This window comes from Prosopis cineraria, unplaced genomic scaffold, assembly GCF_029017545.1.
Source record: "Prosopis cineraria cultivar Desert tree isolate PC_DT_omini unplaced genomic scaffold, ASM2901754v1 PC10, whole genome shotgun sequence".
Classification (NCBI taxonomy): domain Eukaryota; kingdom Viridiplantae; phylum Streptophyta; class Magnoliopsida; order Fabales; family Fabaceae; genus Prosopis; species Prosopis cineraria.
Genome location: NW_026555341.1, coordinates 6,595,641 through 6,833,227, shown reverse-complemented (window position 1 = coordinate 6,833,227; position 237,587 = coordinate 6,595,641). Strand labels below are relative to the sequence as shown.

The 237,587-nt window shown below is 33.6% G+C and overlaps 23 protein-coding genes, 2 long non-coding RNA genes, 2 other non-coding genes and 1 pseudogene across 49 annotated transcripts; 15 read left to right on the top strand and 13 right to left on the bottom strand.

The window, feature by feature from the left end:
• Nucleotides 1-6,996: 6,996 nt before the first annotated feature.
• LOC129321260 (protein LURP-one-related 4-like) lies at nucleotides 6,997-11,172 on the top strand. Of its 2 annotated transcripts, XM_054966975.1 has the most exons (5): nucleotides 6,997-7,061; nucleotides 10,057-10,346; nucleotides 10,432-10,650; nucleotides 10,761-10,900; nucleotides 11,051-11,123. In XM_054966975.1, the coding sequence occupies exons 2-4, from the start codon at nucleotides 10,104-10,106 to the stop codon at nucleotides 10,893-10,895; spliced, it is 597 nt and encodes a 198-aa protein (XP_054822950.1). In that variant the 5' UTR covers nucleotides 6,997-7,061; nucleotides 10,057-10,103; the 3' UTR covers nucleotides 10,896-10,900; nucleotides 11,051-11,123. The 2 variants fall into 2 exon arrangements, with proteins under 2 accessions (XP_054822950.1, XP_054822949.1); XM_054966974.1 differs by having other exon boundaries at nucleotides 10,761-11,172.
• Nucleotides 11,173-14,260: 3,088 nt separating this feature from the next.
• On the bottom strand, nucleotides 14,261-19,588 carry LOC129323114 (uncharacterized). Its single transcript, XM_054969681.1, has 9 exons — nucleotides 19,103-19,588; nucleotides 18,477-18,677; nucleotides 18,252-18,374; nucleotides 18,050-18,093; nucleotides 17,833-17,941; nucleotides 15,451-17,652; nucleotides 15,210-15,347; nucleotides 14,919-15,013; nucleotides 14,261-14,775 (listed from the first exon to the last, which is right to left on the bottom strand). Exons 1-9 carry the CDS (start codon nucleotides 19,178-19,180, stop codon nucleotides 14,532-14,534), a joined length of 3,234 nt encoding a protein of 1,077 aa, XP_054825656.1. The 5' UTR covers nucleotides 19,181-19,588; the 3' UTR covers nucleotides 14,261-14,531.
• A 16,802-nt stretch (nucleotides 19,589-36,390) lies between these two features.
• Nucleotides 36,391-38,617, top strand: LOC129323075 (remorin-like). Its single transcript, XM_054969625.1, has 5 exons — nucleotides 36,391-36,745; nucleotides 37,098-37,148; nucleotides 37,242-37,329; nucleotides 38,027-38,108; nucleotides 38,214-38,617. The coding sequence occupies exons 1-5, from the start codon at nucleotides 36,448-36,450 to the stop codon at nucleotides 38,412-38,414; spliced, it is 720 nt and encodes a 239-aa protein (XP_054825600.1). The 5' UTR covers nucleotides 36,391-36,447; the 3' UTR covers nucleotides 38,415-38,617.
• Nucleotides 38,618-42,876: 4,259 nt separating this feature from the next.
• LOC129284459 (probable DEAD-box ATP-dependent RNA helicase 48) lies at nucleotides 42,877-48,051 on the top strand. 2 transcript variants are annotated; one of them, XM_054919951.1, is made up of 11 exons: nucleotides 42,877-43,982; nucleotides 44,339-44,445; nucleotides 44,809-44,864; nucleotides 44,947-45,171; nucleotides 45,281-45,487; nucleotides 45,602-45,688; nucleotides 45,924-46,019; nucleotides 46,095-46,310; nucleotides 46,660-46,842; nucleotides 46,984-47,053; nucleotides 47,222-47,356. In XM_054919951.1, exons 1-10 carry the CDS (start codon nucleotides 42,985-42,987, stop codon nucleotides 47,011-47,013), a joined length of 2,205 nt encoding a protein of 734 aa, XP_054775926.1. In that variant the 5' UTR covers nucleotides 42,877-42,984; the 3' UTR covers nucleotides 47,014-47,053; nucleotides 47,222-47,356. The 2 variants fall into 2 exon arrangements, with proteins under 2 accessions (XP_054775926.1, XP_054775924.1); XM_054919949.1 differs by lacking the exon at nucleotides 46,984-47,053 and having other exon boundaries at nucleotides 42,880-43,982; nucleotides 47,222-48,051.
• A 3,331-nt stretch (nucleotides 48,052-51,382) lies between these two features.
• Nucleotides 51,383-54,808, bottom strand: LOC129322275 (uncharacterized). Of its 4 annotated transcripts, XR_008596240.1 has the most exons (11): nucleotides 54,180-54,792; nucleotides 53,935-54,091; nucleotides 53,550-53,677; nucleotides 53,243-53,382; nucleotides 53,045-53,113; nucleotides 52,783-52,921; nucleotides 52,547-52,609; nucleotides 52,421-52,464; nucleotides 51,882-51,978; nucleotides 51,740-51,796; nucleotides 51,383-51,634 (listed from the first exon to the last, which is right to left on the bottom strand). XR_008596240.1 is itself a non-coding variant. In XM_054968500.1 (10 exons), the coding sequence occupies exons 1-9, from the start codon at nucleotides 54,241-54,243 to the stop codon at nucleotides 51,892-51,894; spliced, it is 891 nt and encodes a 296-aa protein (XP_054824475.1). In that variant the 5' UTR covers nucleotides 54,244-54,789; the 3' UTR covers nucleotides 51,383-51,796; nucleotides 51,882-51,891. The 4 variants fall into 4 exon arrangements, 3 of the variants coding, with proteins under 3 accessions (XP_054824475.1, XP_054824476.1, XP_054824477.1); XM_054968500.1 differs by having other exon boundaries at nucleotides 51,383-51,796; nucleotides 54,180-54,789; XM_054968501.1 differs by having other exon boundaries at nucleotides 51,383-51,796; nucleotides 53,935-54,046; nucleotides 54,167-54,774.
• Nucleotides 54,809-55,335: 527 nt separating this feature from the next.
• On the top strand, nucleotides 55,336-62,375 carry LOC129322274 (uncharacterized). 5 transcript variants are annotated; one of them, XM_054968496.1, is made up of 8 exons: nucleotides 55,336-55,451; nucleotides 55,557-55,724; nucleotides 57,119-57,351; nucleotides 57,450-57,551; nucleotides 58,176-58,304; nucleotides 59,015-59,078; nucleotides 59,208-59,393; nucleotides 59,480-62,375. In XM_054968496.1, the coding sequence occupies exons 3-8, from the start codon at nucleotides 57,250-57,252 to the stop codon at nucleotides 62,206-62,208; spliced, it is 3,312 nt and encodes a 1,103-aa protein (XP_054824471.1). In that variant the 5' UTR covers nucleotides 55,336-55,451; nucleotides 55,557-55,724; nucleotides 57,119-57,249; the 3' UTR covers nucleotides 62,209-62,375. The 5 variants fall into 5 exon arrangements, with proteins under 5 accessions (XP_054824471.1, XP_054824472.1, XP_054824473.1 ...); XM_054968497.1 differs by having other exon boundaries at nucleotides 55,363-55,718; XM_054968498.1 differs by having other exon boundaries at nucleotides 55,363-55,724; nucleotides 59,244-59,393.
• A 445-nt stretch (nucleotides 62,376-62,820) lies between these two features.
• LOC129322276 (elicitor-responsive protein 3) lies at nucleotides 62,821-65,049 on the bottom strand. Its single transcript, XM_054968504.1, has 5 exons — nucleotides 64,869-65,049; nucleotides 64,688-64,753; nucleotides 64,319-64,445; nucleotides 63,290-63,404; nucleotides 62,821-63,097 (listed from the first exon to the last, which is right to left on the bottom strand). The coding sequence occupies exons 1-5, from the start codon at nucleotides 64,933-64,935 to the stop codon at nucleotides 63,029-63,031; spliced, it is 444 nt and encodes a 147-aa protein (XP_054824479.1). The 5' UTR covers nucleotides 64,936-65,049; the 3' UTR covers nucleotides 62,821-63,028.
• Nucleotides 65,050-70,005: 4,956 nt separating this feature from the next.
• Nucleotides 70,006-70,881, bottom strand: LOC129321860 (protein P21). Its single transcript, XM_054967791.1, has one exon. It carries the CDS (start codon nucleotides 70,796-70,798, stop codon nucleotides 70,124-70,126), a length of 675 nt encoding a protein of 224 aa, XP_054823766.1. The 5' UTR covers nucleotides 70,799-70,881; the 3' UTR covers nucleotides 70,006-70,123.
• Nucleotides 70,882-74,429: 3,548 nt separating this feature from the next.
• LOC129323010 (bifunctional UDP-glucose 4-epimerase and UDP-xylose 4-epimerase 1-like) lies at nucleotides 74,430-77,096 on the top strand. The gene is made up of 9 exons (XM_054969513.1): nucleotides 74,430-74,738; nucleotides 74,847-74,896; nucleotides 75,039-75,174; nucleotides 75,541-75,642; nucleotides 75,734-75,961; nucleotides 76,040-76,121; nucleotides 76,222-76,304; nucleotides 76,407-76,498; nucleotides 76,655-77,096. Exons 1-9 carry the CDS (start codon nucleotides 74,544-74,546, stop codon nucleotides 76,737-76,739), a joined length of 1,053 nt encoding a protein of 350 aa, XP_054825488.1. The 5' UTR covers nucleotides 74,430-74,543; the 3' UTR covers nucleotides 76,740-77,096.
• Nucleotides 77,097-83,087: 5,991 nt separating this feature from the next.
• Nucleotides 83,088-86,595, top strand: LOC129322960 (heat stress transcription factor B-2b). 5 transcript variants are annotated; one of them, XR_008596322.1, is made up of 4 exons: nucleotides 83,088-83,462; nucleotides 83,727-84,033; nucleotides 84,150-85,200; nucleotides 85,560-86,595. XR_008596322.1 is itself a non-coding variant. In XM_054969428.1 (3 exons), the coding sequence occupies exons 2-3, from the start codon at nucleotides 83,785-83,787 to the stop codon at nucleotides 84,864-84,866; spliced, it is 966 nt and encodes a 321-aa protein (XP_054825403.1). In that variant the 5' UTR covers nucleotides 83,088-83,462; nucleotides 83,727-83,784; the 3' UTR covers nucleotides 84,867-85,389. The 5 variants fall into 5 exon arrangements, 2 of the variants coding, with proteins under 2 accessions (XP_054825403.1, XP_054825404.1); XR_008596321.1 differs by having other exon boundaries at nucleotides 85,517-86,595; XR_008596323.1 differs by having other exon boundaries at nucleotides 85,514-86,595.
• A 2,960-nt stretch (nucleotides 86,596-89,555) lies between these two features.
• On the top strand, nucleotides 89,556-97,156 carry LOC129321936 (uncharacterized). 4 transcript variants are annotated; one of them, XM_054967933.1, is made up of 2 exons: nucleotides 89,556-90,220; nucleotides 96,084-97,156. In XM_054967933.1, the coding sequence occupies exon 1, from the start codon at nucleotides 89,668-89,670 to the stop codon at nucleotides 90,214-90,216; it is 549 nt and encodes a 182-aa protein (XP_054823908.1). In that variant the 5' UTR covers nucleotides 89,556-89,667; the 3' UTR covers nucleotides 90,217-90,220; nucleotides 96,084-97,156. The 4 variants fall into 4 exon arrangements, with proteins under 4 accessions (XP_054823908.1, XP_054823910.1, XP_054823911.1 ...); XM_054967935.1 differs by having other exon boundaries at nucleotides 96,784-97,153; XM_054967936.1 differs by lacking the exon at nucleotides 96,084-97,156 and adding an exon at nucleotides 95,908-96,066.
• A 2,604-nt stretch (nucleotides 97,157-99,760) lies between these two features.
• LOC129322322 (E3 ubiquitin-protein ligase At1g12760-like) lies at nucleotides 99,761-104,871 on the bottom strand. The gene is made up of 6 exons (XM_054968595.1): nucleotides 104,673-104,871; nucleotides 103,909-104,577; nucleotides 103,230-103,349; nucleotides 102,958-103,090; nucleotides 100,800-100,964; nucleotides 99,761-100,308 (listed from the first exon to the last, which is right to left on the bottom strand). The coding sequence occupies exons 2-6, from the start codon at nucleotides 104,478-104,480 to the stop codon at nucleotides 100,141-100,143; spliced, it is 1,158 nt and encodes a 385-aa protein (XP_054824570.1). The 5' UTR covers nucleotides 104,481-104,577; nucleotides 104,673-104,871; the 3' UTR covers nucleotides 99,761-100,140.
• Nucleotides 104,872-105,542: 671 nt separating this feature from the next.
• Nucleotides 105,543-105,616, bottom strand: TRNAV-AAC (transfer RNA valine (anticodon AAC)). Its single transcript has one exon. It is a non-coding gene; the product is annotated as a tRNA-Val (tRNA).
• A 4,141-nt stretch (nucleotides 105,617-109,757) lies between these two features.
• On the top strand, nucleotides 109,758-116,426 carry LOC129322025 (protein HAPLESS 2). The gene is made up of 18 exons (XM_054968055.1): nucleotides 109,758-109,946; nucleotides 110,366-110,509; nucleotides 110,647-110,735; nucleotides 110,839-110,878; nucleotides 111,085-111,142; nucleotides 111,230-111,290; nucleotides 111,565-111,643; nucleotides 112,057-112,191; nucleotides 112,298-112,492; nucleotides 112,683-112,763; nucleotides 112,844-112,944; nucleotides 113,240-113,357; nucleotides 113,787-113,819; nucleotides 113,944-114,037; nucleotides 114,141-114,233; nucleotides 115,096-115,216; nucleotides 115,564-115,664; nucleotides 115,763-116,426. Exons 1-18 carry the CDS (start codon nucleotides 109,758-109,760, stop codon nucleotides 116,194-116,196), a joined length of 2,166 nt encoding a protein of 721 aa, XP_054824030.1. The 3' UTR covers nucleotides 116,197-116,426.
• On the bottom strand, nucleotides 116,389-119,848 carry LOC129322986 (cytochrome P450 87A3). 2 transcript variants are annotated; one of them, XM_054969473.1, is made up of 9 exons: nucleotides 119,294-119,848; nucleotides 118,854-119,175; nucleotides 118,620-118,769; nucleotides 118,259-118,510; nucleotides 118,053-118,142; nucleotides 117,885-117,963; nucleotides 117,694-117,800; nucleotides 116,924-117,054; nucleotides 116,389-116,847 (listed from the first exon to the last, which is right to left on the bottom strand). In XM_054969473.1, the coding sequence occupies exons 1-9, from the start codon at nucleotides 119,485-119,487 to the stop codon at nucleotides 116,706-116,708; spliced, it is 1,467 nt and encodes a 488-aa protein (XP_054825448.1). In that variant the 5' UTR covers nucleotides 119,488-119,848; the 3' UTR covers nucleotides 116,389-116,705. The 2 variants fall into 2 exon arrangements, with proteins under 2 accessions (XP_054825448.1, XP_054825449.1); XM_054969474.1 differs by having other exon boundaries at nucleotides 116,924-117,051.
• A 4,197-nt stretch (nucleotides 119,849-124,045) lies between these two features.
• LOC129323221 (uncharacterized) lies at nucleotides 124,046-130,383 on the bottom strand. Of its 2 annotated transcripts, XR_008596386.1 has the most exons (15): nucleotides 130,046-130,383; nucleotides 129,898-129,945; nucleotides 129,746-129,806; nucleotides 129,370-129,402; nucleotides 128,912-129,036; nucleotides 128,268-128,402; nucleotides 127,939-128,015; nucleotides 127,577-127,836; nucleotides 126,774-126,830; nucleotides 126,516-126,684; nucleotides 125,813-125,870; nucleotides 125,651-125,736; nucleotides 125,512-125,568; nucleotides 124,748-124,951; nucleotides 124,046-124,333 (listed from the first exon to the last, which is right to left on the bottom strand). XR_008596386.1 is itself a non-coding variant. In XM_054969830.1 (14 exons), exons 1-14 carry the CDS (start codon nucleotides 130,347-130,349, stop codon nucleotides 124,856-124,858), a joined length of 1,566 nt encoding a protein of 521 aa, XP_054825805.1. In that variant the 5' UTR covers nucleotides 130,350-130,383; the 3' UTR covers nucleotides 124,538-124,855. The 2 variants fall into 2 exon arrangements, 1 of the variants encoding a protein (XP_054825805.1); XM_054969830.1 differs by lacking the exon at nucleotides 124,046-124,333 and having other exon boundaries at nucleotides 124,538-124,951.
• A 791-nt stretch (nucleotides 130,384-131,174) lies between these two features.
• On the top strand, nucleotides 131,175-136,244 carry LOC129321587 (plant UBX domain-containing protein 8-like). Of its 3 annotated transcripts, none has more exons than XM_054967419.1 (12): nucleotides 131,175-131,491; nucleotides 132,475-132,545; nucleotides 132,680-132,972; nucleotides 133,064-133,212; nucleotides 133,295-133,378; nucleotides 133,547-133,659; nucleotides 133,833-134,043; nucleotides 134,170-134,361; nucleotides 134,443-134,574; nucleotides 135,432-135,575; nucleotides 135,668-135,724; nucleotides 135,854-136,244. In XM_054967419.1, exons 1-12 carry the CDS (start codon nucleotides 131,408-131,410, stop codon nucleotides 135,959-135,961), a joined length of 1,638 nt encoding a protein of 545 aa, XP_054823394.1. In that variant the 5' UTR covers nucleotides 131,175-131,407; the 3' UTR covers nucleotides 135,962-136,244. The 3 variants fall into 3 exon arrangements, with proteins under 3 accessions (XP_054823394.1, XP_054823393.1, XP_054823392.1); XM_054967418.1 differs by having other exon boundaries at nucleotides 133,280-133,378; nucleotides 133,833-134,040; XM_054967417.1 differs by having other exon boundaries at nucleotides 133,280-133,378.
• Nucleotides 136,245-145,212: 8,968 nt separating this feature from the next.
• LOC129321581 (F-box protein PP2-A11-like) lies at nucleotides 145,213-148,032 on the top strand. Its single transcript, XM_054967402.1, has 3 exons — nucleotides 145,213-145,704; nucleotides 146,230-146,348; nucleotides 147,333-148,032. Exons 1-3 carry the CDS (start codon nucleotides 145,384-145,386, stop codon nucleotides 147,769-147,771), a joined length of 879 nt encoding a protein of 292 aa, XP_054823377.1. The 5' UTR covers nucleotides 145,213-145,383; the 3' UTR covers nucleotides 147,772-148,032.
• A 2,315-nt stretch (nucleotides 148,033-150,347) lies between these two features.
• Nucleotides 150,348-154,196, top strand: LOC129322326 (lysophospholipid acyltransferase 1-like). 3 transcript variants are annotated; one of them, XM_054968602.1, is made up of 9 exons: nucleotides 150,348-150,774; nucleotides 151,058-151,113; nucleotides 151,221-151,441; nucleotides 151,631-152,033; nucleotides 152,404-152,489; nucleotides 153,223-153,286; nucleotides 153,375-153,484; nucleotides 153,580-153,721; nucleotides 154,047-154,196. In XM_054968602.1, the coding sequence occupies exons 1-8, from the start codon at nucleotides 150,467-150,469 to the stop codon at nucleotides 153,718-153,720; spliced, it is 1,389 nt and encodes a 462-aa protein (XP_054824577.1). In that variant the 5' UTR covers nucleotides 150,348-150,466; the 3' UTR covers nucleotide 153,721; nucleotides 154,047-154,196. The 3 variants fall into 3 exon arrangements, with proteins under 3 accessions (XP_054824577.1, XP_054824579.1, XP_054824580.1); XM_054968604.1 differs by lacking the exon at nucleotides 154,047-154,196 and adding an exon at nucleotides 153,887-154,014; XM_054968605.1 differs by lacking the exon at nucleotides 154,047-154,196 and having other exon boundaries at nucleotides 151,290-151,441; nucleotides 153,580-154,014.
• A 596-nt stretch (nucleotides 154,197-154,792) lies between these two features.
• LOC129322327 (BAG family molecular chaperone regulator 1-like) lies at nucleotides 154,793-157,350 on the top strand. Its single transcript, XM_054968606.1, has 4 exons — nucleotides 154,793-156,114; nucleotides 156,198-156,454; nucleotides 156,535-156,681; nucleotides 156,759-157,350. The coding sequence occupies exons 1-4, from the start codon at nucleotides 155,877-155,879 to the stop codon at nucleotides 156,885-156,887; spliced, it is 771 nt and encodes a 256-aa protein (XP_054824581.1). The 5' UTR covers nucleotides 154,793-155,876; the 3' UTR covers nucleotides 156,888-157,350.
• Nucleotides 157,351-172,063: 14,713 nt separating this feature from the next.
• LOC129321711 (protein DETOXIFICATION 49-like) lies at nucleotides 172,064-174,498 on the bottom strand. Its single transcript, XM_054967597.1, has one exon. It carries the CDS (start codon nucleotides 174,460-174,462, stop codon nucleotides 172,873-172,875), a length of 1,590 nt encoding a protein of 529 aa, XP_054823572.1. The 5' UTR covers nucleotides 174,463-174,498; the 3' UTR covers nucleotides 172,064-172,872.
• Nucleotides 174,499-181,675: 7,177 nt separating this feature from the next.
• Nucleotides 181,676-183,346, bottom strand: LOC129321344 (sugar carrier protein C-like; annotated as a pseudogene).
• Nucleotides 183,347-186,427: 3,081 nt separating this feature from the next.
• On the top strand, nucleotides 186,428-187,993 carry LOC129321326 (ethylene-responsive transcription factor ERF027-like). Its single transcript, XM_054967067.1, has one exon. It carries the CDS (start codon nucleotides 186,822-186,824, stop codon nucleotides 187,365-187,367), a length of 546 nt encoding a protein of 181 aa, XP_054823042.1. The 5' UTR covers nucleotides 186,428-186,821; the 3' UTR covers nucleotides 187,368-187,993.
• Nucleotides 187,994-197,162: 9,169 nt separating this feature from the next.
• Nucleotides 197,163-197,268, bottom strand: LOC129284666 (U6 spliceosomal RNA). Its single transcript, XR_008586912.1, has one exon. It is a non-coding gene; the product is annotated as a U6 spliceosomal RNA (small nuclear RNA).
• Nucleotides 197,269-211,600: 14,332 nt separating this feature from the next.
• Nucleotides 211,601-212,697, top strand: LOC129284556 (dehydration-responsive element-binding protein 1E). The gene has a single exon (XM_054920071.1). It carries the CDS (start codon nucleotides 211,650-211,652, stop codon nucleotides 212,301-212,303), a length of 654 nt encoding a protein of 217 aa, XP_054776046.1. The 5' UTR covers nucleotides 211,601-211,649; the 3' UTR covers nucleotides 212,304-212,697.
• Nucleotides 212,698-217,412: 4,715 nt separating this feature from the next.
• LOC129321422 (uncharacterized) lies at nucleotides 217,413-218,947 on the bottom strand. The gene is made up of 2 exons (XR_008595995.1): nucleotides 218,736-218,947; nucleotides 217,413-217,585 (listed from the first exon to the last, which is right to left on the bottom strand). It is a non-coding gene; the product is annotated as an uncharacterized LOC129321422 (long non-coding RNA).
• A 5,507-nt stretch (nucleotides 218,948-224,454) lies between these two features.
• LOC129321424 (uncharacterized) lies at nucleotides 224,455-225,990 on the bottom strand. Its single transcript, XR_008595997.1, has 2 exons — nucleotides 225,779-225,990; nucleotides 224,455-224,627 (listed from the first exon to the last, which is right to left on the bottom strand). It is a non-coding gene; the product is annotated as an uncharacterized LOC129321424 (long non-coding RNA).
• Nucleotides 225,991-227,304: 1,314 nt separating this feature from the next.
• On the top strand, nucleotides 227,305-230,117 carry LOC129284458 (uncharacterized). Its single transcript, XM_054919948.1, has 2 exons — nucleotides 227,305-228,355; nucleotides 229,215-230,117. Exons 1-2 carry the CDS (start codon nucleotides 227,561-227,563, stop codon nucleotides 229,836-229,838), a joined length of 1,419 nt encoding a protein of 472 aa, XP_054775923.1. The 5' UTR covers nucleotides 227,305-227,560; the 3' UTR covers nucleotides 229,839-230,117.
• The last annotated feature ends 7,470 nt before the right edge of the window (nucleotides 230,118-237,587 follow it).

Sequence of the window (237,587 nt, the reverse complement as noted above, 5' to 3'; positions counted from 1 at the left end):
TTCAAAAACAAACACACTATCATCCATTCAATTAAAGCAGTTTCAACTTTTCATGACCAATACCTAATAAATATCGTACAATGCATCGCAGTCTGAATTTGGACCGGTTTGTTTAGTGAATATGGAAAGGTCTCTTTCAATGTTCGTGGTCATATGTTTTTGTTTCGTGCTCAATTTCCTGACGATAGCTGATATTTAAATAAATAAACAATAAACAAACTTCAAATTCAAATTCAAGCATCAAACAAAAATTAAAATTAAAATGAGGCCATGTTGACTCTTAATTTGTCTGATTAAGTTGGCCTCTTATTATATATGTTAACGTGAGAGCCTTGCGAAACTTCTGGGAAGAGACTTTTACCATCATCAGCCCGGTCAAGTTAAAAATAAAGACTTGAGTGGGGATTAATTAGCATTAATGTATTTGAAAATATGTGAATATTGACTAATTTAATAAAATATTTTTTTATGTTTGATTTGATCATGATTTTAACTGTGCTTTTTTTTTCCTGGATGAATCTGTGTCTAGAGTAGTTGAATGGTGGGGCCAATTTTTAACAGCTCGTTAATTAGAGATAAATTAACAATCAATTAATATTGAAGATGGTGTGGTGGGTCCCTTCAACGCAGTGTAAGAAAACATTAGCAATTTGTGGAGGATTACGTTGTTATTGTGTTAAGCTAACCTTCATGAAAGGTGCAGTCTTGGCCCAAAAGAAAGAAAGAAGAGAAAGGTGCAGTACTGCAGTGGACATCCATGTCGGAATTGCAGAGAGCTTTCGAAAATTCCTCTTTTCGTTGGCACCAAAAAGAGACCCGTCCTCCATGTGCCTTCTTTTTTATAGCCAACCCCACATGTGTGTGCGCTTTCCCTTTTTCATCAAGCAGTCGTGGTTTTTTTTTTTTTTTTAATACAAATCTCAAATACACCGATCAAGAAACAAGCAAGCAAAGTCATATAAAAAATCATAAAGTTTTTGCATCCTAATGAAGGTTTATTGTATATCACAATATCAAAATTATCTTTAAATGTTTTTTGAATAAAAAAATTGACATATTCATTCACTTCTCCAAAAATATTGATCAAATATGATTATTTTATCTTTCAGAGCAAAACCTCCAACTTTTTTATGATTTTAGAGAAAAGGTGAGCCTAATAGAAATTGTGCTGGATAAGTAGCAAAAATTCTAAAAAATTAAAATAAATATTAATTTTGGTGAATTTAATATTTTAACAAAATTAAATTTCTTTTAAGATGTTCAAAAGTTCAACACTTATGCTTAGATAAAACTTGAAATACTTGAAAAAATTCTTAATTCAATTTTTTTTAATTGTTACATATGAGGCCTCCATAAACAGTAATGTTATTTATATTAGTGAACTGTCAAAGTCAAGTGTCTAGTTGTCAAATTCTTAAGTTGACTCTACGAGTTTAATTTTTTTATTTTTAACTTATAAAATCGTGTCAACTCACTCATAAATTCAAACTAAATACAAACTTGGTTAAACTCTCGAATTTACCTTTGAGTTTATCATTTTTATATTTTTAACTTATAAAACCGCCTCAACTAAGTTATAAACTCAAACTAGATGTAAGCTTTATTAAATTTATTAAGCTTGTCATTTTTTTTTTGAATTGAGTGAGTTAAATGTATACTATAAAAAATTCAGTTTGTAAAAGTTATACGACCTAGTTCAAAGAAAAAAACTTGATATGCAAAAACTAATATTAATAAAAAGAAAAAATATTAAAAATAAGTTTCCCTGTTTTAAAATTTTTATTTCTTGTATATAATAATTTATCAATGTAGATAGGTTTAATTTGAATGATTTATATTTTTAATATATTTAAATTAAATTACAATCATATTTTCATAACTATTTATTAATAGAGATAAATTCTTATGAGTTTACGATACGAGTTTACATTTCTCTCATGAGTTTACTTAAATTGATGAGTTTAACAACCTTAATCAAGTGTGATCCAACACTTTTGTATTATATTTTTGATTTTTCTTGCAATCAGCAACTCTCACAGTATATTATACGCTTACTACTCAAAAATCTTCTTGTTCGTTGAATTGGTTCTCAGCCTTCTTCAGTGTCATCATTTTTCATAAAGTTTCGAGCCCCCGTCCGTGAAAAGAAAACGCAAGGTCAACACTGTAGTAAGCGGGCTTCTTCGTTTCTTGTTCACACGTCACAGCAAAGCATAGACACATTTCTTTTTATCTTATTTATGAATTATTTGTAATATTTTTATTAAAATTTAAAAAAATTAAACCTCATTGATTCTGTTTAAAAATTTAATAAATTTTTAACTTTATTTTTATTAAATACATCTACTTTAAAAGAAAGTACTTTAATATTTAATAGGGACAAAATGATAAAAATAAATATAATAATTATTGAGATGCTCTGTAAATAAAATTTAAATAAATATTTTATCTTTACTCTATAAATAGGACTAGAGACGCTTTTAAGATAAATCCTTTTGCTATGAGTCTGAGGGATCACATTCTCTTATATTTGTGTCATAGACAAAACCTAAGAGTAAAGTAACAAAACTCTGCACTGATAATTAATATACAAGCCGCAAAGCAGAACCCAATCCAGTGTTTGATTGGTTGCCTCTTCATGCCTTGCTTGTTTGCACTGTCAAATGATTTCTTACACTATATGAGAACCTGAAGGAGGCTAACGGTACGGGCCAATCCTCTGAGACACGATCATGTCTTCCAGAACAATTCAATCAAGATATGTACAATTTACGCCATAACTTATGATTTGTTGCCCGATCCTTCACCAAATGGCACTAGTTTACTCGTTTTTCACTTTTATGTTTCTTTGTTGGCTAAACACCATTGCCTTCATCCTCATTGCAAGTTTGTTAGGCTGTCTGATTTCGTACTCAAAATTGATTCAAGAGCAAGGAATAATTAATATCCTATAATTAAATTGTCGGTCGAAAACACGAGGAAACAGGAATAGAGAGAGAGAGAGTCATTAGTTAGAGGACAATTAAGCTGATAAGCGGTGAGCAGCTTCACGCGACTCAGTATATATACTAGTTCAAGCAGTACTGAGGGAATCAATTGACAAGTCATGCATGTATTCTGTCTCATGGTCATATGTAGTAAACTTGACTAGTCGTATAAAGCGGAAGTCAAACGAATGTGATTGTGCAGACAAATATTGTAGGAGATGAAATGGTCCCCAAAAGTTTCACAGGTTGCCTCATTCATCAATTAATGATACGGTTCGATCTGCAAATCCCTTTAACTCTATTCGGTGGAGACGTATAGCAACCGACTATAATTGTTTTCTTAAGGTCTCGTTTGATATGATGGAAAAGTTTTTAATAAAATTAGAATTAAAATTGAAATTAAAATTGTAAGAATTGAAATTGAATTGAGTTTTAAAAGTATTTTTGATATGAAAATAGAATCTTGATATAATTTTAATAAGTATATATATTTAAAATTAAAATGACCAAAGTTTCCTTTAAAAAAAACTGAGACTAGCTTCTCCCTCATTCAATTTTGATCCGCAATCTTCTCTCTCACTAACACCTTTTCTACCATCAAGTACGCTCCTTACCATAGACAAAAAGAATGAAGTGGTAGAGGAGATTTCATGGAAGAGGTGCAAGCAATAGCAGGTGATGAAGGTAGAGTAGTGGTTGTGGAGGTTCGACGATAGTTGTTGAGGTGCGGTTCTAACTTTCATTAAGGGCGAAGAGGTCTCAAGGATTGATTCCATGATAATCGATCCGACTCCATCGACTTGAAGATAGAATTAGATTCTAACTTTTTTGATTGAATTATGATTCTTGGGAATCAAAAATCAAGGCTAATAAACATACTCCATCCAAGAATCCTTTTTTAATTCTGATTCTCAATGAAGAATTCTAAGATACCAAACATAGCCAAAGTTTTTCTTTTGTCTCTGTTTTTTTTTTTTTACTTCTTACAATGTTTTATTCAATTGAATTTCTTGATTGTTAGTCCATTATTTTGTCCCTTATTGTGTTATATTTAATATGTCCAACCAATATCGCACTCTTCAAAACTTTTCTTGGTCAATATATTCTACCAACTAGCTTTAAATTAATAACCAAGTTATTATTGTTCACTACTGTACTCTCTTATTATTATTTCCCTTTTTTTTGAGAGTTAGATAATTACTTTTAACATTCTTGTTCGTCTCATTCAACACTTATAGTCTTACCATCAAAATTATTTGTGATTTAAATTCTAAAGTTTAGCTCTAGTTAAATTTACTCATTTCTTTAAAAATACAAATACCAATAATATGGCATATTTGCATATTTTTATTTCCACTTCCCATATCACCCTCACATAGTTAAATGTTGCGTTTATTATAGATAAGCAAGGTTAAAGGACAAATTTACTTAGAAAATTTTCCACTAGGATCAATAATGGTGCCATGTCACCCCACAATAATGTTTTGCCATCATTGACTATTTATTTTGAGTGTTAAATGGCAATTTTGTTCTCAAAATTTGTTCAAAAGAGTAGTTGATATTCTAAACTTTTTAACTTTTAAATTAAAAGAATGATTCACAATTTTATAACATAAAATCAGGAGAAAATTTTAAGTTGAATTACTTTGAACTCCTCTAAATCAAAATTCAAATGAGTTTATGTTGCCTATAAATAAATATGAACATTTTTATATTTAAGCATGTGTAAGTGGAGAGCTTAACACTTGCTCAAGGTAGAGTTAATTTTATATTGAAACAATCTTAAGAAAAGACCTATTGTGAAAATATAAAAATACAAACCATTTTTAATACAGCTAATAAATTGTTAGATTTTGATCTTCTAATTTGAACATTAATACCTCAAAATACATTGTGCTAGTACCACTTGTTTTATAAAAGCATTCAAGGAAAAGTTATTTTTCATCTCTAGTCAAAATTTTCATGTAATGATTAACATTAGTTATACATTATTATAAAGTAAAACTGTACTTTTTTAGCAAGAGTTAATGATATTAGTTCACTTGGTAAAAAGCTTTCAAGACAAATTTTTCATTTAACCTTATATATAAAAAACGACAATTTTTCCAATAAAAATATTACATCGCCATAACACTGACAGGTAAAATTGCCACTTGCATCTGTGAGATGGGGTTTTCTTGGTTCGTCCCAATCAAGGACTTTTTTTTTTTAAAATAAAAGCGACACGAAACAAAATTGTGTGGAAGTACACTAACTCATGTTGGAGAGAAGAATCTCCCTACAGCTCAGGGGAGATAATTAAAGATAGTAACATCAAAATCACACGTTATTTGCAAGATTACACTGCTAAAAGATTGAATTTATTAACGAAAATTTTGTAACGGATCGGATTAAAATAAGTTACAAAACAGTGCATCGGAAGTATAACCTATTGACTATTTTTCACTTATTGACTTTTAAATTTGAAGATAATCAGAGTTATTAATAAAAGAAAGCCTCAACAACCCACACAATGTCCAATGTGAAAATGAAGTTGGTGGTTTCGTGGAAATTTTACTCTTGATTAGCCAATCATAGTTGACATATTTACAAGCCATGTGAAACACCACTACATTCATTTCTCTGATCAACCAATCAAAATATACTAAAGAAAGGATAAAAGGATCCACAACACTCACGTGATTAAGACATCTGATTTAAAGAAAAAAAAATCAAAGGTGAAATTTCGTTCGGATATCAAAATTGCAAAACTGATAAAAAGTATTTCCGGATAATCCAAGTTAGGCCTTGGGCCTGAAAAGTGATCTTTTGTTTTCATGGATAATGGGCCGGGATTCGTAAGGCCCAACCACCCATTCTCGTTCGAGGTTGGCGAAGTGACGTGGCTTGAAATCTGACGTGAAGTGACCTCACTTTCTGTTTGCTTTAGAAAATAAATAATATTTTTTTGGATCGAGTGGGTACCTAATTTCTTTATCGGCCATTAGCATCATGTTCTCATAATTTCAACGAAGAAGCTTACTTTTACGGTCTCGTTCTGTCTGATCCGGCCAAGAACATTTAAAACAAATCTCACAATATACAAATACCACCAGTAATATTATATATATATATATATATAATGAGTGTCTGTGCTTTAATTAGTCCTTGGTTTTTCTAGAAACCGTCAAAAACATTATACAGTACACATACCACGTATACCTGTATTGAATTTACCCATAATTGACGCAAGAAATTCTTGCACAGATTTGGTATACCACATCATCTATGTCCTGTCTAATAAACACATTTCACATTAGATGGATGTAAATATAAATTAATTATACTATAAAAAATTAAATAGGCACTTTATTATAAAAAACATTTTATATTGGTATTGGTATATAAAATTTTATTTAATTGTATTGGTATAATTTTATTAAACAAAGCATAGATGATGAAGTCTGCCATATCATATAAGAATTTCTCTAAATCCTGCATGCGAAGACAAACTAAAAAGGCTGTTAAAACGTGCAAAATAAGGAGTCTTCATGAGCGATATGTAATCATGATCATGATGAAGCACACCGTCCCAACGGGGCTGAGACTTACTAATTAATTAATTAATTTTATTTATATATAGAGGATGACATATATATACACATATTATTCGATTTTAGAAATAAATAGACAGCACGTTTATGTTGTTGGTAATTCATAGATGATGATTTTAGGAGTGTTTGGATTTGTTTTGGTAGCTGATCCTTATCGAGTGACTTGTCATTCATTGTCCTGGTTAGGGTTCCTGACATAGACGATCCATTCCTATGGGCCCTTGGCCTAACGAATGAGAGGGATTCAACTCTCTTTCTCACCAATCCTTTTTATATTATTTAATTAATTTATATGCATGCACGCGTCATGGGCATTGTTTCATTCATTTGTTGTTTCATATCCAACGATGATTCTGATCTCTATATATATATATGATTCAGCAACCCATTATATTTTCAGGAATGTTATTGGGAACTGTTAATCTCCTCTTTTATCTGTTAATCTCTTTGGTGATCTCGGAGGTGTGCACGACCTGGCTAGGTACGTATGAGTGAAGATTCATTTCATTATAAACGTGTCAACAACACACACACACACATGCCACCCTGTAATACACACACACACACACACACACACACACACACACATATACATACTTGGGTTCAAAAAATCCCAAAATATAGATGGAGGATCACAATAGATTCATTTTTTTTAATTTATTGATATTCAGCACAGAACATGCTTAAAATGCATTGTTCAATATAATTGTCGATACTTGCACTCTCTGAGTCTATTACATCGACAGAATATTTATTAGGTGCATAACGCTGGCCGGTGCGTGCGCTTGTATAATTGTTTCTTTTCTTCTTTTTCGCTATGCACGTGCATAGAATATTTAGACATGTGCATGTTGTGATTCTCGTGGATATTTATGTTGGATGCTTGTGCGATATATATCTTGTTAACGCATGCCTACATTAATTGAGACGATTTTAATTAAGAAACGGTAAATTCAGATCAATATATGCATAAATTTTAGGGATATAGAACGTACATTGGAAATAGAAAAATCTGCTATTCTCATGTGGATGTGATTTGTGATGCCGATGTAAGATCGAACGTTTCAAATTAATATAAGGTTTTAAAATAAGAAGTCACAGGTTCAAGAAAGAAATTTTAGCCATGCCATCACATTGTCTTGAATAAGATAACTTTACTGTCTGTCTCTTTAGGAAGTAAATAATTAGTTAATATTTCCCGTATATAGGTCCTTTATATACGAGGTAAATAAGTTTCGTATTTAATTTAGAACCTTTTTTATATTGATTCATGTCGTTTAGGCTAATATTAGGTCGTTGTGTTTGTTAGAAAAGCAAATTATAGTGATCATTGTTTGTTTATGATATATATATATATATATATATATAAACAATGAAGATCTTGAGGAGTAAACGTTGTTTTTAACAATATTACACGTGTGTGTGTGTGTGGAGTATGCGCGTCACCAGCATTGTGTTTCGCGGCTGTCCCACTGACGCGGCCCACGAACAGGAGCATTGATAATTAAACGGTCTTATGAATGCTGATGATTTGAGGAAGACCAAAGATGAGAAGCAGAAAGTGATGCAATGTCTCTGGAGACAAGCACGCTCAATAGTACAATACTAGTCCAATGCCATAAACGTGTTTAATTTAATGGGACATGGCCACTTCGTGCACTTCTTTGCCATATCTCCTAGTAGTTCTATGAATCCGGTTTCCGACATGCTCACCACAAAAGAGGATCTCGGACATTCAAACTTTTAATTTGGATGGTCCAAATTTTTTTAATTTTAATTTTAATTTTATAAAAGAATTTATAATTTTTTTAATAAATATATTCATCAATCTAAACAATACTTATTCAATCCAAGATTTTGAATTGTTCAATTTAATATTATAATTTTCATACACTGAATATTTGGATGTACTCTAGACAAGACAGATTCAATATTAAATTTTTTAATAATTTTTTATTTTAATAAATATAAAATAAAAATTTTAAATCTAGACCTTGCAAATAAAAATTTGATATTGAATTTGAACTATTCAGAGTATATTTAAATAGTTAATTTATAAAAATTATAATATTAAATTAAACCATCCAAATTCAATCAATCCTATCTAGATTGATAATAAATATATTTATCAAAAAAATTTATAAATTTTATTTTTATAAAAGTAAAATTATAATTATAATTAAAATTAAAAATTTGAATGGTCTAAATTTTTTTGGTGATGAACACATTGGTGCTTAGTAGCTTGCCAAGCACTAAAACCGGTTTCATAGTTCTAAACAATACTCCTTCTGACATTATATAATTAGTTACATTTTAGAATTACGTAATTTATTATGATATTTTTTATAAGTCATTTGTATAAAAATGTGGATAATTAATTACTTTTTCTAATCTTACCCTTTCACGCCTTTTAATGAATAGAGACTAGAGAGTAAGATATTTACATACAAGAGAAAAAATATTTTTAAAGATAGTGCATATAATAAAAGTTAATTGAAAAATTTCCTGTTTTTAGATGAAACTAATAATTTAATTATCTCAAATTGGTTTTGGTAAGATAGTTACAAATGATTTGTAAATAAGATATGAGAGAATACCTCATGATATGTATTCCTTTGATCCTATATATTTAAGTATTCATGGGGCAGATAAAAAATATTTATTTTGATCCCCTTTATAAAATAATTCAAATGATTATTGTGCTCATTTTTATATACCCTTTTTTCTTTATTAATTCTTGAAAAGCTATTAAGTGTTAAGGTATTCTATTTTTAAAGTATTTATATTTAATAGAAGTACTCCCTCCATTTCTATTTATAAGAGAAATTATCGTTTTTAATTTTTTTTATATAAGCAAAATTATATTTTTAATAGGTATTTATTGTAAAATTTTTAAATTACCTCTTATAATTTTATCATTCATAATCATAAAAAATAATTAATGAAATCTTGATTGACATAATTAATAAATGGTATTGTAGTCCAATTTTTTTATTTTTAGACACAATTACTATAATTAATTAATTTTGTTAAATTATGTGATTAGTTTTTTTTCTCCGACAAATGAAAATAGAAGAAGTAAAGTTTAAAACTTATTAAATTTAAACAAATTAATGCCCTTTAAAATTTTTCTTGATTGGGTGAGAACAGTGGGATTGAGTAAACCAGTACATGTGTGTTTTGACTGACATTGAACCCGACACCATCATCAGGGTGGACCGCACTTCACCGAATGAGGTGGAGCAGATCAGAGCAAGTTTCCTAGGATAAGTGATAGCTGATACGACACCCAAACTGAACTAGGATTTGAATTAATTAATCATAATTAAGGCAGCAAAGTATTCAACGACTAGTTTAAATAATATTGAATATTCTAAAATGGTGTTCCAAGACATGCAACGCCAAATTAAAGTGGCAGACATATTACTATAAATAAGCTAATCCACTCTTGTCTTCCATCTGATCTATCTCTGCAGAAAACAAATAAGTGGGCAAGGAGTGAGAAGAGAAGCGAGCAATTAACATGGGGAAGATTCACCCGAATGATCATCGGCTTGACGAGGAACCCAATTCGAGTGGCGAGATGAGCAACAAAAGAGAAACATACACAGTATGGATGAAATCGCTGGTGTTCCACTCCAATGGCTGCACCGTCTACAACTCCGACGGCGACATCGTGTATCGGGTCGATAACTATGACACCAAGGGTACCAGAGAAGTCGACCTCATGGATCTCCAGGGCACAGTACTGTGCACCATCCACAAGGTAACTAAATAACTATACTTGTATATTGATCTTCATTATTGCTTTAAACATGCATGATCTCAAGCAGTGGTGAAGGGTGTTGCAGAGAAAACTAGGGTTTGGGTGCTGGGAAGGGTTCAGAAGCAACAGCAGATCAATGAAGGAGGAGAGGTGGTTCCAAGTGAAAAGATATCACAAGATGATGATAAAGGGAAAAGGAGAGTGTGAAATGAGAGTAGGGAAGCAGAAGTACTGGATCGTAGGAATGGGGGGTAAATCTGCAGAGTTTAGGATAATGAACATGGAAGGGCAAATTGTTGCAGAGGTAAGTGTTTGGTTGGTTCTCTTTCCTTCCAATTTCAGAGGATATATAGTGTTTAATTAAGATCAGTGTTGAATATAAGTTGAAATTAATAAGTAATGTGGGATTAACAGGTGAAGCAGAAGGAATCGTGGTCAGGTGTAGTGCTGGGTGATGATGTGGTGACGATGCAAGTGGAGGCCAATACGGATCATTCACTCATTATGGCATTCGTGATGGTGTACGGATTAATCCGCCGCAGAATGTAGACAACGTAATTAATCTCATTCCTTTTGGTTGCATATCAGATCCATCATCATTTTTTAATTCTAATTCTCTGCCAGTTTTGTATAGATTATTGAGGGAAGAAGAAGACTCGCTCTAGTATACTAAATTCTCTCTTTGATGCTTTAAATTTTTCCAGGCGAGGCGCAGCAGCGCAATACATACACATATATGCACACACATATATATATAGGCATATACTATTGGTGAACCAAACACACGAACGTACACTTGATTGTTAGTGGCGTTTAATTCAAAATCTTTATAGGGAATTAATGAAGACTTTAATTTGATATTTCTGCATTTGTTATATGGTGATAGGCATACATTTTTGACTGGTTCCTGTAACAAGTCAATTAGTCAAAACTAATTAAGCATGTCAAAAAAGCCATCTTTCTTCATCTAGTAGAATCTGTTTGGTTTGAGATTAAAAATCAATTATGAAATTTGTTAAAAAATATGATGATGATGATGATGATGATGATGATGGTTTGGAATATAAAAGTTTCATTACCCGCTAAGTGCAACTATTTAAGGCGCTTTAGATAATATTAGAAGACGATTTGTCTTCACTCTACAGTAGGGACAAGCTACTTAAAGAAAAGCGTGAGATTCACATGATGAGTAGTATAGTTGTTATTTCTTCATATTGGCATAAAAAGCATTAACAAGATTAATTTGTTCACTTTTCTTCAAGGTCTTTGTTAGAAAATGATTCAACAATTATTTATCAGCAGCCGCACCTAAAACTCTCCTTGAATTTCTCCCCACTTTTTTGGAAATTAATTAGTTGAGTTATTATCAGAATTGTCATTCCACATATTGCCACTCCCTTGATAGTCAAAGCTCAAAATGTTATACCAGTCCCCTACCTGCAAAAATTATTTTTCCAATTTTATTTTGAATCAATATTATCACAGCGCCAGAAACAAAGGAATGTTAACAACAAAGGACTGTGGACTATTAACATGTAGTCTTTTTTGGGGTTTTAGTTTGGAGATATGGAGGATTTTTATTCCCCTTCCTTTTTCCGTCCCTTTAGTAGACCGGATCCATCTTAGGTGCTCATGACCTACGCTTACCAAGGTGATGCAATTTATACCATTTAACTTTTTAACTTAATAGATGGTTCAAATTTAAAGAATTAATTTAATATTTTTATTTTATATTTTTTTAAAATAAAAATTTATAAAAAAGTTTTGATGAATCTTTTCATAACTAATCTAGTTTATATTTAATTTAGAGAGTCTAATTTAATATTAAAATTTTATATTTTTTATATATTGCTATCCAGATGTATTTTATAAAGTCCATATTTACAAAAGTTATAGTTAAAAGATTATATGTTTTATTTTTTTAATATTGTATTCATCAAAACAAAAATTAAAAACTTTAAAACTAAACCTTGTAGGTAACAATTTAATATTATATCTGGATTGTTCAGAGTACATGTAGATGATCAATTTAAAAAAATTATAATATTAAATTAGATAACATAAATTATACCATTATTATCTAGATTGATGATGAACATATTTATAAAAAAATATAAATTTTTATTTTAATAAATATAAATTTAAAATTAAAATTGATTTTTTTTATTGATGAGCACCTCCAACGGACCCTTAGTAGACTACAGCAGTTTGAACTCGTGCACGCATTTCAGACCAAAACAATAATATAAAAAAAGAAAGAAAGAAAAGAAAACTCATGTACAAACTCACTAATTAAGAAGATATATAATCATATACATATATACATACAAATATATATATATATATATATATCCTTCTGAACTATAATATAAGTTATAGTTAATTAATTCATAATTCACGAACAATATTAATTGAAGCCTTAAATTCATAAAAATATTCATATCTTTTCATTTATACTCTTATCAAATACTCTATATAGAAACCTTCATAAAAATAATCAAAATTTTAATGTATGATTTATGTAAAAAAGTAACAAACAAAGTAGGGGTAAAAGTAGATCTAATCCCCTATATTTTGGATCAAGTAAAGTTTTAGTTTTTAGAAAATGCCTCATGTTGTGATTAGAAGAGTAATCTAAAAAAATAATCATGTGAAATTAACTCAGTCATTGATTATAATTATGATTCTTAATTAATGCATATATTCTCAACAACTCTTGTCTGTAGATCCATCTTTAGTGTTCAACAGCTTGTTGAACATCGAGATGCTCATCACCTAGAAAAAATATGGGCCATCCTGATTAAATCTAGATAGCCCAGATTTTTTCAAATTTAATTTTAATTTTATATTTTATGAAAAAAAATTGTAAATTTTTTTATAAATATTTTCATTATCAATCTGGACAGTACTAATTTAATCTAGGATTTTAGGTGGTTTAATTTAATATTATAATTTTTATAAATTAATTATTTAGATGTACTCTAGACAAAATAGATTCAATATAAATTTTTTTAATAATTTTTATTTTAATAAATATAAAATAAAAATAAAAAATAAAAATTTAAATCTAAACCTTGCAAATAAAAATTTAATATTGAATCTAAACTGTCCAGAATACATATAAATTAAATCGGTATTTGAGAGATTGATAATGAATATATTTATAAAAAAATTAAATTTTTATTTTATAAATAAAAAATTAAAATTAAACAAATCTGGGCCATCCAAATTAAATGTGAATGGCCCAGATTTTTTCCTGATGAGCAGCCGAGCACGAAGACGGATCCCTTTCCCTTGTCTGCTCCGCCCGTGCAACGCATTTCGGCTGAGAATTTGCATAATCTACTATTGAGTAAGTAACTCAATTCGAAATTGAAAGTGGCATCCCCCTTTTTTATTATTATTATTATTATTATTATTATTATTTTATGATTTAGTTAGGCGTAGCAGTCTCATCTGACCAATCAAATTAAATAATTGACAATCTTTTACCATGACCTGCAAAATATTTCTGTTTACAAATTTTATTCTACTTACCATCGCTATCTATTATTTATTTATTTAACATCTTGCTTTTATTTCGTGGGAATTAAAGATCTCCCCTATTATGTACATTAACCTTCTTTGTCCCAGAAAAAGCTTCTTTTTTTTTTTCACACGTCTGCGGTTTATTATGTGCAGTGACTTAAAAAGAAGAAGAAGAAGAAGGAAGCCGGTAAATAGGTAAGCGAACCGTAACTAAACTGAATCTGAATGAGCCACCGCCGGGGAGTTTTTTTCTCCCAAAATACTGTTAATGTGCTTAATCATATTTTGAGGGCATGTTTTTACAATAAAATAATCTGTAAATAAAAGCCAAACGAAAAAAAAAAAGAAGTACATGGCACAAGGTTTCTACCAGAATACACGACACGGAGCACCACAAGAAACTGAGTGACATTTAATCATCACTAATTTCCAAGAAAAATTTGTAAAATTGTACCGAATGGGGCTTTTTTGGCAATTACAAGCAAAAACAAGGCTAAAAAGGGGGAAGAAGAATAGTAAAATACATTTACGTTGCCAGTAGACAGTATAGATATTAATTTATTGATTAACTTGTGATCCACTGCTAGCTGCACCGCGCACTCCTGCTCAAACTATACACTATACACTGCAGACTTCGACATATATATCAGGAATAGTTTATTTGACCTTATATGCAATCCTTAGGTTCCTCACTGTCATAACGAGTTTTTGTCTTTCACCTTCTACTTCCGCAAATCTCAGACTCATTTCTGTGTATCTCTCCTGCATCTCCTTTAATTCACTTTCCATTGATCTGTTTCTTTCCTTCAGTGATGCTAGTTCCGCTAATATTTCAGAAACATTACTGTCCCCTTTATCATCCGTTGAGGCTTTTCCTTCTTTCTCTGACAAATTTACATTGCTGCCATGGAGAAAAAGAAAAATCAATCAACAAATAACTCAATAGCTTAAATTCATAACATGACAAGGTACTATAGCAACGTGGACAAGGGAGGAAAAAAGGCTCATGCATTAAACAACAAACAAAACAAGCCCTAAACTCACCAATTTTCTTGAGATGTACACGTGGCACCATTGAGGTGTTCCGCTGTATCCCCTACTCCAACTGTTGAAGGAGTAATACTTTGATCCTCAGCAACCTGCTTGAAGGATATCCCATTGTAAATATCTTGTATATATACAGTTCTACAGCATCATAAACAAAATTAGAGAAACCAACAGCAAAATAAAATTCGATGGAAGAAAAATGGAATGACACTTTGAGCAAGACAACGGCCAAGGGGCTTAAATCAGTTCACAAATGGTGACGTGCTGCAATATAGAAAGCGGTGTAACCTTTTGCAAAGCACTGCTCTGATTGAATTCTGCCACTCTGCCCTCCAACTCCTCAATTTTGCTTTGAAGTTCCTTTTCCTTCTGCAAAAATGAACTTGTAGAGGCTTCCAATGCCGTTTCCTTCGATTTTATCTGGCCCTGTCAAAAAATACTCCTTTTGTCATCATCCCGTCTCAATATCCATTGGTATTTCGTGTTATCCAAATAAAAAAAAAGAGGGATCAATAATGGTTAAAATTACCTCAAGCATTTTCATTCTTTCCCTCAGAGCTGCAATTTCTTTTGAATTCTGATGAATTGAAGCAGATTTTTTGTTCTTTGCAGTGGCCGAAAGTTGCTGGTGTCCATTAGTATCCTTCAACTTCTTTTCAATGTTGGTCACTGAATCTTCCTTCTTCTTTAGTTCACCCTTCAACTGGAAAATTTGCTTTCTCAGTTTTTGTTTTTCTGCCTCATCCTCGTGAAGAGCATGTTTCAAGTCACTGCACTGATCTCTAACTGCTTCCAACTCTGATTGTAATGTCCTAGCCATTGTCTCTTTTTCATCCTTCACATGTCTCATCCTATTTAGATCTTCAATTGTCTTCTCCACTTCCTTCTTCAGTAAAGCAATTGTACTCACCAGCTCATTTCTTTCTACTCTTCCTCTCTTCAACAGAGTCTCAGATTCCTCTACTGATTTCTTCATAAGTTCCAACTCAGTTCCAAGACTTTCTTTCTGCTCTGCATGCTCAGAGTAGTACATTACCTCCCCCTTCAGCCTTTCATTCTCAAGTTTTAAGGTCTGGATCTCCTGGGAGAAATCCCTATAAATTTGCTCCTCATGATTCTTCTGTTTTTCAAGCTGCTTGGATTTTTCCTCAATTTCCGTTAACATTTGGTGTATCTGGGTGGCCATTGATTCTACTTGATTGGAGAGATCATTCAGTTTTACCTCATAATCACCTTTAACTGACTGAAGCTCTTCCTTTACTTTATGTAGCATTTCATCCAAAAGGTTTTTCTGTGCACGCAGTTCACTTGCCTCTGCATAAGCTGTCATTGTAGCCTTCTCATTTGCATCAAATGTAGAGGCCATTTGCATTGAGAGCCTTTTAAATTCCTCTTGGAGCCTCACAGCAGCATTAGCATTTTTCAATCTGGTCTTTCTCAAAGCTTCCTCCGCTCGGATGGCTCTTTGCTCCTGGTCAACTTTGTCACGTGTCACAGCTTCTAAATCAGCTTCAAATCCTCGTGATTGTTTCTCTAGGTCTTCCTCTAGTCTTCTGATATGGATTTCAAGTTCCTTAACAGTTGCCAGAGAATCTGATAATTCTTGAGACTGTACCTTCAGTTCACTTTCGAGGCCCTCAATATGTGTTTCAAGGTCATTCACAGCATCAGGAAGAGAAGAGCTATCGTATTGCTTCAATTGTTCTTGCAGTTGACTCTGCTCCAACTTACATGCAATCTCATGGTTTTCCTGTTTCAATATTTCGTAGTCAAGTGCAAGCTGCTCCATCTGCATCTCTAACTCATCTTTGTCTCTCTTATGCATATCTATTTCACCATACAGCTCTAAAATTTTTTGCTCAAGTAACTGTGACTCCTTGGAATTGCTTTGCTCTTTAACAATCTCCTCCAATACTTTCTGACCTTCATCGTCATCTGTTACACGTCTGGAGAGTTTGCCCTTTAACTCGTGGGAATTTCTGCTCAGCTCAATCTTATTGGAAAGGTTGTTGATCTCCATATTTTTCTTCTCCAACATTTGATCCAGGTCTTGTACAGCAAGAACCAATTCAGCATTTGATTCCTGCGTCTTCTGCAACTGCAATCGAAGATTGGCATTGAGGTCCTTTTCATAACTCAGTTCTTGTCGAATTTCTTCAACAAGAGTGCGCAGATCACGACCTTCCAATTGTGTTCTGTTCCTCAATTTAGCCTCATCCATACGTTTGTGAAGTGACCTGAGGTTGTCACACTCTGCCTTGAGAGCATCTCTTTCCTCTTTTAAGCTAATAATTTCCTTAGAGAGGTCTTGCCCTCTTTTGCTTTCTTTTACAATTTGCTTCCGAAGAGTCTGTAGTTCCAAGTCAGACATATCGAGCTGCCTAGCCGAAGAGGCAAGTTCAGACTTGAGTCTTTCAATCTCCAAATCCGACGCGTGTTGGGATCTTTCCTTATGAAGGGCATCGTGAGAACCATTTGGCGAACCATCTGTGCTCAAACCATGGTCCCAACTAGCTGACCAGTCCCAATGTGATCTCTCATACATTGATGCTGTTAATGGCGATGCATTGGGGTTGTGGTGGATATTGTTAGTATTTCTCAGTCCAAGTTGTCGGGGAGTATCGAGTCCAGAGCTGCCATCAGAACTGGACAATGTAAGGTCGGATTCGCTGGATGTCCTGCAATCAGCACTCAATTCAGCTCTGTGGATCATTGCTTCGGCAGATACGTCCTGCGAAACACAGAAAGATGAAATTTAATAATTTTAAAATTTTCATCTGCCAGAAAAGAACACTGGAAATTATGAACATCGGATATCATTGCTGATTTTATACATCATGGAAATTTAGACATGTAATGGGACATAAAGGAAGCGGAAGGCAATTTCCAGCTAAAATGAGAGAAACCTTACTTCGGCAGAATTCATCGCAGCGCTTTTATTTGTATCCCCATTGTTGAGATAGGTCCTTAAGCTTCTCTCATGGGATTCAATTTTGACATCTTCACTTACTTCGTCCTCCCTGCCAATGTTATTGGACAATAAAGGTCTCCATCATCAAAACCTGCTGGGTTCGGCGAAGTACAACTATAAACCATTAAAGCAGACATTAACACGATAATTCTTATACCTTTGATCTGCGTCCCCATTTTCATGTAGCCTCTGAATTGACACCTGTCCATTGAGCAACAGATTTAGTTTCATTGGAATTTACATTTCAACAATGCAGCGAATTTTCTGTCTCAAGGATTCGTGAGGTTTCCATTAATTTTCATGCAACACCATCTCTAACAAACAGAAATTCCAAGAGAGGGAGGAAAGTAGGTACTAACATGCAAAACGGTACCACAACGAGAATTCTTGAGAGGAAGAGATACAGAGGAGGGGGTCATGGCTTTAGCAAAATCAGCGAAATTAATAGAAACTTCGCCGATTGAACCAGTTTTTGTTAATCCCTACACGCAGAAAGTAGATCGCATTCACACATTAGCAACCAGTTGAAAAATGTCAGCTGCTTAAATCTTCACAGTTGAAGGGTGAGGAAAGAAATTTCACACCGTTGAAACTACAAAATGATAAATTTTGTCATTGATCTTCCCAGTCTTGGGCTCCTGAATAAATTTGACTGTTTCGTAGACCGGAGTCTCCCATCTACAAATTCCGTCTCGAACTGTTGCGTTCTCTAATCTCGCAGTTGGCTTTCCCACGTCCACCGGAATTAAAGATATTGCCAATGCATCTACCCCAGATTGCAGCACCTGAGATTGTAATACAAGATATCTTAATTCACCATTTAAATTCTCAAATTAATCCGCATTGCACACACCATCGAATCCCACGTGCCGACTTTAGTTGTCGAGAAAATGAAGAAGGTACAACGAACTTGTTTTCCGTTTTTCTATATAATGCTGATCGTAAAAATTCAGGGGAAAAAAACTGATAGTAAAACAAGGCCCTGGTATCTTTGGTCTGCAGCAAAACAGAACCCAGACGGAATCACCAGAAGGGATTGAGCTAAATACTAGTAGTAGTTGCGAGCGATTATGATTAATCTTGAAGAGAACTCAATGTCGGTTCAAACTAAACAGTGGTCAATCCCAACTAACGAGAGGCCCAGAAAAAGGAATGAAAACGAAGTAAGTTCAATTAATCTTGAAGCAAAGGCAATGGAAGCGAAGATAACCTGAGTGGCATGAAAGTGGAGTTTGAAAACAGCTTTGATCTTGAGCTTCTCGCTCCTCCTTCTGGTGGAACGAAACATGTCGGCTCCCTTCACCGCTCCACCGACTCAAGCAAATACGGAGAGAGGCTCAAAAGATGAGGATTCAATGCAGACGAAATCGGTCAAGTCATTCGCGCAAAACAGGGGTAAGAAGCAGAACAGGGAGACAAACATGAGATCACGCAACGGATGAAGAAATCCGGTCAAAACCCAGAGAGATATTTTCAGAGAAAAGACGGTGAAGCCGAGGGAAATAGGATCAGCATAGTAGATCTGAACAGCGTATTTATTTCCCTGTCATGTTTCCTTTGTAATTGTAACAGTCTTGAAGAAACACACGACACATGGTTTCCCATTCCATTATAAAAGTGAAGTAGAAGCTTCTACTTGTACTTAATCCAGAATTAACTTGATTCGAAAAGTAAATAAATAGGTTAATGAAAATTTGAAACAAGGTTTGATCACTTGGAAAAAGTGAATAAAAAATGAATCCAGTAGAGTGAAAAATAGGTGATGATACAGGAGGAAACCAGCGAAGCTGTATTCAGGTAACAAGGAGAGAGCAAGTGGCATTATATTATCAGGTGCAGCGTCATGCATATATAAATGAAAGAGAACCTGGTAGGTTAATACTTAATACATGTAATAAATAAGGATTAAGAAGGGAATTATTAGATTGTTTATGGAGTGATGATAATAATTTGAAGGATGAGTGATATGAATATTGAAGAGGACCCCACAAAATGGGTATGAGATTTTATTTTGTGTATTTTTGTGACGCACATTATGAATGGGCGAACCAGGGCGCTCCATTATCCCTTCCCGCCACATTCACGTGCCTCCATTTCTATCGAGTTTTAGCGTTAAAAAGAAAAGTACAAAAAGAAGACCTCAGATTCTCACACTGTCAATTTTGTTACAAAATCTTATTATTGTATTTTTCCTGTGATTACCACTATTCGTGAAATTGAAGCGCAATAATATGGAACAGTGTGTGTACATGTGCGTACTGGATTTTGACCACAACAAATAATGAAATAGTGTCATGTGATACGATCGAGTATCAATTGGAGGTCTTCCTCCAAAAAAATTGGTTAAGCACAAATCGAATTTCATGTCTCAAGGAAGATTCGTTTTTATTGTCGGACGAATGACAACTTGATATCTAAAAAATAATAAAAAAAGTTCAGAATGGTGAAATTATTTAAGGAAATGTGCACTTGGAAAGTGTTATGGTTTCGTTAATGTGCTAGCTTGATGTACTTCCTTTGTTTCTTAATATAAGTTATAATTTTAATTTTTTGTCTTTAAATAAAACTTTTAAATTGTAATCAATATATTTTTTTAAATATATCTCTTATAAAAAAATTAAATTACCTATCCCATGCCTGATATTTAATAATTCAGTTTCTCTAATGGAAATATCAGTAATATTTTTGCAATTATTTATTTTTTAGTAGCATTTTCTTAATTTGTGTGTTTTTTTAAAATTGGAACTTATATTAGGTAACATCATGAATTGAATGATTTTGATTTTGATTTCATATTTAAAATCTTATATTTTAAATCTCACATTTAAAATTTATATATTTAAATTTTTTTGGATGGTTTAAAATTTCCAAATGAAGAAGATAAATGAACTAATAGTGACAAAAAAAAAATTAAAATTAAAAATAATGAGTTTATCTCTATTTTTAATCAATAAAAAATAAGAAAAGATTTGAGAGTTATAAAAGTATCAATAATAATAATGTGAAGAGAACAAGAAGTTTAAAGTAATTAAAATTTTAAATTATTAGAGTGTAGAGAAAATTTAAAATTACAAAAAAATTGATAATTTAAAATGAATTTGGATTTGAAGTAAATTCAAATTCATAATTTTTTGTGATGGAAGATTTGATCCAAGTTTAAATCCTTATTAATCCAAACACACCATTAAGAAAAATGAGAAAGTACTATATCATATTTGCGGTTAAATGTTAATGCTGCGAAACTCACATGTTAACAAGAAGTTTATGATCTCATGCTTTTTTTTTTTTTGTTGGGGGGGGGGGCCTAAAGATCATTCATTTCGTCATGAAATGAATTTTCACCCTTTGATTAAACAATAAGATCAGCAACCAAATCTAGGTAGAATTTTCAATCATTCATTACCAAGTAGAATGGTTCTTCAATATTTTTAAGTAATTTATTTTTTTAAAGTTGTTCGCGTTCTTAATGTTATTTCTATATTGATATTATAAAACATCAATTTTTTTTAAAAAAAAGGTTGGCATAGCATTATTCAATTTTTCACTTGATCGAAGCAGACTCTTCCATCATAATCTACAAACTTTGCTTATCAAAATTATTATAATATTAAAAATCAGGTCAACCGGTCAATTTAATAAAATGTTTTGTTTATATTTGATATTGTTCAACTATAATTTTATTAATCATTAATCCTTTAACTAGTATCTTGAATGATTTAATTATCCATTTGGTTTTCAATACATTGAAATTGAAATTTAGTGTAAAATGAATGGTTCATCATATATATTTTATGTCAATGGTAAGTGAATAATTGTCATTTGAACCGTAAGAAGGGACGATAATTTAAATTTTTTAATATTAATTCACTCAAAGATTATTTTGACTTGTTATATTCTTGACTGAACTAAGATTAGTCTTCCATCTAATTAAGAGATTAATATCTTTTTAAAATATTAAGAAAATGCTTAGAGTGAAATACAAAGACCACCCCACCTTAAATTATAAAATATTTTGAACAGAATCTTGTATGTTAATAAATCTTATCAAATATATTTAATAATTTTATTTTTTAAAAGGACAAAAATAATTGGTCAGGTCTATTTCTTCTTCACCCGGTAGGACGGGGGAAAAAGTCCGAAGAAGAGGACGTTGTTAATTAGTAGCAGTAGGTCAAACCACATGACACAACTTAAGCGTAAGTTACAAGGTTGACATCGTATTTAAGATTCCCGACAGCTAATTAATTTTCATCAATGATAATTTATAACTCTTGATCAGATAGTACGGTGCAATATGAAAATGTAGCCTCTCAGAAAAAAAATTCTTAATACATCACATCATCCACAATTTATTTAATAAAATTCTATTAATTCAATAAAAAAAGTTTTGTATATCATTGTTGTTCATAACAATATTATTATAATCGAATTTTTATTTAGTTTTTTACATTTTTTATTATTATTAATGTTAGAATTAATTTATATTTAATATTATTTAAATATTATATTTTTTTATGAGATGGATCATATATATAAAATCTATCCAAAAATTTATCCCAATCAACCTGATAATTGAGGTTTGAATAATGGAACAATATGTGATAAAATAACAAGATTGCTTATTTCAGAGATCGAGGAAAGAAATGAATGCACAAGGGGAAATAAGTACTATCCTCAAGTGGAAATGCAGAATATTCAAAGAATAGAGTCAACTGTAACTTAATAAATGGGGAGCATTCAATCAAAATAAATTAACTCATCCCAATGTCCTCATAATTCGGCATTCGTTAGGTAGGTGGATGCATCGTCTTTCAATCTCATCTGCCCCCAACCTATTCCGGTTTTTAAATGCACCAAATTGTTCTCTCTTTATTTATAAATTATATAGCAATTATATTTTTTTTTCAACCTTATTTATAAAGCAGTGAGATAAGAATTTTTTATAATAATATTTTTAAGTTACATCATTAATTTTTTATTATAATTTTTATTTTATTTTACATTAAATATTAATGAGATAAAATATATTATTAATATATATATATATTTAATATATCATCAGAGTTAAAATTTTGTGAAATTTTTAAATAAAGTTAATAAATTTTAAAATTTTTCTTAATTTTAATAAAATATATTAAAAATAATGTATAATAAAAACACAGTATAGGAGCTTAAGGAAGGGCAAGAAGTGAGCAATAAGCATGCTCCTCTTTCAACGTCGGTGGTTCGAACACTTGACACGTAGGAGGATCATTTTCCTCAACACCAACACGACAATCATAGAGTTGAATTAGATGTCTATTTTGGTCCAACTCTAATGTATGTCTCCAAAGCCACTACTTACTAGCTACCGCACCCCATTACTTTACTCTACACTTGTAAATGTATTTCTATTTGGAAATATTGATATTGCGTCGCAATCTATCTCTAAAACACCCTTCAACTTAAGTCTTTCCTCATATCAAGTCTTTTCTATTCTCAATCATTGAAAATTGAACCACTCACTAAACCAGTTAAAATATTAATTGAAGAATTAATAATTACGCTGTGATCAAATTGAAAATTGAAAAGGCATTTTATTGAAAGAATATTTAAATCACTAGTTTAATAATATACCGATTTAACTGAATAAATCAATCCAATTTTTAGAACTATCTCCGTTATATATACCACGTCCTTATTTTCTCCTTTCCCTACTTATTTAGTTCTCTTTCCAATTTCACCCCTCTTCCTTAATCTGATCCCAATATCAGATTCAACCTTTTTCTGTATTTTGTCTCGTTGTGTCTGTATTTGCGTTTTCACACACACACACACACACACAATTGGAACAACAACAACTTCATGGACCTCCCTTGATTGTCTCTTCTGGGATTCTGCCAAAATACTTCATTCTCCATGCATCTTTGTCTGGAACAGCCCTTTTTTGTACAGAATCTCCATTGTAGCTAAGTACCAGATGGAATTTACATCCCATAGACAGACACAGGACCTATGATTAGTTTGACTCCTTTGCCCATCAGCCTCAAACTGTACAATTTAGTTGTCCGCTTCTGAAGCCTGCACGTTTGTAATGGAACAGGAATTGATCCTCTCAAAATAATTGTTAGTATTTTGTGCATGAAACATCAAGTAGACAAGCAATGTATGGTAATATCAGACCATACAACCTTTTTCTATTTTTGCTGTGCGTAATTCAGAAAAAGGGTCATGTTGTGTAGCAATTAGTTTCCTTGTCACATGTTAAGATGTATATTTGTGTGCTGATTCGTCAAAAAGTTGAATTAGGTGCCTAATTGTATAATTCACGAGTTTGAATTAGCAGACTCAAAGTGACAACACTTGTTGTCTGCAGGTTAAGCCATGTCGCTAACCGACCATGAGAAGGTAAGGATTGTGATTAAGAACAGACAAATAATTGATTAATTAATAATTAAACACCATGGATGAACAGTAAAGAAGCATCTATAGGTCCATCTTATCTTATGCGACACAAAAGTTGGAACCATAAAGATGTTGACGCCATGTGATGATGATGATGATCCAAATTTTTTTTGGCAGAGCATCATTTACATTTGAGTGTAGTTGGTCCTCTTCAACACTTTCAACGAGAGGGACCCTCAATCCACTTTCTTCATTATGATTTCCTCTTTTGGACTTTTACCATATCAGAGATTTCGTTGCTTATTCCTTCATTTACACTGATAAGAATTTAGCTCTCCATCAAATTACAACTCAAATTCCTTTTCTGCTTTCATTATTAGTCCATGATCTTTCTTAACTATGATTTTATGGTTCTACCTAACCTAGCAACTTACTTGGACGTGTGAACTAATCGTGCTAAATACCCATAGTCCATAAGTGGCTGTGGGTATTATATCTCAGACTGAGATGCTTTTTTTTTTTTTTTTTCCTGCTTTACAACTCACAAGTCATCATGTGTACATTTATTCGCATTATTTCAGACTCCTTTTATGCTTTTACATCAACAATATATGAAGTAGTATACGAACCGTACTAAAATAAATTCCCCGGCGTGAAGTGCAGATGGCATCGAATTCTCGTACAGGTGGATGTCTAATTTTATCCGATGCTAAAACATGGTCAAGCTGGAAACATTGACTATGTTTTGATCCCTTCCTTCTGCAGTAAAAAACGTTAACAGATTCCAAGGTTGGATCCCCCGAACTCCAAGTCATTTATCATCAACATGCGGTTATTTTTAATACTGATAAATTATTAAAGGGATGTCTTTTGCTGGCTTTATCTCTATATACACAAATTTGAAAAGGAAAAGAGATGGAACACCTGGCATTACACAAGAAACTGACAAAATATCAATGAATGGATACATTTGATGTGGTCCTGGAAAGTAGGTTGCTTCACCCGGATTGTTTTCATTTATTGTTGTTATTACTCACGTGAAGTTGGGTTTATTTAGTTAAGATGATTCACTTTATCGCTTTCAGTAAAGTGAGTGACTTGTGTATCTACAATGAGATTGAGATATGAAAGGTTCTAGTATCTTTAGTCAATTATGATGCAGAATTTAGGAGGGCTCGTTCACGGATTAATGCAATGGAAGCTCAAGGCTCTAATTTTTTTGAAAGCAAAAACTTGAATTTGTTTTCAGTTGGAGAGAAAGAGGAGCCAGCGATACAGTAAGTGACCAAGTGGGTTATCCATGAACTTGTCTTACACACGAGACACAATAGAAGGTGCTCACGTGAAGGTGGTCGACCCCATGCATCCATTTTCTATCACGCCACTGTGTAATTGGGGTCCCTCAACTTTTTCAAATTTCAGTTGTAAAATTATTTTGCAATTGCATTCATGGAAATTTGGAATTGAACTGAATTTCTCGTTTGAATACAGAAAATCTATATATTTAATTCAAATTCAAATATATTTCTTATTATACTTTCTTTAAAATTTCAAACTTTTTTTGTAATCTGATTATTTGAAATTTCAACCACCATAAGTATTTTGTTCTTTTATCATTTTCTCATTTTCACGGTTGATGGCTACTTCTTTCATTATTGTCTTTTGCAAATTGAAGAATGGATATAATATTGTCATTTCCAATCTTTTATTTTTACTGTTGATATCTCTTTTACTCTCATATCTTTCAATCAATTTCAATACATCAATCCAAACATTATCTTAAATTACTTCAAGTTCAATGCTTCATGACTCCGAAGAGATCGTTTAGAAAAGAAAAGAAAATAAAGATGCCAAGAAATGTGCAATTCCAATGTCAGAAAACGAAAGGAATTAAAGAAAAGAAAGCCCAAAAGAAGGAAAGGAGAGAGAGAGAGAAAAATAAAGTTTCACGTGCTAGACAGCCAAAGCCCAAAACAGGTAAGTGTGCACAGGTCATCTCACGTGACGAAAGGAGCCTGCGTCTCTGTTCTCTGTATAACCCAGAATGAGTACGGATAAAGAGTATGGTCCTGTACCATAAGGCAAAGAAAGAATCGATGAATTTCACCGCAGAATGAGACATCGAAGAGTGAACACGAAGACACATCACAAGCATGATTGGTTTAGATATTATATCGCCAAAAAAAAGCATTATGGCAGATCAATGATTTCAGACCCGATCGAATAAAAGTCTTTTCCTATGGTTCAATTTTCAGTTTCCATGAAACATTCATCACATTATGAGACTGTAAAGCTAATATGCTGCTTTAATAAATGATAATCCAACCAAAGAGGACGAAAACAGATCTTGTATTATAGGAAGTACGGGCCTATTGTCGGAGCCCAAACAAAATAACGTAACATTGCGTGCTAATTTGTATTGGACTCGTACGAAGAGCCCATCACTTGTTTTATTAAGATATATCTTCAAAAAATGCGTGTGACTTAGTTTGAAAAAACAAAATCCTGCTTTCGTTGTACTTTCTCGGACTACTGCGAGACTCCTATAATTATTTGACCTCTTGATGCTTTGTCGCCAACAAGACAAAACCAGGCTATCTTGCTGAGACGCAGCAAGCTTTGGACCCATCCTAATGCAGTAATGCACAGTTTCATCGAAACGAGTTATCAACTTATGGTTTCCATCCCGATAAGGAAGGCAAACAAACGTATACGGCTTCTTTATTTCTTACGTTTTTCTTTTTGGCCTGAATACGACTTCTTTATTTCGAGTCAGTGTCAGTCCGTGTTAATCCTCTGTATGTGTCTATGTGATAATAATCATATATTGTTCATGTAATGGGAACATTATCTCGACAAAAATTTATCTATAGTCCTATTTTGTTTAATATAAAGCCGCCAGAAAACTGTGCAAAATAATAACAGATTAAGTATAAAAGATTTCTACGTTTAGACTAGGATATAAAAAATATTAATGTCTGTATTAGTAATAAAAACTTGGTGTTCTGGTTAATTAGTGCAACTATTTGTCTGTCTAGATACCTGTTCAAAGATGATTACCCAATTTCGTGTAAAAAAATAAGATTATATGCTAAGCGTCCCAGCTAAGTTGCTCTGTTTTAAAGATTCAAAGAAATTAATAAAAATGTCATCATTATTAATAACATTTCGCTTATCAAAATTCAAGTTTATGACTTCAAAGAAAAAGAGACAAGGGACAAACGGTTGACCCCAACCTTATATATAAACATTTCTTCTTGTCTTCCTTTAATTCTGTCATTCAAAAGAATGGAAAATTGCACTTGTCATTGTTGATGAGAATTAGCTGAGGGTTGCCTATTACGGAAAGCTCACAACACACGTACGGTTAAACTTGCAGTACTCACAGGCAATTTCGATTTCAAATTTTCAATTAGCAAAACACACGTATTATTATAGATATAGATCCCGTCAGCCTGAATTACGAAACAACCCACGGTATTATATTAGATTATTAGTTAGCTAGCAAAAGCAGGCCGGCCATTGTAATCATGCTAACACTGTCTGAAATAATGTTTTTCAGAACTGGACAAGATATTAATTTAAAAAGGTCAACAATTCATGATTTATATGGTCCAATTAAATTAAACTAATAATCAAATCAGTGACATAATAATTAAATTAAAAAATTATATATATGTCTATAATAATTTAAATATAAAAAATAAATATAAAATTACTACTTAACTTTAAAAAAATCAAATATTTTAGTTTATGATATGTTAACAAGTTATATAATACAACATAATATTAAATGATTAAAAAATTAATCATTTGAAGAAATTAATAAAAAATGAAAAAATAATATTTTTTGAATAGTCTCGTTTTTAAAAAATGAATCCAATTTTTAGTTTAATTTTAGTTTTCAGTTTAACTGCCAGTTCAAAGTAACCTAACCTTTCAAATAGGTTTTTCATTGCAACCAAGCCAAAATCAAAATTGGCCAACAATATGATCGGTTTAATAATTCAATTTAGTCTGATTTTTTAATCATTAATCTGAAACCTAATATATATAGCTAGATAGGCGTAACATTTTTCTGGCAGAAAAGCTCAATACATATAGACACACACGTAGAACAAGTTTGAGCTTGCATGGAGTGAAAAGTGAAGAAGAGATTGAGGAGGGCTTGAGACTGGCAGGAGCATGTTCAGGGTTGTTATGCGGCTGGAAATCGGGGGACCTTAGGGCCTCATTCTTTGTCGTTGGCAAGGATCAAGAGGATAATGAAGCAAGTCCGGTGACGACGTCAAGATGATATCAGCAGACTCCACGCTTGTGTTTGCAAAAGCTTGTGAGCCGTCTGTCAAGGAACTAACAAGAAGGTCATGGACTCATGGACTCATGGACGATCTTACCCGATCCAAGGCAACAGGACGACTCTCCAAAAACACGACGTTGCCTCCTCTTCATGGCCATAAATCTCTTCCACTTCTTGGTCGATTTAGTTTCAAATTCTGTCCGCCCTGCAAACGGCGGCGCTTGTCTCTACAGTTAATAATGTTTCACAAGCCGAACTAATACGTAAGAAACGTTTGCATTAAGCCCCTGAAATTACTGGCTAAGTCGTTCTGGTTTCAGTAAGCAAATATCTGGTATACGAACTCGAATATGGACATGGTTAACTTGTAACTTCTCAGGATCTCAGAATCTTTTTTGGGTTCGAAATGCTTTCGGCTGGCTCCATTCCTTCATATCTGAACACAACTTGGATATACTGCTGGTAGAATTAATCTTCTACAAGAAGGTTCCCAATTCTCTCATAGGTTTAATGCACAAAAATCCAAGTTGGATCAATGATTTGCTACTCGCTGATTTACGAACCCTTTGCTGTAAATTTAATTAAGTCTTTTTCAGTTTTTATTTTATTTTTCCAGTAATTTACAACTCTTTAACAGCTGAACCCTTTATCTAGAATATTGGGTCCTTTTATATTGTGCTTCTCTTTACTTTACCAATAATATTTATCCTACTTAAAAAAAAAAAATACTTGTAACATACTGAATTATATAGCATTAACCATTGCATGAGATTCTTTTATTTTGAGCCATTTACACGGAGAGAAGTCTGTGCGGGAGGGAAATGAGATGGGAGACCTACGGGAATGTATTACTTACTTATTTTCTCCTGTTGCTGATAGATTTTCTCTACTGATCATGAATGTCTAGTGACTTATTACAAGTTACTAATATGTGTGTGTTCTGCAGCCAGCGTATACATTTTTGTCCCGCGGTGCGTTCATCAAAATGAAATTTAAACCGTTTAATTGGCCAACCAAACAAGATACATAGCTGGTACAAAAATAAAAATAAGGACAAAGGACAAAAATAATTAAGAAGTCAACAATGTTGACTATTAAGTTGTGATCTAAAATTTAAAAATTTGGTTACATATGTATCAAAAAAGTAATTTTACAGGTACTCGTACATTTTTTTTTACTTTAAAATAATGAATACTCTTAGATGATGACTTTTCGAATATTGTTATCTCTTTCTCTTAAAATAAAACCTGATACTTTATTTTCTTAATGAATCATATACCAGAGGGATGGCAGCATGTACGAACGACTGGAGGAGGTTCGGGATCGTTTTAGTCCAAATCCAGTCTCGTTCAGACCGAACTTGGCCCAATAAAAAGGCGCTTCAAAAAAATTGGGGTTAATGTTTGCACTTTGGGGTCTAGTGTCTCGCATTTCATGCTGTTTTGGAAGGAAATATCTTCCATAATGTATCAAATTGTGCAAGAGGATCAAAACTCAGATAGGCCTGGCCTGGTAATTCGGTTCAATTTATTGGCCTTGGCAAGTCTTCCATTATTAACACCTGAGCCGATGACAGATGCAGTTCTCCAAGACCCAAAAATAAATAAAACAAGACAAAAACTGGGGAGTAGGAGGATAGGAAAGGAATAAAGTCAATAAACATTTAATTAATAATCGTAGTTCGCTTGTGTTGATCCAGATCTGGCATAGATATTGTTGTTTGCATTGAACCAGACAAGGAACAACAGGTCTAATTAATCTATATTAGAAAGAGTAAGATTAAAATTAGTATGTATGTGAATGATCTAGCTAGTCTGAACCAGAGCGGTACAAAGTTAGAAGAGTTGAAGAGCTTGCTAAGCCGAGAAGCAAGTAAAAACAGTATTCTCAGAGAAGCCTTTAGAGGCGAAGAAGGCATTGTCGGAAGAATGAGCAGAAGACTCGTGCTTCGACTCCACCGTTTCAGGTCTGGCACGAGAATGTGAGTTGATGGAGGACCCTTTTCCGGCGGCCAAGGCAGATGCTTTCTTCTCCATCCTTCGTCTGATCACATATTCCTCCGAAATAAACACATCCATCAATATATGTATAGCAACAGACTGATATTCCTGGGAATCAAAATGTGCAGAGAGAAAGAAGAGAAGTGGGATATGATGGATTGAAAATGCGGGGGATGGAGTAACGAGAGATATTTATAGGGGAGGCCAAACAATTAAAGGTCAAACCAGGGGCGTTGATCCCATGTTTTGGGTTTAAACTGGCAGCTCAGCTCCTAAAAATCCAGCTGACTCAGGTGGACTCTGGTCCAATCCTTCTCCTTTGCATCACAGAAACAGAGCCTCAAGTTTTCAGCTTACCACTCACTCACATTCACATGTTGCCCTTTGTAGCTGAGTTTATAGGAGCCAGAGTGTGAAACCCAACGTACTGTGTGTCCACAACTTTTGTTATTGGGACCAGTACGTGTCACTCTCTCTCTATCTAACATAATCCCACCTGGCCTATTCAAGCACTTGGATGTGACCATTGCCTGTGGAGTTTTACAATTATTCTCCTCCGACCATTCTCAATTATACAGATTTGCCACAAATCATTTCACCTACTTCCAGCTTTGCCCCATTATTTGCTTCCTCCCCATTCCCTGTTTCAGTGACAATAACTAAACCATCAACTGGCGACGCTTGTGCTTGTCTCAGCAACTGTTTCCCATACCCATCATAATAATAACACGAGTCGGGGGCATCGCAATTACAGTCGCTATTACAGACCAAACAAAGCGTCAAATTATGAGGAGCACAATGGCAGGAATGAAAATCGGTGAAGGTCGAGTAATTGTCACCAGTTTTTGAATGAACATAGAAATTAAGTTGAAAATGTTAGCGGCAAGTTTGGTGCCTGGAAGGGCAAAAGTGTCTTTATGTGTAGGGTGGAAATGTGTAGTGGTGTGGGAGGAGGCATGGTTACGGACGAAATAGAAGCATTTGTGAGGTTTGACTTTGGGAGAAGAGGAGAGAATTTAGAGGGGGATCTCAGAGGCAGTGTGTCTGAAACAATGGGTTGGGACCACATCCTTACAATCCCATGTGCGAATGTTAGTTTTTTTTTTTTTTTTTTTGGATGAGAGGAGACAGGCTAGTGTGCTGGAGACGTTATGGCGGTTACCTTTCCGGCCCAATTCCAAGTGCAATGCCCACAGGATTTGCAGTGGTTTGGTTTCAGTTTTTTTGCCCCACGCTACACTAAGGTTGTTGGAAGTAGCTCTGTTTAACGCACGAGCAGATATTAAATGTATTTGAGCTTTGGCTTTTCATGTTAAGTGAAACTAACCTCTTTCGCTGCCCCCAAACTAATTGGTTGGTTTGGTTTCAGTTTTTGTCATCCCATCCATTCATAACAGATATAATTTTCTATTTATTTTCTCCAATTATTAATTATTAATGTAGCAAGTAGTATTTAACTACTTTGCCGATATGGTGGCATTACAAAGTTCCTCTCGGGGTGTCGGTCGAAATCATAATCCATGTTTCTACTGACGCGTTCATTAACGGTCCGATACAGTGCGCGTTCTTCAGGCATCACGCGGATGTACATAGGTGGCAAAAAAATTATAAGCCATTTGATTACTATATTATTTTATTGAATATTAATTATTCATAAAATGACAAGGACAGAAATTACAAATAATTTTAGGAAGCAAAACAGTGAGCTAAATTAACCGAGTCGTGGTGTGGCCTGATTGGACCAAATGGTAGTGGGCCACATGGCAAACCCTTATGAAGAACCAATCGTCCTAAAATCATAAGATTCCTCAAATAAAGAATAGAGAGTTTCAAGCTCGTTATTTTCCCATAGAAGGAAAACAATCCGATACAGAAGCCCCTTGGCTTAAAAATGAAGAAAACATGGCCGAACCACTGTTTTACCTGTCACAGCATACCTTTTATGGGAAAAATTCATTTATAAGTTTTTATAATTTTACTTGATTTTGAATTAAGTTTTTACATTTTATTTTGTTTTAATCAAAAGTTTATAGTTTGATCGATTAAATATGTTCGTCCCTGATTGTTAAAATCCTTTAATTTTATCTTTTAAAACAAGAAATTAAGAACTTCTATGTGTTTAATAAAAGATTATATAATTTCAATTTCACAATTTTTGTAAACCAAATTTATATAATTAGGTCGTGTTATCTAGATAACTTATATATATATATATATAGAGAGAGAGAGAGAGAGCGAGTTTTTGGACAAAATTAATAAAAATGCAATTTGAATTATCCCTTGAATATTGACCCAGGGTGCGTTTTGTTTTCATCTATTTAATATTTGAAATGAATTTTTGAACTTTTTGAATGTTAAAAATTGTTTGGATAATTTTTTAAGGAGCAAAATGACTTTCTAAAAGTGAGCAAAAATGGGTTTGAAATGTAAATTTTAAAACTCTATTTTTGGGTGAATTTTAAAAGTTCATTTCCAATGTTAAATGAGTTGGGAGCAATTATGAGGAGAATAATTGGATACTTAATTTTCTAAATGACCATAATATCCTTTGATCCATATAACTTCATACACTAATGAAGGAAGTATGATTAACACTAATAATGATAATGACGAGTATACTTTTTCATCATCAATTCTAAATATAATTTCAAGCACGACTTCTGATAAAAAGATAAATAGGATTTGAAAATCTATTAAAGATCAAATTATATATTATAGATCAAATCATTAATCAAGTATATTTTTTTCCAATATTAAATTATATCTTTTCTTATTATTTAACATCTTAAATTTCATATTATTTTTTGACATTTTTTAAACAGTTCTATATTATATGTGTATAATAAAAAATTATAAATTATCATAAATCAATATCTTGTTTAGTCATTGCATATTTAGAAATACATTTTAAAAGCATAAATTTTCATCAATTCAGACAATTTTTAGTTTGCCAAATTGACTTTTGAAAAAATATATCCAAATACAAATGTTATTACAACAACTGATTTTCACTCAATTGACTTTTGTCAAATGAACTTTTATTAAACTGACTTATAACAAATTGAAAATCAAGCATACATTTAAAAAACTTTTGTTATTCACACTATTTCTCCAAGGTGGAAATGGCTAAACAACAAATTTTTTCAAGAGAGATTTTAGACACATCTCTTTATAATGATTAGTTAATAGCTATGTGCAACTCTAGTTGTAACTCATTTAATAACGACTGATGAAACAATAGATGTATATTTGGGATTGATTTCATTAGAATCATTCAACATGTAGTAGTTTTCAAACATCTGTTGAATCTCTTCAATCTAATGAACAACATTTCATTCCAAAGGATTCACACATGCTTCATTCATCAACGAGCTTAAAATCTTCAAGGAATTATCTATAGATCATTCCAAAAAATGATTCTACATTAGGAAACTACACTGCTTGTAGTTTTTTATACTTATTAAAATGTTGAAACCTTTCTCTCAAGTTTTCGATCATTCTTGAGAGGAATTTTCATAGCATCTCTTATAGAGTTATGTCTTTTTTTGTTTTTTGCAAATCAATTCAAGCTCCAAGCTCACGGAGTCTATACCTCTATTTACGTGGGTGTATATAATAAAAAATCAACCACAGTCCAAAGGATAGTTTAGAATTGTGAGTATTAGTTCTAGCAAAATCATCTTCCATGAATTCTAGCTCTTCATTAGGATCCTCTACAATTAGCTCAAAAAGGGTTAGTTATACCTTGACAATTTTGGTAACACCAACTAGATATTGATTGTCACTAAATTCTAAAATTTTAGATGAGACATGAAAGTTCAGTCGAAATAACTAAATCTATATCTCTTTTAGTATAGGCCTACATATAAATAGTTTTTTTTTGATAGAAACAACAGTTTTTTTGTGGGTTTACTGATTCTATTGGACTTTTGACTTTTTTGATAGATGAGGGTGGTGTTTGTTTTGGTAAAGGAGTTCACTTTACTTGATTTGAAATTAAGTCCCTGTAATTTATTTTATTTTAATAAAAGCATTATAGTTTGATTGATTAAATATATTAGTCAATGATCATTAAAATCCTTTAATTTTTTTCTTTTAAAAATGAAATCAAGGACTTCTATATGTTCAATAAAAGATTATATAATTTTAGAATTACTTTCACAATTTTTATAAGTCAAAATTTATATAATTAGGTTTTGTTATCTAAATAATTTTTATATACGTAGAGTTTTGATAAAAAAATTATAAAAATATTAAAATTGTTGTAAATCAAATTTTTTATTAAAAGTATTAAATTAAATTTTTCATAAATTTTAAAAGTTTTCTATTTTGAAAAATTTAATCATTCACTAATAATTTTAACTTTCAATATTTAACCGATTAAAATATAAGAACCTGATTAAAAAGAAATAAATTATAAAAACTTAATTTAAAATTGAAGAAAATTAGAAAGACCTCTAAATGAATTTTTCCTATTTTTCGTATCCTTTTTTTCCCGTGGAATGGCCTAATTTCTCTTTTAAAAGTAAAGGGTTGGGGGGGGGGGTGTGGCGAGAAAAAGAAACGCGAGACTTGGATATGAAAACGAAACCAAGTTTCCAAAGCACACGAGCCGAGAGGAAAAAATGGGGATGCTTTTGGAGTTGGAGTGGCGAGATACGCAAGATTCCACGGAATCGTCCATCCGCTCCTGCCTGTGGGGCATCATGTGACGTCGTTTTAGGCGCCGTCTTAGACTGAGCAGGTGATCCTCCAGTCTCAGGCTATCTATGCTCGTGACTTATTCTTCTCGTGGGCCAACCTGGCCCACTTCAAATATCACTTCTTCATCAAGATTCAAATCCAAAGGATTTGTGACGGCCCAAACAAAATCCATTCATTTACTTTGTTGACCTTGCCTCTTCAGCAAGGTCCCTTTTTCGTAAGCGTGGCAAAGAATTAAGCCTCTAATAACATGCTTAAGAAACATAACTATTTGTCAATCGCGTCCGGTCTTGTTAGCAGGGATTTATTATTTATCAACTGTGTTGAATCTATTTTGTCCCGCTGTCATTCAATAAATACAAACTTTATATATTTAAAATATAATATTGAATTGAAAATAATTCAATTTTATGACAAGGATTTAACAGCACTCGTAAAAATTAATTTTATAAAATAAATATCAAATAAGTTTTTTTAATATATTCTTTTTGACGCACTTCTTCTTCTAAATCATTTCAGTGGGTACCAAGACTAATTAAAGGAGGTGATTTAACCTGTCAACTTTCGACGCGACTACCATCACATATCACATATATGGTATAAAAGCCTTACATGGATGAATGATAATTTGAAAAAAAAATACAATCAAAATTCTCGGCCTTCTTTAATCCTAAGCATCGTTTTTATTATTTCAGAGACAAGACACGGTGAATTTCGAATCTAAAATAATAACTTATTTTCTCTCTGGGTATTATTATTCATATTCATGTACCTTGCATGAAAATTGTAACGTTGCCATCACCGAGAAAGTCATAGCCTTACTTTCTTTTCTTTTTTTTTTACTGGGGAAAATTACAATTACATTACAAGAAGTTCTTTTTCTTTTGTATATCATTACTTGATCTGAATCTGACATAGCAACATTCATAAATGCTGTAAATTTACTTCAGTTTCAGACGCCAACATTTTATCTTTGGTAAGAGGGAAAAAAGCTAAGACATCAACTTTTTTGTCGAAATAAAATTTGTGACTGTTAAAAAAGCTTGTCCTGTTTATTGGTACATGAAAAGAGAAAAAGAGAAAACCAGACCAGTGAAGGAGGAGGGAGAGAGAAAAGGACGAAAATAACGGAAAAAACTAAAAAAATAAGCAAAGAGAGGTAGGGTCATGGGTTTCAACCACCAAAGCAGCATCCTTGTACGCATAAAGTACAGAACAGACCATCCATATCCAATCTTCAGTCATCAATTTGGAAGCGAAGAGCTCTTATTCTGGCTCTCTGCTAACAGGATCACAGCCATGGCAGAAGAAGCAGCGTCCAAACTCCAACCACAATCACAGCCTGAGACACAGTCTCTGTCCGAGCCTGTGAACTCCTCACCTGATTCCTCCGTTAAAGAAAGCGATTCCGCCAAGGAAGAACCTCCAAACGGCGTCGTACAAGTTCATCTTTCAACTGTTCAGAGTAAGTCTTCCAAATCCCTCAGTTTCTCATCAGTAATTGGTTTCATTCTGTTTCTTTTTTATCATAGCTAAGATGCTTCTTATACAATTTCGCTCTGTTGTACAGAACCTCTTCTTTTACACTTCGAACTTGCTTCTTAATTTCTTTAGAAACTCTTTTTATTCAGCGTTTATTGCTTTTTGATTGTGAAGGGCTAAAAGGAATGTCAAGTTATCTACTCTTTCTTGGGGAATCTTATTTTTTGTTGGTACATGAAAGGAAATTTCGTTTTCCTACTTGGATGAATTCACTAGCACGTTACTCTTTGTTTATGTTACTATTGCTTATTTGATTTGTCCTGATTTTGATGCAGAGGTTGCAGATCCTCCAGCCAAAAAGGATTCAAAAGATTTGGTGGATAGAGGTTATTATCTTTTTCTTTTTTCTTGTTTGACAATAAGTGTATTGGATGATTGATTTTAAGAGATAGGCAACTCGGAAATTATTATATTTTCAGATTCTGTGCTTGCGAGGGTTGAAACAGAGAAACGACTGGCCTTGATAAAAGCATGGGAAGAAAGTGAGAAGACAAAGGCGGATAACAAGTAAGACGCCATCTGATGACAAATTGAGATTTCCTTTTTATGATGAATCGACACAGCGTGATAATGTTTTAGTAAACGAATATCTGATCATAATGATATATTAATGCTGTGTGTATCATACAAATCACAAAACTTAAAGCATCAAATTCTCTCCCTTAACTTCTTCAGTGACAATTTTCTTCTTGGGAAAATGGTAGTTGGTCATTTTGACAGTGGTCTCGAGTTAATCTGATTTCATCTTTGAACTCTAAATATAAAAACTGCTATTTTAAATGATTAAAACTATCATTAATGAGTTACACCGAGCTAGAATTTAAAATGTGAGTTACGATCAAATCAAAATTATAAAAAATGAATTACAATGTATTAAAATTCAAGAGTTAAATTATAATCAAATTAAAATTATATAAATTAAATGATTAATTTTTCTTTAAAAAGACCTGGTGAGGACTCTTCTCAAATAATCAATATGGTGTGATGAAGACGTTTTAGGTTCGCCCTTGTATACTAAGTTATTAGCTTGTCTTTGTAATTAAAAGAAGTTTGATTTCATAAGCTACTTTGCTCAATGCCATTTTGGAGGAATATAACGAGAATGAATCTGAAGGTATACTTCGAGAAGCTGGCCCTGAGACTTTCTCTGACTACTTATGCTACATTGAATGTTGTGATTGATGAAACTAAAATTGTGAAACAGGGCATACAAGAAACATTCAGCTGTTGGGTTGTGGGAGGATAGCAAGAAAGCATCTGTGGAAGCGCAGCTCAAGAAAATCGAGGTGATCCACTCTAAACTAGATGATCACGACTCAAACACTGTAATTTCCCGTAAATTTATTGGGTACGTTGATTAGTATATTTGAATGGAGTGCTTGGATGGGCAGGAAAAGCCGGAGAAAAAGAAAGCGGCGTATGTGGAGAAAGCGAAGAACAAAATAGCAGAGATTCATCAGTTAGCAGAAGAGAAGAGAGCAATGGTTGAAGCCCAGAGAAGGGAAGAGAATCTCAAGGTTGAAGAGACGGCTTCCAAGTTCCGTGCCAGTGGCTATACCCCGAGAAAATTCCTTGCTTGCTTCAGTGCCTGACTTGTTTCACCAAACTGCCAAATCCACTACTTTACTCCGTCGGATTGCTTTACTCGTTTCATGTTTTGAATTTGCTTCAAAGTCTTCTGTCTCTTACCGTGTAATTTTCAGAAAAAATTGTTTGAGGTTGTTTCGGTTACTTCAAGTGTTTGTCATAAAACATTGTGAATACCGTGGAATAAAGTTACAGACTTTTGATTAAATTCCCTTGTAATTGTGGGTCCTTGTCTTTTGAAATCCGCTCCGTTCTTTTCAATTTGTTACTACATCGGTTAACAAGTGCTGGTTGGTAATGTTGCAACGGGGAAAACGGGCCGTCATTGTTTTAAGTCCGAAAATAACGAGAGCCAAACTATTAATTTAGGGTATACAATGAAACTGCAGGCTTACAACAATTAGTCCTAACAGGCCTAGCAATAAAAAAAGCCGACCCTAGCGCGGGACAAGGCTTGCATGAAAAAATTTGTAAAAATTACTGTTTACTTAAAAAAAAGAGACCTTATAACTTGTTTATTAAAAGGAATTTGTTCGTGTATGTATATATATATGTGATCAGAATTTGTATTTAATTCTAAAGTTGTTAAATTTTTACAAGCAAATGTAATTTAATTTTATAAGTTTCTTTTGTGTTTGTGTTGTTTTTTATTGTTTCTATTGGTAAAATAGAATGGTTCAATATTCAGTGTAACGTTAATTTTGTTTCTCTGTTTTAATTTTGGAAACATTTAAATGGGCTTCACAAAGAAGGGGAACCATATAATGTCTATTGTAAATATCATTGGATAGTTCTCACCTCTTTTTAAATTTTGGAGCTTTTATATACATGACCCATGTTATAAAACTAAATAAAAGAAATAGCCTCTTATTTCTTAATTTTTAAAAATGACCTTTTTAACATTTAGTTGATATATAATTTATAAAATTATCATTTTAAAATTATAATACTCTGCTTTTTGTAAATACCAAAATAAACTCAAAATGCAAGAAATCAAGCGAATGAGAGAGATAAACATGAGCTACAATCATGACATAAGAAAGCAAGGCAATGTGAGCGAACCATAATCATGACAGTGAAGAGCAAGTACGAGGCGAGAGATATCAATGGTAATTGACAAAATAGAGCATGTTGGCTAGAATACAAAGTTATGAAATTTTTTTCAAACTATATTTGATCTTATTTTGAACAAATGATTATGTATTCTTGTGTTATTGATATGTAATACTATATCATTAATCTACGATTGTACATCAATAATAAAAAAGCTTATATCTAGTTGTCTGATTATGTTGATATGTAAGAGTATATCATTAATATAATATCGTAAGTCAAAAACATGAAAATAACATAATCATTTGTCCAAAATAATCAAACTAGATTCTAAAAAGTTATAAACACCTTAACTTATCATAGAAAATCAAATATCTAAAATAATAAAATAAAAATCATGAATAGTGAGGGAATAATATGTGTTTTCTATTGGTAATTCAAACAAAATTCATGATTAATGACAACAAAGAACTGATTATGAACAAATGATTTTATTGATTCAGTAAAGATATTACCTATATAAATGAAGATGATGAAGATTTGATGATAAATAATACTTTTCAACTTTCATAAAATAGAATGCAAGACAACTTTAATTTGGATTTTGAACTACACAATATAAAACGCAGCAGAATCTAATGATGGTGTTTAGTCTTTAACGTCAAATCTCAGCTTTGTAATGTACTAGAATAAAACAAAGATGGAGTAAAAAGAAAAGCATTGACATATGAGACTTTTCTTTTTCGTGATGAAAGAACGATTGAGAACGTACAATTCAATTAGTTAAAAATTAATTATGAGAGACATATTGTGTTGTAATAATATATTTATTTTGAGAATAAAAAAAATCACATCAAATTATTTTTTTGAATGGACCATATTCCAATATATTAAAAAATCCCATCTATAATTTATAAAAATTATATTTTTTGAAACTATTGAGCTAATTTACTCTCAAATTTTTTATAGTAAATAAAAAATAAAAGCTTATCAATATTTTATAATGGAAAAAAGTTAGCTTGGGAGTCAAAAGGAAAATAAGTGGTGAATATGAAAACTAATATGAAAAAATAATTGAATCTAATCATAGTATAAGTTATCTTTTGAAAGTATTATCGAATTTAAAATACACAATGTTGATTATTGTTATAGTGATTTTTCAGTTAAACTCCAACCTTATTTATTACACTTTTCAGAGTAATGATTTTTAAAATTTCAAATGTTATTATTAAGGTACATATATAGAATATTTAATAAGGATACAATTAAAAAAATGATTTTTTTTTAAAAATTAAAATGTCAATTAACCTTTTTGAAAACTACCAAGAGTTAATATGCTGTGCAATGCACGGATATAAAAATATAGTTATGGATATTGCATCGATTTGAAATTTCGAAGCACTGTACGTCGGATTAGGGGTGGAGAAATGAATTTGGAGTTAATAGACATGTTTACGTGTTGGTTGCCCATTGAAGTCACATACCAACGGGCTCGTCCGAAGGCAAGGTTAATATATTTATTGCAACGCTAATTTTTTACATTTAATTTTATGTGTCATAATTTTTTCATTACAAATCTATTTATTAGATTTTAAAATAAAAAATATATATACATATTTGGGTTGAGACTTGCAATGCCAGCCCATTAATTTTGAGAGTCAAAATCAAGCATTAAAAGTAAAACCCTAAAATATAATTAGATTTAAGAGAACTAACCCCTTCAAACGTTATGACATTTTAAGAACCAATCTTAATTTTTATTTTTTTCATAAATATATCTGGAGATTGTGTGTTTTAACTTTTAACTAAAAAATTGACTGTGTGATGCATGATGTTAAAAGAAAAATTTATTTTTTATTAGTTAATGGGTTGAAAGAAAATTAAAGAGAAAGAATATAATTAATAAGAAGGGTAATATTTAAAAAAAATACTAATAAAAATTTATTTTTATTAAAACGTTTTATATTTCAATATATAATAAATCTCCACCAAAATTTTTTATTAAATGGGACTGAAGTGAGTATTTCAGACTCTACACGCAGAATTATAAATTATCACACAATTATGAGTTTTTATGTTATAGTTATAGAAAATATAACAAAATATTAAATAATTTTTCATACTGTAGAAAGAACAGTGATTTTAGTGTAGGTAGAACTGTAATTCGAATGGAATTCACGAAAGGCAAGAAGTTTTTATTTTATTACTGTCACATGCTCGGCTGCTCCTTTTCTTTCTTTCTTTCTTTTTTTTAATTTAAAATAAACAAAATTAGTTGATAATGATTTACTTTCTCCTATTCATATTATAAAATATTTTCAATCATTTTACATATTTAAAAAATTAATTATTTTAATATTATAAAAAATAAAATGTATTTTTATTTTTATTTTAAATTTTAAATAATAATATAATTATATTAAATATTTTTACATTAATTAAGAAGAGGTAAATTAAAACGGTGATTTAATTATTATATTTTTTTATATTTTAAATTAAAAATTATTTAAAAAATATTTTATAAATATGACAAGAGAAAATATATGACAAGGGAAAATAATAGGGCCTCGTTTTGTATGATGGAAGAGTTTTTGATGAAATTGAAATCAAAATCGAAATTGGAATCGAAATTAGAATTGAATTTTAAAAGGTGTTTGGTATAAAGATGGAATTTTGATTTAATTTTAATATATATATGTGTGTGTGTATTTAAAATATGAAAAGACTAATATATCCTTTTAAAAAAATCATCTCTCTCATGTTTGTCTCTCTCATTGGCCATTGTCACCCTACGAAGATCTCTGTAGCTTTCAAAAATATGGGTTGAATCAGAAAAAATTTGAAGCATATTCATAACCCACAAAATCCCCATGAGAGCATCGTCGAACTTGATTCCATGGTCGAGCAACCTCCATGCTATTATCCCACCAGGTTTACCTTTTGTATTTTTCGTTTTTGTAAATCACATGTCCTTTAGCTGGTTCATCGTGGCAACAAAAGCGACAATGATGATTGGAGTTTAACAATGAAGTTGAAGGCAAGTAGTTGGAGGTGGTTAAAGGTGAAGCAAATGATAATAGATGGAGGTGGAGGAGACAGAGAGTGATAAGGGTAGAAGTAGCTTTAAATTTTAATTTCAGAGAATCGAACGAATTTCATGGAGCCTGAGATGAAATTGAATTCTGCATATTTTGTTGAAATTGGAATTTCAATGAATCTAAAATCTATAATACCAAACAAACTTACATCAAGAATCCATTTTCAATTTCATTTTCAGATTTAGAATTCTATGATACTAAACAGAGCCTAGAAGAAGCGAGTAAATACGATAACAAATTAGCACTAGAAGCAATTGATTTTTTCTTTTTAAATTTATTTTTGGGTGGGGTTCCGTATTTTTTTGGCCTGGGAAGAAATAGAAAGCAATTGAATTAAGCGCTGGTTTCCCACTAGTCTCCCATAGACATAAACCCTAAACCCTTCCTTCTCTGCGGATTGATACTGTGTCTACCCCCGGAAGCCATGTACTCGTTAATCGTAACAGAACGATCTAGCACACTGTCGAAAATTCTCTGCAATTTTATTTTGGCCCGAAACATGGGTGGGGGTCCTCGGACTTTCCCGGGCGGCGTCAGCAAGTGGAAATGGAAGCGCATGCACGAGAAGCGAGCCAGAGATAAAGAGAGAAGGCTTCTCGATCAAGAAAAGCAGCTTTACCAGGCTCGTATTCGCTCCCATATTCGAGCGAAACTCGCGGCAAAACCTGACACCTCAAGCGCCACTCACAGCCCTATGGCCCCCGAGGACCACATTAAGGCCTTAGCCAATCGATTTATGAAGGAAGGGGCTGAAGATCTCTGGAACAGAAACGATGGTCCGTTGAAGCCTCCGCCTCCGCGTCTCAGAGAATTTCCGGGATCAAGCAGACGGCGAGGATCAATCGCGTCGCCCGTGGATCTGAGGAAACTGGTACTGGAAGGCCGTCGCATATTTTCTGATCGCCAAAATGACAATCTGATGAATACGAGTAGTAATTATACTCCGACAAGGAATTACTCAACGCAAAGTCGAAGGAAGTTTCAGAAGAAAGAGAGCTCGTCAGATGAAGAAGATTCCACTTTTGGTTTGGAGGGAAATCCTGCAAGATCCATTGCCAGAAATTCATTTAGTGGTCAGAAAACCCTGATCAATGCAAATGCGGGTGAGTTTATAAATGAGAAGAAAAATATCCCCAAAAGGCCGCGAAAATTATGGAGAGATGACAGTTCTTCCGGCGAGAGTGAATCGGACATGGATTCAGACGGTTTAGGGATTGTCAGGGGTGGAAATAAGATAGGTAGTAGTGCTTCTCTGGGGAAGTATGACGTTAAGACGAGGAGGAGGATGCCACCGAAGTCGTATGACGAGGAGAGTGACCTCTCGGAACAGGTTGAACTGATCAGGTATGAACTAAACAAGAGGAAGATGGCCGAATATGAGCAGCATAAAAGTGAGGAAGATGCATTACTTGGTCAGAAAAGGTATTTAAATTATTTGTTTTTCCATTTGGCGTCTATTGGGTTTATGATATGCAGTGTTTGGGTAGCGTAAAATAAAACAAGCCTAAGTCGTGACAATCTTTTCCTCCCAGTTATTCACCACACGAACTGGATTTGAACCAGTGTGCTTCAAAGCCACATCCCTGCACTTCCAGATTAAAAGATTTGGTTTTCTTACTTGGGGTTATTGAGACACTGAGTATTGAAAACTATGAATAACTTTTTCCATGTAAAATTTTGATAATTATATAAAGGCAAATTATTGTTTGGTTAATTTATGTGACTGCAGAGTGCAGTAACTAATTTTGTTATATTGATTGTAACTTTTTTTTTTATAGATTTGATGAGTGTGGTATATCACCATTGACAATCAAAGCACTTTCTTCAGCTGGTTATATTCGCATGACTCGAGTTCAAGAGGCTAGCCTCTCTGTTTGCCTTGAGGGTAGGTTGCCATTTGCTGCTCTATAGATTTCAATTGTTTGTGGATTATATTACCACGAATCACAGCCCCTTCTTGGGTTTTAAGATTTCAAATCACAGCCTTTCTTCTAGGAAGGTCACTTGTTATTGATATTCAAAGAGAAAAGTTCCTGACTTATAATTCCTTTGCATGCTCCGTAGACCAAGTTTGAATCATTTTATTTTCATACCATCAAGTTGTTCCAAGCTACTTGATATGACTATTGAAAACAATTTTGATGCTAAGTTTGAATCATTTTACTTTCTTATCATCAAGTTCCTCCAAGCTACTTGATATGACTATTGGAAGCAATTTGATGATGTTTTAAATTCTGTTCTGATGCAGGCAAGGATGCTTTGGTCAAAGCTAAAACTGGCACTGGGAAAAGTGCAGCATTTTTGGTACACTCTGGTTCTTATACGTGTTTTTAACACGCTGCACGACATTTTGTTTATTTTTATCAATTATGTTGAATGCAAACAGCTTCCTGCTATTGAAACAGTTCTTAAGGCAATGAGTATAAATGCCCCTCAACGTGTGCCTCCAATACGTGTTCTGATCCTCTGTCCTACCCGAGAACTTGCAACTCAAATCACTGCGGAATTAAAAGTTTTACTCAAGTACCATGATGGAATTGGAGTTCAAACTCTAATAGGAGGTATTCGATTTAAAGATGACCAAAAACGTCTTGAATCAGATCCATCCCAGGTTTTCCATTATGTTGCTTAAATTCTTTTGTTTATACCTTGTGGTTACATGTTGCTAATGTTGATGATAAAATTAGTGTTGTTCATGTGTCTTGTATGAAATTTTGCAGATCATTGTTGCTACTCCAGGCAGGTTGCTGGATCATATTGAGTATAAGTCTGGGATATCTCTACGATTGATGGGTTTGCAGATGCTTATACTTGATGAAGCTGATCATTTATTGGACCTGGGTTTTCGAAAGAGTGTAGAAAAACTTGTTGATTGTTTGCCCCGTCAAAGGCAATCCTTGTTATTTTCTGCAACCATACCAAAGGAGGTTGCTTTATGATGTTAATGTTTTATTCATTCAATTTAATATCACGTCCTTATTTGCATTATTATGTTGCTGCAGTATTAATCTATGTTTAAGTTATATTTCATTAACATGCAGGTTCGACGTATATCTCAACTTGTTTTGAAAAGGGATCACACGTATATAGACACAGTGGGGATAAATTGTGTGGAAACTCCGGTTAAAGTAAGCTACTGTAACTATTGTGGAAGTGCAAAACATATTCTCTTGGCTTCTTCTAGCGCCTTAATGCTTATAATTCTTGTTTTCATTGAGCAGCTTGATAGTTTTAGTATATTTCTTTTAACTTGATTGTATCTTATCTCACACTCATAGTGAAGAAGGCATAGAGATCTTCCTGTGTTATAATTATTGTCATTTAGTGGCAAGTATTAATACTTATTTTGGTTTGCTATCGCAGGTAAAGCAGTCTTATCTTGTTGCTCCTCATGAATCTCATTTTCAAATATTGCACCATATTTTGAAGGAGCATATCTTGCAGGCACCTGATTATAAGGTCAATTTCCTTTTGGTCTAGAGTTTTAATTGCTTTGTCATGTAACTTGAGATTAACAGGTGGAGTTGCTTTCAGGTTATTGTTTTCTGTACAACTGGGATGGTGACTTCACTCTTGTATCAACTTCTCCGGGAAATGAAAATGAATGTTAGGGAGATACATTCCCGAAAACCTCAACTTTATCGAACTCGCATGTCGGATGAGTTCAGAGAATCCAAACAATTGATTCTTGTCTCATCTGATGTTTCATCTCGTGGAATGAATTACCCTGATGTTAGTTTAGTCATCCAGGTATTATCTTTCAGTGCATGTTTTCTTTGTCATTTGCTTGATGTGGGATGCCAAACTGAAACACATGTTCATTTTTACCTTGCGTTCTTCAATTTTGCTCAAATGCTCTATTTTTTAATTTTTAAATTCTTGGAAAATCAAGAATTTCTGTAGGTTTTGCTGAGGCTTTTTTCTTTCTTTATGATAATGCCATATTATCTGAAGAAAAGTTTCTTAATGAGAGGGCTCAGCCAAATTAATTTCATATATTACTAATTATTGTCCTGGATAATGTTCAAGTTATTGTTATTTAAGTTATCGAGCTGTTCATTTTTATGCTATTATTAACTGAAGACGGTGTGTGATTCAGGTGGGCATTCCTACTGACCGAGAACAATATATCCATCGTGTTGGAAGAACAGGACGAGAAGGGAAAGAAGGGGAATGCATATTGCTAATTGCTCCATGGGAAGAGTACTTTTTAGATGAAATTAAAGATCTCCCTCTCACGAGATTCCCTTTACCAGATATAGATCCCGAGACAAAGCTTCAGGTTCATTTCCGGCTCATGTTATTTGTTTTCATTATTTTACTCTCTCTCTCATTGCGCTCTATGTAGAGTAAAATGATGAGCAAACAAGGATTTTGATTCTCACTATTCGCTTTACTTATTTGCGGATGATTTTGGACTTAGATGGTTTATCATTTCCTGCGAACTTCATGACCACAGGGGTTTTATATATTGGTAGATAAGAAAAGAAAAGGTAATTGTACTTGGTTTATTTTGAGCATGACTTCGATACAATGCATGTGCATGGATTTTGAAATGTGGTATTTGGGAAAAGAAAATTGAAACCCATGGGTGGAGAGGGAACTTTCTAGTCGTTATCTAATATGCAGTCTGTAATCCGTGTCGTTATTTATACTTGCAGGTAGAAAATTCAATGGCTAAGATTGATAACGACGTCAAGGAATCAGCTTATCACACATGGCTTGGTTACTATAATTCGATAAGGGAAATCGGGAGAGATAAAACCACTCTGGCTGAACTAGCAAACCAATTTTCGGAATCAATTGGTTTGCAGAGGCCTCCTGCTCTCTTCAGGAAGACTGCACTGAAAATGGGATTGAAAGACATTCCTGGCTTCAGAATACGTAGATAGCTCTGAATGGATAGGTAAAGCGAATGGTAATGGGGAGAATTGTGGGATCACAAGGAAGTTCTCTGTGATAACAACCTCTCGAGAAACCACGCAGCCAAAAAATCGACTTTCTACCCCCAATAATATTCTCGAGACCAAATATTGGTTCTGGTAGGGCCGCTTCAAACTTAGTATCCAGGTTTCACTGCGTGGAAGCGCTTCCCTGTTTCCTTGCTAGTCAGTTGGTTGACTTGAAATCCATCCACTGAAATTTGGCAACCAATCCGCAGTTTTGGGACGATATCTGAGTTGCCACCAAATGATGTTTGATTTACCAGTGTTAACTGGAATGTTTATATGAAATGAATGTGCATCCCTTCCTTCCGTTTGCCTTTTTTCAAGTTACGTTGCTTAAGATCGTGGTAGGGTCAGGGCACCTGTGGAATGTCACGCTGGTTCAGAGGTAAACGAATAAATATATCATATTGGTGAATTGGCATCTTTTTATGTATTTATTGTTAAATTAAGATTTCCGGTGTTGTGATTAAGTAAATACGTGGGGCCATTGTTATGCACGTTTATGTACCTAGTATTGCTATCAATTGATCATAGTTTTTTCAGCAAGGGTTTTCGGGTTCTTTAGCCCAACGTACGGATTAAATGACGTGTATAGATGATGATGGGGGATGGAAACCAAGAAATCAATGGAATTCGTCTGGGTTGGCGTCCATTTGGCACATGAACCACAAGAAGGTCGAGATTGTGTGTGAAACCTAAAAGTAGAGGTGTTCATGAAATGGGGTTGGGACACTATTGTCCCATGATCCATCTTAAGAAATAATTGAGATTTAAATTATTTTATGTCTTATTTTGTTTCAGAAGCTATCTCGGTTCGTCCTATCTCATCCCAAAAGGAGTTAGGATATCTTGGTAATCACCCTAATTAGCCACTTTTTGTTTGTATTTTTAAATGATTAATAATACTCAATCAATATGTATAAAGAATTATATTTTTCTATTAATCAATTGAGTTTCAAACATATAAACAGATAAATATAAATAAATGAGACATCCCAATATAAGAGCTTCTGTGCATGCATGTTATTTGGTTAGAGCTTATTATAAACCCAAATTAAAACTAGGCATAAACTCAAAATAAATTCATTAGATTACTTAAATTGCAGCAATTGAACTTGCATTTTTAATTTTAATTTCTCAAATCAATATTAGTAATTATGAAAAAACATCTCACAACTGATTTGGATAAACCGAGTATCACAGAATAATACAAAATTAAATAAAAGAGAAATAAACAAATAAACAATAAAAATAACATAATAATTAACATATATAATAAAAGAATATATATATATATATATATATATAATATCAGGATGAAACGTTCTGAAGGATATCTCGAATCCCGTCTTGTCTCCCTCCCTTTTTTTGTTCCATCTTGCAAACATCTCATTTCTAATTTTTTTGGGTTGAGACAAGTGAGTCTTGATATTATCGGGACATGTACAACCCTAGACATCCCTACCCAAAACAGGGAGGCCATGTCTGGCCTCGCCCTCGTTCAGTCGGTCCCACCTTGTTCCCTTCGATACCCGCGTTGAGGTGCCGGGTAAGACATTTCAGGACCTGATATGCTCAGAGCCTTGTGGGCCACCGTATGATGTGGGCCCCTCCCTGACAACCAATTCATTTTCACTTCAACTAAATCAACCTTCAAATATGAACCTCGTTTAGTCTACGCGGCCGCTTGCCTGTATTAGTGGCCTTGGGTCCGCGCCATCCTTTGTCCAATATATGGTTATGCTCATCAAGAAACTTGTAAACTTGACTCTAGTTAAACTTAGTTCAGGTGAGGTTAAACCCTGAATGACGTGGAGGGCATCTGACATTGTTTCCTCATCTTCTCCAAAATTACAACGAAGTGTCCTACCATTCATACGTCACCTTAAAAAAAAAAAAAAAAAACTCGTACTCAGATCTTATCTTTCCATGTTCGCGTGAGGAACAACAGCAAGGTCTAAATTCACTAGGTCACTGCCGGCTGATGCTCCGTTACAAGGGATTTTTTCCCCCTTATTTAAAGAGATAAAGCACAAATGACATGAAGCTATAAGGGAAATTAAATCTGTGGGCCTTTCACTTGTAAAAAAACTTTCATGTCATTAGGCTAAAAGGCCATTGATTTATGAAGAAATTTTCAAACCTCGTAATTTCAGACTGTTGAAACACGCTAGCCAAGCCCTTGTCTGCATATATCCTGTTTCGTCTCAGCCTCATCTTTTCTTCTGATTGCAATATAGCAGATACTTAAGCTACCCACAAGCATGAACAAACCTCGTCTTCATCAACATGACGAGGACATAAATATAATAAACTTCACAAGAGCATGTTGCATTCACATTCTAACACAATCTGGCTTCTGGTAACCCACCACCATATTTTCAATCGCAAATCTATGGGGCAAATTGTCTCCGAAATTGTCTTGTAGTGTAGCAAACACTATATGGGTACAGGAACTGATGGAATGGCGAAGTGGCAAGTCGTGTCACTTTATCCTGAATAGTTTAGAGGCCACGGCACGTGCTGAGACAGCACCTCACTATCAAGAGTAAGCACCACTTTTCCTTCGATGACACACGGACATGGGGTCATCGTGTCCATGAATTCATATCTCAGTCTTCAAATTAATTACAAAAATTAAATTAATCAGACTCATTCAACACATCACACCCAATAGTCAACGCCCTTATGCTTTCCTAAGCTGTTTTAAGTTGGCACTCCACCTCCACAGGAAGGACCGTGGAAGACTATCCTCAGAATCAGAATCTACGCCTTCATCATACGCTCAGTCTGATCTATGGCAGCAACATGAAAGAGTATTGTCTAAAGTCTCTGCTATATTTGTCCTGTCTGGATCATCAATGAGCAACTTTTCAACAAGCTTACAACTGCTCCAAAGAAATAATATAAAGCATAATGGCTCCACCCTCAAATGTTTTAGACGGTGGTCAGATTGCAAATCCATATATGATCCTTGGCTACTTTTGTCATTTCGTTAAATTAATTAGTTTTTGGCTCGGCTCTATCTTGGACCCAGCTTCCCTCACCTCGTATTTAAGAACCAACAAGTCCTTCTGCAAATGAGAGCAAACAAAATTCAACCCCTCCTGTATGCCATTGAATTTCCATTCTCTCACAGAACAGAAGCCATGGCAGGTCTATATTCAAGGATCTCACTCGTAATGTTCATGATCGTACTTACTAGTCATCTCTCAAGTTGCAGTATGGCCCGCAGATGCCCAGGCGAAGCAATCAAGCGAACACACACAAACAATTCTCTTCATTTCTTCACGAAGACACAGGAGGAAGCTAGCAGAGATGAAATCCATCCAATTTATGGAGTTTCTCTAAGAGATGTTCCGGGGGGGCCAAACCCGCTTCATAATTGATCAGCTCTCTAGCAATCTACTGCTTATCAAGTTCACAAAATTTTGCAGGCTGCTTCTAGTGCAGCATACAAGAATTTTCTTGCCACCCGTAGAAGATATGGTCCGGAAGTCAAACTTGACAATCTTCATAACACTGTCCTTGCACTTGGATCCAATGGTAAGAAGACGACGTGTGCGGACCCAAAAAGTTAAAAAAAAAAAAAGTTTATTCTTATAAGCTGCCGACATCAACAATCTTGGAGAGCTATGATGGGGGGTAGGTAGTTATTTCTTTTCTTCATTTGCCTGTAAATATATGAATAATTCTGTGACAGAACCTTCGTAGTGGAAAGTGCACAGGTCTGTCATATATACATCCATACTGATTCAAACTTCATCAAAAGTTATACAAAAGACGAAGATCCAGAAGCAATGAAATACTGCAGAAGTCAGTTAACGAGAAGAGAGTCAAGGAAAACCCGGAAAAATCACTCAACGATGCGGATGAAACTTAATGCTTCCCTTGAATAGCTTTCTCTTGTCAAATTGATTGAAACTATTAGCTTTTGCATGTTCATAATATCCATTACATAGCATTTACACGATAGATTGAGGGACACTGATTAGAGTACCTACAAGGCCTCATTTTGACATCCATTAGCAACACTAGACCAATTCCAAGATATTATACAGGCACCACGTTCTCTAAATGCATATATGTGACATGACATGATATACATGACATGTACAATTATACCTGCGTGCAACAAGCAAAGGCAATTTTCCCAAGTCAAAATTCGGAATGTTGCAGAAAGGAATGGCTATTTTGCCATAGTTTCACCGTGAAAAGGCAGGCAATAACCTTTATCCTTGTTCTGATAAAATAGAATAACCCAACCCGCATCTCTTGTCAAGAAATCTGCCAGCATTTCATATGAAATAAAAAAAAAAGATAAGCACCTTACATTAACATTTGCCTTGGGGAGTAAATAGTACAGACTTACCAAATCCTCGCTACATAATTTCAGTTCCCACTGGATCAACAGAGTAATGAAGAGACAGTGCTTTCTGGATGATAGGCTGGAACTTAGACAGCCACATCTATTTTGACAATTGAAACGTAGTTTAGATTCTTCATGGTATTGATAAGCTTACAAAGATTGATATTCTTTCAGTTTGATAAATTATCACTTAGCTTCAACAAACTAATTTCAATGCAAAAGTTCATTTTTGAGGAAAGTTGAAAAGAGGATCAGGGAGCAAATTCTGGAATTCAAAAGGACAGCAAAATTAGAAGATGCTATACCGAGAAAGAAATTATAGCCAAAATCCAAACAAATCCAGAATTCTATTATTTACCAATATTGCTTTTTTTTTTTGGTGAAAAAATCATCTAGAAGTTCTGCATAGCTCAGGAAAAGACAGTATAAAAAGTAGAATTTGTGTAAAGAACACAAGCACATGCTATTTTGGTTCAAAAGCTGTCTATTATCCCATGGATAGTGAGGGTGAAGTCTAGAAAGCAATAGATTGTGATTCTTACATCTTTATACTCTTTGCTGCCTGTAAATATCTCGAAAGCATCAGCTGCAAAACACGCCGCTATGTACCCGTCAGCATGACCAGTGTTTAAGAGAATAAAGCATAGATATCATAAAATGGAGATCACCTGATCGAAATCGTATCACTGCTCCATGGGTATACTCCTTGGAGCTTGGAGTAAAATTTGAACCTGTCAATGCAACAGCAACAAGAATACATTCATAAATTGAAAGACTCATGATAAGGAATATTCTTCACACAACCTTTCTCTATACAAATTGGACTTTTGCTGAACCACTGAGCCAAAGGACACACTTGAGTCATATAACAGAGCAACAATTTTGGCAACTTGGCGAAACATGCCTTGAGTTGATTGGATTATCAAGGAAGGAGATCCCGATGTCAACAAAGACAGGGAAGTTAATGCATCTTTCATTTTTTCAGCAGATACTCCATCACGAAATGAAATCAGAAGCACAAATTCCACTCCGTAGTTGAACTCCTAACCACAACATTCATTTGAATCACCCAGAAATTTGCTGTTAGAACCAGAAGCAATGCACGCACAAAGTTTGCTCAAAAATCCAAAATCAATAGCAATAATGCACTATGCCTTTTGTCCTACCTCGCCTTTGCGGAATATAGAAAGCATCTCATCTTCTACTTCAGATTCATAATCCACATTCATTAATCCCTGCAGTAGAAAGAAATTGAAGTTTGAATGATTGGCAGAAGTTCAAACTGTTGCAGCAATGTACGTTCAACATATACAAGAAAAAATGGAAAAGAAACAGAGAATCGGTGTTTACATGTTGGTGCATACATGGCAGTAAGTTAATACATGCTCCTTCAGAACCTTCAAGTAAAAGGGATTCTCGTAAAATCCTTCAAGGTTTTCTCTCCTTTGAAAGCGCATATAAAGGCCATGTGTATAGTTCTCTGGATTTGAAGCAGAAATGCGTCCTACAAGAATGGCAGGTCATCACATGCGTGACAACAAATGAAAATGTCATTGCCTCTTCACATATATAAAAAAGGAAGGGGGAGAAATGCCACTAGATCTTTTAGAAGTTTAGCCATTGCTTGTTACCGGCAATGTATCTATGCTTACCCATCTAATGTGGACTTACCCAACGAAATTGCCACAACACCGCCCATTTGATACTGTGTTGTATACAAATAATCCAGCATATCCTTCTCTTCCTCATCGGATAAATCTTGCTTTGCTTTGAGCAGGCAAATGTGTTCCACAACTTTTCTACAGGAGCTTATAACAGTCGTTATATAGCCGCAGAACGCATGGAAGGGAAATCTCGAATCTCAAGTAACAAGTGCTTACGATGAAGCAAATACATCAACATATACGAATACCTTGAACATTTTATCCACGGCACGTATAAAGAAAAAAGTTCTCATGTGATCAATGACTAAGAATATGAAGATATTTTAAACAAGCAAACCCAGTTGTCCTGACGATCCTTAAAATTAAAATAATTAAAATACAGGGAAAAAAACCTTTTCCTCGCAGAACCAACGCTCGAGCTCTGCTCGTTCGCAGCCGAAATTACCATCCTCTGATTCCTTCTTAGTCTCAAATGCGCACTCTTGAATCTATTCCGTTGGGAAACTGAAATAAAGATTCGATAAAGCAAACAAGTCGTGTGCAACAACACTGGGAACAATTAGGGAGACAAACATAGCAAAGATGAAATATTCGGGAGCGAAATTGAAGTTAACTCGCACTCACAGTCAAAGGATACCGGGAGGGATGATAAAGGGATGAGGCCGAATTGATGGGCTACAGAATTTGAAAAGCCAGAGCATTGTGGTTGAAGCTGAATCCGCATTGTGAAACCGATTTATGAAACTTCTGTATGTTGCTTTGGTCTTCTTCAACAATCGTCAGTGTGGTTGATATAACTGGTATATCAATAACCTCAAAGGAAATGCATTTCAATGACAAGGTACGGAAATATTGAGAAACGGAAGAAGAGACACAGCAGGTAAAGATCTCATCTAAACATTTTTCTCAATTTAAGATTTAAGAAGCCTCTTCTTCCTAAATTCAAAAAAAAGAAAAAGAAATAGAGGTATCTTTCCGCAGGAAAATGGGTGGACCAGGAAAAGCCATCGTTTAAATACTTGGCTTTAATTTGGCGCCTCATAATCCAAGTATCAATAGCGATCTTCACCAGCTTATCGAGTTATCGTGCCGTCCCCACGGAAACGCTAATGGCCCATCACATCTTTTTTCTCATTTGCTCAGCCCGACCATTCAATTTCAAAGTCAACGACTGAGGAGAGGATATGCTTGCTTCAGAACGAATATATAACTTCAAATGCCTCCTTTTTTGTTCTTGGAAAAAAAAAAACCTTGCTTTCTTCTACTGCTAGCAAACCGAGAGAAGCTTTTAAATGTTCAAATTAGATAAAACTTTCGGAAGAAAAATAATAATTAGAGAAGACCATATGGGCACCCAAAGTATCATTTTAATGAATAATTAATTATGGGATATGGCAAAGAACAAAGGTCGATGGTTCTAATAATCACTTGTTTTAAGATACCTACATAGTTACATGAAGTTAAATAAATAATGATGCTAAGGTTATGGATGAAATAGCGTTAGATGGAGTTAAATTTACTTTTTACCTCATGCTAATGTTATCCCAGACCCCAAAAAAAAAAAGGTAGGTGTTGTGAATAAAGTAATCAACTCTCTTAGATAAAATTAATCATTTAAGCTCTGTAAATGAGAATATTAAGCAGGCTGGGCATAGGAAAACAATGCTACTTTTACGTTATGTGTGTGTGTGTGTGTGTTCTCATCCTTATCATAACACGCTTTTAAAAGAGCTATATAATGCTCGGTATAAGCTACACAATGGGATATGAATCAAACCTCTTATTATTGTGTGTGTGTGTGTGTCGGTGTTGGAGGGGGAGACGGCATGAATTGAGACTGAAGATTGCGTAACATTAGAGGACCAAGAGTCAAAGCCCATTTCCGGAATCAAATTATCAAAACCCCAAAGTACGAGCGCGTTTTTCTTTTCAACACGTGGCTTTGCGGCCTTATTCGTCCACTTTATTGTTTTTGGTTCAATAATAATAGGAATTCGTTTCCCTTGCTCCAAAGCTAATAATATATTCACGAACGAACAAAAAAAAGAAGCAATCTTTCAGCTCCCAAGGAGTCGGAAATGCATGTGATGAAGAGCTAAAGTTCGATCGCCGGAGTATTCATCGGAATCCTGCGGAATGGCGCTAGGGAACTTCGGCGGCATCCTACACGTGTACAGTTAGGGTAAAGCTTTATCATTTAAGTTTAATCTTCATCCTCATACTATCGAGCTGTGCTAATTTGTTGTCAGTATCTGAGTGGGGTTTCTATTTGCTTTTCAACCATACTTATCTGTTATCCGCTCGAAAGTTGACGAATTTTCAGTTTATTTTTCTCTCCTTTGCATGGATGAGGAAACTCCTCTTGTTCATGATTAGTTAATCATCTTGGCAAAGAAGGAGGAGAAAAGAATTTAGTCTAGAAAGAAGGAATTGCAGCATATGCTTTAATACGTGCGTTAATTTAAATTATAACATCGACTCTAGGTCAGTTGTCGTTCTTTTTTTAAGTTTTTATGTTTAAGGGACGTCTCCTTGACTTCTCTTTGAAGAACTTCAATGTATTCGAAAACTAGGTATTTATCTGGAGATAGCGTTCAGATGCCTGTGTCTCTTTTTGGTGGCTTCAAGTTGTAGAAGATGAGAATATTAGTTCACTTGTTAAAGAAGAAAGATAATGGTTCGTCAGTATGCTTGACGATTGTTAGCGCCACGGACAAGGCTTCATCTTCTGACCTGAGACGAACGACCAAATGGACAAAATTTTAGCTTAAATAACGCTTCGGGCGTATCTATTGTTCCTGTTTGGGTTGGGGGTGATAGAAGTTTTATCTGTGATTATGAAATTCTTACTGTGATTGAACATAAATGTAAGTGGACTTGCGAATGATTTTTTGGTTTGTGATAGAAAGCATTGCTATATCTAAAATATGAATCTTCGGGTGTTAGTGGTGCCATGGTATTGTGAGTTTCGAGTTTCATGTTGTAGAAGTTAAGTTGTTCAACTGTAAAGATGATATGGCTCCTATGTTATCAATTCTGGCTGAGGAGCTCAACAACCTGGGTCAGCATCCGGCTTCTCGTTGATCTTCCTATGGAGAAGACTTGGACACTTCTGTGTTAAAAGTCGAGATGATTGATTGCTTTTATTTTGTATATCATGATGATTCATGCGTTTCAATAGAATTCTGGTTATTGTGATTATAAAGAAGAAACCTTTCGCAAAGAGAAAGAAAGAAATCAGTTCTTACTTTTTTGTTTGTCTTGTATTTGGTGGAGGAAATATGCTTCACAAAATTCTCCTTTATTCCTTCCCTTTTCGCTTGTGTTGATTACCTCAAATTCTAGTGCCTTTTGACCACAGATTGACTAAGGTATATGGTATTTGACTTGTAATCACAATTCAACCAGAAACTGTGATTGAATCTCTTCAATGTGCATTGGGACGTTCTTGATTATATCTTAGATAATCTTCATTTTCTATTGCCTTTTATGATTCATTAGCATATCTTTAAGAGTTACTTAAGATTGAGCCATGATTCCTAATATGTGCCATTGCGTGTCTTGTCTTATGATTAGTAAAATGATAGAAATCAGGTAGCTCATTTTCCCAGCAGAGAGGATAGATAATCAGAAATTATGGAATCGAGGAAGAAACTTTAAGGTCTTGTAGTTTCCACAAACTTTGAAGCAGCAGAAATTTTACTCTTATGTTACATCACCCGTGCCTGAAAATGGGAAGAAATGGCCTGGAGAAGTTTGAAGCAACCAATAGATTGTTCAGAAAGAACACAAGCAGCGATTCTTCAAAAGTGAGTGCAAATTTGAAGCCTATTTTTCATGAATATGTGTTCTGCAATTTGGCTAAACCATTGTCTCTCTGCACTTCACTGATGCTTGGAAATTTCAGATTTTAAAAAAAGGAAATCAGCATCCTGCATGGTTACCTGAGGGCTGGAATGTGGATTTCAGAACTCGAAAAAGTGGTGTACGTGTGGGAACTAGGTATAAGGTACTGAATAATTCTATGGCCATTCTAGTTCTCCATGTTCTTGTTCTTTTCTATCAATTACTTTTTTCCTCTAGTAAAATTTTATTATGCACGTTATCTTACTTTGAAAATCTTATGCTATTTAAAGACCTCTAGCTAACTGTTTGGTGCTTATATCATGCATGACAGAAGCGTTGCATGATCACCCAGACACATGCATAAAAGGAGCAAACAATCCTTGCTTAACATTTCTGAATTTAGCTTATGATCTGCTTGTGATCTGTTCTTGTACTAAATCAGTTAGAGCTGGGTTGCTGAATACATTATTTGAGACCATACCCTAATAGTACTATATTTTTATATCAAAAGCTTCTCATGTTAATTGATATGCATACGTATTTCTCTACTTTTCCCTGGTAGTATCATATTTGCTCTTGCCCAGTTGCTAGACTACATAGAGTGTGGCATACTCAGTTATTACATAACACATTTTTAGTTTCTGTTTAGAACTTTTTGAGTTCTCTCTGCTACTTATTTATTGGGAGAAAGTAGATATTGCTCATATGTTGGTGATGTTTTATTAAGTGTTTGTCCCCATCAACAATGCATCTCATTTCATCCTATGAAACTGTGTTCTTATTGCAGTGCTTCACTGATCCATTGAATAGATTCAAATTCTACTCCAAACCTGAGGTATTACGGTATCTTGAAACTGTAGAGGGCAGCAACTGCACTTTCAAGAAGGGATGCACTGCTAAGCAATCTACAAGCAATGTTTGTACCTCTATCTCCAACTTCTGTAACTTAGCACGTTGGTTTTAGTATCGAATTATAGCCTTACTCTTCCTTCTTGTCATCCATTACTTATTGATAGTTACGTAATTTTTATTTTGCACAACATTGGAAGTCCAATCACGTTGTTATTAAGCTATATCAAAGAGTGATCTGTACTTTGTTTTATTTATTTTTTGTTGAAAAATGGATCATGACATGAAGTGAACCATCAAGTTCAATGAGGATGCAGAAATACATATACTTCTGTGTGTGTACACGCGCACAAACATGTGTGCATAATTACCTATTTATAAGATGAACCCTCAGAAAATGGTAATATCAACATCTGTAAGTCCTAGCTAGTCCTTGTTGCACAGGTTGTGTTAATCCTTATTTTGCATGTAGACATACTTGATTTGCACAACTCCAGTATCTGGTCATTTTATTATATCAAATTCAAACATATGAAGTGTGGTACTTTCTTAAACAGTCTCCCTTCTCTTTAACATTAGCTGGTAACAACTTTATCATGCTTCCTTGTAGAATATCTCTAGACTGCCCATTTTTATTTGTATGACTTGTCTGTCTAAATTCAAGAGCTTTATATGACACAGCTTGCTTGAGCAAAAATCCAATGAGTATAACTTCTTGGTACAGATCATTGCATCAAGATTGACTTTAGAATTCTTGTCTTGCTTTTGTTAATATAGCTGTCATCTGCTGCCAAAAGACAGAAACTGAAGCACTCTGCAATCAAACTGCAGCTTGTTGCTGGTGAGAAGTCAGAAGTAACTTTTCTTAAAGTTGATTGAATGCACATGTTAATCAAAACTCAAGAGTGATGAAAAATGTGCCATGTGTGTCTAATACCCATTCTTTTCTATTTCATGCATGTTGCTGCAGGCAAAGAAGTTTCTGACAGTGTCTTAGAATTGTCAGGTGCCTGCAGCAGCTCAAAAGAAGGGCAAAATATGAAGGTTTCTGCTGAATTTATGGTTTCTCCTGTTTTGACATCTGACTCTGTGGTCAAGATGCATTTGCCTAAGGATGCAGCTGAAGACAGTTCTGAAATTAAACGATCTAATCTAGGTAGCAAAGTGACGCCAATGTTTGCACCTTAAAATCATTTAAAAATATATGCTTTACTGTAACTTGAAATTGCTTAACTCCTGCAGCTGATGTACAAGAGAAGAATTATATTTTGAATGGAGGGGAGAAGGCTAATGAAGAGAACCCATTTTGCGCAAGCATATCCAAAAACAAGAAGGAATTGAATGTGCCTCACCAGCTTTTGAGACAAGCTGCTGGGAAAGCTGATCAGTTAGCCGACACTGTGACCCATGAACCAGCTCGTCAAGTTCCAAAGAGAAGCTTAAGGAAACGTGTGACACCTATAGATGTTGACTTGAAAAATAAATCATCTCAGCAGTTGAATGTTGTCCCAGAAATTCAGTATGTGCAACAAGCCTGTGGAGAGTTACTCAAGAAAAACAGCAATTGTGAAGTTGAACTAGTTTACAGAGATCAACCATACCAACTAGTACCAGAGAAAATAGGTGACAAAGAGGTAGAACATCAGTACTCTCCATCTCGGGATTTCACTGCACAAAGCCTCAAGGTTGAAATGAAGGCTATTGCATGTGAATTACCTGCTAGGGATGTTTCACATTTTGATCAAAGTTTGGCTTCTGAAGCTAATGTTATGAAAGAAGAGAAATTGCCAGTTGATCAGATTGGAAAAAGTGATGCCTCAGAAATTCATGTTAACTTGAACAAATATAGTAACAGGAAAAATCATTGCAATCCATGCCGGCGAAATTCAAAGCGACTTGCTGGATTAGAACCAGAGGTGATGACCAACTCCATAGTCTGTAAAAGAGCTCCTGAATATAAGAGCAGAAGGTCTAAAAGTAGGGTCAAGGCTATATTGCGGCAAGCTGAGGGTGGGCTGGGTGTTGATGCTGCAGATAATGCTTCTACCTTTATAAATATTCCATTAAATAGAGAGACATCAAATAAAAGCTTAAAATCTCCTAAGATTCCACCCATTACCCATGAGCAACCAGAAAAGTGTGGAGATGAAGAGATAGATTATGTGAAACCAGAATCTCAGCAGCCCATGGCTTGCCAATATTCTTCGTCTGACCAATGCTTGGAATTTGAAATTAAGACTTTCACTGGTGTGCTACCTGTTGAGAATTCAATTGGTAATGGCCCTAATTTGTCTACTGAAGCTATGCTGTTTGACAGTGCTAAAGAAAGCAGCAGTGACAGAAATGCGTTTGTAAATTCAAAAAAATTGAAGAGCAAGAAGGAGTTGCCTTGCCGGTTGTCAAGGAGGCTTGCTGGCCACGAACCTGAGGTAATGCCTGCTTTAAGAGCTCTAGAATATGCAACTAGGAAATCACGAAAAGATAAATCAACTGCAACTGTGGTTTTGAACAATGGAGTTTCTAAGCTAGTTAGTGCTAGCAAAGAACCAGAGGTTATTCTTGATGCACCTAAAAGTTTGTTGAAATCAAGTGTACTTGGTGAACCATCGAACAAGAGTGAAAAGTCATTTGGAGGCCAAAATTTTCCCGAGGATCAGCAGCAGAAGCTTGAAACTGATAGAATTGGTGACAAGAGTTTGGAGACACAAGTTGGCTTACTGTTTGGGATGGAAGCAGAGCATACTCTTCGTGCATCTGACAGCTTGGAAATGAGAGTACTTGAAGAAACATCAAGCAAGAGTGAGAAGCCATATGAAACCCACACTGTTGAAGGATTGAATGAGAGTGTGAAATTATTTGAAACACAAACTATTCACATGGAGCAACTGCAGGAGCTTGAAACTGTGATGATTTCAGAAACACAGCTTTGCTTACCAGTTGAGAAAGAAACAGAGTGTTCACGTCATGCATCTTGCAGTTCAGAACTAAGAGTACTCAGAGACACATCAAACAAGAGTGTGAAGTCATATGAATCTCAAACTATTGAAGAATTGTTACATGAGGACCAAACTGTTGCCAGTGAGCAACGGCAGAAGCTTGAAGCTGAACAACTTGGTGGTGTGATGTCAGAGTCACAAATATGTGAGCAGTTTTGGTCAGATCCGTGCCTAGAATTTGCAATCAAGACCCTAACAGGTACATTGCCTGTGGATGATGCTGCCAACATTTTGCCAGTTATGACTTCTGACAACAATGACCAAGCAGACAAGGAATTGCTTGACGGTGTGGTAAAGAGTCCCAGCGAAGAAGAAAGTTGTGATGACTTGAACCAATCCCAAAATAGTAAATTCATGATGCCTAATTTTTTTTTCCAGCCTTCGAAACAAACTCAGTTGAGGACCAGCTCCCCATTTTGCCAGAATAGGGTGTCTTGTAGTGAAGAAGTTGATATAACCAGGAATTTGAGTGAAGGGGAGCCCCTTTGTATGGAAGACGTGAGTACAAAACTTGCGAGTCATCAGATAACTGGAAGCACAGTAATTCATGAAGAGCCGTCAAAGAAAATTCCTCAGGTTCTTGATGCCGAAGCTGTTCCATCTAAGCAACCACAACTTGAAACTGAAATCATGAGCCGCGAGAAGCCTGAAGCTCAGTTTTGTTATCCGTTTATGGATTCTTGGTCAGACCCAAGTCTAGAATTTGCATTCAAGACTCTCACAGGTGCCACAACAATAGAGGAAGATTTACCAATTCAAGGATGTTTGGGGGAAGCTGGCATTTGGAATGGCCAGAGGGACAGTTACTCGTCGTTGCCAGATTTTGGATTGACGAGTTTTTCTCAAAGTGATATATCATCCTACTACAATTCGGAGGATAGGTCCATACCAGAGCAGCAGCCACAAACAAGCCTTGGCGTGGAGGTTGATCCTCAGAAATATCATTCTCATTGCAATAGGAAAATTCCAAGGTAACATCCTCAAACGTTGTTGTGTTGCCCCATGATGACTAATGTTAATTTTGTTGACGGCCTATGAATTGTCGTTACCCATCTTGATGTAGTTCTTGTAACATAGTAGTGAATATTCTTCTGAACATGTCTGTTTGAACTAAGAAACTAACTACTCTATTTTGTATGCCACGAAGCTCTATGTATTAAGTATATCCCGAAAAAAAAAAAGAAAAAAAGCTCTGTATTAAACAAAGCGTTGATGCATGATAGTCCTACAAATATTGGATTTGTCGTTAGATTCTATGACTCAATGCTTGGAACCCAACAATATTTGAATTACGTTTCAGTCTATATTGAAATTCAAAATCCCAAGCCTATGGGATCGGAAACTGCTTCAACAAACTATTTCGTAGTTTTGGGGGTCAAAAACAATTTCCTTTTACCTCAAGGGCCTGAACAAAGTTTGTTAGTTCGTTTTCAAGTTTGAGGGTAGAACCAGCGTTGGTTTGAGGTTATTTTGCATACTAATGGATTCGATTTTCAATATTGGAGGCACTTCATCATCTCAGATAAAAGCTTTCCGATATGATCAATCAGGCTGCTTTTGTGCCACTTAGCGCCTGTGAACATGATATTGTAAAAAGTAGTCACTATTATTGATGATCAAGAACAAAAGTTGTAGGCATCTGAGGACAGGACAGAAAAGCAACGAAACGAACGGGGAATAATAAAACACGGAGGTAATTTGCAAAACGACGAGTCTTGAACACAAAGCATGCAGTTCTTCAAACGAAACGACACCATTGATTTAGAGATCCTCACATATACAACACTGTATATCTCTAGTCTCTGTAACTAGATTCCCTCCACCCGCCTAAGCTTTCCTCATCCGCATATTCGCTTCTGCTCTCCTGAGATTAAAAACAAACAAAATAAGGCAAAATAAACGCCACGAGCCTCGTCTTCCTCTTCACCGTAATTTTGTGTAGAAACGTCGTGAAAAACGAAGCTAAAGAAAACAGAATTACCTCTGGTGTATTTAAAACACATGCACACACACGAAAAGAAAGAAAGAAAGAAGAAAAGAAAAGAAAAAGAATTACTTCTGGTGTAAAAGTGAGGCCAACTCTAATCTCCCCGCGATACTCCTCATTTTTGACAACATTGTATGCTGTTGCTGGGACGCTTCCTTCAGTGAACAAAGCATCTAGAGGAATGCTGCAAAGAATGATCAACCTCACGACTATAGAAATCATCATGATTTATATCCCTCTGAATAATATCTATTTTTGAACCCCTTGCGTCCTGGACCAGGCAATATTGTCCGAATATTCTGCTTGGACTATCCGTTATGTGATTGCAATATCCCGTTATAATGATAGTAATTATATCATTAATGTCTTAATTTATAATAGGTTAAGATCTTGAAGAAGTCGTTTTTGATATATAATATTAACGTTTCCTTTTACTCCCAAACAATACAAAATGTCTTAAAATGCGACGTAAGTTCATGCACCAATTTATTGTCCAATGATTTTTTATGGGCTAAATCATTTATTGACATTTGCTACTGAAAAATCAGTAACTTTTCACAATCTTATGTTAGTTTATTTTAATTTTGTTATATATTGATTTAAAGTAAAATATGGACCCCTTTGTGATCATTGAGAACAACTTTTTGAGGCCTACCATTTTTTATGGATAACCACGGCTTCCTACTTTCCAATCCTATTTTCACGTATATTTTTTGTCGACTTGTTTCTTTTTTCCCTAGTACGTCTTTAGGGAATCCTGACTTGTTCGGACATTCTTCTAGGAGGAAAAACCATCCTTGGACTTAAAAGTGCATCGTCAACCCGTCTACAATGATTCAAATTGATCAGAATCACTTATTTTTTATATCAGAAATAACTGAACCCGATCACTACCACACCCCAATCAACAAATGACAAATAGCTGGAATGCAATTCTCGCAACGTTTCTTAAAAGTCAAGAGAATTCCTATGCCGGCATGGATGGGATGGAATGCTAAATAATTCTACAGGTCAGGTCAGTGATCCCTAAGATGTCATGACCTCGTATTAACCAGAAGAAAGAGATCGAGAGATAAATATGAAAAAGAAAAAACTCACGTTGCTTCTCCCACGAAATCATCGTTTGAGCCGACATCGCTGTCCAATATCTTCAATGTGAGTTCCGAAACGTCACCGGTCAAGTTAAAAACAAAAGTCTCGTTCCATTCCGGTTCAGATCCTTTACCTGGTTTCACAATTTATCACCTTAAATGCGTGCCAATCTCTACTGTTTTGACTAATTGAATGGAAAAAGAGACCTTTGGTACAGTTTGGAAACGAGCCTAAATCAATGTTGGGGATCCTTTCAACTAGAAAACCATATTTTTTCCATCATGACAGAAACGTTTATATTAGGATCTGGCGCCGATCATTTATAGCAGTGACAATGCTTCATTGACTCGTTGGATTTTAAATAAGATACAGTACCTGACGCCACGCTGCTTTTCTGCTCCTGAGTACGACAGGTGAGGATCACAAAAGGATCCATGTTGTCTGTTCAAAAGCACATAAACATATTGAAACAGAATTTAAAAAACAAAAAAAGAATAGGCGGACTCTGAATTTGATCAAAACCAATACGGAGGAGGAGGGATGGAGAGAAACTTACTAAGAAAATCGGTATTCTCAAGACCCTTGGCACTAACCAGAAGAACTTCAAGGGTTCCCTGAGGCATCTTTAATGATTGGATCGCAGAGAATGAATAGAAAAAGTAGCGAATCCGAGAGGAGTTGCAGGGATCTACCACGCCTTAGCAACACAGTTTGCTTAAAAAGAAACGCCAGCTACGGTTGCTCATTTATAATCCAAGAAGATTTCGTTACAGAGTATTAAGCCTGATTGAGGATGCGCGTAGCGTGGTCCGCAATCCACAGGGTCATGTAATTGCGCATCGTGGGCAGTATTTGGGCTTTAATTCGATCAGCTTTTGGGCCATGCTCAACCCAATGACATTCATTTTCAACTAAAGCATATCTTTTGCTATTGATTGTTCGTTTTCATCTCCACAAATCCAAATAGTGATACAGGTAATGAAAAGTCCTCCAGTTGAACACAAGATGCAAGAAATCTCTCAGTTTTAAAGTTCTTTTATACTCGTTTAAAATTACTGATGCAACATCTTTTTTAATTTATAACTTAATTAAGACGGATGAAGACTTCCTCAATATAAAGATAACAGAAGATTAGTCATGATTATTGACGCACTATGTTCCTTAAGTGGACTTTAAAAATCATGATTAGTAGTGGGTATAATTGTGCTATAAGAAAGTTAGCCCACAAAGAAAGAGAAATGATCAACAACTGCCTTAGACTCTCCATTTTCAACAAGTTTTATTCTTTTTTTTTTTTAAAAAAAAAAAACACGTTCACGTTGGACTTACCAGGTTGATTGGCACTTCATATTGTATATATTTACTTATTTTTCTCAGTGCATTATTGTTCAATACATAACTGGCTTAAATCCTGCATATATAGCAAAAATCAACTGGAATTTTATAGACGCGGTTGATAACACGTGTGATTATGGACAACAGGGATGGAGACAGGGGAACCAATAAGGACCATGACTCCTCTAATTTTTTAATTTTTTCTTGGTAAAGTATACAAGTTATATATTTTTAGCCCCCTGAGTTGTCACATTATAGAAACATTGAGACATTAGGTGAAATTCACATTTCAGTTTTATAGTACTCTTTTATGTATGTATAGTCCAATTGTTTCAGTAACTTGAAGATATAGCTGTAATATGATTTACTTATTTTCACCAAGATAATATTATAGTTGCTCTTAAAATATTGAATGCTATGCATTTGATATCTACTATAACATTATTTATTCAAAAGTTAAAAGCTTGAGACTATGATTAAGATATGTTCTTCTAAAAAAAATACTTTTTTTTGTAACAACCAAGCTATTAAAATTTATTATATGAATGATTTTTACTATGATATACTCAGATCTCATTAACATAAAGAATTTGTGACAAATGAGATATTTTTTTATTAAAATTATTAATTGAAAGAATTAAATAGTAAATTCAATGAGTAAGCAATAAAGTATTTTAGATTAAATAGAACTTTAGATTTCAATGATACATTTAAATTATTCAGTGTTCATGGGAAAGATGAAAATCTTTGCCAATTTAATGATAGTTTCAATTGAGAAGGAAATTGCCAAAAATTTTATCATAAACATAATGATTAATTATTTTTATATCATTAAAAATTAATTAGCAAAACTTAAAAAATAAAGATATATATATATATATATATATATTTGTTATGTTTGTGTGTCTATGTGTAAAATTAAATATAAATATATATGTTGAAATATTTATGTTATGTTAGTTATATATATAGATTTAATTTTCTTTCAATTATCATATGTAATTTGTTATCTCGATCCTCTTAATAAAATTTTCTGACTCCAACTTTGATGGACAAGGTGAAATTTTGTGCAAATCATTTAAAAATTCATTTAAATTTATGAATGTCATCTCATATTTGAATGCAATAAGTCAAAAAACATGAAAGCATGAAATATATATAATTATATATTCTTACAAGAATAGATACACATGTGTCGTTACTAGAAGAGGACTGCTATTAGGATATAAATTAGGTTTCATTAGGTTACTAAAATGAAATGGAATAAAATGAATTGAAAAAATTAAGATAAAAATGAACTAAATCACCTTTTTCTCCACGACAAGACTTAATAATATATACTACAAATGTAAAAATTATCACACTCTCTAAAAATCTCATAAATCATGATTTTTAAACCTATGAATTAAAATTACCCCTTCTTTTTATAAATGTATTCATCTATTCTCTTTGATCATTTTATTTTTATTTTTATTTTTTAATCTATTTCATTTCATTCTAGTAAACAAATGGGACCTTAGTTTCCCATTATAACAAGTAAAACAAGAAATTATAATTAATTGATGACTTGCTGGCCAGGTTTAATGTTATGTATTAGATTTATGTTGCTTTAATGTTATATTTAAGAGAGATAAGAACTTTAAGGGTATATTTGGTTGGGGGGAGGGAAAATTTTTAAATTTTCCCCTCCCCTCCCCTCTAAAACCTCCCCTCCCCCAAATTGGGGGGAGCCTCCCTCCCCCTCCCTTCCCTCCTCTCCCCTTCCCTTGAATCAAACAAAGCTTAAATGACAAAAGGCCAAAGCTCGAGGAGGCAAAGAAAGGCATAGCATGAATATTAAGACATTGGAATCAGAGAGAGAAACTGAGAAAATAAACTTGATTTGTATTATTCAGAGTATGTGGTGCAATATTTACATACCCAATAACAAATCCAATCATAACAATTAACCAACAAACATAATATCTTAATAGACTCTAATAGCCACCCATCAACTAATGGTGGGTTAACAATAGATTCTAATAGCCACCCGTGAACCAAAGGCGGATTAACCAACATCAAACACCCTGAGCTTAGTCTTCTAAGTGGAGAAACAAGCATGAGACAATGGTTTAGTGAACACATCAACTATCTGATCTGCAGAGGGTATAAAATCAATTTGAATTTGTTTCTAGAGCACTTTGTCATAGACAAAGAATAGATCTAATTCCATATGCTTGGTTTGATAATGCAAAATTGGATTATGAGACAATTAGATAGCATTAAGGTTGTCACAAAAGATGAGAGGAGCATGACAGAGTGAAGGTACTTTTAATTCAGTGAGAAGATTTTGGAGCCAAGTGAGTTCAACAGCGACATTAGCTAAACTTCTTTATTTTGCACATACTTGACCTAACAACTGTAGGTTGTTTTTTGGCACACCATGAGATTAGATTACTATTAAGAAATATGTAAGACCTAGATGTAGAGTGTAGATCATCCAAATCATTGCCTCAATCAACATCACAAAAGGCTTGCAGATTGAGAGAAGGCTGTCTCGAGAAATACAATCCATGTCTAAGGATACCCTTAAGATACCTTAGAATGCTTTTTACTGCCCGCTAGTGATTGACTCGAGGTAATCGCATGAACTGAAAGACTTTATTTACACTAAAAGAAATTTATGGACATGTGATTGTAACATATTGAAGAGCTCCAACAATAGATCTATACAACTGAGGACTTGAGAAGACAACAAAATTTGATTTGTTAAGTTCAGTGGTAGAAACCTTAGGTGTAACGACACCCTTACAGTATAACATGCCTGCTTTAGTAAGAAGATCAATAACATGCTTTTTCTAAGAAAGAGAAATAACACTAGTATCATGATTTTTAACTTCAATCCCCAAAAAATAATTAAGAGACCTAAGATCTTTGAGTGCAAATTTAGAGTTCAGCCAAATCTTCAAACTACTGATGAAAGAGGCTAAATTTCTAATAATTAAATGCCATCAATGTAGACTAAAACATAAGTCAAACCTAAAGTTGAAGAATGAATTAACATAGATGGGTCACAGCTACTAGCAACAAAACTAAATTAGCCAATTTTTATGTAGAGCAGTGGTGAGATGTTGGAACCAAGCACGTGGGGCTTGTTTTAGCCCATAAAGACTTTTATGCAATTTATAACCCAAAGTAGGATTTGAATTTTCAAAACCTGAAGGTTGACTCTTGTAAACCTCTTCCTCTAAGTGTCCATTTAGAAAAGCATTATCAACATCTATATGAGAAATACACCAAGACTAGGAGAAAGCTAGTGTAAGCACATTATGAATGGTGGCAAGCTTAACCATGGGGGAAAAAGTTTGATGAAATCTTTTTGCAACAAGGAAAGCTTTATACTTATTTAGGGAACCATTTGGATTGTTCTTTCGCCTAAGTACCCATTTATAGCCTATCACATGATGATTAGAAGGGGGGATAAGAGACCAAGTTTGTTTCGAACAAGAGCTTGATATTCATCAAGCATGGCTTGTTTCCATTTAGGGTCATGAAGAGCAACACAAGGCTCAGAAGGAGGATCATCAAGAGAGAATGAGGTGGATGTAGAAAGGATTTTGTGTTTGAAAATTCCATGTTTGGATTGTCTTACCATCAGATGATTATTGGTGGGAGGAGTTGGAATAGAAGAAATAGGAGAAGAATGAGGAATTGAAGGGGCAATAGAAGCAGAAGGTGAAATAGAAGGCAAAGTAGAAACATAAGTAGTAACTGGAAAAGAAGAAACAGCAGAAAGAGGAGGTGAGCAAGGTAAGGATGATGAAGTAGAGGGAGGAAAATTAGGAAAGGGAGCAGAAACAGATATGTGGAAGTAAGAGGGATTTGACCAGAGGGCATTAAAGTTTAAGGGCAAGTGGATGCAATAAAAGCAACACTAGCAGAATGAAAAGGAAAATGATTTTCATTAAACTGAACATCTGTAGCTTAGCAACATAAATTCTCCCATTTGATGCAAGACATTTGTAATCATGATAAGACATGCTATACCATAGAAAAGTACATTGTTCATATCAAGATGACAACTTATGAGAAGGATAAGGGCAAAGAAGAAGAAAGCAAGCACAACCGAACACACGAAAAATGGAATAATTGGATTATTTATGAAAAAGTTGGAATCAGATAGAGAAACTGGGAAAATAAAATTGACTTGTATTATTCAAAGTATGTGGTACAGTATTTATAGACCCAAACCGAGTAAGCTTTGCACATGTACAATAACAAATCTAATCATAATAATTAACCAACAAACATAATATCTTAACAGACTCTAAAAATGAAGTAACAAAAAACAATATAATTATAAGACAACCATTGAGGTATGCAGTTATATATATATATATATATATAGGTTGAGAATTTATTATGATTCCAGTAAAGACAACATCGTCTCGTTACAAAGTCCTTTATTTGGAGGTAGCTAAGAATAAGAAATCTAATTTAAGGGCAAAAAACAACCTCGTAGTTGGTTCCTCCAGGACAAGTGAAGGTGCTGGTAGCATCATCCTTAGGGTAACTATAAGCATCAGGGCACCTATCCTTAAAGAACTTAGAATAATCGGTGGATTCACAGCTTCCTGAGTTGCAACAGTACTGATCCGTCTTAAACACAGTGCAGGGATTGTTACAGCCACCTTGAGTTTTCAACTGGCTAGGGCACTGTCCGATGATGTCGGCGGTGCACCGGATGGCACGTGTGCACCCGTTAGATGTCGGACTGAACTCCATGGGAACATTGAAACCGTCCACCAATGAAATATCATAGAAGTCCATATTATTGTATTGGTTAAGGGCAAATTCTGCAAGCGTGTCTGGGGGTGATCCATAGGCTTGGCATTGGAGCAAGCCTCCACAATCACCTGTCTCGCAGTGTCCACGACCCGATCCGTCAAAGTTGCAGTTGGTTCGTGCCCATATGCGAGCCCCGGTGGTGCCGGCTGCCACGTCAAAGCTCCAAGTCTGGCCGGAGTTCAACTGTCTTCCACCGCCGGGCACGGCTGCCGCCCACACAGTGTAGGAGCATTTGTTGGTGACATCAAACCTGGCGGCGTGGGTGAAAGAGAAGGCAAGAGCCAGAAGGAGAGAGCAGATAAGGAAGCTTTTGATGATTGTCATTTTCGTGGCGATTGTGCTTCGTGAAGAAAAGGGATAACAACGATGGGGTTTATATAGCGTTCAGGAAGCTAGCTAGCAGTTGTGTTTTTTTGAAAATCTAGACAATGAGAAGTCATGTAAATTGATGGAATAGAGGACAAGTTACCTTTGAAGAATATGTATGCGTGATGGAACTCGACTGTGGTTGTGGCAGTCCAATTTGGACATCGACGACAAATATCATAGCTATAGTTTGAAAAATGGATCAGGTAATTGTATTTAAATGTATAGCTCCATGTGGATTGGGGCGTGATTATTGGAGCCAGCATAGGGTTGAATTTTCTGCCCTCATTTAGTTAAACCCTGGTATGCAAGGAATCGATGTTTGAATAATTGGTTCGAATCTAGCTCATGCGTCAAAGCACAACTCAGTATATTATATATATCGCAGTGAAATATACACACGCAATGTGTCCGCAGGGTCAAATATATTGCAGGAATAACGAGATCGAGCAATAAAAGTCTGTCTAGATGCTCGGTTATAATTAATTAACACAATAATGAATATAATACTCCAAGACAAGGAGATCAGTCTGGGGACGTGCGGGTAATTGACATGTCAGTTACATAAGAAATGATTAGAAGCGAAAGACAAGAAAAGGGATAGAGCTTTGTATCAACTTTTCCATTATCCACGTCCTATCCCATGAATTCTGATGAACGTTTGATGACACTGATGAGGAACAAACATGCAAAGCTTCTTAAAAATGTCCCAAAATTTACAAGAAAAGGCACTAATATTCATAGAACTTGCTCCAATACTGATCTTCACGCCTAGATATGCAAATTATATATGTATATATATATATATATATATATTTTCTCTCGTTAAAATTTAGGTTAATTTGTCATCTAATTCTGATGATGTCATCTTTTTCCTTATTGAGAAGGGGAGATCCTTACTGTGGATTTTTCCCCCCCATTGGCGGGTATATAAACCGAGGGGCAAAAGCTAGAGGAAAGCACCCGGTTTTGGATTGACATGGTATTTTAAAAGAAAACGGAGTCTAGTCGAATTATTTTAAATGGAGGGAAAAATTACGAGTCCATGCACAATGATCAATAGACGGAAATGTCGTTCGGTTTAATTGACTCAAAACATCGAATAAACCTGATGGCATTAATTCTCCTCTAGAAATGAAAGCTAGCTGCTGTTTTGTCAACATATCCTTACTAATAATTGATGCCGTGTAAACCAGAAATTAGAAAAGTCTGTCACTTTTTTCTTCCATATTCCTGTTCATTCGTTCATTTTAATGGAAAAAAAAAGTTGAATTATGAGTTAGGTTTTAAGAACTCAAGTGGATTAAGAATTAAACTTATGCCCTGCTAAAGTATGATGACTTGCATATCATTGTCAAATTGATCATACTTGTTTACTGCCTAACAAATGAGGAAAGTATTATTGAAACCAACCCTTGTTTCGCCTAATCATATCGGAGCAAAGAACCTAAATTATACCCTTGATCAGATGTCAATTAAATACACTATACTTGATTTATTTCTCTTATCATATGCAAGACTCTGGAAGGATTGGTTGTCCAAGCCTTTTTGTTTATTTTTTAACACATACATACATACATACAAACAAACATATTTTCTTTGTACTATCCTTTTTCTCATGGGACAATGAAAAGGACCATTAATTATAAGGAAATTAGTTATTATAAAGGATTATAAATTTTCAAAAGTGAATAGAAGGACTAAGGTTTTTTAAAAAAGTAAGCGGTAAAAATGTCCTTTTGCAATTGACACATAGCTTAGTTGTAAATCAAAGATAGGTTACAAATCTTGAAAAAATATAGTTGAAAATGAGTTATAAATTGTGGAAGCTCCGTTGTAAATGTTAAAAGCTCAATTATAAATGGTTAAAAATTAGTTGCAAATCTCTTGTACATCATAGAAGCTTTAACAAGTGATTTGAAATTTATATGGCTTCCACGGTTTACAAAATGTTCCACAATTTATAATTCATCTGCAACTAATCTTCCATAATTTCCAAATGAGCTTATGTGATTCATAATGCGTCAACTGCACAAAGGTATCATTTTTCATCTACTCTTTTACAACCTTTTTTTTGGGCCAGATGCCCTTTCATAAACCTTAGTCCTCCTTTGTAATTAATTTCTTTCTATTGTCTTTAATTTATGTGTCATTTTCCTTCCTTAACTTTCCTTACTTGTCCTTAACGTTAATTACAGGGCGAGAGTTAAAAAAATAAAATAATAAAATCAATTATTTTCTCAATCTCATTTACAAGTCAAACTTTTGGATTTACATGTTAAGTTATGTATTCACAAGTAAATTAAACCTGTAGGTAATTAATTTTCTTATTTGATTTTGAACCTTTATGTAATTCTCCCATAATTATATCCTTCTCCCCCTCTTCCCCTTAGATTTTTAGTACATTTGGAATTCTGCTAGTAATCGGATTTCAATGTTTTGTCTTAAAAATTGAAAGGCCAAATGTTAATTACTTTATGATAATGTAAAAAATATAGGAAGACAAATGACAGAGCAACTCAAACTCTCAGATTATTATATAAGTTGATCTTTTAATGTTCCATCTTAAAAATTAGAAAGTCAATTGTAAGTTAGAAGGAATCATAAACAATTATCCAAGTCATTTTTTCTGTTTTGCCTTAAAAAATGCAATTTATCAATTGCTAGGAATTACTCTTTAACAAGATGTAAATTAGGAAAGAAAAGTATCGAATTCTTAGAACTTACAAATAATTGAACAAGTTAATTTTGAATATTTTTTATTGAATTTTGCCAGTCCATTTTTGAAGATAAGTATTAAATTTCTAAAACTCAATTAATTGTCATCGAAGACTGAGGGCACTTAAGTAATTTTGTTTTTAAATCATAATTACCGTTTAAGGATCTTTGGCTCCTTATTGTCATTTTGGAATTCTTTTTTATATTTTTAATAATCAAGTAAAAACCTCACATGCTTACATGCCAAACTCGGGTTCAAATCTTGGCCCCAGAACCGGAAGGAGATAACGTTGTCAACTTGTCATTAGGAGAATTTGTCATTGGCAATCATTTTGGAATTTGATGGTTCTTTATTGATTTCACTTTCAGTCCTGTCATCCTCCTAAAAAGACGAAAACAAACAGGCAAACAAAAGAAAAGGAAGTCCATCAACTTTCAACAATCGTGGTGAGCTTGGGTCCTTCAAAGGCCCACTAGAGAATGACAATTGGATTTGTGAAGCCGAAAAACTAAATAAATAAAGGAATATTGGACAGATTGCGCTCCTCTCTCTGAGAACACTGCACCTCCATGATATCTTTTAAAATGTTTTAATTTACGAAATCATGGATTTCAAGAGGACTCTGAGAATGTGAGATCTGTTTGATTGCTTCATTATCGTAATTTGATTAAGAAAATTGACCCAATCGAGACCATAATGCAGCGGGTTGAATTGAAAACTGTGGTGCCCGAAAACGAGAAATATCAAATATGTGAAAGTGAGCATAGAACAAGGAAAATACCATGGGTGCGCCCCAAACTAACGAATCATATTTCTAATTAAGTAAACATCCTAAAATGGAACTAAACTAGGCAACCTCAGCAACATTCGGAGACTATCACTCCATGCCCATTGTCATATCCCGATTTAGAACCCTCAAACTTCTTATATAAATATACCTCACTCTTCCTCTCCCCCCGCATCACTGTTTCTGTGTTTTCCGTCATGGCTTCCTCAGCCAAAACTATACTGGTCACCGGAGGGGCCGGCTTCATCGGCTCTCACACCGTTGTTCAGCTTCTCAAAGGTCACTTCAACGTTACTATCATCGATAACCTTGACAATTCCGTCATGGAAGCCGTCAACCGGGTCCGGGATTTGGTCGGTCCCGACCTTTCTAAGAACCTGGACTTCGTCCAAGTATGATATCAAACCAATCAAATTTCAATAAATCAAATCCATCCTCCCCTATCCTAAGTCATTTTTACAGTATTATGGTCTGATCGTATTGATTTGACTTGATTTCAGGGTGATCTCAGGAATGGAGGCGACTTGGAGAAACTGTTTTCCAAGACCAAGTACGTGGGGAGTAGTACTAAATTCTATAACCATGCATGCCATTCTATCCATAAGCATGTTTTTCTAATCGATGCAAACAATGATTTTACGGAGAAAGATTTGTTTTTCTGGGATTTCTAATTTGGGATCATGATGAAACAGATTTGATGCCGTGATCCACTTCGCGGGGCTAAAAGCTGTTGGAGAAAGTGTTAAAAATCCCCTCCGGTATTTTGAATATAATTTGATCGGCACCATCAATCTCTATCAAGCCATGAAAAAGTACAACTGTAAGAAGGTTGGTTACAAAACTTGTATTCTTCATTACGTGTTGGTGATCAATTTAACTTATGTTTCTTCTATATAGTTACCTCCATCCATGCAAAAATGTATCATTCGTGTACATGTCTTGTAATAAAACAGGGATGTTAGCTTCTCTCCCCCGTTTCCGCGAATAACATGGTTATGACATCCTCGTAACTTAAGAATGTATTGGTTATCGTTTTAACCTATGTTTCTGCTATCGTAGGCAAAAGAAGGGATCTCATTACCTGTCTTCCCTGATTCTGCGAATAACATTGTGAAATCTTACGTCCTTATAACTTTAGGGGTTTCATTATTACTTGTCTAATTATTTAAGGGGTTTTATGGATGAATGAATCAGATGGTCTTCTCATCATCTGCAACCGTCTATGGTGAAGCTAAAAAGATACCTTGCGACGAGAATTCGGAGTTAATGGCCGTTAGTCCTTATGGACGAACCAAGGTGAGCATGACTTTGATTTGTTCGATAGACATCATATCAGTGATTGTATAAACTTGTGGTTGCTCTTTGACACGTGAAACTGGTGATACAGCTGATACTGGAAGACATTGCCAGAGACCTTCAAAAGGCAGAACCAGATTGGGGGATCGTTTTACTGAGATACTTCAATCCGGTAGGAGCCCATGAAAGTGGTAACATTGGTGAAGATCCGAGAGGAATCCCCAATAACCTCATGCCTTTCATACAGCAAGTTGCTGTTGGAAGATTACCTGAGCTTAACGTTTTTGGCCTTGATTACCCCACAAAAGATGGCACTGCGGTTCGTAAACCTTCACATGTAATAATATTTCATGCACTAAAGGAATCAATAACAATTTAATTTGGTTTTAAAAACTAGGTACGGGACTATATTCATGTAATGGACTTGGCGGATGGTCACATCGCTGCCCTGCGCAAGCTTTTCAACGCAGAGAATATAGGTGATTTTATGTTGCTGTTTCTTATACATACATGATGTTATCGTTTATTATCTTTTTTGCGTTACCTAAAAGCATAATTGGACAAACTTGGTTCGTGTAGGTTGTCAGGCTTACAACCTGGGAACTGGTCGTGGTACGTCCGTGCTTGAAATGGTTGCGGCATTTGAAAAAGCTTCTGGAAAGGTAATAACTATGAATCTTCCTGAGTTCCTGTATACATGCATGAGTGACGATGAAAGATGAAGATTTGACTGGTTTTGTTGATGGTTGTTATTTGATGTTCAGAAAATTCCCCTGAAGAAGTGTCCGAGGAGGCCTGGAGATGCTGTTGCTGTGTATGCATCAACAGAGAAGGCTGAGAAAGAACTAGGATGGAAGTAAGAACTTAACCTAACCTTTTGTGAATAGAACATATAACTAATCAGGTTGAATTGGTGAAAGGAAAAAAAAAACAGTGAGGATTTTAATGAAGCTGATTCATTGTGGTTGTTGCTCGATGAAATATATGATTACTATTGGTTGTGTTTGTGCAGGGCAAAATATGGCGTAGAAGAAATGTGCAGGGACCAATGGTGTTGGGCAAGCAACAATCCGTGGGGCTACATGGGGAAGCCATAGTTCTTACCAGTAATTAGCTTGGAGACACAGGCTTCTTAATTAAGTTACTGCACATTTTTTACTTTTGTTTGCTCAGCTTGAAACACGTTGTGTTGAGAAATTGCGGTAGGTTTATTTGGCATGCTTGGAATATTGACCAAAGATTCAGCAGTCAGTTTTGGGATGGTGATTTTTGTAATGTTTAGAGCAAAGAGTTTGAAGGAATTTTAGTCTAAGAAGCAACGCAATTAATGTCTTAGGATGTAGGCCCCATCCCTGCCTTTGGTGATGCTATCATACGTTTCAAAGGCTTCGACTTGAATTATTTGGAAACTGAAACGCTTGCACGTGTAACGTAACATACCACTTTTGCCATCATATGCCATGGGTGCATGGTATTGAAACCTGTATCAGACCGGCCGGATCAATCCGAAAACCAATGACCCGATCTTTTGTCCGGTCTGAGTTTACTCCTAAACCGGTGACGAAATAAACCGGTGTAACTCGGTTAACCCGGTATAACCCGGTGTAACTCGGTTAACCCGATGGGTTGACTGGGTTAACCGGGTTATTTTTTTTGAAATTTTTTTTTCATTTTTTATTTTTCAGAGTGCTGAATTTAGAAATAAGATAATAAAAAAAAGTAAAACTAAAGTCAAAAAATAAAAAATTAGAGATAGAGCACGCTAAGTCCAATTCAGATTTTCAGACAGCATTTATTTCGGCCTTTCATCTGTGTCTCTCCTCTCTCACCCTAACCTAATCAGTGTCTCTTCTCTAGCTTAGTCTCCGTCTCTTCTTCAGGCTCTAGCTCTATCTCCATCTCTTCTCCAGCTCTATCTCTGTCTTTGCTATCTTCATCTCTTCTCCAACTTAGTCTCTGACTCTTCTCCAACTCTATTTCCATCTCTTCTCTAGACTTTTGAGATTGAAGAGTTGTAAGTGTAATGAATCATGATAGATATTTAAAATATTATATTTTATTACTGTTAGACTTTTGAGTGATTGAATTTAGTTGAATATTTTTATAATTAATGTCTTTTTATTTAAATTGTATTATTTTAATCATGACCGGTTTGCCACCAGTTCAACCCCCGGTTCAACCCTAATTGAACCACTAACCCGTGACCCAGTGCCATAACCGGTTCAATGACCGGTCCGATTTTACGTACCTTGCATGGGTGCCCCTCAATTGTACTTTTACAATTGGTTCGAAAAGGGCATATAAATGAAAAAACATAATTATTATTCTTTATAATTTCATCAAATTTTACTTTTTAATTTTTATAATTTTTATATTTTTATAATTTTTATAATTTTTTTAATTTTTATAAAGATTAAAATTATTAAAAATAATAAAATTATAAGGACTTGAATAACAAACGTCACTCAAACTTTTAAAAATTACAAAGAATGAAAACATAAAAAAAAATATAGAGACTAAAAGTAAAATTTGATAAAATTATAGGGATGATGATTGTATTTTCTCCATCTAAATTGCATAACTTTAAGAGAAAAAAAAGATTCTTTCTACTATTGTAGAAGGACCCTTAAATTCAAAATAATCATTTATCCTGATAAAAGTGAAATTTTTTTAAATAAATCGAGTGTATCATATCATTTGTGATCTATTCAAGTAAAATGATCCAAGCTATCTAAATAAAATTTTTTGTGATATTATTGTAATTGATTTTATTCTTATAACATAATGCATATTTAATTTTTTGCATTTTCTCTATATACTATCATTAATATTATATTAGAATCAATTTATATTTAATTGTATTTAAATGTCATATTTTTTTTAGACAAACCACAATTAATGTGATGTATCGAGTCTACCCAATAACTTTTTGATAAAAACATGTTTAAATATAGAGTAAATTAGTGTGTAACTTATGCATGATATTTATTTCGTAAACTATATGTGTTCATATGTTTTGTAATTAATTTTCATTTTCACCATTATATTCATTACATACATTACTGAGTCTACGGTCAGAATAGGTTAGCCTTTTAAATTTACAACTTCATCCTTACCTAATGCTCTCACTATTTCAAATTACAAGATATTTTGTACAAAATTACACATATTAATAAATATCATTAAATAAATCAATCAACTTTATTTTTTTAAAATAAAAATATAAACTTTTAAAAATACTCTTCAATTAAGAATTTTAAATCTACATTTAATTATTGAATAGTGATAGAGAAAAGATAATATTAAAATAAATGTATTTAATAAATTTTAAAATTCTTAAAGTGTCTTATATTTTGAAATACTAAATTTTCTTTAAAAGTTTTTATAATTTGAAACAAAAGGAGTATAACTAGTGCTTCAATAGTGTTGCAAATTTGCAATGGCACCCTAAGGGCAGAGCTAGGAATGTAGATGAAGAGAGCTAAAATTACAAAATAAAGCATATTTAGAAGCTGAGTTGTGAAGAATTTATCATGGGCTCAAGATTGTGAAGGATTTGAATATGAAAAACTCATTGTAAAAATTATCAATCCAATTTCTATTTGCCAACAGCTACAGGACCTCCCAGACATCAATCAAACTAGGGGTTTTCATAACATGAGATGTGATTGGGATCCCTATCTCACTACAAGAAAATCATAATTTAGTGAGGACCTTATTTCTCATTAAATTTAGCTTATTCCTCGCTAATTTGTGTTTAATGAGGAATTAGCTTCTTCATTAAATTTGTAACTAATTTATGACTCGCTAGTATTTAACAAGGAATAGTATTTTCCTCACTGAGTTATTGAGGGATTAGTGGGGACTTAATTTTTAGTGAGAAAATTAAGTCCTCTCTAATCCCTCACTAATTTAATGTGTTTGGCTGGGGATTTTAGTCCCTGTAAACAATACTATCTGGGCTTAGCTTTTGATTTCTAGAAAAGCAAAAGAAAAGCTTAACAATCTAAAGTGTGAGAAAACAAATTATGATATATATATATATATATATAATATAATATATTTTAATGTATTATATTCAATTGTTGGAATATATAATTAAAAAAAATGCGCGTTTATCTTTTAAACTTTTTTATCAATGTTTCATCACATGAATATCAGCTACTATCATATCTATGATAAATTTTTTAACAATATCCTCCTTGGGTTATACTATTGTTGAACTTGTGAGAACATTATCTCTCGCCTTGTCTTGAAAATTTGTTGCAAAAATTGGACTGTGAATGTTGAAGGAAGCCCAATAATAAAAATTTTTAATACTAGAAGAGGTAGCATAACTTTAAACCCTAAATATACATCTAAGACATTTAATGACTGGGAAATTTGTAGTCTTATTGAGAAATCGTATTCTTTAGACTTATTTTTTAAGAAAAATCAATTAGAATATGAATTGCAGTATCATGAGTTTGATATGCGTAGAGATCTAATTTTTAAAATTTTTTCTGCTATGGGAGAATTATGTCAAGAGCCTCTAAGGCTCTGAAAGTCTACTTTAATTTTTATCTTTTGATTCACAAGTTATTGCTCGTATTGACTCTTCCCCCATCAATAGTAATCACTGAGCACATTTTGTTGCCTAATATAAAATTTTCACCATTTTTAAAGAGACTGAAATGTATAATATTAAGAAAAAATTAAAATCCTCAAGGGTCATGGACTCTTTTAATCCCCTGCTAGCTCCGCCACTATTTGAATCTTCTCTATAGCAAGGAGGTTGCATGTTTAAACCCACCTATTTTTTTCAATGAGAAAAGACTGTAGATATTGGTGGATGGGTGTTAAAAAATATTCTTATACATTAAATATAAAAAATTTTATTTGACAGGTGCTTGGTTCCATTAATAGAGAACCAAACAATGAAATAAAAAAAAATTATGACAACTAACATTTACAAAGGTGTGATCAATACTCAAGAGGAGGTATAAAAGACCATGAAAATTAAAATTAGGAAGAGGGATCTAATACTGCTAAAATTTGTCATAAAAGACCATGAAAATTAAAATTAGGATGAAGGATTAATGTAAGTATAATTAACTATTATAATATTAGTATAAAATCTATCAGCCTCAAAATTATCATGTGGTATTGCCCAAGTTACAAAAATATTCTTTTAAAAATATGGTTATGCAATTTTTAATTTCACACCCAAAAACAAAAATTAATATTAAACTTAATAAAAACAATATAATTTTTTAAAATTTTTTCTTTTAAAGAATTATTCAATTTTGTCAAAAACGCATTGTTTTAATACCTAGACTTGTGGATTTTTAGGAGGAATATTATTAACTTGTTGGAGGTTCCTAAGGCATTAATTTAGCTTTGTCTTAGTTTGCTATTTTTATCTCCTTATTATATGAGAAAATAGCTTATTATTTTTTCATTACTTATGGGTATTCTGTTATTGGAAGCAATTATATTCGAGATGCCGTGGAACACTAAATGCAAACACATCTTCCAATAGAATTTTAAACCTTGATTTATCACATTATAAAATAATAAATCTTTCTGCTAGACTCAACTCCTATTAATAAAATAACTTATTCTCAAATAATGTGTTTTTGCTAGTAACTGTCACATAGAGCATATGAGATGTGATTAGAAAGAACATAGAAGATATGATTAGGGGCAATATAATATTTTTAAATTTATATTTTAATATCCAGCCCTTATAAATAATAATGATTTTTAAGATCCTCCCCAAGATATTATTTTCTCCCGTTTTTTGGTTATAATTTTCCAATCACAATAGTCGGCGAAGATGAATAACGTGGGAACGATCGAGAAAGTAGAAACTCTCTCGGAGAATCGTGTGTTTTATATCCCCCACCCTTCATGTACCTTTCTGTTGTTGATGATATATGACCTTTCTTTCCTTCCAAAGTGGCTAATGGACTTCCATGGAACCACGCCTCTGTTACATTTATGCATTTGCTTAAAATTATTTTAGAATTGGATATTGTTATCATTCTTTTCATCTTTTCTTATTATTTAACTTCGTCCTCATCATTGTAAGACATGCATGCATGATATATCAGACCAAAATTATGTCAACATTCTATTTATTATTTCCCGCACATACCCAACATATTTTAAAGTCTAATTCATTCCATTCACAAGCGCACAAATCCTAATTCTTCTATTTTTCTTTACTCTGATTCCTCTCCTTTAAAAAGGATGTTCCATCACATCAAACGGGGCAAAAGAACAAGCTTTTGAAGTCTCAACCTCCCTGTAAAAATTAAAGGACTTTTTCAATGGACATGCATTAAGCAAAGAAGATGATAATCAATCCTTTTCATCACCGCACACGCACAGTCTCTAAGACGGCATGCATGGTATCTATTAATTGTATCTTAGATTTCGGTTTGCTACCCTTCAGATGGTGTAGTTACCAACTTCCTCTGTTGCCATATATAAGAAATTTTTTTATAACATTTTTTGTTCTTAAATATAATAAATTGTCAATATATTTTTTAATGAATGAGTCATTATACATTTATTAAATTAAAAAGAAAAAATATAGATACTCTTATTAATTTACTTTAAAAAAAAGATTCATTTTTATTTACAATAATTAAAGGTAAAATTGAAATGATGCTATACTTTTAATTAGATAATCAAATTTTATTGATTTGTGTGATTCAATTAATAATATCTTATATATAAGGACGGAAAGAGTATGATATTTGAAGCATTTATTTTTTTTAAAAAAATTGACAATTAAAAACTATTTTTATTTAAGCACTGTGCATGTTAAAATGCAAAAATATTAGAATATGAATAATTAAAAAGAATTAAACTATTTAATCTTAATGGGAAATTTTAAATTGAAGCAACTTTCCAAACAAATCTCATAATATGGATTTGAAGCCTATGCTAAACGTCATCGAGGTGAGATTGACTTCAGAGTTACTGTCGAAGCCTTCATGCGCGTTCCCAATCCCATACATGTTGGCATTCAACAACGTATTGGGTCAGAAAAAGATGGGCCGTGGATGGCCGCCCAATGTTCTCAGGAATCATTATGATAAAACAGCATCGATTATTATTGCGTGTCGCCAGAGCTTGTGCTATACGATTTTATTATCAGGTTAAAAGTTACAAATAAATCCGATATATTTCAAAAGCTAAGCTTAATCATCGGATTGGATGGATAACTACTCCTAAAATAAATAGTCAAGTCTTCTCTTATCCGAATCCATCCTCGTCATAGAACAGAGGGGTCTCTGGCGTGCCCAGTTTGCAGAACCGATTCGACCCACGGACGAGAAAAGGAGCATCGAAGAAATGTCAACAATAAGCGGATGGAAGAGAAAGACGGGGTGAGCTTATTGTGGAGGTCCAAAAGTATCCTCGATCCGGGATTTGACTGAACCAGCGGCCCGGCTCATTCTCGTAAAGTCGCAACTCGTGACTTTTCTAGCGCCTTCTTATCCCTTCGCTTTCTCTCGATCCATCATACGTGGGACCCGCTGTTATTATTGATTTCCAAATTCCTCCGTTCTCTTTTCCTTCTGGAACCCGCGATTGCTCTTTCATTCTCTCCCTCCTCCCTCCTCAACCCCATCCCCTTATTATTTACTCCCGCCGCAGAAACTTCTAGAAGCAACAGAAAAACCTACCACCTCCCTTCTTCCCTCTCTTGCCGCAACCGGTGCTTCTGCTTTAGGTCGTTTCTGGTTCAACTGCTTGCGACTGCGTTTCTTGTTGGATGACGAGTTTCCACTTTCGAGAGCCTTAATTCATCCATCTCTGTCAAGGTACCATGTATCGTCATGTTAGTCTTTCTGTTCAATTATATTTGTCTGCATTTCTAATCATTTATTTTAATAGTAATGTCAGAACAGTGCGGCTGATTATAAGGCACATGGATTAGGCTTAATTAGGATAGTTTGACTTCCTTGTAGATTGCAGTACTTATTTTCATATAACCTTTTTCTAGTTGTCGATTTTGCGGTTTGGCCTGGAATCATCCCATTCTCATACATGTATTTGTCTTCGAAACAAACACGGTGGTCAAACAGTTGGAGGATAGTTATGAAGGAACGAGAACATTGAGCTTCAGATCTGGAAGTGGAGCTCATGGCGCCATTGCCGGTGGAGCAGACCGGTGAATCCGCACCGACTGACTCGCAGAGATCTATCCCGACGCCGTTTCTGACGAAAACCTACCAACTTGTAGACGACCCCTCTGTGGATGACCTGATTTCCTGGAACGAAGATGGAACGAGTTTCATAGTTTGGCGACCCGCTGAGTTCGCCCGGGATTTGCTTCCAAAATATTTCAAACACAATAACTTTTCCAGTTTCGTCCGTCAACTGAATACCTATGTAAGATTAACTTTTACTACTGTTTTATTCCTTTTTTATGAATACAAATATGCGATTTTCCCACTGTTTTCTCACCAGCCTAGATGATGTTTATTTACTTACCTCTGATCTGGCAGGGATTTCGGAAGGTTGTCCCCGATCGTTGGGAATTCGTTAATGATTGTTTCCGACGAGGCGAGAGAAGCCTACTTCGGGACATTCAACGGCGGAAAATATCGACGCCCACGGCTGCCGTAGCAACGGCCAATACAGTGACGGTGGCTGCAGTACCTGCCGCCGCCCTAGGGGTGTCTCCGACCAACTCCGGTGAGGAACAGGTAATCTCTTCGAACACATCTCCGGTTGCCGCACCTAACACAGTGCAGCGCACCACAAGTTGCACCACTGCACCCGAGCTCTTAGAAGAGAATGAACAGCTTCGGAAAGAGAACATGCAATTGAGTAACGAATTGAGTCAATTGAAGGGGTTGTGTAATAATATACTGTCATTGATGACGAATTATGCTTCAAGCCAATTAGAGTCCGGTAGTGCCGCCGAAGCAAAACCGTTGGAGCTTTTACGTGCGACGCAGCTTTCGGCAGAGGAAGCCACCGTAGGAGGCGGCGCTTCGCAAGAGACGAAAGTTGCAGAAGTGGAGGTGCCCAAATTGTTTGGGGTTTCAATCGGGACAAAACGACGTCGGAGTTCGGAGGTTGAGGAGGCAGAAAAAGAACAAAATCAAACACAATCGTCCCAGGAACCCGATGGTGGTTCCGATGTAAAAATAGAGCCGTTAGATGGCAGTAATTCCGACGATCAGGAGACACCCTGGTTAGAGCTTGGAAAACAATAGCCGCTGCCCGCTGAGTTATTATCTGGGTGACGCTCGCTACATCTTGTGCTGCCATGTTCGGATGCTGTAAACTGAAAAGCGAGTCTCACGTGCCAAAGGCTGGGAGTCACGTGATTCAAAGCCCCATCTTCTTCCCGTTGTTGCTGCACAGTTACGACGAAGAAGTGGTCAATGGAGCGGGAAGGATTAGAAAATAAGTGATGCTTTGGTTGGGTGTGAAAAGTGAAAAGTTGCGAAGGGAAAGCGAAAATGACGGATCAGGATCGGACGTGGATAGAGCAACCAGCAACGCGACCTGGTTATTCTAGGCAGATGTGATTTCGATCGGATTCAAGTATGTTTACGCTTCCATTATTTAGTTTTTACACCCTGTTTTTTCTTCGCTCCGGTATGATTTTCTGAACTCATTAATCCACTTATTCTTTTGACGTTACTGACATCTAGTTGCATAAATTTTTAACGTTTATAAAGTGCTGTAACTATTAAAAATTTAAAACCTATTATAACCTGCGATTGATAATAATTAGAGTTTAAGCAGATCCTTTTGTATTCTAGCAAAATTTGTTCGTTGTTGGCCAGTGTTATTCTGTTTAAATCAATGACGTCCTTGCATGATTTTATATTACTAAAGTAAGCTTTTCCAATAGTAGGGAACGCAATTAAAATGTCGGTTTACTGGCACTACGGTTTCAGATCCTTTGAAGGGGTTGAGGAGAAAGATGACTGAATTGGGGAAATACTCTGTTCTTGTTTATTTGTGCCGGTGGTGTTGGAACTTGAGATGTCCCATGTGAAAATGTACCAATATCAATGATTAATGGGTTCGGATCGAAGTTCAAAACTGGCAATTAGTGTTTGGTGTCCACTTCGCCACCTGGGCAATGTTGATTCTTGTTCTCTCTTTGCCCATCGTCACCTGATTCAAGAGGACTGACTGACAAAACAAGCATTCAAAATTGTCAATGCAAACGCCTAATTTGGTGCCGTTAATGTTGACCTAGTCATCAATAAGGGAAGCTGCACCATGACGAAAACACAGATTCAATATTTAATATTTAATGTAGCCTTCCTCGTGTGGAGCTATGTTTCAAAGGTCAAAGGGCCTGGCGCCTACTTTTCTTTGGGCCAGGTACCCAGTGCCTGCCTAACCGGGCATTAGGAATTGAGACGTGATGTCCAACAATCCAAGTTAGGGATCAATGAATTTTGACTGTGCCCGGTAGAAAGGGGCTCCTTTATGAAAAATCATGACAATGAGGTCCAATGAATGAGTCGAGATATTGCTTTGAGGTCCATGGATTTGAGTTTGGTCTTCTCCAAACTTTTTGGTTTGCTGGTGACGGTGCATCCCACAAACTTTGCCTTTAATGGCGGATTCGTCCATGTACATAGTGTGGGATTGCCTTTTATTTTTTGAACACATCACATGAATCGACATATTTTGTTCGGGCCAGAAATTTGGTCTTTTCTAAGATTTTCGTTATTTTGGTCGAAGAATTGTTATCGGGTTACTCATTTTTGGATCTTCCATTTGAGTTCAGCCTATCTGAAGTGGAGCTACGCCACTGGGATACTGAGAGGTCTGAATTATTATTTTTTTAAATGTTCTTGAATGAACATGATGGTTCAATATTGGACAGATTCAATTTGAAATTAGTATAACTTTTGTCAGCTATGTACCCAAAAAAAAAAAAAAAACAAACTGTTGTCAGCTTGTGGGTTAGATTTTCCTCGATCGGTTTTATGATACGGGATACAAAAACACTGAAGGACTGATGTTGTGACGTAAGGAAGCGTCTTTAAAAATTAAATATAGCGTATGGAATTTGCATTGCCTAAAAAATTTATGAATTTGAATTTAGTAAGTGATTTGAGTTTTACTCATTCTATATAAAATATCTCGTGTGATATAATAACAGTTTTTAATTTAATCGAATATTAAAGATTTTGTTATATGATATTTAAAAATCATAAAATTTCAAATTTTTTCAAGGGAGCGGTATATTTGAAATTTTTTTGGAGAAAAGTGTATATTAATAATTTTTAAATATTAATAATATTTAATGGAGAGAGATTAGTGAACTTGGATCATTGAATTGAATTTATTTGCATATTTTTTTTACCAAAAAATAAATTAAATTATCTTTACTGTACTGTTTTTAAACTTAAAGTTATGTTTTTCCTAATTAAAAGTATATATTTATTACTATATCTTTCTTTAAAATTCATTAAAATATAAAAACTATTTTATTAAAAATATACCTATCGTGTGCAGTGCATAGGGTAGCACCTAATTAATAACAACAACAATAATAATAATTTAAATGTAAGAAACTATATGGAAAGAGTGATTTCTTGATTAATGAATGTTTCATGCTTGAAGTAAGAAAGTGGTACAGCAAAAGCAGTAGGGTATTCGTCCAAGCAATCTTGCCATGGGCCGACATGTCCTGATTTGTCCCAATCAAATGGTTTGAAATTTGCTACCTGTTTATATACTTCAAATTTTTGGCCCAATAAAAAAAAAGTACACTTCAAACGTATCAATCAATATCAACAGATGCCCAAATAGTCAATCATCGTCAATAAAATTTATAAGAAATTGTGCGATTTTAAAACCATAAACGATGTACTTCACTTCGAAGTCAATGCAGTTATGGGCCTACCATTTAATTCTTAAATATATCCATTTATTTATTCAAATGATCTAACAATTTCTTGGAAATAGACGGGAAGATGTCCTGTTTCTCTGGTGCCCGATACCCCTCTTCTTTCCAACATAAAAGTGGCTTTCTGTGATCTTCAATATTTTTTCAGGGGTGATTTCATTTGCATTAATTGTATATTGATTTTTAAACGTCATTTCAGCCCAAACCCTAAACGCACAAGACTATCAGTAGCCTGAGGAGATCACAGAGGTTGGACCATGTTCCTGAAACATGCAATTGTATCAACGTATAAATGACAGGTGAGAGTGTTGAATCCAATCTAACTTATTTTAAAATCTCGAATTTAAATCTTAAAACATGTCATTGTGTTAAATGTCAATGTCAAGATATTTTTGAGATATTCGTGAGGCTGTCATTAGTAATAATAAGAATCATCTAGCAAGAGTTTAGATTAATCTGAATTGTTGTTGGTGATATTCCCATAATGTTTGAGGGGGGAAAAAAAAAAAGGCTAAAACGTTACGTTAGCCTATTACGTCATATATAAGTTACGTGGGATTTGGGAATTGTATGGGAAGGACAAGCGGCGCCGTTCAAGGATTGTCTATTTCGTGGAAAAACAGCATGTCCACGCACTACTCACGAGTCCGAATTCCAGAGCTATTTTTATTTATTATAAGCAAATTATTATATGTATATCCTAACTTTGGCCATTGACACTCTGGATCTATTATTCATTCATTTTAATTTTCCAGACCACAGTGAATGAGAAAATTGGTAATGTCGTGTGTCTATGTTCCATTCTGCCATTTTATAATATAACAAAGGCAGAAAACATACAGTTTGATGAGATGGGGACAGGAAAGAAGGAAATTAAAGGCACGCAGCAATTGATGTGTGCTGAGAATAGGCACAGTGAAAAGTAGCAAAACCCAATTAGACGGATTTCACAATCATATGTGCCGCAACACAAAACCATCAATCTCCACTACCTGATTAAGTTCATTGGTTGACTACTCAAAGCTGCACAATTTTTCCAAAAGCCTTTCATGATTGAAGCAGCCAGATCTAGAATGCCAGCTGCTCCATTTGCTCCTGAATATAATCATTGTCTATATAAACTTTATTTTGCTTTTTTTTTTTTTAAATATAAGAGATGTTGGGTAATTTTTATAATTTTTTTCAACTCTATCCTTCCTTTGACTAACCGTCAATTATTAATTATTATTATTAAAATATTTATATAAAATATTTAATGAGGGTATAGTTAAAAAAATATATCATTTTTTAAAATATTGTAATTTTAACTAATTTTTTTAGAATGAGGAATTAGTTATATATCAATACTCTTAAAAAAATGAGAGAATTTCAATAAAGACCTTTGAACAAGACTTATTTAAATTTAAGGTCTCTAAATCCTATTGCGATTTAGGAGTATTGATTTGATATTAAATTTATAAAAAATGATAAAATTGATTTAAATTAATATTAAAACTGCTTTAATTCATTTGTTTATTTCATACGTTTACTTGTTCATTTCCTTGTAATGAAATTAAGTGAAAGTTTGATAATAAATAAGCAAAGCAAGGTAATGAATAACAATTTATAAGTAATTAACGTATAGTATAGAAACTAACAAGTTGTCTCAAGATAATTTAAAAACCTAACATAAAAACAAGTTAAGTAAGATAATGAATAACATTCTATAAGTAAAGTTTTAATATTAATTTAAATTTAAATGTATGAAGGGTAATTTTACCATTTCTTTCATAACTTTAATATCAAATTAACGGAAATTTCAAAAATTTAAGAGTTTTAAATTTAAATAAGTATGGCGGTCCTTGTTGAAATTCTCCCAAAAAAAGAAAGTAAGTTCCAGCACCTCGCAGGAAACAGCACTCGCTGCTCAACGGTCATCCCCACGTCCACTTTAGTCTCCACATCGATCAACCAAATCACATAATCATTATTATATAATATATATAGCAGATAACGATTGCTGCCACGTCTACGTAGTTTCATACGTTGTTTCCTACATTGGAATCCACCTTCCGATCCCTTTCATTGATAAATACACTCGCTCTTTTGTTACTGCTCTTCATCTTGTATTTTTGCGTCGGAGAGAAAGTGACATGATGACTAGCATGTTGGAGCTGGAGATCACAGTGTTGTCATGTGAGGGCCTGAATCTGATGACCCAGTCGTCTTCTTTCTCCTCGTGGTGCTCGTCCTTCATATTGAGGTCGCCTGCGACTTCCAATCCCACCACACACTTCATTTCCGTCACAACGTTCCCTGATCAGAAACCCAAGGTGTACAGTGGGAGCCTGCAAGACGACGGAGCAGGAGAAGGAGGGGTGGTGCGCGTGCCAGTAGATTCCAGCTTCCTCTCAGACACACAGTCGTGTCTCTACGTTCAGATATACCGCAAGCGGCGGATCTTGTGGCCGAGTCAGGTGGGGTGGTGTCTGATTCCAGCCTCTGATATCGGGTCTCCGCCGCCTCCTTCGTCTGTTCGGTGTCTGAGTTACAGGCTACGAGGGAGAGACGGTTGCGTGGGTGGCGCCATAATCAACCTGAGTATTCAGTGGAAGGATAATTGTGACGCTGCTTCTGCTCCTCTGGCCATCGGAATACCCATTGGGACGATGGAAGAGGGACACATCAAATCTGGGCGTTAATCCGGTAATTCTCTCTTTAGTGTACTACTTTTGCAGAAACAAACTCTTTTCATGGTGGAAAATGTTAGCAGAAGCATCCCATGCATGCTTTAGTAGTCCATTTCTGTGTAGGTGTCGTGTTTTAATTTCTTGTGTTTCATTCTATGTCCTTCTTTATTGGTTTCAATCTTCTTTTTGCGTAAAGAAGGGAAAATAAGCATAAAGAACCAAAAGGTAAATTTATTTGACTAAAATGGACTTAGAAAATGGGAGCTTTAAAGTGTATTGAATGTTCTTCAAATCTGCAAATTAAACGAGCTGCAGGATCTGCAGGTGGTTTGCATTCTTTGATCCTTCCTCTGCCAAATAAGTTTGCATTTTGTTCTTTGTACCAAAATTTCCAAAGATGAATAAATTGGTGAGCTTTGTTCAACTACACTCGCTTAAATATGAATTACTGATAATGAATTTTAATTATTTGCGACTGAAACCAAAAAACGAATCCTTTAAATACCACCAACTTAAGCTGATCAGATTGAGAAGGATATTTTGTTGTGCATTTATTTATCTATTTGATTTGGATGAGTTTTATTTTATGCATTATTTTAAAATTTTATTTTTTTATTTCAAAAAATAGCAAAGAATAATTTTTTTTAAATTTCACTTATTCTCTCTCTCTCTCCCTCTCACACAATATACACGTCTTCCCTGTTGTCACTTTTTTCCAAATTCTCTCTCTCTCTCTCTCTCTCAGGTCTTTCAACTTTCAATTTTTTTTTTTTTTGGGAATAAACATGGATAAACTTCATTCAAAACAGAAGAAAACTCCAAGAGTTACAAAACGGCAGCCAAGGCCAAAGCAAAAGAGAGCCACCAAAGAAACAGGAAAAAAACAAAAAGAAAAAATAAGCAAGAAAAAACAAAAAAACAAAAACAAAAGAAACACATAAAAAAAAGGTACCACCCCAAAACTCAGACTCCTATTTGTGGTGGCACCTTAAAGAGATTAGAGTTAGTAGAGATACTATGATAGATTTTTGCTAAATAATTAGCCTCTCAATTATCTTCCCTAAATATAAAATTAAAATTTACGGACCAATTTCTACAAATCAATTTCCTAGTGGCCTCAATGATATCTTGAAAAGGGTGGTAAATATGGTTATCCTTTGTGATGGTTGCAATAGCATACACACAATCACAATAAACTTCCACATTCTTGAACCCTCTTTTCCAACAAAGTTCCAAACCTATAAAAATACCACATATCTCAACCATAACAGAAGGAATGTGACCCAGCTTTTGATTAAAGCTCAAGATTCATTTACCCATAGCATCCTTTAAAACCCTACTGCAACTACTTAAACCATTTGTAGTAATTGATCCATCTGTCTCTAGTTTAATAAAATCAGTAGGTATCTTGCTTGTATTCCCTACCTATTGTTGTGTAGCAACTTTATTTATTTGTTATCCTATCTTTAAATCAGCTGCCACTCTATGAATAAAGCTTAAAGGTTTTGCAACCATGCATTCGTTACTCTCTTGGAAGAAAACAGTACACCTATTCTTTCAAATGCTCCAGCAAATGTGAGCAAATAAAATATTCCAGGGAACAATTTTGGTAAAGTCCTACTTGACTTAAAGTTTCATATTTCAATGTATCCACTCACATCTGTCCAGCTCAAAGAATTTATCAACCAGATCTAGTCGAATATACTCCCTCTACCATCATTTAGCGTGATGGCAATCACGAAAAAGATGCATAGAATCCTTTACCTCACTACATCCAAAGGGGCAAGGACTGGAAGTAGCCAACCCTCGTTTCAGGCATAATTCAGTTGTATGCACTCTATTATGTGCCAATTGCTAAAATAATATCTTCATCTTCTCTAGGATATTCCATCTCCAGATGTTTCTCTAAATTAGGTCTCGATTGTTCTCTAGACCTATAATAAGACAAGAATAACCAAATTTAATAGAATAAGTTTCGTCAATTGAATAAAGCCATATGTGTTTGTCCTCACCAGGAACACTCGTGTTGGTAATGAGGTTAACCACTTGATTCTGAAACCAAGGTCTTATTTTATACACATCCCAACCATCCAAAGGAAGTATATAATCTCTCACTGTTTCATTGACATCAATGAATTCTCTACCATTATTGATCAACTCAGTGAGCGATACTTTGTTAGGAAGCCATCTTTCAAACCAAAAGGAAGTCTACAAGCTTGAGACTAACAATTTTCCTATACTATGAAGGAAAGAATCCCACACCTTTTGAATACTCATCCATGTGATAGAGGCTCCAACACATTTTTTGACAATAGGGATAGAGCCATCTCCACATTTATATTTAGATTTCAAAACTTTAACCTAAAGTGCCTTTAAATTTGTTAGTAGACCCCAGCACAATTTCCAAATGAAAGCTATGTTCTACTTCTTCAAATCCCTTATCCCTAAGCCACTGAAATCCTTTTGTCTTTGAACTACGTCCCAAGCTGATAAATAAACTTTCTTTATTTCCTCATTGTCACCCCATAAGAAATTCTAATTGGTTTTTTCCTACTTATTTAGAACACTAGAAGGGGGGAGAATAGTTTGCATGAAATAGCTTCGAAGAGTAGAGATGATTGATTTAACTAGGACCGATCTTCTCGTTAAAGAGAGATAGCTTCTTTTCTAGCTTGACATTCGTTTCTTTGCCTTTGTGATAATATGCATAAACGCATTATTGGTGACCCTTTTGTGGATGAGTAGGATGCTTAGGTATTTGCCTAAGTCACCTATTATTCCCACACCTAACTCCCTACTAAGCTCTTGTACCCTACAAAAATGGACATCTAAGGAAGCAATGAGCTTTGTTTTCTCTTTGTTATCTTATAACCTGAGGCCACACAAGAATTCTATAGACATCGATGCATTGTTTAGATTTGACTTAAAGATGCCTCGCCAAACAAGATTAAATCATCTGCAAAAAAATAAATGTGATAGACAGGGCCCCCTTCGCTAGCTCAATAGGTTTCCACTTCCCTCTTAAGATTTCATCCTTAATCATATGACTGAGCTTCTCCATGCCAAATTAATGATGCACAGGGAGATAGGATCTCCTTGTCTTAAACCTCACATTAGTTTAAATTCCTTTGTTAGCTCCTTGTTCCATAACACCTTTACTATTGACATATAAATAAAAGCCATAATGATTTCACACATATTTCCATTTAGTCTTAATTCCTATAGGGCAATTTTGAATAAAAGGCCACTGGAGTCTATCATATACCTTCTCCATGTCCACTTTAATAGCCACAAAACCCTTTTTCCTCTTCTTTTTCATCTTGGAATTAATAACTTATGGGGTAATGATAATATTGTTTGTACTTCGTCTTCCCACAATAAAGCTACTATGGTGTTCACCAATAAGTTTATCCATCAACCCTTTAAGCCTATTAGTAATAATCTTGGAGATTACTTTGTAGCTTACATTACATAGTGAGATTGATCTGAAATCTTTCATACTTTCAGGTTTGTCTACTTTTGAAATGAGGACAATATGAGTTTTATTAATCCCTTCCAAAAGTTTAGGTTCTAGAAACATTTCTCTAACCATAGTACAAATAGATTCCCCCACCAAAGCCCGATATTATTGGTAAAAAGCCGCTTGAATACCATTTGGACTTGGAGCTTTGAAAGTGCCAATATTAAATATGGCATTTTTAATCTCCTCATCAAAGATATTGCAAGAAAAATCCAATAATTCATCCTCAAAGAGTCTTGGTTATGACGTTACGGATGATACTCTTGTTTGACCACTGAACTCAAATTCAAAAAGATTCTGGTAGTAACCTAATGCAACTTATTTCAACCTTTCTTGATCAAAAATCCAGGACCCATTGCTATCCTTAAGTGCTTCAATTCTATTTTTCTTTCTCTTGATAGTAATGGAAGCATTAAAAAATTTGTTATTCCTATCTCCCCAATTTAACATTTACATCTTAATTTTTGGTACCAAAAGAGTTTTTCCTGGGCTAGGACTTTGTTGTATTCTTTCCAAAGTCCTTCTTCAACTTGCTTCAAGTACTGAGAGTCTTTCCTTCTTGTCATAGCGTCTATACCCTCCAATTTGCACAATAAATGTCTCTTTTTTCCAGGAATATTGCCAATTCTGGACTTATTCCAGCTTTCTGCTACTGATTGGAAATTATTTATTTTATTAGAATAAGATCCCTCTTTCCAATACTTATTTATGACATCCACAAAGCCCTCTTCAAGAAACCAAGCTACTTGACATCTGAACAAATTTTGGTAATGATGTTGCTTTACTCTACTGGGTCTTTAAATCCATATGAGTTTATGATATGACCCAAACTTCCTTAAATGGTATGCCTTAAAATCAGGGAAGGAAGAAGTCCATTCAAAATTTGCAAAGGTCCAATCTATCCTTTCTTTCACATAATTATTTTCCCACATGAAACGATCTCCCATTGTAGTCACTTCCATGAGATTTGCATTGTTTACTACTCTATTAAACTGTTTCATAGAAATAGAATTTGAGGAAGCTCCTCCATATTTATCCTCCACAGATAAGTAAGCATTGAAATCCCCCACCACCAACCAAGGATCCTTGATGATATTACCCAAAGTTTCAAAGCTATCCTAAAGGCCGTTATGAAGACTGTAATTAGTCTTTGCATAAACACAAGTCAACCAAAAAGGTGTGAATTTTTCATTCCACTTAACCCAAACATGTAATAATTGAGTGGTGGAAAAGAAATACTTTAGGGAGCACACTTTACTATTCCAGAGTAGCCAGATACCACTCGAGTAACTCGTAGCTTCAACTCTTATCCAATTTGAAAATCTTAATTTCTTGTAGATACCATCAGCTTTTGTTTCACTAACTCTAGTTTCTAAAAGAACTAGCACATTTGCCTCTCTTCCTTTTAACAAATCTCTAATTTTATATGGGAAGGCTCTAGCAACTGCCCCCTACAATTCCATATTAGTACTTCCATAAAATATAAAACAAGGAGAGAAAAAATATGAGTACCTATTAGAAACATCAATCCTCACGTTCCATCATAAAAGTGACTTTCTTGGTGATTTCACCTAAATTCCCTTCGCCAACGGCTTTGAAGAATTGTTCTTGCATTCCCCCTCCAGGATCCGTATGATTATCAGGAATTAGGGTACTTAAACTAATCTTTGGTGGCCTCGGTTGATGATTTTGTTGTTTCCTCTCTTTAGAAATTTTGCTCCCTTCCCTCAAGAACATCTTCTAATCATTAGCACTCTGTTCTGGGAAGAGGGGGCCTCAAAAAATACCACTTTTTTAATTTTTGTCTTCTTTTTGGCTTGAAGCTTAAAAGTTTAAGAATTATGCACTTTTGTATTCCATTAATTTTATTGATCATAATCTTAATTTTATTCCATTAAAGCAAGAAATGAAAGGGGCGCTTGAACGATAGCTCAAACAATGCCTTCTGTGTGAGAGTGCTTGAGAACGAGATCAGATAACCTTGTCATGTCATGACAAATATTTGAAGATTAGTGAACATGCAGATAGGGGACAGTTGAATTCACTAGCATACTTTCATGCATCGTTAAGAGCTCAGCTTTGGTATTGGAGACAAAACCATATTGTTGTTTAAAACTTTAATAATTTTTTATTACACTTCCAAGTCTATTTCTTTTAACTGAGGCATCCACATCAATGTGTAGGTGATTCACGAGTGGCAAATACCATTGAGTGTCTATGCCACTATTGATTCCCAAAATGTCCACCCGAAAAGTTTCCTTCAGCTTTTATATTATTAAAGTTTATGCTTTTAAATGGCATAATATAAATAATAAATAATGAGTAAAGGTGTAAATTTACTTTAAAATTTTTCTTTCAGGAACACCTGGTATTGTTAACTTTTTTGGGGGGACAATGTTGCCTTGGAACTCTTCAAAATGATGCAATGTCGCCCTACCGTTGGAGTTACCCATTTTGTTTGACTTGACTTGCCACATGGCATTTTTTTAAAAATTAAAAAAATGATAAAAGTGTAAATTTATCCCGAGACTTTTCTTTCAGAAGTACTTGGTATCCTCAACTTTTTTTTGGGAGCAATGTTGCCTCGAAACTCTCTAAAATGGTGCAATGTTGCCTTGTTGTTAAAGTTAACTATTTTGTTTGACTTCACTTGCCACATGGCATTTAAAAAAAAATAAAAAGAGCTATGCTTCATCCTCATCAACTTCTTCTTTTTCATCCACCACACTAAAATTGCAAAATAACTCAAAATACTAAGATGAAAAATCAAACTTAAATTTTCAACATAAAAAAAATCTAGAAAAACAATAGAACCTAAATTTTTAACATCAAAAAATAATCAAAGACAAGGGGCAGAAAGGAAGCAGATAAAGAACACAAATTAAGAACCCAACAATTGAAGAATAACACAAAATATCTAGTAAAACAGGAACAAAAAATTAACAACTCAGATTGACCAACGCTAAGTAACAAGAAGTAAACATGGTCATCATGTGAGCAATGACTATAAAGTTTCTCATTTAGCTCTTGTCTTGCAAATGCAATGGTGGAGGAGAAAGGAATGAAGACAAGAAGAATGGTCGACTGTAAAGGAGGATGAGCAATGTGCAACTAAGATATAAGGAGGGAGGGGGACGGTGAACCAATTACCATGAACCAGCGAACGATGTGGACAATTGAAGAAGTCAAAGAGCTAGGGATGCTTTGATGGAGGCCACTTGTAAATGCTTTTTTTTTAATTTTTTTAAAATACCACATGACAAGTAAAGTCAAACAAACAATCAACTCTGATAGTAGGACAACATTATATTGTTTTGGAGAGTTTTGGGGCAATATTGCTCTCAAAAAAAGTTGAGAATACCAGGTGCCTCTAGAGAAAAAGTTTCAGGATAAATTTACACCTTTATTATTTTTAAAATTTTTAAAAAATGCCACGTGGCAAATCAAGTCAAACAAAGTGATTAACTTTGATGGAAGGGCAACATTACACTGTTTTGGAGAGTTTTGAAGTAACATTGCTCTTAAAAAAAGTTAAAGATACCAAGCATCCTTGGAGGAAAATTTTCAAGGTAAATTTGCACCTTTACTCAATAAATAATTAGATTCTTATTTGATCTTGCTCTAGGATATTTCTGTTTTTTATTTAAATTTTCTGACCTCACTTTTAATGTTTAATAATTTATATTTATATACATATATATATATATATATTTAATAAACACCTTTAAAGAATACTCCATATGTCGCTTCCCCTTTTTTCATTGAGGGGTGAGTGGAAGCAGTATATAGTATAGAGGTTTAGGTTTCGTCAAAAGCTTCAAGTCACCCCATCTCCCTGCATTGTGCTCACAACGTCAAATTCCAAGTAAACGCCGCATATGGGTCTAGCTCTCAGGCTTGATCCTCCCATAATGTTATTGTATTTTAATCTTTTTATTTTAATATAATATATTTGCTTTCTAAACCCCCCCCCCCAACCAAAAAAAAAAAGGTTTAGGCTTCTCCCTTCCCCGAATATTATGGAGGAGAGCAATGGCAGCCAGGCCAAGTATCTTATGTTTATAGTAATATTATCATCATCTACAAACCATTCCTTCACCATGATTTCATTTACTTGAAACAATATTCTTGCTACCAATGATCTTACTCAAGTTTTGTTTCGAAAATTTTATGATTAATTGTAGATATTTTTATCCAAAATTTCAAGTGATTTAGTCCTTGCTATTGGTGTCCTTACTGGCAGCTTGTGTTTGGGAAAGAATAGGGTACGGGCCCAAGGCCACATTTACAGGCTTGGTTGGAAAATACAGCATAAGCAAATCCTTCAACAACACTTTGCACAACAAGGTTTCACAATTCTACCAAAAAAAAAAAAACAAAACAAAACAAAATACAAAACAAAAACAAAAACAAAAACATAACAACAACAACAACAACAAGCCTTTATCCCACTAGGTGGGGTCGGCTACATGGATTGCAAGACGCCATTGTGCTCTATCATTTATTAAGCTTTTAGAAATATTATTAATTAAAAGATCACGTTCAACAACTTCCAAGAGTGTTCTCTTAGGCCTTCCTCTACCTCTCTTAATCGGACTCAAAGTTATATGTTCCACTCTTCTCACTGGTGCCTCCCTTGGTCTTCTTTGTACATGCCCAAACCATCTCAACCGATTTTCTATCATTTTTTCCTCAATAGGTGCCACCCTCACTTTTTCGCGTATGTGCTCATTTCGAATTTTATCTTTACGTGTATGTCCGCACATCCATCGTAACATTCTCATCTCTGCTATTCCAACTTTATGCTCTTGCTGTCCCGTTAGAGCCCAGCATTCACTACTATATAACATTGCCGGTCTGATAGCAGTACGATAAAACTTTCCTTTAAGTTTATTAGGCACCTTACGGTCACAAATAACTCCTTTAGCTTTTCTCCAATTAAACCACCCAGCTTGAATTCTATGTGAAATATCTCCACTGATTTCGCCATCATTTTGAATAATGGCTCCCAAATATCTAAACTTTTCCACTTGAGGTATAATTTGATCTCCCAATTTCACTTCCAAATTATTTTCGAATAGTCTTTTACCAAATTTACAATATAAATATTCCGTCTTACTTCTACTCAGACGAAAACATTTCGACTCCAATATCCTCCTCCATAACTCAAGTTTGCAATTAACCTCTTCTCTTGTCTCTGCTATAAGAACTATATCATCCGCGAAGAGCATACATTTCAGGATTTCCTCTTGAATATGTTCCGTCAAAACATTTAAAATCAAGTTAAACAAATAAGGACTCAGAGATGATCCCTGATGTAGTCCAATCTTTATAGGAAAATTCTTTGTTTGACCACTAGGCGTTCTTATACTAGTTTTTACCCCCTCATACATATCTTGTATGGCTTTAATATAAGCAATCCGCACTCCCTTTTTTTCCGACGCTTTCCAAAGCACTTCTCTTGGTATACGGTCATAAGCTTTTTCCAAATCAATAAAAACCATGTGTAGATCTTTATCTTTACAACGATACTTTTCCATTAATCTCCTTAGTAAATAAATCGCCTCTGTAATTGATCTACCTGGCATAAAACCAAATTGATTCTTCAAACAAAAACAAAAACATAAAAACATAAAACATAAAAACAGAACAGAACAAAACGAGAGAGAGAGAGAGACAAACAAGATTTTAAGTTAAGATTCAATTTTTAATAACAATATATACTTATTTTCACAAGACAATATCCGATATAAAATTGATCAGCCCTTGGGATAAATTCCGTTAAGTCTTAAAATGTCACTCTCCCGTTAAATAACCTTCAATACCTTGACGTTCAATTCGCTTGTCTCGAGCTTACATTCTTGGGAAGCCATGGCTGGAAATTGTTCCTCAATGCAGTATTCTTGGGGTCAAGTGTCAACACTTCATGTAAGATACATTCTACTACAGAACATCGACCAACAAATCCCACCCAAAAAAAAAAAAAATAGAGAATGTCGACCAATATCGAATGACTTACCTCAAACCGAAGCCCGATTAGAATGTTCCAAGAGAAGCCTTTACTACAGCAAACCGAAAAAAAGATACGTCGCAGTCAACTCGCCTAACAGGCTGTCTTATCTTAAATACACTCATAAATTTCTTTTCCTACTGTCTTCACCGTACGAACCTTACAAATACTGAACATGGGCAGATGAGAATGAAAAATGTCTAACGGTGAATTTACAGATCGTACAGCCAACTAGGGTGACTTTAAGTGCCCATATAAGAACAAGCCTATATACACAAGCTCAAAGCCACTGCAAAATTGGCCTGGATTGAAAGTATATCAACATGCTGTGGATAGCACGCCCAGATAACAAAAATAAGCCAATTCACCATGAGAGCTAGAAATTTTTTCTAACGTCCGCAGTCCCCTACGCTTCCTCTTGGTTAATTCTCTTCAAGATATTGTACTTGCAAAGAGGACAAGTAGCATTAATGTACAGCCACTTGTCCACACAGGCACAGTGAAAATGGTGGCCACAAGGAAGTTCTCTAAGGTCAACACCGTCATCATAAGCAGATAGACAGATGCAGCATTCCTGTAGTCAATAAATCAAAATAAAATAAAAATATAAGTATAAACAAAACATTAATTGCTTCGAACTTCCATAGATAACTAAGGCCAATACAACCATGTTTTGTTGACCCAATGAGCCACAGCTGCAAAATTAAGACAACCAAAACAGACTGAACCAAACATCAGCTTGAACTATCAAGTCAACCTCTTCTGATGTATAATGCAATAACAGGACAAAGGGAATGCTAGAATGCATACGGACAAAATGGTAATGGATATACATAGTATCCTCCTCCGTGCAAATTTTTTATAGGTAAATTTGATGTGCATCACATAATCATGGTAGCATAATTTCATAAGCTCATTATAGGAAAGCCTGCTACATTGAGCTCCCTTTGACAATTGACATTTAAAAATCTTCAGAAGAATGGATCAAGATGGCTACCAGGCCAAAAACAAAAAAGAAAAAAAGGCAAGGCTAATCTCAAATGTGAGAAAAATGTTCCAACATACCGCATCCTCCTCAGAAAGAATGTGTTCATTTGGCGAATCAGTGCCACATTCAGTCATTATTCCACCAACTGGTTCTTGTGCATTCCCAGCAAGTTTCTCACTACTGTCAATTCTTCGGAATTTGAACTTAGGCAACTGCTCAATATCTTCTTTTGATGCTCCTTCCTGAAGCCAAAAAGGAAACATTAAGGCCAAAACAGTGCATTTTATTCATAACATCAAAATGCATTCCCCCCATTTTATGTATTTGTAAAAGTGACAAATCCCTGTTTGTTTGCAGAGGTTAAGCAAGAGACATGTCTAAGACAATCACGCTTCTGGCCAGCTATAAGTTCCCACACCCAACAAAAAACCGTCATGAAATTCTGCAGTTTTGAGTTTAATAATGAACTGATAGAGCTCAGCTCTATCTAATCAGTTCATACCAGAAATAAAACACAAAAGCCAAAGGAAATGAAGGGAAATTTTTAAGTGTTGAAATAAATGCTGAATAAGCGAATCAGTGTTACAAAGGGGAGTCACTGATTCTGACCAAAACCCTATTCCCCATTACAGAAACAAAATACAATGGAAGAACAGAAATGATCAACACACAAAGGTCTTCTAATGGTGTTCGAGAGACCAGCACTCTCCTCTCCAATCTATGATTCACAAAACACAGTCTGAGTATCAAAACAAACGATATCAAAATATTAAGCACGTAAAGGGTGACTCTATAATCTAAGTTGAACCTGCAGCCACCCTACACAAATAATGATCTATTCCATAAAACCTGGACCCTCCGGATAAGAGTCATGGCCAGCTGGATTTTTCATTTCTGAATCTTGCTTCCCTTTTAATTTCCTCTTATAGGCCTGCAGCACATCCCAAGTCACATCATGAACCCAACCACATTCAACGATATGCCCATATCTAAGCCTCCAAAGTAGTAAAACCCTGAAGAACTATCATCCAGGCTTCTGTTTCATACCATATAAAAATTCTAAATTTCCAATAATTCTCGCTCCACTCTCACATCATACCATTCAGCTTCATTAAATCCGAGAATTAAAAAAAAAATTGAAACCATAAGTGTTCCCAGTTTTCTAAGGCTCAAAATATGCTTCTCATAAGGATATTGACATCCTTGTGCAGTAACAACACATTAATGACAACATTAAGAGTCAACGGTTAGTTGTCCTAGTGGCAATAACACCTCCCGCTTTGATAAGTTCCAAGATGATTAAAGAGAAATGAGGAACATAAATCTCTATTAACATATGAAATCAGAATCTAATTTCATAATATTAATAAGAGAGCATAGAACTAATAGAAGAAAACAGAAGAAATAAATCTATCGAAATGATATAGAACAAGAATCTCGTTGTATATTTCTCTCAATAGTTACTCTTAGGAGAATCTCCAAAAGGCCAAGTCTCAAAAGTCTGTTTTATTTATGATGTGTCTGCTTCTAAGTTGCTAAACATATTTATAATGCTAAATACAATCTAAAATGATGAATAAAATATAGATAACTAGATAATTAAATAAAACTGAATAAAATCTCCTAAAATTTATATCTATATAAAACACTAAATAAAATCTAAAGAATTAAATATCTAAATAAAATCTAAATAACTAAATATGTGGATAAATATATACATATCTAAGTATCTATATAAAATCTAGATAACTAAATACCTAAATAAAATCTAAACAATAATATTAAATATTAAATATAAAATAAATTAAAAATATTATAATATCTATCTTCCTAGATCATCCATTATCTCGGAACTCTATCACTATCTTGGAAGAGGTCCTAGGTTTAAATCCAGCGTTGATGTGCTTGTGTGCATGTGTGGGTGCATGTGTCTCCTTTTGTCATGGGAAAGGGTTAGCTTAGAGGTAAAACATGACTCAGAGAATTACCTTATCTTAAAACAGCCTATCAAAGTTCATTACAACCATGACAACTTAAAAATGTTTTGAATACACTATTAATACATATTTATATATGCCTAAGGTCAAGTAGGTTGAACTAGCCAAATTAATGAAGTTAAAAATTTTCATATCCACTAAACAAAAAGAACTACTCAACAAACATTGGATGCAACAGATTCATAGGACCACAACAACTCAATAACAAGAGCGAAAAACAGCAAATTTCCCAAGTTACCTGGTCTGCAACAGCATATAGAAGTGCAATAATACATGGAAGGCAACAGCATACAGCAATACCAATGATGAATGCCAGCGCAACACAGAATACGACAAAGAAAACATCAAAACCTAGGAAAGCTATACATAACCTGCAAAGAGAGTTAATTTAGTCAAAGGTAAAACTCAACAAAAATAACAGCAAATTAACTGAAAGGCGACTCAATTAAGTAATAAAATGCAATAATTCACAGTTATATAAGTGAACAAATTGCTTGAGAGAGAACAAACCAGTATAAAAGTGGAGAATCAAGGACTAAAGATTGACCACCAGCTGATACCCAGTAAAATCCAATGATCCACCAGATAAATGAAAACAATGTATTCGCTGACTCCAAATGCTTTGCTACACTACAGGGAATAAAGACAAACGTAAGAAAGCATTAAATTTTTTTTTTAGTAGTTTTCTTAAGAAAAGGATAACTACAAGGGTAAAAATATATGAAAGGTCACAGGTTTAAAAGAACAGTTACTCCTGTCCTTTAAAAAAAAAAAAAGCTTAAAAGTATTGTAAGTATTATATCAACATACAAATTACAACATTTACGAACTATGAAACTAATTTAGGACTTGAAGGTTACCATAGATTTCAGAAGCAGATAGTGCCTGAGCAAACGTACAATGACACTCTTTTTCCTTGATAATTTAAATCAAGCATATAAACACAAGTCCCATTTGCAGCCAAATTAATAGAACCAAAGGTGACTTAACACTCGTGGTTTATGAGTATTTCTGGTTTGGTATAACGAGACTCCTCAGCTTCTAAATTTTGGGCCACAACTAATTTTAGATAGAATTCAAGTATCAGAAGATAGATATTATCATCGCTCATAATTAATTTATGCAGGTATTGAAAGTGCAAAGGCAGAAATTATGCCCCAAAATTAAACCAGATAAAGCACAAATTCACCTTGTACCCTCTTCGTTGAATTGCGCCAATGCCACATACTGCCCAGAACCCTCCCTTGAACCTGGACTCAGATTTCCACTGCTGCCAGTCCTTTCGTTCACTTCGTCCAAGGATGGTGGAAATTGGCGCCTCCGGAGACGCCTCCGTCTCCTATATTCAACGCAAACACAGAACACGTGAAGGATGCATTGCAGAGCGTAGCCCACAATCCACAACCTCAAAGGCATGGCCGGCGACTCGCTTCGACTCAAAATTAAAACGGCAGCAGCCGCGACAACAAAGACGAAGTTCCAAATAATATCAAGGATCACAACGGGTTTAGAATAAGCCCAATCGCCCTGTCTCTCCTCCAATTGCTCGGCTGCAGTCTCTCTGACTAGCATCGATGGTTCGCGCATCATTCTACGGCCACTGGCCTGCCTCAGGAACCGAGCCGCTTGGCGCAGGCTCTGCCTGCGAACAAATCGACGGCCAGAATTGAATTCATCGGAAGACCCGCCTGAATTTGCTATAAACGGCGTCGAATCGACTATGTCGTCGGACGAAAGATTCGGTGACCTAGTCGTCGCCATGTCTTGGGTGTTCCCTTAAGGGATGCAATAAGCTAAACTTCAAATCAAAGCCGACTCGAAATTGGAACTGCACGCCTTGATTCCTGACCGGTTCAGCCTAGAAGAAAAATCATAGAGTATTTAAAATGTTGAGGGAATCCATTAGCGTTTTATGCGAAATCGAGGAAGGGTTATCGAAGTCGCAGGTTTTACAATAAATCGCCTGGTTGAGTGTTGAGACGGTGAATTTTGGATGTGATCGAGTTAGATCCGGATCCGATGGCTCTTGTGAATAATGAGCAAAAGTTTCCCCCTCTTTTTGGTTGCAAATTGCAATCCTGACGGCTTATCCGCGGGATTTTCATGAACCGTCACGAGCAGTCGAGCACCAAGTTTCCTCTCAGTGGTCTTTCTCACCCACTAGGTTTAATTTATTTTATTTTGCGTGCTTTCACCGGTTTATTTTTAAACGTACTATGACAGCGATTAAGTTTTTATAAATTATTTCTGTCAATTTTATTTATAAATTATATTTTAAAAAATTTATTTAATTTTATTTATAAATTATAGCACCTGATTTTTTAAATAATATTTAAAATATATTTTTAAAATTATCTCTCATAAAAAAATAATATGATATTATTTTTTAATTTATTATATAAAAATATATTTAAAAATCTTGTAAATTTTTATTCTTTATATTTTTTTATAAAAATATTGATAGGATTGATAAAAATTTTATAAAGAGAATCAAAGGAGTATAGATTAATACAAAATTGATACATTAATTTCAAAGTATACAATTTTTTTCATAAATTTTAATATATATAAATATATAATATTCTTAAATAACAATGTATATCTCTTACAAGGTTCAGTCCTATTTGAAAATATTTTAACAATAAAAATAAATATTAAAAAAATTTAAATTTGCCGCATGGGTTACACGCGTCAGGAAGGAACTTGCAAAGTTGAAATAAAAGAGAGGAAATATGAGTGGGACCTGACCGTATCTGGCACAATTGGCTATTTGCAACCGCGTCCGCGCAAAAGCAGTTAAAAATTCAAAAATTACATTTTTAATGGCGTCGCCCGGACTCGAACCGGAGACCTTCAGTGTGTTAGACTGACGTGATAACCAACTACACCACGACACCTTAATGTTTATTTTGCTTCAAATGTATTTTAAAGTATATAAAATATTTACCGGATCAAAACGTCAATTTTCAAAAAGCACTAAAAACATGAAGAGAAAATCACAATCAGGGACCCTGAAAATAAGTAATTACATTACAGGATCAAATAATTATTATATTCCTCTGCAAGAGCAAAATGCCTATCTTTGTTATAAAAAGATAAAAATATCTTTCATATGTATATTATATACTATTTTAACAACCTCTTGGCAAAATATAAGTCTCATTCATGCTTTAATAACAATCAATTATTTTACTAACAACTCTAAAAAATTAACTTGATGACAGGGAAAAATAAATATTGTGATTTGATAAACAAGTTTTTATTTAAGAAAAAATAAGTTTCATTTTCATTCTAACAACAATCAATTTTATTACTAACAATTCCAAAAAAATTAACTTAGTTGAGAAGAGGAACAAGTGTTATGATTTAGTGAATAAATTTCATTTAAAAAAATAATTCATATTTTCATTTTAACAACAAGCAATTCCTTAATTAATAACTATAAAATATTAATTTAGTAAATGAATTATTACAGTCCGATGAACAAGCCTCTATTGAAAAAAAATAAGTCTCATTTTTATTTTAACAATAAACAATTCTCCCATCACAACAAAAATACATCAATGATAACTTTGTCTTTTTATAATAAATTTTAATTACCTTTAGATTCTTTAGCCTTTTAGAGCAATATTAGAATTTTTTATTCTTGCAATGTAATTAATTGCTGGCAGGAGTTATTGATTGTAATTTTTTCCAAAAATGAATGCCACGGATTCACGCAGCCTAGCCGGCTCCAATTTTAATTTTCTCACCAACCATTATGGTTATCAAGATTATTAAACCTATAAGTTTAAATAAACTTTTGAAATATAAATTTAAAATATAAACTTGAATTGTAAACTCATAAAATTTTACCTCTATTAATGAATAATTTGTTAAAGTATGTGATTAAATAATTAAAATATAAAATATAATCATAATTTATTTTAAATATAAATCATTAAAATTAAAGTCATTTACATTCATAGATTATTATAGTCAAATAAAAAATTTTAAAATAGGGAAGCTTATGTTTGTTTGTTTTTTCCTTTTTTAATTGATATTAGTTTTGATTTTTGTTTTTAGTTTTATTTCTCATTAAATTGGGTCCTACTATCTCTATGAACCAAGTTTTATACAATATACACCAATCTTGTTCAATAAGTTTATGAGTAAATTGACACAATTTTATAAACTAAAATTATAAAGATGGTAAATTTAAATAATCAACTTACGAGTTTAACTGAATTTTATCAAGCTTGAATTTATAAATGAGTTAATATAATTTTATAAATTATAAATTTAAAAATGATAAATTCAAAAAGTTGGCTTAAAAGTTTGATGATAATAATAATAATAGTTATTATAATAACCTCAAGTAACATTATATATATTCTGATGAACAAGGCTCAAATTTCATTTAGGAGAGGTGTTTGCGTTGCCTAATCATACTTTAAATATAATTACCTCTATAGAAGAAGAATGACAATTACGAGCAATTAATAAAAAATATATTTGATCTCTTGATTCATTAAGCTTTTAACGACTTCGAATTAGAACATCAATTTGTGATTGGCATTTGATAATTCATTTATCTTTTAGGTTTTTGCAACTTTTCTACTTACTTTTCGAATAAAAAAAATAAATCATTTTGGATGATCCTTACATGTGATGTATGAAAAATGTAATGTAAAACCTCAACTTCTCAAATTACAAGCCTTCAACTTAATCAATAAGATGTCAATGTCAAGAAAGTACTATATGAAAGTTCAATTAATCGGAGACTAATTAAAATTACATTTTAGGAATTGAGAAGAGCTCACTGACACAAATCCTGGAGCTCAAACTTGGAAAGCCATGTGCATTGAATAATATACATGAGCCCAACTATATCTTGTCTCAAGCAAGCAAGGCCTTGACAATAAAGGTTATCGCCTAATTAACTTAGCAAAACTTGAGAGCAAAGTCTAGATGCTATGCTACACAATGTGGCCAAGGTCCAAAACCCTTTCACACTAACATCTTCTGCATACACACACTTTTCAGCAATGACGGACACAAAAAAATAAGTTAATAAAAATATAATTTATATTTAAATAAATGTTCATATTTTTTTATAAAAATAGTTTTAAATATTTATAAAAGTATAATAAGGATGTAACATAATCAAATTAAATACTAATAACAATGCATATAATATAAAATTATAATAAAATAAAAAAACTATCTTTGAATGGGATAATTTTTTTAGTTATTTGTAGGTCATACAAATTTATATAGGATAAGTGAATTTTTGTAAGGGGGTAAGTGAATTTTTTTAAAAATGATGGAAGTAAATGGAATTTTTTTAAGGGGGCATATACAATTTTTTTGGGGTCTTATCATGTAAAATTTTCCTGGCTCCAACGTAGGTCTGTCAATATCCCACAGGCACCCCAAACTTGTCCAAACTTCCAGAAGCTGGATAGGCTTTGCTTATGAAGCTTGCATGACACCCTACGTGCAGCCATTCTTGGCTCATTAAATACGTTCATTAACGATGAATTGGAAAGGATTGATAAAATGTTGAGTTCTTTATGGCAGTCAAGGTCTAATTAGTGGAGCAAACTCGTCATGGAAAGGTTCATATTCAAGCTTCACTTCTAAGTAAGACGACACTAGAGAACAGCTCACTTCGCACCAGTAGGATAAGTGGAAGGAACATATCATCTTTGCAATAACCAAATGAATTAAACATCGTCTCGCAGTTAGATCAAGTATGCAAAAGCAGTCCTATACATCATCTTCGAAGCGGACTGGATGAAAAATATCTGTTCTAGGAATTTCCATATCTTCCTCGATCGTTAAAGTTCGATTCAAATTAGCACAGAAGATTCAATAATATGCTATTTCATTTGTTTTTTCTTCCACAGAAAAATAAACAACACGCATTCCCCTTTAAAATTGTGAATAAATTGAAATAAGTGACTTGGGTCTTTGAGACAATAAGAACCAACCATTGTAACTTCTGGCCCTGTGAACTTGAAGATTATTCACTAACATGATTCTTTACTTTTTGATAGAACACGGATCACGCTTGAAGGATAGCGACCTTTCATTACTATTACTATCATTTCGATCAGCTATTTAAAAAGAAAAAAACTACTAAATTTAAATTATCATATCTTATCCTCTCATCTGGTTCTTTTTATATATCATTTTATCAATTTTATCAATACCAATATAAAAAAAATATAAGAAATGAAAATGTGTAAAATTCTAAATATGTTCTTATATAATAAATTTAAAAAGTAATACCAAGTTAATTTTTCTTTTTCATGAAGATTAATTTTAAAAATATTTTTTAAATATTATTTAAAAATTCACACTATAACTTATAAATAAATTAAATAAAACTTGTAGAATATGATTTATAAATAAGATCGAAGGGTATATAATAATTTATAATTATGAATTTATGATGATTTGTCCATTCCACGAAGAATAGCCATAACAGTGTGTTGTCCATGGCAGATCACGAAGAAGGCAAGGAGAGAGGAAAGTACATAAGAGATAAAGTTTAATTTAAGGAAGAATTATAACTAAGTCTTATAAAAAAATTAATTATTATAAGTTTCATTGATAATTGAAGTTGTTAATGTAATTTAATTCAGTTGTCAATAAACCTTATAATAATTAATTTTGTTATGTGAGACTTTCATGTAATTCTCTCTTTATTCAAGGCCTCCATTTTTAATATTTTTATTTTTAAATAATAACAAAAAAACTAGTGCAACGACGCGTTTAGACTTCGGGTGAGAGGCGCAGTTCGGTTGTTCTCACGCCAAATTAAAAGCCGTTTTCTTCAACCGTGGCATATATAACCGCTCACAACAGCATAGTCATGCATGGTAAGGCCAAGATAATGCGATTTTTCTATCCATGCATACTCAATGTTTCCATCCATTTTCAACATGTATTAAGCAATCCTCCAAAACCGTATCGTGCCACGCGCTAAAATAATATTTCATTGGTCATTCCAGAAGAACCCGCCAAGGATTGACAATTCTGAGCAAGAAAATGGAAGTGCAGAGGACCACGATCATCTTCTTAGCCCTTTGGTTTCTTAGTTATCTGAATCCGCTCGATGTTGCTGGAGTTCAAATTATTTCTAAATCAAGGCTCGAGAAGTGCGAGAAAAATTCCAACTCCAACGATCTCAATTGCACTATGAAAATCGTTGTCAACATGGCTGTTCCAAGTGGTTCGGTAATCCTCACTCACTTCTTCGACTTTCTTTCTCCCTGGGAGTTTCCAGGAAGAGAGAGTTTCTACTAGTTGTGCATGTAGTTTTGTTCGGATACACACTTCGGATTTTTTCAGTTTCCAGGAAGAGAGAGTTTCTACTAGTTGTGCATGTAGTTTTGTTCGGATACACACTTCGGATTTTTTCTATTATATGAGATTCGCATGCAAATTTGGCAGAAAGAGCATAATGTATTTAAACGAAACAGAAGGCCAAGAATTCAAATCATCTCTAGTCACCCTATGTAAGAAGTACAGCAAATGTCCTTAGAGTTACTTTCCGGATGCTGGACGTAATCAATCAATCGTGAAGTTGCTTCTTCTAATTCAGTTGGGTATTTCTGTTTATTTTTATTAAGTGGGCATTTATTTTCTCATGCTAGAGTGGAGGAGAAGCCTCAATTGTTGCGGAAATTGTGGAGGTGGAGGAAAATTCAACCAACAAGGTGCAGACATTGCGAGTACCACCAGTCATAACAGTCAACAAGTCTGCTGCTTATGCTTTGTACGAATTAACTTATATAAGGGTATGGGAATTTTCATTTTCACGCTTTTCCTAACTGTTGACTAAGTCTTTCTTATTAGTTTGTCATTCTAGAACAATCGTGTCCCCTGATATCTGTAATTTTAGGAGCACTAAATTTGTAAGATGGCATTTTAACAGGATGTTTCATATAAACCTGAAGAGTATTATGTCAAGACGCGGAAGTGTGAGCCAGATGCTGGTGAAGAAGTTGTAAAGATATGCGCGAGGCAAGCCACGTTTGAATAGCATTATTAATCAGAGATTTACCCTAGCCTCAACGTGGGCTGCAATATGGATTTCACTGATTAATTTTTGGTGTTCGCTTTGTAGGCTGCGAGATGAAGAGGGCCATGTTATTGAGAAAACCCAGGTGACTTTTCTACCATGTTGGATTTGCTTCTTAGACTATGAACAAGGCGTGTACCCTGAGTATGAGTTGTTGCATAATAAAATAATGAGTTATTTGACTACTTCGTACTTGAAACGAAGTGCTAGATTTCTTCATTTGGTAACGCCTTTCCCTTTTCCTTTTCAATTCGCAAGTAACATATTTCCTCCTTCTGCTTTCTCATTTAGCCAATTTGTTGCCCCTGTGGACCTCAGCGTCGGATGCCCTCATCATGTGGAAACTTTTGTAAGTGGCAATGTTTTTATCGTTCTTAAATTTTGAGGCTAGACGAAACTATTAACTAGCATGGCTTGGTGATGTTGATTTGACTAGTTGACAAACTGACAAAAGGAAAGGCCAACACTGCACATTGTGTTCGTTTTCCTGGCGAATGGCAAGCTTCTCCCATCTCTTTTATTATATTGTGATTTTCATTGGTAGATTTGTTGATCTTCTATGTTCTTTATATTAAATTAAATTAAAATATTCTTTGTATGTTAAACCATTTAATTAGACACACCCTAAGTTTTATACAGCCTTAATCTATCCTCTAATTTCTAAATGTGGGACTTTCTTTGACTTCTTTATCTCTAACATTTTAACCGTTAATGAACTAATAGCAGCCACCATTTTTCTCTCTAAAATTTTTTTCTTGCTTGCCAATTCAGGTTTCATGTTTTTGGTATTGGGCGACGGACATTAGGATTTAGTGTTCGGATACAGTTGAAGACTGGAACGGAAGTTTCGGTATGTAGTTTTTGGTTTCTCTGAATGCTATATATTGTTCAATGATATCAATCACCTTGTGCCACAGATTTTGCATTCCATATCATCATGAAAGGTTTATTTACCACAGGGGAAACTTTTTATTGAGCAATGTAAATTATAATATATTTTCCTTATGAATAACTGATAGAATGATATCACCACTAACTGTGGAGTTATGTGGCCTGTTAGTGTTAGACATAACAGGTTGCTGATTATTTGATCCCTTTACTTGTTGCTTTCTATTTGGTATAATTCTGATTGGCTTTTCGGTCTTGAGGTAAAATGACTGTTTTGCAATTTTTTTTTTTTTTTTGGTTTTCTAAACTTCCTTTTCTGTTCTGGGTTTCTTTGTATTTAATAGAGATTTTGTCTGTCCACATTTTGGTCAGCAGGAAGTGGTTGTGGGTCCTGAAAATAGAACAGTGACATCTGATGGTAACTTTTTGAGGGTTAATCTTATTGGAGATTTTGTTGGATATACAAATATACCATCTTTTGAGGATTTCTATCTTGTTGTTCCAAGGCAGGTATGCTTGTTTCACTGATATAACCATAAATTGCATTTATCAATTTAACTGTTATAAGAAATATATTGAAAACAATAGATGTTTGCATGTATTTCTTTGATGGCAGGGTGGTCCTGGTCAACCACAGGATTTGGGGAGGAACTTTTCTGCATGGATGCTGCTGGAGAGAGTGAGATTTACCTTGGATGGTCTTGAATGTAATAAAATTGGTGTCAGCTATGAAGCTTTCAATGGACAGCCAAACTTTTGCTCTTCGCCTTTTTGGAGTTGTTTGCACAATCAATTGTGGAACTTTCGGGAGGTTGGTGAAATCAAACTGCATATATATGATAATTAAGTTTCCTAGTAATTGTGCTCTTTTTGGAATTATCACATGTATGAATTAATTTTTGGCAGTATATATCTGAATTGAATATACTTTCTTTGGTAAATTTTATACAGTTTTCTTGCTGTTGTCGTAATTTGCAAAGAAACTTTCTTGTCCTCAACAGGCTGACCTAAACAGAATCAGTAGGAATCAGGTTCCACTCTATGGCGTGGAAGGAAGGTTTGAAAGGATAAACCAGCATCCAGTATGTTGCAATAATTGTAGGTTAAATTTACGGTAGCGGATTTTCTATTATAAATTATATGTAACTTGACCTGCTGGCAGAATGCAGGGACCCATTCTTTCTCCATAGGAATCACAGAAGTTCTTAATACAAACCTCGTGATAGAATTAAGTGCCAATGACGTAGAATATGTCTACCAAAGGTATGTGATATCACTTGCAGACATTTCTTTCTTTTCTTTTATTTTTTTTGGGTTAACTCAATCATCAGGTCCAGGTCAATGAAGTAGACATTAAAGTTCCCAGTCTTTTAAGGAATTACCATTTCTCAAAAGAATATATTTTAATGGAGAGGGCAATTTGGAAAAGAAATAGCAGAAAAATGTAGTTAATTTTATTTGGGATGATTTTGGGAGAATGGTTTTGATTTTCCATGAATTTACAACAGCGTTTTTTTTCCCCCCTTCTTCTTGTATTAACATAAATGCTTTTCTCTAGGAGCCCTGGAAAAATTATAAGTGTCAGCGTCCCTACATTTGAAGCTTTAACTCAATCTGGAGTTGCAACCATCACTACTAAGAATACCGGTGAGGTGGAAGCATCATATAGTTTGACGGTAGTTTGCTGTTCAACTTTTCCTATCATAGTCCCTAACATTTCTGCTATTAGAGAACGCCTTTGCTAAGCTCCGTGGGATCTATTTCTGTTTCTTAAACATTCAATTAATTAATGTTAATCCAACTTTCTGGATTAACTGGTTGGTGTGAATAAACTTAATTTCAACACACACCGCATTTTTGTTTGATTCTTAAAGGTGTTTGTGGAGTTCTGTTCAATCTCAGTTTGGTTATTTGGTCTTTTAGTCTGTTAATTTGAGCGTGGTTATCAAATTTCTTTAATGAACGAAGCAAAGGAAAGTAATAGATCCAATGTTTTTTACGTATACGTGTTTTATTGAGGACACATTAATTGGGCTTACATTGTTGTACTTCTACAAAGGGTTCGACAAGATGCTTCGGTTTTGATGTATTTTCTTGTCTTTCAGTTTAATTGCTCAAAGGATGTCACCTTGATGGAGGTACTTCCTGGAAATACTTACGTTCCACAGATTGAACACCCCCCCCCCCAACACAAAAAACAACAATCCAGTTTTAAAGGTAATTTATGTGTAGATTATACTTTGAAAGTTCTTATGGTTTCAGGAGCAATTCTTAATAATGAAGCCGAATGAGATTACCACCCGATCATTTAAAATCTTCCCAACCACAAATCAAGCTGCAAAATACACCTGTGCAGGTAAATTTGATGCTCATTATTGCATTGCGTTGTTATCCGCTCTGAGGACAGAGTCAGAAGAACTTTTTTACTTCAATGTCTTCTTTTTGTGTTCCTTTCGAAGCTATACTAAAGGACTCTGATTACAATGAAGTTGATAGAGCTGAGTGCCAGTTTACTACTACAGCAACTGTTCTCGACAATGGATCTCAGGTTTGTTCTTTTCTTGTATCTGAATTTTGTTGAGCTCGGCAGCATGCTTTTGAATAATTCGAACCAGGACAAAGAAATTATAATGAAGTTAAAAGCTGAAATCGATAAAATTATGGGGAAAATATAGAATCTTTTTATATGGGCTGGTAGGCTAGGGGAATTTAAGGTGTAATATTACTTGTTCATTGTTGGACTTGCGGTGCATAACAGCATATGCACTAGAGAATGAGAAAGAATAGGCAGAAAACAACTGTATTGATTCAATAATATTCACGATACTAAGCCTTCTCCTATGATACTATAATTTTGACCAACTGATACACTTCAGTAATTAACTACCAAAATGCTTCAAAACCACAAATCGTAATTAAAAAAAATGCTCCTGTTTGGTTAGCTATCAAAAGTGCCAACCTATTCTGCATAGTCAGTTATTGTACTTGCCTTGCTATTCCGAGTGCTTAGCTGCTATCCCACTTCCATTCCATGAAATTTTACATCGCCACTACTCCCATCCCATTCCATAAAATTTTACATTCTTGAGATTTAAAGAGTGAACGTAAATATTTAAGGAGTTATGAGTAGTTTTATCTCTATCAAGGAAATTGGAATTCAGCTTAGATCCTGAAGTTAGGACTTAGGAAGAATCTAATTTTCTATGTCACTTATTTTATCCAAAAGGAAAAGGAAAAAGAAAAAATGCAACATATTTCATGTTAGCGACAAATGAGCATGCCAGAGGTTTAAGCAAAGAAATTCTGACATATAGTTACCAAAAAAAATCTTTTAATTGTCGAACAAAAAAATTCTGGCTAAATGGTATGGAAACAAGAGCATTTGAAGTTGAGTGTCATTCAAATTTTTTTTAGCGCAGGGTCCCCCTTTTCGACCACCAGATACTAGTAAAAATGGTTTCTTTGATTCTATTGAAATCATATGGAACAAAATATGGGCAAGTATTAAAGACTTTATCACTGGAAAAAATTGCAGGTATTATTTTCTATTAGAAATTTCATATCCCATTTTTATCACTCTGGATTACGCGATAAATATGTGTATTTCTTGAATTTTTATAAACTCCATCACTCGGTATGAATTTTGATTTCACTTCGATTAAGGAGGAATTATAGCTTGTCAATCAGAATTGAATTTCATTTCCACATGATTACATGAACCATCTATCTACAGAAGCAGGATTTGGGAAGATCCGTGTCTGTTGTGTTATAAATTTAATCACACCTTTCTAAGATTTTTTTTGGTCTTGCTTTACTTGACAAATTATCTGATGAAATTTCCTGTCTCCTACCCCTTTTTTCTCTGCTGGGATAAATGAGCAGACAAAAATGCTCAGGGTTTTTTGACCTGCGGTGCCACATCCAGTACATATGCTTGGGTTGGATAGTGCTGTTTGGTCTGCTTTTGGCAATCGTTCCCGCTGGTACGGCTTACTTAGTGCATATTAGTATCCTAATTGTAATTAATAATAATTAATTATATTGTGCGCATGGATCATAGATACTGTTAGTTGAATTGCAGTGCTCGTGTTATTGTGGCTTTTGCATGAGAAAGGATTATTCGATCCTCTTTATGAATGGTGGGAAGATACCTGTGGTGATGGTGATCGGAGGATCTTGGATAAACACAAGTTAAAAACTGGCAGGGGACACCAGCATATTCATGATCACCCACATCATAGGCAGGAACTCAAGCACCCTAGGCATAGTTCCCATCACAGGCGGAAAAGCGGCTATAATGACCACAAGCATAGGCATTCTCAAAGAGAATCTGATCATCACTATTATCTGCACAACGTCCAGAAAGATATACACAAGCATGGGCACAAGAAGGATATAGATACTATGCATCATCTTGATGACAAAGTTTGGAATCACAAGCGCAGAAAGGAACGACACGCTTCAAAGGGACTGGAGAAAGTGATGAAACATAACAAAGAGGCAAGAAAACTATGAAAAACACAAAGAAGCTGTAGATTGAGCTGGAGGTTAAGCAGAGAGAAGAGTGGCCCTAACATATATATAGTTACCACCATCTTTTAGTCTTTGGATTCTCCTATCTTTTCCTTACTTGGACCCTCCTCTCCCTCGTGTCAGGAAGGTATGTTATTGGAAGATGAATGTTATTCAATGATGTGAAGTGAGAGATAATCAAATAGAAAGGATAAGATTTATAGTTTGATACATACACGCTGCATGTTACAAAGTGAAAATTTCCCCTCCTCCTCTCTCTCCCTTTTTGGGGATCTGATGTATGCTTTTAAATCTTTGTGTTTTTCTTTTTCCCTTCAGCATATTGAGAATAAACTCATGTATGAAACACAAAGTTTACAGTGAGCTGAACAAAACTTGAGTGAGGGACCTTCCCGATTACTACTCTAGCTTCCACTAGGTCTTGTCATGCTCTGCTTGAAAATACCATTGGTTGGGAACATGTCAAGTATAATCCTTCTCCATCTCCTATGTCATGACACAACCATATTCATGCCCTTGCACCTTCCTGGTTTCTGCATCTTTTGATCTTTCTCTATGATTTGAACGTGAAAACCATCTGGAAATTGTAAACCAGGAGTCCTAAGAATGTTCCCTCCTTTGATCGGTCGCCACCTGAAAAAAGAGGTTACTCTGTGTTTCACATTTGAACTGCACATGCAAGACGCAGCATGATCTTATTCTTAATTACCTGAATTTTGTTACCAGGCAATGAAGAAAGACAGCCATTTGAACCTTAGTGAACTCTGTTCCAACACAAAATCTCATGCCCCCACCAAAAGCCATGAAATTTTTTGATGCCCCGTTTGTTTCCACCCCCTGCTGGCAGTAACCATATTTTTTTGTGAGTCACTAAATTGTGAAAGAGGAGTTCTGAATATTAGACTTCAATAATTCTAGAAGCTAGTGATATAGACATGTACACAAATTGTTGGATCCTTGGAAGAAGCTATGACATATGAGAAATTAAGTTTTAAATTAGTGTAGGTTTAACACTGTTTATAAATTATAATCTATTTTGTCCAAAATATAAACAGTTTTTAACAATAATCTACATATCAATAAAATTATTATTTTCATAAAAATATATATTATTTTTCCTTTTCACCCTTAATTCTAATTTGTAATATATGATAAGATGGTCTACATGGACAAGCATAAAATAATCCGCATCTCAATAAGATTATTATTCTCATAAAAATATGTATTGTCTTTCCTTTTTACCTTTAATTCTAATTTATGATATGTGACAAAAAAAGCCTAAATTCATAGTCATGAGAATTTAGGTTAATAAATATAAGGGGTAAAGTAAAAAAAAAATTATAAATACTAAATTGCTTACATTTTAGACCAAAATTGACCAAAAAATATGCTTATATTTTGGATTGAAGAGAGTAAATAATATCATTTACAAAGTTCTTATATTATATAAAATATATAGATAAATAGAATTTGACTTACATCCCATCTCCATGGGTTGATAGAAAGAGGATCCTTGTATATGGCAGGGTTCAAATGTACAGCTGGGGGACAGACCATGACTGTCCAACCTGCGGGTATGGTATATCCTGAAGGGCACATAACGTTGTGAGATTTGTTGTACTTTTCATTTCATAAAATAATGGGCTAACTGTGACATGCTCATTACATACCCTTGAAATTAATTTCCCTCAGTGCCTTTCGGAAGATTCCTGGAACTATATTTGCGAGTCTCACGGTTTCACTTATGAACTGCGATCAGTCAGGCCCTTCTCAGTGACCCATATACAAATAAAGGATATTTAACTTTGTCTTTCAATAAAATAAAAATTTTGCCCCACCTGAAATGTAAATGTCATTGATTTGTATTCTTTCCACGTGACTCCAGAGTTAGGATCTTCACGTTGTTTTATGATAGCTTCATGTTCTTCCTAATCAAGGTACCATACCCAGGGTTTTTTTAAATACGATGGACTGCACAATGTAGGAAATTATACAAGTATAAACTATAAAATAAATGCAAAATTTTAATATTCATTCCACATACTTCTAATCCCTTGAGCACTAAGGGATTGTCCACGAGGAATTTGATGGCACAGGTAAGAGCCAGAGAGGTGGTTTCAAAGCTTGCAAACAGAAGCACGAACATGAGATCAAGAGCTATGTCTTCTGTGAGTATCGTTCCTTCTTTCTGAAGTTCTTCAACTACATAATCGAAAAAATCACTCTGCTGTTCCCGAGGCCTTGCTCGTCTTTCTTGCAGCTTGTTCTTCAGCATCTTCATTGCCTTTTTCCTACCCTGAGATTGAGAGTTAAAGGGGTAAGCTTCCCTTTAGAAATCTTATTCGAAAAAGCTAAAGAAAAAACATGTAGGGTTAACAATATTGACTTGGTTTTGGCAGATTTACCTGAAGACATTTGTGATAGGCTGTTCCAGGAATGTCAAGAGGGAATGAAATGAGTCCTTGGATAAATGCAACAAAGTTTTCCCTTAAATTCTCTGAGGACTTGGCCGAGTCATAACCGATGAGTTTTTTAGCAGTCAAATCAAATATCATCTGTAAATACATCAAACTGTTTGTCAGTTAAATTTCCGTGAGAAAACGAATAGCTAAGCAGCAACTTGGTATTATCAAAATTACCTTTGCTGTTGCTTCCTTCAATTCAACACTTTCCCGGAAGGACCACTGCTGCAACGTTGCAAAAACTGTTTGTTCAACTTCGGAGAGCATCTTTTTAAGGCTCTCAGGACCAAACAGGTGTAGCACCATGTTCTTGAGGTATTTGTACATAAAACCATGCAAAGAACCAACGTTTTGTCTCCCAAATATCTCTGTAAATGTATCTGGATACCAGCTCTGGAACAACTGTCCTTCTTGTTGGAATATGAAGTGATTGAGAGATGGGTCTGTTGATACCACAACTGGACGTCCTACCAAGTTGGTCCTGAATATTGGTCCATACCTGAATATGCAAGTAGGAATTTGTTTCCCCATAAAAATTAAAAAGCTAACTAGACAACTGAGACATGCAAAAGTACATTTCCTGTAAAACAAAAGAAAGCTTTGTTCATGTAGCTTACTTCTCCATCCTCAGTTTGATGAAGGGGGGGATATCATGAGTAGTGTTGGAAGAGAAAAACTGAAGGGTTTCACCCAGAAGTGGCAATCCCATGGAACCAGGTGGGAGTTTTCCATTGAATCTGGGATTTCTCCATCTGTAAACCCAATGTGTGATGCATATAATAAGCAGTGCTGCGACGCAAAGGCACCACATTTTTTTCTAAACTACTCTTAATAACTGTTCACTTGTTCAGAAAAGATAATATATGAAAAAGTGAAGGTATTGACAGAAAAAGGGAGGGACAGGTTCAGAGAAATGAATAGGAGGAGAGAGCATAAGGTGAGAAGAAGGGGAAGAATGGACAGAAAGGAGTAGACAGTGCTGGCATGCATCTCAGAAGATCTACTTATATAGGCAGGCCACGCCCTGGGAAAATAATATATTAATTTTGAGCACTTCTCTTTCGTTTCGAGCAGTTGGTTGCTCAAAAAGCTGTATGATGAGTAGTTGGAGATAGAATAGAATAATTGGAGTTATATCAGTGTGGAGACAAGTACTACTATAATTTCTTTGTCAACGGCATATATGATGTGTTTAAAAGGCCTTGCATAGTACGAAACCTTCCCCGATGCTTCCTTTTTCCCACGTCTTCACTCTTAAAACGATAACTTTTACTTTTCATATTTCTGATTATTGTGTCCCAATAAGACATTGGGAGATTTTGAGGGAATTTCCTAGATTTGATAGAGGAGTTGAGATTCAAAGAATCTGTATGACGGAACTAAGCATCTCAAGTAAATCTTCCACACGGATCATTAAATGCTTACAAGTCTTCAACTTCCTGAAGCTTTAACCAACTTGAAATCTTTTGCAATATCTATGCTAAATATTATTCAATCTAGAGGTTGATGATGCCCACAAGAGAAGGCACACCATCCTACTCTTTTTCCTTTCGTTCTCATAATTGGCGAAATCTTTTCCTAGATCTTCCTCCCAGAACCAAATAGCTGACACATTCCCATATTAACTAATAAAATGCCATTATCTTAAATCTCAAGACACACATCATTGGTGATTATCTGGAGGGTTCTAGGAAGTTCATCCAACTACTATACATGGTCTTGTTTTTATTTCTTGATGTGGTAAAAGTTTAGTTATTGAGCACCGCCCCACCTGTCCATTGAGCCACGGACTTGACCACATTGCAGCAATTACCATGATAATAGATAGGTTTACTGTGTGAACGAAGACCCACCATTATTGCTTTTTTATTTAAATATCTTCATTTGAACAAGGTGTCACCACAGAATTGGTTAGATACATATAATCAGGAGAGTAATTAATTGAACAATGCGCACAGATAGGACTGGTCGTACCCAAATATCTGGCAACGGGTCTTGCAGTTCCTTTACATGAGTTGGGAAACAAGAAGGTTCTCGAGGCTTAATACTGTGTCAGGTAAAGTTGGTTTAGGGATGTCTCATTAGCTGTTAGAAGCATGGATTAATTATGAGATTATGAGAAATCTCATGAATCTTTGAATTTGATCTCTCCAGTGCCTGCAAGGTGAAATGGTTGAATGTGTTTTCTGGCAAAAAGATGAGCTAGACCATTATATTGCTTGAATTTTTGGCACGATCAATTAACCTTTTTATTTAATTCAGGTTTACAACAGTCATGGTGGAAAGTTTTCTGCCATGAGGTCATGCAGAGGCTTCTCTTATTCTTCTGGCTTCCCTTTTGCGCTCTCTCTCTTGTCTCTTCCCTTTTCGAGAAAGCATGGTTATTTCAAAAAAAAAAAAATGGATGAGGAGAGAATTGAAATGTTGTTGTGGAAATTGGTGAGAAAGAGGGGTCCTACATGTCTGATTGTTAATTGGCACAAAATCTTATGGTGGGTACCCATATGCAGCTGGCCCACTTCAGATCTCCTGTTGCATGTTCCACTTGATGCTATTTTACTCCCGTTTGTTGAGTTAATCCATAGAGTTTCGTTTTTTCGGCTTTTTGTGGATCCATACAGTTGACTCCGAAGATTTGATGATGAAACCTCATTGTTTCATTATTATTCAATGTTCTATCTATTAAAAATTCCATGACATCCAAATATACTCACCACTTCAATTTTTTTTTATCATACACAAGTGCTCTCTTGTTGCAAACAATCATGTTTAAAACATAATTAGGCATTAAATATAAACGTATTTTATAATAAAGATTTGAGTATTGATTCACTATGTTATAAGGACTAATTCTTTCTATTGAATCCCAATTCTCATTGGTATCACTTCATTTTTTTTGTACTCACCATTGTTAGTACACATTTTTGGCTAAAATTCAAATCCTTAATATTAGTGCTTAACTCAAAATTATTATTATTATTATTATTATTATTATTTTTTGAAATATACATATTAAAAAAACCCTTGAAACATGCAATAGCAGAACAGTCAAAATCCAATTACATATTTGGCATACTAAAAAGTATTTTTTTAGAAAAGAAATAAAGAATGTACGTTAAAAGAAAATGAGACATGTTCATTTACTTTTTTGAAAAACAATTTTTTATTTACTAAACATTGTATAAGTCTCTAACACTCTACGATGTTCCCCTTTTCGACATATGTAAGCAGAAATAGTAACATTTTACAGCCCACCCACGAGGTACATACAGATCAAAAGCATACTTGTTAGTGCACTAAGAAACTATAAATATGTGTGTAAGTGTATGTACAAAACATTCCCAATTATATGACTGCTCATATAATTAAAGAAAACAAAAAGAAACTTGATTGTTGGGTTATATATTCACTTTTTGCTTCTTAAGAATTCAAAGTAGACCTTGACACGCTAAGATATAGTTTACGCCTGACTTTAACCACCAACAATCCAAGTCTGTCTTTTTTATTACACGAACCAGATCATAATATCAAAAACGAGTGCTTGCAAGTTGCAACTAAGTTATTGATTTAAGTTGTGATGTAAAATTGACCGGGTGGAAAATTCATTGTGAATACAATGAACACGTACCAATCTACTAATCTAGCTTCTCTTCTGCTGAGTACCCCCACGTGCACATGTGGTGGGGAAGATAAGATCTACATATTCTATATATTCACGCTCACATTTACTCAGGAAGAAGATTATATATATATATATATATATATTCCCAAGACTCGTTGGAGATGTCACGTTAGGATGGAGGAAAGAATGGGGTATAGTCAAAGTGATTAATTAAGAGTAATCGTCCCAATTAACGGGAGCCAAGAGAGCAGGAAAATGTGTGGTTCTTAATAAACCATATCGATAACAGTGCTGTTATGTTCTATAAAGTGGAAGTTCAGAGTCCCTTGAAATGCAAGCTTCGACTTCAGAGGGCATTTTATATAGCTTTTTCTAATGCCATTTATGTGAGGCATGCAGCTTAACTTGTCTTCATCCCTTACCTGCTCAGTATCGGCTCCTCAGTCACAAATAATTGACACTTTATTTGCAATACAAGCCACACCCTTGAGACGTTTTTCCGGACCAACGCAATTATTGAATAAGCAATAGCCCCTTCACGTTGATTCAAAAGGCAAAAGTCAAAACTATAACTTTTGACCATCGAAGGGTGAAAGCAAAAGTTCCTAAATGCTAGCACATTTCTTCAACTTCGTCCTTGGCTTCATTTTTTATTGGATTATTCATAGATTTCTTTTTATTAAAAACAATCCTCACATAATCAAATACTAAATATGAGAATTTCTTTTAATAGAAACTTAAACTTTAATTTATTATATTGTAAGTAACTTATCTCTTTGACTAGATCAAATTCTCGTTAATTCCTCCTTGACCTTTACACAACAGATTTTGCACCACGAATATATAGTGTACGTTGATTGCGGTGACAGATATGTTGGGCCTTTTCTTTTCGGCCAACAGATTTTTTATGCCCCTTGTTTTTCTACCCCTTTTATTTTTCTAAAAATAAAAGAAGAATATAATGAATTAATGATAACAAATTGTGAGAAAATTAAAAGCGAAGCTGCGATGCTTTCATCCTTGAATTATGGAAACGGGAAACAGAGAACTTCCTCTTGTTTCCTTCTCACTAAACTGCACGTGACCATTTCTCTTCAAAGTTCGAACTCGATAATTTACCTTGAGACGCTGAAAGCAAAAGTTAACCCTCCAACTCCAAGGCAGCCAAAATATAATACAATATTTAAAAAATAAACATGGTATGTCATGGAGATATCTTTATGATTTATGGATATATAATTGCTTTTTTTTTTTTTTTGGTTGGGGGTGGGGAGTATTTAAAGAGCATTTGAAAATTTTAATTACAAATCTGTCAAAGGACAGAGACGAAGCTAGGCAAGAGGAAAGGAGCATTTTGCATGGGAGCGTCAATATCCTCAAAGCAAGCTGTAAGATTTCAAGGCTATATAGCCTACCTCCTAATTGTATTCTGTACTGCGAGTAGATAAAGTCCTGGGCTATACACAGAAGCATGTAGATGACAAGCGTTCAAATCGAAAAACGATGTGCTAGATCAGACGTAAATTTCATCCTCGGCGAGCATTCAATAGCCCGCATCTTGCTCTCTTCAATTCTTAAATCACCAAATATACTAGTTCTGATGGTTTCCTGTTTTGCCCGCATTGTTATGGATTGGAGGGGGAAGATGTGATTTATTTGAGTGGTTGAAGCCTATAATTGATTGGCAAGGTCTAGTTGCACAGACCACCAAAGAGAAAAAAATAAATAAAAATGATGGAATCTGAGGGGGATGAAGATGGCATTTACTATCATCAAGCACGTGGTCAATGAAACGCAACACAAAGTAGCCACAGCAGCAGCATAACAACATGAATAATGGAGGGAGCCATCCACACGCAATTGTGCAACCTGCTACTACCTGCAGTTGATCCCTCACAAGGCATGTTCCAAATTATCCGACCAACCAGTGCATTGTTCCTTACATTCCGGGGCTCTAGGGGGGCCCTGTTTCTAAAAGATAGTCAGCCATGACGTCACTTTGAACCACCTTTTTACTCTTTTCTTTCCTACATATCTGCAAGAAAGTCAATTCAGTCAAGCATTTGTGTCAACCCAGGTCTAATGCTAATCACCCGTCAGAGATGCCACTCGTTCATAGGCTGAGAAACTAAAAAAATATATGAAGCTGGTGCTTCACATTTTCTTTTGTTTTTTTAAAATACCAATAACAATTAGACCCGGAAATTGCAGTCATACAAGTTGACCAAATTAGTGTACCTTGTAGAAGAAACACGATAAATCACTATTATACATTAACCAATAGTGTTGAGCAATGAGATAAGACTTTTTGTAATTCTCTATTCTTAAAACAAATCCTATTCATATACTGACAATCTGCTTCATGATTAGAGTATCGCATCAAAAAGCTGACCAGGATCACAGTGATTCCTGTTCAAGCACATACAGAGGATTGGCACAAGGATTTTACAATGGCACAGTCATGGATCGTGGAAGCCAAGTCATGATCCTTCTTCTGGAGCTCACAGAATCCAGAGAACCTCCGTTGATATATGCAAGCATGCTTCTAATGAGTTCTTCAAGGCTTGACATCTTGAAGCTTTGCCACGGTTAACTTTGTAAGCATTCTGTCGTGATTGAGCACGGCACTAACACTTTCAACCACCAGAATAAGCTGCCAATGAGTAGTAAAATATATATTCATTAAGCTGACAGGATGGTTATGACTTATGGATCTCTTATCAATTATTACAACTTCAAATGCAAGTCCCAGGCTTGCGAAGACAAAAGCACATTTGCCTTCCACAGAATCACTCAACTATAGATGGAAGGATTGTTTGCATCAATCCTTTATCTACCTATCCATTGCAATGGAAATGGAAAACTTGGAGAAATTATATCTTTCCTAATATATATTTATCATGCTTCCGCTCTACCCAAGTAAAGCAAAATATCTGGTTCCACCATGAAGGAAGAGATAATCCGCTTCTATTCACATTTTTGCTTAATATTTTTCAAAAGTGAATAGAATAAGCAGTTTAAAGGTTCATGCTATCGAATAGGTTAGACGACGCCAGGTCACTCCAGCCATGCTGATGAACACATACAAAAACCCCCCTTCAAAAAAAAAAAAAACAAAGAAAGAAAGAAACTCTTCCCCTTTTACGTTCCCACAAAGGACAGAGAGATGGGGCCCCGGAGAAAAACCAATATCACAAAGTAGAGATCACGCACCTGCAAGCAAGCATAAGTAATTGCAGTTGCAAAGTAGAAGTTCGCATTCCCAGTACCCTGCCAATTCCATTAGACAGGTGAAGATCAAAAGGATAATAAATCTTTTTGAAAATGTAGATCAGCCAAAAAGGATACATACCCGCCATATCCATAGATTGTGCATCACAGGGCTAAGGAGTGAAACACCAACATAACCACAAAACAGGAAGAATGAAAACTTCATGTCTGAAAATCATGGAAGAAATACTATTTAAAACGATAGCTGTTGTCAACAAAAGGTCAGAAGAAAAATAGAATTTACCAGAGAGTTCATAAGCAAATAACCCCAGTATACCCAAGTATAGAGCTGAATCACCAACCTAATCAAAATGAAAACAGAATAATGAAGGGACTAATCACCTTTCAAAAGAATGCAAACCCACAATAAATCAAGCAATGAACATAAAAAAATTGAAATAACAAGACGTTTGTGATTGATGCATTTGAGCAACTGTCAAACCAATTCAAATTTGGAAATATTTTCCGACTAAGGTGCTTGTTCTCTCTCGTTTATGCTGGTGTTCATGGGAACGCAAGTGCAAGTAATAGTGCACGGATGGTCTCACCTGAGCAATTCCCGCTTGTAAATTGGTTTGAACCCAAGAGTATATGATCTAAGGAATGCCGGCATCATTCAACATACTCCTTGCTATAAATTATGAAAAATAATGTGTGCATGTGGAAAAATTTTATTTGAACAAGATGCTTTATTGATAGCAAAAGTCCATAAAACAATTTTTTTACCTTTTTCTCCTTTGGTAAACAAGAATTTAGGTGAGTTAGATTCACGAGAGTTAGGGTAAGTCTCATGGCTCACAAAATGCTTACAAGGATGCTCACATATTGCCTACTAACAAGATTCTCATATTGATAATGGGATTGGGACACGCTTAAATAGCTAGAGTCTAATGGAAAACTTCAACCTAGTTTTAGATAGAGGGTAATGGCAAAAAGGGACAACTTACTGATGGATATGACTTCAGCATACAAGCAATCACAGTATATACAAAAGCTAGAAAGCATGGGCGGTGATTAAGCCGTAGGGCTAATGGTACAATCATCAACAAAACATTCCCATGGAATACTATTAGAAAAAAATTTCTGAAGAAGTCAAAAACTTCTGCAAAGAAGTACCTGCATTCAAATATGAGAAGACCGTATAAGTGCAAGTGTTTATGGGAGGAATAACATTCAAGATCAAACAAGAGAGGAGGAGTAGATACCACAGAACACCTATGTTTGGAGACAGATCAGGTATAGTAAGAATGAAGCCATAAGTTCTGCATAAACAAGCCAGAACCAATCACTATGGCAGAAAATTAAACATAAAGTAACATGATTACAACAGATGCTTTCAATTAAGAAGAATAATAGTAAATCCACAAGAAAATATAGCAAGAACAATGACCATCTTTGCACTCAATTTATTCAGAATCATTTACTAGATTTTACCCCCTGATGTTGTAAACCATGCATAACATTCATGATATATGCAGTAAAGGCTATAAAAGTGACTACTCAAAGTGATGACTACTATCACCTCCCAAACCATATTTTTCATTTATTTCATCCTAGTAGCAGTGTTCTAACATTACTTGTACGACTGACAGACTGAGTTGTGGTCCATAACTTTTCTCAACTTAAAAATCTACATAGCAGCAGGTGTTCCTGTAAAAACTCTTATTTCACCCCATTCATACAGAGGAGCGAAAACAGCCAACTACTTATCCTTTTCCCCCAAGATACCGATATTAATGGTGTAAAACTGTACTTTTAACAATAACTCATTCATGCTCTTCTTTAGTTGCTGAAAAGACTTCACCAGCAGTGGTCTTCACTAATTACCAGACGGCAACATTATGTTCAACTTTGAAACCTAGCAAATAAGAAGTGTATGGTTCAAAAAGCATTTGATCTTACTTAGCAATGCAACAAACTCAATACACAGAAGACAACATGCAGCTATCTTTTGGCACCTGGAAAATTACAGTAGAGCACAAGTACTGATAAAGAACTTGAGCAAAACCTTTTAAACAACTCTTTGAGACCACCATGCTGTCTGGCAAAAATGCCACATAAAACTAAAACATAGGATGACCACAGCAAAATCCAGAACAAAAAATGCAAGACTGGCTTCCATGAAAAGAAATTCAGCCCCCTTAGCTGATCCTTCACATCCTTTTCTACAAAACTGTTATCAATTGAAGACGAACTGTCCATTTTTGTCCTTTGCTGTAACAGTTTCCTAGGAGGAGCATCTGGACCATAGCCAAATAACAACACCACCTGAAAAGGGGGAAGAGGCATGCATCTGAAGTGTAAATAAAATACAGAAGACTTGCAGAAAATGCTGCAAAATTCACGTAATGAATTCAGGCAAGAGCATACTGGGATAATCAAGATTGCAGGGTACAGAGACAAATGTGTAGCCATGACCCACCCAAAAGCTGCCAGTGGAGCTTGTCCTACAGCATATCATATGTATAAAGTTAAACACCAAATCAAAAATAACCAGAAGAACATATGTCATTTCTTCCTAATGTTCTTTAAGTCATCTCTATGCTGATCAGCAAAATGAAGAGCAGTACAACAAAATGAGAAGTCACAAATAAGGACTCCAGAATATTCTTGTGCTGTGCACAAGATTATACATTCATTACAGAGTCATGACTGAATGAGTAATTTAAACATTCATAAATGGGTTGCTAGCTGCTTACGTTTACATCCTCCATAAATTGACAGTACAATCATCAAGTTCTCAATTGCAGATGTGGACAAACCAACACAAGCTACTATTGTGAAAGGATTCCATAGGTATACAAGAGCAGCAATATCACCAGAAGGAAGAACCTCTGCAAGCAACACAGAGACTATCAACAGGGAAGCAGAATTTGCATTGAAGTTTACAATTCTCCACAGAGAAAAAATGGAACTAAAGTTCTTTACATCAAATAGATTGTCTATACATTAACCTATAGGACTAAGATTTTCAAAGAAAATAATGTTACATTCTGTGCAATTCAACAGAGTGCTATAATGGAACAAGTGCTCAAAACACCTTGATTCTTCCCCAACTAGACAAATACTGGATATTATGAATATTTTTAGCAGCATATTATTAATATTACATGATCAATTGTCAGGCAAGTGACGTGTTATACTTATTGCTTGATAAAGTTCAGAACTATATAGAAAACCTACCATTGACAGTAGCGCATATTTTTATCTGTGAAAGGCTTTCATACTCATATGTTCATTCTATTTGTTATATTGCATAAATAATTGAAAGTAGCAAAAACAGACTTGACTGTGGCATCTAATATTTAAAGAAAGGATCACGCTTATAATGAATGCTAATAACCTGAGTATTCTAGTAAGTGAGGAAGGCCTATGGATTTTAAACTTGAGCTGGATGACATCTTAAGGCTTTGACCAGCAGCACGAATGAGCATTGCACTAACTGCATCTGCAATCACAAGAACCAAACTGTACCAAGAAATAAGATGATATTAAACTGAATAAACAAAATGCATCAGGAGAAGAACATGGATGCGTAACGTGGATTGCTTGACATGATGCTTTTTTTCCTAGTACAGTTACAAGATGAAACGGAGCGAAGCATTACTAGTGAAACTATTATTTTCCCATCTTCTCAGGTACTAGCGACAAAAATAAATTGAGAGGGAGGGAGGGAGAAGCCTTCTTGTTCCCCCGATAATTATAATCAGTGACCAATGAAAACCAAGCAATCACGATTAATGGAATAGGATATAAACAACCAAATGAATGTCATTACAATTTAAAGTCAAAGAATGTTACCTGCATAAGAGATGATCCGGTTGTCCTTCAATTCTGTATCACCACCAAGTTTTTCAATGTCATTATGCCACGATGATCTCAAGCAGTACATCTTAAATATCTCAAACGGTGTGTGCAAGGGCATCGCATATTATAAATAGAACTGACGCCAAACTTTAGCAAATAAGGACCTAGCTTTGTTCATATCCTCAGGATCCTATGAATTTGGGGTTGGACTGTTGATTTCAAATTTGGTTCCAGTTAAATGAAAAAAAATCCTAGAGCTAGAAATTGAAACAAAGCACCCTTCATATTGCAAAAGAGAAAAAATTAAATAGAAAAAATGTCCTACAGTAATAGAAGTTGTTTTGGAGCACAAACTAACTTAAGATGATACCTTCTAACCGTTAGCGGACCGAGGAGCGTCAATAACAGAGGAGACCCGTGGTACATTGATCCTGATCAAGAAATAGCGGGGAAGAAATCTTTAGGTTACACATAATGGTAAAACGGAGGAATTCAATTCAAGAAAAATAGTTACTGATGAACCTGCATATGGTGACAATGAAGACTGCTTCAACCAGTATCCCTCGGCCACTGCGAAATGGATAGAACGTAAGCATAAATTGTGGAGTTTCACGGAGATGTAAACAAGTAAGAACGGTAATACTTAAGTGCAGAGGAGAAAAGATCATACGACGACGGATGCTGGTTAGAGGAGTGGAAACTTCTGGGCGAGAAGAGAGGTTGAGGCTTTTGGGAAAGTAAATGAGGATGAGCCTGAAAATGATGGAAGCAATCACCCAAATCCAAAACCATCGAATCTTGCTGTTGCCATTAGACTCTCTCATCTCGTCTTCGTCGTTAGTGTATGTGACAGTGGCAATATCACTAGAGCATCGCCGGAGAAGAGACTGGTAGATCGCAACTCGGAAGCTGGGAACTTCTTCTGCAGGCAGATAGAAATCTGCTCCGGGCCTCCAGGAACCATTTTCTTTCATTTTTTTTTTTTTGGGGCCTAACTGGCCTCAAGGGATTACCTACCCAGAAATCTCCTCCCCCCCCCCCCCCAAAAAAAACAAAGAAGCTTGTTTGTTGAGCCCATATAGTTTGGGTCAAAGGCTCACAAAGGATTCCCATTCACCTATAACACAGGATGAGTTGGGCCTGATGAGATCTGTATTCTCAATCGGGATTCCCATTGCCAACTAGGGTGGAACCCAAAAACAACTGAACAAACAACAACACAAGGGAAAAATAAAATAAAATAAAAGCAGCCATAGACGTTCATGAGACAGGTTTGGCTCCAAAAAAGGAAAATAAAAGTTAATTCCATTTATTAACAAATGAAGATAAAGTGCAAATAAAATTAAAAGATTCCTCTGGAAAAATAATAATGAAATCAAAACTAACCTTCAAAATTATGAGTACTCATCATCAACTATGCATTTTTTTTCAGCCAAAAAAAAAACAACACTATTTTTACATAATATAAAGCTGAAAAATCAGTTTAAAAATTAAATAAAATAAATACACTGAAGTTATTAAAAAATCTTCATGGCAGTAGTAAATAGTACATGAAACATGTCAATAAAAAATCCTATAAAATCTTTTTTAAAAATTCATGGTGACTAATTGTTTTTACTTTTTTACTCAGATCTTGTTATATCTTTTTTGTATTATGGTTTTAAAGATTAAAGGGTTACATGTTTCACATCCCCTAAACAATTTTTACCAAAAAAAAAAAAAAAGCTACATAAATCTTTTTCGTTTACATAAAATATTCATCAATTTACTTGTTGGGCTTTCCAAGCATATTGAAGCAACTTGTCCGGCAAGTCTCTGAGGGAATCCATGGCGTATGAGATTGGAGAAGTTCAGCTATTTCCATCGCAAGTATTTAACCCCCAAAATGCCCATTTCAAATATATTTCACCCAGTTATCTCTCACTTTTTCTGAAGCGCGACTAGGAAATTCTATATTAAAGAGAATTCAAAGAAGCAACAGTTAACCTTGCAGCTCAAATTCTGTTTCAACTTCCAAACCAATCAGATTCCAATGGCAAGGCCTAATCAGGAAGCAATTGAGACGTTCATGAACATCACGGGCTTATCTGAAGCAATCGCAGTGCAGAAGCTCGAGGTTAATTATCCTTCCTTTCTTCTCTTTACGATAATTGTCTTCGAGTCTGGTTTTAATTGAATCTTTAAAGAAAGAAGCAATGATAAATTAAGATTATTTTTATTTATGATTTTTCTGCTGGGTGCTGATTGGTCATTGTTAGAGTTGTCGTGCATTGTGCAGAGTTCATTTCTTTCATCTATGTGCCACAGCCAACATTTCTTTACTCTTTCTGAATGATTTTTTCAGTTCTAGAGTCGAGTTCAAACTCATAATGTTTTCTCGCTTAGTTGCCTCCTTCGGTTCTTTTGCTGATTTAGACCTTTTTCTTTTGGAGGCTGTAGGTGTTGAAATAATTCATCTAACTAACCAGAATGTTCTTATTTTCATTCTGATTAATGATAATTCCGCATTTTCATTCAAAACGATATTCTTATTTTGCGGAAAGGAATGAAAAAATCGGTGCATTAGCTATTCTTTTGTAATTACTGATCGAGTGATCGTTAGTTTCTAGTATTATAGGAAACATAGAATTTGATCATGCCATTGTGATTTTCTGTCTGCTGGGAAATACTGGGAAATCGTGTTGGCTGTATCTTACTATCAGGCGGTCGGTAACGGCTTTCAGTTTCTCATCTTTAATTGCAATATTTTGGTTGGCATTTTGGAATGAATGTTAATTGATAAAGACTAGCAATGTTGCGAGGACCACTAAGCCTCAAAGATTTGGTATGTAATTTGACAGCGTGTAGGCAGGTCTCTGTTTTTGTGATTTCTACGACATCGCTTCAAGAATCCCCCTCCAAAAAAATCCTGCCTGTGACGAGAGTTGTACATGTAAACTTGTCTTTTACTAATTATCTCGTCAAACTGTGGCATCTGATGTTAGTCAGTTAGACTAGGACCGGCTGTGTGCAGTTTTTGTGAATAAAATTTCTAGGCATTTGTTATTGTTAAGTACTTTGATAATGGCTCTCCTCTTCATTTTTTGTTAATGTCTTCAGGAGCACGATGGTGATCTTAGTGAAGCTATCAATGCACATTTTAATGAAGGAGACAGAAATTTGGCAACTAGGTAAACTCCTTTCCTTTTCATTAATGAATCCTTTATCTTCTAGAAAATCTTTTCCTTCCAGTATAACCTGTCGCATTCTGCATATTGATGTTTTCATATGATATTGATGTTTCAATTTGTTGCTCCATGACCAGCTCTCATGGCACGTCTGTTGCTGTTCCCCAAGATGATTTCATGGATACAGATGAACACCTTTATCGTCAACATGAAAGTTCTCTATCACACTTATCTTCAGCAGGAAATCACAATCCCTCTTCTCTTCTTGGTCCAACTGTTGGTCAAAGTGAATTTGATGCCCTTTCCGATCCATCAAACCAGTCACAATTTGTTTCTCCTCAAGCTGGCCTTGCTCCAATCACTGAAGATGTCACTGGAACTGTTAATGCTCATGGCCCAGATACTCATGGGACTGTGATCACTGATGCTGGTAATGTTCCCCCTGCCCATTATTCACATCAGGATGAACAGACAAATGCAATCTTGTCTACTGAAATGATTCAGTGCTGATACTTCTCTAGGTGGAAGTGCTCGACCTTGTGCTCCTTCAGATGAAAATCTGCCAGATTATAGTGATGACACAGAAGAACAAATGATTCGTGCTGCCATTGAGGCTTCTAAACAGGAGGTTGCGGAAAAGTACTCAGATTACAAAATTGGCGGACAAATTGTACATCTCTTTCTTGGATGGATTTTTTTGTGCACTATTCTATTGAAATGTTAACCTTAGGATTCAGCTTCCACTTGTGCAGGATTTAAGTGAATCTGGACTTCAGCAAAGGCACTCTCACTTGGAGGATCTTGAACTTGCCCATGCAATTTCATTATCCCTTAAGGTACAGCATGCATCTTAAATCTCTCTCTCTCTCTCCCATGTCATAATTCCTTGAACATTTTATCTGGACTAAGTTGGCCCAATGACCTCAAAGATTTAAAGACTTCTTTTACTTTATCATTCATCAATACTGGAACCTTGATTGCTTCTAAACATGGAATAAATCCAGTCAGCTGAACAAGAAAAAGCACAGCGCTTGCAAGGAGATGTTGGAGAACCAATAGTGGGGCCACCTAAGTCATCTGAGGTGGAACTTGTGAAAATAGCAGCATCAAATGGAAGGTTTAGTCTTTTTCTTCACATTTTATTTTGGCCATTTCACAAATGCATCTTGCTATGATACTGCAGTTGGAAGTGCTCTGCCATGTTGGCAGCCTCAGATTCAGTATTTTCCTAAAGGATAGGATATATTTTAAGATTTTAAAATCTAACAAGGGTGTTCATGATCGTTTCAGGTTGCAGGCAGGGAGTTCATTCTTCCAAGATGAAGCTGAAGATGTAGAGGAGCAGCCTCTAATTCGGAACAGGTCTAGACCTGTATGTTTGGGCTCCACAGATTTTGCTAAAAACACCGATGTCATTGAGACCAGCACACTGTCAAGCTTAGGAAATCATGATAACAGTAAAAATCCTCAGCATAACAGAAATGCCATCCACGAGGAGGTGGTATAGTCCTTCTATTTGTGAATTTTCCTCAAGGATTAACATTCATGTTCATTGGTCATATCATCGATTCATTTCAAGTAGTCCATGCCTCCTAATTCCTAATGTGTGAACTCTTTGAAATTGAAGTGGGGTGGCATGTCTTCCGAGGAGCATGATGAAGCAGTAATGCTCGAGGCTGCAATGTTTGGTGGAATCCCTGAAGGGAGTAGTTATGGCTTTCCAAATGAATTCGTGCAGAATAGGGTTTCCAATCCATTTCCTGCACCTCGCCTACCTTCACCATCACTCACAGCTCAGCGCTTGATAAGGGAACAGCAGGTATAATTTATTTCTTCTTGATTGCCAGAATGGTAGGTTGTTGCAGAAACATTGATTCTGGTTGATATTTATTTGATGAAGGATGATGAATATCTCGCATCATTACAAGCTGACAAAGAAAAAGAATTAAGGGCTGCTGAGGAAGCTGAGGCTGCCTGTGAAGAGGAAAGGAGGAAAGAGGAAGAATCACACAAGAAATTACAAGAGGAAAAGGTAATGTCTTTTTTAACTCACTACTTGCTACTACTCCTTGCACCCACACATCTTCCAAGTTTATTTAGTCTTACAATTGATCTAGTTACAAAAAACAATTCTTATGCATTTTGTTCATGTTGACATTAAAAAATCCTGCTAGAAGTGCCTATCTAATTACTGTCATGCTCAGTTTAAAGCTAGGGGTGCTAAACAAGAGTTGTGGCCTGGCGGAGATTTTGTGAGGTGGGCTACACATTGAGTGGCACTAACTTACCATGTTTCCTAGAAGAAAACTTCCTTGCCATGGACATAATACTAAAGCAAGGAATGGCGTGTCAACTGTCTCTATTACAACTCAGTAAACTAAATATCATGTTTGAATGATTGTATTTTCTGCCGGGAAACGATACAAAAGTTAACAAATGTTTAAATTTATGGAAAATATAGTGATATCGTGATATGCAGCAATTATAAATACTGAAAGAAGTGTTCAGATGAGCTAATGATAAAACTATATTAGTTAACAATGTTTTATTGAATGGCATGACATTATCGAATATTGACATTAACATAATGATTTTGTCATAGTTGTTCACTCGTCTTCTAGCATAATAAGTTGGCGTCAACTCTCTATTAAAGATGCAGTTGTATATTGAGTTGTTCGTTCTTGTAACTCTGAATAAATACTGTTTACTGAGATGTTGTTGCTTATTTCTCTATCCAAGAAAATTTGCAACAATTGTCTTTTCATTAGTTGTACCCCTGACTAGATTATACAAAACCTAAATAAATGTTAGTTCATCCTGCTGTCATCTGGAGAGAAGGAAAACTCCTACTTTCAAGTTGTTTAAAACTTGCATTTTCTTCTGCGTCAGGAATTGGAAAGACAGTTAGCTGCAAAAGAAGCTGCTCTGCCACCAGAACCATCCTCAGACGATGAGGGTGCTGTGACCTTGCTAGTGAGAATGCCAGATGGAAGCCGTCGTGGACGTCAATTTCTTAGATCTGACAACCTGCAGGTAAAAAGGCCTGCTTGAAATTATGCTCTGTTTGTCCTTCCTCTTGGTGCATTTACATTAAACCTGCTCATGGATTTTTTTTTTTTTTTCAGTCTCTTTTTGACTTCATAGATATTGGTAGGGTGGTGAAACCTGGAACTTACAGATTGGTGAGTAAACTCCAGAGCTTTACAGTTTTATCAGTCCAACTCTGAATCGTTTTGAATTATTGAGTATGATTAATTGTATAATAAAAAACTCTCCCGGTGATTGGGACTCTAATCTTATTCTTTGAACAGGTGAAACCATATCCTCGACATGCATTTACTGATGGAGAAAGTGCGTTGACACTGAGTGAACTTGGTCTAACAAGCAAGCAAGAAGCCTTGTTTCTGGAGTTAATCTAATGACCAGACTCCAGATTTCTAGAAAGCAATGCAATGAAGTTTGTTAAAATACAAATTAAAACCCACACCAATTTGATTTGGGTTTGTACTATTTGGATGAAATTACCTGTATATCTTCAGCTATTCAAAATCAACCTCCAAGTACAAAACCAACGCGGTTCTTACAGAAAATGGCTAATTCTTCGTGGGGGATGCTTTGTATGGTATACGAATACAGTGGCATGGGATTGAGATACAAGTCATCATTGTTATAGTTCAGGAAATTGCAAAATCTTTTCTCTTCTACGTGTCTACCTTTTCCGTGCTCTATATCTCTCGCAGGCCCTCCCGAGGGAAGATAATAAAATCTTGTATTTTAATACTGAGGTTTCTATTCCGAGATCAAATCATTAAGAGGAATGATGAGAGAAATTAAGGTCGAGATAGATAACAATAACATCTGTGTTGTTAGGGTAAAAAAAATCTGTAGCCCAATCGATTCAATTGAAGCCGATGAATGTCGTTCTAACCTCGTACTTTTAATAGCATAGGCTAGTGTCGTATCATACCCTATTATTTATCTGGAATAGTCAACATTGCAAAGCTGCACAATCACCAGAGAGGCGATATAGCACTAGATGTAAAGTCGTTGTCCTTTCAAACATTGAGATCAACGGTGCTGCTGCTTCCATGGACACTGGTGTAAATTAAATCGACCCCATAAAAGCAAACTGTAAAATGATTTCCTTGACTCTCAGGCAAGGGATCAGGTTAAATACTGCACGACTTCTTGATTTTAGTTCACTATACTTTCTCTTTAATCTAGTCAAATGGGTGCCATATGAACATTTTATTTTGAATTGTTAACGAAAACAAAATTATAATTAGTAAAATTATTTTCTTTCATAATTTCACTCAATTTTCAATTTGATTTTTATAATTTTCGAAATTTTAAGCAAGTCTTTATAGTTGAAAACTTGAAATAGTCTGTAATGTATTTAATAAGTTATTGTATTTTTGTCAATATTTTGTCCTATGTATGTGTCAATTTCAGTTATCAGACCAAGAAGTTTTAACAAATACTTACAGGGTTTTAACAACAGGGATTAAGTTAAAAATATTTCATTTCAAAGATTATGGTTGTAAATTTTATTATAATTAATTATATTGTAAGAAATCAAACCATTCCTATAAGATAATAATTTGTCCGGTCGCCTCTCTTTTGCTCTCAAAAAAAATATCCGGTCGTAGTATTTATATTATGAATTGTTTTCTTATGCATTGCCTGAAAAATAATTTAATTTAATAAAAAATATAGCTATTGGCCATAGCGCCATGCTTGACGGCGCCCACCAACGGCGGAGAGCAACTATTATGCCTCCATGCTCTGCTAATGTCTATATCTTTAATATGGGGAGGATGCATCATCAAGATGGAAATGCAACTAACGTTTGTGTTTATGCGTGTCGTATATTCCCTTCTATTCTCGTCTCCACTTACTGGCTATTGCTTACATCAACAAATTAAAAGAATCCAAAAAGTTGGGACTGAGTCTACTCAGAAGCTCTAGCTAGATTTCTGATCTGTTGTTCTTTAATTTGAACTTAGAAAGTGCAAAAGGATGGATTTGTTTCCTTTATCAACAACATATTTTCTGACTTTCACAATACGCCTTGGTTTCTCCTTTCTGGATTTGTGATTTGTGATGTAAAATAAAATGATCCTCAGCACAAGCTTGTTGATTTGCTAGCCCATCGCTCTGAGATAACGAAATTTGAAGGCTGCGTCTATGATCTAAATTCTAAACATTTGAAACGATCAAGGACTACTGGATAAATTCCAATTTTTTTTTCAATTATACATTGTCATACAGGTATATAACATTTTTAAAAATAATATTTTTGTTGAAAAATTCTTTTTGCAAAATTTATTTCATTGTTATTTATTTTGTGTTTGAGTAATAACTTTAATAAATTTTAATTTGAAAGAATTTATTCTACGAAAATATCTTTTCAAGACCAGATGAGAGACACGGTTTGTGTTGAGGACCAAATGGAAGTTTCATGAAAATTGAGTCAGAAAAAGAAGCAAAAAGGGCTGTAAATTTGAGCAATACATGGCAAAACTTGAAAGATCTTTAAAAACTATGCAAGAAATATTGCAAAATTAGGGGGAAATAAAGGGTTTGCGAAATAAGTAACACCTTTTGTAAAATTTTGAGGTCATTAATGCAAAATGTCTTCCATCTGGTCCTAAAAACAAATTTTTCCTTTGTTATATTAATCAAATGCGCATTTAAATATATTTTTTTACAGCAGAGGCGATAGTATGAGAATATCTTAGTCAACTTAGAAGTGATATTATGACTATTTTTCAAAATGTATCTTTTAATTTCGTCACAAGAATATGGGTTTTCAAGACAGTGGAAGTTATACTACATTTAAAACACATACATGACATGTCGGGGAAAATAAACACACATAACAGAAGAAAATAATTTACTAGAATATAATTATGATTTAAAAATTGATATAATATATAAAAGAAATCTTATATCAAAGTATTTAACGATTTTTTGTAATTGATGTGTAAAGTCTTTAGTTTGTTTAATTAGTGTTATCCACTTATCCTTTAACACGACATGATGATGTGGTTTGGAGCGCTCAACTTGAAATTAACTATGTTAATTGATTGAACCGCCACTTGGATTGGACATTGGAGTTAGCTCAAAATAATATTTAATTCAGAAATGTTGTATAAATAGTTTTTGAAGCAACCAAATTGTATATTATAATTTTTTTTTTTTCATGAGCCATATGCTTTTCTTGTCAGTAATATTCATTCAATGTAATGAAAGAGAACTGCTTCCTCCTCTTCGACACAAAGCAAACTAACCAACCTTACATTTATTAAAATATGAGAATTAGTAGTAGTTATATTCTTAAAACTGTTAAAATAAAAATAAAAAATATGCATTCCCTCCAATCACGATAAAGTACATGTCCTAGAAACTTGGTTGGTCCAAAATATATACATTGAGTAATTTTATTTTTATTTTTCAACTATTACTTATTTTATTTATTATTATTTTTTAAATGATATGGATATATTAAAATTTTAATTGTCATAGTCAAAACATTTATATAAAGTATTTAATAAAAGTATAATTGAAAAGGTGTAAAAAATTTAAAAGAATTAAAATTTCAACTAACTTTTTTTAATAACCTTGAAGTAGTTACTAATACCTTTTATATATTATCTTAGAAGGTGTAACTTTTCATTTTACTTTTATTTGTAGTTAATAATCATAATAAATTAAAATATAGGAATTCAAATCACAATAAATTAAACAATGAAGATAAAATTTAAAAATATTTAAAGACAACAATGCTTTTAAGGAAAAATAATAATAAAATCTTTTTGAATTATGTAAATGATATTTTGATTTCTTAAAATATCATAATTTTTTTAAAGTCTTTAAAAACTTTTCTATCATTAAAAAATTAATATAAATAATTAAATTATCTTTAATTTAAATATCAATTGTTTATTCACAAGTTTTGTTCTAACATTCATAACTTCTTTTTTTAATTGCAAAAATTTAATATCAATTCATAAGTTCGCATTTAAAATCATGATATTTCTCAAATTTTGCAAATATTAATTGTTATTTACAAGTTTTGTTTTAAAATTTACAATTTTTTTCTTAAAATTACAAGAATACAATAGCAAGTTCACATTTGAAATCCTGAACTAAAGACAATTTAATCATTTATATTAATTTCATGATGACAAAAAAATTTTTAGGGACTTCACGAAAATTACAACATTTTGAGGGATCAAAATATCATTTACATAATTTGAAGAAATTTTATTATCATTTTTTTCATTTTTAAAGGTTCTTTGATACTCAATACTGGTATTAAAAATGCAAACGAGTAGGGCGTGTTTGAATTTTCACTTGAAATCAATTCTAGCACTAAAATTATAATTTTGAAAAAAAATTATACAAACATCCTCAATTTTATAAAATTTCATTTGGCTTGTGAAAATCTATTTTGAGTAGGTTAGTTTTTCTCCATTTGCGATCCAATTATTAACATTTGAATATTTCCCATTTTCTCTATCCTTATAATTGATTTTGAAGAGTTATCCAAATATCTTTAATTATCAAACTTAATTTTAAAAAATATCATTCAAATATCATCATATTTTGCTAATCAGCGCAGCCCATTCCCTCGAGAACAGGTGAAAGAATATGACTGGATTATTTGTTTGTTGTCTTTGATTAATAATTAAGAAGAAGACAAAGACTCGTTCAATAGGCAATAGCACTGTTTTTTTTAAGAGAAGACACAATATTTAATTCTTATAAATTTTATTGAATTTTATTTTTAATCCTTTAGATTTTTTTAATCTTCAATTCCTATAATTTTAAAAAAACTGGGTATTCTTTGTTTTACAGTGATTTCAGTTTTTATAGAGATTTAAAATATTTAAAAAATTACAAAGACTGAAAATACTAAAAAAAATTATAAAGACTAAAAAAATTAATAAAACTATAAAGATTAGAAATTTTATTTTTTTCTTTTATTAATATATACGTCCAGTTGTTGGACTAACTTCCTTTTTAACACTGGTTTGGGCTAACAAATCAAATTTTGAACCAGATAATATAGCACTATTTTCGATCTTGCATTGAATAAAATGTTACATGCGAGATAAATTATTTTTAAAAATAATACATCTAACAACGATAAACTGAAAAATGTCTTTATTTTCTAAACAATATCAATAACAATAATTTAAGTATTTCTTATTGATATAGGTAACATTGTTGTAATAAGCACACAGGACCATGGGGAAGTATGATTGTTCCGGTAAAAACATTATATTTCCGAAATAATTTTATGAGACATGCAATGAAAGTATACATATATTCCTAAACTTTAAATACAAGACTTAAACATTTTACATAATTATTGTAGTTAAATAAAAAATGATAAATCAGTACATAATCAGACATAGAACTAAATATTTAGTGATATTTCCAAATCACATTGTTCCAGTAAATCAATGACGGTAACCACCAAAAGGATAAATATAAATTAAAGGCAAATAAAATTTGGCTGGGTAGGTGTGGGAGCCCATTTTGGGCAGGCCAGGCTGGGAGAGCCATGTCAGTCAAATTTTAATGGGTTAAAATTGTTTAATTCAACTTTATCTATTTTTATAGCCAGTCTCAAAATTAAATAAATGAAGAAAATTGTGTTAAACACTCAACATTTGATATAAAATTTTGTTGAATCTTATTGTTATTCTTGTTTAAAATTTTTAACTCATAACCAAAAGCTCAATTTAACCAACAAAAAAACTGTACTAATTTAATTAAATGTGTCAAGTTCGGGTTCCAAAAATACAAAAGTCATGACAAAAAAGTTTTCACTCAAGAGAATTACAGTTCCACTTTATTTAGATTAGTCTAGACCTCATTAAAATTACTTTAGCTTTACTTGGAGCAGGCAGATAATGATAGGTACTATACTTGGGGAAAAACAAAAAGTTAACCAGTAACTCCTTTTTTTTTTTTTGGCGCAGGATCTAACCTATATATATGTATATATATTTCCGGTTCTATCAACCACCAATAATATATAAAAACAAAAATATTGCCGCTTTTCATTTTTAAATACTAATCACTCTTCATCGAAGACGCCATAAAATAATAATTTATAGCTTCGGAGTTCACTTTATTAATCCTTGATCTAATCAGCTAAGCTGGTCTTCCTTATCCATATCTAGTGGATGGGCTATTCGTGCTGTAACACGTGCCATGCACGGCCATGAACAACGAATGTAAGGTTGACATGTAACCAAGCTGACTCAGAACCACGTTGAGCTGTCTCTTCATCACTTTCATTCTTTCATTAGCCTTGTGGCTCCCATGCAAAACTCCTTAATCACCACACTATTATTTTTCCATTTTCATTTCGACACTCCAACAACTTTCCCACTATTTTAATTATTTTATGTTCAAAATATTTGCGGGCGATAATGAAATACTAGTTCACACATTTTTTTTATTACTTGCTGTGTAATAGTACGTGTGGTCGCAGAACATGTAGACTGATTAATGAACGCAAGTATGTAACTGTTCATTGGTGGTTGATGTTCCCTTGCCGTAAATCAAAACGTAGATTTTTTACGTTCTTTTTTCTTTTTTGCTTGTTTTTTTTTAAATCCTCCCACGTGGGGACCGTCTGCGTGGACAATAAATAATTAAATAGTAAAACAACCCAGAGTCCGACACGCATATTGGAAATTTATATTTATAGTGTATATCCAGATAAAACATCGGGCGAATATTTACAAAAAAAATTCCCCTTGACAGGGGTTCTGTTTTTTAATATCTTTGGTCAATGAGTCTTTTTTGAAATTCTCCCTAAAACATTTTAATAAATCGTTCAATAAAAATTATATAATCATGGAGGTCTCACTCAATCGACGTAGAAGAAAAGTATTGTAACGCCAATCTACTTAAGTAACGTAATTGATTGCACAAAGTCTATTCAAAATTTAGATTATCTTATTGTTGGAAATCCTTTTTATGCAAAGTTACTTACAAGCATTATTCGTAACTTTTTTTTTTAATAATTAAGATTTACAAGTCAACTGCAGATGTGATATAGTTATGCCATTGCAAATGGGTGAGCATGGTGAATTAACAAGGTATTATTATTCTTGTTTGATAATGGGATGATATGTAAATAAATAAAATGGATAAACCAGAATGTAGACAAAGCTGACATTAATGAACTGAAAATTAATGAGTTTATTGTTTCTCATTTCAAGAGTAAACATGTTATGAAGTAGTCATGTAGCTTTTTTCTTAAAACGACATTAAATAAAAAACGACTCCAAGCAACTGGCTTGCTGTGTGTATTAATTGGACATAAACTATAACTAAGAAGAGTTTGCTAGTTTTTCGAGCTTTTGATTCTAATAAATACCATCAAGAGTACGTAGCCAAAAGAAGAAAAAAATATTACACTATTAAACACATTTTTCTTAAAGCAATTCATATGTATTAAGACCGATAAATTAAAAGAGATCCAAATGGATAAAATAAACTGCTGTCAAATTTTATAATGTTTTTTTTTTTAAATGATTCCATACACGAATAAAAATGAAGCTTCGGAGACAAACCAATCGATACATGACTCCAGAAAAATTGCTACTAACTTTGATTAAGAAATATTTCTTTTAAACCTTTTACCGCAAAAGGTTAACACACCATACAGAATGATATTGATATTTAATTTTGATACAGTGCGCAATCGAAGTTATGCTGATATAAAAAATTAATTTTAATAATTAAATAATGATATCACAACATGCTATATATTAAAATGAATTTAAATTTAAATGGGAAGGATGATATTAAATGCTACTCAATCGTCAATCAAACATAACTTTTGAAATAAAAACACGCAATATAATACATCCTCAAGTCCCTTCCCATTAGCAATCCACGCACGGCCATTGTTTATTCTCGCAACTTGTGCTTCGGTTTCTTTCAGGGTGGAATATTTTATGTTATATCGGTCTAGCATTTTACAATAAGGGAGAACAAATTAAAAATTAAAAAAAATAATAATAAAGCCATTATTGTTGACTCTCATTGCCGGAGTATCTCTTGCTTGTGTGATTGAAGGCATTATTTCCATGTTCATGACAGCATTTAGCACTGTTTTTAAATTCATATTGGCTAAAATAGTTGGGCCGATCAAATCATCACTCGAAGAAGAAAACAATCTGGTTCAATTATTTAACCCATTCTAATAGTTGATCCACTTTGATCTTGACAGTTTTTGAAGACTAGGAGTAAAAGCTTGGGACCTAAACTGTGTGAACTATTTTGACTCATTTTTTAATATATAAATATATATATATATATATATGCATATTAGTTTTTATTTATTTATTATATCATCACTTTAACTGGTTAAACCATGAAATTCATGACCCGTTGATCTTTCTAATTCATTGTTTGATCCAGCATTTAAAACATTCATTTCTAGTTGTATTAGGCATATATGAAAAAAAAAAAAAAAGCCTTATTTAATGGTCGCTTGTTTCATAGTTCTATTCAAATATGGGTTTTTGTTTGCTTAGAGTGAACATGCATGTAAGGCAATGGCAACATTTACACTATTTTACAAGGTTAATATGCAATTTAAATCTATAGGTTCATGAGTGATTTGAATTTTAAATTTTTAAAAGGTGCATTATAAATTCTAAATAATTAAAATTAGGATAATTTTATCTATGATGTTAAATTTCAACAAATATTCATTAAATTGAGGCTCATTGTGTAATTTTTATCAAATTCCATATTCCCTCTCCCCCCTAACCTCATTTAATGAAAATCACACATTGAGTCCCAAATTGGTGAAGTTTGTTAAAGTTTAATGGTAATGGTAAAGTTGCTTCAACTTTAATTATTTAAGATTTATAATGCACTTTTTAAAAAATTTAAGGTTTAAATCATTTTTAAACTTATAATTTAATATTTAAATTGCATATTAACTCTATTTTATACTTTAAAAAGAGTGTTAACTACACATTATTTATTATTGTAGGAATTTCAAAAAATATATATATTAGATGGACTTTATATTGGATTTAGAAAGACTAATTTATTTATTACTCAATCCTAAATAGAAAATAGTATAATATAATACAATATAGATAAAATAAGAAATATATTAATGAAAAGAGCAACCATAAACAAGTGCAATTAAAAAAAAACTTGATTTGAATTCGGCAAATGACCAAAACCCACTCACCCATTAAATATCTCACGTTACATGATAATAATCATTTAATTTAATCAAATGATTATAAAAAATTTTATCACATGACATTTAAAAAATATAAAGTTTCAAATTTTTGGATTGAACAACATACAAGAGAAGTGTTTTGATATTAAGTATTGTTTTGAATTTTTTTAAGAAAAATTTACATCAACGATTGTCAAGCATTGATGAAATATGATCCAATAAATGTATTTAGGAATATGTTTAGGCTATTCACCAAATTCAAATAAAAAAAAATTAAAGCTGTTCTGTTATAGCAATGGTTAAAGATAATCCGTTTTGTTTTGTTTTGGTTTTTCACTTGGCTAACATCCTGCTTTGATACAGTCTTAATACATTAATAAGCCTCGTCATCGTCATTATCTAGTACACCATATCCACTTTTCTCCAAAAGAGGACGACCTGTCTCAGGAAACATACCAACAAATTCCACGTACGGTGCTAGATACGCGTCCTTTTATAAGAAACCCAGCTTTCATCATTTCAATCCTCCCTCTGCTCGAACCGGCTTTCCTCTGAGTTTTCCAACATTCCAGTCTTCTTCCTTCTGTTTCTCTTCTTGGGATGGGTGTTGGATCTTCATCTTTGCATGGAGCACGATATGGTGCTTCGATTGTGCCGTCTAAACCCGCTCTGGGGGATTTACCCGAGGATTGTGTCGCTTGGATCCTCCAATATATGGATCCTCCCCAGATTTGTAAACTCGCCAGCTTGAATCGGGCTTTTCACGGCGCTTCCTTGGCCGATTTTGTGTGGGAATCCAAGTTGCCCTCCAATTTTGATGTTCTTGTTAAGAAAATCTTTGGTGATCTTCCTACCAATTTGGGAAAGAGAGGAATTTATGCAAAGCTGTGCCAGCTTAATACTTTTGATGACGGCAATAAGGTACCTAAACGATCCACTCGCGAGTTGTTTGGTATCGAGGAACACTTTGGGTTGGGGGGGGGGGGGGGGGCTGACGTTTTAGGTTTTCCCGAGTATTATGAACTTGAAGAGGCTCTGATCTTGAAATATAGAATTGGGGCTGAAGGAGAGGGAAAGGACTCGGTCTTCCTTTTTATGGAACGGGGTTGATTAAATTTATGAAGGGATTGCAAACACGATTTATAGTCTCTCGAGCGTATTGGTGTGTCGCTTGTCCTCTGTCTTAATTTCAATAGCTCCATGTGATATCTTATCTTGCTTTCATTTTTATCATCAGTGGAAATATTTCTACCCAGTCACACTATAACAGAATAAAGTAATTTATTATGCCCGGGGGGGGGGGTGTTTTTTTTTTTTTTTGGGGGGGTAATGTTACGTAAATATTTTTTTTTTTGGGGGGTAATGTTACGTAAATATTTTCCTTCTCTATGATTCTCTTAGCCAGCAGATTAAGTAAAGGTGTTTATAATGTGGGTTTTTATGCAGAAAGTTTGGCTGGATAAAAACACGGGTAAACTTTCTTTGGCTATATCGTCAAAGGGACTGTCAATAACCGGGATTGATGATCGAAGATATTGGAATCATATTCAAACGGAAGAATCTAGGTGAGATTCTTCACACCTATCGTTGCATCAAGTGTGGAAATTTCACAGAAATGAGAATAGTTCGGTTCTCTAGATGTAATAGAAATATTTTTGGATGGCTTGTTTAAGTTAGCGCTTGCTTATGGAGGAGTTTATTCTCTTACGTTCTTTTCCTCTTCTTTTGTTGTCACTTAATGATTTCGTGACTGAATAAGCTTGGGATATGTATTATCAAATTATAGCCCAACTAAGTTATACTTTGTTGGCTATACTGATCCTTCTCTTCGATAACTCTAATGCAATCCTTTCTCCTTTGAAGATTTTGGATCTTGTAGTGTCCAATTGTACGGTTTTGCTCTCATTTTCTTGTGAACACCTATTAGAGTCTCTATTCTCCATGCCCTAGTGCTGCATGATTCTCTTCATGTTCTAGAAAGAATAATTAATTAATTGAGATTTTCATTTCTTTACAATCGTAAGGTGGAATTCAATGTTCAGATCCATTTCAATAATAAATATACACATCTGGGTTTAATAAAAGCAGCCATTCATGACCGAAAAGTTGGTTGGCTTGCCACGCTGTCATAGTAAATGCATGTTAATGAACATGCTTCATGTGACAGCTGTCGTTTTTTGTCCTCTTCAATATCTGGCATGTTGATGAATGTGCTTTTTTTTTTGGGGGGGGGGGGGGACTGAGCTGAATGTACTAAACATGAAAAGAAACGGAAAACTATTCAAGTGAAGGTTTCTTTTTTAAAAAATCACAAAAATGAGCAGCTTTGAAGGATACCAGGTTGTCAATATTGATGAAGTTTGAATGTCCTCACTTTATGGTGCATGTAAATCCAGAGCAAGGAAGTCAAACTTTTTTTCAGACTAGTCATGGAGTTTAAAGTCAAATGGCTTAATTTCATAAAAAAAAGGAGTTAAATGCTCTTTGTAAGCAATAAGTCTAATCCAATAATGTTGTAATTAACCCATACTTGTTTCCATTGCGTGCAGATTCAATACAGTAGCATATCTACAGCAAATTTGGTGGTTTGAAGTTGATGGGGAAGTTGATTTCCCATTCCCAGAAGGGACATACAGCCTCTATTTCAGAACACATCTTGGTCGACCCTCCAGGAGATTTGGACGACGTGTATGCAATAATGAGAATGTTCATGGGTGGAACATTAAGCCCGTACGATTACAGCTATGGAGTTCAGATGGGCAGTACTCTGCCTCTCAGTGTTTTCTGGAAGGACCTGGCAAATGGAGTTATTACCATGCAGGCGATTTTGTGGTTGGCAATGGCGCCAACACATCAACCAAAATCAAGTTCTCGCTCACTCAAATCGATTGCACTCATACCAAAGGTGGTCTCTGTTTAGATTCTGTGATTATATGCCCAACTGAGTTCAGAAAGCTTCAACCATTTTTGAACTCAAATTCCTCTTAATGTCTGTGTAGGGAAGGAATCAAAATGTATAATCTGTGTTATATGTCATAGGTTGGGGGGCGCTGTGTAGATAGATCGAGAGAATCGAGTTTTTTGTGGTTCTGAGGCTAGAGGATAGCATGAGGCAGTGTATATATGTATATATTTTTCTCTGAGATGTTTATTAATGTTGCTCATGTTTTTTTTTTTTTGGGTATTGTAACGAGGAATTGTTCCAATGAATTACTTATTCACCATTTTGATCGGATTATGCTACTGTTATCTTTCTGAAGTTATTTTTACCATGAAATTTAAATTCCAGTTCTAGTGTCATATTGAGGGCCACAGCTGTTTTCATAGGATGGAAGAATAATATAATAGAAGTGTTTGTTCCCCTAGAGAAATTGAGATGACTCAGGAGAAACTCAGTCTTGGCTTTATCACATATATATTCGAAAAATAGAACAAACCAAACCGTCATGCTTATCATATGGAATTGGAATCTAGTCTAAAAGGCTTTATTAAAGGATAGCAGGCCTAAACTTGATGTACTTTGGAGATTCTACTACTGTTTATTTGAAAAGTTGGCTAAATCATAGTCCTTGTTTCTCAAATAAACTCTTCCCACGCTTTTTCGATCCCACCAAATTTGTGACCTGTCATTTTGGTCTGAGATTCTGGTTCAGAATCGATGAAACTGGCTGCGTTGCTTGAGTTTTCCCGTTATCTATTGAGAACCATCAATTAATTGAAGAGAGTGAAGGTTTGTTCAATTTTTAGTCCCATTTTTAATTTTTAAAAAATATTTTGCAAGCTATTTTTTTAAAAAAACAAAGTAACAATGTGTTTGATTATGTTAATTTAAAAATAATTTTTTTGTTAAAAAATAAAATCAGTCAATGATGATGATTGGCAGTAATTATTAGCAATGATTTATGATAATAGTTGGTCATGGGTAATGGGATGGTTTGTTAGTCAAGATAATCAACATTATTTAATGGTAATAATCAATAGCAATGACTAACGATGATGATGGTTGATAATAATAATTGTTGGGAATTCACAATGGCCCGTTGACCACAAATAGTGATGATAATAGGAATTGGCATGAATTTTTTTTAAAAATGTTTTAAAAAAAATAAGAATAATTTTGAAAATCATTTAGTTGTAAGCATTTACTTAAATGAGTTCTTTTTTTTTTGAAAAAACTAAAAAAAAAATTAAATTGGGTTCGCATTTTATGGTCATCAAACTATTGCGCTCATCTTTTATAATGCGATTTGAATCCTATACATTAAGTTAGACAATATAGCTTGAAAAATTGTAAATTGTAATTTTTAAATTGATAAATTGATTTTTATGTCTTTGAGATGGGATGTGTATAAGATTAGTTTTATTTTATATTATATGTCCATTAAAATAAAAAATATTTAAAATATAAAAATTAAATTAAATTAAATACAGACACAAACAAAATCTATCTAAATAATCCAGATTGATGGAGAGCTACCGTGATCATCTTTTTCATGAGTGCTCCCCACCAACCAGTGTATCTTAATTGCTCCATGTGACTCCACTTGCCTGAAACAAAAATAAATAAATTAGAAAGGGCAAAAATAAACCAAAGCCCAAAAAGAAAAGAAAAGAAAACTAAAAACAAGAAGAAACGATGAAATCAGAAGCAAATTTGTGAGCGAAGCAAATCAGCTTCACACATTCTACCATCCGCCACCAAACATGAGTCCCAACATTAAGTTCAGAACTCTTGATTTCCTCCGCCTGCAATATGGTTCACTTGAATCCCCCAATGTTTGTCCCATCATTAGTCATTCCCTGTCTCAAATTCAGATCGCCGCTTTAGTAGAGATCTCAGCGATGGCAGCAGAATCCACTTCCAACACTACCCTTCTAAAGCCTGCTCACCAATGAGCTGGCTCAGAGTAACCGTAAAACTTTGTTCATAAAAATAAAAATAAATAAATGCTCAATAGATACCCCTTCAAGCTTCAATCCTTCCCATAAAAAAAAAATAATTGAAAGTGGTTTTATATCATTAAAATGATAAAAAATTATGATTATTTTTCAGAATATTTATTTAATTAAAATTAATATATCCTAATTATTCTTAATTTTATTATTATACAATCTCTCTCTATAATACAATTAACAAAAACATTTCTGAAAAAATTAATATTATTGACTTTTTACAAATTATTCTATATCTCAGACTAACACTAACTAATAAAAATTTCCTGTATTTTAAACTAGAGAAAATAATATATTAGCAGGCAGACGTTAGAAGGTTACGTAGTATTTATCCTTTCTGAAAAAAAAAATTCAAGTGACATGCTTTGCGTTTATTTTTTTTAATAATAATACATTGTTTATATTTTTTGCCAGCATTTTACATATCATATTCTCACATACAAATATATTCTTTATATTTTTTTACCAGCATTTTACATATCATATTCTTACATACAAAGATATTCTTACCCAACGCTTATATTTATTGATGATTTGAGCCATAAAAGGATAGGGATGTAATTTCAGAACAACTCAATGAATAAATCCAATCCAACTTTCTACATTTAATTTCAGAATTAAATCTGCGTCGATCCCCTCACCACACGAAACAGCTGAAGCTGTTGTGTTGACGGCACTCAAATTCCTGAGGAGATCGAATTGGTGGCGGCTAGGAATCTGAGGCAAGGCCATGGGCATGGAGATGGACATGGATTCCATGGCGGGTGCCATCGGGGTTTCGGTCCCTGTACTTCGTTTCCTTCTCTGTTTCGTGGCCACTATTCCCGTCAGCTTCCTTGCGCGATTCGTTCCTGGTTCACTTCTCAAGCACCTTTACTCCGCCGGAACCGGTGCTCTTCTCTCCTACGTCTCTTTTGGATTCTCTTCCAACCTCCATTTCTTGGTTCCTATGTTAGCCGGCTACGCTTCCATGATTCTTTGTCGCCCTCGATGTGGGATCATCACATTCTTTTTGGGATTTGGTTACCTCATCGGTTGGTATGTCAAGGGTTTTAACTTTTAATCCCCCCTTTTGTTTATTTAAAAATAATGTTCTAGTTTTCTCTAAACTAGATTTAACTCTCTGTGAGGGTCAACTGTTAGTTTTGAGCAATTCAGTGCCGTTTAATCCCTGGTCTGCTTTCATCATTGTCACTGTTTCATTTGCTTATTTAAGCATTATATTACGTGGTCTAGAATTCTTGCGAGTTTATTGATTAATTTCATGCACGCCCTTAACAGTCTCCTTCAAAGTTTTGACTGCTGATATGTGATTGTGTAGCCATGTATATTACATGAGTGGAGATTTATGGAAGGAGGGTGGTATCGATGCTACCGGTGAGCGTTAATTCATCATTTTCGATAAATGGATCAGAAGTTTTTTCTGCACTTTATTGTTTAAGCATTAACTTTGTTGGGTGGCTGAATTTTCTTCCTCGAAAAAGGTGCCTTGATGGTGTTGACATTGAAGGTCATCTCGTGTGCAATAAATTATAATGATGGGTTGTTGACAGAGGAAGGTTTGCGCGAGGCACAGAAGAAAAACCGATTGATTAGATTGCCTTCGTTGATTGAGTACTTCGGTTACTGCCTCTGCTGTGGGAGTCATTTTGCTGGTCCAGTTTTTGAAATGAAGGATTATCTAGACTGGGCTGAAGGAAAGGGGGTACGTTTATTGAAAATTTTCGTTTGATACACGTGATAGAGTATCCAATTCCTGTGGGTTAATTTCACTTCCTTTAATCAACTATTGTGCCATTCCCGAGGAGAAAGAGGGTCGCTTTGACATTTGTCATGCTGATTACTTCTATCCTGTGATATTTGGTATTTAAATTTTTGTCTTAATTGTTTTTAGCTTTGGAGCACATCAGCAAAAGGACCATCACCATATGGGGCAACTATTCGAGCGCTTCTACAAGCTGGCTTATGTATGGCCATGTATCTGTACCTGGTACCACATTTTCCTCTGTCTACGTTTGCTGAACCCATGTATCAAGAATGGGGTTTCTGGAAACGGTTGGGATACCAGTATATGTCTGGCTTTACAGCGCGATGGAAATATTATTTCATTTGGTCAATCTCAGAGGCTTCAGTTATTATTTCTGGCCTTGGCTTCAGTGGCTGGACAGAATCCTCTCCTCCAAAGCCACGTTGGGATCGGGCCAAAAATGTGGACATAGTAGGTGTTGAGTTTGCAAGGAGCGCTGTTGTGATACCACTTGAGTGGAACATACAAGTCAGCACCTGGCTTCGTCATTGTGAGTTTACTGCTTTTGCGTTTTGAGGCTTTCCTTGCTTATCATAATAGCTTGCTAACATCTCTTTAATTAACAAATGAAACTTAATTAGAAGAATGACAATTCAACTCCAAAAGATTGAATTAATAAAAATTACGTCATTGAAAAAATTTTCTAAAAAAAATGAGTTGAAAATATCAATTCAGACAATTGCTAAAGTAATTGATTATAATTAGTTAGTTAGATTGGTTTTTTCTTACATCATTATAAAATAATAACTTCTATTCTTGAATTTATCTTTTAACTTTACTATGAGCGATAGTATTATCAAGCACTGGACAGCAGTTTTATTTATCTAGTGTTAATATTACCAATGTTTGTGTCTTTTTAGATGTTTATGAAAGGCTTGTTCAGAAAGGGAAGAAAGCTGGCTTCTTTCAGTTACTCGCCACACAAACTGTCAGTGCTGTTTGGCATGTAAGTTCAAACTTTGCCGTGTTTTAAGTTAGATATTTGTTTTGTACTTTGTATCTCGCATCTGCATCCTGCATTGTCATTACTTCAAGATTAACTTCCTGTCAAAATAAAAAAGGTGGTCCCTTTTTTCCCTGAAGTTGGAGTGCTAGTTGAACTCAATACAATAGTTATGCATTTTTCCTTATCCATTTTATATGCTGCTCTTGTACGCTTTGATCATGAATGCGTAGTTGTATAGAAGTAACTAATTGGTTATTGGACAGATTACCCAGGGTCTGTACTATTTACTGTCCGACTGAAAACATGGATCCTTAAAATATGATCTATGCTTGATATAGGTTTTGCATCGAACAACTTTCCTGTTCTTGCATTTTCGAATCCATACCTCATGTCCTATGTCTTGTATCTATTTCCATGTATCTGTGTTGATATTTTCTCCAGCCTTGTGTACTGTCCCAATCCAGCTAGAGATGCACACAAATTTTCTTGACGTGAAACCACAAATTGTTAAGACAACCTTTGTTGTTTATCATGCTACCAGTAGCACTGAAATGCATGTGCCCTTGTTCAGCAAAAAACTTGGACCGTGGAAACATGGGACACACTAGCAACATGAAGAAAGTTGCCTGGAAAAATTTTTCAATTACTCCACTTTTTGATACTGTTTAATCCAAGCTGTGTGCCATGAGGTCTCAAATCAGGTGTTTCCCTTGTTTTGACTTTTTTATTACAGGGACTATATCCTGGGTATATCATATTCTTTGTTCAATCAGCTTTGATGATTGCCGGGTCCAGAGGTAAGCAATGGGTTACATTTATTTGCGGTCTCTTTTATTGGTTCAGATAATTAACCTTTTGTTATCTCGGTTTGTTCTTTTGGAGCAGTCATTTACAGGTGGCAACAATCTGTCGCTCCAGCAGTGGCTAATGTCTTATCGTTTATGAATTTTCTATACACAATTTTGGTTCTTAATTACTCCTGTGTTGGTTTCATGGTTCGTTCTCCTTCCCTCCCTCCCTCTTATAAGCATGCTTGAATGTTTCATCCTTACACAAACATGCTAATGCTTCCAAAATTTGTGTGGAATAGGTGTTAAGTCTGCGTGAAACTCTGGCCTCATATGGAAGCGTGTATTATATTGGAACTATTCTTCCCATTGTAATGATTCTTTGTGGTTACATTATCAAACCTGGGAAACCTGTCAGACCCAAAGCTCGGAAGGCTGAGTGAGGTAGAGAATGCATTGTCTGGTTTCAGAAAATTTTAAAATCAGATGAGGAAATTTCAGTTTCTTCGATTTTTATTTTATTGAAAAATTGTAACAGGTTCTTTGGTATTGGAAATAGTTAAGTTTGTACACACATTTGCTTTGCCATTAAATTGTATCTTCTTGCAGCATCGCTTCGAAGTATGTTTTTTGGGCTCTGTAAAAGGAAGAGTTGAAGAAAATGATTCTGAACTACCTCTTGGCTGAAATTCTTTCCCGGATGATCAAATATTAATTCAATTTTATTTTCTTTATTATTATTATAATTATTATTATTTTAATTTTTCAGGATGCCCGCTTTCGAGCTGTGGCCTTGCAGATTTGTTCAGTTTTCTTTCTCAAAGGACTAGAGTTTAAAAATGACAAGTAGACATATTCTCTTTTTGATCAGTTTAAAAATGATAAGTAGGCATATTTAAACTGTTACAGGACAAGTTATATTATATGGGGAGTGAATGTTGGATTTTAAATGGACAGTAAGAGTAAGGTTCAAGTAGCAAAGATGAGAATGTTAAGATAAATATATAAGTGTATATATGAAAATAAAATTCGAAATAAGCATATATAAAAAAAGTAAATATAGTATCTATTAAAAAAAATGATAGAGAATTGTTTAAATTGGTTTGAATAAATATAAAAAAAATTGCAGGAGGTATCAATAAAAAAAGTAAATTAGATAATTTTGAATTATGCAAAACAGGATAGAAGAACACTGAAAAAACATTTATCAAAATTATTAATTGATATCTTTTAGTTAACAATATTTTTAAAAATTGAATAAATAATAAAGCATGATAATGTAGTATAATTCATGCAACTAATCCTGGCCAGTGGATATGACTTGTTGATAATACTGTTTATCAATTAATCTTTGGAACCTCCTCCCATGTGACGAGGAATGACACGCATCACGTCCATGTGGGTAAGATTCGAACAGAGGAACCGTGGAGACAACCTCTTTCTCATATAATCTTGTACAATTTGTAAGTTTTCTATGATAATATTTTTCAAGTTGCTAAAAAAACATAAAATTATTCATTGTATACCTATAATTTCATAGTTTCCCAGAAAGATCACGAAACAGAATATGTACTTGACAGAAGTGGTGGAAGTATTTATAGGCGTGTGGAACAAAAAGCCCAGAAATTGTATTACTAAAACATGACAAACAGATAAAACGTCCATGTTACGAAATGAATTAACGGCCAGTACCCATGAGTCGACGGAAATAAGGGTTTTAATTGGCTAATTAACAGTAATTAACTCCCCAAAACAAAAACAAAAAAAAAGAAGAAAATTTGGCGTAAGGAAAGCGACATAGCAAGCATCAAAATCAAAGATTCCAGTTCCCTTGAGCAGACCCCCGGGTTATAGGAGACAGCTGGTTTCACGATGATGGTCAAAACCCTGCAATTTCATTCCAAATTTCTTCACCTTTCTCTATTAAAATAAGTAAATCCTTTGAAAAAAAATGCACTTCCAGTATGAGAAAGAATGTGGTCTGTTGAACTGAGAGACGAACTAGTTATAAAAATTTAAATTAAGTATTCCTAAAATTTCGAGTTTGAGTTTATATGCATGCAGTTATTTATGGCCATTTCTGCCCCAAAAAACAAAAACTGCCACATTTTTATTACCCGTTATTCACTTATTTATTATTTACTGTGCACTAAACGGTTCAGAAATTTACTTCATTACTTTTACCCCTGCACGTTCCCAATTCTCATTTTACCTTTTCCCTCTCTATGACTATGCCAACAGCAAAGATGATTCTTCTCAGTTACTTTCTTTCCTGTCCACTCGTTTTCTGTCTTTTTCCTTTTCCTTGTCTCCTCCATTTCTCTCTTCTTTACCGACTGCTATTCCGATTAATTAAACCACCAAGCGGCTCTCTCTAATGAGTCTTACTCTGATTTTCATCACGTTCTTCTTTCGACCCCGCTTTTCACAATTACTGTATTATTATTCCATCCTGTAGAAACTTTTGAGCACGTCACGGTTCTTTCTTCTCCCTCAGGTTTCCTCCAATCCAAGGGAAGCACCTCTTCAGGCTCCGATTCTGTTCTGAGATTACTTAGCCAAATCATCGTCTCATTGTCCGGTTTTTAGAATAATCCAGATGATGAAATCCGCGATTAACGGAATGTTTTCGAGGTCCAAAACGAGCAACGTCGGCGATCAGATAAGCGGCCTGAGGGAGGCGGAATGGGAATTAAGGCCAGGAGGAATGCTGGTCCAGAAGCGTGATTCAGATGAGAACCAGAATTTCGTTTCTGTTTCCACTCCCCCCATTAAAATCAAAGTCAAGTATGCTTCAACCTATCATGAAATTCGTATAAGTTCTCATGCAAGTTTTGGTAAATGCAGCAACTCTGGACACTCTGAATTCTCCCCCTGTTTTCTTTCTGAGATTAATGCAATTGTAAGTTGATGAGTGCAGGGGAATTGAAGAAACTGTTGGCAGAGGCGACGGGATTGCATCCCCAGGATCAAAAGATCATCTTCAAGAGCAAGGAGAGAGACTCTAAATCATACCTGGACGAAGTGAAAGTGAGAAAAGGATCAAAAATGGAGGTTGTGGAGGACATTGAGGGCAGAGAACGGAGGGCACTGGAGATATCGAAACTCTCCAAGAAGAACAAGAGTTCAAAATCCTTGAGCGAAATCAAACTAGAGATTGACAAATACGCCGAGGAGGTAATTCATCTTCACTTGTTATTTCCAAACATATTTCTCTGATGATGGCTCTTAATCTTACGCATAGAAAGTCTGAGCAGGTTTCAGCTTTGGAAGCATCAGCTTGTAAAGGCGAGATTATAGCAGAGATGGATGTGGACAATTTGACTGACAATTTGATGAGAATATTGTTAAAACTGGATGAAGTTGCAGCTGAGGGAGATCTAAAATTGCGGAGAAAAGAGCAGGTAAGTGTAACAGTGTCAATTAGTTGATGGTGTTTATTGAAATGAATACAATTGGGAATGGTTCATGCTTGAATTAGGTTAGGAGAGTTCAGAAGCAGATTGAAGCTCTTGATAAGTTGAAGGGAGCATCAGACTCGAGGAAGCAGCAGCCATTGGAACATTCGGAGTCATTTGTAGTGACAACAAAATGGGAAACATTTGACTAAGCAGCCAACATTGGAGATGAAACACGAAATGAATTAGCGAGTTTCCGGCTTGTTTTTGTTGTTCCATTAGTCATATAAAATTCTTCATTCTTGGGAACAAGATTTTTTTTTTTTTAAATCAGCTTGAGAATAAGATTTAATCTCTATTGTGCTGAAACTGTTATAGTTGCTAGTTGAGTTTTAGGGTTGTAAAAGGAAATCGTCGAGTTGTGAATATGGAAACCGCGGAATTTGCAGTGACAAAATCAGTGTGCCAACGTGTGTGTCGGTGTGTTGGTGCTTAGCTGTGACCTGTGAACCTTTTTTCCCCGTGTTTTCTTTTTCTCTTTTATTTATTAATTTTGAAAACTTGAGGTTTGTTTTCTTTTTGATACTTTGGGGAGCGACATTACTGTAACGATTCGTCGCATTAGAACAACGTTTTCCTCCTTCAGCTTGGGACCATTACTCTTTTAGGGCAATTCGATGAATAAATTTATTATCTTTTTTTTTTCCTGTAAAAAATGTAAAACACTCTCTTCAAGTTCAACGCACATATTTAAAACTTTTAAAATCAGAAAAGAAATCTATTATCTTCCGAATTCCTTCAGATGCATTATTTACATCCTTTTTATCCATTTTAAATTTAAGAGTGTTACCTGATATGTTATTCATGTGCTTCATAATGTTCTCAACTGAATATATGAAACTAAACCACTTAATATGGCCTACAGGTATCAATGATTCGCCAAGAACTAAAGAGATATTTTGTTCATTGGAATCTGGAAAATCAAAAGACCGCGAATTCCCTACACCGTCTCATAACAAAGGTACTTGTCCAGTTGTCCTTTTTATCCCCCCCCCCCCCAAAAAAAAAAAAACCTTGTCTTTTCTTTTTTTGTGTCTTTCTGTTTTTTTTTCCCTCTCCCTCTTTAATGTGTTCGTTTGTCTTTTTTTTTTTTTAAATTTCTATTATCATATTAATTATTCTCTCCTTAAAAAATATAAGATATTTTTAAAAACATTCTTAATAAATAAATTATTTTTAAGTGAAATATCATATTAAATAAGAGTAAATATAAAGAAATAGTTTTAATTTAGATACAGTTAAATAATTTATTAAACAAAATTTAATTAAAAATATTGTACATTTTTTAATAAAAGGAATTCATATATACCCCTAGAAATACAAATTACAAACATACGTCTCTATGACGACATACAACAGCTGCGTCTACATGTGTCAACAGCATTGTCGCACATTTATTATGGGCATATTTGACCGTCTCTTTTGTTACTTCTTTGATGAAAATAATACGTTCCTCACTCAGGAAAACAATACTATATGACTTTTGAATTTGTTACTTAAAAGTCTATTGGTCTGAATATTATCCACACATAAGCCGACATACAGGAGATAAGTATAATTTAGCATAATTTCGTTGGCACGTAGCAGTTTTATTTCTGTAAAAAGAAATAAAATATTTCATTTTAAAATTCCGCATCAAATCATAATTTTATTAAGATTTTTTTGGTAAAAAATTTTATTAACAATTCCCCCATCAGATTCATAAAAAGCTGCACGTTACATAGTTTTCCTTATCTATACTCCGTCCCCAGGCCCAACCTAAATTCGGTGTGGCTTTTTAGGCTTATCAGGCTCCCCAAAGTCCAATATAGTACGACAATCCAAAAATGGGCCTTCAGGATAGCGATCGCAATTGATTGAACAATGCTTGAATCTAATAACGGGGGAGTTACCAACGAGAGTTGGTTTGAATCAGTCTAAGTGATAAGTGATTCAGTTTTGTTCAAGTAAAATCCCAAGTTTAAACTTTGTGTGTGCAGAAAATTTTTGCTAAGAGACTCACCCACCAAATTCAAATGTGCGATGTAGGCCGAATTCAAATGTAGTCAAGACAAAACTCCAGTGAATTGGGTGGACAACCAAAAAAATAAAATAAAATAACGAGGGAGTTAGGTTAAGTTTAAATCTTTATTAAAAAAATACTTATATTTAATATCCAACCATAACTCAAATTGAAGAATATCTATAAGTAATTAAAAAAACAATACGTGCATCTAATTCAGTCAGAAAATCATATAAAAATGAGATTATGTTAGCCCTTTGAATGGGAGTCTACTTCTCTCTTCTCTTGAGAGTCCCTCTCTATTAAATTCATTCATATTCTTATTTTTTTAATTATATTTTATGCTTTATGTGAATGGGTTGTCCAATTTACATTGCGAGATGTATTACTTCGATCAAAGAAAGTAAGAAGCCTCTTTATACTTCGTTACTAGAGGAAACAATATCCCGTTCTGGATATCCTTGTTACAAGAGTCTTACATAGATCAAGGCCATTGAATTTAAAATTATTAAATGTTTTTCAATTCAAGCAATTATTTTAAATAAAATTCATTAAAAAAATTAAAATAGAGGATAGCATGAATTAGTTGCAGGAGGTTATTTAGTTGATCGTCATTAAAGAATATCAAACCGATGTGCACTTAGATTTAAAAAAACTGGACAACTTACAGATGTTCTCATGATAAGGATCATGGGTAAGAATCTTATAATAACGAGGGGAGAAAATAGTAAATTACTATGGCCGCTAGCACCATCCCCTGTGGCATCTTTCCTTTCATTTTCTTCAGGTTAGTGTTTGGAAAAAAAAAAAAAAATCATATAGCGTTTGATGTTTTGCCACGTAACTAGGTATGGATTGTTACAGTATTCAATAAAGTACATTTCACCTTTGAGCAAGAAAAACATTGATAAAAGAGGCGAAATAAAATATAGAAATCAACCCTAGTCTTTTACGAAACTACTAATACAAATTAATATAGCTTGATTTGAACACGCACACATTTCAACAGTGCGTAATTTGTATGAAGTTAATATAAACTTCGCTCGTTGCAATAAACAAATATAGATTATTTAATAAATATTCTGATTATTAGTCGAGATCAATTTTCACAAGGGTTAATCTAGTGTTCAAGTTTTTGATGCAGTCAATTCAAAAAATGTTGCTTCCAAGTTGTAACTCACATGTCTATGATTCAAGGGATCAGTCCCCTTTTACATCGCATCAAATTCGGCGGTGATGGAATTATTTAATTAACACAATTAATCAAACTCCAGAGATTCAAATTCAAAACACAATAATTCGATAACCTGGGCCATCAACTCGTGCAATTGAAATAACATTACTTATCCGAGCTGAGAGTTGAAATTTATAATAAAGACATAATATAATATGATATAATAGTATTATTGTCATCGTCATCAAGCTAAACCAACCGTCCAATGTGACTTTTAAATGGAGTAACAAAATATTAGACAGGGATTACTGTACGCGTCCAATTTGCCGGCACCGAAAAAACAAATTAAACATGCAATTTGAATTCGTTGATGTTATAATAAGACGGTGATGTTGGCCCTGAGCTGTCACCAATTGATCAATCTAACACCGTCAATCTTACGTGGTACATATAAAATATATTAAGCTCGCTTGTGTGTCATCTCAATCAGAGGTTTAGATAGAATTTGTCTACTCTTGTTTTTTTCCCGACCCCCTTTACGTAGAGTGTGTGTAGGGTCAATTGATTGATTAGTCGGTCCCAAGCATAGATTGACCTACCACGTGTCAAAATGAATCTTGCATATTTAGACTTTGCTGGCACGTGACATGTAAGTATTTTAAGAAGCATTCTTTACATTCAGAAGCATGTTCTGGCTTTAGTGAGGTCTCAAGTCCAACTTATTTAATTTTTTGATACATAAAAAGAAGAATCTCTCATGTTTTATGACTATCTTTTTATTAAAATGATAATAAATCAAGAAATATAAACTCATTGGATGTTATAGCAAAACTAGAGTCAATTTTATCATTTCCATAACAGGCAAAGGAATTTGAAGTGCGCATGTGAACACTTATTAGTGGGTTAAATTAAGGAATTTTTGCAAATATAATCCATTTTATATGACCAAATTAAATAAATAGCTTAATATTTATTATATATTATGGTTGATTTATTATATTTGTTAATGACATACTATTGTATATCAATGACAAAAAGATTCTTGTAAATTTTTAAATTTTTAATGATAAAATTCTTGTATATCAATAATAAATTTCTTATATATTAAAGTGAATTAAGTATAATTCCAAATTTTTAAAAAATTGGTATACATTTTCTAGACACAAAACTTTTTTTGGCCGGTGGACAATTTTATCCTTAGATTAATTACAATGAAAGAAATTTGCTTATGACATTAGTAAGTGAAGGTTATGGAGATTTTATTTCCATGACTATTTAGTGAGGGTTGACTTTAAAAGAAGATTAAAGTGCCTTCTAATTACCTGGACAGAATCGTTTTTAGCCACATGTTTGGGAGGTTAGGAACCTAATCTGTTGCCCCATTATTAATTAATTACATATAGGCTCTGTTTGGTACACAAGCCTTAATTTAGAGGGATTGTGATTAATAGTGAAAGTAAGAATAAAACTTTAAAATTATATTTGGTATAGACTAATATTTGCAAGGAATATTTATTTTTATTTTATTTTACTATTAAACATAAATTATAAAAATACTATAATACTGTTTAAAATAATAAAAGTAAAAAAACTGTAACCCTACCCTCATCTAACACAGCGATCACTGTCCTCCTACCAAAGAGCGACCACAACAATGCAAAAAGACCATTGCCTCCTCCAACCACTCTCTTTCACCGTTCCTCGCCTTCATCTTCTTCCTTTTCAGCTTGTTAAATCAAATGCCCTTACTCTCTCTTCTGCCTCCTCCTCCCTCTTTTTTTCGTCTAGCTACTCTTCTAGTTTTTAATCACGCTTCTATTATTGTTATCACTATGTTGTAGAAATTAATCAACCTTCGATGTTGTCAGCTTTTTTGGTAGAAAATGATAATGACCCCCTAGCTTGAATCGATGATAAAACCTGTTTGGTTTTGCTAGGAAATCACAAAAAGCGCATGAAAAATTATAAGTCAAGGAGTGACGGATCTCTTGGACGAAGAAGGAATAATGGAGATCAAAAAAGATCGACAAACTCTGGGCTTTGTCAATGATGTAGAATGATGGACTGATGGAGATCGACGAAGTGAAGGCATTGCTAGTGATGGAGATTTATTTTTGTGCAAGGAACAGCAATGGAGATCAAAATTTAGAGGGGCACCTTTATTTGAAATTCTTACGAACAATGATAGTTTTGTGTAATAATTTTTAATTTTGGGACTAGTTTTTCAATATTAAGGAAAGATAGGTTTGAGTAATCTCACCTAAGTGAGTTTAAGCAAACCCAAGTAAGACTCAATATCTTATATTACATACACTAAATTGGACATTTCCTAATACTAGTTTCAAGCCTAAACCCTCAGCGTTATATACCAAACATGACCATGTTTCCTTTTGTCTTTTTCATAAGTCATGTTTTAAAAAATATTCTTGCTTATTTATATTAGTCACTTTCTCTCAGTTTTTTTTTTATGTGTAGCTCCAAAAATACTCTTCTAACAAATTATAAAAAGAAGTGAAATATTTTAATTTTTAAGAAAACTCTTTTCACATATCAAATTACTCTTTTTTTAAAATGTGAGGATGAAATTGGTAAGTGATTTATTTTTAAAAAACTTTTATTGTTTTAACCAACTCACCTTGATTTAGTGAGTTAATTAAAAAGTAAATTAGTTAGAAGTGACTTAAAAAAAAGATCGAAGGGAATATTACCTTGTTACAGAAGCCCAAATTTGCTAGATGTATTGAATTCATCTCATAATTCATATACAAATGGAGAAATACTTAAGTAAACTGGATGCACCACATTATTTATAGTCTGTTAATTTAAAATGTTTTAAATTATCTAAATAGAATCATGTGTGATATTTTTTATAACACAATGCACACTTGATTTCTTATTTTTTTCTCTCTCTCCTATCTTTAATATCAAAATTAATTTATATTTAACACCATCTAAATGTCATGGTTTTATTGGACAGACCATAAATGATATAATACATCCAATCTACCTAAGTATTTCTCATATAAATGATACAAAAAATCATTGTGGTTAGTATTTTAATTAAAATTTAGATTTAGATTAGCCATCCATAAAGGAACAAATACTAGATATTATGGTAAAATACAATGACCTCCTCCCAAGTTTGTCAAAATTACACATTCATCCTTTCTAGTTTTAAAACCCATACATTAATCTAATTTTTAATACTATTAGAAATATTTCATTGGACATTTTATAATAATTTAATTTTATCGATTAAAATTATGTTAAGATATTTAATTAAATTGATAATTTATTCTCATAATCTAAGTGTACACTCTATCTTCAATCTAAAGAATTTCAATTAATTGTGCTAATATTTAGATACATGATTTTAAAATTATCATATTAATTAAAAAAATTCAAGTAAAACAACATGAATCATATCAATTAATTTTGTAACATCAAGGGTATTTTGGTTCAAGAAATGTTATTAAACCAGTGTTTAATAATTGAGTGGATAGAAATAGAACCACAAGTTTTATAAAAAAAAATATATAAGAAAGAAATAGAATCACAAAGTGATGGAAAGAAAATAAAAAAAAATGAGTAAAGATATTCTAAGGATATTGCAAATTTAAAGATTGAAAATATTTTTCTTTTATATTATTTTTACACATTTTATTTTAATTTAAATTATTAATATCATTCAGCATTTATTATTATCTTTTCATTTATTGTAATATTTTTATTTAATTTTAAAATTTTTATGATTTTTTATGCATTTATTTCTATAATTGAGTTGAGGCCTATAAATAATATCTTAACTCACTTAATTTATATGTACATTTGACTGAATAAAAAAATATTGTTATATTATTTATCCTCTAAGTTATTTCTTCTCTTTATTCTCTCTACTTGTCCCTTTCTCTCTTTTTTATATTCTCTTTGCCCTTCTCCTTTCTTGTTTTGCAAACAAAGATAGAGGGAATGCATGTTTTATATAACTTTTCATTTTTTAAATTTGAAATGATTTATGTAAGTTTTTAAAATAAAAGAAAAGTTCATGTAGTTAAGTTAGAATATAAGGGGTGGTGGTAAGCTCCCTCCAGACCATAATATAAATCAATTTCTATAAGTACCTCTTGAATATGGGACATTAGGTAATTTTTATATTTTGTTGGTTAAATTATGCACTATTTCTTTGAACTTTAAATCACATACACATAACTTTCTTAATCTTTAAAATTTTAGAATGAACCCCCCTCAACTCTTATATTTATGTAGATAATTTCATGTAATTAATTTTATACATTAATTATTTATATATAATTTAAAGTTTAACAGAGTTATCCTTACATCAGTCAAAGTTTGGAGCCTAAATGTATAAAAAAAAATAAAGTTTAAGAGCTATATAATCAATGAGTAGGGGTTATTTGCATAAACCTAAAAGCTCAAGAAGGTTTGTTATTAAGCTTTCAAGGTTAGGGAGTCATTTGTACATGGTTTAAAATTTAGAGGAATTGCATGTAATTTAATCTTTTTTAACTACTTCTATCCTTACTTTTTTAATATTCCTTGTCAATTTTTTTTTTTTGGATTAGAGGAAGTTCAATCAGAACAACCTATTTAGATTAACATTATAATCAATTTTGGGGCTCAAATAATCAATTTTTTAGAAAAATTATCCAAACAATAAAAAATTGATAATTCATTATTGAGCCAAGCTCTGAGAGTTTGCTTACAAATTTAATTTTACTGTTAAATAATATATTTTACTTTTTAAATAAAGTTTAATAAATTTAATAATATTAAATACAACTTTATCAATAATTTAATTTTAAAAAGGTAATATCATTTATGATAATTTATACAGCTAAAATTAATTTTAATATTCAAATAGATTGTGTTATAACATAATCAATTATAATTAAAATTAATTATATTATTTAATTATTTTTATAATTAATTATACCCAACAAAAATTTAAACAAGCCTTAGTTAGATATTCTAGCTAGGAAACTATCTTAATTAGTGAAATAACTTGGCCAAATGGGCGCACTATTAAATCCTTCTTGTTTTTAAACATTTTATATTTAAAAATTATGCATGTATTACTATGAAACTCAAAAGTATAGTGTAAATATATAAACATTTTAAAAAAATAAAGTTTCAATCATCATTTTTTGTGAGATGTGAATTTAATTAGAAATGACATACTCTTACAATCCTATTTATAAATTATTTTTATCAATTTTATTACTATTAATGTAAAAAAAGTATAAAAAATAAATGTGTGTAGAACTCTAAATATGCTCCTATATAATAAATGAAAACAGTAATATTATGTTATTTTTTCTCTCTCATAAAAAATAATTTTAAAAATATATTTTAAATATTACTTAAAAAATTATACTGTAACTTATAAATAAAATTAAACAAACTTTTTAAAATATAATTTATAAACAAGATCAGAGTATATTATACTCCTTTCATTTCAAATCATAGGGTAGATTTAAAAAATTTTTGTATCATAAAATATAAAATATTTTGAGCAGATTAATATTTCATTAAATGTAACAATTTTAATATTACCTTCTCTCTCTCTACAATTAATTTTTATTATTTTTTTAATTTATTAAATGATAGGTATTTTTAAAAGCTTATATTTTTATTTTTAAAAAATAAAATTATTAAATATATTTAATAAGATTTATTAATATATAAAATTTTATTTAAAAATATTTTATAATTTAAAATGGAATGAATAATTAAGAGGACGTTTATATTTTACTATAGATATTATTATCATAGTACGGCGTGCGTCCACAATATGTCAGTAAATCGTCCTTTGGATCCTATTCTAGTTGTCGGTTGACTGGTTTCTATAAGTAGTAGGCTAATAGCTACCCTAAACGCCGCGAGGCCAACTGCCGTGTATAATGGGTGCTGCATTCAACGTTCATTGTATGTCACGATCCAATTATTGTGTTCGTCTCACTTACTCCCCAGGCAACGACAAACAAGGGGGTCGCTGGATTTAGACGCGAATCTCTTTGGGTAATAGAAAGACGTTGATTAATACTACTCCATAATAAAAATAGATACTCCTTGATCACGGTATAAATTATTGTTAATTAATTCTTATTTCTAAAAAATGCTAGTTAAATTTGTAACTTTTAAAAATTTTCACATTTTTTCAACCATATTCTTAAATAAAATAAATATAATACTCTTTCTATTAAAAAATATAAAATATTTTTAACTGAATCTCACCTCTCAATAAAATAGTTATCTATTTTTAAATTAACTCTATCTTTTTATATCAACCTCTATTAAATAATCTATAATAAATATAAAATCATTCATCAATAAGAATTTTTTAAAGAAAAAAGTCAATGATTACACAGCGTAAAACTAAAAATACATGTCTCATATTTTTTAATATTTAATTTCTTAAAAAAATACTTTATATTTTTTAAGGGAGAAAGTATATGATTTTTTTCAAAACGACCTCATTAATTATTTCAGTGAAACATATGAGTATAATTAAAAAAATTATATTTATATATATATATATAACCTACCCAGTATTATATAGTAATTTCCGGAAGATTATAAAAGATGCAAGAAATATTAGCAGGGGGGGCAAGGTCGTCCTCTCATTCACAAACTTCGGCACATTTGTAAGGCCGGAATTTAATGGGATCGCTCAATCCCAACTTCTGCCCCACGCGCAATTCACATTCTAACGACTTTTGTCCCACTTTTCGATCTTCTGAGTTCTGGTCACCACTTTTCCACCACTTTTCTTACAATCCTTTTTTTTTAAATTTCCGCGACCCATAAATAAAAAGTGTTTTTAATTAAATTTTACATATTAATAAAAATTTATTATCTTGTTGAAATTTCATAAAACTACAATGATTTTACAGTCTTATTCTTAATGATATCGTAATTAATATCATGTCAGAGTAAATCACATTAATTAATATTTTTTTAAGATAAAAATAAAATTGTTTAATTATTTAAAAATATTATGACACATCTTATATTTAAAGATAAGATAAGTTTTTTAAAAAACACTTTATATATAGGGGTGGTGAGAATAAGTTATTTCTTCTGTCTTAAATTATAAGACAAAATAATATTATACATATCAATAAAACTCAACAATGATAGTTTACAAGTTTACTTTCTCAATACAAAATATAAATTTTAAAAAATAACTTTTATTTAATACTCACTTTGGTCTAAAATATACTCCCTCCATTCAAAAATGTAAGGCATTTTTGGAGAAGTTGAATGTTAAAAAATATAAGGCATTTTTAATCTTTCGAGATTCAATTATTGTCTTTTTTTTAAGTACCCTTATTGATAGTTATTTTATATTTATTATAGATTGTTTAATAAGGATAAATATAAAAAGATATGATTAGTTTAAAAATAGGTAATTACTTTATTAGGAGGTAAAATTTAATTAAAAATATTTTATATTTTTAAATGAAGAGAGTAAATAGTTTTTAGGAAAAATTTGCAAATCAATAAAGTCTTCATTTCCGTACAAATATTGTTTTTCAATTTTAACCTTAGTCTCAATTATCAATGCCCTTTGTGATAAGTGAGAGATAAATTTACATAAGAATCTATATTAATAAATACAAGTGATGAAATGAAAAATTATATATATATATATATATATATTGGGTTGCTTATGTTTTAAACTAAGATTAATTAGGAAAAATGATTGTATTTTAGACTAGAGGGGGTATAAATTTAAATATACACCTTAATCATCATTACTCCCTCAAGTCTCCATTTGAAGATACCTCTGATTACCTCGTTGAATCAATGAGTGGTGGTTAAAATGATTTAACTTTATTTTATAATAGAATAAAATTTTAATTTTACATTTATTTAAATGATTTTTTAAAAAAATTTTCATTATATTCTCCCTTATATAGTCATTGACTTTATCTTTAAATAAAATAAAATTCTAATTTTACATCTATTTAAATTAATTTTTAAAATTTTTTTATATTCTCTCTCATAATTAATGAGTTTAAATAGAGATAACAGTAAAAAGTGTAATTAATACTTCATTAAATTCCTTATATTGGAAACGTAACCCCTAAGAGAGTACACTACAATTGTTTCAATTTTTTTCACTTAAAAGGTAACATTTAAACAATGTTATTAATGAAACCTTATATTTTTATCAAATTATCTTTCAATCATTGCAATTCTTTTTCTACTTAAATTATAACATTAAAGAAATATTATTAGTGAAATATTATTTTTTGATAAATTATTTTATATTTTGTGACAATCAAATACATCCAAAATTGCCTTACAATTTGGGGCGGGAAGTGTTATTCTATGATGATACAGTTGTGTGATAAATAATAACTATAATATGATATTCTCATGACATTGAAGGCCAAGCTCAAACAATTTGATTAGATCAGTGAACCAGTCTCCTAGCCGCTAGCTAGTAGTCAAGAATTTTAAACAAGTGGATCATATTAGTTTTTATATTTTGTCTCCCTTTATCATTGAGCATGAAGTGAGATCGTTTTAAGTTGAAAAAATAGCAATTTGTCGGATTAGTGGTTTAGTAACACTGTTATTTTATTAAATTATGCGGGGTTTATATTTGGACGTTACATTCACTGGTTGATTATTTAAATAATATTATTTACAGGTTTAGAAATGAATGTTTTTATATATCTTAATTGGAGTATAATATACTGGATATTTCACATGCCTTTTTTAAGGAACCTAACCTGATTAAGAAATGCGGATTTATTGAGGAAGAAATTTAAGCCGGCGAAGACCGCTGTCTTGTAGACGGTAGACCAAACCCAGCCGACTAGCTTACACGGATGAAGGGGCGCCGAACGAATTACTTTGTTTGCGCCTAAATATAAATATATATATTATTTGATGATGACAAAGTCAAAGGAGTTTCCGCACAAGTAACTGCCCTGAATGCGTCACGTGTGAGTCACAAGAACGAGAACGGGCAAGGGATATACACAGGCATACGCAAGAGTCATGGGAGGCTAAGCTCATTAATTAATTATTATTGCCACTTAGAGTGACCAAATTAACAGACACAGGTTAGCTTGGCCACCAACGTTCACATGTCCCCCATACTTTGGTCACTCGTTATTCAAATGTGTAGCGTATAGTATGTGAGTATAGCACACACAAATCTTGAATCACCACTCTCTCTATTCAAAGTCCTATTTGGCTGCTCCACCCCCTTCCTATATGTTCCTGCTTCCACACTTTTTTTTTTTTTTTAACAAACAGAAAAATCATTTTTGGCTTCCATTCACATGCCTCAACCTCAGCACTCGGCTCCGAAATTGGTTTCTTCTGTTTGACTTTTGGACCTGTTGTGTCCTATATGTGCCAACATGACTGCCTATAGGTGCGCGTGGGTACACGATCGATGTGACAATATTCATAACTTCATAAGAGCAACTTGCTAACTTGTGAAACCAGCGAGTGATCTGTTTCCCAAAAAGGTGTGATTTCTTAAAATTCAAGACTTAAAAGTTTCCTTTTTTTTCGGCCCAAAAAATAATTAATTAAGATAAGCCCCTGCTTCATTAGATATAATTACTTATTCATTTCCAGTTTTCCACCCTCTTACAAAGCAGTTGGGAAGTTTTCTCCTTCAATAAAACAACTACAAAGCTTATTTTTTTAAACAATGTGCATCCACATCTGGTTCACTGTTATTTTTAGTAAAAAAAAAAAAAGAAATAGTTAGGTCGAAACACTAATTTAATGGTAATTTAAATCTCTAAATAATTATATCCAACTAATATTCCTTCATTTTTTAATTTTCATAATGGAATTATTCCTTCAGGACTTGTATTTGACAATCGTTTTAACAAAGACATGATTATTAATAAATCAATATATAAGTTGGTACACATAAATGCCATTTTCTATATTTAAAATTTCCATTTTGAAGTATGAGCATTGTAGGAGGCAGCATCACGTCACATTCATAAATTAGTCCAATATATAATTAGTCCAATATATATCCTATCAACTCGGCATGCCATAAACGAATTTCATTTTTTATATTAAAATGAAATTATGGAAAAAATTAATTTATAGAAAACCGCACTATAACTATAATATACACTATTAAAAAAATATAAATTAACAAGAAAATTTAGTGAAAGATCATCTATTCCTTTCTAAAATATTAAATTAGCAAGAAAATTAATGACGGATGTTGGATTTAAAATTAGTGAGAAAAATAACGAGTGATTGTTAATTTCTCTCTAAAATAAGAGAATTAACAAGCAAGATAGTGTTAAACTGTCAATCCCTCTCTAAAATAAGATAATTAATGAGAAAAATAGCAAGGGACTACTAATCCCTTTCTAAAATAAGAAGATTGGTGAGAAACTGTCAATCCCTTTCTAAAATAGGACAATTAGTTAGAAAAATAGTGAGAGACTGCTAATCTCTCTTTAAAATAAGGTAATTAGCTAGGGATTCTATCTTTGACTAATTACTACAAAAAAAATTAACTTTTGATGATTAATTTTAATTATATATTTAATTATTTTTATTTAAAAATTAATTAAAATATTCATAATAAATTTATTTAATATTTTCTTTATTTTAAGTTTATTTTCACTAATAAAATAATATTTTATTAAAAATATAATATAAAGAATAATTTAAATAAAATATAAATATTTTTAACATATTAATAATTGAAAATAAAATTTAATATGTATACATGTGTGTATTTTTATATTATATTTTTTGATGTATTTATGTAATTAAATAATATATATTTAATTTTTTAAATAATAATTGCAGGTACCTTTCAGTTCAACTGACAAAGAAGAAGAGTATAAAACTTAAAAGATATGAGGTTAAAGGTTCAAGTCTTGACTTTGACATAAACATAATAAATATATGACATGGTAAGGAGTAAATGACATAGCGTAAGGTGGATAATGACATGTCATGAATCATCGCACATGTGGCTGGTGATGAGGCATGAGATGGTAGGTGACATGGCGATTGATGAGACACAAGATTGTTGATGATATGTTACAAGTTGATGCACACATGGTGGATGATGTGGCATCACTATTTTTAAATATAAGCATATTTAGCGAAGGACAAATCCTTCACTAAATTATCAAATTTTGAATAGAATTTGTGAGGGATATAGTGAGAGATTTAGTCCCTCGTTAATTCTATTCAAAAATTGATAATTTAGTGAGGGACTGAATCTCTCACTAAATCTCTTGTTAATTAGCGAGAAAAATACAAGGTACGAGATGGTAGGTGATATGGTGGTTGATGAGGCACGAGGTTGTTGATAATATGTTACAAGTTGACTCACACATGGTGGGTGATATTGCATCACTATTTTTAAAAAAGGCATATTTAGCGTTATTAATTCTATTCAAAATTTGATAATTTAACGAGAGATTAAATTTCTCGCTAAATCCCTCATTAACTAGCGAGAAAAATATGAGATGTTAGATGATGGGTGACATGATGGTTAGTGAGGCACGACGTTATTGGTGACATGTTACAAGTTGATGCATACATGACAGGTGATGTGGCATTATTATTTTTAAATATAAACTTATTTAGCAAGGGACTAATTCCTCACTAAATTATCAAATTTTGAATAGAATTAGTGAGAGATATAGTGAGAGATTAGCGAGGGACTGAATCTCTCACTATATTCCTCGCTAATTAGTAAAGAAAATACAATCCCTCACTAAATTTAATAAACCTTTTTTAATTATGATTTTAGCGAGGAATTTTATTCTTCGCTAAAACACAATTTAACTAAAAAAATGACATGTCTCCCGTTAAATTTTATTTTTTTAGTAGTGATAAAACAGTGTAACTCGCCTAATGCTTTATAAAAAGTCTGACCTCACAATCCAATTGGGTTTGATATATGTACACACACATAGATCACAATTCACACGAAACGTTAACCCATGAATCCAGAATTCCATAAAATTTATGCACGCATGTATTATTACCTAAAGTGGCATTTATTAAAATAAAATAATCCCGTTTCTTGTTGGATTAATCAACACATATCACGGTTTAATTATCAAACCGAATTAGGAAGGGGGGAAAAAGGCAAGGTGGAGAGATGATCATGAAGAATAGTAAAAACAGAGCACGTGCATGTCGTGCCAGAAATTGAACTCAAGCGGTCATCATCAGCCGCGCAATACAACGCTACGTGCAATGTAAATGTAATTGAGGCATTCCTCATATGTGCAAAGCGGCGTGCATAGCGCGTAATCCCCTGGATGGCGCATGTATCACTGTTGACGGGGCGGCTATCTGGAAGACATGAACGCTCTGGGAAGGAAGGAACATTCTAATTTCTCTTTCAACGCTACAGTTTGGTTCGTGGAATATCCTCCTCATAAAGCCTATCTCGAAATGACCTGAACCTGAAGGAGCCAGCAGATTCATCGTCCCCAAACAACTGCGACAAGTCAGTTTTCGTTGCCAACTAACCGACACAAACTGCCATCTCTTTGCTTTTCTCTCTCTTTCTTCCCTAGCTTTTCTAAAACACTGTGGCATGAGACTTTCCCTAGATATATACCACCAATTACTTGTTATTTTCAGCTTTTAGCTTGCCTTATGCTCGCAATAAAAGAGAAAAAAGTTAAGAGTCCTAGTCCACGAGATAAATTGAATGCCGCTTTCTTATGCAAAGTAGTGCTGGATATTAGCTCGTTAACCAATAAACGAATGCGCCCTTGCTATTCCTAGGTATAGCATTGAATTTACAATTAGCTTACATGATAGAAAGAATTAATTTATCTTATAGCATTTAATTTAATTTAATTTGGTTAATTAAATAAAAGAATCCTTCCTATGTATGATGATCGATCAAAACCGGTCCAGGGCGGCAAATGAACTTAGACTAGCAGAGCATAAGCCTTCAGACTATTAGCTCTGCTGCTTCCTCCTTTTCTTCTTCTTCTCCTTCTCCTTCGTTGTCTTCCTCTTCGCTGGAATCAGACGATGTGAGCTCCTGAGCTCTCTGGGCCTGACCTTCCCAATTGGTCCGAGCCAGCACGAACAGCATGGTTACCATACACGAAGCTTGAGCGGCCATGAGACCGAGCCACAACCCTTTAAAGTCAAAGCCTGCGAAGAAACTGAGCCACAAAGCCACGGGCATTCCGACGAGATAAAAGCAGCCCAAGTTGATATTTGCTCCTAGTTTTGGTCTCGCCGTTCCTCGCAAGACGCCGCATACTGTTGTCTGGGGACAATTTCCGAGCTCGCAGAGTCCGATGATGGGCAATACCGCTGACGTCAAAGCAATGATCTGTGCGTCCTGTGTGAACATGGAAGCCCATACTTTCCTCACCGAAATGGCAAAGAACAATGCTGCGAATCCCAGAATGAAACTGAAACAGAGTCCAACTATTGCTGCAATTCTGGCTCTTTTCGGATTGTTAGCTCCCAGCTCATTACCGACCCTGGTGGATACTCCGAAGCTTAAGGAAGACGGAAACACGTATATCAATGCCGTCGTTTGAATCAGAACTCCCATGGAAGCAACGGTCACCTGAGGGTTTATCAATAAGCCGCAAAGTAAAATCATGATCTCGTACCACCACCACTCGAGGCATACCGAAATGCAACTTGGAATCGCCAGATTCAAGAGCGATTTCCAGCCTTTGAAGCATGCCGAGGAAATTCCAGGCCAGGTTTTGCGATATATACCGGAAACCAAGATGTAGGTGATCAAAGAACCCACGAGATTGAAATTTGTCCAGACAGAGGCTAAAGCGATGCCTCTGGTTCCGAGTTGAAGAACAGAGACGAGGAGGTAATTGATGGGAATGTGGAGAACAATAGAGAGAGCGGCGCAGAACGTGAGAGGTATTGTCACGGATTGACTTCGCAAATAGATTCGTAGTGGGTGAAGCAGCGACTGTGCGACGAGATCGGGAAGAGAATAAAGTATGTAGGATTGAGCTTCGGTGGCGATATCATCCTCTTGACTGCAGAGCAGCAATATTTTCTTCATGTTGAACCACAGAAATGCTATGACAATAGAAGTAGAAAGAAGGAGAATCACGGTCCTCTGCATGGCGAGGCCGAGAAGTTTGAATCTCTTAGCTCCAAAAGCCTGACCACAAATGGGTTCCATGCCCATAGCGAGGCCAGAAAGAACAGAGTAACCGGTGATGTTAGCGAATCCAATGGCGAGAGAACCGCCTGCCAGAGCAAGGTCGCCGAGGCGACCGAGGAAGAGCATGGAGATCAGAGGGCGTGAATAAAGCAGAAGACCAGTGAAGACCATGGGCAAGGAGATATTAGCTATACAGCGGGCTTCTTTGAGGCTCAGAGACAAAAAGGAATCATGGTGCTTCAAATTCTGGTGTTCAAATGTTGGGGATTTGGGGATCATTAACGCCAACATATCAGGGTCTTGCAATTTAGAGGTGGGCACATGTGGCTGGTCCTTCTGGGCTTTGCTGAAAGCAGAGGGGAGCGATGATGATGAGCGGCACATGGTTTGGAGCAGAGAGAGAGACGAGAGAGGGAGGGAGGGTGGGATTGGGAGTTCAGGTGGGTGGGAGGACGAAGTGGGGATTTAAAGGGGGAGGGAATTTTTTGGGGGGGGGGGGGGGGGGGGATGTGGAATTTCGAGGGAAAGGAGAGGCCATTTATGGAAGTTGGAATATGGGGTTTCCGAGTTCCATGCAATAGCCAGCATGGTTGGTTGCTTTCCAATTTCAAAGCGTCTTTTTATGACCGACCCATCATTTTACTGCTGGGGCCTGCAATTTCATTACATATCCTTCACACTTGTTCTATGTTATTTATATTCTTCTTCTTCTTCTTTTTATTCAAGTGTTTCAATCATATATGTATATATATTTGCACTAGAAAAATGAAGTTAATAACTTATGTAATTTTAGCTACGTTTTATTGACCGATGATGATCGCGTGTCATAGATTATGAAATTATTTTTCCCACGGAAGGGGGCATTTCCAGAAGCTAGAGGGCACATGCAAATAACTATGATTTTGCTTCCTACTTGCACGCAATGATCAACCAAACACACTGTTTCTATTTAGTGCCGTTCAAATCAAATCCAAACTGGAGTCAAATTTAAATAGGATTGGCAAAGCCGTAAGTTTTGAAATATCTAAACAGTGAGACTCACTCAATTTTCAATGAAAAATTCTTGCATAGGTTCGATATGCCATCTCATTAATTTATAGATTATTTAATAAAAACATGTAATCCATGTGATTGTGAATATAAATTGATTTTACATTATTGGGGTGATAGAGAGAAAAAAATACAGGAAATTAAGAAAACTATTTTAAAAATAAAATTATTAAAAAAAATCTCTCTATTAAAAATATAAGACATTTTTAAATGAATTTTACTTCCAATAAAGTAGTTAATTATCTTCAAATTAATATCATTTTTCATATTTATTTGTATTTAATAAAATATTTTACTCTAAAATAAATATAAAATAATTTATTCATTAAAGATATCTTTGAAAAAAAATATAATGATTACATTTTGAAATGTTAAAAATGTCTTACATTTTTTAATAAAAATAGTAACACATAAATGATGTGGTGCATAGGTAAAGAATTTCCCATTTTCAAACTATGGTAATTGAAATTTTTGTATGGATCTAATACACTATATTATTTATGGTTTGTCGAATAAAAAACATGCCATTTAATATGGTTGTAAATATATGGTTATTTTGACATTGATGATAATGGAGAGAAAAGAGGGTTAAAGCATACTTTATATTTCTCTAATTTTACATAAAATTTTATTTTGATTATTTAATTTTATAAAATATATTTTTAATCCTTTAATTCCAACACTGTTAGTGTTAAATAATTATTTTTTGTGTTAATTATTATTATTTTAAAAAAATTAAACTTGATAAGTTAATATTTGAGAACATTTTGTCAACATTTAAAAGTTTATCTTAATTTTTTTGGGTGAAGAAATTGACAATACTAGGATTAAAAGATTAAAAAATACACTTTTTAAAACTAAGAAAATAAAATGAAATCTTGTTTAAAGTTAAACGATTAAAAGTATACTTTAATTGAGAAAAAATAATAAAATAAATTTAAAGACAAAGTTAATAAAAAAAACACAAAAAATTTTATTTGATTGATTTGATGCTAATATGGCATATTTGTATTAAACAAATCATAAATGGTGTAATGTATTATGTACATACAAGAATTTCTCTTTACCTAAGTTGAGCTTATTTTCAAATAATATATTTTTTAAAAACAATTGTTTCCCATATATATACATAAATATAAATTTATTAATAACTAATACATTTTTAAAATTTCAATGTAACTGTTAATTAACAATTTCATGTGAAAATAAATATAAAATTATTTAATTAATTCACAATAATTAAATAATTATCATATCATATATTTTTCTTTATAGTTTTACATGATTTTCAATTTCTCACTACATTGTTGATTAATTAATTTATATTAAATTTCATTCTTGTTAGTATAGTTTCTTTTGAGTCAAATTTTATAAATATAAATAAAATCAAAGTGACTAAATTGAGCATGACATGCAAATAAAAACTTTTTTTTTGGTGGGGTAGGAGTATGTGAACACTCCAAGTCAAATTGAAGATCAGAGAGGTAACTAACAAAGCAGTGAGAACACTCATATTTAAATTGTGGTTTCTTTTTTGCTAAAAAAAAAAGATTCATGATTTCTTTCATGTTATATAATTTCTCTATTTAAAAATATAAAATATTTTTTAAAAAATTAAATATTAAAAAATATAAAATATTTTTAATTTTTCGAGGTGTAATCATTATTTTTTTTAAAAAATAGTTCTATTGATGAGAACTTTATATTTATTATAAAATATTTAATAAAAATAAATATAGAAAGATAAAATTAATTTAAAAATAAATAATTATTTTATTAAAAGATAAAATTTAATTAAAAATATTTTATATTTTTTAAAAGGGAGAGTACGTTATAATGTGAACTAACGTGATTGGATTTGGTGCTTGGCGGGAAGAGACAGATCGAAGGTAGGGAGGCTTTTCGGGGTGGACCCACCCAGAAAAACGGTGGATGATGACTCAGCCTCTTAAACTCTCTACATTTTTCGTTAATCAAACAAAAATTAATGTGAAACCAAAGGGCATGTCGGCATCCCCTAAATCCCACTCCTCCGCCACTTCAAATTCTGGCAAATTTTTCCTCACCACAATTTGCCTTCTTAATTAATCAAACACATAACAAGTGAGTGACACAATCAACTTACTCAATTAGTATTTCACGTGTTATTATAATAACCATTCAATTTAATCATATAATTGTCAGAAATTTTGTTATATGATAATAAAAAATGCTAAATTTTAATTTCTTTTTAGAGGATTAAGACAGTTATTTAGTTAGTGGATTTACGCCATTTATCATATCCAAATCCAAAGAACAATGCACGCAAGTTTTGAAATATTTATAAACCATAGAATCAGAAACTTGGCTCTATTCAGTTTATAGGAAATTGCGAAACCGGGAATCTGCGACCTAACTTCTTTTGTGTTGTCGTAGTGTCATTTGTTTCAATTTGAGCAAGCTACTACATGCTCGACATTTACCAAAAACTCCGAAGGGAACCTGGCAAATTTCTTATTTTGTCGCATTGTTAAGTTTTTAGTACACTTCCTTCCAAATTAGTAATCGGTGATTTTAAACCATAGTTACCTCAATCGGGGCCATTGGAGTACAATTTAAGCCACGCCTTCATCGTCAAATGCCCGTAAAAGTTATGATTTTTATAATCTATTTGCACACTTACATATCTCACATCCTAATCACACTGATTTCTCAAATACGATGCCAATCACGTGAATGGTCAAGCAGTAAATCTAAGGCCAGGCGAATAATAATAATGAATATTTTAACAAGAGTTTAGCCTACAGTACATGATTAATGCGTGTGGGCAATCATTAACAAGTAGAGTTTGAGCCGTTCACTGTTTAGTGTCGTGCACAGTTGGATTATACTGGAAACCCTAAAATGATTTTGGTCAAGGGACTCTTGTGAGCAATGACTAGTCGGCTTAATTAAGGTTCGTGGGTTTAAAAAGCCAGGAAAAAAAAAAACGAGAGAGAGAGTGTGTGGTCAAAGTAGTGTGCCAAGGGCGGTGGGAAGAATGACATGTATGGCTGTAAAGCAACCTTCGAATTCGTATACGGCTCTTCTTTGTCTCAAACACTGTCTTCCCCTTCAACACTATCCTAATTCAATTCCTGGGCGTGTCTTTTTACTCGGACACTGCAAAATATTCGAAAGTAAAATCCTGTGTTTTGTTATGCAACACCGAATCAAGTTAAGGCAAGCAGCCTTGCCTTAATTTACCAACTTCGTCTATTCATTCATGTCTCGTTCGCATCCGGAAAACACCACGAACAGCTTATACCCAACCTGGACACGTGTCCAGCCGTCTTCATCCGTTCAATCACTTTTATTTTGTGGCCCTTCCTCTGTTTTGTTCCTAGTCCCATGTGGTGGAAGCAGTATCACCAATTCAAGATGCCACCTAATCTCTGCTCTTTCCTTACTTTGGTTCCGTGTATTTGTCTCAATGACTCTGTTCAACGAAATATCCAGAGCAAAGATGCTGTAGTTTTGGTATATTGCATTAGGCTTTTTTTTTTTTTTTTGGATACTAACTTGAACAGCTGCCCTTTAATTTATAAATATGATATAAAATATATTCATTTCGTTAAAAAATGTAAAACATTTTTAATAAACTCTCATCACTAATAAAATAGTTACTTACTTTTAAATTAACTATATATTTTTACATTTATCTCTATTAAATATTATATAATAAATATAAAGTCATTTATTAATAGGAGCACTTTTGAAAAAAAATAATAATTACATCTCAAAAGATTTAAAATGTTTTATATTTTTAAATATTTAAATTTTTAAAAAATGACTTATATTTTTTATATGGAGGGAGTATAATATGTACACTTGTGAAAGAAAAAGTGAAATGCAACACATTCGTCTTAGACATAGTGTGTACGTTAAAGAGAGCGTCAAAAGTTGACGCACACGCACGTTGAGAATTATTCAAAGCTTAAAATTCCAAGAATGAATTATGAATAAGACGTCTGATTGGCCACTATATATAAGTTGGCAGCGAGTAACGATAGTCATGGCTTGAAATGAGCCCAAGCCTTAAAAAGTTCCATGATTAGTGCTCCGTTCCTTCACTCGGGAAGATTCGCCCTGTTGACTTGTTTTTCATGTAATTAAGCATTATATTTAGTTAATAATTAGGGGAAAATAAGGAAAAGCAAACCAACGTGGTGTGAAAGCAAAGGGATTGCTTTCCACTCTGACTTTGAAGAAAGAGGCCTCTGGTTTTTGAAAGTGGAAAAACATTGAAGCTTTAACGAGTCAAAGTATATCCTCAATCCCATGAACCGATCAATAGGAACCCACCAAGTTAGACACGTTGCTTTTAGTAATATACTATGCAGGAAGTGGATAAATGACAACAAGTATTGTTGTTTCTTCTGGAAGCCTTCCAGAACACTCATATCATTTATTCTTGCTCGGCCAATCACAATTAAGGACCGGGTCCTCTCGCTGGAGTTTGTGAACCTACGTGTTACTTAAAAACTTATTAAAATCAATCTGGTTGTTGTCTTGTTGATATCCATATATATCCCAACGTGCGATGACAGTTGCCATTATTAGTCGCTTCAGTGCTACAGTGACTTCGGAAAGTTTTGGTAAAAGGGAACATTGTGATCCTTGTCAATACTGGGAGGAAAATAGGAAAGCTTCAAATTTCTTAATTTCCCTTTTCTTTTCTTGTCTTAGTGGTCGATTTATTTTAGGTATGAGAACATTTTCGGGTTCATGGTTTGTTAGATTGATAGGAGCCACGTCATCATATAGAGAGATATTTGGCGATTCGGTCCAATCATGTGAGACTTTTGGAACACAATCAGCTTAACAAGGACAGGCTGAATTCCATTAAGACCACCATGGAAGTACGACCGAGTCGTTCGGTTGACCATGCTGCTGCTGCTCTAACGTCTGGAATTTCGATGTACTCAGTTCAGTGATTCCTCTCATTCTCTGTCATAGTTCCATATATACTGTATCTCATTTTTCTATATAGAATCATCAATATATTACTCTACTAGTGCTAAAAAAAACATTAGAAAAGAAAGCGCATTAAAAATAAGTATTATGACTTTTAGATAGACGCTCTGACTTGCTTCATTTAACCAGATGAAACGCGGGCATTTTGACCATCCTCATGTGCCCATATGTGATTATTTTTAATAAAAGATTACAGACTCAATTCACTTAAATTTTTTATTGGAAAAAAAAAAAAGCCTGTGGCACTAAATCATACGAAAGGAAAAGTTAATCACCGGGCGCAGCAATGAGCTCGCCGTGGCGTGAACATCAAACCAGGGTTCTGAAAATAAAGTTCCATGGCATGGACGTGGTGAGCTGACTAATTAACATATGTATTTCGTTTTTATAAATCATCTTATATTGTAAGTAACCGTTCAATCCGCTAGGTTTAAGACGTTTAAGGATGTCCATCATCAGCTCAGCCCTAGTGGTGTATCTGATCCAAGCAAACGCATCCAGCTTGAGATGGGGCCCACTTGGAGTATAGAACTTCATGCACCTCTCCAATGGGCCTTTGAATTGGTTCCAATTCGAGGCCTTCTATGACTTTATGGGCTAAACGGGAAAATGATGTCCCACGTTAGGATTGATATTCCACTGACAAACGGGAATCCCTCGAATTCCTTCTATGACTTTTCGGCCATGTTTATTCTTTGGGTTTAGATACGTTGTTTTATGGGTATGTGTTCCTCTTTTTGGATGTTCAAATACTTGTGTTGTTAAGGCCCAAAAAGGTTCTATTAAATATAGGAGCCCAACCCATTAGTTTGAGGCTTGAACATGTACAAGGCTTTTTTTCATAATTCAAGCTTGAACCTATCAAAAGCCTGATCTGACCTAAAAGTCCATTGAAAAGCTTACTTAAAAATAAGCCTTTTAAATAAGTTTATATTTTATTTTTAAATGTCTTAAATATGCCTTAGGACTATTAGTACAAATATATAACATGATTTATCAATTACAATATATATATAGAAATTAAAATGACTTACCAACTATAATACAATAATAAAATAATAATATTAAAATTAATAAATAAGTCCAATCTAATTGAAAACATAACTAGCAATAAAAAATAGATTGAATAAAAATAAAATGGTAAAACCAATGTGTGTGTGATATGTTACATGATATGTATGTGTTTGTGTAAATAAGCAAGCTTGTTAGGCTCACAGGCTATGTCTTAAAAATTAGACTTGATCTATTTGACTAAATAAGTTTAATTAAAAATCTAAAACTTGTATTAGCATATTTAGTAAATAAACTAGATTAAACCCAAAATAGATCAGGATGCAAGCCCTTAATAGGAGCTTGACCTATTTCCACTCCTAACTGTGGGAAACAAGGCGGGAGGAAAGATAAAAAAAGAAATTGGGAGAAAAAAATTTTAAGCTTATATAAGGTGAAATAAAAAATAAAATAAAGGACATCTTCGTTCCTCGAAAAATAAAATAAAAAATACGAGAACGGTTTAGATTAAAATAGTCTAAGCCCAATAAAATGGACTTGTTTAATTAGTTTTAAGCCTGTGAAGCTGTTGGGGCTGCACGAACGTGGCCCAGTAAGGGTGTCTCTCCCACACAGTAGCCATTTCTTCGATGGGAATCCCCTTGGTCTCTGGAAGAAATACGTTGATGAAGATGCTCATGATGGCCGCAAAGCACGCGAAGAAGATGAAGAGGCCGAACTTCATGTCGCACAACATTGCCGTGAAAACTTGCGCCACCGCGAATGTGAAGATCATGTTGACGGAAACGTTCACACTCTGCTCCGCCGATCTCACCTCCAGCGGAAATATCTCACTCGGCACCAACCATCCCAGAGGACCCCACGACCAGGCGAATCCCGGCACGTACATGCATATGCATGCCACCGCCAGAATTGCATACCACATCAGCAACACTCCGGGATTCCCACTCACCCCAAACTTCATCGCGATCGCAATTGTTATCACCACCTGCAATCAAAACCATATATAAATAACAACGTGTTTATCAGCCAACTACAGAAGCCGAATGGCTTGAATGTTACCTGGCAGATCAACATCTGGAGACCACCTTCCAAGAAAAGGGTTCGTCGTCCGAATTTATCGACAGTGAAAATGGAAACAAGTGTGGCAGACGAATTGAAAGCACCGGTGATGACGGCAGACGCAAGGGAAGCCGACGCTCCGAAACCGATGGTCTAGAACAAAACAGGAGCGTAGAAGGTAATGACGTTCATGCCGGTGAGCTGTTGGAAGAAGGGGATGGCGATGGCGAAGGTGAGCTGAGGTCTGTACTTCCTCGTGAGAAGGGTGGCCCAGGGGTGTTTCACGGCACCGGAGGCTTCACTGGCGGCGACCAGGTCCTTGAACTCCTCGTCGATGTCGGGAGTCCCACGAATTTTAGCCAGCTCTCTTTTGGCTTCCTCGTGATGACCACGTTCAATCAACGAGTTTGGCGAGTCGGGAAGGAAGATGGCTCCGAGTATGATCATAATCGCAGCACTCCGGCCAGCCCCAAGCTGTATCGCCACCCTTCTCCGCTCGGCAATTGGGCAAAAAAGTAGTTCAACACCGTTGCCACTAATATGCCTATTGTGATGGCCAATTGGAACAACATGTTCAGAGCACCTCTGTACTTGTACGGCGCTACCTCCGATACGTAGATAGGCACAGACTGTTCGAAAAAAGAAAAAAAAAAAAAACGGAGAGAGTAAGAACATTAATATATAAGCATCTCAAATGAGAATGTTGGGGATGTGTTTGTTAAGGAAAGAACCTGATTGGCACATCCGATGCCAAAACCGAGTAACATGCGACCGAAAATGAGCATCCAGACGGCTTTGGCGAAGCCGTTGAGGAGGGCGCCGACGGTAAAGAGGGTCGGACGCCACCGGTGATCATGGTGATTATTCTTCCCATGAGTCTGGTTATGGTGGACGCTCCGAGAGATGAAACCAAAGCAGCGGGATTGAGGGAAGAAGTGAAGAGCGTTAATATTTGACTGTCGCCTTTACGATACTGATTGGTTGAAGCTTGAATGCTGTGTTCTTTGGCGTAAACTTCTGGGAAGAACTTCATCAAAAAAGGATCCATGGACGTAACACCACATACATCATCATCATCATCATCAGATAATTAACTAAGCATGATTCCAAATATATGCGTAAAGCAACCGAAATATTAAGAAGTTACCAACCAGAGATGCCAAGGTCATAGCCAAATATTAAACCTCCAAAGGCAGCGACGAGGCACGTGATGAAGACTCTTCGAGTAAGTTTACCTGGATAATTTTTTTTTAGTGACGTCGCCGCCGCTACAAATGTGCCCTACTGTCATCTTGGCGATTCAATTCAAGAGAAAGCTATAACGCTATACAACCTCTCTTTCCCCTCTATTTATATTACCTGGAGTTCGGTTATGGTAGATACCTATCATGTGTTTTATCTTTAAATTTTTAAATAATATTAATATTAATAACGTTATTGGTTCAGTTATTGAGATTTATCAGTTATGATTTACAGCATACAAATAGATTGCATCATCCTAAGGAAATACATTTTGGATGTCAGTCAACAGAAATTTTGAATTTTCAAACGCTGCTTTCGACTTTTTATGTTCATTCTATATGACTTCATTCAATAATTAGGTCCAATAAAAAAAACGTAAAGGGAAAATTTTAATTTTTGCTTTCAAAGAAAAACAGCGGACCTTGAAAGCTTCTGTTTAGCTGCAATATTTTAATAATATATATTCCATGTTAAATTTTAATCTTCATGTTATAAAATTATAAGTCTTTATAACCTACATTATTCCCATTTGAATTCGAAACCTATATTTAATACATGCACTTTAAATCCTTAAAGTACAGATTAACAATTATAAATTTGTACTTCACTTAAAATTAATGAATAGTTAAATTTATCTGAATTTCAATAACTCAAATAGTATTGACATTTAATGTCTACACTAAATACAATCATCGAATCCAAATCTTTACACGAGACATACGCCTTAATAAATTTAATTTAGGATTAGATATTTTAGTTTTTAAATGAGATATATTTCTTATTTTAAAATTATTATTTTAAAATAAAAAATTTCTTACTTCAAAATCATTCTACATTAATATATATGTCCATTTCTAGCAAGTTAAGATTTAAATCATATCTTTTCCATTTTAATTATAAAAGTTCAAAAAATATCTTCTTATTTCTCTCCTCGTATCTTTTAAATTTTAATTATAACTTTTCAAAAATATTCCACTCATTCTCCTCCCAACTTCTTTACGGTTATCTTAATTTTCATCCGACACTTCTTTAAAGCATCTACTTTGATTTTCTATTTGGAGGAGGAGATTCCCATGCTTCTTTTATTTAATGAGGGGCATTTATAGAAGAAAAGCAGTTAATAGCTCAGGAAGTATCTTATATTATGAATTAACAAAACAACCCAACATTAGAGAAAATTGGGTTCTGATAACTAACTAAATAAGTGGAATGACTCATAAACTTATTATCTTTTTAGATTTTGGGTTAAGATGCATTGTCAATCCCACTCCTACTTTTATTTAATTGAGTTACACAATATACTCGTATCAGGCTCAAATTTTATATTGTGATTTGAGATAGGGGTCCGATGAGGGAACTTTTTCTTATGATGACGAAAAAGGGGGAAATCCCTGAACAAAATTACACTAAAACAGAACAGGATATAACAATTATCCTAAAAAAATATTAACCCCAACATAAACAATCTTGATGTAAACTATATATATATATATATATACCTTTATAGGAGATGAAAATAAAGGAGTGGCTTTAATTATGTAATGTGTTTGTGTGAAGGGAAACCAACAGACAAGGAAATCAATACAAAGCAGTAATTAATGATCGAGGCATGTGAGATCACAGAAGCCAACAGGTGTTGCGGCAACCAAACATAAAGCACTTGCCTTGTTGCCCAAATATGGTCCATATAATTTAATACAACCATCAAAAACAAGGCTTGATGTTAAGTTATAAATAGCACTTGAACCGAATTCAAGCATTTTTGTCATCATTTTCCCTCTTCATTTCAATGTTTCCCTACAAGTCATTTTTAATTAATTTCTTTTCAGAGTTATATACAAGCAAAATACATAAAGGAGCCGCAGGCGTGGATATGGAATATCCTGATGCAACTATCAATAGGTTAAGCAATATATAAGAAGTAATAAAAATAAATTGTTGTTAATAAAATCTTTGCACTTTCCATTTGTAGGCATTCCATCGATACACCACATATAAAAAATACAATATCTTCGCAAATTGATAATCATATATACAAGTCACATATATCAGGTCTCCACGATATCACCTGGCCCACTTGGTTTCCGTAAAATACAAAGAGAAAGAAAAAAAGGTGACTTAGATAATTCTTACATATTTTAACTTTTTCTTTGGCAGGCAAGACCGATTAAATAAATTTAAAGAGATACTAGTAAATTCAAAGTTGAAGTATATATTTGATTCTCTAATTTTATACAATATTTTAATTTTTTTAATTTTATAAAATATATTTTTAGTTATTTAATCCTAATACCATTAGTTTTAAATGATTATTTTTTTGCCAATCATCACTTTTTTTTTTTAAAAAATAAACTCAATAAGTTAACATTTTCAAGAATGCTTTATCAATATTTAAAAATTTAATATAAAAAATTTGTGATGAAACTAACTATATTAAAATTAAAAGATTGAAAATATAGTTTATAAAATTAAAAAACTAAAATAAAATTTTATATAAAATTAAATGATTAAAAATATACTTTAATCTAAATTTGACCAAAGATTATCAAAATTCTAGAAGAAACAACTTCTCCAATCTCTGCAAAGTTAGTTCGTACAAAAAATTCTATTCTATTCTCTTCAATTAATTAAATCAAAGAGCGGATTTCGAATCATGATAGGTAAGAACATATTTTTTCCATGCCGTAATTAAATTAACACATAGAGGCATTGATCTAAGACTAATGAAGAACATTTTTTCATCAAATTGTGGTTCAATTTAAATGCTTATCGGAGCGACATGAGCACCTTCAACATTGCAGTTCAAATTCATCATCCATGCGAGAATAGAGTCACTGTACAAAAACATAACCGCCCCTTTTTAACCTTCGCTTTGCGGAAAAGCAAAGATTAAAATTAGAAAACAACGGTAGCTGCGTGACCTCAAAATGAGAAAAAGTAAACAAGAAAGATGTCAAAAAGTAGAAAGTAGCTGTCGTTAATCAGCGTCTCATGCGTGTCACGACAAGAATTGGGGTATGTACCACAGACTCGAAGGTCCCAACTATGAAACATCATCAATCAATCAGTCATTCACTCCCTCTCTGGTCATTACTCATTTAATCTTGTTCCATTCGCTAGCCGAACCCAAAACCCTATCAATGGAACCCAGCTAATTAAGTTCTGCATCACTCAGCTCTCCCGCGAAATCCCCACGCTTTCCTTTCTTCACACATGCCCTCGTTGTTGTGTATTTATAAACCCCACCTCATTTTTTTACTTTGCTAGTGTGACCAATTCTTCCTTCCCTCTTCTTCTCCCTCTTCAAACTTATTCACTGTGCCATATATGTCTCTCTTCGGCTAAACAAAACGAGTGGACTCCACGTGTCAACACCAATAGGCATGGCGTCATCGTCGTCTTCCAAGAGCAAGAGGCACCCGCTGTACCATGGGATTCGGTGCCGTGGTGGAAAATGGGTGTCTGAAATCCGGGAGCCACGTAAGGATTCTCGCATATGGCTCGGAACGTTCCCGACTGCGGAGATGGCCGCCGCCGCCTATGATGTGGCGGCGTTAGCCCTCAAAGGGAGTGACGCCGTCCTCAACTTCCCTGACTGGCTCAGTACTTATCCAGCACCGGCGTCTTCATCTGCCGCCGACATTCGCAGCGCCGCCACAGCTGCAGCCGCACTCATGGCGCCGTCTCAAGAACGGACTAAACCCACTGACGCTGTTGATGTCGCAGGTAATGTTGATCATCGGAATGACAGCAATGTTGGGTGGTCTGAAACAGAATTTGTGGACGAGGAAGCAATATTCGACATGCCGAATTTGCTCGTGGACATGGCAGGGGGAATGCTACTGTCCCCTCCCAGAATTAACCCGCCACCCTCCGATAACTCTCCCGACGACAAGCCGTACGGAGAAAATTTGTGGAACTATTTTTGAGCCTGTAAGTTACGGCAAAAGAACCTTGAATAGGCAAAATTGGGATCGAAAGCTCCTACATACCGAAGCCACTGCATAATTAACTAACAATATACATGGGAATGGGAATTCGTCTCGGAATTAAGTGTGTCCTGAAATGTTTCTTCGCGTATGTGTTTTCTTTCCAATCATTTCAGGGATTGCAAGAGCGTTAGTACTTATTACATCCTGCTTTCATTTTCGCATGTGTACGCTTTGGGAATAAACAAATATAAAAGCACATAATGACAGGGACTTGACTCGACCCATGCAATGTAATGTCCCTTTTAATTATGATAATTTTATATATTTCAATTAAATATGAAGTGAGTGCAGGGAGGGGGGGTTTTACCGACTCCGGCTCGCAATAGCCTTAGGGGGTCCCACTGGGAACACAAAATGATCCCGTTTGATTAAGACCGACGGGAGACACTCGACACGGATGATATGCTAATAAAGGTCATGAGAGTCAACAAAGTGTCTGTTTGATTAAACATTTCTGCTGTTTAGTTTTCTGAGTTTGCAATCATGCCACCATAAGCGTGGTTCCTCCCCCTTGATTCAATTTCTTTCCAATCCATGCCACAGTTACATTCATAAAAAGTGGCACTATATCAGTTTAAAGTAACCCATGTGCTTAATAATAATTACTTTTTAGCTGAGCTTTTGCACTTTTAAATTCCGAATCTCCATTGTTAAACTTCAAACAAAGATACAAATTTATTAACAGATTAGACACTTTTTGGCTTTGGTATAGTAAATCATGAATTCTTCAGAAAAGACGCAAGCGCTTGGCAATAAGGAAATTCGGATACTCTTTTGGTGTTCGCAACAGTCTTGCCATTCGCTGTGTTAAAGCGTCAATCTGGGACTCGAGAGAGGGTGACACAGCCCAGGCTACAGAGAGCCTCAGAACATCCGCTCTTATCTTTTATTGATATGATATTAAAGTAAAATATCACAAATAGCTTCTACCTATGAATTAAGAGTAGTGTTATGCTAATTACTTATGATCCATTTAAAGTGGTGTTATGTCCATTATATTAACAGTAGCGTTATGCTAATTACTTATGAAATAAACTTGCTAGAATTATGAAATTGCATACTTAACTAGATGGAAATAGAGTGAAATGGCATTGCTTAATTAAAATCTCATTTGATTTATTTGACAATATATGCATATACTATACATTTGATATAGTGAAAATATAATATGAATATAAAACAATTATTTTTGCTAATATTAAACAATTATGAATTGAGTAATCTGACGCTCAATATTTTTGAAACATTTATTTAATGATTTTTAGTCATTGAATATTCTTGATTTATTAAACTATTTTTAACCCAAAACCATTTGATATGTGTTTGAGGTATTGAGGGGACGAGTGGGAATCAAAATATTAAACAGTTCTAGCACCAAAGCCATTTAATATTCTTAAACATAAAACGATTCTATCGCAAGAATTGTTTAATATCGTAGCACTATTTATTTGATCATAATATTAAATCGTTTTCCCTCATGACCATTTAATATTATGACTAATTTTTTTAAAAATACGGGGTTATGTTTCTAGCAGTCTCCTTGCATTGTACATTACAGAATTAAATTCTAACACCTCGGAACAGAAATTTCAACCAACAATAATCACATATGCATGAAATATACATTATAAATTCCTATGCAAAAGCTATTTACAATTTTAAGTTGCTTAACTTAAATGAATTAGTGGCCAAAATAAAGCTTCAAAACCCAAAAATTGGCCAAGTATATATACACCTATATCATTTATGTCAATTAACTTTAAATATAAACCTATATTATCTATTTTGTATTGTTGCTACTGCTACTAGTTGTTATAGCTAAACCAAGTTTGGAAAATACTATGTGCCAACTCTTTGAGGACTTCTTCCAATTGAGTCTCAATAAATATGTCACTATATGCGTCGCGTCCTCGTAGTACTAAACACAAAAACAACAACAACAACAAATTAAAATCATGTTAGTTAAAAAAATAATAATATAATTATGAGAAGGTTGAAAACATTATATATTCTCTGGAAGAGTCCCAACAGGGATCATGTTAGATCATGTCCTTCATGATAGCACATAACCATAATCCTTGGCTTTCTAGAGTTGTTCTAGGCATTGCAATCACATAGTGGATAAAAAAAATCTGAGCAATTAATGATATGACATGACTTATAGGCATGTTGCTAACATAATTAATGATAAATACATATACCTTAATAGCTATTTATAATGCCATTGTATTAATGTCATTGCTACCTCTTATTAGTTGGCAGAGTTGCTAATTGATGTTAGTGTAGTATGTGACAATGGCCCTAACGTGCAATAGAAGAGTTGATATGAAAAATATTCATATAGAAAGAATTAGAATTACATACATTTATGCACAAAATTAAACTTAGTCAACTTACTAATTAATCATCTCTACTATATGCAATCTATTGCCAAGATCGCCACCATTAATAGGGTCAAGGTGCCATACTCTCTCTATAATTAGATTGATCATAAGTAATATCCAGTGTCCCTTGTGACAATAACTACAATTAAAAAGTATCACATAATTTAATTTTGAAGAAAGTAAAGTATCATAAAGTGACTTACCCTTCATAATAAAGCACTATAAATATTATGTCCTTGTCGAGGCCACATTACTGGAAGTACTTAGAAAGCTTCATGAGAAAAGACTTTGTGGAGACTGACAAGTACAATCCTTTATGCTATATCTTTTCAAGTAAGCATAGTGGTGTAAATGTATCTTAAATGTCAAAATAAGTTGATTAATAAACGATTAAAGTGTGCGTATATATATAACTAAACATTTAATGTAAGGTTGTAGAAATTTAACTCATATATAAGTTATATAAGATAGTGGTAGCCTGTTCATGATTGAATAAGTCAATTATTTGCAAGGAAAGGGACCAGCACTCCTTGTGTCTCAAAGCAAGTCTTAAGCAACTTTCAGTATCTGTTAAGTGTAATTACAAGACACTTAAAGGCTCAGGCTTGAAGGAGAGCCAATACCTTCTTGGAAAATGTGATCAACTCCTTAGTTTTGTCAAAGTTCTCCTTATCATTTCCCCTCTTTCGCTTAGTCAATGATGATTTTATAACCTCTAATGCTTTCTTTCCCACCAGTTTATCAATAGGATAGTTTTTCCACATATAAATAGTTGGAGATCAACTACAAATACATGTAGGAGGAATTTAAATTTCATTATGAGTTTAACTGCTATACCTCTAGAGATGGCACTAAAATAATATAAGACGAACTGGCCATGCTGCAAAGCCTCCTAGTGTATCTACTATTATCCTTATGTCTTTAGTGGGGGTAAGGCAAATTGCAATTAGGGTCCTCAACTATCTTCAAACTAACCTTCATTATCCTTTTAAGGATAGTCTCATTGTGAAGCATGATTTGCCCAGCAATGTTATACACATGTCCCAATACAATCATATGGCTGCCTTTTGCTAAACAATCAACATTTGGCCTCACCTTAAGGGGAAAAAAAGACAAAATCATTATATAATATGAATAAATTTAAAATGAATAAAGCTAGTAAAATGAATAGCATTACCTCACGTAGGAGTTGAGATGGGACTGTACAATTGTTATTCCCATTAGGGCTAGTGTCCCCAAATAAAAGCCCTAACTGATGGCGGTTCAGCAGCATGTCAATGAGTTTAGACTGTTCTTTTATTTGTTGCTTCTTTTCTACTAGATCTTGCCTTAGTTCTTCAACCTTGATAGAAAAGGCAATCTTTTTACTGTGCTTTTACCTCTCTCAAATGTATTCTTTCCTTGTGATGTTGAAGCTGACACCCTAAGTAAAACTGGGATAGTTAGTATTCTCCAATGCCTTCCCTGAGATATCCATATTAGCAATAAGAGTGCCTACTGACAGCTCTTAAGTAAGATCTCTTGTGAAGCAATAAAGGTAAAGTGAATAACTAAAAATAAATAAATAATAACATTATATCATTAATACTTACTATTGTGTTAATAACGGCCTTTCTTTTTAGGTTGTTAATATTGCCTTCTTTGCTTTTTCAAACTGTAGCCTAAATCTTACCATGGGATATAGAACCATCTGGCACTTGCTCTTTTTCAATCAAGTTCGTCTCAATGCTCATATACCCCTTGCACCTAGCTTTTTAGGTATACTTATTCTTCTTTGCTAATTTTTTTGTTTATGGGCCTTAATGCCTTATTGGTAACGACATTGCAATGGTAGAAAATGATTGTTTTTGGCCTAACACTACTTGTTGATGATGGGCATAGGGTTTGAAGTGAAGAGATAGTGAAGGCGAAGTGCAGATTTTAACATCTCAAATAGGCATCTATAGGGGCGTTTTAAAATTTTAAAAGGCATTATTCTATAGTTATTTATAAATAATTATTAAGTAATATCTATTAAATACACAACCATTTAATAGTTTGTAAAATTTTTTAAATAAAAATAAACAAAACTACTCAACGATTTTTTCTAATAATTGCTGACTAAATGCTTCAATTAATAAATGGTTCTCAATATAACCATTTAATAATTAATATACAAATTATCATCTATATTTACATTACAGTTCTCCAAGTAATCATTTAACAAATCACTACTACAAAAATGTAAATATAAGACACCATGAAAAATGACGGTTAAATAAAAACATGTCATATATGAGATAGGCGGGTGATAATAAGAAAATAAATGATGAGTTTTAAAACAACCATCATATATTATCAGACTTTAAATGACAGGTATTAAAAAAACTCGTCATTTATTTCAACCCAACATTTCATTTACTGGAAGAAAAAAATAAAAAAAAATTTAAACTTTAAATGATGGGTATTTGAAATACCCATCATATAAAGTTCAAACAATATATGAGTTATACAAAAAACAGTCATATATTGGTGCCTATCGTTTCAGATTCTTAAATTAAAAAAATAAAAAATTTTAAAACTTTAAATGACGGGTGTTTAAAACATCCGTCATTTAAAGTCCGGAATGATATATGACAGGTTTGTTAAATACTCATCATATATTCATGGCCAACATTTCATTTTCTTGATTTAAAAAAATAAAAAAAAAGGCTTTAAATGATGGTTGTTTGAAACAACTGTCATTTAAAGCCTTGCTTGTATATGACGGGTATATGAATACTCGTCATTTATTCTCACTTTTATTCAGTTTTCTAGTTCACTTTTTCATTCCCGTTCGTCATCTCTATTTTTTCTTTTCTCCACTTCTACAGGAAATCGGTAGAAATCTCTTAATTTACCTCCATTGTTACTGTTGACCACCTTAGTCCCTCGTCGATGTGAAAGTGCTCCTCCTACACCGTCCGTTGCCTCTCTCATTCGCTTCCTCTTCATATTTCATCCTCTCTTCTCCAAGGTACATGGGTTTGTAATTTCTATGATTTTTCTTCATTTTCTTTCAATATGCTTAGATTTTTAGATTATGGGATTGATTTATTTAAGATTATGGATTATTTTATTTGTTGATTTTTGTTGTTTAAATTTCTCCTCATTTTTTGCCCATTTTAATATTGTGGGGTGTCAAAAATTACTAATGTTTGGTGTTTTATTAACTTGAGAATGATTGTAGATGATATGCCTTACCTTAGGATGATTATTAAGATAAAAATTAGTGATCAAAATGGGATATTTGTGATGATTGTATTTTTCTATGAATTTTGACTAATTTATTTCAATAATTTTAATTTAAATTTCGTGCATTGTTTGATTAGAGTAGTTTTATTTTTCAAAACTACATATTAAAATGTACTAGTGTACTAATTTTTATTACAATTGGAGTTTATTTTAGTGACAAAAACTGACGCGCGGTTTCTGTAAAAATCATTGCTATTTTATTGATATTTTTACATTTGGTAAAGAATGATTTCTTCTTGGCTTGAGATTGCTAATATAAGATATGTGTAATCTTAGAATGATCAATGAGGTAGAAAAAGTTGATTCAAAATGATGTTTATAGTGTTTTTTTTTTCTATGATTTTTGAACAAATTTATATATAATTAGAGTTAATTTGAAAATGCTATTTTGTGAGAATTTTGTTAGTTTTGTGATTGTATATGGTTGGAATTAATTTATTAAGTGAGATGTCAAGATTGAAAAGAGGGTTTTAGCCTGAGAAATACTTTCTTTATGTTGTTATGCTGCTGAATTTTTATCGGCGATTTAAAGAGTATGTGAATGCTCATGCATTGTGACTCATGATTCATTAATTACTCTATATTATATATAGAGTAGTTAATTTCTTTATTGATAATCTTTATATCATTCCTTTCCTCTCCATATTCATGAGTCATTGATCACATTTCCTTGAATGAATTATCTTTTAGATTAAAAAGTTATGGATAAATAATGGATGTCTTTCAATCAATTAAGTAAAGAGTATTTGACTAGTGTGAAAGAATTTATGAAGTTTGCTCTTGAGCATGTAAAAGACCCTAAAAGAATAGTGTGCCCTTGTGTAAGATGTGGTCTTTTGAAGCAAATTAATGCATCTGAGATGGAAGACCATTTAATGTGCTATGAAATTGATGAAAATTACAAGTGTTAGCATAAGCATGGAAAGACTAGAGGGGATGAGTCTACTAGTAATTAGGAGTAAAAAGGAAGTTTTGAATCAGATGATCATGACACAGATACTTATAAAGGTGACTGTCTTGAAGAGATAGCCAATGCAATTGAAAGGGAACTTGAGAATTTTCCTAAAATGTTAGAGATGTTGAAAAGTGATGCAGAGAAGCCTTTGTATACTAGTTGCACTGAATTTACAAAGTTATTAGCAGTGTTAAAATTGTACAACTTGAAAGTGAGTAATGGATGGAGTGATAAGAGCTTTACAGAAAATCTTACACTTATAAAACAACTTCTACCTCCGAACAACAAGCTTTCAAGGACTATGTATGAGGTAAAACAAATGATACGCTCAATTAGCATGAGTTATGAGAAAATACATGCCTGTCCTAATGATTGTATATTATTTAGAAATAAATATGCATCATTAAGGGAGTATACAAAATGTAATACCTTACGCTACAATGAGAATGGGAAGAGTCCAAAGAAGGCATTATGGTACTTTCCCATTGTACTTAGATTTAGACGGCTGTACAGTAGTACAGTGATGCAAAAAATTTAACATGGCATGTGGATGAACGGATTAAAGATGGAAAGCTTCGACATCTAGCTAACTCTTCTCAATGGAAAAAATTGATCTCAATTACCCTGACTTTGGAGTAGAAAATAGAAACCTTCGTCTTATATTATCTACTGATGGAATGAATTCACACGAGCTTCAAAGTAATAGTCACAGTACATGGCCATTTATTTTGGTAATTTACAACTTACCTCTATAGTTATGTATGAAGTGAAAATATATGATGCTATCCATTCTAATTTTGGGGCCAAAATAGCTGGAAAATGACATAGACATATATTTGGCTCCTTTAATTGAAGATTTAAAATTGTTGTGGGAGCATGGTGTTGAGGTATATTATGGACATAGAGAGGAAAGGTTCAATTTAAGAGCATTGTTGTTTGGTACAATCAATGATTTCTAACATATGGTAATTTGTTAAGGTATAGTATCAAAAGAAAACTCAGATATCTTATTTGTAAAGATGGCACACATTCAGTAAGATTAGAACATGGGATAAAGAATATCTATTTCGGACATCGTAGATAGTTGCATCCTGATCATTATTATCGACGCCTAAAAAAAGTGTTCAATGGGAATTCAGAAGAAAGTGTGGTACCTTTGCCACTGATAGGTGAGCAATATTTTGACAAGATGAAGAATTTGAATATCGAGTTTGGCAAATCTTTTACAAAGCATCTTGGGACATGTGGGTGGAAAAAAAGGTCTATTTTTTTTTACCTACCATATTGGTAATCTTTATATGTGAGACATTTTCTTGATGTGATGTACATTGAGAAAAATGTGTGTGATAGTTTGATTAGTACATTACTTCATACTTCAGGAAAGACCAAAGATGGCATCAAGGCAAGATTTGATATGATTTCTATAGGGGTAAGGGAAGAGTTGGCTCCACAGGAGAAGGAAAGTCATACATTTCTTCTTGCAGCTGCTCATACATTATCTAGAAGAGAAAAAAAGACTTTTTGTGAGTCGCTTGCTACTGTTAAAGTTATAGAGGGGTACTCTTCAAATATTAAGGGCCTTGTGTCATTGAAGGATTTGAAGTTAAAGGGTTTAAATTCGTATGATTGTCATGTGTTGATGGAAAATTTTATTCCAATAGCTATACATTCTATTTTACCTGATACTGTTCGAGCCATAATTACAAAATTGTGTTTCTTCTTCAAGTCTATATGTAGTAAAGTGATTGACCCAACAAAATTTCCAAGATTATAAAGCAGAATTGTGTTAATCTTGTGTGAACTTGAAATGCATTTTTCACATGCATTCTTCGATATAATGGTGCACCTCACTATTCATCTAGTTAGAGAGATACAAATGTGTGGTCCAGTTTTTTTGAGATGGATGTATCCATTTAAGTGTTATATGAAGATACTAAAAGGATATGTGAAAAATCAGAGTTAGCCCGAAGGTTGTATAGTTGAACGATACATTTGCGAGGAGGCAGTTGAATTTTATACTAAGTACTTATCAAATGTCAACCATATTGATATTCTGACTTCTCGACATGATAGTAGAACTGATGGAGAAGGAATTATGGGCAAGAAAGTAGTTACAATCTCCAACTTATAATGGAAACAAGCACATTTATATGTACTACACAACTCTATAAAGGTTGAAGAGTATGTAGAGATGCACATGGCCGAGCTAAAGTGGGATAACCCTAATAGATCGGAGATTTGGTATGTAAACAAGCATAATAAGAGTTTTACAATTTGGTTGAAACAGCATATTCTTGAAAAGTTGACTACCGATTCTGATTCAGTTTCTGAAAAATTAAAATGGTTAGCAAGAGGTCCAAATAAACAAGTTATTTTCTTCACTGGCTATCTCATTAATGGGTACACATTTTATACCAAAGAGCAAGATGATTGGAGCACAATGCAAAATAGTAGTATAATTCTTATAGCCCAAGCAATACATATATCTAGTACTAAAAATAAAAATTCCTTGTACGAAAAATGTTATACTTTGAGATAATTGAACACATTTGGGAGTTAGATTATATCAAATTTTAAGTTTTAATTTTTGATTGTAAGTGGGTTGATCGAAAAAATGGTCTTAAAGTTGATGACTTGGTGTTCTTAATGGTGGATCTTAATGACGGGTAAGTGATATACCCGTCATTTATGCTTCATATAAATGATGGGTATCTCATTTATTCGTCATTTAAATTCTCATTTTGCTTCTCCATCTATAAAAATTTTATTTTAAATGACCGTTTTATAACCATCATTTATTGGTGGTCTTTAAATGTCAGCCGAATAAATGACACTTATTAACCGTTATTTATTCCCTTTTTTGTAATAGGGAATGTCATTTTATATTCTCATTTTTGTAGTAGTGTGAGGGCAATCTGGAGTTTACAGAACTCAATTTTCTTCCATGATTTGATGAAGTAACCGCTGCGGCATTAGTAAAAAGTGAACAATATATATGGGGATCAAAGAAATCGTGCAAAGCAAACATAGGGAAAAAAACTACCTTTCTCCTTAATTATCCTCTTTCTTAATAACCATTTTGTACAAAAACAAACTGCCACTCTCCTTAATTATATGTGTGTGTGTGATTATATTCTTTGAATTTGTGCTTGTCATCCTTATATAAAGGCCATGTTAATCCTCACTGTGTCATTTCAATTTTATTGAATGTTCCCGAAGCAAGAACCATATATGTTTTCAATTATAGGACTATACCGTTAGAAATGGTATCTTCAATTCCAACAACCTCCACCTCCATGTACCAAAACTGTTTAATACATACTAAAATGACAGACCCACATACGGGTGACATTACTGACATACATACTTAATTTACGCTGGCTAATACAAGGCATTATTCTCTACAGTACGCGAGTGATGTATAAAAAAGGAAAAATTAATTATTCTCTACAGGGAAAATTAATCTGTATAAATATTATAAAGGTTAAAATTTTAAAATATTTTTAATTTTTATACTTTTACTTTTTAATATATAAGAACTAATATTTAAATAGTTAAAACTATATATAAGGATTTGGTGGTAAGAAGCAAAGTTTAGAAATTAAGTTACAACAAGTTAAAGTTTAGAAATTGAGTTATAATTTAATCAAGTCTACAAAAATCAAATGACTAATTTTCTCTGTAAAAAAAAGTGTTAATAGTTAAATAAATATGGACTCTCAAAGTATATCATGAGCGACATAGATTAATTAATTGTTATAACAATTCATATATTATGAAAAAAAAAATCTCTCAGGGCCATACGATAAGCAAGGTGAAATTTTTTATAATGCTACTTAATTTTAAATACAGCTAATGACGCGCAATGGCCAAGCAACGCAAATTTCAAAAGTTGGAATTTTAATTAATTCTCGATCGTATAATAAGAGCATATGGCCAGTCTTTTTTATCAGCCTCTTAAATTACTTGTTATTAATTAAGATCCCAAAAAATAATCAAAAAACTTATCACCTGCAGGGTCATATGAATTGGATCGAGTTGGTGTTGTTGGTTGTTGTTTAATTTCTAAGCGCCATAAGAAACTTGGACCATCTATCAGTCAAGTATATATGATGAGTATTGGTGAGTCAAACAGTGAAGATAAGTGGGAACTAGCTAAGTCGGCCATGAAATCAAAAAGATATATACGTGAAAGACACTGTGCTGTAGTTACTTTTGCCGGGTAACTTTATTCATTCGCAAAACCGAAAAGAAATTAAGCAATCTCCCATGGTGGGGTCTTGTCTGCGTAGCCAAGTGACCAAATCAAACTATTAAATGAGACTCACTAGCTCGATCATCATCATCATCATCATCATCAACGTATCCGTCTCTAACTTTGAAATAGTCAAGTACCGATATAATTTCTATTTTTAATTTTTTTTTCAGTGTTTGACCAGGAGAGCTTGACACAAATGGCCGACATCAATATCTATTCGTCTTTTTCTCCATCGCTTTCTTGTTTTTTCTCAGTTTCAAAGTGTAGGTTTGAACTGAGTATGACTTGGTTGTCGACCTCTCGCTTTCCATCGTTCGATTCGTTTCCACAACACATAAATGCATTCATATGTATATATTTCGGCTTCCGTCGACCCAGTTAAATCGTCAAGAGTGAATATGCACAATATTTGCACGTTCTCTCTATATTATGAGCTGTGTGTGTGTGGTCGACTTGCTTCGATTTGATATTTACAATATCACTGCCAAATCTGGCTGTCCCCACACTGTCACAACGTTTCTCCTTCACACGTCTCTCCTATATTCATCAATTCTACACTTTCCTCGCCGCTTCTTCTTTGCTATAATAATTGATCTCTTTAGTTAGCCAACAAAGATTGATTTGGTAATTAATAAAAATTTGATTCATAACTTATAAGGTTATAACTTCAAGTCATACTGCCAATATAAAAATCTTGTCGCTTGTGATGGATAATCTATAAATACTTTTATAAATATGTTTGAAAATATGCATAACACTAATGAATCTACTGGCATAACTTATCTAAACTTATTCACTTAAAAAATTATTCCATTTAATCAGTTGCCTATGAAATTAACAATATAATCAGGAAACATGTATGCATGCATGTATTGCATGGTGTGTGCCTTCGTTTGGATGGGAGAAAATAGGAAAGGCAAAATATTAGAAAGGATAACTTCTAAACAAAGTAAAAAAAGAAAAAGAAAAAACATAACTTTGATCCTTGCATTTTGCTTGAATTTTATTATAGGTTCCTGTATTTTTTGGTATTTTAAATCCATACACTTTTGTTTCTCAGTATTTTAGGTCTTTCCATAAATTGTGTTATAAGCATTTAAAACACCAAAAAACAAAAGTGTAGAAACCTAGAACATTAAAAAAAAAATACAAAGACATATAACAAAACTCAAGCAAAATGTAAAGACTAAAGTTATGTTTTTTCAAAAAAAAATTATTTTTCAAAATTTTCTCTTCCCCCTATTTCCTTTTTATTTTTCCCTAGATCCAAACCAAGCCATATATAGTCTATTATATGCTTTTAATTTGGCAAAGAGACTGAGTCCATCTATTGCTATTTGACTTTGGTGGTGCCTTTCTATTATGAAAAACAAGGGACAATTTAGCTACACAAGTGTAATTTGATTAAAATTAACACACTATACACATATATTCAACCAAAAAAAAATGTAGCATCTTATATTGGATCCAAATAGTTAATGGTGTGGAACGAATTAATAAATTTTTCACTTTTTATATAATTAAAGAAAGAAAAGTTAACGTTTAGAAAACAGTTGAGTTATTTTATATATAAATCATGTATGTGTAGTTTTTCTTCGTGTAAAACTGAATAAAAGTGACATGATAGGGTTAATTTGGTGCAATTATGCGTGAAATTTATTAAGTGAAAAACGTTGAGTTGCAAACGAAAAACTTGAAAGATCGTAGAACGCAAGTAAGGTGTGCCATGAGACACGCTCATATTTGTCTTCTCGACTTGCCAAGCTAAAGACCCTTCTCGCTTTCTATTATGTGATGTTAATTCTCAATAACATATACACCCCTACTGAAGTTTTTAACTTCAAAAATCAGCAATAAATGGTCCACCAATTATCATGATTATTAATTATTTAATTTCATTCTTTAACTTTTGAGTTTAATTAACCTTTGACATACTTACAAGAATTCATATCTCTGCATGGAAAGAAATTATTCTTATAAGTCGATAATGGAATGCGTTTTTGTCAAATTTCTGAGAGATTCGTTAAATATTCCCAGCTAGGAGTTATTAGGCTAGGCCAAAATTTTTATTTTCATTTTTTGACCTGCTTCACCTGACAAATTGGACTAAATTGCTAAAAACTGAAAATAAGGTAAATGGAAAGGTATTAGTTGCGTATGTGTATGCTATTGAAAATATGAACCTCACTTGAAAATTCACCAATTTATAATTTGTGAGAAATTACTTCTGGCAACTGAAAATAAGATTACTGGAAAAAAGGGATAATTGCACTAGAGGCCCTCAAAACATAAAAAGTTGCACTTTTGGTCTAATAGAATATGATAATGTACTGTAGATCTAAGGGCTTTTGTTGTAATTTTTGTTAGGAGTAAAATTATAATTTTTTCCCTTTCAAAACAAACCAAGCATCGTCTAATCTTCTTCCTCCTCTCCTCTTCTTCTTTGCCTTCCTCTTTCCATCCCTCTTCATCCTCACAGCATTGCATTATAGTTTCACAATTCTTCCATTCCCTCCTCCATCTTCTCAATCTAGTTGTTCTTCTTACGGTGAACCAGCATACAAGAGCAAGGTTCTACACATCTTGATCTTGCTACCTTTACTATCATCCCCAAACAACTTTTGCATATCACTCTTCCTAGATTAATAGTGTAACATCCTGATTTTTTATATAATAAAGAAATTGTGGAATTTAGGTTTTGAGAAAAAAAAATGATAATAATAGGAATTTATATTATTTGAGGTTATTTAGAAATAATATTATGGTTAGGTATTTAATTATGAATTTAAAAATTTAAATTTAAAACAACATAAGCAATATTTAGATAAGATATAATATATAAATAATTTTTTTATGTGTGTGTTTAAAAAAAAAAGAGAAGGTAGAAGGAACAAAAAAAAAGGGGGTAGAAGGTTGTTGTTTTTAAGTCCCACATTGGTTAGATGAGGGAAGAGAAGAGGTGCCTTCATGTATAAAAAGGAGGGGGTGTGTGCATTAGGAAGCATGAGAGGCTAAGATGCAATTTAGAGAAAATTGCAACTTTTGGCCCAAAGGTTTGAATAATTAAATTCAAACCTATAGTTTTTTTTTAATATAATTTTGGGACTCACAATCCCATTTTTATATTATTTTTCTCTCTTCCTCTCACGTTGCTCGGCGTTTTCTCGCAAGGGAGGATTATTTTCTTTTTCTTCAAGTATGTTCTAACTTTCCTGTTTAGATTAGCATTTAAAAATTTATTTAATTACAAAATTAATTTTATAGTTATTTTCTAAATAATATTAGCTTTCTAGTGATATGATTATTTTGTAGGATAGAGTAAATATTTTGATTAGGATTTTTTTATAGGATAGTTAATCTGATGATATGATAGATTAAAATATAGGTTAAAACTCTTAGGGATATAATAAATATTATAGAATATTTTCTTGAGGTTGAAACTCATGTTTAAGAATTTTTGAGTTAAAATCTAGATCTATATGGTTGAATTTATGTGGAATCTGAGATGTAGGGATAAATCTCTGATTATTAAATATTTATTTAAGTATGAATAGGTATTTTTGAGGTTATAGAAAGGTGATTTGAGGTTTCAGGATAATTCTAAAATTTTTAATTTATTTTTGAACGAATTTTTAGAATATAGAATGATGAAATTGTGATACTAGAAGTGATTTGAGGATAAAAAAAATAGTTTATTAGGGTACGAGAATTTTAGAAAAGAATTTAGAAAGTTAAATGAGGCATAAATCTTAAATTAGTATTAATATGGATTATAGATCTAAGACTTTCTAACTCTTTAAATTAGAGTTATTTATTTTAATGTAAAATTAATATATAGTATTGTGAAATAATTATATAGATTATATTGATAAAGATAGTGGTGAAAAAGGAGTTGTGAAGGGGAACTTGTTATTCAAGACACAAGGTAACCATTATTAATGTGTTGTGATGAGTGTGTTTGTGAACGGTTATGTATTGTCTTGTTGTTTGGAAAAATTATGAATTATTGAAAATAAATACTGTTATATACTTGTTTGAAATTATTGCCAAGTGGGTCAAAAATTTATTTTTGTTTATCATGATGAGATATTATTGTTCGGATATATTCCTGTTTGGATATTTGAATGATGCATGACTTGTCAGGGTATTTTAATGTATGGTGTTAATGGGAATTTATGTTCGGTTAATTATTACCACGTGGTAAGCCCTCATTGGACCCAATGAGTGGCGTGTCGCTTGGTCCAACTCACCTTTGGCCGGGTGATTTGGCGTCCGAGCATGGCGAAAGGAGGATATAAGGTGCAGTCATGCAAATTAAATACTTGTTCGGTTTGTTTGAAAGTATTGTTCGGTTAAATGTTTTGTGTGCCCACTTAGCAATCGCATGATTAGTTACATCCGCATGCATCATTACATATTAATTTTTGGTTACTGGGACTTTTAAGTCTCATTCCCCGTGGTTAATATTTTTACAGGAGCGAGTCCGGTCGAGAAAGCACCAGAGGTGTAACTGTGGTGTATGAGACACCATCTTTTACGTTGCCTCTTATTTTAGATTATACAATGTATCTTGTGCCAACTTAGGACATATCTTCTTTGTGAAGCATGTAAACTCTAATCCTTTTTATTAAAAGTATTTATATGACCAAGAGGATTATGTCTGTCCCTCTTGATTTATGATCTGATTTGAATAACATGCTATGAGGATCATGTCTGTCCCTCATGGTTCTAATTGTTTTTTTTAGATATTTTAAGACCTGTGGTATATTGTCTTGGATGTATCGTGGTAGAAATTTTTCTACCATGATAAGGGTTCAATGAAAAAAAAAATAAAAGAAAAAAAAAGGATTTGTTGAATTAATAATTTGCGAAAAATCGGTCTGTAAATTTGAGGGTGTTACAAATAGCCATTGTTTTAAGATTAGTACCAGTGAGCTGTTTAGCATCAAACCTCTAGAGCTCAAATTTTCTTAAAAGTTTTATTCTGAATCTATTCATCTTTCATTTAGATCCATGTTTCTTAGATTTGTAGAATTTATGGAAATTGATACAAAAGCTGCAAAAATTAGAATTTGCCATCGTTGAGTTGTGAATATCTAAATTCAAAAATTCTAGATCTGAACTTTGAATTGTAAATTGCTGAACCTATGCTTATAAATATTTGGATGTTAAGTTGTAAATTTATGAACTTTGGCAGCACGTCAATTCTAAACTTTTGCTTCTCAAGATATGGACTTTTGCACATGTACATATTTGAACTTGTATTTGTGAATAATAAAACTTTTACTTGTACATTTATGAACTTTAGCATATGATCTTTTGATAGTCAAAGATTGAATTATGTGTTGTGAAAATACGAACATTATCTTGTTAATTTTAAGTATTCAATTGTCAATTATCCAGATATAATATATATGTTCTTGAAAATTCAATAAAAACATATTGTTAATAATAAAAAGACCTTGTGTAGATGTTCAGGTGTGCCATATAGAAGGACCTTGTGTTTTTAATAGATGAAACTTGTCATGTTATTTGTAAATATTCAACTTTACCACACAGACCATGTGAAATATATGGATATTGCTTTGTTAATAAATAAATCTTGTCATGTTATATATAGATATTCTGTTATTCATAACCTAAGAGACTTTTATAAATATTTAATTTAACCACACAAACCATATGAAATAAATGGACATTGTGTTATTAATAAATAAACATTTTTATGTTATATAAGGATTTTTTGTTGTTAATAAACTTAAGAAACTTTTACAAAAGTTGCAAAAACCAAAACTTGCCATCATTAAATTGTGAATATCTAAATTCAAAAATTTTGGATCTAGACTTTGAATTGTGAATTGCCAAACTTATGCTTGTGAATATTTGGACGTTAAATTGTAAATTTGTGACTTTTGGCAACACATCAACTCTGAACCTTTGCTTGTCAAAATATGAACTTTTACATATACATATTTGAACTTGTATTTGTAAATATTAAGAATTTTACTTGTACCTTTTTGAACTTTACTTATTTGTGCAGGAGCATAAAATGATTCAGGTGTAATATTTTGTAATAGCTAGTGAAACATCCCGATAACATTAAAGCTCAAAGTAGCCTTGCACTCATAGCAAGAATCAAAGGAAAATGAAAATAATAGGGAGGATGGTTCATACATCTCATTGTGCAAGATTATTAGCTAGATCTTCAACTTTTGGTCTTCTAATAGCCCAAGATTAGGCTATGCATTGTGAAAACATGAATATTATCTTGTTAATATTAGATATTTAATTGTGAATTATCCAAATATAATGTATATATTCTTGAAAATTTAATGAAGATTTATTTATTGTAAATTATCTTGTTAATAGAAAGACTTTGTGTAGGTGTTCAAGTATGCCATATAAAAGGACTTTGTAATGTTAATATATAAAACTTATCATATTATTTGTAAATGTTTAACTTATCCATACAGACTATGTAAAATATATGGATATTGTATTATTAATAGAGATATTGTTATGTTATATATGAATTTTTTGTTGTTTATAAATATGAAAAACTTTTACAAATATTCAATTTAATCACAAGAATCATATAAAATATATGGACACTGTATTGTTAATAAATTGATATTTTTATGTTATATACAAACTTTCTATTTTTCATAAATCTAAAAAATTTGTACAAATGATCATTCCAAATAATTTCATTTACACTACACCAAGTGTTATCCAAACATGTACCACAATATATGTTATACATACATTTACAAGAAAAAAAACTAACTTAAGATAGCACATACATAATCCTAGGGGAATATTAATTACATTTTGATGCTTCATCTTATTATTTTCATTTTTCTTTGGTTCCTGCAGTGAGTGCAAGGGCACTTTGAACTTTGACATTATTAGGATGCTCTACTAACTAATACAAAATATCACACCTGAATCGCTTTATACTCTTACGTAAATAAGCAAAGTTTAGAAATGTACTAAAAATCCTAATATTCACAAGCACGTGTTCAAATATTTACAAGTAAAAGTTTATATTTGGACAAGTAAATGTTTAAAGTTGACGTGTTGTCAAAGTTTACAAATTTACACCTAAATATTCAAATATTTATAAGTATAAGTTTAGCTATTCACAATTCAAAGTTTAATTTTTTACTTCAAACATTCACAACTCAGTGATGATAAATTCTGGTTTTTACAACTTTTGTAAAAAAATTTTAAGTTTATGAACAACAGAAAGTCCTTAAATAACATGAAAATATTCATTTATTAACAACACAATATTTATATATTTTACATAATCCGTGTGGTTAAGCTGAACATTTACAAAAAATATGACAAGTTTCATCTATTAACAGCACAAGGACCTTCTATATAGCACACCTAAACATCTACACAAGGTCCTTCTATTATTAACAATATGTTTTCATTGAATTTTTAAGAACATATGCATCATATCTGGATAATTATATTTAATACTAAATATCCAATATTAATAAGATAGTGTTTGTGTTTTCACAACACATAGTCCACTTTTTGACTATCAGAAGATCGTAAGCTAAAGTTCAAAAATGAGCAAAGCTCATAAATGTACAATTAGAAGTCTTAACATTCATAAATATAGATTTAAATATGTACAGGTAAAGGTTCATATCTTAACAAGTTAAGGTTTAAAGTTGACGTGCTGTCAAAGTTCACAAATTTATAACTTGAAGTCCAAATATTCAAAGCACATGTTCAACAATTCACCATTCAAAATTTAGATCTAAAATTTTTGAATTCAGATATTCACAACTTAGTGATGACAAGTTTTAGTTTTTGCAGCTTTTGTAATGCTCGTAAATCCCAAAAATATGTATCTAATTAAATGAAAGATGAATATATCCAAATGAACCTACAAGGAAACTTGAGTTATAGATGTTTTATGCTAAGGAGCTCATCTCAAAACAATGGCTATTGATCTAGGAAGAATGATATGTAAAAATTGTTTCAGGGACGATAATAAAGGCAATGAAACTGACATGTGCAGAACCTAACTCTTATATGTTGGCTCATCACAAAAAGGATGAATAGATCAAGAAGATAGGGGAGGGAATGGAAGAATTGTGAAACTATAATGCAATGCTATGAAAAGGAAGAGGAAGAGAGAGGAAGAGCAGAGGAGGAATTAAAAAGATCAAATCAGAGAGAGGAAGAGCAGAGGAGGAATTAAAAAGATCAAATCGTACTTGGTTTGTTTTAAGAGCAACAAAATTATACTTTTGTTTTCAACAAAAACTGCAACGGTATGAAATTTGTGCCACGCCACTGTTAAAAAAGCTCGGACACACTACCACAGGGCCTGTAAAATGCATTTGTGTCCAACCGTATTTATTTTTTTATTTAAAACTTTCATCGAAGAACCTTGGTCCTTCTTTAAAATTTGTTGGAGAAGCATAATTTTAAATCCATATAATTTGTTTGATTTTTGTTACAGGTCCTTATGCTTTTATTTTTTAGTATTTTAAATTCCCACAACATCATTCATAAAGGGACCTAGATCATCAAAAAATAAAATGTAAGAATCAATAACACCTGAAAAAATACAAGAACTTAAAATAAAACTCGAGCAAGGTGAAAAAACTAAAATCATGTCTTATGCCATTTTTTAAAATTTGTGATCTTTCATATTTGCGAATCCTCTTATAAAGTTCTGTGACTGTCATTCTCCAGTAACCAGCGCCATCTTTGAAATATTATACTCATAATAATTATTTATCCTTGACAGAATCCTGTATACATTTCCCACGAGAGTTGTTTGCAATTTGAATTTCTTTATAACTTAAGAGGTAATATAACTGGGGAATGCTAAGGACATGAAGAAAATAATATTTATTATAAAGGATCTTAAAAATTGTAATTATTGAGAACGACCAAATACCAAAACATAAATTTTTTAAAAAAATTGCCCTTAATCAAATCTCCTCTATTTTCTCTAATTAACCGCATAAGTGAAAAAAAAAAATTTGTGCCTTGAAGATTTGCAAGTTTAAAATGGAAGAGAAGTTAAATATCATTGTTACATGGTTGCCGAATGAATTCAAGTTTGGACATACACAAGTTCTGCAAGCTTCAACGCATCATCTCCAATTTTTATTATATATGATCAACAATGAATTTGACAATAATTGCAATAATTTTTAAAAATAAATATTTTTTAAGATATATTAATGTAATCTTTTTAAAAATAATGGATTTAAAATTATATTCAATTAATTATGTAAAAGTAATTATTTTTTAGAATATACTGATTTAATTAAATTTAATACTATATTTTTTTATTTGTGTGGAATTGAAATCTGCGCAGCTTTATTTTTAAAAGCTTTTTTTTTTTTGTAACTTCTGCAGTACCGTTTTTAAGGTATTATTAACAGGTTTTATGTTAAAATTATAATAGTTAATAACATTATCTTAATCCTTTAGCCTAATTCTAATTTTTATAGTCCTTCATGATAAATATTATTTTCTCCTGGTCCTTAGCAATAATTTTTCCAATATAATTTATCCAGGTAACTAATTTTTCAAGATTTATTTTTACAATTAGTGGAAAGAACTTTCACATTTGATTTTTCTTTTAAATATATTTTTTTTACTCAAGGTATCCCCACCATTTAAGAGATTATTCTTTTTCAAATAATATTTTAATATTTTTTTATATATTTTTTTAAGAATTAAACTCTGGAATAATATTTAAGGGCTTCAATCACTGGCATAAAAGCCACATTTTTTTTAAATACTTTGAACTTAGTGAACTCTTCAATTCTTCACATACTCCCTATGATTCTATTTACAAAGTAGAGAGAGAATGATTTTTTTAATTTTATTTATAAATTATGTCATTAAATTTTTATTATAAATTTCTTATTTTACCCTTTGTTAAATATAGGAGAGAGAAAATATATTATTGAAATATGTATATTTAATAAAAAAATTTAAAAATTTATTAAATTTTAAGATAAAAATAAAAAAATTTAATTTTTTTAATATTGATAAAATATATTAAAAATAATTTATAAATAGGATTATATGAGTTTTTTTTAAGGTTGGTTCTTGATGTCTTTAACTGTTAATGGGGCAGGATTGTGTACGGCAAGATGGTCCAACATAAGGGAACAGGCCCACACAAGGACAACCTAAAAAGTCCACTGAACCACACACGCGAAACACACTATTACGTATTAATATCTTCGTTTCATTATGAAACTTCCTTTATGGCCCTGGGCATTATCCAGCTTTTCTGTCTCCGTTTTTACAAAAAAAAAAAAAAAAAAGGAAAGACAAAACGGAGAAAGACAAAATAATTCTCTCTCAAATAAAAAAAATGATAACTTGATCTTAAAAAATGTGATAATAATAGTAAGATTTTAAGAGACTTCTTTAATGTTAAATTTTCATATGATATTACTTTAATGCCCACCTATAATTAATTTTATATGGTTCATAAATTTAGTTTCACCAATAAATAAAATGATTTAGAAAATCATAAATTTTTACTAGCAATTTTTTTTCATTCAGTAAAAGTCTAACTAATTTTACATAATTTATAAATTTGATATAAGTATTTGTAAGTTTAATTTTATTATTGACTAAAAAAATTTTAAAAATTATAACTTTCTATCAATAAAATCTAACTAATTTTATATTGTTTACAAGTTTGAAATAAATACTTGTAAGTTTGATTTTATTACTGATTAAAAAATTTTAAAAAAAAAATATTCTAAATCATAAAAGGATACTAAAGTAAATTCATACAAAAATTTAATTTCAAAAAAATCTTTTAAATCCTCATAGTCATTATCACACTTCAGAGGACAAACTAATTAGTCATTAAAATGGGATCAATAAAATAGCCAGTCTTCTAATATTGTTGAGTGTTGACTGACAAATTTTAATTTTGGAAAAATGATAAATGATGTGATTTAATTACTAATGAGTCCAAAAAAATATAAATTTTTGCTTTAGTCTTGGAGGACTGAAATGAGAATGATTTCAATGATAAAAAGACTAAAATACCATTCACTTATTAATTTTGCTCTAGATGTATAATTATTAGTTGTTAATTTTTTTACTTTACTTGTTAATTTATTAATATGAATTTGTAAATTACATAAATTGACCTGTGAATAATTATATAAGATTTGAATATCAGTTATTCAATCACAAGTAATAATATCTACCGATAAGTTAATAATTTACAACTAATATTAGTAAATTAATAAGTAAAGTTAGTAAATTAACAGCTGATGTTGCTCTTTATTTTACAAACTAATGTAATTTACAACTCATATTAATAAATTAATAAATAAAATAAAAAATTAATAATTAATGATTATATATTTAGGATAAAATTAACAAGTGGATGGTACATTGACTTTTTACCATTAAGGGAACTGAAATTTCATTTCAATCCTCCTGGAGAGAACTAAAACTTCATTTTTGTAACATCCATTAATAATTAAATCATATTTATGGTGTTTAGTTGAAAGCCTCCCTTTAATCTTTGATGTTTGAAAAGTCAGCCCAGAAAAAAGTCAGATAATTGACCATCAGATCCCTCTTAGATTAAGATTTTTTTTTTTCGGTAATGTGTTAGATTAAGAATTAAGCACGCAATCAAGTATGAACACGTCTTTAACGCGTGGCTTACCGGGCTTGCTATTGTAAGCAATGAAGTGCCCTAGTCCACGTGTCAACAAATCCAAACTTCCATTCCACTTTATATTTTTACTTAGCAACCACCCGGGAACGATTCCAAACGTTACAATTGTCTTAACTATCATTGTTTTACCACTCTATATGACTGTTACTATTTACAAAGTTATTTTAAGAACTGTTATCTTACTCATATCATATGCTTATCTTTAAAATGAAATCTAAACCCTCTAAATTTTAAATATTATTATATAATTTTATATTATATTTATTAAAATAAAAATTATGAAATAATTTTAATAATATTTTTTATTTTAAATTTGATTTAGATTTAATTTAAATAATTTAATTTAATATTAAATTTTTTATAATTGATATGTATTGATTGTCTAAATGTATTTTGCACAATTCATGTGTGTATATATATATATATATATCAACAAGTCTAAACTTCCATTCCACTTTATGTTTTTACTTAGCGACCACCCGTGAACAATTCCCAGCGTTACAATTGTCCTCACTATCATTTTTTACAATTCTCCACAAATTTATATTAATATAAATGTCTTATGTATGTAATTGTTACAGTTTACAAAGGCTGTTATACTAGAGCCCATGGTATTGAAACCCGGACTGGACCGGCCGGGTCAACCCAGAAACCGGTGACCCGGTCTCTTGTTCGGTTTGGGTTTACTCCTAAACCGGTGACAAAATAAACCAGTGTAACTCGGTCAACCCGAGTTCAACCCGGTATAACCCGGTTAACCCGATGGGTTGACTGGATTAATCGGGTTATTTTTTTTTCATTTTTTATTTTTTAGAGTGCTGAATTTAGAAATAAGATAACAAAAAAAGTAAAACTAAAGTCAAAAAATAAAAAATTAGAGATAGAGCACGCTAAGTCCAATTCAGATTTTCAGACAACATTTATTTCGGCCTTTCATCTGTGTCTCTCCTCTCTCACCCTAACCTAATCAGTGTCTCTTCTCTAGCTTAGTCTCCGTCTCTTCTTCAGGCTCCAGCTCTATCTCCATCTCTTCTCCAGCTCTATCTCTGTCTTTGCTATCTTCATCTCTTCTCCAGCTTAGTCTCTGACTCTTCGTCTTTTTTCTAGCTCAATCTCCGTCTCTTCTCCAACTCTATTTCCATCTCTTCTCTAAACTTTTAATATTGAAGAGTTGTAAGTGTAATGATAGATATTTAAAATATTGTATTTTATTACTGTTAGACTTTTGAGTGGTTGAATTTAGTTGAATATTTTTATAATTAATGTCTTTTTATTTAAATTATATTATTTTAATCATGACTGGTTTGCCACCGGTTCAACCCTAATTGAACCACTAACCTGTGACTCAATACCATAACCGATTCAATGACGGATCCGGTTTTACTACGTACCTTGCTAGAGCCTCATCCTCAAAGCACGTTCACGGAAGCAGCAAAAACAAGTAATAATCGTGGACCAGTGGGCCCGTGTTAATGTGTAAGCAACTGTTCCCCGTGTCCGTGTCCACCTCGTAGGCACGTGTCCTTTATCATCTTCAGTCTTCACTTTCAGGTTTCGACTTTCGATGGCTAAGCTTTATATACTCCGACTCAGCCGCATTGGACTCCTCAGTCTCAAAACAACGGCGAAAAGCTTTGAAATGAACGTTTGCGGTAATCTCACAAGTAACTCAGAGGGATCCAGCTCACCGTCGCCCTCCGACGAAGAAGCGATCACATTGGCGTCGGCCAAACCCAAGAAGCGAGCCGGACGTAGAGTGTTCAAGGAGACAAGGCATCCTGTGTACCGAGGAGTGCGTCGCAGGGACAAGGACAAGTGGGTCTGCGAGGTTCGTGTTCCTAATAATAACAAATTAAGGATCTGGCTCGGAACCCATTCAACTCCTGAGAAAGCAGCCAGAGCATACGATGTTGCTGCTCTAGCACTTCGTGGCAGGTCGGCTTGCCTCAATTTCGCAGACTCCGCGCAGCGGCTTCCTCTGCCGGCGTCCACCGATCCCGATGAGATACGGCGAGTGGCGATGGAGGCGGTGGAGGCATTTGACGACGACAACGAGAACCAGCACGAGGTAGTCTGTAGCAGTATGGGAATGAAAGAAGATGAGAGGGCCGGTACGAGTATGGAATTAGAAAGTTATGTGAATGGAGTTTCGGAGTTTAAAGATCAGGCGTTGTTTAGCATGGCGGACGAGCCACTGAGATCTCCTCCTGCAGCTTATTCTCTGGGGACACATGGATGGGAAGAAGTGGACCTCGTCGATAATGAGGTGTCACTCTGGAGCTTTACCATTTGATTGATTTGAAGTAAGATGCGTTTCGTCTTACTTTTTCACAAGAAAAGTTAGAAAACGAGGAAACGCCTCCGGGTCCTTGAACCGAGTGAAGTGAGCATAACAAGTATCTGTCTTCACTCTCTATTTCTTTTTCTTTTTTTTTTTCTTTTTACATTTTTTGTGGTCTGGGAAGGCTCCGCGCATTGTGTAATTAGTTTGTCTTCTTCTAGATTCTCCAAGCTCAAGTGAACGAGCTTCAGTAGGGTTTCACAGAGAATTGGACAGGATTGAATTTTAACTTAATTCAAAGTTCAGCCTCTTTTATGAAAAAAAAAAATTAGACTAGTAAATTCATAGTTCGACCCAATTCAATTGTTACTTGAAGATTAAGACTGAACTTAATTCATGAGATTAAGAAACTGATTTTGGTAGTTTAGTATTCATTTAATTTTTTTTTTCCTTTTTTCTGATATAAAATGTAACAATTTATTTCATCCTAATAAATTTAATTAAGATAATAAATATGCTTATAATCATAAAAATCTATGACAATTTCTAATAACAATAACAAAAAATATTTCAATTACAACTCAAATTATTTAAATTCATAACTTTAACAATAGCAACAATAATATTTAATAAACTTTAACAATACATTCAATATACATCACAACAATAATTTAACAACAAATTAAGTTAAAATTATATTAAATATAAGGGCAAATTGTGAACAAATGAGATGTTGAGTTCAAACTTTAAATTATTTAAATATATTAAAAATTAAAATAATTTTATATAAAAGGGTTGGATCGAGTGGTTTGAGAGCTTGATCTTCTATCTAACCTAATCTAAAAAGTTAGCTTAATCTTTTTAATATCTTTAATCTTTTGGATCAATTTTTTTTATTGTGTGAAGACTTAAAAGTTGAAGTAGTCTTTAGATCTTGAATCAAGATAATACTTGACGTTATTCTTATCCACAAATATCCTCAACGTGGCCTTCACAATATTTTTATTCATTTGTTTTTTTTTTCACTTTCAACTTTATCACTCCCTATTCCTAATGTTTTTGTATCACACTTTTCTTTATACAAATAAATGATTTTTGATTAAGAACGAGAGCATTTAATTTACATCTAGATAACTGTATAATTTATGAGTTGTATATTATGCTATTATAATTAACTCTCTGTTCCTCCCCGTTTTATAATATTGTTGTTACCGATAAAGTCAATTAAATACAGTTCAAAATTATAATTTTTTTTAAAAAATTTAAAATGAATTTCATTTAATAATTAACAGAGAAAAGGGATATTTAAAAAAAAATAAAAAGTGAAATGATGAGTGTTATTTTAGAATAAGCTTTATTAACAAAATAATATTTTTTAAATATCTTTTATTAAGGAACATCGAATTATTTAAAAAAATTATTATAAAACAAGATAAAGGAACACATAATAGGATAAATGTTATTTATTTTAATATATTCATTGATATAAAACCAACATGAAACAAACTTAAGTGAGATTTAAAATGCTTCAAGTCTCAAGAGAGGGAGAAAGAAGAGGAAGATGGTGTAGAGGCTATTAGCAAGGGAAATAAAGATTAATCTATTTCTGCACAGCTTTTAAAATATTTAAACTTGATCCAATAATACTAAATATCATGATTATAAAATTAAATAATAAATCTATTTTTTGTCGCGTTCTGATAGTGAGATTATTATTTTTATTTACACTATGCATCTATTGACACAAAACAGCCATTAAAAACATAAAAGTGAATAGGACAGGAAATTAGGAACCAAGCAATAAAGTAAATAATATATTGCTTCCCTGTTCACCTAGAAATAAAATAAGTTAAATGTGAGCGATCCAATTTTAACCAGGACGTTTGTACCAAAATTCATTAATCCCGTCACTTTATCCTTTTTATACAGTGAAAGATAAATTTAATGGTCAAAATATGTTTCTTTCCACTGCATACCATCCATTTACCTTATTATTTTCTTCATAAATTCTTTCAACTAATCATTCTCGGGGGAAAAAGAGACAAGAAGAGGAATAGACCAACTAGAAGAGCGGTGGCTTGCTCTTCGAGCCCAAGGATTGTCGGCCCAACTGCGTGATGGACCAATTATTTCTATTTGCAGCTTCCTTTGTTGGGTATTTACTTTTGAGTTTCGACTTTTGATCTACATTGCTTCTCTGTTTTAACTCTTTCCAGTTTTTTTTTTAATTTTAAAAAAATTCTCTTCTCAGTTGCTCGAAGAAGGATAAGAAAAAATTTAACCTTTTCAAATTTTAATATTTTTATCCTCATTAAATTCTTTAAATAAAAATATTAATAATAAAATTTAATAATATTTATTAGGAGTAAAAGTAAAAATTTATTACATTTTAAGACAAAGTCAATGAGATTAAAGTTTTTCTTGATTCTAATAAAATATATTGAAAGTGATTTATAAATAAAATTAAAGAGAATAATAAAAACAAGTTTACACGTTATTTAACTACTTTATCTGGTCTGTATAAACAAATGGGTAATATTTAAGTGATTAGTTTTATGTGCTTAATATACTTTTATCCAATTAAATTAAAATTTTAATGTGTGTAATATTAATAACAAGAGTCTATTATAAAATAAATACTCTCTAAAAATTTTAAAAATCTTGGTTCAATTGAAAACTAGCACCTTAAGTGTATAAGTTTTTTATTAAAAAAATATTGTCTCACAAACATTTAATAAAGCTAGCTATTTCCTTTAATTACGTCCGAGATTGAATTTATTTTTCTGAAATGTCCTTTCATTAATGTTTAAACTTTGTTCCAGCTACTTTTATTGAATGCAATTGATCGATTTAAACCAATGGGCAGGATTAAAAAATTATTAAGATTGGAGGGAGTAATTTATATCTAACTTTGTCTAATTATTTGTTTTTTTTTTTTTTAACAAGCGCTGATATTTGTTCATCTCCGTGGAAACGGACAGTGACGGGCGGCGTTTTTTTTTATAACTGTTAAGGGCATTTTAGGTATTTTGTTATTGTTAATTTTGTGAAGTTAATTACCTTCCTCTTCATTGCATGCCATATGTTTCTGTCGCTAGAGTTAGGAATAAGAGACAAACTTGATGAACCGTACATTTAAATCTATTTTTATAAATATTTAAATTTACAAAACAGTCTATTTTTAAGGAAATTGAGCCTTCTAAGCTCAGCTTTGTTAAGTTCAGAAAAAACACAGACTCTGGCTCGAGTGGCATGTGAAGCCAAGATCTTCTTGGTTTTTTTTTTTTTTTTTGCTTACTAAATTCATTGTTTTGTTTGAGGAAAAACCTTAAAGCTGAGTCAGTTGTGCACACTGGACGCGGACACTCCTAACTCCACAGCCAAGCTCTCCACTCTCGGCCTCTCATCTAAGCTCTTGTCCCTCTTGGTCTCGCCACTCGCCAATCCCAGTCGGCAATAACCAGTCGCCTCTCCAGTCTCCTCCTTCTCTCTTCTCGACACACGATAGTTAACAATCCAACTGAGCTCTCAACTCTCGCCCCTCACGCTCGACTACAGAGTGCATAGAGTGCAGACTGCAATTCAGACGCCCCTTGCCCTTTGCCTCTCATACTCGACTGCAGAGTGCGAATCGCGATCCAAACGCCCCTCACCTCTCAGACTTGATTGCAGAGTACAGACTGCTTTAGGTCTCGCAATGCTCGCTTTTAGGTCTCGCCGTTCAATTCATATCTCTGCTTTACCTGTTATAAATACCAAATATTGAAGCTCACTTTCTCTTTGATTCAAGTCTGTTCTTGCTATTCATGCACTTTAAATTTGATCCTCTTCGAGTCTCCTTATCATTGCGACCATGGCATGTTTTATGCTAAATTTGAGCCACGGCGTTGTTTTTATTTGATTCAAGTCTCCTTGTATATTTAATATTAGAGTTAAGAATAAAGTTCCAGCTTGAAGTATCGCTTATTTAAACTCATTTTTATAAAAATTTAAACTTAAAAAAAAATATTTTTTTTTTAAAATTGAGCTTTTAAACCCGGCTTTGGAAAAATAAACTAAGGTTTGAGCAGTCCTTTTAAACTCGTTTTTATTTTTTAAAAAAAAAAAATATTTTTAATTTGTAAATTAAATTTAAACTTTAGAATATATGTTTATACATTAAAATTAAAATTTTATTATTTATTTTTAATTTTTAAACATTATAATTTATATTTTTTAAAAATATATGAAATATTATAATTAAAAAATTTAACTTTTAAAGCTTTCAATAAATAAATAAATAATAATAAAGGCTTACGAATCTTAAACCTTTTATATAAAAAATTAAACTTTAAAAAATGAGACATTTTAAAAAAATCAAATTTAAGGGCCTAAGTTCATAAAAGTCGAGCCTGCCCGTTTTTCAACTTTACTTAATATTGCTTTCAAATTTTAAGTTTAACATTTCTTAGTATATGTTTAATTATTTTATTTTAATTTTTTTTAAAAAGGAGTTGTGAGCCTGACCTTAAGTCATTTGAATAAGGATCGAGCACTAAAAAAAATAAAAAATAAAAAACCAAATTTAATGATAGAGCCTACCTCTTTCCCAGCTCTATCTATCACCTAATAATTAGTTTTGTAGCCTTGGCATATTCAATGCCTCTACTTTCCATCAAAACACTGTATTTGTCTACCAAACAAACCCCTAGTGTGGGAAAGTGGACGGCCATGGAGAGGTCGAGGAAAACCCAAATACACCCGGAACGTCCAAGCAAGACAAAATTAAAATCTGCAGTAGAATATGTAACACACCAAAATTTTTTTTTAAAATAATTTAACTCAACCATAGTTGGGTTACAGCCACCCAACACATTTTTATATCAATAAATTTCAATATAAAATATTTTATAATCGGCTTCAACTCACACACTATAACATTTCAGATAAATTTTTACCTCCCACATGCCATTAGGCTAAATCACATTTGTCCATCCTTATACTCCCAACAAGTAAAATAAGCAATTTAATCAATTTTCAACACAAGCCAGTTATTTGACCTTATAATCATGCCATTTTAACCAATCCAAAGTAAACCAAATATTAAAATTACAGTCATCCAAATTGTACCAAAAATAGAAATAGTTTGAAAGGCATGATTACATTTATATATTCATATAATTGACAATAAACAAAAAGCCCTAATATTGGCAATATAATACATTATAAATCATAAATTAAATACCCAAAAGAGACAGTGGATCTATACCACTAAGCCTCTGGGACTCCTCCACGTGTCACTCTTGGCTCTTCTCCTGAAAATTGTTAACCACATAATGAGACTCAAAAGTCCCAGTAACCAAAGCCAATTTATGATAGTGTATACAAACAGTTAAGTGTGTGCTTACTAAGTGAGAATTAAAAATAATATAATTCCAACAAATATAAGAAATATTATAATAAACACAAACAACCATCCTTATATCCCTCCATTAACCTCGAGCCGTAGCCCTCACTCGGTACTAAATTACCCGGCCAAAGGTAGATTAGCCCGAGCCCTTACAAACCACCTATTGAGCTCCAATAGGGGCGTACCACGTGGCACATAAATACAACAACAATAGCAAGTCTCCCAACACCTCCCACAATAATCAAATAAATTTATAATAATATTGCACAATTATATAATATTACAAAATTTATAATTTTCTCAATAATCACCCAATTAACATGAAGTAACACAAATCATAAATTAAAAGCATGGTTACATTGTGGCTTTTTCAATAAATTATTCCTTAAAATTTCTCTCTCTCCACAATCTTCACCAGTAATACAATCTACAAATAACATATTATTTATAAATATTAGTTTCAATTTTTAAACTAATAAAATAATTCTAATAATAGAATTAAAAATATAACACAATTCCTAATCTCAATCTTAATACAAATCTATAGTTAATACTATTAAGTAAAATTTTTAACTCCTCTTTTAATTATCAATAAACATTAATAATCTAAAAATCAAATTTTAAACTAATTTCTATTATCAAAATTTTTTTTTTATTTTATAAATTCGTACCTAAAATACCCAAAAATTAAAAATTGAGTCTCTAGCTTAGAATCATAATCCTATAACCATAATAATTCATTTCTCATCCCAAATAATCATCTAAACCTCAATAAATCAACATATATTTTCAGATCTAGTTTAGAATTTGATCCATAAGCCATAAATTCAAAGATCATTAACAAATTTATACTCTATAACATTTATTATACTACTGACAACCTCAAAAACCATATTTATTCAACATAAATTCATCCCTCTTTCAGATCTTAAATTTTCTACCACTACAAACTCAGAAACTAAAGAAGAAGGATGACTAAGAAAAATTTTTAGAACACTTACCTAGTCTTGAAAAGCTTAAAATCACACCCTAAATATCCTATTAAAAACTCTTACCTTAAAACCCAGCACCGGTGAATTTGGCTCACAGATGCTCTCTCTGCCGAAGCTCACGCACGAAAGAAGGAATGAAGAAATGAAGGAACAGGTGAGTTTTTATAAAAATTCAGTGGGTCCCACATTTTTTTTAATTATTTTCTCTCTCTTCTTCTTCTTTTCTTTTTATTATTATTTTATTATTGTTACTGTTGAGGCGGCGGACGAAGCAAATTCGCTTTCTTCTTCTTCTTCCTTTCTTTTCCTTTCTTTCTTTTTATTATTATAATAATAATAATTTAATAATATTTTATTTTTTTATTTATTATTATTATTATTTTTTTATTTTTTTTATTTTTTTTTCATACCTTTTTTTTATAATAATAATTTAATAATACTTTTCAAAATTTTTATTAACCCAAATTAACTATTAAAATTTAAATTGGGATGTTACAATTCTCCCCTCCTTTTACAAATTTTGTCCTCAAAATTTAAAATTAATAACTATTAACTACTCACTTAATCAAAAAGACGAGGATAATCACGTCGCATACTGTCCTCGGTCTCCCACGTAACATCACCTGGAGTTGTGCTCTTCCAGATTACTTTAACCAATCTAATGGTCTTATTTCTTAATTGCTTGTCCTTATAATCCATAATCCTTTCTGGTTCAGCTCTGAATGTCAAATTCTCCCTGAGTTCAATTACCTCGGGTTCAATTATATGGGAAGGATCTGGTTGATACTTTTTCAGTTGTGACACATGGAATACGTTGTGTATTCCAGCAATTTGGGTGGTAATGCTACTTGGTACGCTACTGGTCCAACTCGTTTTAAGATCTCAAAAGGCCCCATAAACCTTGGTGTCAACTTCTTAGCCTTAATAGCTCTTCCAACACCAGTTACTGGAGAGATTTTCAAAAATACATGGTCACCTACTTCAAACTCAAGCGGTCTTCTCCTTTTATCCGCATAACTCTTTTGTCTACTTTGAGCTGTGAGTAATTTTTGCTTAATTAAAGCAATCTTTTGGGTAGTCTCATCAACAATGTCTGGCCCCAAAACAGTTCTCTCACTTAATTCTGTCCAACACAGTGGCGATCTACATTTTCTTCCATACAATGCCTCATAAGGTGCCATCTGAATGCTAGAATGAAAACTATTATTGTAGGCAAATTCAGCTAATGGTAAGTGACTATCCCAATTACCTCTAAGCTCAATGGCACACGCTCTTAACATGTCTTCAAGAGTTTGTATGGTTCGTTCCGTTTGCCCATCGGTCTGGGGGTGGTAAGCGGTGCTAAAACTCAGACGAGTACCCATGGCTTCCTGTAATGACTTCCAAAAGTTTGATGTGAATCTCGGATCACGATCAGATACAATATTTGTCGGCACTCCATGCAATCTCACCACTTCTCTTATGTAGATTTCAGTTAATTTTTCGAGAGAATACTTGATATTAGTAGCAAGAAAATGAGCTGATTTGGTGAGTCGATCTACGATTACCCATATAGTGTCATGACCAGAAGATGTTCTAGGCAATCCTGTAATGAAGTCCATAGAAATGCTGTCCCATTTCCACTCTGGAATATCAAGAGACTGTAGCATCCCGGCTGGTTTCTGATGCTCAATTTTGACTTTCTGGCAAGTCAAACAATGAGTTACATGTTCAGTTACATCTCTCTTCATCCTTGGCCACCACCAACCACGTCTTAAGTCATGATACATCTTAGTTGCTCCTGGGTGAATGGTATATTTACTTTGATGAGCCTCCTCAAGTAAGATATTTTTCAATCGAGTATCATTAGGCACACATACTCTACCTTTATATCTTACGACATCATCATCGGTCACATCAAAATGTTCAGCCTTTCCAGCCCCAATCTCTACCCTAATCTTATTCAAATAATCGTCCTTCTGCTGCGAAATTCTGATTTCTTCCCAAAAATTATTCTCAAATTCAGTAATATGTAGAGCAGCCAAACGATTTTCGACTACTTCTACATTTACTGCATGAAAACTACTCCATAATTCATGTTCTCTGACCATCATGTGAGCAGTATGTACAAGTTTCCTGCTCAGAGCGTCGGCGACTACGTTAGCTTTCCCTGGATGATACTTCAACTCAAAGTCATAATCCTTCAAAAACTCAATCCATCTGCGCTGTCTCATGTTGAGCTCCTTTTGATCAAACAAATATTTTAAACTTTTATGATCACTGAAGACTTCAAAAGAAGAACCATAAAGATAGTGCCTCCAAATCTTCAAGGCAAATACCACAGCAGCAAGCTCCAAGTCATGAGTAGGGTAATTTTCCTCATGAGGTCTCAACTGTCGAGAGGCATAAGCCACTACTCGATCCTCCTGCATCAATACACAACCTAAACCTTTCTTAGAAGCATCAGTATATAAGGTATAAGGAGCAGTTGGAACAGGTAAGGTGAGCACCGGTGTGGTGGTCAACCTCTTTTTCAGTTCCTGGAAGGCAACTTCACACTCGTTCGTCCAAATAAATGGAGCATCTTTCCTGGTCAACTTAGTCAAGGGCATTGCAATTTGTGAAAAACCCTTAATGAAACGACGATAGTAGCCTGCAAGACCCAAGAAACTCCTAATCTCTGTCACACTTCGAGGTTGCTCCCATTTCATCACTGCATCTATCTTACTAGGGTCCACTGCTACCCCTTCTTCTGAAACAACATGGCCTAAGAATTTAACTTCTTTAAGCCAAAAATCACATTTGCTCAACTTGGCATAGAGCTTGTGCTCTCTTAATATCTCCAAAACAATTTTAAGATGTCTAGCATGGTCCACCTCATCTCGAGAATAAATAAGTATGTCATCAATAAAGACTACAACAAATTCATCGAGATAAGGCCTGAAGATTCGATTCATATAATCCATGAAGACAGCTGGGGCATTTGTTAACCCAAACGGCATCACTAGGAACTCATAGTGCCCATATCTAGTTCTAAAAGCAGTTTTAGGGATATCCTCTGCTCTAACCCTCAATTGATGATACCCTGATCTTAGATCAATCTTAGAAAACACCGCTGAATTGACTAATTGGTCTAACAAATCATCAATTCGAGGTAAGGGGTACTTATTCTTGATGGTTACCTTATTCAATTGTCTATAATCAATACACAATCTAAGGCTTCCATCTTTCTTTTTCACAAACAGTACCGGTGACCCCCATGGTGATACACTCGGTCTGATAAACCCCTTCTCTAACAACTCTTCAATTTGTCTCTTCAACTCAGCTAACTCCGATGGAGACATCCTATAGGGTGCCTTAGAAATAGGCCCCGTACCAGGTACGAGTTCAATCGAGAACTCAACCTCTCGTTCTGGAGGCAAACCGATCACTTCAGTAGGAAAGACGTCAGGGAATTCTCTCACTACTGGAATCTGATCTACACCTTCTTCAATCTCTGCCTTGATTGAGAAGAAAATCATAAAAGCTTGACAGCCCTTTCTTATACACTGTTCTACTTGAGCTGCAGACAACAACATAGGACTTTGGGACTCTACAGGGGTTACAGTAAGAACTGAGAGTGACACACTCTTTTTCTGACAATTAAGTACAGCTCCATTTGCAGACAACCAATCCATCCCCACAATAACATCAATCCCAGACAAAGACAAACAAATGAGGTCTATGGTGGTCTTTCGACCCTCATACTCAACCTCTACATTTAGACATGCCTTAGCAGTCCTTACAGTCAAACCAGCAGGAGTAGAAATCTTCACATCAAAAGGTAAGGTACACACAGGCAATTTACATCTTTTCACACATTCATCAGACACAAAAGAGTGTGTAGCACCCGAATCAAACAAAGCACAAACATCATTATCAAGGATTCGGATTATACCTCTGATAGCATTAGGGTTATTAGCAGCCTCTGGCCCAGAGAGGGCATACACTCGTGCTGGTACTGTAGGTCTCTGATCATTACCCCTATTTTGATTTTGATAGCAGAATCTAGCAATATGACCAGGCTTCTGACAGATGTAACAAACCCAACAATCACCAGAATGAAACTTCCCACACTTACTGCATGCTTGATTACTAGCAGCACTAGGAGTAGGATTAAAGGTAGCTGGGCTCCTATAGGACCCTTGACTTCCACTCTGATTCCCTCTGTAGCTCTGGCCCTTATGATAGTAGCCCTTCTTCTTCTGATTTCTAAAACCTCCAAAGATTTGACTGCTCCTCTTCTCTACTCCACCAATGGGTCGGGTGTGGATAGGGGGCTTCCCATGAGGTTCTTTCCTCCTCTCTCTATCAGCTTCTAATCTAGCCTCTCTCTTCCTCCGAGAAACTATTCGAAGCTTATTGCACATCTCACTGAATGTCTTGATCTCAAAAGGGGCTAACTGTTCCCTTAGATCAGGCCTCGCCTTCTCTAGTAATCGTTCAGCCATCCACTCCGTGTCTTCATGTTTCTGGAGGTAAGTAGAGTATTTAGATAATTCTGAGAATTGTTCAATAAATTCATCCTCATCTAAATCACCCTGGCGGAATGCATGAAACTCAGCCTCCTTTTCTGCTCTCAGTGCAGTAGGAAAATAATTCTCGAACAATATGGCTTTAAAATCTTCCCAAGTAAGAGAGGAATCATCCTTCGGTCCTGATGTTTCCCACCATTTCTTAGCACTCTTCTGTAGTAGGAATATTGCCAGCTGCACCTTTTGATTAGAAGTGCACACAACCATACGAAAAATACTCTCCAATTGATCTATCCATTCTTCAACCACTGCTGGCTTAAGATTTCCATCGAAAGTAGGAGGATTAAACTTACGAAAAGTACTCCAGATCTTTGTAATCGTGGATGTCTGTTGGTCAGAGTGGAGACTCACATTCTTCGGACTAGTCTCATGGTGAGAATAGGAAGGTAAGCCTTCATCAGCAGATTGGCTCGCATTGAATACCTTGGTATGGCTTCCTTCTTGTTGGCCATTTCCCTCTCGGTTGTCATTCTCCTTATATTGTCTTAAAGCGGCCAATTCTTCTTCTTGTCTCTTCATGCGGTCACTAAGATTATATAGTAGATCCATCATTTGCCTCATGGTTGGCTCATCCTGCCTTAGTTGTGACTGTATGGGCTCGCCCTGCCCAATTTGTTGCTGTGTGGGCTCCGGTTGTGGCAGTGAAGGTATGTCATTTCCTATTGGCTCTATAGAATCACCGACAATTTCGCCACCTCTCCTAGTTTTGGACACCATCTCTCCCCTCCTAAAGGATGGAAGTCACATAATTAAATTAACACTAATCTCAAGACAAGAAAAATAATGGAGAAGCATTATGATTTAATAATGTATATTGCCAATAAACTAGGTTAATGTATAACAATTTCATAATTTATAAGAATTGGAACCATGAAGCTCTGATACCAAAATTTGTAACACACCAAAATTTTTTTTTAAAATAATTTAACTCAACCATAGTTGGGTTACAGCCACCCAACACATTTTTATATCAATAAATTTCAATATAAAATATTTTATAATCGGCTTCAACTCACACACTATAACATTTCAGATAAATTTTTACCTCCCACATGCCATTAGGCTAAATCACATTTGTCCATCCTTATACTCCCAACAAGTAAAATAAGCAATTTAATCAATTTTCAACACAAGCCAGTTATTTGACCTTATAATCATGCCATTTTAACCAATCCAAAGTAAACCAAATATTAAAATTACAGTCATCCAAATTGTACCAAAAATAGAAATAGTTTGAAAGGCATGATTACATTTATATATTCATATAATTGACAATAAACAAAAAGCCCTAATATTGGCAATATAATACATTATAAATCATAAATTAAATACCCAAAAGAGACAGTGGATCTATACCACTAAGCCTCTGGGACTCCTCCACGTGTCACTCTTGGCTCTTCTCCTGAAAATTGTTAACCACATAATGAGACTCAAAAGTCCCAGTAACCAAAGCCAATTTATGATAGTGTATACAAACAGTTAAGTGTGTGCTTACTAAGTGAGAATTAAAAATAATATAATTCCAACAAATATAAGAAATATTATAATAAACACAAACAACCATCCTTATATCCCTCCATTAACCTCGAGCCGTAGCCCTCACTCGGTACTAAATTACCCGGCCAAAGGTAGATTAGCCCGAGCCCTTACAAACCACCTATTGAGCTCCAATAGGGGCGTACCACGTGGCACATAAATACAACAACAATAGCAAGTCTCCCAACACCTCCCACAATAATCAAATAAATTTATAATAATATTGCACAATTATATAATATTACAAAATTTATAATTTTCTCAATAATCACCCAATTAACATGAAGTAACACAAATCATAAATTAAAAGCATGGTTACATTGTGGCTTTTTCAATAAATTATTCCTTAAAATTTCTCTCTCTCCACAATCTTCACCAGTAATACAATCTACAAATAACATATTATTTATAAATATTAGTTTCAATTTTTAAAACTAATAAAATAATTCTAATAATAGAATTAAAAATATAACACAATTCCTAATCTCAATCTTAATACAAATCTATAGTTAATACTATTAAGTAAAATTTTTAACTCCTCTTTTAATTATCAATAAACATTAATAATCTAAAAATCAAATTTTAAACTAATTTCTATTATCAAAATTTTTTTTTTATTTTATAAATTCGTACCTAAAATACCCAAAAATTAAAAATTGAGTCTCTAGCTTAGAATCATAATCCTATAACCATAATAATTCATTTCTCATCCCAAATAATCATCTAAACCTCAATAAATCAACATATATTTTCAGATCTAGTTTAGAATTTGATCCATAAGCCATAAATTCAAAGATCATTAACAAATTTATACTCTATAACATTTATTATACTACTGACAACCTCAAAAACCATATTTATTCAACATAAATTCATCCCTCTTTCAGATCTTAAATTTTCTACCACTACAAACTCAGAAACTAAAGAAGAAGGATGACTAAGAAAAATTTTTAGAACACTTACCTAGTCTTGAAAAGCTTAAAATCACACCCTAAATATCCTATTAAAAACTCTTACCTTAAAACCCAGCACCGGTGAATTTGGCTCACAGATGCTCTCTCTGCCGAAGCTCACGCACGAAAGAAGGAATGAAGAAATGAAGGAACAGGTGAGTTTTTATAAAAATTCAGTGGGTCCCACATTTTTTTTAATTATTTTCTCTCTCTTCTTCTTCTTTTCTTTTTATTATTATTTTATTATTGTTACTGTTGAGGCGGCGGACGAAGCAAATTCGCTTTCTTCTTCTTCTTCCTTTCTTTTCCTTTCTTTCTTTTTATTATTATAATAATAATAATTTAATAATATTTTATTTTTTTATTTATTATTATTATTATTTTTTATTATTTTTTTTATTTTTTTTTCATACCTTTTTTTATAATAATAATTTAATAATACTTTTCAAAATTTTTATTAACCCAAATTAACTATTAAAATTTAAATTGGGATGTTACAGAATATATATATATATATATATATATATAATGCCGCCCTACATCACAGATGTTTAAAAACTTTTTAAAAAAGCTACAAACTGATGCCAAATAAAAAAATTTATTACCGCAAGATCCAATTAATGAACTAAGATCCATTGTGCAGGGTTTAAGTTGATTCTATTCAATTTTTTTTTCATGTAAATAGCTGGAGAAAGATGTGTTGGCTAATTTGAAAATGAAAAAGGCTTTTCGGAAATTTTATATTTGTACGTGTGTAGTCCAACTTCGTGCGTTTGAAAATCCGATGTGGCAGTTATTAGTCACACGTGTCCCATTTGAATCAAAATAATGCACGAGGACATTTGTTTCTAAAATTGCAGAGTTCACTTTCGGAGAATTTTTTCAGACATAGTCGAAACTATCGCGCTCCGTAAAAATTTGATTTGTTCATGACCTGCAGGTGTTCGCTGTTAAATTTGGAATCTATGAAGTCTTTCTCTCTTCTGATTTTTTACTGCAAACATTTCAAATCTTGCTGAACTAACAATTAACTTTTGCTCACTAATCAAAGCTGCGCAACTTACTCCAAAAAATATGAGGAAAGAGTGAAAAAAGCCGGGATGAGATGAAACAAGATTAATTTGACCGTGCAAAGAGGGCAGGAGCAATTAATGAGAGGGAAGTTGGAGGTCAACAAAGGCACACGTGACCCAGCACGTGAATAGAGGAAGTGCGCGATCACGCGCCCACACACACACATATGGTTCATAGTCAATTTCCAATTTTCCATTACGGTTAGAATCAAAAGGTCAACTACTGGTCTACAACAGTCCAAAATCCTCCCCATCAATTTGAAGATCGTCCCCGAGCATCCCTCAATTCAACAGAATCCAATTAATTTAATTTATACACTTCTATTCCAACTAAGATTAATTTATTAAAATATTTTCATCATTTTCAGATTCAAATTTTTACCTGCCCGCCTCCTAAAGCGAAGCATCGTCCCTGCTTCTACTCACCATATCACACTTGAAGCCTCGCTGTCTTAACTCTCTTGCAATCATATTCATTGAGATCTTCGCCACCGAACCTTCTTTTATCTTTCACTTTCCCTCCACTATAAATTTGTCTCCCTCATCACTACTCTCCCTCTCTCTCTCTGCATCTGTCGCTGGCTTTACCCCTCTCTGCTCGTACTGAAGCTCCCAGCCTGGCTCGCTTCTTTCAGGGGAAAAAGCTCTGAATTCTCAGAATCCCCATTTATGAACCCCTTCTTTCGTCCTTATTCCTAGTTAACCCTTTTGCTTTACCTCTCTTTCTCCGCTATCTACATCTATCATCTTCCCTCTCCATTAACTTGTCTGATATGTTGTTTTCTTCCGAGAAAATGGCTTCTTGTGGTAAACCCTTAAGGGATCAAATGCTGACCGCCAAACAGCTCCGAAGGCCATCCAATATGCTGCTTAAGGATTATCTCAGGGACGATCTCAGTTCCTGCTCTTCCAGCGGCTTCAAATCTCTTCCTCGCCGACAGTGCTGCGCCACCGTCCGATTTGATATCCTCGAGAAAGATCTCCACGCCGCACGGAATCTACTCCTTCGACCGACTATCAGCCACCGAAGTTCTTGCTCTTTCAAGGTCGCTTCCCCCACCATATCAGCCCTGCATAGGGCTTCTCGGGCCGTCATCAACGCCGCTAAATTACTGCCATTCCCCTCCATATCCGCGATGGCATCGTCGTCGTCGTCCTACAAAAAGAGTAACTCCAAGAATGGTCTCCTGTGCAAAAGCTTGTCTCGGAAGATGTTGAGCCGGAGCTTCTGGAGAAAAGCGATCGAGGATGAGGTGAGCGAGCCTCGACGGTGGAGATCATTTAGAGAGTTGCTAGAAGAGAAGGAGGAGCCGTCGGATCAGCACACACAAAGCTCGAGCACGATGAGCGTGACTTCGGGAATTAGCAGTAGCACTAGCGGAAGTAGCAGCGGGAACAGTAACGGAAACAGTTGGAGGTCGAGCGAATTCACTTGGGAGATATTACGGTCGTCGAGCGATAATTCGGACGTCGTCGGAGTTGTGAGCAGCGAGAATACGACGATGCACAAAACAGCGACCAAGACGGGTGAAGATTCCACTGACGGCTGCACCTTGGAGAAATTAATGGTAAGTTGATTTTGAATATCGGTTTGGTTATTATATTTTGAAAATTTATGATTCGCTCGTGGAGGATGGTCCGGCGATCTGATCCTCTGGCAATATTGATGGAGGAGGAACAGCTGGGCCCGAGATTGCATGAATTCCACGTGTGGGGGAATTTGATACGGTACTTCTCGGGGACCATAGAACTTAGTTAATTACCAATGAGTCCTTACGCCCTCTTCGGCGCTCTAATAACTCCGCCGTATATTTGTCTTTTACCTGTAAATTTCATTTTATTTCGATTTTTTTTTACTAAGACAAATATGTTATTAAAGTTAACAATTGTTTTACTATACATGTACCAGTACAATGGCCTACCGTACGTCTCTTAATTGAATAACTTCTTGTATATTTTGTCGGCGAGGGCATTGTCCATTAATGTCCACGAGCTTGGTTTTCCTGCTGAGTTTATAAACTTTAATTATTCGGAAAATATTATTAAGTTTCTTCTCCACCTGAGTCATCTCTGGCCTTATTTTTTAAAAAATCACGATCCATTATTTCTTTAAGAAAGAACGTAACGTAACTACTTGACACTATCTATTCTAGGGCGATCGCAAAGATGCTAACCGGTATATTCAAGCTATAGGTGTGGTTATATCATAGTGGTGGCCGGGAACAAAAATATAATTTGTTCTAGCTAGGTAGAAACATATCGTTTTCATTAAGAATGGATAGATAGTGATGCATCAAATTTTATGATCTTCAATACTGTGTTTGCAATCTCTCTCTCTCTCTCTCTCTCGCTCTATATATATATATATATATATATTCTGCATAGGGTACGTAAACTGAGTTTGGTGAATGTGTAATATTGGAACAGGATTGGGCGAGGGAGGAGAAGGAACAACTGAGTCCTGTATCGGTGCTGAATTGTCCGTTTGGAGATGATGAAGAGGTCAACTCTCCTTTGGATTCTACGAGCTGCTGTCGCTCGGAAGGTGGAATTGTTGCAGGAAACAAAAACAAGCATACGCAGAAGAGTCGACGTTTTGATGACGTGGCTTCATCACTGAAGCCGATCGACCTAGAGAAACGAATGGCAATATTATCGTTAGAAGTACTTGAGGATGAACTAACAGCTGTGCAGCGAAATGAGAAGAGCAAGGGTGAGGAAAAAGCGTGGTTGCTGGTTAACGAGCTTGAAACTTCAAGGACTACGTGTATGATCAATAGAGCAGAGAAGAAGCTCTTGTTGGATTTGTTCAATAACATGGAAAACAATGAGGATGAAGAGATGAAGGAAGGGGAAATATCAAAGGCAGCGAAGGAATGGATAAGTGGGGAACGGCAAGGAGTGAGTAATATGGGTTGGGAAGTTTGTGTGAGGGAGATGGATAGATGTGAAAGATGGACAAATATTTCAGATGAAGGAGTGGGGATGGAGTTGGAATTCGAAGTTTTGAAGAGTTTGATGAACGAGCTCGTACTTGAACTCACATCGTGATGAGAGAGTCTACACCTGAGCTTAATTTCTTGCTTTCATTATTTATTTTCAGATTAGTGATAGAAATTGAAACGCCTTGTCCCCGTCCAGGGGATTCATAGTCTCATAGAGGATCAGTGAAGTTTTGGAATAGTCAATATTATTGGGATTTTTGTTCATCAGTTGAACATCATTTGAGGCTTTGAATAATGGCCATCATGATTTGTGATTTCTAAACCTCATCCGGTTTAGTATCCAGAATCTAAACATGAAATCTGAGGTCAGCTCTATTTTTTTTCAGCTATAATGATTGCTGTCATAAACAACTTAGATTCATAAAGCACGAATCTTATAATCGCTAAAAAGAATCACAGTGAAAAAGATTATTATGAATGACAGAGCTATTTTATGATGAGGGTGGGCAAATGCACCTCCTCACTTTAAGAAAAATTACAAATTATGTATATAAATTTTACAACTTTACACTTTTTACTCTTAAGATTTTGCACCCTCTAAGTTAAATAAAAAAATGTGGTCTTACTTTCACCCAAAAAAAAAAATTTGGTCTTAAAAACTAATGTGTAATATTAATAATAAATATTAAATATCAAGAATATATTTTACATAAAAGATCATATCAATTTATTTAATATATTTTTTTAAAAAATAATAATTAATTTATTTATATTATTACAATTTTATTCCTAATGTAATTATGTTATTTTTAAAAAAGTTATTAATTTTTAAAGTAAATTAAGTTGTACCCTTGACTCCAAATTCTAACTCCGCCACTTGTTATTATGCAGTAACTTCTTTTGTTTGACCAGGATTATATAGTAACTTCGAGTTCTAGTCGTTAAAAATCAGTAACTTTTACTAAAATGATCAGTTCTTTAATTGATATAATTTTCCTGAGTGGTTAGCGCGTGAGATATGGAAACTCAGATGGACATCATGTCGGAACCGCCCAAGTGTAGAGCTTTGATGTATCATGATTTTCCCATGTAGTTTTCAATTTTCACCTGCCCTTGTATTCAGAAGAAGAAATCTAAAAATAAAAAGATTATTAATAGCTTTCACAAATAATGGCCAATTGTAGATCCACTAGGCCCAAGCAGGTGGGACCTAAAACAAATTCAGAAGAAGGGCCTGCCAGGTGGGCTTGAAGCGAAGTCCAACACTACAAACATGTTCCTTCTGGAAAATGGACACAAGTATTATCCGAACGCTGTGTGGGTAATATCAAGGCCCAGCTCACATAACTTGTTCATGAACATGTGCGCATAGAGAAACTCACACACACCATATATTTGACAATTTTAAAGCTAGCAACGTTAAAAAAATTTACGTCTAGATTTCGATTTCAGAATTTCTTTCTACTTACTACTTATTTGTGAAAATGTGGTGGGGGAAAATGCAAGGACGGTAACTATGAAAAAAGGCCCAAGCCGAGACAATATATTGCAGGAACCAATCAGGGTCCTTGTTCCTCTTCTTAACAAGAAATGGTCCTTGTTCTTCAGTTGTTACTTTGGACACAGCATATGAGAAAAACATGAACAAGACAAACTACAATCTGTGACTGTTGGTATTATTAAATAATGAAAGAGACGGAATCAAAGGAGGGATTGCTGTCCCCGATGTACCCGCCATTCTACTCTGCCCACTATTGTATTGATCACGTGTTGCATAGTACCAGCTAGATTTTCTCTCCCCACGTCTTGTATAATGTATAGTATACGAATTTCAGAGAGAACACCCAAATACAATGAAAGAATCAAGAAATTAGCTGAGACATATTCTTAAAAAAAAAAAAAATCAATGCGGCTTTCCACACGCGTAGAGCCTGAAATGAGATTGATCATTTATTGCAATAGAAACTTATGTATACTTCATTGTTTGAAGTTTAAAAATTGCGATGTCTCTAATTATAAGAGCGGTGATTTGGTGCTTAAGGCATGTTTGATAAAGGATTACATTGTTATTAGTGGATTTAATATAACATAAAAAGTCTTATATTGCATAAAGTTAAATTTAATAATTGATAATATATAATAAAGGAGAATAATACATTAATAATTTAAACTTTAACATTTTGAGTTAAAATATATCTTTCTGTCACTCTCAGTCCATTTTTCCTCCCATGCAGATGCAGTTACTCACCATTTCTAAAAAAGCTACAAACACAGTCCAGGAAAAAAACAAGGAATCACGGCTTAAAAATTCACCCATAGAGTCATACAGGACACATAAATAAATGTGATAGAATACAGCGACTCTTGCCGCATGCAAGATGATAACGAGATTGAAACTTGAAAGAGATACTTGACTGCAGGACCAAAGATGTGCTCAGGCTAAAACAGCTAAACGAAACAAACCCCATCGTCAAGTTTTTGTTGGGTCTTACAATTTTTGTCGCGGTGTGGTAAGTAGCAGCAAACGAGAGAGAGGACATGTGGGCCCAGAAAAGAAATATGGGAGGAGATATGAGGAAAACAAGATGGACAAGTATGGGGATCGATATTCCCGAGTGGTCGCCCCTTGACTTGCCCCCTGCCCCTTAATCATTCGCACTGGCCATCACCCCTGAGAATAAAAAAAATAAAAAAAATAAGGGAGAAGAGAGGAAAAGTTCGTTCTATAAAGAAGAAAGATGTGGGATAGGGCCCACGGGACAGATGAAAAAATAATAATTAAAAAGCAAGAGTGCTTTCGACCTTTTGGCTTTCTGCTCTTTCTCTTTCTCTTTCTTTTCACTCACTTCCGCCGTAGCCCCTCACTTCCTATTTCTATGTTCCCAACCCCGTTTTTGGCTATTTTCACTTCCTTCAGGTTCGTTTAATTATTTAAATAAAATATTTAATAATAATTAAAAATAAATTTTTAAAACATAATTATTTAAAGCTTTTAAAAATTGAATTTAAAAAATAAAATATTATTTAATTATATTACCTTAAATTTAATCTCTTATTTTTTTATTTAATAAATAATTAATTCATTAAAAATATAATTATTATTTCAATAATAATAATTAGGTATTAATTTTTAGTATTATAAATTGAATAATTAACTATATTAATTTTTAACATTAATGTATAATAAAATTTATAAATTTTTATCATATTTTTTAAAAATTATAAATTAAAAAATATAAATAATTAGAGATCAAATTTTTAGAATTATAGATCAAAATTTATATTATTTAAAATTTTTATCACATTTTTTAAATATTTTAAATATATTATATTTATATAATAAAAATTATAAATCATCATAAATTAATGTCTTTTTTGGTAATTGTACATTTAAGAGTACATTTCACTGTCACAAACTAAATAACTTTCAGTGTATCAAATTGACTTTAAAAAAATATATTCAAATATAAATTTTATTAAAATAACTGACTTTTATTAAACTAATTTTTATCAAATAAATTTTTATTAAATAAATTTTTGACAAACTAAAAACCAAACGCACAGTTCGTAATTTCATGATTCCTCTTTCCTGGATTGGTAAAATAGTGTATGTATACTCTATCTCTGAAAAAATATAAGATATTCATGACTAAACTATACTTCTCAATGGATTAAATTATACTTTAATTATTTTTTTAAATATAAGAAATGTTATGATAATTTTAAATAATTAAATAATTTTATTTTTATTCTCTTAAAAAGATGAAGATATATTAATTGCATGCTTCATAATATTCACTGTATTGTGCTGAGAAAGGAAACTAGAAAATTGCGCTTTCAATTATATGACAAAAATTTAATTTGGTCAAAAGCACTTTATATACACTGAGACGGAGGCAATGAATATCATAAAATCTGACGTCAATTTTGAAATCAACTATTCACACAATATGATTTGAGTCCTCTTGCAGTTAGCGTGCCTGCATTAGAGATTTGGAGGGAGTAGATAGTAATCGCACCGAGTCTCTTCAAATTCCGGGGAAACAGGAAAATTACACTAAAAAACAGATTCGATTGTGATTTGCGCCGCCCAAGGAATGCATCGGAGTCGGCGATGCTTGGTCACCCTTCCCCGAATTCATTGCTTTTATGCGTTTAAATTTGTCTCGTAGGAGCATCCTAGCTTGAATTATTATTTTTAAAATATTTTATAATTAAATGTGAATTTCTTGTGTTACACGAAAAGTCAGGGTAAGCAGTCGCATTTTTCACCACCCACGAATAGAACCTGAGTGAACGTGGCTGTAATAGCTGGCAAACACACGCACACAAATGGTTGGATCCGAATGAACATTGTTGTGACCCTCCAATAATACTCATTCCGTTGTTAAATATAAGCAATGATAATTCTATAGTTTACTTCTTTCTTTCCTTTAGCACTGCCACACACACACATATACACGTGCGGGCACGAGTAGATTGCATCAAATATTTGTTCATTATTTGTACATAGCGTAGCTCTATCCAGTCGTTTAAAATAATTTGTTGATTGTGGATTATAATTATTGATTATTGATACTGATGGTGTCCATCTCAGAAGCACGGACACGGCAAAATGGCCGACATATCTGTGTCGGATACATATCCGACATGGACACGCGTTCAGTATGCGGGAACGGCGCGTCCCTTTTCCCAGTTTCTGGCGGACGCGGGCCGAGACGGGTTGACACTGGTCGGACAAAGGTCGGACGCGGGCAGACGCGAAACTCTGCATTTTTCACTCCTTTTACTCAGTCCCAGCTCCAGCAATCCGTTGCCCTATCTTTTCAGCTCCAATCGATCGCTGTTTTACTCAGATCGCTGTTTTTCGCTGTAGCTTCACGGTTCACTTTGCGTCGCTGCCTTACCCGCTCACTGTCTGCTCTGCCTCAGTCTTCGTATTCGACCGTCTACTCTGGCTCAACATCTTCGACCGTCTGCTCTGCCTCACCGTCGTTCTTCAGCTTCATTGGTAATTTATTCAGTTCATGTGGTCGGTCGACGATCGTTTTTCAACTTCATTTTCAGTTCCTCTTGTGCTACTGAGTGCTGATGGATATTTTATTATTATTATTATTATTGCATTGCATTACTGATTGAATTACTTATTTGAATGAGAGAGTTGATTGAATTACTGCTGAACCGAGAGAGCTGTCCAGAGCCTTGAATTACTGATTTGATTTTTTTTATTTAGATGGATTATTTTGTTGAGTTAAACATTGATTTATTTTAAATTTTTATTAGCTCTCTTCTTGTTAAAATTGCAGGATATTATTTAAAATTAAACCTGCAATGGCTTCTAATTCTAGACTCGGTAGTAGTTCAGGAAGTGTGAATTCTCGATTTCAATCTAGTAATGAAAGACAGAAAGAGAGTACTCCTTTATGGGCTTATGTAACTTTGGTTCCTTAATAAAATAAAGGGGATAGTGGAAATAGAAGTTGGAAGTGTAACTATTGTAATAACCAATATAATGGCTCTTATTCTAGAGTTAAATTTCATTTGTTGAGGATCTCTGGAAAGGGTATTGCTATATGCCCGAAAGTTGATGATAGTTGTTTAAGTGAAATGCGAAAAGCTCAAGAGGAGGCTGAGAATAGAACAAAACCAAGACATGTGCCATTGCCAACTCCAACTGAGAGCTTGTCTCCTTTATGTCAAAGGGGTTCTACCCTTATTCAAAGTGAACACAATCAGGGAAAAAGGAGGGCAATAAATACAATAGAAAGAGCTTTCCAACAAGGAGCTAGAGATAATTTAACTGCTGAAATTGCTAGAATGTTCTATTCAGCTGGCTTGTCTTTCAATTTGGCACGTAACCCATATTTTATTAGTGCATTTCAATATGTTGCCAATAATATAATTCCTGGTTTTAAACCTCCTGGTTATAATGCACTAAGGTCTACTTTGTTGCAGAAAGAAAGGGCCAATGTTGAAAAGCAACTTGAATCAATCAAAGGGACTTGGAATTATAAGGGGGTAAGTATAGTTACGGATGGTTGGACAGATGTACAAAGAAGGCCATTAATTAATTTTATGGCTGTCAGTGATGGAAGCCCCATGTTTTTGAAGGCAATTGATACAACTAGTGAGCATAAAGACAGATTTTACATGGCTGACTTGATAAAGAAAGTGGTTGAAGAAGTAGGGCCTCATAAAGTTGTTCAAGTAATTACTGATAATGCACCTGTTTGTAAATTTGCTGGTAAGATGGTGGAAGATGAATATCCTCACATCTTTTGGACACCATGTGTGGTGCATACACTTAATCTTGCCTTAAAGAATATATGTGCAGCAAAAAATACAAAGGCAAATGAAATTGTTTATAGAGAATGTTGTTGGATCACTGAGGTGAGGGATGATGCAGTCTTTATCCGAACATTTATCATGAATCATTCTATGAGATTGGCCATATTTAATGAATTCGTGCTATTAAAATTGCTTGCAATAGCCGAAACAAGATTTGCATCAACAATTGTGATGTTGAAGAGATTCAGACTTATCAAAACTTCTCTTCGTACACTAGTTATTAGTGAATAATGGAATGCTTATAGAGATGATGATGTTGGAAAGGCTGCTACTGTGAAGGACATAATTCTTAATGATCTTTGGTGGGAGAAGGTTGATTATATTCTCTCTTTCACTAAGCCAATTTATGATATGTTGAGATTTGCTGACACAGATAGACCCACACTTCATTTGATTTGAGATGTGAGATTCAATGATAGAGCAAATCAAGAAATCAATTTATAAGCGTGAAAGAAAATCACTTTCTGAGTACTCTTCATTTTATGAAGTTGTTTATAACATTATCATTGATCGATGGACAAAGAGTGACACTCCACTACATTGACTTGCCCATTCACTGAATCATAGATGTGTTATTCTTATTTTTTATCATGAAATTCTTTTCTTTATCATTTTTGCATCACAACTCTAATTAATGTTATTATATTATTGTAGGTATTATACAACACAATGGCTTGAAGGTGGACTAAATAGAGTCTCTCCACATAGAGATACTAAAATATCAACTGAGAGGAAAAAGTGCATTAGAAGGATGTTTCCAGATGAAGAAGAGAGGAAATTGGTTATGAATGAATTTTCAAAATTTTTAGGATGTTCAGATGAGTTCTCTTTGTTGAATCCATACAAGATAGATGCATATTAGAGCCTAAGGTTTGGTGAAGCAATCATGGTGCTGATGCTCCTAAACTTCAAGGGATTGCATTGAAACTTCTCAATCAACCATGCTCATCATCTTGTTGTGAAAGAAATTAGAGCACTTACTCTTTTGTTCATTCACTAAAGAGAAACAGGATGCTTCCAAAAAGAGCAGAGAACTTAGTTTTTGTTCATTCAAATCTTCGTCTTCTTTCAAGAAAGAGTGAAAAGTATTCCACTGAAGAAAGTAGATTGTGGGATATTAGTGGAGATTGTTAGGAAATAGATGATGTTGAAAATCTTGAAGTTGCAAGTTTATCTCTAGATGAGCTAATTTTGGAGAGAGAACTTATAGAAGAAAGCGGTGATGTCAATGAAGATGAAGAAGTTTAGAATTACTTTAAGTTGATAATTATCTTTTGCCACTTGATAGCGTTTAAGTGTTTGACTATTTATTATATTATATTTTGTGATGACATTAGACATCTTGAAATTGTGTTTTTAGACATCCAAATATTTAATATTTAATTATTTATATAGCCGTACCCGTATCCTAAAATTTTGAAAAATAGTCGTGTCCGCGTATCGTACCGTACCCGACACTCGTACCCGTATCGGTGCTTCTTAGGTGTCCATAATAAATCACGTGTTT

Excerpts from the sequence above, each read along its gene's own strand:
- LOC129321260 (XM_054966974.1), top strand. The coding sequence starts at position 10,104 with ATGGGGAAGATTCACCCGAATGATCATCGGCTTGACGAGGAACCCAAT. Across the intron at positions 10,347-10,431 it reads TACTGTGCACCATCCACAAG|AGAAAACTAGGGTTTGGGTG; the intron begins GTAACTAAATAA and ends AGGGTGTTGCAG. Across the intron at positions 10,651-10,760 it reads AAGGGCAAATTGTTGCAGAG|GTGAAGCAGAAGGAATCGTG; the intron begins GTAAGTGTTTGG and ends TGGGATTAACAG.
- LOC129323114 (XM_054969681.1), bottom strand. The coding sequence starts at position 19,180 with ATGTTTCGTTCCACCAGAAGGAGGAGCGAGAAGCTCAAGATCAAAGCT. Across the intron at positions 15,348-15,450 it reads AAAGAATGAAAATGCTTGAG|GGCCAGATAAAATCGAAGGA; the intron begins GTAATTTTAACC and ends ATTTTTTGACAG. Across the intron at positions 14,776-14,918 it reads TGTACATCTCAAGAAAATTG|CAATGTAAATTTGTCAGAGA; the intron begins GTGAGTTTAGGG and ends TCTCCATGGCAG.
- LOC129323075 (XM_054969625.1), top strand. The coding sequence starts at position 36,448 with ATGGGTTTCAACCACCAAAGCAGCATCCTTGTACGCATAAAGTACAGA. Across the intron at positions 36,746-37,097 it reads TCATCTTTCAACTGTTCAGA|AGGTTGCAGATCCTCCAGCC; the intron begins GTAAGTCTTCCA and ends ATTTTGATGCAG. Across the intron at positions 38,109-38,213 it reads CGCAGCTCAAGAAAATCGAG|GAAAAGCCGGAGAAAAAGAA; the intron begins GTGATCCACTCT and ends TTGGATGGGCAG.
- LOC129284459 (XM_054919949.1), top strand. The coding sequence starts at position 42,985 with ATGTACTCGTTAATCGTAACAGAACGATCTAGCACACTGTCGAAAATT. Across the intron at positions 44,446-44,808 it reads CCTCTCTGTTTGCCTTGAGG|GCAAGGATGCTTTGGTCAAA; the intron begins GTAGGTTGCCAT and ends GTTCTGATGCAG. Across the intron at positions 45,172-45,280 it reads TTGAATCAGATCCATCCCAG|ATCATTGTTGCTACTCCAGG; the intron begins GTTTTCCATTAT and ends GAAATTTTGCAG.
- LOC129322275 (XM_054968500.1), bottom strand. The coding sequence starts at position 54,243 with ATGCTCTGGCTTTTCAAATTCTGTAGCCCATCAATTCGGCCTCATCCC. Across the intron at positions 53,678-53,934 it reads GTTGGTTCTGCGAGGAAAAG|AAAAGTTGTGGAACACATTT; the intron begins GTTTTTTTCCCT and ends AAGCTCCTGTAG. Across the intron at positions 52,610-52,782 it reads GATAATCCAATCAACTCAAG|GTTCAAATTTTACTCCAAGC; the intron begins GCATGTTTCGCC and ends TTGCATTGACAG.
- LOC129322274 (XM_054968496.1), top strand. The coding sequence starts at position 57,250 with ATGTTACATCACCCGTGCCTGAAAATGGGAAGAAATGGCCTGGAGAAG. Across the intron at positions 57,352-57,449 it reads CAAGCAGCGATTCTTCAAAA|ATTTTAAAAAAAGGAAATCA; the intron begins GTGAGTGCAAAT and ends TGGAAATTTCAG. Across the intron at positions 59,079-59,207 it reads CAAACTGCAGCTTGTTGCTG|GCAAAGAAGTTTCTGACAGT; the intron begins GTGAGAAGTCAG and ends ATGTTGCTGCAG.
- LOC129322276 (XM_054968504.1), bottom strand. The coding sequence starts at position 64,935 with ATGCCTCAGGGAACCCTTGAAGTTCTTCTGGTTAGTGCCAAGGGTCTT. Across the intron at positions 64,446-64,687 it reads GAAAAGCAGCGTGGCGTCAG|GTAAAGGATCTGAACCGGAA; the intron begins GTACTGTATCTT and ends TTGTGAAACCAG. Across the intron at positions 63,405-64,318 it reads GATTTCGTGGGAGAAGCAAC|CATTCCTCTAGATGCTTTGT; the intron begins GTGAGTTTTTTC and ends CATTCTTTGCAG.
- LOC129321860 (XM_054967791.1), bottom strand. The coding sequence starts at position 70,798 with ATGACAATCATCAAAAGCTTCCTTATCTGCTCTCTCCTTCTGGCTCTT.
- LOC129323010 (XM_054969513.1), top strand. The coding sequence starts at position 74,544 with ATGGCTTCCTCAGCCAAAACTATACTGGTCACCGGAGGGGCCGGCTTC. Across the intron at positions 75,175-75,540 it reads AAAAGTACAACTGTAAGAAG|ATGGTCTTCTCATCATCTGC; the intron begins GTTGGTTACAAA and ends TGAATGAATCAG. Across the intron at positions 75,962-76,039 it reads CCACAAAAGATGGCACTGCG|GTACGGGACTATATTCATGT; the intron begins GTTCGTAAACCT and ends TTTAAAAACTAG.
- LOC129322960 (XM_054969428.1), top strand. The coding sequence starts at position 83,785 with ATGGCGCCATTGCCGGTGGAGCAGACCGGTGAATCCGCACCGACTGAC. Across the intron at positions 84,034-84,149 it reads TCCGTCAACTGAATACCTAT|GGATTTCGGAAGGTTGTCCC; the intron begins GTAAGATTAACT and ends CTGATCTGGCAG.
- LOC129321936 (XM_054967933.1), top strand. The coding sequence starts at position 89,668 with ATGATGACTAGCATGTTGGAGCTGGAGATCACAGTGTTGTCATGTGAG.
- LOC129322322 (XM_054968595.1), bottom strand. The coding sequence starts at position 104,480 with ATGGCGACGACTAGGTCACCGAATCTTTCGTCCGACGACATAGTCGAT. Across the intron at positions 103,091-103,229 it reads GATTCTCCACTTTTATACTG|GTTATGTATAGCTTTCCTAG; the intron begins GTTTGTTCTCTC and ends CTCTCTTTGCAG. Across the intron at positions 100,309-100,799 it reads TTCTTTCTGAGGAGGATGCG|GAATGCTGCATCTGTCTATC; the intron begins GTATGTTGGAAC and ends TATTGACTACAG.
- LOC129322025 (XM_054968055.1), top strand. The coding sequence starts at position 109,758 with ATGGAAGTGCAGAGGACCACGATCATCTTCTTAGCCCTTTGGTTTCTT. Across the intron at positions 112,192-112,297 it reads ATCTTGTTGTTCCAAGGCAG|GGTGGTCCTGGTCAACCACA; the intron begins GTATGCTTGTTT and ends CTTTGATGGCAG. Across the intron at positions 115,217-115,563 it reads ATCACTGGAAAAAATTGCAG|ACAAAAATGCTCAGGGTTTT; the intron begins GTATTATTTTCT and ends ATAAATGAGCAG.
- LOC129322986 (XM_054969473.1), bottom strand. The coding sequence starts at position 119,487 with ATGTGGTGCCTTTGCGTCGCAGCACTGCTTATTATATGCATCACACAT. Across the intron at positions 118,770-118,853 it reads TGAAGGAAGCAACAGCAAAG|ATGATATTTGATTTGACTGC; the intron begins GTAATTTTGATA and ends ATGTATTTACAG. Across the intron at positions 117,964-118,052 it reads CAATGACATTTACATTTCAG|TTCATAAGTGAAACCGTGAG; the intron begins GTGGGGCAAAAT and ends GACTGATCGCAG.
- LOC129323221 (XM_054969830.1), bottom strand. The coding sequence starts at position 130,349 with ATGAAAGAAAATGGTTCCTGGAGGCCCGGAGCAGATTTCTATCTGCCT. Across the intron at positions 129,037-129,369 it reads CCGGATCATCTCTTATGCAG|TTTGGTTCTTGTGATTGCAG; the intron begins GTAACATTCTTT and ends TTCTTGGTACAG. Across the intron at positions 125,737-125,812 it reads ATTTGCTTATGAACTCTCTG|ACATGAAGTTTTCATTCTTC; the intron begins GTAAATTCTATT and ends CATGATTTTCAG.
- LOC129321587 (XM_054967417.1), top strand. The coding sequence starts at position 131,408 with ATGGCAAGGCCTAATCAGGAAGCAATTGAGACGTTCATGAACATCACG. Across the intron at positions 134,362-134,442 it reads GCTTGATAAGGGAACAGCAG|GATGATGAATATCTCGCATC; the intron begins GTATAATTTATT and ends TATTTGATGAAG. Across the intron at positions 134,575-135,431 it reads AGAAATTACAAGAGGAAAAG|GAATTGGAAAGACAGTTAGC; the intron begins GTAATGTCTTTT and ends CTTCTGCGTCAG.
- LOC129321581 (XM_054967402.1), top strand. The coding sequence starts at position 145,384 with ATGGGTGTTGGATCTTCATCTTTGCATGGAGCACGATATGGTGCTTCG. Across the intron at positions 145,705-146,229 it reads CTTTTGATGACGGCAATAAG|AAAGTTTGGCTGGATAAAAA; the intron begins GTACCTAAACGA and ends GTTTTTATGCAG. Across the intron at positions 146,349-147,332 it reads ATTCAAACGGAAGAATCTAG|ATTCAATACAGTAGCATATC; the intron begins GTGAGATTCTTC and ends CATTGCGTGCAG.
- LOC129322326 (XM_054968602.1), top strand. The coding sequence starts at position 150,467 with ATGGGCATGGAGATGGACATGGATTCCATGGCGGGTGCCATCGGGGTT. Across the intron at positions 152,490-153,222 it reads CTGTCAGTGCTGTTTGGCAT|GGACTATATCCTGGGTATAT; the intron begins GTAAGTTCAAAC and ends TTTTTATTACAG. Across the intron at positions 153,485-153,579 it reads ACTCCTGTGTTGGTTTCATG|GTGTTAAGTCTGCGTGAAAC; the intron begins GTTCGTTCTCCT and ends TGTGTGGAATAG.
- LOC129322327 (XM_054968606.1), top strand. The coding sequence starts at position 155,877 with ATGATGAAATCCGCGATTAACGGAATGTTTTCGAGGTCCAAAACGAGC. Across the intron at positions 156,115-156,197 it reads AAGTTCTCATGCAAGTTTTG|GGGAATTGAAGAAACTGTTG; the intron begins GTAAATGCAGCA and ends TGATGAGTGCAG. Across the intron at positions 156,682-156,758 it reads AATTGCGGAGAAAAGAGCAG|GTTAGGAGAGTTCAGAAGCA; the intron begins GTAAGTGTAACA and ends TGCTTGAATTAG.
- LOC129321711 (XM_054967597.1), bottom strand. The coding sequence starts at position 174,462 with ATGTGCCGCTCATCATCATCGCTCCCCTCTGCTTTCAGCAAAGCCCAG.
- LOC129321326 (XM_054967067.1), top strand. The coding sequence starts at position 186,822 with ATGGCGTCATCGTCGTCTTCCAAGAGCAAGAGGCACCCGCTGTACCAT.
- LOC129284556 (XM_054920071.1), top strand. The coding sequence starts at position 211,650 with ATGAACGTTTGCGGTAATCTCACAAGTAACTCAGAGGGATCCAGCTCA.
- LOC129284458 (XM_054919948.1), top strand. The coding sequence starts at position 227,561 with ATGTTGTTTTCTTCCGAGAAAATGGCTTCTTGTGGTAAACCCTTAAGG. Across the intron at positions 228,356-229,214 it reads GCACCTTGGAGAAATTAATG|GATTGGGCGAGGGAGGAGAA; the intron begins GTAAGTTGATTT and ends ATATTGGAACAG.